General features: G+C 42.5%; 11 protein-coding genes across 19 annotated transcripts; 5 read left to right on the forward strand and 6 right to left on the reverse strand.

Annotated features, from left to right (window-relative positions):
- Positions 1-101776: 101776 nt before the first annotated feature.
- Positions 101777-104057, forward strand: LOC117412780 (transcription factor Atoh1-like). Its single transcript, XM_034021351.3, has one exon. It carries the CDS (start codon positions 102369-102371, stop codon positions 103155-103157), a length of 789 nt encoding a protein of 262 aa, XP_033877242.3. The 5' UTR covers positions 101777-102368; the 3' UTR covers positions 103158-104057.
- A 62-nt stretch (positions 104058-104119) lies between these two features.
- Positions 104120-110002, reverse strand: LOC117413191 (docking protein 3-like). Its single transcript, XM_034021997.3, has 5 exons — positions 109755-110002; positions 107434-107739; positions 106650-106737; positions 106333-106505; positions 104120-105738 (listed from the first exon to the last, which is right to left on the reverse strand). Exons 1-5 carry the CDS (start codon positions 109809-109811, stop codon positions 104794-104796), a joined length of 1569 nt encoding a protein of 522 aa, XP_033877888.3. The 5' UTR covers positions 109812-110002; the 3' UTR covers positions 104120-104793.
- A 1602-nt stretch (positions 110003-111604) lies between these two features.
- Positions 111605-120347, reverse strand: LOC117413032 (probable ATP-dependent RNA helicase DDX41). Its single transcript, XM_058997119.1, has 17 exons — positions 120072-120347; positions 119557-119658; positions 118940-119093; positions 118590-118664; positions 118310-118370; positions 117977-118113; positions 117586-117658; positions 117162-117315; positions 116716-116852; positions 116219-116381; positions 114999-115130; positions 114834-114905; positions 114211-114307; positions 113575-113724; positions 113257-113328; positions 112810-112920; positions 111605-112346 (listed from the first exon to the last, which is right to left on the reverse strand). The coding sequence occupies exons 1-17, from the start codon at positions 120096-120098 to the stop codon at positions 112210-112212; spliced, it is 1854 nt and encodes a 617-aa protein (XP_058853102.1). The 5' UTR covers positions 120099-120347; the 3' UTR covers positions 111605-112209.
- Positions 120348-120878: 531 nt separating this feature from the next.
- LOC131699668 (protein FAM193B-like) lies at positions 120879-148119 on the reverse strand. Of its 3 annotated transcripts, none has more exons than XM_058997122.1 (10): positions 148101-148119; positions 128428-128721; positions 127860-128046; positions 127110-127328; positions 126233-126638; positions 125622-125811; positions 125055-125288; positions 123654-124686; positions 123202-123277; positions 120879-123018 (listed from the first exon to the last, which is right to left on the reverse strand). In XM_058997122.1, the coding sequence occupies exons 2-10, from the start codon at positions 128686-128688 to the stop codon at positions 122922-122924; spliced, it is 2703 nt and encodes a 900-aa protein (XP_058853105.1). In that variant the 5' UTR covers positions 128689-128721; positions 148101-148119; the 3' UTR covers positions 120879-122921. The 3 variants fall into 3 exon arrangements, with proteins under 3 accessions (XP_058853105.1, XP_058853104.1, XP_058853103.1); XM_058997121.1 differs by lacking the exon at positions 148101-148119 and adding an exon at positions 132072-132429 and having other exon boundaries at positions 123202-123274; XM_058997120.1 differs by lacking the exon at positions 148101-148119 and adding an exon at positions 132072-132429.
- On the forward strand, positions 132741-146913 carry LOC117413062 (lateral signaling target protein 2 homolog). The gene is made up of 13 exons (XM_034021796.3): positions 132741-133982; positions 139753-139893; positions 140748-140885; positions 141070-141272; positions 141780-141869; positions 142610-142699; positions 143426-143527; positions 143669-144415; positions 144687-144814; positions 144910-145026; positions 145141-145239; positions 145624-145727; positions 146202-146913. The coding sequence occupies exons 1-13, from the start codon at positions 133941-133943 to the stop codon at positions 146322-146324; spliced, it is 2124 nt and encodes a 707-aa protein (XP_033877687.3). The 5' UTR covers positions 132741-133940; the 3' UTR covers positions 146325-146913.
- Positions 148120-148248: 129 nt separating the features above from the next.
- Positions 148249-154980, forward strand: LOC117413093 (max dimerization protein 3-like). The gene is made up of 6 exons (XM_034021835.3): positions 148249-148488; positions 149170-149269; positions 149790-149819; positions 150046-150160; positions 151758-151923; positions 152237-154980. Exons 1-6 carry the CDS (start codon positions 148419-148421, stop codon positions 152353-152355), a joined length of 600 nt encoding a protein of 199 aa, XP_033877726.2. The 5' UTR covers positions 148249-148418; the 3' UTR covers positions 152356-154980.
- A 221-nt stretch (positions 154981-155201) lies between these two features.
- LOC117413097 (PRELI domain-containing protein 1, mitochondrial-like) lies at positions 155202-158949 on the reverse strand. 4 transcript variants are annotated; one of them, XM_034021844.3, is made up of 6 exons: positions 158832-158949; positions 157622-157797; positions 157069-157294; positions 156684-156797; positions 156252-156330; positions 155202-156125 (listed from the first exon to the last, which is right to left on the reverse strand). In XM_034021844.3, exons 2-6 carry the CDS (start codon positions 157711-157713, stop codon positions 155992-155994), a joined length of 645 nt encoding a protein of 214 aa, XP_033877735.2. In that variant the 5' UTR covers positions 157714-157797; positions 158832-158949; the 3' UTR covers positions 155202-155991. The 4 variants fall into 4 exon arrangements, with proteins under 4 accessions (XP_033877735.2, XP_033877739.2, XP_058853107.1 ...); XM_034021848.3 differs by having other exon boundaries at positions 158836-158944; XM_058997124.1 differs by lacking the exon at positions 158832-158949 and adding an exon at positions 158169-158329.
- Positions 158950-159330: 381 nt separating this feature from the next.
- LOC131699607 (neuropeptide Y receptor type 2-like) lies at positions 159331-162507 on the reverse strand. Its single transcript, XM_058996717.1, has 2 exons — positions 162450-162507; positions 159331-161543 (listed from the first exon to the last, which is right to left on the reverse strand). The coding sequence occupies exons 1-2, from the start codon at positions 162505-162507 to the stop codon at positions 160888-160890; spliced, it is 714 nt and encodes a 237-aa protein (XP_058852700.1). The 3' UTR covers positions 159331-160887.
- Positions 162508-163433: 926 nt separating this feature from the next.
- Positions 163434-167878, forward strand: LOC131699669 (zinc-binding protein A33-like). 3 transcript variants are annotated; one of them, XM_058997129.1, is made up of 7 exons: positions 163434-163602; positions 164188-164515; positions 164864-164959; positions 165487-165720; positions 166052-166071; positions 166320-166429; positions 166533-167878. In XM_058997129.1, the coding sequence occupies exons 2-7, from the start codon at positions 164243-164245 to the stop codon at positions 167075-167077; spliced, it is 1278 nt and encodes a 425-aa protein (XP_058853112.1). In that variant the 5' UTR covers positions 163434-163602; positions 164188-164242; the 3' UTR covers positions 167078-167878. The 3 variants fall into 3 exon arrangements, with proteins under 3 accessions (XP_058853112.1, XP_058853113.1, XP_058853111.1); XM_058997130.1 differs by having other exon boundaries at positions 164210-164515; XM_058997128.1 differs by having other exon boundaries at positions 163435-163602; positions 164133-164515.
- Positions 167879-178037: 10159 nt separating this feature from the next.
- On the forward strand, positions 178038-221805 carry LOC117431549 (vascular endothelial growth factor receptor 3-like). Of its 2 annotated transcripts, none has more exons than XM_058997126.1 (30): positions 178038-178685; positions 198854-198950; positions 199652-199932; positions 204493-204617; positions 204820-204997; positions 205583-205722; positions 206323-206494; positions 207127-207244; positions 207606-207781; positions 207874-208039; positions 209496-209637; positions 210762-210870; positions 211764-212123; positions 212469-212615; positions 213652-213783; positions 215315-215421; positions 215696-215831; positions 216452-216556; positions 216662-216775; positions 217065-217153; positions 217447-217597; positions 217975-218069; positions 218347-218469; positions 218837-218948; positions 219167-219266; positions 219492-219597; positions 219909-220042; positions 220391-220505; positions 220624-220709; positions 221324-221805. In XM_058997126.1, the coding sequence occupies exons 1-30, from the start codon at positions 178628-178630 to the stop codon at positions 221535-221537; spliced, it is 4188 nt and encodes a 1395-aa protein (XP_058853109.1). In that variant the 5' UTR covers positions 178038-178627; the 3' UTR covers positions 221538-221805. The 2 variants fall into 2 exon arrangements, with proteins under 2 accessions (XP_058853109.1, XP_058853108.1); XM_058997125.1 differs by having other exon boundaries at positions 178039-178685; positions 221321-221805.
- Positions 221806-223990: 2185 nt separating this feature from the next.
- On the reverse strand, positions 223991-243452 carry LOC131699671 (endoplasmic reticulum-Golgi intermediate compartment protein 1). Its single transcript, XM_058997132.1, has 10 exons — positions 243257-243452; positions 235751-235812; positions 233307-233379; positions 231945-232039; positions 229703-229827; positions 229138-229242; positions 228503-228563; positions 227528-227628; positions 227304-227426; positions 223991-226618 (listed from the first exon to the last, which is right to left on the reverse strand). The coding sequence occupies exons 1-10, from the start codon at positions 243274-243276 to the stop codon at positions 226511-226513; spliced, it is 873 nt and encodes a 290-aa protein (XP_058853115.1). The 5' UTR covers positions 243277-243452; the 3' UTR covers positions 223991-226510.
- Positions 243453-243793: the final 341 nt, after the last annotated feature.

Genomic DNA, 243793 nt, shown 5'->3' on the forward strand with positions numbered 1-243793 from the left:
GTTTCAAGCAGTCCTCAGCCGAGCACCTTCTGTTCTTTAAATTAAGAACTGAATTGTGCCTCATACAAATCCGAAGTTTGAATCACTGCATTTTATTTTATTAATGCTGAGGCCGGTGCAGCAGAACACCACTGTTCAACACAATCTTCCTCACTTAAAGCTAAAATATGGAAATGGACAGATAAGAAAAGGAGAATCTAATGGTTTAAGTGGCAAATTGATCTACCTTATTCTTGCAGTTAACGGTTCCGTTATCTTAGCTGAGCAGTCTAGCTTGATTTAAACACCAAAGCCCTCTATTTACAGATGATTCATACCCCATGGTTCGGGTTAAAGCAGTTCCACTTTTATAAAAGTCTCAGCTGAAATGTTAGCTGATCACAAATGTGTCCAATCTGATTTTTTTTTTTTTTCAAAAGGGTTTGAGAGGGCATGAAATAATGTAATCAACCATCCTACCACAGGATGATATATTTGAGATTTAGATTTTTTTTCCCTTTTTTCTTTATTTTATTTTATTTTTACAACTGGACTTGAAAAAAAAAAAACTCCACCGTACAACTTCTATGGAATTATATCGGAATACATTCATACATAATAAAAGAGGAAATCATATAAACCAGTCCAGTCAAAACAAGGTCAGCCAGGGCATCAGAGATTGGTACATTCTGATAGCATCTGCAGAAACCAAACTTCAATATCTCTGTGAGAAGTGTGTAAAGTCACTGTGATTTGCATTCAAAAATTGAATTACTGATTTTGATGAAATGTAGGTTTTGAAAACTTAAAACAAAGAACAGACAAGACACTTTTAGTATGGTAGAGATTACAATCTACAAACAAATCTCCACAGGGTCCGGCCCCAATGATTTGGATTAGCTACTGTACTTGTTACAGTAATAGCAAAAAGTAAGAAGCGTTTAGAAGCTTTCTTATACTGCTTCTGTCATTTTAAAGCAGCAGTATATGAGTCGTGACAGTACTTTTATTTTTTGATGCAGTCTTAGGCCCAGCGGTGACAGCATGACGATAAAAAGAGAAAACTTTCCCTGAGCTTATGAAGTACTCGTCTGGTGTCTGTGGATTGTTTCCAGAAACTATAATAAAAAAAAACATTGCACAGTGATCATTGAGCATCATCAATCTGTCTCAAAGAGGGTGAACTCATCAGCAAGCTGCAGCAAAACTCCATTTAGAGTCAATTACTCCGAGGTGCTTTTTGCAGAGGAAGTTCGAACAAATCGAAGATTCTTTTTTTATAAAAAAAAAAGAAGAAAAGAAAGAAATGAAGAAATTGAGACATCATGGCTACATCTCCCTGGTAATAAAACTATTAAAATAGGGTTTTGCGAGGTTGTCTTATTGAGACAACACAAATACTGGGTTAAATGCTGGTTATTGTTTTAACTGTTAGTTCTTAACTCTTTAAGGTACAAGGGACATCTGTGTCTCACAAATAAAAATGATGCTAACTTTCTTAGTTTTGCAATGAGGTGCACAAAACAGGGTTTAAAATGGACTGACAGGTTGGATCTGGTCATCCAAATTTTCAGTTTCCTCCTCGCGATACTTGAGTTGCTCTCAAATGTATTTTAAGAAGAAACCGTTTGAACAAGAAGCGCTCCATTCCTTGCTCCCTTAAGGGGTTAAAGGGTTATATTTAAATGCAATTTTAGGTTTTCTTTTTGATTTGGTGCTTTATTCGTGTTTAAGTGCTTTGGGGTGCCTTAGGAATTGCCTTTTTAATGACAGAGGAATTCTGGACTGATAAATAGCTATTGTAAATGTAGAACTCCCTAAAGAGTTTGATTTTGAGAGAATAAAAAAATGCAAAAAAAAACCTCTCAATGATTAGCTACTCTTTAGCAGTTTTGAAATTAAGAAAAAGGTTATCCAATTTAATGAAAACAATGAGCCCTAAGCCCTGAGTATGAGTGTCACTGTCGCATCTGCTGCAGCTGCGGATGAGCTATGGAAGTTGGTCAACAAAGTTCTGGGATGGGTGATGCCAGACAAATAACTCCCATGAAAACCCTTTCAGATCACGCAGTGCAATACCACAGAACGGGTCTATTTCAAACAAGAACCCACTTTTTTCTGCTTTCCTTCACTTTGTAATGCTTTAGACTGATCTTAGCTTTAAATGTTTGGCTGAGGATGTAATGCTTGAGTGTTTGCGTTGGTGAATACAGTATCGACTGTACAGTACCACCAACTGGATTTATTTCTAGTTTCAGCGCAAAGGGGCCAGGGCTCATGCAAACTGATCCGACCGCAGACCGAACGTACCTCACTGCAGAATGTTCCACAGGCAGAGAAATCAGCGACGAACAATAATTACTTTAAGATTTATTGTATTTTTGTGAAAATAATGTGGCTGCTTAAAACCAGCAGTGAGAGTGTTTGCTAGATTTGCAGTAAATAAATAATAAAAAAAAATGTAGATAAGAAAGACAAATAGGCAGCATTATCTTAAATCCCCCTCCGAAAAAGCATTTCAATTGTCTGAAACTTAATTAAACAGATTAGCAAATGCAGCGATAATAAAATGAACCGTACTCATTCATGGCTGCGTGCATTCATCAGATGGATTGCAGCTGTGATGTTTCAATAAACTGAATACACTTATTTCACTTTTAAGCACGTTGACGTGTGTGTAAAACATTTACATATTTTCTGAATTTCCTGAGGTAAATGAGCATGCTCAATGAAATGGAAATATCTCCCATATCTCCCCGCTCAGTTCGCTAATTACTCACTGTTTGACATTAGCTGCTGGTTTTGTTCCCAAGTGAAGGTGTTACTTGTCAAGAACTTGTTAATTTCGGTTTGCTGATGAAATCTTAGTCACCACGGAAACACAATTAGAACCTATCCATCAAAAATGCCCCAACATTCAGTTTCTACTTGAAATGATAGCATAACAACCTTGCAAATGAGTAATCACTGCTCTCAGGAACCTGGAGGAAATCCACACGAATGGATTCCTCAAAGGGCGAAGAGGAGAACATGCAACATGTAAGCTTCTAGAAGTCTAACTGAGCAGGTTAAAAAGGGGCTTATAGAAATCTCCATTCTACATGGAGACTGAAAGCAGAGCAAAGGCCTTAGTGAAAAGGGACTTCTCTTCACCCAACTGACTGATTCATTTGGGTCACACTTTACATTAAGTGCCTATAATTACTGTGTATTTGCATAGTAGTTACTTAGTAAATACATGTGTACTTTCACAGAATTACAACATTATTATGCATAGTTGGATGGATATATGCATTAGGGCCTATCCCTCTACTGCTGGTTTCAGATGAGACTATAGCTGTTAAAGCATGTGGTTCATTCGAGAAACACTCAAATGCTATCTCTGGGGTAAACTTGTCTTGGGCACAATTCCCTCTTTGGGTTAATTATTGTATTCCCTGCATCTAAGTGCTATTTCCACAGTTTTTATGGTTGTTCTTCATACCGGTTTATCTTTGGTAATCTGTGCTCACTCTTCATTGGTCATGCTCATTAAACAAAGAGTTTATTTTTACAATTATTAAAACAAACACTTTTTGCCTGCAGTTGCTATTCATTTTGTTAGCAATCTAAATATAGAAACATTTTGCAGCTCTAGCCACTCTTTGGCTGTTGTTTGCTCTGCGGTTCCCAATTCAATGCACTGGATAGGATTGCTGCATCGAAATAGAAATAAAGAAATCTGTGGAGAATAGATCTCGGGCAATCTGCTGGTAATTTACTGAACCCATTGAGTCACCCCAAACTGACAGTAGCCCAGTGTGAAAAGGAAGTAAGATTAATTCTGATGGATCCCCAGACTCATCAGGATGGATTTTCTAAAGGTGTTGGTGTAGCACGTTGTACGTTTGTTAAAACTGAAGGTCTAGAAATGCTGGACCTTTTACTCATAAATAAAAATTGCAGTGTTCAATCAAATGTCTCCCAGTAAGTCTGTGACATGTGTTTTAAATTGGGGGCAGTGTTTCACTGCTCATTAAGTGCAGAAGAACTGAAAACAGAACGGGTTCAAGGGCAGCAGTCAGGCTGACAGAGACAACTCAAAACTGGGACTGCTTCACTTGCCAGCTCCCCAAACTGCAGCAATCCTCAACCCTCACCTCCAGAAAACACCCTCGGGTATATTCAGTCCATAACTCTTCATCTCAGCACTCTCCTTTCTTTTGACCGCCCCTTGACACTCCTAAAGCTTGGCGCATTACATTCTGAATGCTACAGAGGTTTTTTTTTGGTTTTTTTTTGGCATAGCTACCTGATGTCTAATTCAATATAATCAGTCACAAGTCCTTCAGGTGAACACCATTGTATCAATATTAAAACATATAGTTGTTGCACTGGCCTCTCACAGAATCCAGCATTAAATTTAATGAGAAGTCACCTTAACTTGGTTATATATTGTGTCTGAGGGATATTGAACTCTACACATCCCATAGTTCAGCATTCAAATCAATATTTTCAACACCAAAGTAAAACAGACACATGGTTATGTGTAAATCCAAAAAAAAAAAAAATATTAAGGCTGGAAATGAATGCAGAAACCAAAAGGCTGACACACCTCGATATTGTGTCTGTTATCTGGTCCTATTCATTGTTTTTGTTTGAACTTATATTGCTAGCACATGCAGGGTGTATCTTTTGAAGGGTGAGCATACCTTGTCAATTTTACAAATCTAGAAATAAAACACTAAGTTGTGTAATCCAAGGTCTCAAGGCCCTCTCAAGTTATTTGTTTCCTCAGAAGTTATAGTAGGCTTTCCAAATCGAGAAAAGACGGGTGATCAGTTAAATAAGGCCTGAGCTAGTGCTTCAGTATGCAAGCTCATTTTATTCCAAATGGATATATGCATTAGGGCAGGTTTTTTTTAGACTAAATTAATTATGTATAGATTATAACAGAGCCACCCTGATGAGCTGCATGAAAAACAGATGTGCAGAATTCTAGACTGTAAATATATATATAGTATATAAACTGCTGAGTTTGCACAATACATGTGTTGAGGGAATAACGGAGAATATGGTAACACTATACGTATGGCAAAACTGCACAGCTCACGAAGTAAGCTGCTAGGGTACGAGGTGCACAGCATTCTGCCGAGGGACTGAGCTGTGAGCCATTCTTCTTGTTAAAGAAACTCTCTGGGAGTTTTAGCACTATCTGTCTTCCAGGGCAGAGTAATGGTTCTCTCTGGAGGATGGTATCGGACGCTGATGAAAGAGCATGCTGCGTTTTCAAGTGCTCCCAAAGATTGTTAATACAGAGAAATTCGAAGCAGACTGTCCAATCGGGACAGGACAAAGCTCTAATGTTATCCTCTGTGTGATCTCTTCTCTTTCCTCTTTAGGTTAATTGTATCAGTGAGTGAAATCTCAAAGACTGAATGGTGGGAGTTGTGTCCTACATGCAGTCCTAACTGATGCCATTTTATTCCTGCTTCATTCCAGCACGGGAAAACCCTGCTAAAAGATTGTCTCTGTACTCAAACAATTGGTCCTCTGAGAAAACATTTAAATTGACATGTTCATGGAAATACACTTCTGTATAGAGAGCTACGGCGAGTTCCCAGCTGCACGTTCTCCTGTCAGCAACAGAGACTAATTTAATTCATGCTTCATCTTTAGAGGAGTACAGATGTATTGGTAGCAGACTCTGCGAGACCTTGTTTTTAACATGTTTGTTTAACCTGTATTCCTAGCCCAGTAATTTCAATACACTGTGGCGGGGCTCTGATTCGCTGGTGTCTGTAAGCTTGGCGTATTATATCCCTTAGAAAAGCATACAGCCTTTTTTTTTATTTTGTATGGAGAACTTGTAATATGCTAAACCTTAATAGTACTACAACAAAAACAACTAAATTAAAGAAAGAAAACATACTTTTCGATAATCCAGCACTGCTTTCAGAAACAAAACATAAGAGGCAAGATATATAGGGTGAAAGAAAGTTTACCACATCAACACACCATACCATTAATGTGGTAAACTTACTTTCTAATCACCCTGTACAGTGACACTTCATTTAAGTAGCATCCTTTATGCTGTAATTACATGTGTAGAGTAAATAGCACAAAGACATATAATTTCAAACTAATCTAAGTTAATTGCAGTTAATTTGTGGCACTTTAAAGTAAAGTGTTACCAAACATCTATACATTATTAAACTTTTTTTTTTTCTTTTCTTGCACTTTACAATCTGTTGGTTTATGTCTGTCTGTAAAACTAAGGTTCGTATTCTGATTTTAATGGCAGTGTTATATCTTCCTAATGCTCAGCTAAATGAATAGATCCCACTGTGCATATTCAGCAGATGTTTGCCATTTGTAGCCATTTAAAAATAGAAATATATCCCCAGGGTCATCACAGGTTCAATAGATGCTTTTCTTTTTTTTTTTACAACGGGAATGCGAGACTCCCACACACAGTATTTATTTTTCTGTTTCTTTTTTCTTTTATTTCCAGCAGCTCTATGGATTTTTGCAAAACGCTAAAAAAAAATAATTGACTATCTCCATCGTCCTCCATGGGCGTGAGAAGGAAAGTTATTTTGAAAATAGAAATGTACAAGTTTGTACTGTACATCTTGTAATTGTGATGGCTGTTGGTACTGCAACGGTCAGGTCAAATCCTATACAAAACAGCACCGAGTACAGAATGAGGGGACCATGGAAACACCATCTCAGAGGATAATTTATATCACTTAAGCTCTGGTCCTGATGAAAAGACAGTGAGGGATCAATTATATTGACAGACTTCCTCTTCCTCTGCTCACAGTGGTGAGGTAAGCCACCAGAGGAGCCAGGAATGAGCTGAGGTAATGGATTCAGATACAGGATATACTGTGGATAGAGGTTGTGTGCATCAGATACAGTAATTGAAGCTGTCACACTATTCAGGTAACCAGACTAGTGTTCAGGCTTCAAGAAAACGTACCCCAGGCTCATTTCTTCTAATTGGGACACTATTGTCCCATGTACCACATTTATAGCTGGGTAAAGACTTTTTAAACTAAGACCCAGGCTTGCGTTCATCTTGAAACATCTGCCAACTAATATATTCCTATTAAAACCTCCTATCAGCAATGTGCCTTATTTTGTCTCTGTTAGAACTTCAAATCCCAGACAAGGGAAGCGAGCATTTCTTTAGAAAGATTACAAATTGTTTGATGTACGGCCAGGAGGGGCACGCAGAATGAATGAATGAGAGGGAAGAGACAGATCAACAGGGAAGAAAGAAAGAAAGAAAGAAAGAAAGAAAGAAAGAAAGAAAGAGTGGAATAAGAATAGTCAGCCAGCATAATAGTGAGAAGATAAAGGAGGAGTTTTAATCGTAGCTAAAAGACATAATAATCTTTTATCTCAAAGGTCAAGCACTGTCAAATAGCTTGTTCCCAACTTTCAAATTAAACATTGCTCAAGGCTATTGAGCAGATATGTGAAGTACCAAAAGCCATTCCACTCCGACAGCCATTTGGGACATGAAATAAGGAACTGGTTTGTTTGTTTTCAGCAGTAAACACGGTGAGTGTGAGTGTGTGTGTGTGTGGGGGGGGGGGGGGGGTGTAATATACGAACTGTATAAAACATTTTGAGGGAGTCTGTCTCAGACAAGTATTACAAAATGAGAGAGAAATATAGTGTATATCTAGACAGAACTGGCTGGAATGATCGATAACAAAAATGCATTTGTTTATCAAACTTGTGCACCAAGGGCCAATGTATCATTCACGCAGTGGTTGTGGGTTCATGCAGAAACACAATTCAAATCTTGTTAAAATAGAGAGATTTCAAAGCCAGAGCAACTTGCTACCTCATTTACTACAATCATCAATTTTAAGAATGAATATTGTATTTTGTATCTGTGTGGATCTACGCATGTACAGCAGATTCACCACCATGCAATTTAGTTGATTTATTTATTTATTGCATTTATATAGCTCTTTTTACAGTACATTACATAGCAGAAAAAAAGAACAAACCACAGTACATTTATATAGCATGTCACACATACAACTACCACAGTCAGACCATTTAAATAACAGCATACACATAATAATACAAAAGCAGCAATTTAAAAGTTACATTAAAACACACAAAGATAAGAAAGCCATTTTATAAAAGTGCATTTTTTGTCTTGACTTGAAAATTGTAATGGTCCCAGCTTCCCTGACAAACGAAGGCAGAGCATTTCATAATTTAGGAGCTCTACAAGAAAAAGCCCTACCTACCGTGTTGCTTTTGTTGACCCTAGGAATAAGCAGCAGCCCTGCATCCTGTGATCTCAGAGTGCGGTTTGGAAGATATGGGGTCAGTCGTTAGCAGTCACTACTCATTGATTTCTGGGTAGTAAGTGTTATTTCCTAATTGCTTATGCCTCAAAAGTATAGAAAATGGCTATTATTCCCCACAAACTTTGCTTTTGTGACCAGGACAGTGATATTTTGAAATTTACCTATTTTCCAGAACATTCCAGATAGATTCAGTGCTGAGTAAACTTGGAGTAACTTCTAGAACTTTCTAGAACTTTCTAGTAATATAAATAGTAGTATAAATACAGGGACCTTAAGCCCACCAGTTCAGTTTAGTTCCAGCAGCCTAAGTGGATACATATCTGCATTTTTTAGGGCAGCAGTGTGGAGTAGTGGTTAGGGCTCTGGACTCTTGACCGGAGGGTTGTGGGTTCAATCCCCAGTGGGGGACGCTGCTGTTGTACCCTTGAGCAAGGTACTTTACCTAGATTGCTCCAGTAAAAATCCAACTGTATAAATGGGTAATTGTATGTAAAAATAATGTGATATCTGTATAATGTGAAATAATGTATAATGTGATATCTTGTAACAATTGTAAGTCGCCCTGGATAAGGGCGTCTGCTAAGAAATAAATAATAATAATAATAATAATAATAATTTTTCTGAGATGGCATCAAGAGGCTGCAAGCATCCGGCAGACGCATTTTGCTATGTCTGCGGCCAATTTATCAAGACAAGAGCGAAAAAGTACTCCATGGAAGCATCTGCTAAGATGTGTGAGGCGGGACTAGCCACAGCGGACCGAGTTCTCTGTGGGGAGAAACAACGTCAAGTGGGAGCCACTGGTGGACCCCCGGAAGGTGCTGATGCCACCACTGCACATCAAATTGGGCCTTCTGAAACAATTTGTCAGAGCTCTACATAAGGAGTCGGCAGCCTTCAAGTACCTTCAAGACTTCTTCCCTAAGCTGTCTGAGGCAAAGGTCAAAGCCGGTGTCTTCGTCGGACCACAGATAAAGAAGATCCTGGAGTGCAATGAATTCCCCAAGAAGCTCACTAGTAAGGAGAAAGCGTCTTAGAACAGCTTTGTCGCAGTGGTTCAGGGCTTCCTGGGCAATCACAAGGCCGAAAACTATGTGGAGCTGGTTGAGACTCTGGTGAAGAACTACGGCACAATGGGCTGTAGGATGTCCCTCAAAGTCCATATCCTTGATGCTCATCTTGATAAATTCAAGGAGAACATGGGAGCGTACTCGGAGGAGCAAGGCGAGCACTTCCACCAGGATATACTGAAACAAAAATTGTGTTACATAGTGTATTCGTTATAAACAGATCAGTCCTAGAGGTTTAACTTTTTTAAAGCACAGATATCTTTATACAACACATATATGTTTCCTAGCGAAGCATCTGCCCCTTCCCATCATGGTACAAAAGATGATTTGCGTGGAAATCGTTTTCTTTGCAAGCTGTAAAGTTTTTCATTAAAATAATTTGTAAGAACATGGCGCCCCTCCTTATGAATACATGCAATCAGTGCTGATGAGAAAGACTTGTGCTACAGGGCAAAAGGTCATTGTGGCAAGAATGCTTTAGATTAATGTGATTCCTGCTAATGTGTTTTTCAACTGTGGATTTTGACAGCCAGTAATAAATGATAAGTAATCAACTAATGGAAATGTCAGAAATGGTCCCATTTTGTCTTTTCTGTTTTGAATGTTAAAACATCTCTACAGCTTGTTTACTTGGTTATTGGTAACAGTTTACATGAAGTGTTTCTACTTACTGTGTATTTACATTGTAGTTACTTAGTAAATGCATGTGTACTTACTGTTATTATGCATAGTTACAATGTACTTAATGTGTACATCTTTTTGCACGCTACAACCCTAACCTTAACCCTATTCTGATACAATTGTGTACTTAGATATATGGTGCAAAAAGATTTACACGTAAAGAACATTGTAACTAACTCTGTAAATGTACAGTAATTAGAGACACAATGTAAGTGTTACCAGGCATATGTAACAGTGTAATAACATGGTAATAACTGGGTAAGTCTCCATGTAATTACTCACAGTGTGTGCATGAATCAAGCAGTTATTACAATTTCTATTCAATTGAATTCAATTGTAAAAGTAAGCAATAGGCCCTATTCACAAAGCATTAAGGGCTGTTTTCGGATTGTTTTATTAAGATCTGGTTTATTAAAGCCCATTTTGATTAATTAATTCCAAATCATTTAAGTTTGTGCACAATGCTTTTTTGAATGCCACGTGGGTGTTGAATTTCCAGGGGGAGGGCAGTGTTGTTTCATCATATATAAAGTGAATTTGACAGGGGCTGCACAGGCTGTTAACCTGAAAAGATCAGCATTATTACCTGCTTTTCTGCATTCAGTGCTGATTTGAGGGAACACGTTGTTTTCAAAGGGAAATGATTGCAGTGTCGTGGCCTCTCCCTAACAACCTAATCTTCATTTGCAGCTTCTGCTCTGGCTGCACATACATAATGATAACCAGAGTGAAAGGCTGCGTTCTAGCACAGCTGAAGCTGGGATCTGAGATTTCACTGAGAGCTGCCAAGGTTCGCAATAGAGACAATTCTTCTTATGTATTTTCATTCTCTCTTTCTAACTCTGGATGGTTTATTTGTCTGTTTGTATCCGCAAACCCCTGGAGAAAACTGAATTTATTTATCTTAAAGTGCGCTGCCAAACAGACAGCACAGGGTTTATCATCAAAGCATATGGATTGGAGGTTATATGGTTTCAAAACCAGGCTGCTCAATGTACAGCGCTGCTTATTAGAATAGCCTTTTCCTTGAGTCTCAGAGTCTTAACTTCACATCTCTGAACAGGGGCCCCAGTTCATTGTGTTCCAAAATATAATAAGTACAATACAAATAAATAACCCTATCTTTATTAACTGTCAATTCTAATACCCCATAACGTGGATCTCTAGTCTTACTAACCGATATGCCATGGCAAGGCAGTGGCACCACAAATACAATGCATATTGTTATGGAACAAGGGGCAGTAGTATTACAATGGTAGCCTCAATAATATGAACCATTGATAGTATGGAGGCCACGTTTTCATATTTTGACACTTTTCCAGTGGCATCAGAACTACATTGCCAATGCACCTGTCTGAGCACTGTATGCACCTGTCTGAGCACTGTATGCACCTGTCTGAGCACTGTATGCACCTGTCTGAGCACTGTATGCACCTGTCTGAGCACTGTATGCACCTGTCTGAGCACTGTATGCACCTGTCTGAGCACTGTATGCACCTGTCTGAGCACTGTATGCACCTGTCTGAGCACTGTATGTCAGTACCACAGTGTTTAATTATGCACCTGTCTGAGCACTGTATGCACCTGTCTGAGCACTGTATGCACCTGTCTGAGCACTGTATGCACCTGTCTGAGCACTGTATGTCAGTACCACAGTGTTTAATTATGCACCTGTCTGAGCACTGTATGCACCTGTCTGAGCACTGTATGTCAGTACCACAGTGTTTAATTATGCACCTGTCTGAGCACTGTATGTCAGTACCACAGTGTTTAATTATGCACCTGTCTGAGCACTGTATGTCAGTACCACAGTGTTTAATTATGCACCTGTCTGAGCACTGTATGCACCTGTCTGAGCACTGTATGTCAGTACCACAGTGTTTAATTATGCACCTGTCTGAGCACTGTATGTCAGTACCACAGTGTTTAATTATGCACCTGTCTGAGCACTGTATGTCAGTACCACAGTGTTTAATTATGTGATAACTGGGACAGTGTGTCAATGCACCTGTCTGAGCACTGTATGTCAGTACCACAGTGTTTAATTATGTGATAACTGGGACAGTGTGTCAATGCACCTGTCTGAGCACTGTATGTCAGTACCACAGTGTTTAATTATGTGATAACTGGGACAGTGTGTCAATGCACCTGTCTGAGCACTGTATGTCAGTACCATAGTGTTTAATTATGCACCTGTCTGAGCACTGTATGCACCTGTCTGAGCACTGTATGTCAGTACCACAGTGTTTAATTATGCACCTGTCTGAGCACTGTATGTCAGTACCATAGTGTTTAATTATGTGATAACTGGGACAGTGTGTCAATGCACCTGTCTGAGCACTGTATGTCAGTACCACAGTGTTTAATTATGCACCTGTCTGAGCACTGTATGCACCTGTCTGAGCACTGTATGCACCTGTCTGAGCACTGTATGCACCTGTCTGAGCACTGTATGCACCTGTCTGAGCACTGTATGCACCTGTCTGAGCACTGTATGTCAGTACCACAGTGTTTAATTATGCACCTGTCTGAGCACTGTATGCACCTGTCTGAGCACTGTATGCACCTGTCTGAGCACTGTATGCACCTGTCTGAGCACTGTATGCACCTGTCTGAGCACTGTATGTCAGTACCACAGTGTTTAATTATGCACCTGTCTGAGCACTGTATGCACCTGTCTGAGCACTGTATGTCAGTACCACAGTGTTTAATTATGCACCTGTCTGAGCACTGTATGTCAGTACCACAGTGTTTAATTATGCACCTGTCTGAGCACTGTATGTCAGTACCACAGTGTTTAATTATGCACCTGTCTGAGCACTGTATGCACCTGTCTGAGCACTGTATGTCAGTACCACAGTGTTTAATTATGCACCTGTCTGAGCACTGTATGTCAGTACCACAGTGTTTAATTATGCACCTGTCTGAGCACTGTATGTCAGTACCACAGTGTTTAATTATGTGATAACTGGGACAGTGTGTCAATGCACCTGTCTGAGCACTGTATGTCAGTACCACAGTGTTTAATTATGTGATAACTGGGACAGTGTGTCAATGCACCTGTCTGAGCACTGTATGTCAGTACCACAGTGTTTAATTATGTGATAACTGGGACAGTGTGTCAATGCACCTGTCTGAGCACTGTATGTCAGTACCATAGTGTTTAATTATGCACCTGTCTGAGCACTGTATGCACCTGTCTGAGCACTGTATGTCAGTACCACAGTGTTTAATTATGCACCTGTCTGAGCACTGTATGTCAGTACCATAGTGTTTAATTATGTGATAACTGGGACAGTGTGTCAATGCACCTGTCTGAGCACTGTATGTCAGTACCACAGTGTTTAATTATGCACCTGTCTGAGCACTGTATGTCAGTACCACAGTGTTTAATTATGCACCTGTCTGAGCACTGTATGTCAGTACCACAGTGTTTAATTATGTGATAACTGGGACAGTGTGTCAATGCACCTGTCTGAGCACTGTATGTCAGTACCACAGTGTTTAATTATGTGATAACTGGGACAGTGTGTCAATGCACCTGTCTGAGCACTGTATGTCAGTACCACAGTGTTTAATTATGTGATAACTGGGACAGTGTGTCAAGGTCAATGCTATAGTAAAGTGAACCCACTGTTTTCTGTAGGTACCCAAGTTTTACAATGCCTAGACGTATTCCCAATGCTTTACCATGCATTTACTACATACTTTACTGGGTTATGCTTGTGTCATGGAAATAAAAAAGCAGCTGCAGTACTTACACACAGAGACGGTATTACTAAATATGAAGTACTGAATGCAGCTGTTACTTTCTTTTCAACAACAGGCACACAGACACACACACAAAGACATACACAGACACACACACATACACACACGCACACGCACTCACAGACACACACACACACACAGGGCTGGATTTGTTGCCCACTACAGACGTCTCAGACAGACTCAGGTTTATCAGAGACACGCAGTTTAAGGCTCCACAGTCAATTCAGAGAGCTAATAGCCAGAGATGATTAATACAAATGTGGTTTGGTCTCCTCGAAGGATGACATCATGCACTGAATGCGGCCCGACAGATAACAATTCAATCAAACGCGGCACGTCTTTGCTGACATATCTGCCTACGGGCAAGATAACACTCTATTAATCAAATAAATTAGCAGTTAAGAAAAACACTGAAAGCACACAAGGATAGTGCTGGAGAGCTGCATCTTTACACTCCTCCAGCCCTCCCTGTCCCTCCCTGCAGGGTATTCACTGGCTTGGCCTGTTTAAAATCCCACTCTTGATCAGCTGTATCTGACCAGCAGGCATGTTCACGTGCTTTATGTGGCAGTAGAATGCACCTTATTAATCGTTATTGCACACACAGTGTCTGCACAGTCCGGTATTATAAGAATCCATTAATAAGCATCATGTTGAACTTGATGACAATTTATATACAGTAGGTTAACAGTTGATAAAAATACCATTTGTGTGACCCCCTACTGTAGTAGCACTGTGGAAAGTTCATAGAATAAAGCCCTGGCCTCAATAGTGTGTCTTTTTATGCCGTAGTTACTGCACATGTTTTATACATGGACTGTAAGAGCCTCTCCGATCGGGTTCTGTTGCAATAAGAAACTGGTAATTAATGCCTTTATTAATGCCTTTGTTGTTAGTTATTTATTTGACATTTATTTCATTTTATTTTTCTCAATTCCTGCTAATAGAGCTTCTGTCTTGGTAAATACAAGGAGGCTGTGTGGTCCAGTGGTTAAAGAAAAGGGCTTGTAACCAGGAGATCCCCGGTTCAAATCCCAATTCAGCCACTGACTCATTGTGTGACCCTGAGCAAGTCACTTAAACCTCCTTGTGCTCCGTCTTTCGGGTGAGACATAATTGTAAGTGACTCTGCAGCTGATGCATAGTTCACACACCCTAGTCTCTGTAAGTTGTCTTGGATAAAGGCATCTGCTAAATAAACTAATAATAAATGAAAGTGGTGGTAAACTTCTAGACAACAGAGCTTTCATAGAAAGACACTATTGTTTCATTTCACATCCTTCCTAACACCTGTATGCATCATTGAAACTTGCATTGCTCATTGCCTTTTTCTACATATACTTTTTTTTTTCAGCTGACAGTTTCTTAAATGGGATACAAGCTGTAGCCTGACTCCATATTCTCTTCAGTCCCATTCTCAATGACCCTGCGTTTGCCGAATCAGTGACATCCCTGGAGAAGCAGCTACTAATACAAGAAATATATTAATTTTTTTTATAGCGAACAAAACAAGTTCTTAAATGTCTATTTGTCTCCTTCAAGTCCTCAGCCCTCTCACTGTGTGGGTCTTCTTAGTGTGATTTGAGGTCACCTAGTAATCATGTAGTCCACATTGTCAGTATTAGGTTCTGGAGAAAACATCGGGGCAGATATGAAATCCAACTAGTGGTAATCAGCATAATGCCCTTTTTATATTCATGGCAGGAATTGCAGGGTCGTTAGATAAATAAAGCAGAAAGCGAAGGCTATAATTTACATAGTTTTTATTTTAAATGAGTACATTCACTGGAGTAGATATGAATGGAAGTTATATAAAAAAGAAGAAAAAAAATGAAAAATGCAGGTCTATGAAAGTGTCAGTCAATAGGTATCCTGCAGGGAGTTTTGCGTATGATTGACAAAAGCATGATTCAATTCCCAGCCTCTTGCAATGATGTGATATACAGTATGTATGCCAGCAAATTGTAAAACATGCATTATTAATTCAAGACTAAACTCAGGTCATTTAACCTTACAGGTATGGGATGCTTTCTGTGTAATGAGCGTTGCAGAGGACATTACTGCTATTATAAACTCAACAAATGTTTTTTTTTGTCTGTATGAAGTCATTTTTTAACATGTTTTCTACAGTACATACTATAGGCTGCTTGAAAATCATGTCACTGTTTAACACCGGTTTCAAGATTCTAAAGCCCCATCAGCTTTTAGAGGCATATCTGCTTGCTGGATAACGCTGAACCTGATTGGCTGAGATGATCCATGAGGTGTATATGTTTATTCATAAGCATGGATGGGTCTATTTACCATTGTTATTGACCAATCATGACAGCGCACCAAGACAATGTTCAGAAAACCAATCCTGAGCAACAAGGTGATCTACAGCTATGGCCAAAAGTTTTGCATCACCTAGAATTGTAGGATTGAGACATACTGTAATTATGAGCATAATTTAGATCTTTTATTTAACATCATGTAATCAAAGAAACAAAAATGATATTGCAAAAGTCTACTGGAAGCCATATTAGTAGTGCAATATTTAGATTTCGAAATGTCAGATTTGTCTATTTTTGTCAGTTTTCTTCGTTAAGTATATGGAAAACGTAACATGTTAACGTAACATTATTCAGCAGGTTTCGTTTGGCTTTATGAAGCAAAGTGTGTTAATTGTATAGGGTGATGGAAACCTTTTGGCCATAGCTGTATGTTTTGCGAGGACAGTGTACTGTGCATTTGGTCCTGACTAACCAGCGGCGGGTGTCATTCAGGTGATGGGATCAATAAGAGTGGAAACACCAAAAAAAAACAATCTGTTATCTCTGTAAAAACAGCATCTCCTGCAGTCAGGCCAGCCACCTCTGTTTCAGCCTAATCTGCTTCTGATGCCACTGCAATTATTTCAGATATTTAAGATGTTCCTGTTCTCCCACACTCTTCACAGCACACCTCGACATTCATTTTGACCTTTCAGCTGCAAGCCGCTAGACACAAAGGGCAATGATTAAATAAATAAAGTTCTCCCTGTCTTCTGAGTCAAAGCAATACCGGGCATTCATATCAGTGCAGTTACATCTACCTTGTAAGGCAATAGTCTTCTCTGCCACTTCACGGGAACTGACAAATCATCGCTTAACGACAGTTGCTTTTGAAATGAAAAAAAAAAAAAAAATCACGTTATAATATGGGGGCACCACCTCCTCCACAGCCACTCATCAAACCCTGATTCTGTCTGTCTGTCTGGTTTTATGATTACACAACCTGTAGGATGTTCAGTGTCATTGCGTTCCTATGACTGGTAGCATTGGTCTGTTTAGATGTTTAGAAATTTGCCTAAACGTTTAATCTTTATCAAAAAATATGCTGACTTAAGATATCTATAGATGAAATGCTGATCGTGCTTTATTTATTTATTTATTTAAATTCAGAATGCTGCAGACATGAAAAACATGCTGGTCTGTAAAGGGTTAAGTCTCTCCCCCTTCATTCCAAGTCTCATTCAAAGTATACAACTGCGTAGGCTGGCATCTTAACCCTACCAATGACATGCAATTTATTTGAAATGCAAGCTTAAGTGAATGCAATTATGTAATGATAATCTACATGAAAAATAATAAGAAATAAGTCAAGGTGTAGATAAACGTTGCTTCTGTAGCGGTGATCCATGTTGGGCATGTTTTCAGCTTGTGCATTTCCAGTTCACCACAGTTCAGATGTAGCAGACCCCACTCTGTTGTCCATGTTTTATTCAGCAGTTTAATATTGGAAACGAGGCCATTCGAGGCTTTTAAAAACTTTCAACTGCATTGTTGTGCCTCCATGGTCCATGGGGCACAGGTAATCATGCTTACTGGTTATTGCTTCAGAGCCTGTCAGTTTCAGACTGCACATAGAATAATAAAAATAATCAAATATGAAAGGCCTCTGCAGTGGACAAACAGTGTGTTTCTTTTAAAAGGGGATCTTACTAAAGAGCACTGTGCAGCCATCTCTCAAAGGAGTGGCAGTGTCCCTGTAACCATGCATTGGCACTATACTATAAATTATGGGGCTGGGGGGGTGGAAAGCTTATGAAGTGGTGTGCTGTTTAGGTGTGTCTATATTCCACCTGGGTCTTTAGAGATACAAGCTTTCTCATTGAGAAGCCAGCGATGCCCTTCATGAATGATCTATATCTAAACCTGCCAGGGTTCCTTTATCAAACGTGACGAGCAGATATAATAAATGACTGTGGAGGACAATGCCCCATTTTCACTGCAGAGACATTCATCTCACCACATAACTGGTGACAGCGCCACAGAGCTGCTTATTAAAACACTCTGACACTGTTCCTTCATTTAACCTGCAACCATTGTGTTTATCTTTAAGAGAGAGAGAGAGAGAGAGAGAGAGAGAGAGAGAAAGAAAGAAAGAAAGAAAGAAAGATCACGTGACTTTCCAGTGTTCAGGCATGTCATGTTCCAGACCCTCATTAACTAACAAGGGTTAACCTATAAAAGGCATTAGCTTCTCATCTAACATCTCATCTAACATCATAACCTGCGTACTCCCATCTCATTATACAGTACAACGAGCCTTATGGATATAAATACCCCAAATGATTTAATCTGATGAAAATGTGATTCATTAAAACCAACACACTTTTTTTTTTTTTTAACTGTGAAGTAATTTGCTTCGTATACAGCTGGTGAACTTTAAAGGGACAGTACTGTATATGAACATAAGTAAAAATGTGCAGCGCATCAAATACACTGTGACGATATGGATGCAGGAGGGGCTGTCGCTGCCAAACTAATCTTAGTAAATGTACAGTAAGAAGAGAAGACAGAAAAAGTAGAGTTGTAAATTGTAAGTAATGCTGTGCCTCATGAGGAATATATGTACTTTTTATTGTATGTAATGGTGCTGGTATCATTCCCAATCCATTAACAACATCAGAAGAGAACGTTAACTGCACAGCACTTTATACAAAACCACACATTGAAATGTTTTGCTATGAATGTAAAAAGGGTATTATTATAGATTGTTGCTATGGGGGGTAGTGATATTTAGCCATCTTCGGTCCCCTCGTTCATAATTTCTCATGGAGAACATTGATATCTATTAAACTGAAGCGGAATATGAAAGTAATTAATATTTGTCATGGATAATGTGTTCTGGATTATAGCAGAGAAATCGTTTTTTAGACAGTTGCATGATAAACATTTAATCGCAAAAGGCTGCTACTGAAATCAGCTGTAAAGTGAGTCCTTAATCGCACAGATATAAATGAAATTGCAGTACAGTATACTGTTAAAGCTGCATACAGGATGGTTAACTCAACTTAGGCAACCCAGTGTTTCCGTGTGAGCTGCCACCCAGTTGCTAGAGAACACACATGCATTGAAACAGTAAATGATTCACCATGAATCTTTGCACTTCATTCACCATCAAGTGAATCTCTAATTACTGTGTATTTATGTAGTAGTTACTTAGTAAATGCATGTGTACTTCTACATAATTACAATGTTATTATGATAGTTACAATATACTTAAGGTGTAAATCTACACACATGTATCAGATAAGGGTTAGGGTTATACTGTGCAAAAAGATTTGCATGTTAAGTACATTGTAACTATGTGTAAGTACACATGTATGTACTAAGTAACTACGATGTAAATACACAGTAATTAGAGACACAATGTAAAGTGTTACCGTGTTTCTAGCATAAAAAAAAGAAAAGCGAATTGGAAGGGCAGTCATGAGACTCTGGTACAACTGCTGTGTTATCAGCTTATGATATATTCATTTGAGGGTTTTGTGCGTAAAATAGTGTGGCATTTAGAACAGAAAAGAAAAACATCATCTGAACTATTTATGAAGTTGAGAGTTTTGCAACTGTATAAATAGCAGCATGGCTGTTTTTTTTTCTGTCTCAATCTACCTGTTCTCACAATGATGAATGCTATTTACAAGGAGAAGGAAATATAGAGAATGCCCAAATCGAAAGCACCTGGCTGGTCCCAGTTAGAGACAGAGTGCTTGGAGATTGCAATGTAACAGGACCATCGATCTGGGGTACTGCCATTGCCTCTGTGGATACAGCTGTGGAGAGCACTCTTACTTTAAAATAGGACAGGAAGAGAAGCTGAATGAACGTGCGGCCAACGCTTGAACACAGCGACAGCAAGTTCATATCCTAGACAATCATCTCAATCGCGCATGGGTTCTGTCATTTCTTTTACATTTTATTTCGACAGGTGACTTTTAATTGCATCCCAAAGCATGTGTAATAGATTATAATGGGGTCTCATCACCTGAACAGCTTAGATAAGCTGTCTGAGTTTTCTGTTTATACAGATAACACAGACAATGGCTTTGTCTTGCCTTCCACTGGTTGACTTTGAATGTCTTCCTCGGGTCTACTGATCTGTATATTGAGCCATCATTGTAATACGATTGTATTTTAATTGACAGTGGTCACAGATGTAGTGATCCACCCATACAAACTATCAGATGTAGCAAATGACGTTACAGTACACTGATTCAAGTGGCACTACTGCACATGCAGTACCCTTGAAAACGAAACCAGAAACAAAACAAAGATTCAACCCGCAACCAAAATGATCAAAAATACTGTGCTGTCAATCAGTATGAAAGAAATGACTATCTCAAGGAACAAGAATGAAAAAAGAAGGTAGGTCAGTCGTATAAAGACACATTGCGGTATACGATAAAAAAAAGTATTTGTAGCTGTGGTAGTGAAAGTGTCATGACAATAGCCCAGATTGCAAGCACACTTTGGTCCTGTATGCACAGGCACATTATTTGTCTGAAACTTGTCTCCAGGGGTACTGCCATGCTGCTAGATACTTATTCAGCCGTGTGACACACTTGAAAAGCGAGATAAAAAATAATCAGATATAGAAAATGTACTTCCCCTGATCTCAGCTGTAATGTCTTGTCATTCTGTCATATAAGCTCTTGCATTTTTATTTCCTTACAGAAAACCATAGAATGTTGGAACAAGAAGCAAAACAGTCTCACTTCACTGGCTAAAGCTATGAAGAGGTGAGACTGACAATTTCTTATTTTACTTTATTTTATTAAATATAACTTCCACAATAAAACCAAACTCACTTTGGGTGTCTTTCACAATTTGACTATTCCTGTTTTAATCAGTTTGCTTTATTATTATTATTATTATTATTATTATTATTATTATTATTATTATTATTATTATTATTATTATTATTATTTATTTCTTAGCAGACGCCCTTATCCAAATACATTTCAAGTGTTACAATACAAGTAATACAATAAGAGCAAGAAATACAATAACTTTTGTTCAAGTGTGACAAACCACAATTCAATAATACAGCAGATAATAGTGATAGTAACATCAGGATATGATTTAATAGTGATAGTTACATCAGGATATGATTAAATACAAAATACTACAGGTTAAACACTTGGCAGATTACAGTATTCTGAAGTACAGGATTAAATGCAGTAAAATAGGGGGCAGATAAGAGCAAAATAAAGCACATTTAAATGAAGGGTGATAGTGTCCCAGGATACAAACAGAGGAGCTCTACAGGTGCTGTTTGAAGAGGTGAGTCTTAAGGAGGCGCCGGAATGTGATCAGAGACTGGGCAGTCCTGACATCTTTATAGTTAGTTTTTTTTATTTATTTTTTCATCCCAACACCTGTATTTTTTAACCGGATTCACAGGTTAAATAATGGATCTCGCCAGCTGCTGTTCATTTCCATTCTAACTAGACCTGCTGGATACCCTTTTAATCAGATCCTCAGGTTCACACGTAATGGCTAAACTGTGGTCTGAGACGACTTGACTAATCTGCAATGCAATTATAGATAAGAGCGTTGATGAAATAAAAAAGGAATTCCAGCTCCAGTTATTTGCTTTTTTTTTATATACACACCTGCAACGAGACAAGGCAGAGCCTGGGCTGCAAGTCATTAGGGGAAATGATGTTAGTCTACAAAATTTAATTAAGACTTGAAATGAGGTCAGTGTAGGAAGGACAATCATATTCAAAGGAACCTTAAATATATGTTGCTAAAAGATTTAGTGTCATTATTTCTAGAGCCTGTATTAAAACCCAGGCTGTGGTAATTCTTACTGGAGGATTTCCTAATTGTTTCCATCAATCACAGTTCTGTGTGGGATTTTGTGCTCCTTGGAGGATGGAAGCTTGACAACAACAGCGACCGGATCCCTACATTTATAACATTTCTATTTTCATTGGTATTAAAACCACAGCTAGAAATAGACAGTCCTTGATGCTAATGCATTGATCTGTTTAAATGCTATCTGGTTTGAACCTGGGAAACATCAGAGATGGTACAGAGCGTTGTAGCACCATGATAGAACTGCTAAGCAAACTTTTTTGTACTTACATTGTCCAGCTTCTTCCGACATTGTTCTTTTGATTTTGTTTTGTAAATTAGGAACTCCCAGCTGTCAAGTATAGATTAGTGCGGGGTGTGTAATAATATTATTATTATTATTATTATTATTATTATTATTATTATTATTATTATTATTATTATTATTTATTTCTTAGCAGACGCCCTTATCCAGTGCGACTTACAATTGTTACAAGATATCACATTCTACACTTTATACATTATTTCACATTATACAGATATAACATTAATTTTATTTATTTATTTATTTATTTTTACATACAATTACCCATTTATACAGTTGGGTTTTTTACTGGAGCAATCTAGGTAAAGTACCTTGCTCAAGAGTACAGCAGCAGTGTCCCCCACCTGGGATCAAACCCACGGCCCTCCGGTCTAGAGTCCAAATGTACGACATCATTGCTGAATCTTAATATATAAAGAAGAAAGTTTGTCTGGGGTACTTTATTTAGAAACCCCATTGCTGGATCACTACAGCAGCCATGTATCTCAAATTAAAGAAACACACAAAACCAAAAGAATAAATAAAAAGAACAAAAACTTAAAAAAAAAAAAAAATATGGCAAAAACCAAAAAAAAAAAATTAATTAAAAAAAGGGAAAGGATTGGTAACTTATAGAAAACCATAAGGCTACCGTTCCCCGATTTGTCATGCCTGAAATATTGAAATATTGAATTTCCCCGGGCAATGCCAGGTACTGCAGCTAGTAGATAAATAAAATGAAAGGTTAAGAGAAAAGAAAAGGCAATTTTGCTCGGGTTGTTGCATTTGTGTTCTTTAAAGGTTACTTCTCTTTCCTGCTATGTGCCTCTTGAAAGTACAGAGGAGCCTATTTCTCATGTTAAAACTTAAATAAATAACAAAAGCAACTCAGATGCAGGTCTAACCCTGACATTGTATTCATTTTATGCATTAAAAGCTTTTAAACCGAATGCTTCTCAATAACGCAGGTCTCATTTTAGTCAAGGTCCTTGTGGCAGACTCATCCATTTGTACCCTGCTGCACCATTTGATTGCATAATGTTTTTAACCGATAACGAGAATAATTTCTATTGATCAGTTTCGCCTCTCACTAAAGAGGTATGAACATAAGTCAGCCCCCACAAAGAATGGCTGGCCTGTAGGGATGGCTTCTGAATGACGAACATGCTTACAGTAACAGCCCTGTGGACAAATCCTATAACTTGACCCTGTCTCCAGAGTGTTCAAAGGCACACTAGGTTAAGGAAGTAATAAGAAGCATCAAGATGACAGATGGAACTGTAAAATATTTAGATGGAACAGTTTCTTTTGGACAGCTCACGCTTGCAAACCACAAGTATCCAACCGATGATTTATAAATCGCCTAGTAATTAGCTACACGGTTTGCCCATTATGCTGTCTGCGGCGTTGGGTATTAATCCGGGTTCCTCTCGTTGTTAGATTAAGAGGGTGCTCAGCTAACGTCACATAGACAAGTGAGATTGTAGCAGATGCAGGTTATTAAAATCCAGCCACTTCTCATGGGATTTTCATGTTTTTTGGAAATGGAAGAAATAACTCAGCTGCAGAGAACTTGCGCATTAATGACTCTCTGCACCCCCTTTCAGGTTCTTACTGAAAGGTTATGATGATGCATCACGCAACAGCATGAGTCAAGCAGACAGAATTACCAAGTAATACCTCCATCGGTGAAACAAGTCATTACTCGGATGAACACATTAGCTGAAATGTTCCTCTACTTGAACGAGATTATTATGGTTTGTTTTTTTCAGTTTATTCAGTATATATGTTTTGGTAATGCAGGTAATGCATAATGCTGTCAACAGCAGAGTTTGTCACTACTGGAAATCTCTGCTTGAGAGGGAAGACCACGAACAGAATGCTTCAAGGTATGGCAACTCATTGAGAATAAACAAATAAAGCAAAGCTATCTGGACATTTCAGCTTTTGTATGTTCTCAGTGAGCCACCTAAGGAATATGGGATTATAAAAAATATCTATCAAAAATCAAGACAGCTTAACATTTTCCTCCCTGCTAAAAGGGATCATTGATTTCTCATTAATTCTGAATGCATGTATACCAGGAAATCAAGGATCAAGATAAGAGTGGAGAATAAAGCTTAGTCACAGCAGACCACTTCCCTAATTACGATCTATTACCGTGGCACAGTATATCTCCATAATTCAGCACTCTGGGGATCTTTAAGTTGTGTACTGCTTGACACACTAACCAGCAAGCATGTTGGGTTGGATGGTTCTGTTTTATTCATAATGATTAAACAGTCAATAGCGCTGAATTAAGAAATAGTTAAAGATTGTAGTTTACTTTCCTATTTCTTAATGGTTCGGACCTTGATAACCCAGATGTACTGTACCTCTTTTGTTTCGCATGCATGCCCAGCTTCATTTCTCCTACACTGACACCAGCACTTTAATAAGCACTAACAAGACAGCACCATGACAACCAAATCAATAACAGAAAAATAAAACACTATTATTAATCATCACAGTGTTTATAGGCAACTTCAAATAAGTTATTTAAAAAACTCCCAGAGTTTTTCTCACTCTGAGACACACTACGATAACAGCAGTGGAGGCTGGCTGGAATACATAGATTTACCAAGGCTTGACCTTACAGGACAAGATTCAACATGTGCAAGTCTCACGTTTCAATAAGTCTGCAGTCTGCAGCTAAACAACTCATTTTACCCTCACTGAACGGCATTGACACTACAATACTACAGGGGATAACAGGTGTTCCGACAGTGTCTATGACATTGTTATAATCTACAGGATTGTCCAGTACTGCTATCTCAGACTGGCTGAATCTGGCCCTGTGATCAATTCCAAATAACTGCTGTTGTACTACAATGAAACAGTACAGCATAAGGGCAGCTAAAACCATATGAAGTACAGTAGTGTGCACGTTTATTAGAAGCTTTTTTCGGTAGGGTTAACCAGCATAAAGTTGAAAATATGTTTCTCAGAATGCGTTATACTTCTGAACCCATAGCTGCAAAGAGATCTCCAGATTGGTGACCAAACTCTAAACACGGCACTTCCCCACAGAACTTGCTGCTCCGATTCACACTCTGTGTTCATTGAAGCATTCACCTCAGTGCAATGACAAGAAGGTCAATGACATTAACGGGAAGAATGGAAATCTGAATGAAAGCCTTTACATGTCAATAGCTGCATATTATTGATGACCTGCTTTCTCACCACGCCACCAATTACGAGCATGTTTGAATTGCATGAAACCCAGTTTGTTTAACAAGGAAGAAACATGGGGAAGATGTTTTTTGTAGTCAAGATTACAAAACAATAAGATTTAGTTTGTGAGCTCTCAAATACAGTAGAACATCACGCCTTCATTGTCGCATCCCAGTGAATAGTTTGCTTTTACTGGCTGGATTATATATTTTTTTTCTAAACCAAGAGGTAACAAACCAAATGGACAAACCTTATGGTGAATGTCTTCAGCAATGCTGTGTTGTTCTGCACCGAGTATGCCCTGAGTACCAGGGGCTGTCAGGGTACCATACAGTATTTTGAATGGGTTTGAAACCCTTCAGAACAGACAGACCCTATGTGTGGCCTTCCAGTATATGAGGGAATCCCAAGAAAAAAAGTGTGGGCAAAGTTACAATCATCCACTCTCTCCCCAGCTCAATGAACAAACAAGCCGTAAGCATTTTCAAAGCTGGAACGTGGTTATTTCCAGCGTGCCAGATAGTCATATTGACTCGGTGTATCCAGAGAAAGTGTAAAGTCAGATGAGTTTAATTGCCGTGGTTTAAATAGGGTCCTGTGGACACGGGCCGAACGTTTGATTTATGCAGTACAACACTCATTTACATTCACATCCAATACATCAAACGATTCAATTACAGGTACATGGGAAATCTAGTTGTTTATATAGTGCAGATTTATATTAATGACGATCTTTAATTCTCTTGGTAATTTGTTCCAGTTCAATGCTGCTCCATATTAAAAAAAGATCTCTCCCCAAAGACTTCATAATATTAAGGGCACCAACCAACTAATTACAGGATCATAGTGTATATCCAGCCAGGGCAGCCAGGCCCTTGAGAGTGCATTTGAGAAGGATTCAAGAAGATCCTCCATGAACCCGCACCAGCGCCGTGTCCGATGCCCTCCCAGAGATTAGCTCACTAATTACTGCTTAATTTCTGCTAATAACTAGTGGCCTCATTATTCTGTCCAATGGTAATGATCAAGCTGTATAAGTGTGACTTTTTGATTATTGGAATCAATAAAGGAAACTTGATCAATTCTGTTTAAATCCTTGTTGTGTGCGCTCCTTCACACACGTACAAATGCATACGTGAAGGTCAAGGGACCAATTACTCACATGCAGCTACTGGTACATATGCATGTACTTCATGGTAAGTTTATATTATCTTCACATTGTCAACAGTAACTCTACAAAACTGGTCTTTAGGAGTCTGGTTAGTTAGGAGCAGGGCTGGAAAAGCAACGTTGTGCTGTGTGCAGAGAATACCAGGCTTTGGAAAAATAACAGAAGCAGCTGAGCTGTGCCTTCATTCCAGTCCCAATGCCACACCTTCAGCTGACACTAATGAAGGATTCTAGAATATCTGTGCTGTTGGGCTCTAAAGGAAAACACGGGGGAACTGCTGAGCTGCCTTTAATTAAAAAAGCATATCATCTCTCTTTGGGGTCCTTTGAGGACCACAAATTGTGCATACCCTGCTGAGATAGGAAAAACGCATCAGGACATAAAACATAGACAACTGGCCACCCAGCAACTGTGCTGATCGCCTCCAAATGAGAAGGGGTGTCCTTCTCCAGCCTCGATAGATGTTAATTATCTCATTTAAATCCTCCTTTCCGATGTGTTTTAATGAACTCCTCTGGAGCTCCAGCATTTACGATTAAAATGAATGGATGCAGCCTTTATTCCGCTTCTTCATTTTTCTTTATTATTTGAAGGTGAAAGCAGAGGGCTCATGCACAGCCACTTTGACTATTATAGCTCCTAATCAGCCTTGTCATCTTAATGGAATAACTCCAATGGCAGGGATCCAATATGTTTTTCCATTAATACACGCAGACTAATCAGAATGTGTCTCAGTCTGTAGGGATCGCAGGTTTCAAGTGTGTAAACTTGGGACAAGAAAGCAGGGCATGCCAGCGAGGGTAAACAGGATTCGAAGCATGCAAATGGTGCAATCATTGAGCGTTTTAGTGTGCAAAGAACCATATCTTATCCACTGTAATTACCCATAATGTGCTACTAATTGAAAAATGGTTTTATTTTCGAAATACAAAGTTAAAAATGTTGGCGGTCCCTAGAGTCTCTTAGGCTTTTTAGGAGATTTGTCGGGTAGCTCCTCTGCTGTGCACTGCGGGCGGTGAATTCTCTGAGTAACATACTGATGTATTGTAGGCTCTGGCTGGTTGGAAGTGTAATAACTCACAAACACGACTGATTCAATAAGCAGCTTTAATCGGTACGCCAGCTTGTGTACAAACAAGTAACAGCTTCAGTTCAACTCTGAACTGAGAACAACACGTCAGTAACGTAGCTATCCATGAATGTGAAGGCGTTTCGCTAAGAACTAGTTAACTGCTCCCCTTGCTGGGTGGATGCATAACTATAGACAGCAGTGTTCAGTGGTACTACAGAGGTACAGTACAGCTTCAGTTTGGATTGAATGCTCACTGCAGTGGCAGCAGCAGAAGCCCAGTGCAATGTTCATGTACAATGTCTTTGAAAGCTGTAGAAGAACACACATAATGAGCTGCATTTTAATTCCAGTTAGGCTCCTCTGCAAACCCATTATATCCGGTGGGCGTGCTCCAGCATTGCTTACATTACTTTCATTGAAATGTACGTCCCTACAGCTCTTAGCACACCGGAATCAGGGGTGAGGATTTGCTCTGTGTTGCTATGCATCTCAAATCCCTGTTGCTGCTGCGTCATACTGCAAACAGATGGTTTTTTATATTTAATTTTTTACATTTAAAACATTCTACCCCAGTGGGACTAACATTTCTGTGGAGTCATGTCATGCATTGTCACAATTATATTAAAAGCATCCTTTAGAGAGGATGACAGTTACACAAGAAAACAAGCCAGGTGTCTGCACAAAAACATTGGCATTTCAGTCTCATCTCTGAGGAGACAGCGGGGGCAGATGAAGTCAAAACTGAGAGTGAAAGACATGCAAAATAAAAAATAAAACCTAAAGGAGACTGAAGCGCTGATTGCATCTTTTGTTAACACTTTACATGGTGTCTCTAATTACTGTGTATTTACATAGTAGTTACTTAATAAATACATGTGTACTTATGCATAGTTACAATGTTAATATGTAACTATGCATAACCCTAACCCTAATCCTAACCCTTTTCTCTTACAGTTGTGTACTTACATATATCATACAAAAAGATTTCCACATTAAGTACATTGTAACTTGGCATAATAACATTGGCATTATGTGTCAGTACACTAGACAGTAATTAGAGACACAATGTAAAGTGTTACACATCTTTTATTAAAATATAACTGCCAAGGTGGAAGCAATTACACAAAACATCTGAGAACTAATAAATAAATAAATACATAAATAAATCAATCAAAAGATCCTGTTCTGTTTTTTGTAAATGCAACCGTGTCTGCAGGGGTGTCACTAATAAAAAAAAAAAAGGTTTAAGTAACTAATTTGAAACAAAATATGTAACCATTTTCGGGAAGTATTCTTTCATTTCAGTGAGAATCCAATCCACAGTTAGCCTCCTACTGAGATTAAAGAAGTGAGTCTCTGCCGTACAGAACCCCTGTATAGACTCGGAGCCCAATTCAATTAACTTGTAGCTGGAGAGAAACGTTTCAGGATACTGTATCTTCATGCAGTGTACAAAGAGAATGAAACTTTATTTATTTATTTTTTGGTGGTGGTGGGGGCAGATTTAATTACTGCATGCCTGGAAATCCAAACAGGAAGATGCAGTGTTTCAGGTTTGCATTTACAGATACAAGCTTTCCCTTTTCAGCCAAACATTCTACTACAGTCTGCTGTACATGCAGGACTGACCATGTGGCTGTAGGTGTAGGGATTTTTATCTTTTTAATCTGATATAATTACAGACGCCCCATAACTATATTAATCTGTCTGGTGTTTTCCCATCTGTATTGACCATATTGTTCACATCACTAAAGTGAAACAGTGAAAGAGGTTTGTACATTTTTCATCCACTGTTAAAATCATTAGACTAGACGTGCTGTTCCAACCTTCCTCCCAAAATATATTTAACGCTGTCCTTGAAGTTCCAGTATGAACGTTCATGTTTGTAGCAAAAAAAGAAGCTCAAAGGATGTCAATAAGGCCTTTTGTGTCAGCTTGTCCTGTCCTCTACACAACAAAAAACCCACCTGTGTTATCTATGAAGGACATCTCCAAATCTCAACTCAAAGTCATGATTTTTTACCCATAGAATCAATGTTAAAGCCAGGTGCCCTAGCCAAGTTTTCACCGCAATGCTACATAAAAGACCTGTAGACAAGCAACAAACGATTGCTTTCTTTCAAGGGCATACTGTTATTACGATTAACAAAGACAGTTTTCCCCATTCTCCAGTCGGCCTTGCTGGCCCTCATGCTTCCCTTTCACACACACACACGTAACACACACTGAATTGGAAGCGTTTTGTAACTGGGCAAAACAAAATCAAGAATATAATTATTTTACTTCTTACACTACTTTGCTGTTGCTGTGAATAATAAAAAAAAAGATCCATGAATGGCAGCACAAAGCCCATTTACTGATCCTAGTGGCTGAAGTTATTCATGATTAGTCATAGTCTTACCTATCCACTATACTGGGTTACATCACTTAGCATGTAAGCAGAGTCACAGCTTGTCAAGGGGGTAACACTTTAGGAATTTGCAGTAAAACACAGCGGGGGACCTCCTTCACATTGTAGTGAAGCTGGCAGTAAATAATGTTTCTCTTTGTGATCACCGCTGCAAACTGAATAGCAAAGGAAAAGCAAAGAAGTGCTGGACAGAAGTTCACAACCATACGTTTCCGATTCTCTGCTGGAAGTCCTTTGTGTGCGAGTTGATTACTAGCAGACTGAATTTGTATTGATAGCAAATATAATTCTCACAGCAGGAATGGGGGTTTTGACAGCGATAACTGAAAACTGCCACTATGCCCGCTTTTACTGAACACAATAAGCATGTTCTTTTAGAAATAGGAAGGGAATGGAAGCTGTACAGACTGTTTGCACAATGCCTTGGAAGACCAACTTTGATTACCTTTGCTGTTGACTCTTGCCACCGCGGCGTATAACCAGCTGAAGGGAAGGCACAGCTGCAATGTGTGGAGGCCCTTTGATGTCAAGTAGCTATTAACAGCTGTTTTTTTTGGGAGGAGGCATTTTGTTTAACCCTTTCAATGGAGTATGTTATCTCATACCCACATGTCACCTTCCATAATGGTGCTTCAATCAAAAGATTTTCTGCACAATCTGCTGTAGCTGCTTTTTACCCTGATAAAATGTTAATGCAATACAGTTTTTTTCTTGCATGGGTTTTCCCATCTAGGTTTGTGCTATCGGCTTTATCTTTGGCCCCCTAGTGTGATAGAGATCCACCACGTTTGCTGTAAATCAAATTTGTACTAGAGATCAAAAGGGATTATTTTCATTAAAACACAACTAGGTATGGTTATTGATCATTTTGCACTGAAAGACTTTTCTCAACCTAATTAATTATGTATAATTGGTGCCAAATATAATATACAATGGCAAGGATTGTCCTCCTACTCATTTCAAAAGATCAGGTGACGTCATAGCCATGGCGATATCTCAGAACATCACCACGCTTCTCTTTAAACATGTTTTAGCTGTTTTTCATTTGAAATGACCTCATAGCCATTGTATATCTTTGTGGGATATTACTACTTCTCAGGTGGGTGAAGGCACTTGGCTTCGCCTCGGGTTTCACAGCTTAAATATAGCTTAAAGCAAACTCAGTGCAATTAGCAGATAGCCTTGAGTTTGAATAAAAGAAAATCCTGGTAGTAATCAGAGATGGTAATTTTGATTTAAAGGAGAGGTAATCCATCCTCACAGGAACAGAAACTACACTAGATGAGAGAAGACATTCTTTGATCTCGTTGAGCGAAGTGACATATTGGAAACTGGACCTGACTTCATCAATAGTTTGAATAAATGAAAGGCACAGCAGGTTATTAAACAGTGTGGCGCTAACAGGCAGCTTTCTTCATGAAGTCCAAGCAGTAATTAATAAGATAAAGCACCTTCCCCTGATTCAGCACGCTGTTTATAATGCAAATATGGTAACACTGTATAATTACAATGTTATTATGTAGAGTTACAACCCCCCTAACCCAATGATTGGTGGTTTATTAATAGATGTTGGTGGGGGGGTCCTTAGATCCTGCATTCCCCTGTGTGCTGTAAAATATATTTAATTAATATATAGGTAGTGTATCACAGCAGCACTCAACATTGTGACCTCCTAGCTTTGAGGTTACAATGCTATTTACCAAGCTAGAAAGGCACTTCTATTCATTCTGCTCCATGATTAACCCAAGGGAGGAATATAGGTTAGGAATCCCACTAAAATCTAGTTTATTAGGTTGCATTAATTACCACAAGAAGACTCTATGGTTACAGAGGTGAGGAAAGGGCTACACTGCAGTGTCCTGTAGAGTCGGTATTAAAAGTTAATGTAGGCTGATTAATTCTGAATAAAACCGTGGCTAATTGTGAACTGCACATGAATTAACTGTTTAGTGGGAGAACTTCACTTGAAGCAGCATCCTGTAGGCTTATCTGACTTTACAGTACAGTAAGTGTTGAATGTTGCTAGCGGAGGCTGGGTTCTGTGGACCCCAGTCAGATATTTAAATATGATATTATTTTGATTTGTTTCCATTTTCATTTCACAGATGAAGTTCAGTCAAAGTCATTTTGTAATCATTTCCTACCCCCCCCCCTGTCACCCACTTCCATTCTCTTTAGGTCTCACATGTGTAGTTCTGATAGCTGCAAACATTGTCGCATATATGTATTTTCATGTTAAATATAGAAGGCTCTGTCTGCATGCCTAACTGTCAGGTAGTCTTGCAGCTCTTTGGTCGTCTCACCTGGAGAGTGAAATTCTGCCCACCCCTTTAACGCCTTCGTCATTAACCAACAAACTGATCCCCCTAGAGAGAGACAATCTTTACAGCTAGTGCCATGCATTGACTCTGCAGACTGTAGACCTAGAAATTCCACACAACATGAGAGTAAAGCCTGCAAACCAAGATCGTCATTTAACTTAGTAGCGGCACCGTATGTATTGTTGTCTAACATGTGTTTATTCAAACACTGTGAGATGTGTATGGCATGTAAAAAAGTTATGGAATTATATCATTAGCTTTCATTAGCTTTAAACAATTTCTGAAAAGTATTTACTATTCCAATGCAGATGCTGTTCAGTTTCAGCGACAGCATCAAACACAGGGATAAGAACAGCAGGTAAACAGGACACCGACATTTAAAAGATCAGTTCAGGTTCCTCAGTGCTTTGACACTCAGACAGACTGCTAATAGGGTCAAACTGCACCACACTGCTGTGATCGTTTGCAAAGTCACTTATAGGGTTAGTAGTGCTGAAGTGTATCTCGCTACATAAATAAAACTAGTATTGACAGTAAAAAGGACAGATGGACGGGTGTCTAGAGCCATATCTCAGATCTACACTGGGCTGGGTTCACCCTGGCCGGGCTCTCATTCCTCTACCTGTGCCATCCACACTGCAGAGCTGTTGAAACACACTTTCACTTTCTCATGCAAAAGCAAACGTGGCTCCTGTGGCATCTATTTGAACGGTTTAATGGTTTTACCCCTGAAGGCACGAACTTCTCTTAAGAGGTAGGATTAGTTGCTTTGCTTTGAATGTGCTCTCATCCTTCATATTTATTCGAGCACAAAGGGAAAAAGCAGCAAAGCATGCAAACAGGAATCACAAACTCCTGTAACAGTGGCACGAATTGCTTTATTACAATTAATAAATAGTCATACAGGTTTTATTTAATTAAAAGGATGTTTGCAGTCTCTCGCCACCTATTTTTTTGCTGTATTTCTGTTCCTGCAGGTAATTAAGTCAGGTCTAGTTAGGTTTTCAAGTCTAGGCTCCAAGGACACTTGAAGCGGAATGACATTAGTGGAAAGACTCCATTAAAACAGCCTTGTAATGCATGTGCAAACCACCTTTTTGCATCTGGAAAAAATGATATAATACAGTACATGCTATGCTGTTTACTATGCACAATAACATTGTAATTATGTGTAAGTACACATGTATTTACTAAGCAACTGCTATGTAAATACACAGTAATTAGAGACACTTAATGTAAAGTGTTACCTTGAAAACAAATAAACAGATTATCTGGTTTTAACTGGTGCCAATGAAACAAAGCCATAAGCAAAATATGTTTTAAAAAAACAGCAGTCGGCACACATCTTTGTAATTAGACAAGCAATCAGTTGGATCTCACTAACCACACTCTATTCATTATTATTATTTATTTCTCAGCCAATGCCCTTATCCAGGGCGACTTACAATTGTTACAAAATATTACATTATACAGATATCACATTATTTTTTACATACAATTACCCATTTATACAGTTGGGTTTTTACTGGAGCAATCTAGGTAAAGTACCTTGCTCAAGGATACAGTAGCAATGTCCCCCATCTGGGATTGAACCCCCGACCCACAGCTCAAGAGTCCAGAGCCCTAACCACTACTCCACATGCCACCAATGCTGTTTATTATTAATAAGACATGTACAATTGCACTTTAACATCATTGCAACAGTGTTGCGATTTACAATCAGCGGTTAAAGTGTAGTAGAATGCTCTTTCACTGCAAGTATTTTTTATTCATACAGGCTGACTTTGAACCCGCTGTGTAAGGCAAGGGTCTGGAGACTGACCTTTCCCTTCCTTGATATCTAACCTTGTATCTGCTCTGCTCCTGTGTGCAGTACCCCCGGGATGGGACCAGCTTATGCTCAGATGCACAGATACACTTTATAATGGCCATGTGCGATGCTGCCAAACACACAATCTCTGCAAGAACACGACAATATAAATACTTTCAGATTTCTATTCTCACATTTGTTCTCTACTCAACTCACTTATATTATATTATACTCTCATTATTTCATTTATTTTTTTGCACTAAAGCTTTGCAAAGCACCTTGCAATGCAGGAGAAAGAAATTACAAGGTGCAAGGATTTGCGATCGGCAAATACAACAGCAAGTCACAATTGATCAGATTTGAACCAGGTCCCATATGATATTGCGTGACATGTTTCCTTTGTCTAATCCCTTTTATTTATCGTACTATTCTCCCTATTTCAGACCTGCTCTAGGTACACAGTGTTTATTTTGGGAAAGCGATCTTATGGCACTGTGGGATGAAGTATCATGTCTGACTGAATTAGAAGCCCGGGTTTTTAACAACCTAGGACAAGAATGGTTTTAAAAAGCTTAATATAGTTGTTAGAATGAATGCTCTTGGGTTTGTCCGTGCTATTGGGACTAGATGCAAGGCTAAAAACAAAATCAATACCTTGGGGCTTGCCCAAGGGTGAATAAATCAGATTTGGTTAATAAAAACATCATTGCATTCCATGTTACTCCTAGATCCCACTGCTTCCAGCTGTTATGCCCATTTTGATGATGGAATACATTCTTCAAAAAATCAATATACCTTAAAAAGGTTTCTCTTCCTAAGATTCCCCAAGGCATAATGGTTGATTACTTTGGCATTCCCTCAAGAAATCCACAAAGATCCTTTCCTTAATGAGATGATTAACCCCCCAGGGATATTGTTGTGGGATAAAGGAGTTGGTATTTTAAAAAACCTTCCTGTTTTTTTTTTTCTTGTGATACTGGCCCTTGGTCTTCTTGTGGGGGTTTAAAGCAATGCCACCGGTCACTAGTCGCATGCAGACACAAAAACTACAAGACAACACAGGCCTGAGTGAGACGATGTGATTCCTGCAGGGCGGAAGGTGAGCTCTTTGGAGACAGAGTTTACATTTTATTGAACAGTGAAGGGGGGAAAAAGACAATGAAAACCAATCGCAATAGCTTAGAAAGATCATTCGAATCCGAGTGCACTAAAGCTGGCCAACTTGAAAACACAGGGGAAGAAAGATTGTGAGACCTGGGTCTGTTTGCCAAACATCTGCATTCAAATTAAGAGACTCTGCGATGGGCAATGTCCAACCTTACCTCAACCCTCCGGTTCCATTATGGGTTCTGTTTGTGGAACAGTGTACTGGCTTTAGTATACAGTATTCTGAGGTTTCTAATCATTTATCTAACTTGTTCCAGGATAGTAACCCCTTTAAGCCATGCTTTATAAAAGGATAACCCACAATTTAATCAAAAACCAGGCCAGTGGATCAGCAATACTTGCCAATGGACGGTCTTGTCCTTTCAAGTATAAAAAAACAAGCCCTACCTACCTGCTGCTGAAGTGAGATCTCAACTGTTCCATGGACATTGAAGACTCAGCAGCACCCTGGTTCTCAGCTCTCCCCTGCCTTGAAAAAACTACCTTTATTTCAAACAACGTTCACTTTAGAAATCCATTGAAAGTCATAGGATCCTGTGGCAAAGAGAATGCCAAACTGTAAAGCTGAGCATAGCACAGCACAAACCCTTTTGGTCTTACCACAGCTTGAAAAGAATTGGGCCTCTCGACTGAGGGCTTTCACAAAATAGGCTTTTGGTTTTTTCAAAGACTTTATGAGTATTTTAAACCATTTCCGTGATGTCATCCCATTAACTTTTTAAATGATTATTGTTCGAACTCAATTGAAAACTGTCAAATAAAAAAAAACACAGTCACCAAACCTACAATACTTCAAAAAATAGAAAGGAAGGTTTCACTGCACCAGGTTAAATGATTGAAAACATGCTTTAACAAAAACTTCTTTAATGTCTTGTCATGTTTTAAAGGTTTGTAAATATGGCCCAAAAATTAAATCTAACTAGTTTGCCATGGTGAATACACTTTCTTACCATGATGACTTCACAATCTTTCAAAGACAGACTTTTGAAAGACTGGGGAGGGGGAGACTCCAGCACACTCAATTATTACTCTAAAATGTGTTTTATACTACATGCTAGCTGGTCCCAGAGAAAATCGTGTGCACGATTCTATTTTTCAGCAGCACCTCAGAGAAATGCTACTGAGGAAATAAGTTCAAACATAGAGTGAGTTACAGTGGAATGCAATTTATTTAGCTTCCTTTACAGAAACCCAGGAAGGATGTGAGCTGAGCTATGCTTCTTTAGCCTTTAATCTTATTTTCTTTCTTGCAGGCCTCCATGCTGATGCAGACCCCACTATTGCCTTTTAAGCTTTACTATGCATACTAGGTTTAAACAGCCTTACATCTCAATGCCAGATTACTGTAATAAAACCAACACAAAATATGTATTGGCCCTTTCTGAATCATTTCAACAGCTCTAGAATATAAATCTCAGAAAAGTTTCAGTCTGGAAATTCTAAATATACCTCCAAATATCAAAATTTGATTGACAGGGGAAATTACTAAAAGTCAAGCAGTCATTTTCAGCATGTGCCATTCTTTTGAGTTTACTTTCTGCTTCCCAATCTCCACCTTGTTTTTGGTCTTTCAACTCTGCCAAAACCACCTACTCTTTTTGTACAGTTTATAAAGACAGTAGCACTTCACATTGTGTCTCTAATTACTGTGGATTTGCATAGTAGTTACTTAGTACATACATGTGTACTTACCCATAATTACAATGTTATTATGCACATTCATTCATTAACAAATTATTTCATCCAAGTCAACCCACAGGTCAGGGTTGTTTTTAAAGGTTTAAAAAGTGCAACTTTTGCCCCGATAAAAAAGGAAAGCATTTGATTTGTTGGGGTTTCATCTTCACACGAAACAAGGAAAAAAGAACATCAAGAGTCCAAGTAAAATAAAGAAAGAGCAGCTTCATAAGGATCCACCTGACAATAATTCGATTTTATTCATATAATCAATCCACATATGCTGTGTGCTGCCTTGAATGTGCCATGACTCGTTGTGTCTTGTTTTTTTGAAGTGAGATTGTGAAATGAATCTTCTATCTCTCCTAAGGCACCAAATCATTGAGCACAGCATGAGGTGGTATTTCAAACTGGAGCAGCAACAGAACTTCACTCCAGAGTTGTGTGCGGAAACAGGGTTGGGGTGTGCTCAGGACGTGGAACAAACAAGCCCTGGTAATGCAACCAAACATTCGGACTGGAAAGAGTCTGGCTGCGGCTGACGGAATGTCTGCTGAACTTTGTGAAAGTGTTACATAAGGCAAAGCAAAACAAATGCGTGTGTCTGAGTGTGTGTGTGTGTGTGTGTGTGTGTGTGTGTGTGTGTGTGTGTGTGTGTGTGTGTGCGTGTGTCTGTGCGGTATCTTGTGTGATATGCCATCTTTGACTTCTGGAACCATCTTTAAATTAGATGACAATTATAATTCTTTTTTTTCCTGTTGAAGTAAAATTAGTTCAATACTGTTATTTATTATTATCTGGATAGCTTTCTAATGTCTCTGCATCTTTCTTAATCCTTGTCAATAAACATACTGCTTGGCTCTCCAGTGGCTCATCTAGTAATGACATGGTAAATTATTGCAATCAGGAGATTTCTGGTTTAAATCATGGTGGTTCTGAATTGCCTATGATGGTTCTGAATTGCCTATTGGCATGGTTAGAGGGTAAAACATAAATGATTGAGAAACAAATCAAGATGTTCTCTCTTGAACCCATTAACTTGTACCCAGCGTCTCCCAGTTTAGCGACCAATGGCACTCTCAGCTGTATCGTCTGCCATTTGATAGCTGGACCTGGATCTGCTGTAGCTGCAGATCTTTTGGGGAACTGTCTCCAGGCTCCACAGAGTAGAGATAAGAGTGCAGGACATTGATTAAGGAGCATTGCTGTGTTCAGACAAACAAGGCTGAGATACTATATCCAGGCTGGGATTTTATTTTAAGACAGAGGCATTGCTATATAATACTATATAGTTTAGCAACTCAAAATTGCTGCTTTCCAGAAAGCTTTCAGAAGCAACCACTACAATCTAACTGCATTTTAACAAGCATTATTGCCCATTCCCCTCCTGAGAGCCTTAAAACACGTTACAGAAAATGTGCCAAATGCACTTAGCATTTACCTGCTGTGAATGCAAGGATTTTTACTAAATGGAAAGAAAAAAAACTACAGCCAGCACATTCTCCAGACACTACTCATGTAAACAGAGACTTAAAATGAGTCTTTCCTTCTTAAACGTAATGATTCTTGAAGGGTTTAGAAGTTCTGTTTCGAGTGCACGATGACCTCATGATGTCGCTTCTGTTAAAGTGGCTTTTGGGAAACGGCCACGATCAGTTGAAGATGGAAGAGCAAATGAAATGCAGCTTGTTAAAGGCAGGGGGTCTGCTCTCAAAGGAATCTTTACTTTACACCCTGCCGCAATGTGGCTGAACAGTTTTCCACTGTTAGAACGTCACGAGTCCTGAGTTTCCACTGTCAGGTTGGAACAGGAACCCGTCTGGGGACCATATACTTTTTTTTTTATCTTGCTAATTTCAAGACAGGGATTTGCTGTTGTCCGTGGTGGGGCACATGTTCATCTCATGGGTTGGCCATGGCAGGGGGCTTCAAGCTGGCCCCTGCCATCTGTCCTGGCAACGCTCTCTTCGGTCCACTGCAAGCATAGGCAAGCGGCTCTAGGGCTGCCTGTGGTCACTTCAGCCTTGACCTTCCAGCCTGAAGCAGATTTCAAAGCAGTTGAAAGCGAACGTGTAATTATGTGCAGAAAGACTTGCTAGCTATAAGTGTTTGTCATGAATGGATCACAGGTTCTCCATAGACATGGGAAAGCATGAAAAATATATTAAATAAATAGAGATATAAAAGAAATTCTGTGACAGACTGTAATTTAAGTACAGCAGGTCTGTGTATGTGCCCATTGATCTGTGAGAATTCCAGTGAAGAGATGCAACTTTGAATCTAAGATGGATGTGCAGCAGGATATATAATTTTTATGGTTTACTTTTGACTTCTGTCTCTTTTGATGTTACCTGAATATCTGAAAAGGCCATTACGTTATTTACTCGAGTGGAATATCTTCTAGAGCAAACCCTGTTGATATATTATCTGTATCTCTGTCACACATGCACCCTCGCAAACACATAACTGTTAAAGCAAATGTTAAACCATGGCAATTTTATATGAGAACAGCGCAGCTAGACCTAACCACAGTGTTTTTTAAATCCTCACTTTCTTCACCAACCCAGGTGGTATGAACCTCATTACTGTAACAGCCAGACTGAATATGTTATCAGGCTGCATTGCATTTTTCAAACTGTATATAAGGAAGATAAAACTTTGAGAGAAGGACTAAAGATAGCTTTTAAAGAATATTTTTCCTTGAGCCATTATCAGTGCTTCAGAATAAATTTTTAAAAAATGCATTTTGAGTAGACTGCTCTGGACTACCAGGTGTTTGTAAGCAGCTGTTTAAAAGTCAACAAAGGAAAAATGGATCCAGTATTAGCATGTTGATACCAACTTGAAACCCAGATACCATATGGCATCTGCTACTCTCCAGTTTCAGTGCAGAGATATTTTTTTACAAGATATACCATATGAAAGACTCCCATTTTATAAGTACAAACAATACATGCATAGTTCCAAACAGTCTGGCACATAAAAAGAATGTATATCATTATCTGACTCCATAATTATAAACTCTTGGGCACAAAGCCTCAACATTCACCACCAGCTTAGTTTACCCAACATATAGTATATACTATCCAGAACTTTAAAATCATGACCCTGAAGAAAGCACTTGTCAAAACAGGTGTCTGCTTGACTTGTTTCTTATAAATTTTACCCACGGATTTAAAATCCACCTGCATTGCTTTTCCCATACTTAGAGCATAACCTGTGGTTGATATTGTAATGACACTGTCATTTCTAAAAGAAAATCCAAATCTATTTTTGACACACACCCTTAGTCTTCTCTCTATTATACAGTAGCTTTGCAAAATTTCAAAAAAACAAAGATTTTGTCACATCTGCAGCTGATTAATGGTTTGTCTGCAAGTCTTTTGAAGAAACCAGCGTGCCAACCCTTTTCAAAGTTGCAGACATTGTTCAGTATGACTCCTGCAAGCTGAATATGACGGGGTGGGTTAATTGCAGCAATCCCATTCGCTAGCATGTACTTGTGCAGAGAATGGATAGCAGTCAGTCTTGGCAGGCGATGAATGTGGCTTGGGTGGACAGGTGGACGGCTTTGTTTGATATCTCGTTACGCTTCTTTTATCTCAGCACGCCGACTCATCTCAACATCCCTCGAGGACACCGGAGAAAGAAAAACAGGGGGAAAAACATGAGTCTGTCTTTCTCTCTCTCTCTCTCTCTCTCTCTCTCTCTCTCTCTCCTTCTTTCACTCAAAATCTCCACTTGCTCAGGGTCATCTCCTTCTGTCTTTATGCTCTTTATCCTCTATCTCTGTCTTCCCTTACTCGCTAGCTCTCTCTTTCTGTCCCAGTTAATCTTTCACCCCTTTGTCCTCTCTCTCTTTCCATTGCTTCCTCTCTCATTCACCGTTTCCTCTCTGTCGTCTTTCCTTTTGTCCTAGCACTGTAATTACTGTTATTCTGGCACTTTATTCAGCCTTCACACTTTTTAATTCATTGACTTTAAACGTCACGCATCCCTACCAACGCCTTCAAAGTTAGAGCTTCAAGTATGTGTCACTTCCATTTGAAGAGTCCTGCTAAAGATACCTGAATCTCTGTTTTTCATACACAGGGTGAACTCTGCACAACCCACCATAAGTAAACTAAGAAACCCAGGCACATCATGCAGAATGACTGGACAATATTAGATCAGACATTCACCTGACTTTCTTTACGAAGTCCTAGCTAAATGAAAGACCATAGCCAGGCCAGTGTCAGAGCATTCAAGTCAAACATGATCTGTAATGTTTTTTTTTTTAATGGTGTGTTTTTATATAGAGGGATTCCCCTTAAAAAGTCTACATTTTATCTCCAGCTTGCATTACCTAATGTCGCCAAATGTATATTCAATTTATATTAGTTTTGTACCTCCAGCACAGTACTCAGTGCTTCAGCATTCCTCTCTATTACTACAGTTCTCACTGTGGTGCTCTGCTATGAACTTCTGCACCACCTTTCAAGTGTCAGTATCATCCTTCTCGTCAATGACAGTGTCACATTCAGTACTACACTAAGCTCCCTCTTACAAATGTGTTCTCCTGCCTGCTGAATTCTGCAGGCAGTGTTTTGGTTAAGCAAGTGGAGAGATAGCTAAACATGCAGTAAAAAGTCTCCTGTTAAGGGCACCTCCAGGGCAAAGAGGTTCTGTGCTGATAACTGTTTTATTTTCTCTTGATTGCTGTGCTTCAGCAGTACACCATTTGGAAATCCTTGTGACTACAAATTCCAGAATTCAACGCATTAAACTTTATGATCTTGTATGGCTGTCCCAGCATCCAGTTCTACTCGCGTGGCCGAGAACCAAGGTTTCACTTTGTAAAGTATAGAGTATTTGCCGCTGCACTGCAACAGCACAGAGCGGTTGCTCGTATTTCACCCTCGGTTAAAAAAAAAAAAAAAAAAGTAGGTGTCCAGGCACAGCAGTCACCTGCTCGATGACAAGATGGAATAAAAGACATGGAAAACCTATTGTGCTCCGGCTGCCTGCGAGTCACTCTCTCTCCGCCTACTAGGAAACCTTGCTATTAATACTGCTCCTCACTCAAAGTCACCTTGGCCTTCTCCAGATCTGATATTTAAAATAGGTGCCAGTGTCCTGTGAGTGGCCACTGTGCTATGAGAAGTGACAGGCTCGGGACAGAGGGGGCTGGGATTGAAAGTTAAAGGGACAGCAGCAGCATCACTCTGTGGGACAGCAGCCCTGCCTGCACTGACTGCCTGGGCTGCAGAGAGGGGAATGCTGCACCGGCATCTTTTATTTTTTGCAAGGGCTTACTGCTCTCCTCCTTGTCACCCCCTAAGGGATGGGCTGAGCATAAAGAATGTATGTGACGGCTCCCGTGTCTCCAGGTTGCATTTCCTGTAACGGAGCGCAGGCAGATTGATTTCATCAATATCTCTGACATTATTATCTATCGCTGTGTCTGTACGCAGTGAAATATTATGTGTTGACTTTCCAGAAAGTTTTTTTTTGGGAGGCTGATTATATAGACACGCAAGTAAAAGTTCTCGTCAAATGTCGCAATAATTAAAAAAATATAAAAATACAACAATTTTTTTTTGTTTTTACAAACCATAAAAAAGGGGTTGCGACAGGAAAAAAAAAACACCTTTTTTATGTATTTATTTTCATCTGGAAAAACTTGACACCAATTGTTATGGTATTTTAATTTGTATCTGGATAATACCGTCAATGTTTTTATATCTTTTTTTCTTCCCAATGACTGTCAATACCGGCTCTTGTGTGGCTGAACTCTATTCATGTGAGATCTCTATTCATGTGATTTCCTCAGCCTCAGATGTTATCCCACCGCAGGCTCAATATGGCAGAAGCCCTGCTTACGAAGCCTTTTTTAAATGACTGCAAGTGTAAGACCTGGGCAAACATTGTGACAATGTATTACACAGTGCCATCTCTCCAGCCAGTCTTCTCATCACTGATCACAATCAGTCACCAATCCCATTCAAATTGCCTGGAAAATAATCCCTGGCGCAGTCAATGCGCAGAGAAATAACGTGTCATCAAAACCACGGGTGAGTATATATTGACTGATGGTGTAAAGGATGCTTTCTTTTTAAGTAGTTATTCATATAACATTGCAATGTGGCCTTCCCATTATGCTAATTGTCTTAAACGCCGTTACAGTATGTCATTCTGCTGTGCGGTTTGGCATATTACATACAGTGTCTGTACGGTGTCTGATTTCTGTTATTACAGCGATTCAAGTGGCCTTGCACACAAAGACATTGGATCTGAGGAGCCATTAAAACCTTGTAGGATGCATACTGCTTGCCCACAGTTTCTTCTTTAAGAACATTTAAATAATGTAATAGATCCGGGGGTAACTCTAATTTATTATAAGGGCCCCAAAATGAGTCTTAATTCTGTATCTGGGATCCTGGGATATCTGCTCAGCCGTTATTTGGAGAGGAGGTGGTAGGGTACCATTGCGGTCTAGGTTGGCTTGTGGCAAGAATAGCAGACTCAGAGGCGGAAGACTGCAGTTCAAATGCTTGCTGTGCGCTTTTGTTAACAGACAAAAGAGTTCATAAAACAAACACATCCTAAACAAAATAGCACCCAAGCAGAAGCTATCTCAGTGCAGGGCAGGAAGCACAGCCTGCTGCTCTCGGTCCTTCCTCTGAACTACATGAGCCCGTGGCAGAGGAGAAGCCCTGTTGCTGTAAATAGTGTGTGTGTGTGTGGGAATGTAAGGTTAGCAGGAATGGGGTTAAATCTGTTCCTGCCAGCAATCACAGGTGTGACCATTATTTAAAAAATATGAATAATAATAATGGCCACACCTGTGATTGCTGGCAGGGACAGATTTAACCCCATCCCTGCCAACCTTACATTTCCACACTCACTATTTACAGCAACAGGGCTTCTGCCCTGCCACAGAGCCCCAGAACAAAGGGGCTGGCTCCTCTTACATAAAGGTGGCCATCCTCAAATTGGCAATCCATTAACCAATTTGGGAATGGCCACATTCCACACATATTGGTGAGGGTAGGATTTTAACCTACATTCAAAAATATAGAAAACTTTATTTACAAGTCCAGGCCTCAGCCCTGTCACAGATGATAATACAGGACAGAAGACATCTCAATAACTTCTGAGCAGGTCAAAAAAGAGCCCATATTTACAGCATAGTAATTACTCAAGATCTGCTAAGAACACAGTTTCGCTGCTCATTCGGTAACACAAACATGACAAAAGTTTATACAATGCACTTTGTAAACATTGCCTCACAGTTCAATCTAAAAAAAAGTAGTTTCATCAGTATTATAATAGATTTATTTTTAATTCACTGGACTTGAAGTGCTAATGAAGTTTAGCACCAGAGTGCAGGAGGCTGCACACCTCTGTGTCTCTTCCGTGCCTCACTCCCAGGCCAGTATCCATCACTGCTCAGGGGGCCAAAGCTCTCCTGACAACCTGTCAATGCACATCAGTCTGTCTGAGCTGCTCCCCTGCAAGGGGTCTGCCTGCTTCCCAATGCGGTCACAGAAACCTGCTTCAAATAGCTGCCTCCTGAGCTCATCTTCAGCAGGCAACGTGTTGCCATATATCGACCGATGAAGATAATGCATGGAACTTTTTTTCTGAGCATTGCTTGTTTGCGGCTCTGCGTCATATTCCACAGGTCAGTTATTTTATCATGTTTTAATAAATAAAAAAATAATACAATTGTTCCTTGGCTGCAGTTGGATACAACACATGAAAAGTTTCAATGAAGTAAAATGAGTAAAACAAAATCTCCCATCGGAAAAGAATATTCTTGATGCCTTTGTGGTTGGGGTCTTTTAGCACTGATGCTCGCAGAGTTTTTGGTAACAGCTGTTTCCATTATGACATTATTACAGCGTCTGACAGCGAGAGGAATGTTTTGTATAATTTGCCAAGACCAGAAACCTCTAGACTCCTGATGCCATCAGTCGACACTTCAAACAGGTTGAGCTGGCACTGGTCGAACGTGACAGTTTTACACTGTGACATTAAATAAAACCATTTAATAACACATACTGCCATATAGCATTCACAGTCTGTGATGTTAAATAGGCAGTAGCAACAGATGTTTTTATGCACAGCAAAAAACAAAGGAAAGAGGGAACAGGTTGAAATAATTACTATGACATCTATAAATAGTGTAATATAAAATTACCTTAGGCACTAGCACCTCCCACGATCAATGGGCATGCCAGATTGTACTTTCCAGTTCTACGGTAGATTAGACCTGGAGCAGACTGCGAAATCCATTCCAAACATAAAGCAGTTTAGCATAGTTCATTCCTGGCTATGACTCTGTTCCAGTTTGGCATGCATGTGTTCTTGATTATACCTGGGGTGCATTTTATTTTTTCAATTTCAAGTGTAACCTTAAAGTTATAGAGCCTCAAATACAATCTAACATTATTAGATGAAGTAAGCTATTATTCCAAAGCGATTTAAACCATACCAGGAAAAATGGACCAACTCAGAACCACTAAGACAATGAAACCACATGGAACTGCCTGTGTGCTGTATGAGTGCTAGCTTCTGTTACACAGTGATTATTGGGAGTATTACATCCTAAATGCTTTGGTGACTGAGTGGAGGTAGGTTATAAATCCTCAATTGGAGACTGTATAATCAGGGAGTTGTATAAAGGGGGGGGGGGGGTGTACTTAAAGAATATTTGAATGAGAACCCTTTTATAATGATTACATGGTGGTCATTTCTTTATTGGAAAAGGGAAAGTATTAAAACAGAACTCAATTTAATGATGGTCCCATGTCCTGGATTCTTTTATATCTTCTAATAAGAGAGCAGCATGCAATATAAACGAGAGGTCTTATGAGGAGTGAAAAGCCTGGTTATAGATGCTGGTGGCAGGTACGAGGCAGTGTCATGTTGCTGTACAGTTCACTACACGTATTATTCGCAATGTCTAAATGGAAAACATCCTACAGAGTCCAAATTCCACAGCATTTCGGTGGCACTCATAAAGGCAGCGCAGGTGACAAGCTCCCAGCTGAAGGAGACTTAATTAAGGTGGCGGTGACAATCCTGGCATGTTCTGAGGAGGGGTGTAGGGCTACATCATTAAGCCGTCGGAGATCAGCGACTGATCTGGACTCTTTAACAGGACCCCCTGTCCCTCCTGTCACCATTGCTCGCCAGTGCTGCTGTCTGTCTTCCCTGATGAAATAAAAACGGTACTGTAAAATAAAAACTAGTCAAATATAAATTCGGCACTGACCTGCGTCCTCCCTTTGCAGCTGTCAGCCAGAGCACGGTCGTCAGGGCTGGAATTGCAAAGAGCATATCTCACCAAGCTTGGTCACGCTGCCACCTGCCACCAGCTCTTAATGTCAGCGAGCCTTTCATTATTATATTTTATTTTTGTATCATTTATTTATTGCTCGCCACCAAAAATATCTGTCAATAGAAAAGGAAGATACTGTAGATATTTTGTTTAATTGCAAATGGATTTCTTTATGATATAATGAGCTATAATTTCAGTTTTGTTTTATTTCTTTTGTTTTTTACTTGTTCTCAAACAGTGTGGCCAGTACCACATGTTGCAGTTTTCAGTAAAACAGCACAGACACGAGCTCCAGTAATAGCAGGTAGGAACATGTGGACAGAAATAGAACCACTGCACTTAGAAGTGCAGACTCACAACCAATTTCCTGCCTGTAAAATACTTCCACTAATGAGGGAAAATGGAGAAAGATGATTATAAAAAAAAACCTACAATTAAAGAGATTGAAGGATGATTAATCCCTTTAAATACTACTGGCATTAAATGAAGATGTTGTTGCTGAATCCCAGAGATGTTTCTGTTGTCAATTTCATTGCACTTCATTATATTTTTAACCTGAAATGCTTGTTGCTGGCAATTTTGCAGAATGCGTCTGAATGCCGTTGCTTAGTAATATTTGTAGGGCATGCTGTTTTTTTCCCAATTCTACTTTACATTGAGATTTCTTAACAATGCCTTAAAATAAGTAAACTGTAACATCATGGTAGATATGTAGGTGCTTGATTTCTTATAATTCAACTACATGATACAAATGAAACTCTAGATGGCTTGCAATAGGTTTCCTCCTAGTGGCTGGTGAGTTAACAATACTGACATCAGCATCAGACATGTTCTAACCTCTTGACTACAGAGCTTGGGTGAGGATAGAGGTTCTTGTCCTGCCCTAGCCTCCCCATTCAAAGAGATGCCAAGCCACTACAAGCTGCTAACATAATGCGGAGTTATTGGCAGTTATTACACTTTGTATATATGTGTATGTGTGTGTGTTATTACCATGTATCACCTATGTAGTTACAATGTAATAACATATATATTTGTTAAAGCTCTTGACCATTCTGTACAGTTTTCCTTTTATCCTCAAAAATACATGTCAGTCAAAAGTTGCTGCTGGGGTCTCTTTAAATGATCCAAACAGTACCAGACCTGAACGTGTTGGGCCACAGAATGTTTCAAGCTGGTACCTTGTGAGTCAGAGGTTGTTAACAACTCTTACTCCAAACACAGTCCTTAAGAAACATGTGTTTTGGGGTTTCAGAAAAGTAAAAGGTACTTTGAAAAGTGATTCAATCTCTAAAGATGATCAACTGACATTCTGCTTTCAATGAACACGTTTTCAGTTTTAAGACTCAGTTTGAGAATTTAAGAAGCATGTTGTTTCTGTATTATGTGAATATCACTTCTTAAAAACATATTTTGGAAATGTGTACAGCAATTGGATTAATCAGTGGTTTAGTATTCATGATCAAACAACACCTTACTTGTGCTCTGTATAAGCTGGCCTTGTCTGTTCTGATAAAGGGTTTCGTGATGAACGAGGCATGCTGTGAACGCTCATTACAGAACTGTCCTTGGCAGTTTGGGATTATAGGGAATCGTCACACTTTGATAAAGGTGATTCTCATAGCATTTCAAGTAAATGAGGAGTCATCAGAGTTTAAGTGTCAGATATTGTGTTATAACAGTCTCCTAATGAGGCAGAGTGAAAAGAATATGTCAGGAATTTTTCAAAGAAATGTGTTATTAAACCTATGACATTTACACTCTCCAGACCTGAAGGAAATCTCAGTAACTTCTTATTGAAAACAACGCAGCAGAGAATTCTCGTATAGGAATCTTCATCAGAGATGCCAAGGTTTGAACATCCAATTGAATAATCAGTTAAAAAGAATAGTAATTTGCTTTCATTTAGGAGACTAAAAATAGTAAATCTCCACTCCAAAAGTGGCTTGACTGCTTCATGCAGTTCCTGCTGTTACTAAGAGACCCTCACGTCTAAATAGTAGTAGGAATTTATAGTATATATGTCTGATCCTTCAGCGACTGAGTGTACTCGCTTCAATTCGCCTCTTCTCCAGCCTCTGCACATCAAAGTAAGAGCAATGTCTGTGAGGAGAGATTTCTTACTCTCCTGAATTCTGCTGATTTATAACATTGCTTTTTAACATTCTGGCTGCTGCACGTCTATTCCTTCCTTTTCTTCTCCGTCTTGTAACTATTACTCACTTTCTGCGCTGTGTTGTATAAACAGGTTTCTCCACAGTCCGTGATTTATCTCAGGCTAAATGACTGCTGGATGTTGGATGTCACCCTTCAGCACTATGCTAGTGACTGCCAAGGTTCCTGAAGCCTGTATTATTAAAAACATTGTATGCAAAACTTCCCATTTAAACTTAGGAAGGTTTGAAAGAGGATTTACCTAACTATAGCAGTTGACAAAAACATACAAAACATAAAAAGCAAGTTTGAAAGTGTCTTCCAAGTATGACAGCTCTCCTTAGCGGGTGGACCACATTTCCCACGACTAGATTCAGGAATCCTGATATCCAGGAATCCACATATATATATATATATATATATATATATATATATATATATATATATATATATATATATATATATATAGATATATATATATATATATAGGTGAAGAGTGAATGATTTCACCTGGGCAGTTGAAGTTCGGGTTCAAGGGGAACAAGGTCTGTTATGAACCCCAGTTGAAGCCAGCTCTTACTCTGGTTGTATCAAGAGGGTTGAACTGTGATGCAAAATTAAATAATAACAGCTTTTCCGTTCAGTGCACTGCTGCTCTCACTCTAGTTCGAGACTGCTATCCATAAGAACATAAGGAGGGTTACAAGCAAGAGGAGGCCATTATTGATCCCAGAATCTCATCAAGCAGCTTGAAGGATCCCAGAGTGTCAGCTTCAACAACATTACTGGGGAGCTGGTTTCAGACGCACACAATTCTCTGTGTAAAAAAAATTCCTCCTATTTTCTGTTCTGAATGCCCTTTTTCTCTAATCTCCATGTGTGACCCCTGGTCTCTTTTTTCAGGTTGAGAAAGGCCCTTGGGTCAACATTGTCAATACCTTTATAGAATTTTGAATGCTTAAATCAGATCTCCACGTAGTCTTCTTTGTTCAAGACTGAATAGATTCAATTCGTTTAGCCTGTCTGCATATGACATGCCTTTTAAACCAGGAATAATTCTGGTCGCTCTTCTTTGCACTCTTTCTAGAGCAGCAATATCCTTTTTGTAGCGAGGTGACCAGAACTGAACTCTATATGCTGACAGTATTTGTGAGTGTGTGTATGTGTGTGTGTGTCTGTCAGTATGCATGTGTGTAGTATGTGTGTGTGTCTGTCAGTGCGTATGTGTGTAGTATGTGTGTGTGTCTGTCAGTGTGCATGTGTGTAGAATGTGTGTGTGTCTGTCAGTGTGCATGTGTGTAGTATGTGTGTGGATGGCACAGTGTTGATTTAGCATTTGGAGAGCCAGAGGAATTGGAGTCCTGGAGTCCTGGATTTGTAAAAGGTCAAGAGAAGAGATCTGCCATGTGTCCACCTCTGCCTCTGCATGCTATCAGTAGCCCTCATCAGGTGCCTATCATTTTAACGAGGCTGTCAATGTACACCTAATGTTGCTCTGCTGGTGGCACTTGGCTGCACAATATTCATTTTAACGGCCCTCAATTGAAAAGGTTATTTTTTATTGTGTCTGTCACCGACTGATAAACCTTCTCTCCACCAGCCATTCATCCAGCCTGTCCTGAAAGCAGGGCTCTACTCTCTTCTGCATCCCGGGGTGATAGATTCGCTCTCAGCCACCTCTGCATTGCTAAGAAGGCTAAAAATATGTGAGCTTAATATTGTATTAACCCCTCCTCCCCCCCATCATCATTACCCTCCTCTGTTCTTCTGGATGATAAATTGCACCGGCACGGATATTGATTTCAAAACTGAAACAATTTGGGGACAAAACAAGCAGCAGTTTATCATATCGATTTCCATCCCAATTTAATTTCTCTTGTTAAGGTGACACTGTGAATAAAAAGAATAAAAAAAAACTGCGATAGAAAAGGTGTTTTTTATTTCAAGTTGCGTGCAGTGTCATAATTTCAATTAACTCTTTTTGCCCCTCTTTATATTAAAAAAAAAACTTCTAATATAAAACTTTCTAGTCGCTATTCTTATTTTTTTATTCTAACAACACTGTAGAATCCCAAGGGAGTGATAGATAGATAGATAGATAGATAGATAGATAGATAGATAGATAGATAGATAGATAGATAGATAGATAGATAGATAGATAGATAGATAGATACATCTTTTGCTAGATAGGCTAATAAAGTCACATGCTCCCTATAGACAACACTAAACATTTCTGCTTTGCGTAAACAGACAAACAGGGGCATAGTGGAGAATGTGTGAGTTTACTTGTAATCAAAAACCAACAATGCATGAAATTACCAGTGTGGCAATAATAGGAAAACAGCACTGAATGCTGTGCATTGCAGTAACAGTAACAAGCCTGGACCATCACCACACAAAGTATTGAAGACACTGAGCAATAAACTATAAGCAGAGAGAGAACCAGCTGGATGGAGGATGCCTAAGGGGGGGTGGGCTACCCATGTAAACTCAAGCCCCAAAATGAAATCATGTGTACAGTAGGTGTTGGTAGGTCTGCTGAGCAATCAGGCACCACCCCTCTTTAATTGCAGGGAGATATCTATTAACTGCATCCCACAGCAATAGGGCCTCAACTGAATCTGGTAACTGCAGAGGTCAAGGTGACATGGCAGTCATACTTGAATAACACTGTGCAGCAGTGTGGAGTAGTGGTTAGGGCTCTGGACTCTGGACTCTTGACCGTAGGGTCGTGGGTTCAATCCCTGGTTGGGGACACTGCTGCTGTACCCTTGAGCAAGGTACTTTACCTAGATTGCTCCAGTAAAAACCCAACTGTATAAATGGGTAATTGTATGTAAAAATAATGTGATATCTGTATAATGTGAAATAATGTATAATGTGATATCTTGTAACAATTGTAAGTCGCCCTGGATAAGGGCGTCTGCTAAGAAATAAATAATAATAACAATAATAATAATAATTGTCTGCTAACAATGCATTCTTCCTGATGGAGACGCATACTATCAAGGCAACAATGCCCTTAGCCATCGATCCAAAAGGATCAGGGACAGGTGTGAAGTAAACTGCAGGGAACACACACTGTCCCTTGCCTTTTCAATGAGGACACAATGCATTAATTGTCACAATTCACTTGACCCTTGTACAGAATCTCTCTCTTGCCCCACCTCACTGTTTAACTGATCCAAGTACCCTGCTGAGTCCTCGTTTGAAATTACTTTAGCATGAAACAATTTACTGTGCTGCTGGGGGTCAGAGGACTGTCAATTCTTTATTGAGACACGTAGCGTAGCAGCGTCTCCTCAATACCACCGAAGAGTATGGAAATCCACTTCTACTAACGGAGCATCAAACCAGGAAAATACAGGGTACAAAATTGAAATTAAAATTGGAAACTCGCTGAACCTCCCAGTAAAAAGGGCACAGCTTTGTATCTCTCAAGTTCAATGACTGTAAACGTTCCATGTTTTACACTGAGGAAATGACTACTGCTGTGTAAATTGGTCCATTTCCCATTGCACTGCATGTGGAGATTCATTTCCATCAGAGTATGAATACCCCAATGACCCAGAGTAACTGTACAGGGATGCTATGAGGTGTGCTGCTGCATTGCCATGGTAGAGAACTGAGCAAGACCAGCAAAGCAGAGTGTATTCAATTGATTGAAATGCTGCCGCCATGTAGGTCATTGGAACCTGTTTGATGCGAGGGTAAAGACAAAGACAAAATAAAACAATTGGGGGATTACTGCTGTCATAAATGTTTAGTTCCCAGTCCTGCTGCGCACAGTACACAGCAGCTATTGTCAACATAATGAGATGTACGCAGTGCAATTTATATACAACCCTAATCATTTTCTGATACAATTGTGTACTTACATACATCGTGCAAAGATATTTACACATTGAGTACATATGCATAATAACATAGTAATTATGTATAAAAGTCCCCATGTATTTACTAAGTAGCTGCTATGTAAATACACAGTAATTAGAGACACAAGGTGAAGTGGTACCGAGTGCAGCTGTTTAACAGACTGCAGCATCCACTGCCTGACTCTCTCTCTGATTCATGGAGAGATTGCATTCACATCCAACTTAAACAAGCATCTTCACTGTATAGATAACAGTTGTGTTTTGAACCAATTGGAGCATTTGCAGGAGTCAATTAGGTTAATCAAGACAGACTCACGTACTCTGCAAAGCTCTTACAGCAAATCAGAGGGACCCCTGATTACTAATACAAGATGATACACACCATTTTGTTGGCTTGACAGAAGAAAAAGCACTTAGGGCCCAAATCAATTAAGTTTAAACTGGAAAGGGTATCTTAGGAAAACATAAACGAATTGATTCATCTCTGACGATGTTGTGTTAAAAAAAAAATGCTCCGCATTTAGCAGTGTGTATTTTTGCCCAGCTAAAAGTTAATTGATCTGATCTTAACTGTTTGCTTTTTTGTTTTTTATAGAAGACGTGAACATTTGAACAGTGGTACTTCTGCCAAATGGAGGCACACGTGAACAGGATTTCATCCCAATGTCCTTTCCACAGCAATGTGCTTATAGACGGCTCATGTGACACACGACTCATGAAGTCCCTGATCACCTTGTGTGTCCAAAGTCACTGAACGGGGAATAGCTGAGGACGAAGACACAGTTGTAGTTTACAGTGTAGCTGTGTCCACTTCTTTACAGATCGGATGCACTTAGTCTCAGAAATTAGGTAGTAAATCACATTTATACAGAGAAAACATCCTTCTAAATGCTAGTGCTGCTCCAGATAGAGGCAATTATGAACAAGACTTACTGTTGCTGGGCAGAACCAGTAAAGCCAATGCAGAACCAGCAATGCCAAGTCATAACAAATATTCTCCCATTGTCACTAGCTGTGAACAAACAGCAGCCAGATGCCAGTGATAAATGGGTCATCCTGGAGATACACAAGCCCTATCTATATTTCTTTTTTCTTTATGTTTGCGACACAGATTGATTTCCCTGTTAGACTGCTCAGCCGCGATATCCTAGGCAATGCTCACTAACCTCTAGCTTCAGGCAGCCAATGCATTAACGTGAGCCCTTCGACTGGAGGACCTGCAAGAGCGGAGAGGTTTTAAACTGAAACAATAGATTATTGTCACGGCAGCGGTCGTCCAAGTGAGCTTTCTGAAAAGGACAATAGGGTACGCAGTGATTTACGAGGGTTCAGGGTGCTATAATGTGCAGCAGTAACAAGGAATCAATGGGCTAGAAAAATGCTAACAGCAGACCTTTGTGTCCTGGAACTCCTGTTTTTTTCCGCTGTTTAATTAATGTAACTTTTTTCTTGAAAGATGGCAATAGATCACTGAGCACAAACAGCCACACCCCCCTGCCCACCCCTTGCTCTCCCAGCACAGAAGCACTAAAGAAAACAGCAATGCTGAGAAAATCGGTTTAATGGGTTTCTAAGAGAAAATATTATTTTCTGATGGAATAAACTAAGGCAGAAATGAATCTTTTTTTTTTTTGAGAGATGAGCTGAGGTGAGCAGTAATGTGCATATAGTTAGAGAGAGGAAGGGAGATGGCTACAAATGCTAGAGGCAGATATTGCCAATTTAAATATCAAAATTGCATTCCTGAAACAATTACTTGGGTTCTTGTTAACAGAGCTGTACATGCTATATAAGACACAGCTGTCATAAGTCATTAATATTCCACCTAGAACCACATGCTGGCCTTGACTGGACATATAAATAACTAATCAGGGAGGACAGTCCGTCTCTGAACAGTGTCCCAGTCACCATTACAATCTGACACTGTATCATGCAAGGAGAAAGAAAGAAAGAAAGAAAGAAAGAAAGAAAGAAAGAACATTCTGAACAGAATGTGTGAGTGGGGCCCTTTCCCGAATGGGAGGCAGCTGAGGATTATTTATTATGCATGGTGCAAGCGATCTGTTAAGCAGGCACATAGAATCCCCTAATTACCCTATTAGTACAACATTCTTTCAGTTGTATACAGCTTGCAAACAAGTTAGAGCCTGCTGCAGTGTGCCCTTCCCATCTGGCCAGTGGTACCTTAAAAAAAAAGAAGAAGAAGAAGAAGAAGAAGAAGAAGAAGAAGAAGAAGAAGAAGATAGAACAGCTTGCAGTAACATCATGCTGCTTTGTTTAAATGGTGTGTTTAAATACATACAAAAAAAATAAAGAAATAATGAAAATATTATTATTTTAAATAAAATTCCTTAGCTATCATTGTTCATCGCAGGGAGTCTGGCTGTTCCTTTTTACGCTTCACAACGTATTGAATTATTTATTATTTAGCGGGGGGGGGGGGGGTTGTTTCTTACACAAATGTCAATGTAACCTGATTACTACGTACAGCACAACCTTCAGCCACACATAAGAGAAGAAAATGATTATTAATTTCAGTGTGTCTGGCAGCTACCTTGCATTCCCATTACCCCCAGCTGGTAGCCTGGAACATCCTTTGGAAATGCTGCCAGCACTGGCCCACACTGATGTGGGTTATTGCCTTGTGGGTTATTTTTTCAATCCCTTCCCGCCTTACACAAGAGCATCGCAACTGAAGACCAGCCTGGTGATATTGTGGTCGCCATGTCATAGCTGGCGGTACAACTGCTCTTCCCTCTCTTTCTAGCTAGGGGGCAGCAGATTCTGTTAGCTGTTGATTGTTGTTTTACATTGCTTGAGGTAGGATGGCTGGGGGATTATACCTGCTCTGTACCATAAACAAAGCGTTGCTTTGCAGCTTTAATAGAGACTCCACAGCTGATGTATCAGAACAGGTGATTTGTGGGCATCTTTGTCTGCAGCAGATATGCTGACAGTAACTATGTTTGACAGCACTCTTTTTCCAAGGGATTCTTATTAGCTAGAACAGAGAAGAGAGAACATTGAACTGTACAGTACATAGGGACTGGGACAGCAGCCAGGATGTATAACCTCCAATCAAATCGAGCTTTCATTTGCTTTTGCTCTGCTGTCTGGGTATATTTCTCTAAGGAAAGCTTGTACTGTGTGGCGTGAAATGGCAGGTAAAATGAATACAAATGGCGGCCTTAAACATCTTTTTAAAGCTGTCTTGGTATAACACAAAAACAGTCTGCTACTTGTCCTGTTCTCTCTCTGTGCTGCACATAAAGAGCCCCACCTGAGGGACAGGAAATCAAGTTTTCATGCGTGTAGTGATGTGCCTAGAGAATAGACCTCAGTTGATTCAAAGTAAAACATATTGGAAATTGAAATGATTTTGACAGAAAAATAATAAGGAATGTACCGATTTATTTATTTATTTATTTATTTATTTATTTATTTTTAATGCATTTAGTTATTCCCCCTGTAACAAACTGTTTAAAACAACCTCAGAAGTATTTTCTGGCAGAATAACAAGAACTTTGGAGCTCCACTCGCAGTCAGCCGCACGCTCATTTGCATTTAGCTAAGCGTAGTGTTGTTTCTCAAAGTCAATTTTAGCAATGATTCCTACTGGAATCCTGTTTAACATTTTTTTCAAGAAAATGCAAGTTATTGTTTTTGTAATGCTGCATTCGCTGTAATTCAATTGTAATGAAAGTTAATTTCAGTGGTAGCACAAAGTCAGTGTCCTTTTTACGGTAGAGTCTGGTGTTTAGAGGACAATATTCCATTTATCTCTGACAGGTTGCAGATTGAGACATTTGTCTCTGAATGTTTAAACCTTGCTGCAGTAAGCCCATAGAGAAAAAAAATCTTAGAATAAAAAACACTACACTCTATAGTATAAGTTAGGAAACTGTAGTGGCGTTTTGTTTGATTTCTTTGATGGGAGGGCAGGGGAATGCTTACTGCTCCATCAAACACCCCCTTTTGGCTTTTCAAAGTCAATACAGAACATTTCCGCTGCCCCACCTCCACGAAAGCAGCAGACTCCCTTGTCTAAGACTTGCCTATTAACACTAATTCAGGTGGTTATTCTCTGCTTATCGCTTCTGTTTGTACTGTGCTCCTGTACAGTGGAACAGATCACAGACGCTGAACACTAGAAAGCCTTGTTTGCACATAGGACCTGTCACACAAAGCTGAGCTGCGGGTGTTGATTAATAACTTCCAGATTGCTTTGATGATCGTCTGCTGAGGCCTTTCGTTGACTATGGCAGGTGATTAAAAGAGCCGCTCGGTCCACGGAGGAAGCTGATGAGCCTTGGTGCGGGGGGGGGGGGGGGAGGGGGGGGGGGCTGTGCCGTGCGCCATTATCTTTGCAAAATAAATGACAGCTGTTAAGCAACAAAGCTTCACGAGAGGCCCGGAGGCACCAAGGCCATTTACGATTAGCCTCTGCCAGGCATCATTCTCCTGGAGCCCGTCTGCATTGCGATGAAGTTTGTGGGGGACCCCTCAGGGCCAAGGGTGCTAATATAGAAACCGAAAGAAGTGGAGCAGTAGTTTCTATATTCAGGTATGCAATCGCCACACCTGTACCTGTCAAACAGACAAAAGCGCAGAATCGTTGGCAAAAAGTTTGTCAGGATTTTTTTTTTTTACCAGAGTTTCTAGTAATTTTTAGAATCTATGATCGAGCGTTTGGAGTTAAGGGTGTCTTGGGTTGCCTCAGCTCGCTATGCCTGTCAGAAACAACTTTAATGACTACAGACTACGCCAAGAGTGAGAACTCGTCTGCAGGGTTTTAATCTGCACCTGGTAGCCCCCTGCTGAATGCATGATGCTGAAAACGTCAATCAGCCACACAATCCTGTCATCAAGGGGCACATCAGGCATCATCTTCTCTTCCTTTGGATATGAAGATTTCAGGAATGAATCCCTCAATGCGAGAAATGTTTTGCTGTTTCTCAATTGCCTCAAGACACAAGGGGACGTTACAGTGTCCCCAAAGGCTCCTCGATGCAGACTCCTCAAGCCCACCAAAACTAGAACAAAAAGAAACAAAAACTCCTATCCTACACGTTGCGCTTTGACTGCACATTAATAAAGCACATGAACAATTTAGAGAATGGATCTGCATCATTTACTGTGATGAGACTCTGAATCTTTTACAAAGAGTTTGCATTGTCTACCCTAAAACAAGCACCGGGAGAGTGAATTTTCAATGCTGTGCAATAGCTGTTGGAGAGTATTGCACATAATTTAAGGGTAGTTTAATGACAACGTTTCCAAAGGTTAGTTTAGTAGTATATCAGTCAATAAACATATACTGTGCACATATTTATCAACACATTGATTCTGCTATTTTCCACTGGAAGTACAACCCACGCTCAGCCCACGGCAGCCCTGTACTGTATCTCCCTCTTCAGAGTTTGCATGAACCCTAGTAATGTGGCTCTCAGTTACTGTGAAGCCTTGTCCTAGAGTTCAATACCTGATGCATTTCAATTTCCGCCTGCTTCATCTGCTCCAGCACTGACATGTATTCCCACCTGAATGAATCTTAAAATTGTCGTTTCCTATTTGTTATGCTTGATTTATTGTCTCTCTCCCCCAGCACGTTGAGGAATGTATTATATCTCTCAAAGGATAGTCTTTGTTCAGTGTTTTTTTTTTGTGTGTCTATCTGTCTAGCTGTCTCTCTGTCTCTCGGGACACTCTTGAAACACAAGGTGACATATGAATGTGAGCCTCTCCTTGTTAAATAAATACATGTAAATAAAAAATACTGCACATGTTTGTCACACATCTTTCCTTTTCTTGATCTGTCTCTAACCTGCTTGTCAGATAAATTATGTGGTCAGAAAACTGCACAGTAACTAAACTTGATTGAACAAGGAAATATGAATGCATAAATAGGAGAGATGCTTTTAGAAGAATATTGTTGGAAAACGAGAAACTTATCGGAAAGTGACTTTATAAAAAAAATGTTTTCACTCGTCAAGAGTGCAATGTGACAGATAAGCATGGAGCTGCTATGTGCCGATAATAATTAAGAGGCTAGAATAGGCTTGATTTTCATTCAATCCTGAAGGAACTGCAAACATAACTCAGCAACGTTATGCTTACTTCTAAATGGAGATGAAGGATTAAATGTAATTAATGACATTATCATTTAACGAAAGTGTCTGCTACGCGTGTACAAAGGAATCGCTGATTGACCAAGTGTGGTCGATGGACATGTCTTACTGTGTTAAATGAGAGCATCGAGGGGTGCTGCTCTGAATTTGAATCAGAACCCTTTGCAGCTGAACCCTTTTCATGAACATTTTCACCAATCAATTGCAATTGATGAAAATTACAGACTTTTTTTTTTGGTCTGAATAACTAAGCTGAGGGATTTGTGAACGGAATGCAAATGTGCATTCTTATTTATTGTTTTAAAAGCAGCTTTCCGAGCCCCTGTCTTACAGTGTCCTGGATAGAATACATTGGTGCACGACCACTGGTGTCTGCAGGGTATAACAGTGTGATTCACATTACTACACATGAAATAGCATATCTTACGATACAGTTAAAGGATCCTTATGCACTTCTTTGCATGACACAATGAATACATGTAGAAAAGTGATGGATGACTGTGTTATATATAATAATGTGATATTGAGCAATGTACTGTACGAAACAATAAATCATGTACACCCAACCACCAATGCACATAGATTACTTTGGCTCCAGAGCCTTCATAGCATGTGAAACAACACCCACACTGCACCCAGCTGTGTTGACCTTTCTCTGTTCTGCTTTTTTGGTTTGTTTGTTTGTTTGATCTTGTGGCTGCTTGGGGGCAAGCCCGTCTGTCTCCTCACAACCACCAGCAGTGCTAAGCAGGAGGGACAGCAGTGCCCACGGACAGGCTGCCGGCCAGTAGAGCTCCAGACTGCGGGGAAGAACCCTACCTTCTTCCCTAGCTGGTAATCTGAATGGAATCATGTCCCAGTTTGGTACCCTGATTAGACAGTGGGACAAAGCATTAGTAAAAGATTCCTTGGAAGCCATTTCCCAAGTGCATTGCAAATATAGCATATTCAGGCATGCTAGTGAAACTTACTCGTCTCACAGTATAATAACATTCTTCTCACAGCCTGCTACTAGCAGCATGAGGCATGCTGAGCTCTCATTAAAGTCCCCAGCCCGAATACCGGATAATTAGAGGCTGAGAATGTCAGGCAAGTTGAAGCAGTGAAATCAAGGTCTCGACAGCTGACAGACGCAGGTGGTACTGAACTGGTGGTGTTGAAGAGGGAGCAGAGGGTTGGGGAGATGTTCACACCCCCCAAAAATGGCAGGGGGTGGTTAAGAACAATCATTAATATTACAAAAAAAAACTTAATTTGGCATAGCAGACAAGTGATTCAGAAGCTGACTGCCAGATAACATACTGATTCCCTCTACAGTACAACTCTTCCTCTAGAGATTGTGTCGATGTTTTCTCATGTCTATGGGTCATGCCGGAGAATGGATTTTGAAGCAGGTGTTTCACCCCCAATTTCCCTGAATGATTTAGAAGCTGCATCTGTTGAGGTACAGTCACATACCCCTCCACAACTAATGTACCCTCCTCAACACATTGAATCAGTGCAACCCTGGCTCCCCTTCATGGATTGTGGGAGGTGTTTTGAATATTTAGCCCAACATTGTATCCCAGGGAATGCATGTTGTATTGTTGGCATGCTGCACGGAATTAGTACAAAGGGAGCCAATGAAGTTCATCTGGTGTAATCTAGTGAGCCCGAGTTGCTGTTACAATGTAGTTACAATGCACATAGGCATATACTTTACTGTGCCATTAAGCGCATTCGTAATTACACTCACATTTCCCATTTATGTACTTTCAGTACGAATAGGATGTAAAAAATTTTATTTCAGGTTTTATAATTCAAATGGTTTGTTATTCAAAATTATCATTTGAAATGCCAGCTAACAGCAGCATATCAACCGGTCAGATGAAAGCAGTGACTACCATAGTTTGGATAAAAAACATAATGTGATGTGATGAAGAAAACAGAAATACATACTGTAGCAGGCAATACTAAAACAATAGAAATAGAAATACTTTTTTAAAACATTTAAAAAATAAATAAATAAATAAATAAATGTAAAAAACCCATTAAAAAATCCTTTCTGCCCAAGTTCAGGCTCTTTACAGCTAATTAGCGGACGTGCAGACAGAAAGCCGAGTCAAGCAATGGATTAGTGAGGAGATTCAGGGCTCCGGTTTTTTTTATTGATAAATGGCTCCCGTGGGAATGATCTGCACACTGGGATGCCCACCAGGAAAGTGGGTGGCTTGCCAAATCCGTACGCGCCGGCTGTGCTGTTTCAGCTGTACCTGCACAGAGTAAGATCTCAGGCCTGTCTGACGGGGCTTGTTAGAGATGGCTTAAAATAGCAGAGCAGCTATACCTGTCAGTCAGGGGCACAGAAGAGGGCAGAGACAGAGCAGAAAAACACACAGTGCTAAGCAGCACTGCGAGAGAAGCGTGATGTTCTCGATGCAGATTCTGTTACTTAGCAGGGTCATCCACGGCTGTAAAGAGACACTTCAAAGTTTAAACAGTGAACAGAAAACTGCAGATTTCCAAAGAAGGTGCTGTTATCTGAGAGCGTCCTGGAGACATACTAACGGACCCTGAAATTACTTTCTGACTCCCCCATTAGAGCTTCCTCTTTTATACAATGCCAGTGCATTCTCATCAGCTCCTGTGCTGTCAAAAGATATCAGTCTTTCTGTATCCCAGTTTTACAACTACTGCTTCCAGACCGACCAGGCATACCATAATAAGAAAATCACTGCAGATTAGCTGTGATGCAATGAGGACAAACAATGAAGGGTTTTAATTACTGCAGCAATGCTTGCTTTAATGAAGCACTATTACAGCAGTTTGTATAACTCCTAACAACTAGCTCACTAACATGTTAGCAGATGTTGTTCATTTTACTGTTAATGCTACCACTATTCTAAACATTGTTTTAAAAAATGTATTTAAACACACCTTTAAAAATATAAATTCATATAAACAAACCATCAACTAATCATGAACGAAACATGTTAATACGTTAGTAAGCTCAATATTAATGCTTGATAAACTCAAATTAAAGTAAAGCTTTATGATTGTTTTGAGTTTTGCTTTGAAGGCTCCTCAAGTCACATCTCACTGTCATCCTCATTATGCTCAGTATGGGGGACGTGTGTCTTCATGGGTTTACAGTGCATGTCGAAAACCTATCAAAACAGCTGGAAGCCTTCATCCACTAAGACTGCTCATTGGTGTGGAGTGTGAGAAAGTTGTTCTTCTTTTTAAAGGCCTCCCTTGGTTTCCAATGGGTTATCCTGCCTAAATAACCCGGTGCAATCATTGTTAGGACTGGAATAATTTCACTGGTGTTATTGTTTACACATTATCTGCACATTCTCTACTCCACTTTTTTTTCTAGCTGTTGAAGGGTTAACAGACGAGCAGATCATTGTTTTGTTAATCCCAATAGAACCTTTAACATCTTACCCAGAAATTACCTGGTGATCATTCTTAGTGGTTCTGAGCTAGCTATATCACCAAAACTGAGTTGAGTCATTAGCCCTTTTCTGGCTTTGAGATGCTTTGAGCTCGATTCAAGTATCCCAAGTGTCGGGACAGAACAGATCTCCCACATTCCATTCCAATCATGTGACAATGCGACCTTTCAACTCTGCTAGCCCTGCATACTCTGCACATATATAGGCAGAGAGTATACGTTTAGCTGACCGATTTGAAAGGTTACATTGTAATATGATTTGAATGGAATGAGGTTAAGGGTCAGGGTTAGGACTAGCCCTAACCCTAAGTCTAAGCCTTACAATTCTTCAGATAAGCTCAAAGCCATTAAAAGGCAGATTTAGAGAGAAATGGTCACTTTAATACATTGCTCCCCCTTTATAAGGCAACCAGTGCTGGCCTAGTTTGAAAGCAGCATGGTTCTGGCTCCCATGTGCCCCTTAACGCCATTCCACTTTCATCCTTGCTATACGGAGGAACACAAATGATGTGGTCTTGTTAATATGGCTCCCAGCGTTATAAAGGAGGAGCCGTGTATCTGAGCCAAATAACCTAGAAACAGTGAGAGTGATTGCAAAGCACCATAAAACAGGCCAGTGTGATTAAAATGACATTTAAGCTGCTGTTCTTAAACTTTTCTTTTTCAGCATGCAGATGGGACTCTGAATGTCTGCCCTGTACCACCTCAGCATGGGACCCAGGCTTGCTTCTAATGAGCCAGTGTGCTCAAACCTTGTTAAATATCTTGCATCCCTTCCAAACCCCACTGTGAAAGCAGCTCTTCACAGACTCAGCAGGCATTTTCGTTCCCCCCTCAGTTTCTTTGAGGTTACAAGATTACAAAACTTCTTTTAATTAATACAGTTTCAAAATGCCATCAGGATGTGATAATAAAAACATTTCTTACTTATTTCTTTTCACTGTTTTGCTTAATGATCCCTCACCAGATGGTCTTCAGTTCCTCTGCTGGTAATCCATGGCAGTATCTAGTAGAGCAGGACCATGTCAATACCAGATCGAGTATATACGTCAACCACCATCGCGTTGACATTGCTGCTGATGCTGTGGTCTGCTAATGTATGGCTTATTCATGGTAATACACACAGGAACTAAACTAGACTCCCAATTACATTTTTCAAACTTTTCTAAAAGGGTTTGGAAAGAAAAATCATTAAACATCAATGCATGTCTCAATAAAGAGGCTGTTTGTGTCACAATTGCCTATACATACTATAGCTTTTGACAATCAATAAAGTTGAAATATTTCAGTCCAATAAATGTCCTTATTCATCTTATTCTAACTCATTTAATTTGAATGCCCCCCCCCCCCCCCCCCCGGACACATTCAGGGTATTTACAGCCCAGGGTATTTGGTCTGATTGATTGTCTTTTATCAAGGAGCTTATTACACCAGGGCTTCATCGGATCATCATTAACTGGGTCGTTGGATTTTTATGTCATCGTCAGCAATGTGTACGACTGCAAGACATCAGTCACCCTGCCAGTGAGTGACTGAGTAAAGAGAGAACAGTGGCCGGGGAATGTGCTGTAGGGGATTTGCATTTCTGATTTACGGCACTGTACGGCCGATGCATTGGGCTGGGAAGAGCAAGCGTTTTGACAGCCCGAGAGAGCAGAACTTTGTAGGAGTTATATAAAGTTATGGCACCATGTGCTTGCAGAAAGTACCCTATCTATAAACATTCGTATATGCTGCATATAGCAATAAATCCAAATATTCATAAGGATGTGCAAAACTGCAGACCCCAGGCATCAAATTAAAATCACTGTTGTGAATTTATAATCACACTTGCATTGATCAAAAATCAATAGCAAAATTCATTAACCCTCAGCTTCATACTCAATATTCAATTGTCAATAAAAATTAAAACAGTATTTTACTTTTGACATCCTACGTGTCAATTTATAAAATAGTGTTTATTAATGTATAATTATGTTGTTTTTTTTAAACAAGCAAACAGGAATTTGTTAAGGATATACTGTATATACATAAAGAGACATTAAGAGACTCAGTTAGGATATAATAAATGGTATATAAGATCTTGCATCTCAAGCATCCAAATGTTCTGCAGTTGGCTATGAATAATGTACAGGTATTGTTCTTGAATGACGAACAGCAGAGTGGCTCTTAACGTCTCAGTATTATTTTAAACACAATTCAGTTTTACAGCATTAAGGAATAACAGTTAACTATGTAATTAATTTCTCTACACATTAGCAATGCTGATACTTTGATCTCATTTTCAGTAGCATTTAACCCCTGCAGCAGCACAGCAAAATCAATACAAGGGGCAGGATATCATCTTCTGATATTGGTTTGAGTAAGAATATAGCAACATAACCATGACACGAATGGCTCTGAATGTGACTGCTTAGGAAATAAATAAAAAATGGCTGGAAATTATAAGAAGGATTACATTATTGTATTACATTATACACATGCTAGCTAACTAGCTCATTTAAAATTCATATAATGTAGTATTATTAGACTAATAGCAATTATTATTATTATTATTATTATTATTATTATTATTATTATTATTATTATTATTATTATTATTAATATTATTATATCATTGAAAACACACTAAATACTGAGCTGCATGTTGATAAATATACGATTATGATGTTGATTGTATTTGATTATCTATTTCAGTATTTGCCAGAGCATGTGCACATGTGCAATCCTGTCAGTCTCTTGATTAATCCTTAAAGACATTGTTGTTCAGGACTTCAGGAGTTGAACGTTTAATGCTTTCTGTAGAATGAGTTACAACCTGCTAAGATAGTAATAACACAGGTCACTAAACATTACTGGAGGTTACAATGGAGTATATTATTCTCGGCACAAGGAAATAATATATGTGTAGGAATACGTGACACTCACATCCAGATTTTGCTTTCGATTTTTGTTTTAGTTATTATCCTTTCACCTGACTGCAAGATCAGATGTAAATATATGAAGATGCATATACTGTACTTAAAATAAAACTGAGAAGAAAAGGGTTAAAATACAAATGAAAGTACATTTCAATTTAACCTGCGCAGTGTGAAGAACATTAAAAGTCTTTCTATTCCTAACCCAGAATGGATTGTGATCCGTTTGCCTGTCTGTACACTCCAGCTTGCTGTGACGTGGTTATACAAAGCCCATAACTACTGTAGTTATTATACTGTAGATGACAGGGCCTCAATATAAAGTGTGAGAATGTTACGAAGGCTATTTTGCAAATCGCAATACAGACACTTGTCACCGGTCCTTATTACACATGGTTCAATCCAGAGGCAAGGGTCAGAGCTCAAGGGATGGGGTGGCTACTGTATTTTAAAATCCAACATGGTAACCAGCCTGAGGCTTGAAACAGTTGTAGCTTATGTTCCTCTTTAGGATGTTGAACATGATCGGTACATTAGGCAGTGTTTTATTCCCCATGATCTCCCTTTATTAATCTCTGAAGGCAACATGGAAGCAATGATCACTTTGAGCGCAGAGGCAGTTTATTAACTGGTCATGTGACCCAGACATCCCTGAAATACTGCTTCCCGAGCCTTTCCATATGCTCTGTTCCTGCCATGCCTCATTTTCACGTCCAATTTCTTTCAAACATCTTATTTACGACGTGCCCTAAAACCAATAGCCGACCATTAAACTCTTAATGGGGTTTGTCTGGAAAGAGGAATTGAGGAGGCATTTCACTGCTAATGTGCAGCCAGAGAGAAGAATTAACCAGAGCCAATGGAAAAATCACATTATTTGGCAACAACTTCATCACTCGCCTATGTGCTGAAGTATCAGAATATGATAACCTAGGTGAGGCATACCCCAGTGCACAGAGCAGCTGATTACACAAACCCTGCATGTTCTATATTCATTCGTCATGTGTGAAGATGAGACGTACAGTATGCTAACCACACACCCGAAAACCCCCGCTCACCCGCTCAGTCCTGGCTGTCCGCATTGGCACAACGTCCTTTGTGGTGTTCTCTCTTTGTTTGTTTTATGGGCATAACACCCCCCCCCCCCCCCCCCCCCGCCCGCAAACGTGACATCTTCATGAAGAAATTCAGTGCTAAGCATCTCGTAATGTATTTTATCATGCCAAGCAAATGAATACCTTGTTGTTACAAGCTGCCTGGCTTTGTCACCCCATCCCACCCCCACCCCCTTGCTTTACACAGCCTTCATTATTTGTGACCGTAATGCAGAAATGTATATCTCGTGCTAAACTGTGTATGAATAATTTAGTGTTTTTATTGCCTGTTTTCCAACACATTTATTGTTTGACGGGAGGTGTTAAATATTGCATGGCTTTCATTCACTTGATGTATTTCTACTTATTGCTCTCGGCAGGTATTTGATGTAAACTTATGAAGAGGAATGGATAGCCCAAGGAATGCTTGAGGAAGCATTCAGCATCCACTTTTATTAGCATAAATACATTTATAATTAAACATGTAGGGCAATGTAGTTGCATTGTAATTCATTGTAATCATTTGTGTAATTACGTGTAATTGGGTGTAATCAAAAGACTCTTGAAGCTCATTTTGCGACAAATGCTTTAATATTAAAATGCTTTATTGTTGCCTGCTATTTTGTTTTAGGCATTGTGTGCTTTTGCCATTGTTCCTGGTTCTTGAGACATCATGTGATATTTTGACCTCTGTTGACTCCACCCACTTCTACCATGAGCCAACCAGCCGTCTTCTATGTAGCATATTTATTGTTCTCCACTAGGGGCTTAATGAGCTTAACGGTCTAGATGCCATGATCCTAGAGGATATTGGGATTCAGCTCAGGTACATTAACTAAACTGCAGCTACACTGTACCAGCCTTTTGTAATATCATTTAATCCATGTACTTACAACAGAATGATATTATCAGGGAACTCATCATCATAATCGCAGTATTGTGTGCTGAGCACAGCCACTAAATCTTATTAAAAATGACAGTGTAGGTGTAGCTAATGTAATGTTAGCTGTGTTTTGAAATGTATCCAGATGTCATACCCGGCACAGTATCTTCCTAACAGTTAAATCAAAATAAAAAGGGGAACAACATTGTAAACACAAGTCTCTGATATGAATGTGGCCCTGGCTCTAATCCCCTGTCCTTTTCAAGCCCCATAGAGCGGTACAGACTTTTTTTCCCAGGTTGTCGTACAAGGTATCACGTATTGTGTGACACGGTGGAAAACTAAACTTAATAACCCGATCTGCTGCTTAGAGTTAAGGTAATTATGTTTAAGCCCAATTGGTTTACATGGCTTTTAATAACCCGAGGAGAGGGACGTGAGCACGGAATCTGAAACTCCTTTTATTCTGAGCGCAGTGTGTGAATTACATAATGGAGGCGGAATTGAATTGTCTCCAATTGTCCCCTGCCCGTGTTATCCATCATTTTTATCAGTGCCGCAGTGAGATAGGACTTTGTTTTCTCTCTAGAAATCCATTTTCTCCTGATGAATGTTAACTAAATTACTTTAGATAGGAGGTGCTGAGCTGAGGCTAAACAACCTCCTGCACTGTGAGCACAGAAACAAAGAAAGAAAGGCCGAAAGAAGGGAGGAAGGGAGCAAGGGAAAGAAGGAAGTGAAGGTAATGAATTACAAACAAGGTTCATCTACTACAGCGGGATGTGCGGAATAAATTTGCCATCTGTAATTAAGGATGCATCACTTGTTATTTACCCAGCTGTATAAATAACAAACTCCAAAATGAGAAAAGCAGGATGCGTGGCTGTGTGCCTCATAAATAGCATAAACTAACTGCATTGTATTTTCTGAGAAAATAACTCATTTCACCCAAATAAGTTGTAAGTTATCCCTGATCTTCCCCTGCTCTGCTGTTTCTTCATTTCAGTGACTGAATTAGGTGGTACTCAGGTCGCTAAATCTAACTCCCTCAGGCTATAAGCACATAGTATAGCGAATGCAAAAACTAATGCCATTCAGTCGTCTTTGATAAGATCAATATGCATGGCATTTTCTTAACTCAAAAGACGAATGGGAAAAGTTAAATGACGTCTTGCCTCAAGATTTTCCAATGAATCATGAACACTTACTATTAAAGCCCTATTTTAAAATGAATTTTACCTGTAGTGTACGCTACAATACACCCCTTCCCCCCTTCCGCTCTCCAAACCCCCCCCCCCCCCAAAAAAAAAAAAGATTTGTGTAATTATGCAGGGATGATGATCTATGCACGTTAATAAGACATGAATAGGAAATGAAAGGTATGCAAAAGGAGGATGAATGACTCCCATTATTTCCCAAGTCGGATAGAAGGCTTCTATATGTTCTAATTTGAATGATAATAAAATTGTGAAGGCCTTGTATATTGCCTTTGTCCTGCAGAGCCCATTCTCTCCATGATAAGCAGTTTAGCAAGGTAACCTTGTCCTGTCACCTAGTCACGTTATTAAAGGACAGGAATTTCCACTGTTTCTTCAAATGAAAAGGCTTCTCTAGTATCAGATCACTCTTCCAGGCTTCCAGGCTAATAATACTTACTTGATTAGACATTACTTTATATCCAGCTTCCTCATTTATTAAGCCATAATGTAAGTATATAGCTGACTTTTGTAGTCAGCTAATGGCACACAATTGATACTAGATTATGTGCAATTGTATACAGATACTGATATATACAATAGCAAAAGCAGAGCAAAGTGAGTGCCTTGTGAAAGCATAGTAAAGCACCAGCAAGCCCAGTCAGTATGGAGCCCAAGCAGGTTTTGCATGGGGGAAGACAACTAAAGAAACAATAACTATGAAATAGCAAAACAGATACTTTATATCAGACACAATTCAGACGCTATTTAATTTCAGTAACACTTCACATGAAGTGTCTCTAATTGCTGTGTATTCACATAATAGTTACTTAGTAAATACGTGTGTGCTTACACATAATTACAATGTTATTATGCAGACTTACAATGTACTTAATGTGTACATCTTTTTGCACTATATATCCCTAACCCTTACCCTAACCAGCCCTTACCCTCTTTTCTGATGCAATTGTGTACTTACATATATCATGCAAAATGATGCTTCTGAAAAAGAGTCCTTCAGGCTCAAGTGAGCTCAATGGGGTTAGTCCATGTGCAATGCTAACATGCTCCTCTCCACCAAAACATTAGGGAAATGGAAATGATACAAAGGGTCAGTAAAAATAACAACAAAAAAAAAACTGGTGGAATAAATTGAATATGTGCGGATGTCATGGCATGTCTGTTTACAAGATAAATGATTTGAGCAGCAGCGAAGGATACAGTGGCTTTATAACCATATGAATAAGAAATGAGGTGATACTCTTCCTCGTTTCCAGCTGAAGACCAATGAAATCTGATAAACTGCTTCTTTTTGGCCAGCCTGAAGTTTACAGCAATGACTTGTGTCAGCTGACATTGTGTGCGATTTATACAGCATGCATCGCAGATGAGGTCTCATCAATCTCTAGAGGAGGAAGTAAGAAGCTAAACAAGTCGATCAGTAAGACCTTCTCATACTGTGTTACTGTAAAGAGCTTCCTCTACTGAGTTTGTCTATACAGTTATTGATAGGGGTTTGATAATGCCTGGGCTGGGAAATGTGAGTCTTGGAACTAACTGAACCGTGTTGATTTGTATTTATCCAGAACTTCAAAAACACTCAATCGTAGAAAATAAATAAATAAGAAACTTAAAGCTGCATTCTCTAAGCTGTGTACCTCAAATTGGCATTAGCATGTTTCTTTTACAGTGAGGTAAAAACATCAATTACAATTCTACAGCAATTTTAGCTGATGACTATTTAATAGGCCCTAAAATGAAATGTCTGACTTCTTTATTTCTGGTTTCTTAATTTTAATGTCTGTGGTTTTTTTTTTTCCTTTTCTGAAAAATATAGTGCTAATGACGATTTGTAGTAACTCGCATCAATGTCTTTATGTGTAGCACACACCTTTGGGCAAAACTTTAAAATAACGGCCGCAAATTCATGATTAATTCCAGCTGAATACCACAGGAATAACACCTGCAAATCTTCTGCACTTCCCCTCAGTTCTGAAGTAATTCATTTTGGATTCAGCCCTGTCAATTCGTGTGGATTTCATTACCCATATGCATTCATGCCCTCTTACATGTCTTATACATGTGATCAACCCTGCTCAGTATTAAACATTTGGGACTGCTCCCAATCCTTAGTACTGCTAATACCTTGTAATCATGTGGTGACTGAGTCTTCATGCATCATATTATTCCACCCATTCACAGTGATTTTTCAGCATCACAGTCCTGAATTACCTGGCCCAGAGGCAAGAAGTGATGCTTGTCGTTTGTAGCTTTCTATCACAGTCTGCTGTGCTGTGCTCTAACAGTTTAATCTTTAATTATCTTAGTGCTACCCCTGCTGCCCGTGTCCTTTTAAATGGGATGCTGATTTCAGAAAGATACTGTAAAGAAGAAAACATACTGATTTATGAACCCAAACGAAAAGCTGTGTAGAAAACAGGTAGTTATCGACTACGGAACGTTTTGAAAACATCAAAGCAAGGTTTCCCCCAGGAAACAATAGCAGGGTGCATCTGTGAGCGACTCAGAATTGCCACCCTGCTGTTTTTATAATACCAGCCAGCCCTGGCATCTCCCTCTATCAATGCATTAGTTATTAAATGACAGTTCAAAGCCCTGCGTTTCATCTTGTTATTGCAAAGGTAGGGTTTGCAATCACTAAATCCGTGATTTCAAAAGAGCACTTTTCACATGAACGTCTGGCATTTTATATTACTTTATTTTTTTTTTATTTTTTTTTTTTATACCTCTTACTGCCCTGGTCTCTAACCTAATCCCATCTGATCCCTTGAGGGTGACCTCATGCCCTTTCACCCAGCCCTCATATCATTGCTCCCTTGTTACACCCTAATATACAGACGTTACATTACACATTAAAAACCCCACAACACTGCTACTAATTGTGGGAATCTACAGGGATGTCTGTTCTGTTCTGAGACCGACTTGAAGGGCTGCTTTCTGGCAAATCAGCTGCTGATTTCTAAATCATCTTACAACGTAAGAACTTTTCAACCCTGCCTTCAACAGTGTGCGTGACTGATCGAGAGTAAGTGGCTTTGACAGAGGAAAACGAATATCCAGTCCATTGTTTTAAAATGAGCGTTCCCAGCTGTAACAGTGTGTTCATTAGGTGGGCCCTTAGACTGAATTACAGACAATCAAGAACGTTTTAAAGTATCTTTATCCAATTTGCAGCACAAACGTACTTAGCAAGTGAAACTGCTGTAGACAATGAGCTCTTTTAATTGTATTAATGTCACCGTGAGCACGTTCTACCCTGTGGACCCACACTGCCATCACTCACATTAAAATAGGAGCCGGCGCGGAGCAGGTGAAATGCTCACTAGCACGTGGTTCACAGTCACACACCGGTACAATGAATTCCCCAAGGGATCCGAGTTCAAGAATGCAAACAACTTAGCTAAAGGGATGCCAGGCAGTGCCACTTGTGTACAGTGCCTCTGATTTTCCTTTTCCTTTCTCTTACTGTTTTAAATGAATTACAGTCAGCAATTAAATTAGATAATCACTAATTTGCAAATTTTGATGATTTTCCAAGATTTTCAGTTCCAGTGGTTTGATTTCATACACACAGCAAATCCAAACAACAGAAGCAATGTAGTGTTCTAATAAAGTTATAATCTGTACTGTAATTCCATACCGTGTCCAGAATATGGCACCAAAGCCATCTATTATTCTATCCGAAGTGTTGATTGTAAGACCCAAGAACAGTGCCAGCTCTGAAGAACTGAGTTCAGTGAATACTTACGAGTACAGTATGCCAAATGCAATGGCTTCATATTTGGCAACAGTGACATCTGCTGGTAGGCGGTTGCAGCAGCTGGCCTTGTCCCTGTCCTAGCCCTGCCTCAGCAGGACATTATTTTTGATCCTCTCCACAGTCCCAATAAACTACTGCCTCAGTGCTGGGATGTGCTATGTCTGTAGGTCTATAGCGGTCCACAAGCAAGCCAGGCAGGGACGTGACAGAGCTCAATGAAGAAACCTTGCCCGCCAGCGTTCCAGGTTAACCTGCAGTTTTTAAACTCACAGGCCCTGGGTGGAGTCTCCTACAACTCGCTATGCCCAGGCAGCCCAGGATGTTAATATTGACCAGAGAGCAAGTATCAACACAGGCAAAGCTACTGCCAAGAATCTAAAAGTGCAGCCAATTAGACATAATATAGGGACACATTGACCAGTGCCTATTGAACAAAGATCATTCCGGCTGCTTTTGTTTCCTCATGTTTCCTCCTCTATGTAAACTTTCCTTTGGGACTTTGTGGTCCAGTATGGTTTGCACACAAGTCTTTTAACAAAGTGGTGGAATGGGGGTGCTGCAGATAACACATTATCCACACCCATCTGGAATGCAAGATTTCATTATGTGTGTTTAAGCTGTATGCGCAATACAGATTCACCCGGATTTTGGGATGTTTGTCTTTCCTCCTGAAAAATCCTGTTGTCCAAAGACCCGTACAAAAGCTGTTGTGCAGATAAAAGAGCAAAGGTGAAAATGAATTATAGTTTTCTTTTAAAGCTCATCATCAGTTTCAAGAAAGGCATTCTGGTTCAATAAAAACTTTTCAATACATGTTTCATGATCTGTTTACTGACTGCTGGCATCTGAGAATGATCAGCTGGTACTTTACACAAACTATTTTAAATGCATCCTGTCTGAAGAATGTATGGAATATAAATAGAATTTTGATAAATTATACAAAGCTCCAAACTCGAGACAATAAAAAGAGTGAGTGTAAGGTTTTAAACAACAATAAGGCTGCCTCTTTTCTTCAAACGCAAAATGCAGCATACATAGGCAAAATGACATCCAAATACGTGGTTTTTGGTCCAGAAAATGAAACAAAATGATGCTCTAAATCCCAGGAGAGAACATCTTGCTTTTTAGCTTAACAGCGTTTTCCCCAGAAATTAATCTAAAAAGTGCCATGCGTTTTATCATGTGTGGCTCTGTGGTCCTTTTCTTGCACTATTTTAAATTCTCTATGACCTGAAATTGCTGCACTGCGAGGTTTGCAGAGGCTCTGCCAGGATCCCTGAGCCTGGGTTTGCTCGTGTCCAGCAAGCTGTGAATGGCTGGGTGGTTGAGGCAGTTACATGAGACATCTCTTATTTGTGTTCTGTGGGGACTTCCATACACTTAGTTATACTTAGTTATTGCATACTGTAGACACAAACACACACACACACACACACACACACACACACACACACACAAACAAACCCCCCCCCCCACACACACACACACTCACAAACACACCCCCACACACACAAACACACACACACAAACACACACACACACACACAAACAAACCCCCCCCCCACACACACACACACTCACAAACACACCCCCACACACACAAACACACACACACACACAACCCCCCCCCCCCCCCCCAACACACACACACACAAACACACAAACACACACACACACACACACTAGAAACTCAAAGCTCATCATCAGTTTGGGTCTATTAGTACCATGATAGCCAAAGCAGACTGGAAGTTTGGTGTTGAAATATAGTGTTAAAAAAACACTGCTTCCAAAATATATTCAATAGCTATATGATGCATGGCTTACAAAGAAAGGGAGTGTGGAAATCAGCCCATGCACCAGGTAAACTGTATTTTTATGTCCATGCCTGAACAAAGTATCGCCAATTAGCAAACACGAGAATGAAACTCATTAGCATTGTAATCATCCTTGAACAGTTCTGGAATCATATTAAAAACTACAAGGTCTAGTGCCTTGGAAAAAGTGATATAAAAAATAATTAAAAGTTTAAACTGTTTTATTTGGGTGCCCCGATCCTTTTAATATGTTTTTGACGTAATTATTTTGCATAAGAATCGTACTAATAGCTGGGCTCCAGAGTGTTGTGTTTTGAGAAAGTAGCACCCTCTGCTCCTGTAACCTCCACAATCACCCAAACACTGTCCGGATGAGAAAACAGGTTGGGGTCATCTTGTCCAGTAACTACTTTAAAAATGAGTACAGAGAGTAGGACTAAAGGGCATGAATGGAAGCTGGAGGCTTCAGAAGTTAGGAAACACTTTACCGAGATAGTATAAATGCATGGAAAAGTTTTCTAGGTGAAGTATCTAATACACCAGGAAAATCGGTCCTAATCTGTCCTGTTAACCGTGAACCTCTTAATTGGGGCAAATTGTATGCTAGGAAGAGACCAGTCTTGATGGACTGAACAGCCTCTTCTTGTTCCCAAATATTTCTTATGTATTTATGTTAAAGACTGACTGCGATGACGCAGGGAGGGCACTAACGTGTGAAACAATACGATGTAGTTTTTCCCTCACAGAGAGCTAGAATGAATCAGACAGACAGAGAGCTCAATCTATTATGTGCAATCCTGGATCTACTTCACTGAAGTGAAGCAGAAAATGAAAATAAATGGTAGCTTCACGATCCCAAAGGGAAAGCTTGGCCGGCTCTGAGGCAGAAGATGCATGGCCGTAATCATTGGTAATGCCTTCTAGAAGGCAGCAGGCAGTGGCATGGTGACGGGACCGTCATTCAACTTTCTCTTTTTCGGACTATCGCCAAACCTCAAAGTGATGTGTTAAAGTTTGCTGGAAGTCCCGAAACTCTCAAGTGTAATTCCCCCCGCACATACGGAAGTGTGGATCAGGCAGAGAACGTGGTAAAGTTTCCCAGCATGTAACCCTTACAGCAGCTCCTCTATCGTTTCAGTGTGTGTGACGCTAGAGAGTTTACATCAGTGGGACCCTTTAAACCTTTTCAGGACGACCCGGACTTTATGCATTAGTAATTTGCTGTGTTTAGTGCGTTCTGATAGCTGACATCAAAGGACCGACACTATATGAGAATGCATGGGTAATGCAAAACCATTCAAGAGCAGAGAAAGACATCTGGGTAGCACTTTAGATGACCAGGCATTAACAGGCATGCCAGTACATTGTCATAACTAGGTAATTACTAATGACTTCTGCTCTTACTTTGTAAGTACTGTGCATGTACATGGAAATGGCCTTGTGAACCCAGTTGTGTTATTGGATTGAATTACATCGTAACATCATGGCACAGGATAGTAGTAACACTATTAGTTACTCTGTTATTACAATGTTATTACATGGTTGTGTATCCCCCTGGATGGCACACTTTAATATTGTAATTCAGTGTGTGGTGTGCTACATGTGAAATACTACTCTCACTGTATTTTCACACACGCAGCATCTCTTACTAGAAACAAGCAGTGACACTTTACATTATGTGTCTCTAATTACTGTGACTTAGTAAATACATGTGTACTTACACATCATTACAATGTTATTATGCATAGTTACAATGTATTTAACATGTAAATCTTTTTGCACCCTATATAAAAGTGCACAATTGTATCAGAAAAGGGTTATGGTTAGGGGTAAGGTTAAGGTTCGATACAGCTGTATTCTACGAGAACATTTGCAAGGTCAGACAAACCCATGTAACACCAAGCCCTGTTTCCTTTCTTAATGTTCCCCGAGAGACCCAGGGAAAAGGATGGACTTTGTTGAGATGAACGCTTAGTAAAATCAATGAGGTCATACCGCCTTCATTATTATGTATTTATTTATTCATAAAAGACTGAGACAAAAACCTCTTCTTCATATTTCAAAATGCAGATGCAGTAGATGCTTTAAGGGCATCTGGATTCAGTAAAATTAATGCGCAGGCACAAGAAAATAGAAGTACTGTATTTCTAAAAACACAAGCCCAAAAGGGAGCGGTGCTCATACAAAGGGGAAACATTCGGATTTGAATAGTGTGTCTTTTTTGAGCTGTGGCATGACATCACTGATGCAATGCAGGGCAGACCAAGTTCTCCATATACTTACCCTTCTCACCTTGCTAAAGCAATTCATGAAGGATAAGACAGGCTTCCTAAAGGGTTAATGAAATCTCAGGTTCTATCCAGCAGGAGGTACTTATTGATTCTGGATAGGAGATGAAATTCAATATTGTAAAGGCGATTATATCCATCATCTTGATGCTCTGTATAATATCAGCATTTCTTATAGAAGAGAGCATAGCATTGCTTATTCAAAAACCACACAATTTCATGCGGATCAATAAAGATAAATGAGAAAATAATGCTGCAATATAAGATGAAGGGGGGATATAAAGTTAATAAACTGTTTGAGTTTTTATATTTTCTCTTTAATTTGGTCTAAAGAAACCCAGCAGAAGGTTTCATTAGTGTTATATTAGATGCAGCTATAGACTCTCTGCCATAGTATTGCTTCCAATTACCAGTTAGGATATGAAGGCCTACACTATGCTTGGGGTAACGAGGAGCAGCCTGTTACCATAGCAACGTTACCATAGTTGGCTCTATCCATGTTATGTAGGCAGTCTAATTGTGGTATAATGCATCGGACCAAAACAGTAACATGTTCAAAGATAGCAAGGTAATGGGATGAGATCGGCTGGATAGACCACTGATACATCTAGACAAAGAGCCAAGTTCCAATAATGGGTAGATCAGAATTTAAACAAGACACAAACGGGGCTAACTTTAACCTCATTGTTAATGTTAGTAAGAGAATACTGAAATACACGTTTCTCAAAACCAACCATAAAAATCCCTTGAAGCAGTAATGAAACAGGTTTGTTTATCTTTGTATTTTTATTTTGGAAAATATGTATCATTGCAAGCAAACATGTTTCATCTGAATATTTAGATAATCTGTCTTGCAGCCTCCAAGTGTTGACATTGTCTGTTGAACTCCCCAACACCCTTATGAATGTCTAATGCAGTATACTTGCATGGTACATTAACCATGCTTTTCACACGCTTACATATATAACTGTAGTTTAGCTTGGCTTGCCAATGTACACTTTCATAAGGACCCAGCTGATGGAAACTTGAATGGCCCCTATTGGGAATAACAGTGAAAGTATCTCATATCATACTAGCTATGGCCCCTGCTATGCTGAGGAATCCCTGCGGTAGTGTCATATCAACTAATAATTCCAGGATCTTGGTTTTATCTGTAATGCCCCTATCTGGGGAGTGTTACTCTATTCCAGTTTGAATTATTCATTTTATTTCTTTATTACAATACAGTGGGAGTACTATTAATGGTCTAGAACGTGTTTTTGCACCGTATATACAGTATTGTGGCTACGATAGAATATACAATTCCAGCCTCTCTGTAGAGTTCATGGTCTAAATGTGCAGCATCACTTTTGAAAGGGATAAAGCCGCTAATACAGGCTTGGGATATAAAGTGCATTCTTTTTTTCTGATAAAAAGATCAGCTTAAGTTCAATCATAAATGTCTTTTAACTGCTTTGTCACCAGTTGGCTTTTTGGCAGCTTTGACCTTGAGTGGATGAAAATCATCTTGTATCTCACAGAACACAATAGTGTGTAAATATATACACACTATATATATATATATATATATATATATATATATATAGTTATAGAACAAAGAGCCCAGTTACAATAAGAGTCTACAATCAGATTAAAAGACTAATGCATTTGCTATGCTTCTCTACATTTCACTAAGCTTTTAACATATCATTCAGTAAACTTTTAACATGGGTTCATTGGCAGACAGACAACTAGAGACACAGCTAGATAGTTAGACAGACAGCTAGACAGTGACTGTCTTGTAGCAGAATAAATCAGTGACTTATTTTTTAATATAGTTCCTCCCCTGATTCTGATGCTTTGAATTTAAATGCTTTTTGACATTGTTTCATTCTTTACTGCCATGCACTAGAACTCCAGAAATATGCCAGTTTAGCTGAGTTGTCATATTGCCTTTGGCACGAATCCTAAAAAGCATTTTATTTTTTTTGAATAAGAATATCTACTGTACTAGCTGTAGGATTTGCGATATGGCCGATACAGAACAAAAACTAAAGACACAGATAATGTTTTGTGGCATTCAAAAACAGAAGAAATGGAAAACGGTATTTGCACATGACTTTAGACAATATTATCTTAACAAATTCCAAATACGAGAGTGTAACAGGGGGCACTGTCACGTGTGTGGATCATCACTGCATAATAATGAGGCAGACACAGAGCATTGGGTGTTGACACATCACACAGGCACGCAGATTTAATGAACACAAGTGCTTACTCTAGGGTACCAGCAACGGCAGCCCTAGTGACAAAGTGCTAGTCCCACTAAAAGGAACGTCCCACTCCAGGAACCTACTACTCTACACAAACCCTCTCTATACACAGTTTGGGATCAACCTCCCCTAAACTGACCTGCTTCTGGGCTCCCGGAGTCCCGGCCTTCTCACAGCGACTCCTGCCTCTTCACACGACCTCGGCTGGGCAATACCTTCACAGGCACCGTCTTGCAGTTGAAGGGCTCTCCTGGGTTGTGGTCGTGTGCAGGGATAGATGCTCCCGGGGTTAGTGCTGACTCCTGCCTCTTCACATGACCTCGGCTGGGCAATGCCTTCACAGGCACCGTCTTGCAGTTGAAGGGCTCTCCTGGGTTGTGGTCGTGTGCAGGGATAGATGCTCCCGGGGTTAGTGCTGACTCCTGCCTCTTCACATGACCTCGGCTGGGCAATGCCTTCACAGGCACCGTCTTGCAGTTGAAGGGCTCTCCTGGGTTGTGGTCGTGTGCAGGGGTACACGACCTTGTGTGCGATATCAATCTGGATTTCAAAAATGCAATTATGAAGGAGTGAAAACCCAAACCTTTTTTTTGGTCTTTAAGGCATTAGAGGTTTTGGGTTCCTAACATTGCCGGCACACGAAGAGCCATGTTTATTTAGATCCACAGCCACCTAGATTTATTGACTAGACCCCTGTTCATTTTAAGGAGCTCATGTTCGGGGCCACTGAAATCCTCTTCCTGTGGCTAATAAAGAAGGTGGTAGAAAAGGTGGTAGTGGTATACTGACACTGAAGAGAACAGCTCTATTTCTGCTGAAAACAGCTATCAGACTAAAACCCTCAGGGCTGAATATTAGGAGAAAACCTGTATAAAACTTTGAGGTCACCAAGCAGCGGGATACGTACTCATGGGCTGACTTTACACAAGCTGCTGCCGACTGAGCCTGTTCGTTTTAGAAATGATTACGATCTACAATGACTCAGTTACACTTTCCAGAATCCAGCTGTGGGGGGAAATGCTTGTGCTAGCCAAGTAGGTGGACCGGTACACTCAAGTGTAGGCACTGTGAAAAAATCATCTCCTTTAAACACCAAATACCTTATTTTCACATCTTGTTTTCTCCTGTTGAAATTCTGCATTGTTTACAAGGATTTTGTTTAAATGTTAAAAATAAAAACATTTTTTTGAAAATGCTCTGTTGTGAGATTTGTGAGTGGAATAAAGTTTGTCTGGGTGAAAAACTTCTTCACCAGTCTCTGCTTTGACTTTGATTGGCTATAGCAACTGAATTTGTTTATCAATCAATATTTTGTTAGATTTTTTTTATTTGTTAGCTATACATTTTTTTTTTCTTCGATCTGGTTGTGACAGAATTGCATCTTTATTATATTCTTCATCTCTTTAAACATATGTTAATCATCAGACACATCTCCTTCCCTTGAAGTGTGCTGTAATGAAAAGCGAGAAGCGAAATTGACTTTGTCTTGAAGCTTTGGGTATTGGATGAGTCCAGCTAGTTTAGACATCAACCATGGAAGACTTGAATTGAAAGTAACTTTGATTTATTCCTTTACCTCATTTCGCTCTTTGCTATTCAATATGCTTCAGATGAAATCTCTCCCGCTGAAAAGTGTGCTGTAAAGTGGAACGCAGAAGAAACGAAGCAGGAATCCTCCTCAATTTATAACTGAAAGAAAAATAGACTCTTCCTGTTACAGTGGAGGATGCAGGCAGTGAGGAATTCATCTGTATGCATTTTTAATGAACGGGTTTGAAAAACAACATGTATAATAACATACTGCAAAACTTTAAAAACTAGGAAAACAACTAGATCAGCACACTGCTGAGGAGTGCTCATTGAGGATACAAACAGAGAAAAGAAAGCAATTGGGGAGTTCTTAAAAGTCTTTGAAGTAATACACTGTTCACACGACTTAAACATGTAGATATCATTTGAGTACCAGTACTGTTTTATTATTTGATGAATTTTACACTTTTTTATGCCAAATGCCTCTCCTTGTGCAGCCATATGATCACAGCTCCTGTATTGGAAATAGTTTTTCTGCTCATTTTAATCCTGGTTTACTAGACGTTTCTAGAAGAGAGATCTTTAACATTGACGCATAGACCATAAATTAAATTAAAAGCAGGATAAAATTGCACATTAATGTAAAGGCTGGAGGAATTGCTGTCAAAAAAACCATGTTAACATACATAAATACATACATACAGACACAGACAAACTGTGTTTTGTTCTCTTTTTTGACATTGTGCTGTTTATCCTAGACGTATTCAGTTTTCTTCCGTCTTGCCATTACTCATATCAATAAAAACATACCCTGGGTGGCATTAAATATGCATTACCCATATTACAACCACAGACAGTATTTAGTATGCATCACTGCGCCTATCTCTGCTTCCCTTGATTTGTGAAGGATGCTCCTGTTTTTAAGGCTGTGTCCTGTATTCCCATGGGAACACTCATCGGAATTACCTTCTGTGTGTCACTAATGCGTTTTGTCATTCCTTGCACAATATAATTACAGCAGAAAGATTACAGGGAAGAACTTGCGAAGAGTTCCGTCTTCAATTATAACCCTTAAAGCATAATACCTAGGAGCTAGAACATATATATATGTATGTGTATATATATATATATATATATATATATATATACACACACACGCAGTCAGCACTCACATATCCGACCCTATAAAAGTTGGACTTCAGTGACGGTTAAAGATTGTAACGTATATCTGATTATTTCATTTTGGCCCATTCCAACCCTTGTCTGTTTTTCAGGGAACTCAGAAAAGACACAATGTCAATAATACATAAGGACTGTATTTTAAAATAAGTAGGCTTCCATTTAGATGTACTGTAGTTGGTTTTGTTGGAACAGCACTATATTTTCAACAGCAGTCTTTTAATTCAGAACGATATGATTCTGACAATATCGCTTGCCAAAAGAGATGACTTAGTGCAATTTAGCTAAATTAAAGATTTTAAAGAAACACAGATTCCAAAATTAAAACAGTATCCAAAGTCAGTATTCAAAATTTCAGAATATAGTGCTCGATAAGGGCCTAATGTCACAGTTCACTTGCAAATGAAAAAGCACAAAAGCAACTAAAGATCACAGATTTAAAATGCATCACAGTAACTAAAACTGTTTAATGATGAACTGTTTTACATTACAGTTGCTGGTCTCATTGCTGCATTTTCGTCAGGTGAGTCGGAAATCACGTGTGACGGGTAAGTCATTAATTTGTTATATATATAATGGTAATTGGTTTGTTTCTTAATACAAGGATGGTAATACGCGACTGACGTGTCTCTGAGTGTCTGGGTGCTGACTGTATATATCTTATTTTAGTCTTGTGCTTTGTATGTCATTTTTTCTCCAATTGCTGTTTGAAAAGGTTCTCATAAAGCTAACCTCGACAGTGTATTGTGGAATGGGACATTTCTGTTTGTTTTTGGTTAGTTCATCTTCAAACCTAATGCAGTTTTTCCCTTAGCGTCAATGTTAAAGCCAGGTTACTTAGCCAAGTTTGAAGTATACTGTATGTATGTATGTGTGTGTGTGTGTGTGTGTGTGTGTGTGTGTGTGTGCGTGTGTGTGCGTATGTATGTATGTATGTATGTGTGTGTGTGTGCCTGTGTGCGTGCATGAGTGTGTGCGTATGTATGTATGTATGTATGTATGTATGTATTGAGGCAGAGTAGTCCCAAGGTCAATGGCAGAAATAGCACCCCAGAGTTGGATACAATACATCACACATCAACCAATACAATACAGCACACATCAACCAAGACAGACTGCTCTTCTCCTCAAAATTATAACATGTTTGTTTTATAACTGCACTCCTACCTGAAAATTGAAAATAAAAACACATACCATAGAATATGCATACCAGAGAGAGAGAGAGAGAGAGAGAGAGAGAGAGAGAGAGAGAGAGAGAGAGAGAGAGAGAGAGAGAGAGAGAGAGAGAGCGCTTTGCAAATAGACCCTGCCGTAGCTGCACTTTTACTGCACTCTATTGGTAGGAGTCTGCAACTACCGGGCCAAATACTGTCCTGTGCAATTATAAAAATACTGTACTGTGCAATTATAAAAAAATACTGTACTGTGCAATTATAAAAATACTGTCCTGTGCAATTATAAAAATACTGTACTGTGCAATTATAAAAATACTGTACTGTGCAATTATAAAAAAAATACTGTCCTGTGCAATTATAAAAAATACTGTACTGTGCAATTATAAAAATACTGTACTGTGCAATTATAAAAAAAATACTGTACTGTGCAATTATAAAAAAATACTGTACTGTGCAATTATAAAAATACTCTCCTGTGCAATTATAAAAAAAATACTGTCCTGTGCAATTATAAAAAAAATACTGTCCTGTGCAATTATAAAAAATACTGTACTGTGCAATTATAAAAATGCTGTACTGTGCAATTATAAAAAAAAATACTGTACTGTGCAATTATAAAAAAAATACTGTACTGTGCAATTATAAAAATACTCTCCTGTGCAATTATAAAAAAATACTGTCCTGTGCAATTATAAAAATACTGTACTGTGCAATTATAAAAAAATACTGTACTGTGCAATTATAAATAAAATACTGTACTGTGCAATTATAAAAGTACTGTACTGTGCAATTATAAAAGTGAACATTTCTCAAGATTTTACTTTTAAAAATGATTCCCCAAGTCTGCCAATAACAGTGTAGTTGTAAGACTTTACGTTAAGTGCCTCTAATTACTGTGTATTTACATAGATGTTACTTAGTAAATACATGTGTACTTGCACATAAAGGAAGTTGGAGGCTGGGGAGGAGGAGGTGAACTCTGACACACAGCAGGGACGTAGTGGATTGAGGTAAGATGTAAATCCTTTCCTTGGACGTATTGTTTATCTAAGGACAAAAAAGATACTAGCTATTCGACTGATGTTTTGATCTAAAACATGCTCCAAGTTTACGTGATCTGATATAAGGTTAAAGTGAGTTCCCTGCCAGAACCATCACTTTGCTTAACATCTTGGTGCCTGAAGGACATATTTAAGAACTGGAAAAGTGTTTCACTAAACTACAAAATCAAAAGCTCCCCTACACCTCAAGCAGAACATTGAGCATGCATCCTGATCAACTTGAGTGCATATACTGTAGGAGTGCTGAATGAAACTTCATTATTCTGATTATTATCATCAAGATAACCTTTGATAAAGCACTTCTGTATGTTTTCCAGCTTTGAAAGGCAGTGATTAGGCAGCCCTGTCAGATCTATCCAAATGCAGTTAGGATGGGAGTGCTGTACAGACTCCTGTGATGTGTTTCAATGGGCGTACTGCTGTCCGCTGCCTTAGGATATATATATATCCTAAGGCAGAAACTAGTCGAGTGGACAAACCTGCTTGTAAATAGACCTTATAATACCTGAATGAGTGGGGTGACAGACTATGAAGAAATAAAAAGGTGGAATGAGAGAGAGGGAAAATATAAGGAGTGAAAAAAGATGAGAGGGTAAAGAAAGGAAGAGAGGAAGTGTAGTTCCCCTCGCTTCCAGGGTTCAGTAGAATCTGTTGCTGGGGGTTCAGCGGATCAACGGAAGGTGCCCATTGATCTTCACTCTTTAGAAACACTTAAAGAAACTTCAATTCAATGACAAACGTTTCTCCCCAAGGACATTGAAAAAAGCCTTTGAGTTCAAACGTTTGTTATTCAAGTTTCTGATTCGGGGAATTGGGGAAAAACATTTATTAAAAAAAAAGAAAAAACAAGAAAGCTGAAACCTGGGCCTGTTCTAATGATTCAGAGCACTCTAAGCATCCACACTCTGTCAATCATTTTTACTGCAGTTTCTAGTTTAATTAGAAATGAATGTGTTGCATGTTGCTCTATAGCACGTCTACAGCGGGATGTCAGCTTCACATAACCAGTGTCTCTGCTAAGTGTTAGGACTGCCCCAGGACAATGGAAATCACACTCTTGTCAAAAGGCACGGAGAAAATAATTGATACCTCCGTGGGTAATATTTCATTTTTGCTTCATTAGTTTTGAGCAATATAGTAGTTTTTTTTATAGAAATGTTGTTCACAAAACAGTGTGCGTTTGTGTGGGTTTGTTTAAAAAAAACGAATGTTGAGCTCCATGCTTCTACCAGCATGGCACCAGCACAAGTCGTGATGTGTTTAATAGAATACAGCAGCTACAAGTGCACTACTGCTGAACCACAGGTGCAGAGAATCTCATCACCACAAAGAAATGCTGCTGATTAACACTGTATTCCCTGCACTGTAGACCATTTCATTCTGGTTATATGAATGACAGACTGAAGGGATCCCTAGTCTTGGCTTCCTTTTCAGTTGCAGTGAATGCACAATGTAACTACAAAGATATTACTACTAATGTAATAACATGTAAATACAATGTCATTACAACTGTATTATTACTGCGCTAACGTGTAAGTGCTGTGTAACTACAAAGATCTAACTAGTTTACTACCATGTAGGAACCACTTGTGTGCTATCATGTAAGCATGATGTACTTCGTTTCTAACTGGTTTATATCTTATTATGGGTGTTCTGTATTATCCTCTATTGTTGTGAATCGCTTTCAGAATCTAGCCCTAAGTGTATTAGCTACCTCTAAATGAAGTGTAACACACATTTAGTAACACCTTACGCACATATATGTAAGTACACAGTTGCATCAGAAAGGGGTTTGGGTTATATTGTAAAGATTGACACATTAAGTACATTGTAACGATGCATAAAAACATTGTAATTCTGTGTATTTCATAAGTAACTACTATGTAAATGCACAGTAATCAGACACACTGAATGAAAAGTGCTACCCCACCAATAGGCAAGAAATGGACGTAGTTCAGACGATAAATGCACTTTGATTGCTTTCCTCTGCTGGGGCTCTGGGTTTTCCAACATTCTTCTGACTGTTCTATCACAACTGAAGCCTGCAGGGACCCTAGTGAGAGCTTAATGAAATCTGCCTACTTATTCAATTAAATACTATATATATATATATATATATATATATATATATATATATATATATATATATATATATATATATATATCAAACACTTATAATTGTGGCAAATTAGAAGTCATTTCCAGACATGTGTCTGTGTGTACACTGGGGAGCAGGCTGATTCCACTTGAACTAGTTTAATGGGAGAGGATCCCTGGTGGCTCAGCCTGCTGCCTTGACCGGAACCACCAGCCTGAAACGCATTGCATTCAGCCTGGCCATTCAACTGCAATGCTCTGCAGATGCCTTCCTGCATGAAGGTGCAAACTATTCATCTATTCATTCCTTCAGGTATTTATTTATTGCAATAATGTTAGCATTATTTCTCCCTACAGGTTCCAGAGAGCCAGTGCAGTTCTGTTTCCATTGAAAGAGGTATGGAAGAACATGGGGAGAGTGAGTAGAGGAGCTGAGAACAACCAAAAATGGCATTGGCTTATATTAGCCTGTTCTTTTTACAGTGTGCCATGACCCTGATACTGTAGCACACTGCTGCACCAAACACTGTAAATGTCCCCAGCGCTGCCCCATTCTTCCAGTGCTGCAGGTCATACGTACACACATTTCTATTGCAGTAGCACTGCTGCATTGCAGATGAAGATCATTTGTATCACGGCTGGTGTATGTTCTCACTCGCTGTTAGCTGCTGTATCTTTGATTCAGGCATTGAGAGCACGTGTTTCTACTCCTGTGCAATCCCAGCACGCAATGCTCTTCGTTTGTTATCTTCTCTGCCTTCCAACTTCTCTTTAATTGTGCTTGAATTGCACACCCATAGTGTTTTTAATCAGACACTTGTAAACCTGTGTCTTTGAACCTGCTGAACAGCTGCTGGAGGGCAGGAGCAGAGAAGCGCAGAGAAAATGAGGTTATTTTTATTTTCCTTGATGAACAGGCGCTTCCTTTTTCATTTTATTAGGAAACAGCCATGCTTTTAAGCCTCTGGTATAATTGTCTAGTATTTGTGTGTTAAATAATTATTGAAACCTACAATCCTAAAGCCTTTCTAGTTTTGTACACCCCAGTAACCCTTTACTGATAACACTGAAAACAGCAAGTGCTTCCATGTTGCTCATTCCCACAGTATGACTTGAATCAGCGTTAATTTGAGCAGAGAAGTCCATCAAGGGCTCGGTCCTGTTTGTGAGCTCCCACGCTCAGTCCACAGTGTACAGTGCATCGTTTGTACCAGCAGTGCACAACTCCAGCCCTTAGCAGGTTCAGACAGCTCACTGATATACAACATGTTTATTGCTGCTTCAGAATGTACACTAATTCTAGTAAGCAGGCAAAGTTTGTATTTAGTTACACTTTAAGACATTGTTCTGCTTTTTTTTCTTACACAATGATATGTATTGCTCCTATAACCTTATGTGCATGTACTTCAGAGTGACCCAATGTTACCCATTAGACAGTAAATTATTGGAAGCCATAATGTTAATGGAAAAGTTAATGTTTAATGCCCTTAATGAATAGTTCATTAGATAAGGGGCTTGAAAAATATGATGCATTTATTAAAACACTACATCAAGCTCGGGGCACGGCTGACATGGAAACTGAAATTTAGCTGCTCTCTGTCAGCTGAGCTTGAAATGGACGTTTTTCATACAGTATTTATAAGGTGTTGCATATTGAGGGCTGTGGTTCTGTCTCTAACAGCACGGGCGGCTGCAGGTACAAAGACCTGCTTCTTAATGGGTTTGCTCTTTTTCAGAAGGAGCCTGTCGCTCACAAAACAATGACCTGATTTAATTCAATTACCAGGCTCTTCAAAACACTCCAGTCAAATAGTGCAGGTGCCTCAGCCCCACGTGTGAGGACTGACAACAGTTCTAAACATCACCCGGGATGCAGTTCCCATTGTGGGCATCGCCTGGGCTGCTGTTCCCATTGTGGGTATCGCCTGGGCTGCTGCTACCATTGTGAGCAGCCCCAGTTAGGGTTCATTATGGGTTTGACTTCTGATGTCAATTCTGACAGTGCTTAAGCAATAGCCGCTGGCAAATTCCTATGGAAGCTATTTTTGCCTCAGTCCCTTGTTCAAATCAAGCTATTTTATGAGGCATTGTATGTTTTAGCAGTACTTCAGTCAGCTGAAGCCTGGTCAATAGGCGACTCTAGCATTGCAATCCATCACAGAGTCACAGCTGTTACTGTGCAGCAGCAAAGTGGAGGAGGTTTCATGTACTGTTCTATTGAATGAAACAATAACAAAGGCAACAGTACCTGAATGTGCTCATTGACTTCCACACTTGGTAGATACGAGATACTGTACTGAATATACAAAAAACTAAACTAAAAAAAGCATGTTCTGTTTTCAATAACTACTAAGTGCCTGTCACAACACATTAGGATGAAAGGAAAGAGAAGGAATAGATTGTAAATATGGAACAATGGAGCAGCACGTGCTGTAGGATTCATGTTGGGTACACAGTTTGAACAGGGCATGTTGTTCATATTGTTAGCAGATTAATATAATGACTGCTTTCATGTGAGATTATCTGGTATGTAAGTGACCTTTTTTGAAGTAAACTAAATATTAGGTCCAGTTGTGTTGAAATGATTGATTCAATTGTGGATTTTATTTAACAATCAATTACCAGACACCATAGTAGCACACAATAAAACAGAAATGTTTTGACCGGGTTTTTTGCGGTAAGACAATATACTCTCAAACTAAAGCTAACCCAGTTCAAATGATTTTGTGATTCCATTCCTGACAAACTTTTTTCAGAGCAGTTGAGATCACGGTAGTCTTGGCGTGATGTTTCAGCTGGAGCTGAGGTGGGTTAGATGAGACACGCAGTTCACCGATTCTCATAGGATGCTGGATGTTTGCTCAGATTTCATTACCTGCATTGCATGCTGGATAACTGACAGCAGCGACAGTTAGGTGTTCTGAGCCGAAGGCTTAACAGAAGACAAGCTGTCAGGATTGACACTATCATCCTCACGATCCTCTGCCTACCCCTCTGCACTGATCTCTTGAAATATTAATGACCAAATGGATCCACATCTCTAAAGACACCCTCCAGCACTGTGGAGTCTACGTCACACTGTCTCAAGGCTGAGATCCGAGCAAAAGGTACAGGTCCTAATAAAGTGACCAGGCAGACCTACAGTACAGCTTCAGCAAGCTAACAGCCCGGCGAAAACCAGCTCACCATATATCGTGCAAAAAGATTTACACATTAAGTACATTGTAACTACGCATAATAACATTGTAATTATGTGTAAGTACACATGTATTTACTAAGGAACTGCTATGTAAATACACAGTAATTAGAGACACTGCATGTAAAGTGTTAACCATAATTACATTATTACATAATTACCAGCATGCATCTGTGTGAATTGAAAAAAAAAATAATAATACTAAACAAGACAACTCTGTCATACTTAAAGGTCTTAAAAAAAAATTGCGGACTTTAATTAATGTGTCTTTGTCAGGCCAACCCTGGGCAGCGGTTGAAAGAAAATATCCAACAGTGAGTGAGTGCTTGACCTCAAGCCTCAAGGTTGCCAGCTCTCAAACATCTCTTGCTATGAGCTCTGATCCCTGTGGTTTAATTATCGTATTTATAACCCCAGCGTTTGGTTTCTCTGGCTCTCTAGCGTACTGTACGTGTTTGCAATGACAGCTAATTACTAAGGTTCTTGGCAAATTGGTCAGGGCTTACATCATCGTAACATCAGACTAGTTGCGCTTGTCTAGCACTTAGCACAACCAACATAAAGGCAATTACAGTGAATTAAAAAAAAAGTACAGCAGTGTTGCTCATGTTGACCCTGAGAAGAGAAAGAAGAAATGAATGAAAGTGTGTCAGTGGATTATCACCATGTAAAGTGTTACCCTAACTTCATGTTGAACAAATAAATGATACATTCAGTGCCTATGGGAAATGCTGTACTGACAGGTCTGCAGACCAATCTCCTTCGTACACAGAGCAGCATAGGCAGCAATGCAGGCACTCATGCAATGACACAGCAATGCATTTCCTCTAGTGCTTAAAGGGAAGTTCAGTCTCCATGGCCACATAACGCATGCCCTCAGTGAGGGCGGGGAGACCAACCATCACAGCACTGGGTGAGAAGACAAGAGTGCATTTTACTAGCAGTCATGAGATCATCAGCTCATTTCAAAAACCTCAATGTCAGTGATGAGCTTGTCTCATTATCCATCACAAAGGGAAGTGCTGCTTGAACGCTGAAAGGTTGATCCACTGCAGAATAAAATCATACATTGCTTGTCATTCCCTGGCATTCATCCCTGCACGTGCAAGTTATCATTCATCCCTGCACTGTCGCTCTCTGTTCTGTTTCTTGCTGACTTCATTTTGCCTGGACTTTTGCTGGCTTGCTGTTGCAGTTATTTCAGAATTATGTGCAGAATCCTGTTCCAAGAGACAGAAGGTTACAGTGTGACACCAGTCTCTAGATTTGTCATTCAGACATAAACCACTGGAAAATGTGAAAATGTTCTGATGACAAGAGTTAGTAACTGAAAAATCTGCCAGTGTTGTGCTGAGTACATTAGCTGTATAGTAATGAAAGAGTAGCTACATTAACTGTAGAGGAATAGGCAGCATGTTACATTGTGTCTCGAATTACTGTGCATTGACATAGTAGTTACTTAGGAAATGCATGTGCACTTACACACAATGTACTTAATGTGCACATCGTTTTGCTTTGTAAGTACACAATTGTATCAGAAAAGGGTTAGGGTTAGGATTAGGGTTATCTCTTGCAAAATAAATTACACATTAAGTACATTCTAACTATGTATAATAACATTGTAATTGTGTGTAAGTACACATGTGTTTACTAAGTAACTACACAGTAAATAGAGACACAATGTAATGTGTTACCGAGTAATGAAACTCAACTATAACAGGCCCTTTGAAACATTAAATGCTCAATATTTTCTCGGCTACAACTGTCTGGAATGCTTGTTTGTGGGAGATTACACAGAAAACAGCCGCTTGGAGACAGATATGAAAAATGGAGCTGAATGCAATAATACAGGTCCCTTTGTACTTCAGCACAATCAGCAAACCACAGATACATTCTTCTCAGGTGAATGAGAGTTGCCAAGAGTAGCCTTTTCCACAGGTGCCCGGGAAACAGAGAGTGTGCGCTTCCTTCCATACAGCTGCTGTCTAGAGTCCAGTCCAAGGAAAGAGAGGATCCGGTCCATGTTTAAAAACCTTTACACATCTCCAGGGCCGATTCACAGAGACGTTTAGGGCTGATTCACAGAGACGTTCAGGGCCGATTCACAGAGACGTTCAGGGCCGATTCACTGAGACGTTCAGGGCCGATTCACAGAGACGTTCAGGGCTGATTCACAGAGACGTTCAGGGCTGATTCACAGAGACGTTCAGGGCTGATTCACAGAGATGTTCAGGGCCGATTCACTGAGACGTTCAGGGCTGATTCATGCCATGACTGTAGGGCGATGGTGTCCCCCAGCCTCCTCTAGGGGATTAATTAAGTGTTGATGGCAGGATTGTATTATTATTATCATTGCTGTTCTTATGCTGATTGCTGTGTGGAAGGGGCTGTGGCAGTTCTGGCCCAGAGCTCTAATTAATTGTATTACTTTGTTAAGTGGCCAGGCTCCCAGGGAATATGCAAATGCAAATTAGGGGTAATTAATTGACTGACCCCCAGCTGGCAACACTGGAACTGTCTCCAGTATATAAGCTGTGAGCCACTTAGAGACAGAGACTGGCGCTCCGTGGAGCTTCAGTAGGGTGCTGACACAAAGCAGCTCAGGTCTGCTGTGCTGTGTTGTAAACTGACTGCTTCTTGTTACCTCCCACACCACCACATGTGGCTTCTGTACAGTATGGTCCTCCTCATCAACCTCAAATAGAGGAAACTCCTCTCCAGATTGTGTTCCTCCAGCTCAGCAATGACCCGGTAAGCTTGGTGGTCCTGACCCTAACCTCCCACACCACCACATGTGGCTTCTGTACAGTATGGTCCTCCTCATCAACCTCAAATAGAGGAAACTCCTCTCCAGATTGTGTTCCTCCAGCTCAGCAATGACCCGGTAAGCTTGGTGGTCCTGACCCTATCCTCCCACACCACCACATGTGGCTTCTGTACAGTATGGTCCTCCTCATCAACCTCAAATAGAGGAAACTCCTCTCCAGATTGTGTTCCTCCAGCTCAGCAATGACCCGGTAAGCTTGGTGGTCCTGACCCTAACCTCCCACACCACCACATGTGGCTTCTGTACAGTATGGTCCTCCTCATCAACCTCAAATAGAGGAAACTCCTCTCCAGATTGTGTTCCTCCAGCTCAGCAATGACCCGGTAAGCTTGGTGGTCCTGACCCTATCCTCCCACACCACCACATGTGGCTTCTGTACAGTATGGTCCTCCTCATCAACCTCAAATAGAGGAAACTCCTCTCCAGATTGTGTTCCTCCAGCTCAGCAATGACCCGGTAAGCTTGGTGGTCCTGACCCTAACCTCCCACACCACCACATGTGGCTTCTGTACAGTATGGTCCTCCTCATCAACCTCAAATAGAGGAAACTCCTCTCCAGATTGTGTTCCTCCAGCTCAGCAATGACCCGGTAAGCTTGGTGGTCCTGACCCTATCCTCCCACACCACCACATGTGGCTTCTGTACAGTATGGTCCTCCTCATCAACCTCAAATAGAGGAAACTCCTCTCCAGATTGTGTTCCTCCAGCTCAGCAATGACCCGGTAAGCTTGGTGGTCCTGACCCTATCCTCCCACACCACCACATGTGGCTTCTGTACAGTATGGTCCTCCTCATCAACCTCAAATAGAGGAAACTCCTCTCCAGATTGTGTTCCTCCAGCTCAGCAATGACCCGGTAAGCTTGGTGGTCCTGACCCTAACCTCCCACACCACCACATGTGGCTTCTGTACAGTATGGTCCTCCTCATCAACCTCAAATAGAGGAAACTCCTCTCCAGATTGTGTTCCTCCAGCTCAGCAATGACCCGGTAAGCTTGGTGGTCCTGACCCTAACCTCCCACACCACCACATGTGGCTTCTGTACAGTATGGTCCTCCTCATCAACCTCAAATAGAGGAAACTCCTCTCCAGATTGTGTTCCTCCAGCTCAGCAATGACCCGGTAAGCTTGGTGGTCCTGACCCTAACCTCCCACACCACCACATGTGGCTTCTGTACAGTATGGTCCTCCTCATCAACCTCAAATAGAGGAAACTCCTCTCCAGATTGTGTTCCTCCAGCTCAGCAATGACCCGGTAAGCTTGGTGGTCCTGACCCTATCCTCCCAGTGACATCACAAACATTAAAACTAAAACTAAAAAAACAGCTATTTGCAGTGGTCTGATTAATTTACAACTAATGTAGTTAATCTGCTTCAAGATACTTGCCTGTGTACTCTGTACTTGAGTTATTTAAAACTAAGCATTCTGTGACACATTGTTCCTGCAAGTAAGTTGTTTGTTGCTAGTTTTATACTGTTAAAAAATAAGAAATATGTAATGGTCTCGTCTTTAATGTGTTTCTGCTGCTATTGTTTTAAAATAGTAGCTTTGCAGTTTGTCACAGCTGGTTTCTGGTGTGTTTGCTTGCTATCTCAATGCTCAATTCTGCGTGCTGGTTGGTGCTCACGTGTGTTCTTGTTTGGGCTCCGCACCTCTGCTTTCTTTCACAATGCTGCGCGCTGGCTTGTCTGTTAATCTTGTGGCTCTATTGTAAGACACGGACACCACCTAGTGGTAGCAATTTTAAAAACAACACGATGTTTTGTTTTCTTCTGTAATTCTCTTCATCGTGGTCCAGGCTGGGGCTGAACTCTCTTGTAAAGCGTGTATGTAGGTGGCTGTGCGCAACGATGTCACACTTCAAAGATTCCTCCATATATACTGAAAACCACCTGCCATGAAACTTGGTATTAACTTATTTAGCGTAAATTATTGAGAATAGCAGGTTCTGGCGATAGAGGGGGCGTCTGTCGGTCCGTCCAGCAGTTCATCTTTGTGTCACAGGTACAGTTTTGCATGTCTTCACAGAACCACATATCGAATTGTTATGAAACGTGTTGTCTCTTATCATAAACTATTCTGTACATTAGCTCTAATTGGAATTCACAGCCGCGGTGTAAAAAAAAACCCAAAAAAAACATAAAGGACAACTTAACGTTTCCTGTCTGTCCCGTGAAGAGAATGTGACGCCTTTTAAATCTGCATTCTGCTGGTACCTGGGCAGCGTGTAAGCAGTTTATCTGTACGATCGGCTCTAATGCTCCAGAAGTACATTGGAATGTGGGGGCGTTGTTTCAGTTCACGTTTATGATGCCGACAATGCAATAGAATGCTGTAACCACAAGATGGCGCCAGATCCACTGTATTGGATACTCAGTGAAGCCTGATCGTTAAACCCACACTGATCTTTAACCAGGAGGGCTCTGTCTCGGGGTTCTGGGAGGGAAACGGCTGTCTGAAAGTTATTGTATTCAGAAAAGTTTTCTTTTTACAAGAGAACTTTGATTGCTTAGTTTAACAGGTCAAATGAGATGATTAACTACTTCAAGATCTGACATTTGTTTCCAGGTCTTTAGCCAAAAATCCTGAAGATTATTATTATTATTATTATTATTATTATTATTATTATTATTATTATTATTATTATTATTATTATTATTATTATTATTTTGTCAGCATGTCCTGTTTTTAATAACAAACTAACTGAGTAACTACATTCATAGATATATTCATAGATACATATATACAGACAGGCAGACATAAAACACGATTCAGTGGATACTGCAGAGCCTCCAACCCAAGTAAAGTGAGAGTCTTACAGAGAAGCAGGACTGACACACAGCTGGTCGTGCCCTGTTTCAGCATGAGAGAGAGAGGGCGGGGAGCGTTTGAGCTGGCAGTCTCCCTGTCACATGTCTTGTATAAGAGAGAGGGTGGGGAGTGTTTGAGCTGGCAGTCTCCCTGTCACATGTCTTGTATAAGAGAGAGGGCAGGGAGCGTTTGAGCTGGCAGTCTCCCTGTCACATGTCTTGTATAAGAGAGAGGGTGGGGAGCGTTTGAGCTGACAGCCTCCCTGTCACATGTCTTGTATAAGAGAGAGGGCGGGGAGCGTTTGAGCTGGCAGCCTCTCTGTCACATGTCTTGTATAAGATAGAGGGTGGGGAGCGTTTGAGCTGGCTGTCTCCCTGTCACATGTCTTGTATAAGAGAGAGGGTGGGGAGCGTTTGAGCTGACAGCCTCCCTGTCACATGTCTTGTATAAGAGAGAGGGTGGGGAGCGTTTGAGCTGGCAGCCTCTCTGTCACATGTCTTGTATAAGAGAGAGGGTGGGGAGCGTTTGAGCTGGCAGTCTCCCTGTCACATGTCTTGTATAAGAGAGAGGGTGGGGAGCGTTTGAGCTGACAGTCTCCCTGTCACATGTCTTGTATAAGAGAGAGGGCGGGGAGCGTTTGAGCTGGCAGCCTCTCTGTCAGAATCAAGGTCACTGTGCAGGCAGCCAGCTCTCTATCTGCCACATGTTCTCCTGACACAATAGCTCTCATTCTCGGGTTAATCAGTCCCTAGCTTATCTTCTCCTCCATTGTCATACATTACCTCTTAATTGCAAAAGCAAACACCCTTTGCCAGTGCTGCTGTCGTCGGCGAGCTCGATTTGTGTTTTTATTAACTGGTGCGGCGTGTACCAAAACTGAGCTGAGAAGACCCTGCCTTTGACGCTGGTGTAGATACAGCAATGTAGTGCAACACTCCCCCTCTTCCTCCTCGTCCTCCTCCTCAGCTCTGCTTACCACACACACACACACACACACATACACACACACACACACACACACACACACACACATACACACACACTACCCAAAATGAACCTTACTGCACTGCAAGCCCAGTGATTAGAGCTAGGGGACTGGGAGAGAGGGCAGAATAGTTTAAACTTGGAGACTTGGGCCGGTGGATGAGTGATTTTAGAGCTGAGGAAGGTTATGACATGACTTTATGTATCATAGCCTTGATAAAACTGCTGTAGTGTTCATATATGAACAATGAACAATGTTGTTTTTTTTTTCACCAAATGCACTTGTAGCTGTTAGCTTTACTATTGTAAATGAGTCAGTATATTATTTTTTAAAAAATCACTAATGAATACAATTTCTTTGAATGAATATGCATGTTTGATCAGGGTCCTGTGTGAGAAAGTGCTGTCTCTCAGACAGCCAGCCTCAGCAGGAGTCAGTAGAAATGTATTTTAATATTCATGTTACACAGCACTGAGCAGCAGACCAGCACATCGCTGATAATATATACCTTCCACTGACACCCCAGCCAAGGCAATGCACAACCACTGACCTGCTTTTATTATAGCACACGAGGTTTATGCGCTATCTGAAGACTATCATATCTAAATTACATATACTGTTCTTGGACCAGTTCAGTGAACTCCTCCACCATTCCCAGTGCTGGTCATTGCTGGAACCTCAAGAATGCTCTGCTTCCATGTGTGTTCCCAGGCTGTGCCACTACACATAGTAAGAGAACTCTGCTGCAGGGTTGAATAGTCGCTGAAGGCGGAATCCCTAACTGATGCTAATGACGTCAAGGAAACAAGCAAACACTACACTCCGTGGAATCGGTTTGAACCCCTGAAGGTACGCGAAGAATTGAGCGCTTATTGTTCAAACGGTTTCTTCTTAAAATACATTTGAGGGTGACTCAAGCATCACGAGGTGGAAACGGACTGAATGTGCGTGACCAGATCCAATTAGTCAATACATTTAAACCCTGTTTCGTGCACCTCATTGAAAAATTAAGAAAGTGTGCATCGTATTTGTGGGACACATATGTCCCTTGTATCTTAAAGGGTTAAACATTTAGTCACAGAAACAAACATGCAGGATATAAATGAAATAAGCCAGCAGAGACTGTGAGCTGTATCCGTGAAGCCTCAAGCATGTCGGTACACACACAGAGCATGTTACCGACTCTTGCCCCGCTCAACGCGGGACGGTTGAGAGACGGCACCGCTGTCGGATCTTGCTCTCCCTATTGTACCCCTTGTCACCACCGCCTGCTGGGGGCAACAGCTCTAACACGGGCCCGTCACCGCAGGTAGAATTAAAACGAATTCACAGAGCCATTGTGCGCTAAACAACCGTGAACGGCACTGAATAATTGTTGCGCCACCCCTTTCAAACTAAAGGTCTGGCCGTCTCAGAAACGAGTGCAGGAGACGCCTTTTGGACTGTAAAGACATCATTCATCACTCACAGGGTTTTGAATCGTGTGGATCAATACAACTTGACACGAGTCAATAGACCTAATATTAGTTTTGTAGCTGCCCTGTATGGCAACTGGAAAAGGGGGACACTGCATGATTTAAACGGTATTATTATTATTATTATTATTATTATTATTATTATTATTATTATTATTATTATTAATCCAAGATAAACGTAATCCAAGATAAACGTATACAACGTGACGTAGGTGTAACTCTGCAAATGTTTTTCTCAGGACTTAATTTATTTATTAGTATTAGTGTTCCAGGACTACGTGTTTTACTCTTATTAAAAACAAGATGATGATAATAATAATAATAATAATAATAATAATAATAATAATAATAATAATAATAATAATAATAATAATAATAGTGTTCTCTCATTTCAAGGCGCTATATCGCCTTCTTTACACATCAGCCCTGTTAGTGCATTACAACGCAATGCCGTCCAAAGAAGCCTGCCAGCTCGCAGACAATCCCTCCAATTGAGCGGTTCTGAAAGGAGAGCCCAGCAGGTGAGTAACGTTTGTGTCACCTGTCAGGTATCGCCCTGGGACACGGGCAGGTGGAGGATACACGAACCAATGAAAGCACTGCAGAGAACGCCGCGTTCACTTTGACTGAGGAAGCGAGTACCTGCGTGTGTGATCCGACCCTCGCTTCTACACAAAGCGCTCCGCCTGGTTAACTATCTGCGCCCCAGGCCTTTTTTATTTTTAATCTGAAGGTTGACTCCTGTTGCTTTTATGGCACAACTCAAGGGACCTGGAAAATGATGCTTCCTGCAGCTAATCAATATTCATTACATGATTAGACACAACTTAAAAAAAGAATTCGTTGTATATTTAGAATCATACTTGATCCACGAATGTACAACAACAGAGGAATATTTAGAAGAACCAAACTTAAAACCATTCGATTACAAGTATGTGTGACATGTCGTAAGACTTTCAGGGACTTTATAATGCGTTTATGGCTGTTTTAGGATACGTTGAACAAGCTACAATATATGAATTGAAAGGGTTTTTACTCATTGGGATTGGACCGTTTAATCGGGTTACTCGTGGTTTTACACCGTTACAATAAGCTTCTGAACAACTCTAAATAGCAAGACATCCACGCGCGTCACTATAATAATGGGGTAATTTTCCAGTACTAATTGGCTAAGCAGTGATACAGTCATAACTCATTAGCAAGGACCCGAGTAATCTTTACTTAAATAACCACCTAATCTTTTTTTTCTGGCTAGCAAATATGTTTCCCAATTTCCTAATTAGTGCGTTTCGAGTGTAGTCAATAATTTAGCGCATCACTCAACGCCTCGGCTCCACCCCTATAGCTGCCGGTAAATGAAGGTAATTACACAGTGGTGTACTTCAAGGGCTCCGTCTATAACTTTACTTCTTCCCTGCTCCCAAGTCATCTTGTTGTACCTGTATTGTTCATTGTACGAAGTTAAGGCCCTTTATCCTCCTAGAAGGAGCCTCTTTAATTATGACTTTAGGAAACGTGCATTTAGCTTCACCTGACCAGCCTAGGAGAAGCACCACCGTTTCTTTCACTTTATGAGATCTTCGGGGCGTAGGTGTGAGAAGGGGGTCGTGAATGGTTACACATGTAGCTGTTATAGGGTTAATTACTTCAGGAAAAGTCAGCGGTGCAAAGGGGGTATTTAGCTGATTTGTGAGAGATGGCCAAACCTTTCATATTTCCATCAGTCAGTCAGTGACAATGATGGGACTGGTTGCGTTTTATAGGGAGCTTAGCAGTGCAACCGCCACGACTCGTGCTCTCCATTGTTAAGGATAAAGGGTATCTATTTCTGTGTGTCCCCCCTCAGGCGCGGCACTAATAGCGTTTAGATTTCATTTATTTATTTTGTATTATTAATATTGTAAAGTATATATATATATATATATATATATATATATATATATATATATATATATATATATATATATATATATATATATATATATATTCTAGCATCCACGTGCACTCTATTTGTTTAGCATTACAGTGTGTATAGTTTGAATGTTGACCTCACCGCGCACTATTTGACCTCACTGGATTTGTATTCAGCAGTTATTAACTCGAGTTGTGTGATGTAGTTTTTACATCGTACCTCTCATAACTAGTGTGTGTCAGTGTGTGCGTGTGTGTGTCAGTGTGCGTGTGTCAGTGTGTGTGTGTGTGTCAGTGTGTGTGTGTGTGTGTGTGCGCGTGTGTGTCAGTGTGTGTGTGTGTGTGTGTGTCAGTGTGTGTGTGTGTGTGTGTGTGTCAGTGTGTGTGTGTCAGTGTGTGTGTGTCAGTGTGTGTGTGTGTGCGTGTGTGTGTGTGTCAGTGTGTTTGTGTGTGTCAGTGTGTGTGTGTTTATTTATAGAGGAAGACATATCTGTAGCCGAGAAAAAGAGCAAACCGAAAGTATTATGATGATGTTGGTCTAGCTCCTTTTATAGTGTACACAACAGATTTAAAAATAAATGCATACAAATAAGAGACTGTAACGACTAATGAGCTTGATTAGGAGATGCATAGGTTCCTACGCTTACACAACCAGCGCTTACTGCTGCGTCTACTCGAACACAGCTTGTTAACCTGGGTTTATTTATCATTAGGAAAGAAATAGTTCGTGTTTAAGGATAATATTGTAGTGAAATACATTGCACAAAAAAAGTTTGCAAAATGTGTTATCCTATTAATAAGCATTCTATCAGAATGTAGCTTGTTATAACACCCACTGTATATCTCTGTGTGTATTTAAAAAACAAAAAACAAAAAAACGAGATCAGTTTCAGCGCCAGGGCTTGTGAAGTAGTGTCGTGTGCGCTGCAAAGTTGTATCACTTTCAGACAAAAACTGGTAATAAAAACCAGTGACCCCAGCAATGTTACCCCCAAGCTCGCTGTCTCCACTGCCAGTCCCCCCCGCACAACACGCGGCAGATGGGAAGTGAAGCCGGGCTCCCTCTCCCTTCGATTGGCAGGGCTACAGGCTGTCGCGCGGTGGCGGGGGGACGGGGCGGATGAAATATTCATGCTGGAGTGAATAGAGCACCCTGGTAGGAGAGCGTGCCCGTTTAACCATCCGCGGCAAGGCTCATTACCTCGTGTCGGGGGAGGGGGCGCAGATCATGGTAATTCCCTCAGCATCACGGCCAACACACACCGTCGATTGCTTTCACTCTATCTCCATTAAACACTGCCTTAACCGTATTTTACAGCATTCAGACCTATATATATATATATATATATATATATATATATATATATATATATATATATATATGGTGTAATATTATTATTATTATTATTATTATTATTATTATTATTATTATTATTATTATTATTATTAATAAAGTAAGACTCCAACAGGTCCAGTATTACACCCATCACAAGCAGGGGCTAACTAACGGCGCGCATGTGATCACCGCTACACTGCACAGTGTGTTTTAATGAGGAGGGGGTCAGAGCATTATGATAATGGAAATTGATGTTGTGTTTATAATGAGCGATGAGCTCCACGGAAGAAGGGGGTGAGCTGAAAGTTGAACCGCCCCGCGGTGCGGCATATGGGAGATACGAGTTTGGAGCTCAGACTCTGTGGCGGGTGGCGCAGAGGATACAAAAACTTTGAAACAAAACAAAACACCGTGTGGCTGGTTATACAGATCTCATCTCTCTGTGCAGTAGGACAGTCTGTTTGTTCTTTCATGTTGAAACCCGGGTGCACGCTATCACTTTTCACTGTATGCGACATGCTTGTCTGTAGGCTGCGATTGTTACACTTGCATTATTCTAACTGCAACGTCCAACCAATACTATAAGAGAAGAAGAAGAATGAGAATAAACACTAAGCGTTAGTGAAGTGAAGGCTTTAATTTATATAATAATAATAATAATAATAATAATAATAATAATAATAATAATAATATACAGTGAATGGACCTGTGGTTGGTTAAATAGATTAATGGAGACAGAGAAAGACAGGCTATCAGTATTTCCCTGATAAACTTCATGATTTAAAATCAATAAAGAAATGATTTCCTGAAGCAGATTGGCAGGCTCTTGCAGTTGACTCAAGTGCAGGTGTCTCTCCAGAGTATTCCCCACCTGTTCGTTTTACAGCTTTCTGTTTTTTACAGCTTTCTGTCATCAAGATTGCATCAGGTTTATAACTTATTTGAGAACGCTCTGGCCAAATTTACTTTAAAAACGGCAATGCAAGATGTTTCGGAGGTACGTCGCTTATCAGGTATTATAGCAATACAAACTCTCAACCCTCTTTTACTGTGCTGTGCGGTACGCTTCCTAACCTGGAGCCAGGCGCCGGTGTGCGCACGCGTTTGTTTGGTAAGGGCGTTCGAAGAGTGCTATCCAATCCAAACAAGCCCTGCGTTCCGAGACAGTTTCAAAGCCGAATTTTGAAATTATTATTATTAGTGTTGAAAAGAGCTATTATATATATATATATAATTTCATAGAACGTAGCTATACTTTTAATATCAAACAAATTATTAATTAATGAATGAAGAGAGCGAGTGGTTATTTCAATAATAATATAGTCTGAACGCAACGCATGATGACAATCGCAGCTTCCTTTCAGAAACTATTGTGCAAACGCTCAATCAGTGGTATTGTTTGAAATGTTTCACTGGTCTAAAGCATTCAAACTAATAGAGCAAACAGCCTGCCTGTTTGAAACACAGCGTCCAGTTGCATATTTATATATTGATATTGATATCAGCTAGTGTTGAAGTGGATTTATGGAAACCCATTAGTTTTGGTCTCCTACTGTTTTGGATCGAGTTCGTTTAAACCCTGATCCAGTGGGAACAAGGCGCTAACTCCCTGCTCAGATAACAGCTTCAGGACTGATTGGGTACCATGGACAGCGAACTCGATTAAGAAAGCAACCACAGATTAATTGCAATTTATTTAAAAACTTGGTCAGTTTATAATTGCATAAAATCATCAAAAGGCAGGTGAGTAAATACCAAAGGTATTAGTAATGCACGTGGTAAAAGCGACTTTACACACGGACACGCGTTAATTAGAAGTTGCTCACATATGGACACTGTGAATTACAAGCATACACGTCTAACAGATAACTTCGCAATAGTGTGTATACACACACACACACACACACACACACACACACACACACACACACACACATCTTACAGTTAACCAAGGTAAACTGATACCCCCTCAACACAGTTTGGTTAGGATAGTAGCCAAAAGCCCTGTAATTAAATAATTACAGAGACAAACAGACACATGCGCCACCAATTATTTTTCAAACAAATGAATATTTAATGTGAAACAGGAGTCTTGTTTGAGGGGTTATTTGCGCATACGTTCACTCCCTGTGAGGGATTCGACCTGAATGCACACGGCTCAATTACAGGCCGCTGGCTTTGGGACAGTATTCCAAAACTTTCTTCAAAAAAAAAAAAAATTCCCTGGACTTGTGGGGAGGGGTGCTGTGATTGGCTGAAAGCACGCGACACGCGCACAAAAAGGAGGAGACAGAGCGAGCAGCGGAATTTAAAGAGTGCGCTGAGGGAGAGATTGAAGAGAAGAGGAACTGGGGATCTGCAACAGATAAAGAGAAGCGACCTGAAGCGACCTGAAGCGACAACGCTGCCCTATCAGCTGTTGAAGGGTTTACAGTGCATATCTGCTAGAATAGATTTAGTGGCCGTATAACTGCGCATACATTGCGGTGTTAAATAGTATTTATTGTGTGACTTTCACGCTGTTACTGGCCTAACTGGTATTTACCCTGTTTTGCAAAGGAAAATGTCACTAGCAAATGCAAAACTGTCTCTGTTGGACTGGACAGAAGGGAATGTAGAGGAGCGTCAATCTGAACACCTGAAGTTTTCAGAAGTACCCAGACTGGCGAGCAGTGACCCCCGAAGCTGGCTCAACTCCACTTTGCAAACAGCAAGCCCCGGGTACGCGCCGTACCCCTCCACTGGCGGGTCGGTGTCTGCATTATTCAACCACGAATCCATGGAGGAGGACTTTGAAAAGATGATCACCGGCAGCAAGGTGTCAGGCACCACGGCCCTAACTGAGCAAAACCTCGCGCCTTTCACCGGCCCGCAGAAGCACAGGAGGGTCGCGGCTAATGCAAGAGAGAGGCGGAGGATGCACGGTCTCAACAGGGCTTTCGACCAGCTCAGAAGCGTCATCCCGTCCATGGAAAACGAGAAGCAGCTGTCCAAGTACGACACCTTGCAAATGGCGCAGATCTACATCAACGAACTATCAGAGCTGCTGGACAATGTGAATGAAAGCGAGTGCAGCAGCCCCGGGACCCAGGGGAGAAAATGCAGCGTGCAGCAAACCTGCTCCCCCGGAGGGGTCGGGGGGCTCGGCGGGAGCTTCCCGCGGGATCCCCCGACTTCTTCGGCCAGGTTTTCCCAAGAGATCCCATCCTCAGCCGGACACTTGATCATCCTTTCTAACCCCAAATCCGGATTGGGGAATGACAGCAATTGCAAGATGAACTCGTCCAACGGCAGTGATGGAGAGTCTTCCCATTTCAGTGACTGCGAGGACGGGCACACGGACAGACATTAGACCGGGCACACAGGGTCCGTTTCTGTCAGCTGCAGTCCTGTGGACTATAATGGGCTGGCGCTGGTGGGACAAAGTTAACCAGCACGACAAAAGTGTGGTAGAATGGATTAAACTAAACTTTCTTTATTGTACCACATGCATGTGCTAAAAAAATATTTCAAAAACCTTATACCGAGTAAAAAAAGGTAAACGTTTGTGAAATTCGAGGCGGCAATTAAGTCTAGCAACAGCTACAAAGCAAGCATCACTTATTCTCATTATTAACAACCAAAATACGTCCTACTCAGGGTCTGAAATTGGGATGACAGTCCTACCCACTCAGCTGGAAACTTTTTTTTTTTTTAACATTTAACTTTTGTATAAATAAAGCCATGTAACCTTTATACATACTTTATATACTTTTAACTTATAATGTTAATTGTAAATTAGGGGGGCGTTTTAAAGCACACGCCCATTAACTACGTAATACTCAACAGTGCTAAATTGAGAGACACTAAGAAATGTAATTAATTCATAATTCATTAAAGCCCTGAAGAGCATCTCTGTGTAGGGGTGTTGATTTTGTAAAACAAAAAACAAAAAAAAATGGAACTATGATCAAATGCAGCAGTGTGTCCATGTTGCACAGTAAATGCTTATACATTTACATAAAAAAATACTGTAAAAAACGGAACATTTGCAAAAGTTAAGCTGTTTTTCCATTAAATTATACATATTTTCCTTACTTTTTCCCTATCTTTGGTCACCACTGACATAATATACTGTTTTTTTTATATAAGCAGTGTAATTTATATTTTTTATTAAATTCAGGAGAGGTACAGTAGTTGCACTTTTTAATTCAGAACAGTCCCTATCTGTTGAGAGGAATCCTCAGTTAGGTCTTTTAGATCTTATATATTGCTTTATGTCTGCAGGATATCTGTATTTTTTATTTCCTGTGATTATTATTTTTGTAAATATATCATTTTGCTATTTATGATTTTTGTTATTTTTCTTAATGTGTTTTTTTTTTAAATGCTTAATTATTTAATTTGTTTACTATTTGAAATAAATGTTTTTGATTAAGTTAAATCAGAATTGGATTTATTTTATGGCTTAACAGAGAAAATCCATGCAGCTCTAGTACAAATGAAGTTACCCCAATACAAGACATTGGTTCTTCCTAAATAAACAAAACCCATCGACCTGTCCATTAGAGCACTCTTAGAACAGGTGTTCTATATAGAACCTTCAGGACGTCTCCGGAGCCCTTATTTTATTGAGTTCCATTTATTTAGCTTTCACATTAAGAGTTCACTCTTCTAGTCAATAACCCCCCTATTGAATCAAATCAATAAATATGCTGATATATCTTAATTTAATACAAACTGGAATAAATCAGAGTTGGCTCCTTTAAACTCCTATGGTACTGAAGCTTTACTTGACAATTATGGCTTTACTTGGGCTAGTAAGGGTTTTAAATATTTGGATTTTATGATTCACCGAAATTTGTCTTATATTGTAGAGTCAGTCCAAAATGATTTTATTCATTGGTCACCCCTATATCTCACGTTCAGAGCAAGAAGAGTTCACTGTCCTGCACACACACACACAGACCTGCTCATATTATACACAGAGTCAAGTCTGCCATGACACATTAAGAGTTCAGTCTGTCTGTGCTGCCGAAGTCTCTGGGAACAAGTGTAGGCTGCATGAACTTGGGCACCTCCTTGGAGAAGAGGTTAGTGAGCCTCTGCTTGAAGCAGTCGGAGATCTCTGTCTCCGTGACGATGCTCGACCTGGGGCTGGTGGAAAGAATGATTTCCTCTTCTTCCTGCTCAAAGCCACTCTTCTCTCCATGATTCTCTGATCTCAGCAGAGAGCAGTCGTCCTGGGGGCAGGGAGATTCCTCCTCAGACTCCACCTCGAGGTGCTCCAGTCTATGACCAGGCCAGGGTTTCTCAAAGCCCAGATTGTCATAGAGAGGGAAATCGGACAGGTGCTCTTCAGTCGTGAGTTTGACCTCGGCGTAGTGGTGCAAGTTTTCAGGGGGAAGTTGAACAAACCTGCCTTCCTCGCTCTCCACATTTTGGTAAGAGCCTAAGGGAGAGCTGTTGTTATACATTGAGCTTCTTGCCTGGTCTGGGTTTTTGGGGCATTGGCTCTGTTCCGCAGAATGCAACTGAATCTCCTGTATGGTGGCATAGACTGTGTTGAGAGGGTCAGTTGCAGATACGGTCCCAGACTGCCCTGCTTGGTTCATCTTGGTTCTGTCTTTGAATAAGGCATTCCATACTGGTTTGTTGATGTTCATAAACTTCCTCTGGGGGAGCTCTGGAGCTTCTTCTTTCATTACTATGCCCCCCTGATTGAGGGCTGGAGGTGCCCTGGGATTGCTTGGTTCCTGGGCAGGGAGGCAGGACTGTGCTGGGTGTTGGGGAGTAGTCTCATGGTCCTGCTCCAAGGCGCTCTTCCTCTTGCTCTTCTCCTGCCCGATGCCCTGCTCCATGGCTCTGAAGATCTCCGGCACGTTATTGGAGAGGAACATGAAATACCCTTCCCCCGACTTGCACCGTCGGCCCGCCTCGAACGTGAACGCAGTCTGGAACAACAACATCAAAACCGTCAGTTTACGCCCCAGCCAGTCTGTCTATTCCTGAATAGAATAACATTGTTTCAAGGTGTGTTCTTCCATTTTGTTGCCTCTTAATAAAACCTTCATTCAGGATATGCAAATACTAGATAAACTGCTGCATCCTGGTTACTTTGCTGGGTGCGTTTGACCTGCAGCTCGTGTTTAGCTATAGCATTGTCTTTGCGCTGTCTGCATATTACAATCTGAAGCAGAAAATACAAACAAAAATGCAAAAGATCTTTTAACAGAAGGAAGAGAGAGGACCATTGATACCTTAATAAGAGATACTTGGTAAAATAAAATTAAAAATCATGGCAAGCACTTCTTTAATAGGAGCACAACACTGACCACAAAAAGAAAATACAAATCTGGTCACATGACATGACAGGGTTTCTTTTTTTTATGCTTAACATGCATGATCTCAACATATTTAGTAAGCAAGAGATTAGTAAATTAGAATTTAGGAAACGTTAAAGAAAAAAAAACACACATCACTTAACACTTAACCAACAGAAACCCCAGGCAATAACCAAGGTGAAGATGTGACTGCATGACAGTGACCTTGTCCTGGCCGAAGCGTCTCAGCAGTCGGTAGGGCCAGCAGTAGAGGACCTGTTTGCTTCGGGGCTCCAGCAGGGTGATGTCCTCCTTGCCAGCCGATAGAATGTAATCTCCATACAGATCACACCTGAGCGACGCTTCAGTGACCTGAACAGTCACCTGGAACTCCTGAGCTGTGAACAGGGAAACCACAGACCAGTGATGCTGCTGCTGATATTAAAATACACATTCAAGCATATGGCACTGCACCTTGCAACACCTTCTAGGTTTGCATTTGGAGTAGCTTATTTTAATGCCAGAAGTAGTTACTGCTTTACCTCTTTTCCATGATGAGTACAGCTCGTTTTCCTCCATGGATACCTCTGTACTCGATGATCTTGACAATGATTTCTGGTTATCATTACTCTGCAAAGCAAAAATGAAACATCATTGGGGAGCATTTGGTGTGTGATCCTGCTGGTTGCTACTGTCCTGCCCTTCCTCCTATAATCATACAAGTGAAATTGCACTGGACCTTAAACAAGCCCCCTCTCCTCTCATTTCTTCAGTCTTTCATCCATTTTTGCATTCCTCTTACAGGCATGTTGCTAAAATGCACATCACAGTGCACATTAATGGCAAACTCAGAAATGCACTGTGATCACCATTGTAAGGAAGATAATTTGATGCCTGCAAATGAGTGCGCACAACACCAAAAGTCTCCATGCGTTGATTCCAATATTCAAAGGTTACACACATACAGCTTAAACATTAATCGTGTAGCACCTAGTTAAACAGAAATCAATGTTCTGAGAGAAAGCTCAGGTATGGTGATGGTCGTCAGGAGGGGGATTCAGGTAGCTTTTCTCACTCGCACTAATGAGTGCCTGTCTTATATATCTTGCCTAACTGTGTGTGTGTGTGAAGCTGAACTGTGTGAACTCTGCTGACACTCTGTTTTCCTCACAATATCTAAACAGTTGTTTCAGACACAGCACATGCACCTCTTCTGCACGGGCTCCAGTTGCTCACACTATTAGTTTAACCTTTGTTGACCCCCGACACAATGCCAGAACATGTTGGTCTCCAGCCTAGTGCAGAGAGCTCTGGAGCCGGTCATACCTGGAATGCCAGCTCGCACAGCTTGCCCACCCAGTCCTGCGCGTCCTCGGACGCCAGTGCGTACGTGCGCTGGGTGGTGTTGAGGTAGAAGGCAGCGCAGTCTTTGGGGCAGGTCTCTCCGGGGGCGGCGGTCACGCTGATGCAGTCGGTCAGGCGGATTAGCTTCTTGTCGCTCTTCTTCACCCCCTGCTTGTTGGGTGCAAGGGCGCCCCCGCCTGCCCCATCCCGCACGTCGAGCAGCTCGACGCGGCCAATCCCATAAGAGCTTGCAGGATACAGCATGAGCCAGGTCCTCTTCCAGCTTTTCTGCAGGGACACACACACCAGCAATAAAACAAGCCTCATTGTATCACTCATATTTACTCTTTATAATCAATTTCCAACCTCTTATCAGCATTAGATTCATGGCCCACCTTTTTCTTCTGATGACAGATTCTTTGGTTCTTTGCTTGAATTTTATGCTCATGAAATTTTGTAAAAGTTATTTATTTCAAACAGCAATGCAGGAGATTGAAGCCACTTCCTGGTATAAAGTCACTTCCTGTGCTGTAGCTACTAACTGCTATCAGGTCATGTGATTAGATACCAGGAAGTATGTATTTGTGATGCACTGCAAAAAATATTTTTAGCTCTCCTTTAAGATCCTCAGATTTAAAAAGGTTGCCAGGTTTAGGTAGATTCAGGTAGAATGAAACTTCTATCGCTAATTAACCCTTTCATGCATGACATATTGAAAATAGCATAATAAATATATATATATTTCATTGACATGTCTTTCCATTTTTTCCCATTGCTTTATATCGTCGGCTTTTGGGCTGGGCGTGGGTTAGACTGAAAGCCGGCTCTGCTCTGCATAAGCCACACACGTTCTGGTGTGTTTAAACGATAAGCCCAACGATAGTATAATAGGGTGTGAACGACAGTATTATCACCTTGCAACGATAGTATTATCACTTTACGTTCAGGGGTAGTGCAAGAATTGCAATTGTATAACGCACAGTAATATTATCTATATGTTACAAAGGGTTAGTAAACACAATGATGCAGAACTGAGCTGATGATGTGCAACACCAGTCAACAGGAAAAAAGATTTCTTCATGCCAAACACACAGCGCTCAGGCCGTTTCCTCTTCAGAGACCCATACAGCCCCAGATCCTCTATACAGATACATTAACCCTTCAACTGCTGCAGAAAACACATTAAAAAACATGTTATGTCCTGTTTGATTGCCTCTTTTGTCCATGTTACCCTAGGAGACAAACAAAAGTCTTGTCTTTAAAGACTACAGCTATGGCCAAAAGGTTTGCATCACCTAGATTTTTTTTTTAACATAATTTGTATATTTAATTTAACATCATGATAAAAGTACACCGGAAACCATAACAGTAGTACAATATTTAGTGTTAGATTTTGAAATGTCACATTGTTCAATTGTTCTCAGTTTTTCATTAAGTATATGGAAAACTACACAGCGGTATGTAATACAATATGTTAACGTAACATTATTCAGCAGGGTTCATTCCACTTTAGCTGTTATAGGGTGATGCAAAACTTTTGGCCAGAGCTGTACACTAAAGCTCCATATTCATGGCCTCCTGGATTACTGTTGAAGATAACCAGTCTTCTGTGGTGCACCAAATCGAGCATGCTGTAGTCAAGGTTGAAGATTTGATAGTATTCGGTTGCTGTAAGGCTAAGATATGAACCTTGTGTTCTTGCGTTCATAGTAACCTGGTCTTGTCAGCAGTTTCTACAGTAGAGTTTTAAAAGGGGAAGATGCACTTTCTCTTTATTAATTCACACACATAAAAAATAAACTGGTTTCCTCATCTGTTGGAATTTTGGAGACCCAAAATGAACACCACCATGATGCTGGTGCCAAATAATACAGTACTTGTTAGTAGCTCTGTCTCAAAGCTGAATTCTGTGGAATTAATGCAGGTGTTATCAGCTCTGTCATTAGATTGATACCCTCACCGCAGCATTGAGAAACAGGGTGCCTTAGCCACTATCTTCAAATAATAATGAATACTAAGATACAGCTCATATGATTCAACATACCCCACTGCTCACACCATCGCTTATTTCACTATTTATATGTTTTGGATTATATTGAGTTTGAAAGTCAGGAAATGGCTCTACACGATCGCTGTTTTCTAGAACAGCCTCCCAGAACAGTTTCCTTATCATTTATTTATTTATCTACAAATCCGAGTGTACATTAGTTATAAAACAAATAACATGTTACTAGTTTAGCAAAAAAAAAAAACTATCATGGTTATACCTTAATTAAAAAAAAAAAAAATAATTAAGAACGCACCTTGCCGAACTTGACCCCTTGTAAATACAGCATCCCCTCCTTGGACGTGTGCTCCATGGTGTGCTGCTGCAGGTCTGGCAAGCGTCAGCATGTGAGCTCGCTCTGGGACAGCGGCTTCCTCCAATTACCAGCTACTTCCCTGCTTTTATTACACACAACTCAAAACTGCTCACGTGCTCTCAAACCTTCCACAGGCTGCAAAACTCTCGCTTCTCCTTCAACCTCTCCAAAAAAACAATGATGCAGGAGGTAAAGCGTATAAAGAAACAAGCTCAGGTGCTCACGTTTCGTCAGTCTGCTGGCCCTGTACACAACTCTATCGATGTGGTCTCATTCTGTGCACCACTCCTCTGAAAGAACACACAGTGGAAGCGGCGCACACCAAGCTAGTGTGCAGTCTATTTATAAGCTTGTGGGTGCCAGAAATATTACATAAGACTGCAGGGTGATCTGTATTACAATTTCTGAAGACCTCGGTATACATGTGGTGCATTTGAGGTATCAGAAAAATCACTGAGACGGTCTGCACCAAACCCAAATTCAGAACACGAAGTATATTATTCATTCATTCATTCATTGATCATTTAGCAGACGCTTCTATCCAAAGCGACTTAGAGACTAGGGGGTGAACTATGCATCACAACTGCTGCTGCACAGTCACTTGCATATCGAAAGGAAAAAAAAATACTTGATTAATCGACGAGCCCATTGAAATCAATGGGTCTGCTGTGCAGATCACCCAGAAGCTATACTGCTCAATAAATAGATTTCAGAACAGTCATTACAAGGTCTCATAGCCATACCAAACCACATTTAATTGGGCAGAGGCCACAACAGTAACACTGTTGTTTATCCTGGTAAAGACAAAACCACTTTGAAACAGGGCAAGATCTACATTTCACTCCCTTGTACAGTTACAATGCTAAAACATTACATATATAAGCAAATGTGGTATATCTGTAACATTTTGATATCACGATGCAGCCTCCCATTTATAACTATTTCTAGTCTGACAGTGGCTTATATTTTGTAGAAAAAAAATTGACATGTAATGGGCATTCTTTGAAAACGTCTACATTGTGAAATATTGTGCCCTTCCAGACACTTCTCCTTTTGTTTAAATTCCACTGTGTGTTTCTTCTCAGTAACCACTTTATTCACTTCCATGAAAAATGAGAAGATGCAGAAGTACAGGATGTGCACAGAAAGGATTTGACTGGTCCCACTCAGCTTAGAGAGTCAAGAGGTCACTATCACACTGGCCAGTCAGATGCAGAAAGGATTTGACTGGTCCCACTCAGCTTAGAGAGTCAAGAGGTCACTATCACACTGGCCAGTCAGATGCAGAAAGGATTTGACTGGTCCCACTCAGCTTAGCGAGTCAAGAGGTCACTATCACACTGGCCAGTCAGATGCAGAAAGGATTTGACTGGTCCCACTCAGCTTAGAGAGTCAAGAGGTCACTATCACACTGGCCAGTCAGATGCAGAAAGGATTTGACTGGTCCCACTCAGCTTAGAGAGTCAAGAGGTCACTATCACACTGGCCAGTCAGATGCAGAAAGGATTTGACTGGTCTCACTCAGCTTAAAGAGTCAAGCGGTCACTATCACACTGACCAGTCAGACCACACTGCTGTCCCAATCAGGCTTCCTCAAAGATTCAAAAGAAGTTAGGGAACAAATGACTTATTTTACCACCCAAGGGTCAAAACACATGGCGCTGCTGCTCTGTTCCCAGGTATGGTAACCCCTAACCTAACTTGAGGAAACTACAGATTGTACATAAAAGTGGCTCCTATGCGACAGGATTAAGAAACAAGAAGAATGCAGATCCAGGAATTAACTTGAATGCCGTTTATTAGAGACGCCTTTATTATTCTTTTCTGAAAACCACATAAACAGGTTTCTCAACAAAATACTTTTCCTCCTTGTACAACTTTAACAAAGAGAAACTCACAAATACTGTATACAGTATACATTTCTGTTGAATAATCTTACAAAAAAAAAAGGTATATCAATTTGCTTTCACATATTGAAAACAACTGGACAACCATCAGGTGAAAGAATATTTACTAACCATGTTGTCTAAATGATGTAGCAAACAAAAAGGAATAAAATGGGTTTTAAAATGCCTTTGCTCCCACCCCAGTCCAGCCAGCAGTGACAAACAGAAAGTTTCTGCATCTCTGTTACAATGTCAGGCACTGGGGTTCCCCTGCCCGGGGAGGTGGAATAAGACACGCCCTCCACACTACAGTACATGTTGCTGTGTGAAGCAGTAACACAGTGTGGGGCACAGCTGAGCAGACTGTACATATCAGAAATCCACCCAGCTCTGCGGAAACATGTACCGGGAGGTCCACTGTGCTGCAAGCCCAACAGTCATTCTGTCCTTGAAATAGAAGTGTAAAAAAATCCAGCCCAGCCCAGCCCAGCCCAGTCCACGTGGCATGACTAGAAGTCCATGGAGCTGTGCGCCAGGTAGTCCTTGCGTCCGATGTTGCTGACCTGTTTGGTCTGCATGGCTTCCAGCTTGGGACAGTCTGTGATACGATGACCCAAACCTCCGCAGAAGGTACAGCCTCTCTCCCCTGGAAAAAACAAACAAACAAAAAAACAGCATAGTTATTATTTTAATTAATTAGTCATTTAGCAGGCGCTTTTATCCAAAGCGACTTACAGAGACTAAAGGGTGAACTATGCACAACAACTCCTGCTGTAGAGTCACTTAAAATAAGACCTCAGTTTTATGATTCATCTGAAGGACGGAGCATAGGAAGTGAGTCAGTGACCTTCTGGTATCAAGCCCCCGTCTTTAACCACTGAACCACCATGTTAGGGAAGTAAAGATACACATACATTCAACTACCTCAAATTTCGCTTCCTCTCTTTATTGGAACTGTGCTGACAGTTTCACTGTGCTGTGTATTCAGTTAGCTATGCTGCATTTCCTCTGCAGGAGAGATTTGACACTTGGGAAAGGAAGGGTGGCAATCTGTGCTGTAAGCTGTGTGCCACAATGAGAGTGCAGAATGAGCAGCTCAGAGCCCTTACCACCAATATCCAGCATGGTCTCGTCTTCACTCTGCAGCACCTGCAACACAGGGGGGACCTTCTGCTTCGCCTCAATCAGAAGAGCCTTCAGGTCCATTAGCACAGACTCGTCTAGGAAGAACAATACACAGTCACATACATACAGGAGATTCGCAAACAGCGAGTCAATCAGCTTCAAGTCAAGGATCAAAAAGCTACAATGAAGTGAACACCCATCTCTTAGAAAAGAGGGCCAGATGTTAGGGGCCTAGAATACCAGTCTCTAATGAAAAAAAAATTAACAGTGGTTTTGTTACAAAAGGGCAAAGTTATTCTAATATAAATCACACCGGCAGAAGTTTGATCAATTTATAGTAAGCAAAGCAGAGTTCCTGTGGTTCAGCCTGTCTCTTGGGTCTCCTCTACAATAGACTATTTACCAGAGGCACAGAGAAACTGGGCTCTTACCGCAGGCTTTGTTGATGAAAGTCGTGGCAATCCCTGTCTTTCCAGATCGACCCGTACGCCCGATTCTGTGGACTGCAGAGAAAACGATTATTAAAAAACAGGACTGTCACGAAAGCCTTCAACTAAAACAACAAGCATGAGCTAGTAATACAATACATACGCCAGGTTCTAAATAGGACACCGGGGCGATTAACCCATCAGTGATGCAGTTGAGGCTCCCCAATAAAAGCAATGGCGATCAGTAACCGATTAACGGCTGTACCTCCAGCAGCAATGTTAAGGTTTATCCGCGCCAGCGCGGCCTGGGCACGCTCGTACCGTAATTCTCGATCTCCTCTGGCATGTCGTAGTTCACCACGTGCTGGATAGCTGGGAAATCCAAGCCTTTGGACGCAACGTCAGTGGCCACCAGCACATCCTTCTTTCCTTCCTTAAAGGCTTCGATGGCCTTGGTTCTCTCCTCCTGATCTGAAAGCACACAAGAGAAGCTCCAGCATGTGCTTATTCAAATGTACCAATCTAAAAATCAGATTTAGATGGAAGGATTGAGAAACAAAGAGATAACAAGAGAGAGGCAGCTTAAAGGGGTGTTAGAGAGACCGGGGCTACAGCATTCACCTAAAACTGACAAAACAGATCTAAATATTAACGTTGCATACCAAGGCTGAAAACCACCAGCAGATTGACCATCATTTTTCATGTTTGTAAGATGGCTGAAAATACAAAAATCAGACCACAAAGACCTACCACCACCATACAGTACTTGCATGTAAAAATACAAGTGTATCGAGATTCTGAGACAAACAAAGTATATCTGAAGCAATCTACTGATCAGTCAGTTCTCTAGATCTATGAAACTCTGAAGTGTGCGCACCCCTCCACTACATCCCCAGTTAGAGATTATAAATAAATAAGCACTAGCCTTGACAGCAGTGATGGACAGGCTCCACTTACCTTTTCCTCCATGAATGGCCACAGCCTCCACTCCCTTAAGCAGGAGATACTCATGAATGGCATCTACATCTGCCTTCTTCTCTGCAAACATGAGCACCTGTGAACAAAGGAGAAACGCTTAGGACCGGGCAATGGAAACAGCAGCAGCCCTGCTCATATCCAAACCAATTCCCTCCGGCAACAACACTGATGCTCTGAATAAACAGAGACTGGGGGAACAGAAAATCAACATCAGCATTGATGTGGAAACAGAAACAGGATGGAGTTACAAGCAGAAGGCCATTTCTGCTGGGAAAACGCTGTTTTTGTGAAACGCATTCACAGCTGCATTCATGCTGTGCTGTGTACATCGTATTCGATTGAACTGCTTTCATACTAGAAAATGATGTAACTGCCCCAGATGATCTATTATAAGGGGGGGGGGGTTCAGTGCTGACTGTAAAGTTTGCTTGAATTCTTTTAATTTTAATCATCTTCTTGTACGATTATCTTTTAAACATTGTATGTCCACGTTCCAACAAGGTGACATGAAAACGCAGAAGCAGAAGCAGCAGCAGCAGCAGCAACACAAACATTAAAAACATTATAACAAGACTAAAAATAAACCTAACTGAACCACGTACCGGAGGTGGAGTCTTCTGCAAACACTCCAGAAGGTAAACCATCTTTGCTTCCTCTTTCACATATTCCACTTCCTAAAACAATAAAGGCAAACACAGTTCTGAATAGATTCCAGGTTACAAGGCTAAGAACAGAGCCCCCTGTATCAGTGCTGCTCAAAGCCCTACCTGTATGACGTCCAAGCTGGCTGCTCCCGCACGGCCCACGTTGATAGTGATGGGCTTCACCAGGGCACTTTTAGCAAAGTTCTGGATCTTCTTTGGCATAGTGGCACTGAAGAGCAGAGTCTGCCTCTGACCCTAGAGGGGATGATCAAACAAGATTGTATTGTACCATCAGGGAAACTGAGGCTTTACATTCAGAGCTTTAAAACTCAGTAATGTATACGGACCTCCAAATTCAAGGTGTGGTGCACTACATCGGAACTACCAGGAAACATCTGAGGGATGGTTTGTGTTTTAATGTTTAAACTACAGCAGGATTTTCGCAGTTAAGAGTTTATTGGAATGAACCAGTGTTGCTGTTCATCCCTGCCCAGCACCCTCAACTCTACACAGAGCTTGAAAGAGGCTGTGGATCAGTACAGTGAGATCACGCTCTTCTCTGGACCAGAAGGCAACTGATCCAAAAGATGGAATTTATTTACAGCAGCAGAGAAATGATCATGCATGCACACTATCAAAATGATCTTCACTTCGTCAAACCAGCGGAACACAGCTTCTTCTGAAACAAGTTCCTCAAACTCCTTATCAGCTTTTAACCCTTGTACGGTTTCATTATTGTGGGTGCCAGACAGAACCCTGCCATTCTTGGAAACAACTGAGGGTTAAGTGTTACACAAGGAGCTATTCAAACACTGCAGACCAGTAACGAGTTCCAGAAAAAATATCAGAGATGGAAATAAGATGAAAATGAATCCACTCCTGGAGTTTCAGAAGACACACCTGTTAGCACATATCCTGTGGCTAACCAAGCTTGTAGCAAAACTGCTATGCAATGTACTTCCATCTCTGTATATGTAGTGTTGTAAATAGGGCCATCGAAAATTCACGATTTCACGGAAATAGTGTATTTGACTGCCTAACGTGAAAAACTTTTTTTTTTTTTTTTAACATTACTCGTCACCAGCTTTTATCCTGTAGAAACCATAGAAAACTACATAGAAATGTCTGCAACAATAATAAAACTACGACTAATAGATCTTATATTTATCATGGTGTCAGTCTTGAATGTCACATCTTTGCCACTAGATGCAATCCCTGATTTCACAAGCTGTAGAGATAAAATTGAATCTTAGAAGCATCTAGCACAGTCCGTTTCCATGGCCCTAGTTATAAACAACTGCCCGCACTGCCCCCCCCCCCCCCCCCCATGAGAGTTGAGTTACCTTGAAGTAGGAGAAGATGGTCCTGATGTCCTCCTCGAAGCCCATGTCAATCATCCTGTCTGCCTCGTCCAGTGACAGGTAGCGGCAGATATCCAGCCCCACCATCTTCTTCTGCAGCAGGTCCATCAGCCGCCCGGGAGTGGCCACCATCATGTGAACCCCTCTGACGAGAGAAAAGGACACCCCTCTCAATCTCTCAACACTGCCTTCAACAATTTCATTCAGGACTTTAAAAACAAACACTCGGTGCCAGACTATAAGGTAGAACCACGACGAAGGCACAAGACAAGCCTCCTTGAGTTTCTTTTAGCTCGTGTTTATGACAAGAATTGAAGTTTCTACTAATGTAGTAAAAACAGGATGGATGAAGCGTACTACGATAAGAAGTGGGGCTGCAACAAGAGCGCGGTATCTCCCACTCGGGTAACAAGGATTCACATTCTGAAGCCATCTCTTTGTAGACTGGAAGCCATCGCTGGATATTAATGCACACTTACTGGTTGACCACTTCCATCTGCTCCTTGACGGACATGCCCCCGATGCACAGGGCGCAGCGCAGTTCAGGGGCCCCCTCCTCCTGCAGGAGCCGGGAATAGTACTCGATGATGCCATGGGTCTGCCGAGCCAGCTCTCTCTGCCAGGGGAGAAGAGAGGAATGATCACAAGAAAACCACAAGGCCGGGACTCCAATCGGCATGTTCCCATTTGCTGGATTCCATTTGCTAATATAGTCTGTTTTGGGTTACGCAATTAGTTTATGTTAATGCTGAAGTTGTATTATAACAACAGAGAGGGTGCTTTACAGAATAACAGAACAATATCTTTAAGGGCTGATTCAGGAAAGAAAGCACACTGCACGTAATGGCATGCTGGTGCTGGGTTTGGGTTCAGTTCCTTGCAACACTCTCTTTCTTCCAGCAGACAGGGGCATAGCAGAACTTACCGAGGGGCAAATGATGAGTCCATACGGGCCCTCTCTCTTGGAGAAGGGAAGCCTCTTCTCCTGCTCGAAGGAGAACATGATGAGCGGCAGCGTGAACACCAGAGTCTTTCCAGAGCCGGTGAAGGCGATTCCAATCATATCTCTGCCTGACAAACTAGCACAGCACACAGACACAGGGTCAACCCACACCTCCTGCTGAACATGAAGAAGCTGCAGCAGGAGCCTAACATGCAATGTGCAGCTGGGCCTGCAGTTATTCTATACTGCTCAGCCCAAGATCTCACACAATAATACAAGCACCAGGATACACTCGCACTCACTGTGCCACCTAGTGACTAGTTCTCTCGTGTGAAGAAAAACTGTAAAAAGTTCAATGAAATATACTGAAGAGTTTAAGAAATGCCAGTAAAACACCATGACTTACACTGTAGGGATTCCCTGGATCTGAATTGGTGTTGGATGAATAATCCCTTTCTTTTTTAAGCCTCTTAAAATTGCTGCCAAAAGACAAAGAGAAAGTGAAAATGAACTAAGAGACAGATTACAAGCAGCCACAAGCCCACCTCACCCGATCTACACTACCACCTCACAGTGTGGTTCAGAAACAGAAACGCACCCATATGCAGTGCTACCTTGCTATAAGTCAGCAGATGGCAATTACCATTAAGAGGTCATTTGATTATACAGTCTTATAAAGGGATCTGCAGTTATAAAATGCAGGATCTTCATTCACTTTAATTTGAGGCATTTTACCAGAACATAACTCATGAAGTTCTGTTATATGATGCCCCCCAAGCTGACGGGCACGGCTGTACCTGCAGGCAGCTTCATCTCTTTGAAGCTCTTGATAGGTGGTGGGATGCCATCCCCATCGACCAGGATGTGGTACTTCTTCCTTACGCGATCGTTACGAGCTGGCGGCATGCTCAGGATAAACCGCGGAGCCTTCCAGCTGCAGGAAACACAAGGCAACAGAACATTGTGACATCACTGAACAGGACTGTGACATCACTAAACTTCAGATGGCCCATTCCACGTTACGCGTGTTACAGCAACATTAAGGACTCTGGAAACCACTCCTTATGGGCTCTTTGGAATAGGCCAAATGCTCCTACAGTTTAAAAGGACTGATAGAGTAGCACACTGACCTTGTTTTTATCGGATCTTCATAAGTAATGCCTTTAGCCATCTCTTTCACAGACATTAAAGCTAAAAAAAACACACACACATCAGTATTAGTGATCTCTCGAGGTTAAAATCATTCCTGCCTTTTTCTCACACCTTACCCTTTTAGTGGCACCCTTTCTATTATCACAGGATGCACATTTAGAATCTGTGATTGTGACTCATCTATAACCAAACATTCAAACCGACCAGATCACACGTGACCTGCAGGACATTTCTGATTTCTGAAAACGAGGCACTCACCTCTTCCCTCGGCAACACTCTCCAGAATCTTCTCCTCCTCCTTCAGCTGCTTCTCTTTAGCCGATTCCTTACGAGCTTAAAGATTAAAAAGAATAGATTAGCAGTCAGTTGTTTGTTTACTAATCTAACCAGGAAGAAATCTGGCATATGCATTGTCAAATTCTAGGCATCTTTGGTCCCATCTGATCTAAAGATGGCTTTAAGATGAGCCGTTTAACTGAACACAAATTGTTTCTTTAAACGGTGACCCTAGTTCTGTGAAAACACAGGGGTTGTATTAGAGCAATGAAGCTTTTCTCCATCATGATGAGTAAGCCCAGAGTAAACAGCAGGTCCTTGCTGGTCCATACCTTCTGCCTTCTCCTTCAGGTGCTGGTGCTGGTCCAGCAGGCTGACGTTGGAGCGTGGGCCCAGGCCCTCCTCATCGTCCCTGTGCTCACTGCCGCTGTCTCTCAGCTCCTCGTCGGTCAAGCCCTTCCCTCGGAGACGCAGCAGCTTCTGCATCTGAACACACACACACACACACACACATAGCAGCGGGCAGCGTTACTCACAGCCATCAAAACCAGCGCAATCTTTACATGTGCAATGCATTAATAAGAAATAGCCACTGGGGGAAGCAGCATCTTATACTTTCCTATCATAGTTCAAATTCTCCTATTTAACACCAACACAGAATTTAGCAATGCCTATAATGAAAACATGAGACCCAGTGTGTTTCCATATCAATGAAAACATGAGACCCAATGTGTTTCCATATCAATGAAAACATGAGACCCAATGTGTTCTCCATTTGGATATTTTAGATGTTTTTAAATGTGGGTTACATTTCTTGGCACTTTTAATCCAGGTGAACAACACCACCACATGCCCCTTGAAGGACACAAAGTGCTTGACCAGGAAGTGTGGTCCTCAGTATGAATGTACCACAGGCCATACAGTGGTGTTCAGACATTAGACAGTTTACCATTTGCTGTTTCCTCAGCTTGACAGGGACATAAGGGACATAATCTTTATCATCCTCCGACTCCACGGATCCCTGCTCCTCCTCATCCTCAACGTGGGCCCTCTGTAAAAACAAAACACACAGAAACAAACTTTAGGATTAGCTAGTTCAGTGCCAACCACACAGACTTTAGGATTAGCTAGTTCAGTGCCAACCACACAGACTTTAGGATTAGCTAGTTCTGTGCCAACTCGAGCACATAACGCTAGAGTGGAAATAAGACTCCAAGTGCATACCATTTGTGAAATGTGTAAGAATCATAATAATTAATATTCTCCGCTGCTCGATTACCCTGCACGTTTAATTAATCTGTAACTGTAATCGGTAACTTTGAAAGACTCACTCTGCAGGAAACTCGAAGAAAATAATATGAAAATCGGTTTACAGTAACACAACTTGTGAATGAAGTTACAACACTGTAACCGCCACTGTACTAAATACCAGAAACATAAACAACACCGCGCAGCAGTACTCGCCTTCCGCTCTCTGCTCTCCGTCTCCATCTCTGATTCAGATCTACCAAACAGGACTTCCAGTACACAATACAAATAGAAACGTCTTCCCTATGCTCAATGTGTATGTTTACAATGTGATTTATTTTCCCTACACAACCGAAAGTGCCTTGTGTGCGTCAGTCTCACGTTGTTGTGGGAATGTCCTGCTTGTACTACGGTGGTCGGATAGGTCCAACCATCTCAAGAACGTTCCACTGAATAGAACAAAAACGCGAAATTCTACTCAGTTCCTGCCACCGAAGTGGCAGAAATCAAGCCAGGCCATGTGCGCGTAGTAGTAGGGCTACTTTATCACTATTACTGTATCCCTGTAGCAGGTATAGCACCGAAATGTGTTTGTTTTTTCTGTGGACGGTTGTTACATCTTATGCGCGATTGATGTTTTTTTTTTTTTTTTTTTTTGGATTGGATGGATAAACTGGGATATGAATGTGATTCTTTGGTTGATTGTGTTGAAAAGGATGGATACAGTTGTCCGCTGTTATATAAAACCTCCAGTGCAATATGAAGTCTGCATCTCAAGGAGTGTTTCACTGAGACATGGTGGTCAAAGTGCAACAGGATGGCCTCCTAAACCACATGACTGTTCCTTTATTTCACACACAGGGGCTTGTTTTTAAAACGCAGGTGAAGTGAGTTTTTGTGTACATTTACTCTCTTTTACAATATCCTGCTTTTCCTGTGTTGTGAACCACACATCACCAGCAGGGACGTTTCGGTAACACGCTTCCAGCACACACACACACACAGAAAGCAACACAACACACGTTTTTCTTTAGTCAAAACTGTATTTTTAAAATCTTTCGGAATGAAAGATTCTTTCACAGTATCAAAAGTGAATAATAATAATAAAAAACCAGGAGAAGCCAACATACACTTGGCCCTTAATGGTACAGTATAAACCTACATTCCAAACTTTAAGATATTGTCTCGTAGTTTAATATAACCTGGACAGCACCAGAGATCTTGTAAAATATGAAACACAAAAAAAAAAAAAAAAAAAAAAATTACATCTCATTCATGTCAGAATCAGAAAGCATTTGTGAAATACCCCATATAACCTACCCAGTGTCCCAGAGGGGCACCCAGCTACAACAGAGAAAGGAGCAGCGGCTGCAGCAGCAGCAGCACATCTGTGACAGTCTTGTTACCCCACATAACATTTCAGGGACTGGGTCCCCCACTAAGAAACATTTGATGAAAGCAGTACAGTAATAGGAGAGCATTGTCAGTGCTAAATCTACACAGCTGTGCTAGAAAGCAGGGCTGGACACTGCAGTGCTACAGGGCAGCTCCTGTAAGGGAGGACACAGCACAGCAAGTGCATTGAAGCTTCATACAAAGCAGTTCTTGAGGCTACTGTGGGTTGCATTAGAAACGGTTAGTTGCATCACTGTACTGAAGTACAAAAATGAAAGACGACGATGATTACAGGGTTGTACAGCAAACTCAGATAAGAGCCCAGAACACTGGAATTGAGGGGGCTGTGCAGCAACAATGCATATTAAACGCTCCAATTCCACAAATCATATCAGGAAAAAAAAAAAAATTCTCAATTCTAAAATTGTTTAGAATAAAAATTATTCCATGCTTTGTTTAGTTCCGCAATTATTTAAATGTATTTTTGTTTTATTATTATTATTTAAATCGATATGCTTTTAATTTAATGTCACTTCTTTTTTTTTGCCATGTATTTAAAGGCTGCACAAGGAAGTGAGATTGCTATTGTTGTGCGTGTCCATCGCACAAACTATATTAGAATAGAAACTTGATTGTGTGTCACTAACAGTCTGGCACAAACAGCAGTTTACACTGATATTTGATGTCGTTGTTAAAAGTTTCTAATCACGGAGATCCTTAAACTTTGTTCTGTCTAGATCAGCAATGGTTTGGAGTACCTCAGTGTAACCAGCAGATGGCGCTGGCTTTTGGAGACAAATCTTTAATAGACAATACCAGCAACACAAATATATGGTTACAGGTGAGGAAAGGGTGGCAGTTTCTCTGTTTTCTTCCAGTCACAGCTGAATGGACTGCGACACCCTTTTTGGTTTTTTATCTTATATCTTACTGTCTTTTCAAGAATAATTATTTTTTTTCTTTTTAATAACCATGGATATGAATTATTTTACCAGCCTGAATGCTGAATTAGAACCAGAACAGTCTGCTCTCCGCTTGGAAAAAGTGCCGACACGGCCAAGAAAAAAAACACACAGTACAGGCTCTTTTTTTTGCAGAAAGTGCACGACACGTTTTCTGAAAGGAATAAAACATTTGCAAAGGCATAAAAGCAAACAAGAAACAACTTGCAGAGGCGCGGTTTCATGTCAGGTGGATACTAGGAAAAGGATTTCATGCCTCTCTGGAAACGTGCCTTTGCATTTGCTTTAAAACGAGACCCTGCTACACTACACCTAGTGCACTAGGACCCTGCATCCCTGTGCTGCAAACTCCTAGACAGGAAGGACAATACAATAGTAGAAGCAGGTATCTAGTGTAGGTCAGTTAATCCAGTCCTGACCCCGGGGCAGGCTGCACTGACAGGAAGTGTTGCTCGGAGTCTGAATACGAATTGATAAAACCCTGGGGTTACGGGGTAGTGGGGTAACTCAAGTCATTAGGAGCTGAAGCAGCTGTGTTGCATGTTTGTGTAGGAGGAGGAGGAGGAGGAGGAGGAGGATGCGGGCTGGAGCTGCTCTTGTCCACTGTGCAGTAAGTGCCGGCGGCAGATCTGTCTTCAATCAGACTGTCGTGTTGGGATATTGTGGAGGGTGTGAATTCTGGGCGCTCTCTGCTCGCGAAACCTCCACCTCACTGAGCTGCATTTGAATGAACCTTCTTCAGGCTGAAGTTGGACCAGTTCACCGCCACTTTCTGTCGCGTTTGTTTGGCAGAATCCAGGCAAAACCTAGCGAGAAGGAAACGTAGAGAGGTCACACTGAGTGGATAGAGCTACTGATCAGTTCTATCAAGTTTCAACACACACGCACAAAATAAATACATTGTTAAAATTTCAATATCTGTCTGACTTATTCATTTCAACCAGGGCCAGCCCTGAGCTCCACTACTATGAAACCAGAAGCTATGTTACCTCTTGAAGTATTCCACCTCCCGGTCAATTTCATCCATTTCAGTCCCATCCAGATCTTTGGGGAGAAACACATCATCTGTGGGGAAAAGAAAGAAAAGAGCGACACTCAGCTGACAATGGCAGGGATGGGGAAGGCTGAGCCCGGGACACACACTATCTATAGCTCAGACTCTGTTGCCATCTAGTGGTTGCCACCGGAATCGCCACCTGCAAACAGGCACCTAAAAAAAAACACTTCTGAGAAAAACGCTTCCGAGTACTGATGGGTTAGCAGCTGTTTCAGCTAAGCCTCTTTGTTGCAGAAGTTTCCAGGAAGGGTAACATTTAACCTTTACTTGTAGATCGAGTTGCAGACATTCTTCTACAGACACCAGTACAAGCCTTGGAGAGACACACGCAGATACAAACACTTACACCAGGGCACACAGTACACAGAACAGAGATCGTCTTACCGACAGAAGTGCTGGACTTGTCCGCCTTGTTCTTGTTCTTTTTGCTCTTTCCCTTGGGCTGCTGGGAGCCTGTTGATGCAGGGGTGTGGGCCCTTGTCTCGGGCTCAAGCTCCACTCTGGGGCCATTTTTCATATCCTGGGGCCCTCCATTGTTCCTCTCTAGCTGCCTGCAGCCGCCCGCATCAAAGGCCCCGTTCTGCCCTTGCCGGTTCCCCTTGCTTTCTTCAGGCCTCCTGCCTTGGACCGCTTGGCCCTTGTGGGGCTCCACCACCATGGGCAGGGCTTGGGCCGATTGTTTTGAGGCCACTTTGGAGCTACTTCCGGACCCCGATACCCTGGCTTGCGTCTCCTTTGTTTTCTGGGGTTCAGGCTTCAGGGTCTTGGACTGCTGCTGCTGCTGTTGCTGCTGCTTCTTGCCTTTCCTCTGCTTGCCATTGCCAGCTCCTGCAGCTGCTGTATCTTTGGGGTCTGGGCATTCCTCCTTGGTGGCGGTGGTGGTGCCCGGTGGTGGTGGTGCTGGGGAGGTGCCGGTGTTGGCACTCCCATTCCTCTCCGGCGAGCGCACCCGGATCAGTTTAGAGAGGCTGGGCGTGGCGTTGAGCCGTCGGACATCACTGGCCACGGGGCTGTCCGCTGAGCCCAGCTCCTCCCTGCCGTTCACCAGGTGGTTCTTCAGGCTGCCCAGGGTCAGCGGGGACAGGTCCAAGTCAATCTGCTGCAGCTCGGAGGTGCCGTTGAGGTGTGACAGCAGGCGGTTGCTCTCCAGGGTGGCAGCTTTCTTGGGGAAGTCGTTGACGTCCAGGTTGAGGTCGTACATGCTGAAGGAGGCGCGGATCGAGTCCTTGATGGTGTTCTTGATCTCCTCCAGCCGGCTCGTCAGGAAGCTGTTCACCCGCTCCAGCTCCAGCTGAGGCCACTCCAGCAGCCGGCCGCTCTCCCCCGTCACAGCCCCCACTGCCTGCTGCCCTGGAGGAGAGGAGCACAGGTCAGGCCTTGGGGGCTCCACGCTGCACTGCTGAACCTTCTCCATCTCCTGGGGCAGAGAGCAGACACAGAGAAACACCTGTTTAACACCACACCAAGGTACAGCAGAGCTATCCAACGGAACAGAAAAAAGGCTGAAACATTTTCTATTGGAATCTATGAATGGGTGTTTTTAATGGATAATGTAACTAAGTGACAGAAGAAATTCTTGATAACAGTGCGAATACAACACTTCACTCATGAACACATTAATCCATTAATACTGTTTGTTAATAGTGGAAATACACAAAACTAAAACAATTTTCAAAATCCAAGAAGAAAGTCATGGGATAGCAAAAAAATGTATCACTTTGTCTAAACTAGCATTTTTTACACATGAATCAGTAGTGGGAATTGTTTCTATTGTTATCTGCGTACCTTCTTCTTCTGTTTGTGGCGGGCACGCTTGGCAGCCTTGGCGCTGTTGACAGGTTTGGGCTCGTTGCTGTTGATGAAGTCCAGTAGCTCGTTGACATCGCGATGGTCGATGGCACTGGGCTCAGCCGGGTCCGAGTCCGGCTGCTGTGGCACCTCCTCTTTGCGCCGGGTCAGCCGTGAGCGCAGCTTCTCTCGGATCTCTGCGTAGTTCCGGCTCGTTGGGGCGGCAGGGGGCTACAGAGACACCCCCAAGAGGTGAGGCTATGGCATCTCAAATCAGCCTTAGTGTTTATGTAGTGGTAAGCGTAGTTTAGTCTTTTTCGTATTCAAATCAATGTTACTTCAATCTTTTCTCTATAGAATTAAATGCTGTACACATACAGTTTTATATACAAATACGTGCTGCAGTCATTTATAAACAGTGATGGTGGGCTTCTTGCGACAGCTTTTGCGATTGGCTCCACGTTTAGGAATTTAAAAGGAAAGTAATATACCTAATTACCATCATCATCCTCATGATCCTAATAACAATGAGCAGCTCTGCTGTAGAATGATGCCCTGGCTTACCGCGTTGTGTCCAAAGAACTCGCAGTAGCAGCAGTCGCAGTACTTCCCGTCCTTCTGATTGGTGGAGGACGAAGCACAGGAGCTTCTCTCGGAGCTGCTGTCCTCGTCCTCGCACAGCCCCTCCTCCAGCTCACAGGGCGGGTGGCAGGCCATCCCGTTCACCTGCTTGTGCCCTTTGCATGCCTGGTCCCTGCAGAGAGGCACGCAGACGTTATCAGAGGGGGGGGGGGGGTTCAGCAGCAAGTGTGTATTACTAATGCTTCTGAGGTTTAGTTTGGAATCAAGGATCTAGACCAGGGATGGCCAATGACGGTCCTGGAGGTAAAATGAGAATTAAAAACCACTTCGAGGTCTGGATGGAGGATTCACTGGTTAAATTCAACAATTTAGAACAGGGTTGGAACAAAGAGCAGGAGTCGAAGTACCCTGATCTAGGCTGTTACAGTATCTTCTTTTGAACATTGTCTTTGCCTGCAGTAAACAAAACGGAAGTGATTGTATACAGACAGTTCAGAAATAATTGCCTTATTGTCGTGTCTCCTCAAAAGCAGCGATAAACTGCAGACACCCAGTTTTATTAAATACAAAATAATTAAAATACATCCACTAACCTGCAGCCTCCGGAGGGTAAATGTGCCACGCTAGGAGATGCGCTGGTCCCATTGCAGTGCCCACTGCAGGGATGACTGCATCCAGTAGGGGGTGCTGCCATTTTGGTGTGCGGTGTGTTGGCCGGTGGAACGTGAGCGTTCTTGCACGCCCCGGGCTTGTGTAAAGAGACGGGACTGTCCGGCCCAGCCGCTATCTTGGATACTGGCACATGAACGTTTGGTACCAGAGGGGAGAAAGGAGCATGCGTGGCTGACCCCGAGCCAGGCGAGGTCGCATGCACATGCTGGCTGGGCGCTTGTCTGGGCGGCAGCAGAGAGGAATGCTGGGAAGAGAGCCCCGTGGGACTGTTGGGCGGCACTGCTAGGTCCGAGTGCTGATGGTGCTCTGATGAGTGGAAGGCTTCGCCTGCGAGAGAAGAGTTAGCTTAAAGACCAACTGTAACCAAATAGTGCATGTATATGTACAGCTAGATAGAGAGAGAAAGAAAGAAAGAGAGGAGAAACATCTATCTAATACCCTACTGCTGCAAGCCAAGTAGTGATCAATTGTCAATTCCGTTTGTGTTTAGATCACAGTACATTAGAATAGATGATTATTAGTATATCAAAGAAAGCCTACATCAACAGTATATCAAATATAACATTATAGCAAATGCCAGCGCAGTCAAAAAGTAGACAAAATAGCGCCTGTATTATCAAGCAAATGTCCATGCAGAAGAATGTGATTCTGAATATACAGCCTTCAGAAGCCCAACCAGCAAGGGGCCAGAACTCATAATAATAAAATAAGTAGAGCCCCAATGGAAAGCAACAGCAGCGCTATCCTGGATCAGCCAGGCTTGGCGTGTTACAGGAGTCACAGCTAAACCAGGCTCACCTGGAGGCGTGGGTCTCCGGCACATGGTCTTGAAGTGCTTGGGGGTGGTCTTGCACAGATCAGAGGAGGTAGAGAGGGGAGAGCTGGGAGCCGCCCCACTGGAATTCTGGGATACTGGGTGACTGTAAGGACACACCTTGGTCCCAGCAGGCTTTGCGGCTTTGCCAGGAGCCTCATGAGAAGGTCTTTTTTCATGGCAGGCTGGTCCCGCCGTACCGCCTGAAACAAAGACACTGCAGCTTGAGACATCACAGACGGCATGGAAAGGGCCATTCTGACAGAGCTGACCCCCCCCCCCCCCATTTACACCAGAGGGCTTTAAAGTCACAATAATAAGGATGCACAGTCAAACGTGCTCTTACCAACCACTGCCCAATGCTTGTATAATGCATATAGGTGATAATGATTAGTCTAGAACACATATATATATATATATATATATATATATATATATATATATATATATATAAATTTTATATAAACATTTCATTGCAAATGTTTAAATACAATATTTCAATTACAGCTATAACTTAATAAACAGAATACTTGCTAGTCAAGGTATTGTTTCCAACATGAACGAAATATTTACTTTCCATACGTAATCAGCAACTGAACTCTTTGGATGACCAACAACCTCCACTTTATTCATGTCAACAGCATTACAAAGTGGCCAACACCACTGACATCTACAACAGAGCCAGGACTGTTTATGATGTCCACAGGGAACCAGCCGCTGCGCTCTGTACTCACCCTGCTGTGTGTGCGCGGCAGCCGTGTGGTTACAGTGCGCTCCCCCATTCGTGTGTGCCGAGTTCCACAGCCCCGAGAGCTTGTGGGCAGACAGGAAGGAGCTGGGGTCCCAGTCCACAGAGCTGCCGTGATCCGGATATCCGTTCCCACAGCTCTGCGTCTTACAGGAGGAGTGTGAAAGGGACACCTGCACAGGAGGAGAAGAGAGCGGGTCAACAGCGGATCTTTGAACTGCGTGGAATGGGATTGCATTAGCACAGGTTTAGACAAAACTCTAATTAATGTGCAAGCAAATAAACCATGTGGAACCAATGTGCAAATACGAAGTCTGTTTATCAGTCGATGCCCAAGATATGTGATGTAACAAGAAAGCAAAACAAACTAATGGAAATACAAACTGAAATACAAATGTATATAGTACATGGAAAAGTAAAGTAAAAGGTCCATCCATACTGGATCACCGTATAAGACACAAACACAATTCAAAAGCCAGTTCCTGCAGCACACCAGAGTATATAGTAGGGTACATGACTGCAGTGTTTTTGACAGGACTCTTGTTTACACTCACTGCGAGAGCCTGCTCCTGCGCTGCCCTTCTCTCCTCATCCTCCACACTCTTCCGGCAGCTCTGGCAGATCCACAGGGGCACCTCTCCCAGCAGGCTCTGAGACAGCGACGGCATGGCATCCGGCACCGTCCTGCCTGCCTGCTCCTCTCCCAGCAGGGCCTGCGAGAGCGCTGGCACCACTCCGGAGCCAGGCAGCCCGTTGGCAGGGCTCGTGCCCCATTCCTTGCGCTCGCGGTGGCACAGCAGGCAGCAGGTGTGCATGGACTGGGCAGAGGCAGTGCCGACGGGCAGAGGCTGTAAAGGGACAGAACCAGACACAGTTTGAAACGTTCGCCAAGCCAAGACAAATACAACAAATCTGAATCCCTTTCGACCCCCCCCCCCCCAGCAGCAAAGCAGCAGGTAGACGCTGCCTTACTTAACTGGTGTGCAAAAAACATAAGAAATTCAACTGCTTTTGCCAGCAAAGAAAAAGAAAAAAAACTACAAACACTACTCAGAATGTGACAGCTCTTGATTCCTGTTATGCAAACAAGTATAGTGCAGAAGTATTCAAATTTATGTACAGTTAACGAGGAGAGCAAAGTAATTAGGCAGAACGGTTGGTAGTTAGAGGTGTCAAAGCAGCTGGGTGCAGAAGCAGCAAAAACAGCAAAATTCAGGTGGCTGTAAAAACAGGAAGCGAGATGCCTATCTTTAAAAATAAATAAATAATGATTGTAAATTCCATATAGGCCTCTCAACGGTGTCAAGGTTACAGAAGAGGTTTTGTGTTGGAAATATATTCTCATTTACACTCAAGCCCACATGAACAGAATTTGTAAAGTAAGTTCTTGGCTGCCTGTGCAGTTCTGAGACTCGAGTGGAAGGCCTGGGCTCAAAGCAGTCTAGGTGTGATCAGTGTCTGCGTAGATTCACGATGACAACAAGCTGTGGAGCCTAAACAGTGCATTGGATTAGTTCACTCCACAAAGCTGGTGAAAAAAACTAATACTCAAGTACCGCAGCTCTGTGCTCCGTTTGTTTAAAATCCCATTCATCAAAATATTTGCTCAGCACTCACTGTATAAGTGCTCTTTCGATAGAATTCACCTCTAGAGCACTCAGGAGACAGCAAATCAAAAGGGACTCATTTTCAAAATTACAGCATCACAAAATTGACTCATGCACTTTTGATGAAAGCAAGAGACATAATGCTCACTGTTTATTTTCTGCAAACAAGGGTACTGCACACAAAGCACTAAACAACACTTACCTATTCATTCAGTGCCTTGTGTCTGTCTGTATAAAGTTCTACTGCAAATTAGCTGCGGATAACTACAATGGCATAACAATTAACATATTTTTGTTTTAAAAAAAAAACACAGATATCTATAGTGCATTTAAATATTCAAATACCTACAATGTAACCATTGTGTGGGACTGACGATTTACATTCAAGTACAATCATTTTGATATTTAATACAGAAGGTTAAATCTCTGATAGTATGATGAGCCTATCCCTATCAAACTGGAATCCATCAGGTTGTGTTGACTTATCTCTTCAAAATGTCATAAGTTGCACTGTGGAGAAATGACGTGCATGTAAAACAACGTCATGTAAGCAGATTTTTTCAAAATACCACAGTGCTTTCAATAGCTCTGCCATAGCTTGAAACTAACATCCTATGAGCATGCAGATCCTAATTGGAAGTGCGGCCCACAAGGTGGGTATCAAGACAACTTCTCAGCACTGGCTACTTCAGAGTCACAGCTTAGGGAAGAGATCCAGCTGCCATGTGAATATCACAATTAGCGTAACAAGAGGTCTTCCTTAAGCACCTGCAGGCCCTCATCTGCACCTCTATCAAGCAGGGCTTCCCAGCTCAGCATGCTGTTTCTGGAGACCCTCTAGTGTGTTTTAAGTTGCTCTCGTCCAATTTCTCAATCGAGGTTTCCAAACCGGGGGGGGGGGACGGGGGGAGTATTAAAAAACCTGTAAAAACTTTCTCCAAACCTGTGCATGTCTGCAAACTGGATGCAAACACAGCATGGGCAGAGTGAAGATACTCCCATAGTCTGTCGTACTGTTTTCAGAAGTGGACCAGACTGGAACTTAGCTGATAAATCCTCTGCTTGGGTGTATTACTTTGAAATCTGTTTTAAAAGCAAATCCTTTTTTTTTTTTTTTTTTTTTAAAGAATGGTCTTGTATAAAGCCTGCCCGTGCCACAGTAGCATCTGTTCAATCTATTAACCACAAAGGGCCAGGTGTAAAAACACACGCCAAATTACAAGGAAATGTCCAGAAATGCTCTAAACAACGGTGGACAACACTTTTCTTAAAGCAATTCACTCAAAATACAGCTAGATGCTTAAGATTGTCCCCTAAAACGCATTAGACCGCAGAAGGGATGGAAATGAGATTCCCATTGCATAGCAGTTTCATCCATTCCAGGTTTTACTATGAGCTTCATTAGCTACAGTATATAGGTAACAAATGCAGGTGTGTCTCGTTAAACTCCCAGTAAAACCAGGAACGGATCAAACTGCTATGCAACGGGAGTCTTATTTCCATCCCTGCTGCTGTCACCCAATTAAAGTGAAAACACCCGATCCGAGGTCAGCAGGGATGTTGCCATTTACTTGACTGTCCAATCTCTCTTTACACAGCGGATGCCATGGAAGCTGCTGCCCCGCACCAGTAGTCAAGCCCTGTGCTGTTCTGTGATCAGTCGCTGGTGTCGGCACACTTAAACCAAGTGATGTCCTAAATGAACACACTTGCAGGGTCAGCACTGCCTGAGCACCCAAACATCCCAGTTGTGGTTCAAACAGCATTACCCCCCCCCCCCCCCCAAAAAAAAAAACACAACAACTGTATGTGCAAAGGTTACATTTCCTGTGGACTACTATGTGAACTCCTGGCTACCTTGAAAAAAAAAATAAACACAGCATACATCTGTGACAGAGATGCATCCTTTCAACGCGTTGAGCATAGCAGGAAATCGCGTTAACACTTGTACTTACACACTTGCTTTGAATACTAGTGTCAAGGTCTTTATTCTCATATGGCTATACGGACAGCGTTGTATTTCTAGTGCGAATACAGACCAAGCAGTAAAATGCACACATCCTCATACTGTAATGTTACATATGTTTACCTTTTTTTAATGCACTACTGACCTATTGATTCTCGTTGTCTGAACAGACTGAAACTCAACTCGAAAAACCGCGATAATACTACTACAATTCAACCATGCTCTTGTGTGGCCTGTCTGTGTCTCACTTACCCATCAACACCCACATCTAGCTGAGCACGGAACCCGAAGGAGCTGATCCTTCTACTTGTACGAGCTAGTACTACACAGCCGAGATCAATATTAAAAACTGCAAGCTCGTTTAATCAGTGAGCACAGCGCCTTAATACACATTAAGAAAATCCATGCACCGCCAAATAAACCCGGAGGCGGATTACTGTATTATTTACATCATTAAATGCACAGTTCACCTGCATTGTATTTGCATTGACAAAACGATACCTCTTCCCCACCACCACCCCACATGAACCGCTCCATGATGTTTAATCCTGTGTAATACGTCGACGTGTCTGATCCGCCGGTACCTTTAAACACGACATTATTGAATAGAAAGTGAATATATTGCCTGATTCGTCTTGGGCAGCCGGTCCACTGCTACATCTCCGCCACCGCCAGCTGCATCGCCGGGAGAGAGGGTGCTAGTCTTAGCGAGGCTCTCTTGCCCTGCTATCGGCTCCTTGCTGACGGCTCCCATTTGCTTGTTTTTTTTCCTGGCCATACTCCAAGTCTCTCTGAATCCCTTCAGCCTAGTTTGTACCAGTTTATCCTTGGCAAAAATACACACTTTCGGTTGCACCAGCCTTGCCTGGTTTCTCGGGCTAAGACACAACAGTCAATATGGCGGACTCCTGGCAAAACCCGAGAGTTCAGGGGTCACCTGAGTGCTGGCAAAACGGCGTCAGTTCGCTTTACAGGGAGGGGAAGTCGAGAGGCCGCCATCATTAGTTGTGGCGCAGGGGTGGTCCTAAGGAGGGGGCGTGGCTCCACCAGCGCGCAACGTGACATGTGTGTGAATATGTGTGTGGCGAGCTCTACTTTCGCGGTGTTACTTTGCTGCACCGTGCGGTGCTTGTGATAGTTACCCGCCTATTATTATTGTGTGTATTATTACAAGTTCACGTCGTATCTAGCTGAAGTAAAGCCAAGTTCTTGTGCGAGAGACGTTAATTTATGCACCACAACAGACGCGAGGAAAGAAAAACATTCAAAATAAACTTATCAGAATATCTAGTTGAGTAAATGCAGCCACTTTCTCTATTTTCAAAAGTAAAAGTTAGCTTTTTTTTCTTGTTGTTTTACAAAATTACGTTTTTTTAATTGTATTAACTGAGATACACAACATCAAATACCAAGCTTTGACTGTACCACGTACACGTTTTATTTTCCAATTCTAACTGGAGTCCTTGTTGAAATTCTACACGCTACAGATTTTTTTTTCATCAAAACTGCAGCTGTGACAGTGTGCACATAACCCAATGCTGTGTTACTGTGGCGTGTTGTGGGCTCCTGTAGCGCATCGGCACACTGATGTTACATTACCAATTCCATGTAGGTGAGTCGGGGTACTGTGCCAACCGAAGTGCATGCCTGTGACGTCACCGTCACTTTGAAAGGCGTGAACCTAAAATGCAATCGGGGCAGAGGAGAGCAAAGAGCAGAAAGCAATATGCATACATTTTCTTAAAGGGATACGGATTTCAAAACGTTGAGAGTGCGTGATCGAAGTGGAACCGGAAAGAAGAGAAAGAGATTACACATGTATCAAAGAAAATAGCAGAATTATGCAGCGGTTTTGTGTATAGACACTCAGCGGAACATAGCAGGGGTGGTATACCTAGGTATTCTCAGGTGACAGGAACTGAACTCTTTAAAAGAGGAAAGTTTGAAAGCGATTTGCATAACTCGAGTGCTGCCACAAAAGAAGCAAGAACTGGCGAAGAAATTGGATGCGGAAGAGCTGAAGACAAAAGCTGTGAACCCCCTTTCATTGATTTACTCTTCACAACGCTGTAAGTGAACGCGCAAACTAAGTGCGTTTTCTGGCTGAATGAGACTTAGGTGTAGAAATACAAAACACCACCAAAGTTATGCACATCTTTTTATAGGTTACAAATCAGCGGAGTCCGAAAACGTTTGGGGTAAACAGGACTGAAAGACAAGGGAACAAAAACGAGACCCGAGAGAAAAGTTCTACTGTACTCACGGAAAAGCAAGTCACTAGAAAACAAGGCAAACTACTGTAAACGGCTGCAGAAAACAATTAACATTACGAGAATAACAAACACAGAGGTAACAAAACACGGAACAGATTTACAAAGAAGCACTGGATGTGAACTAATAAGAAATGGAATTGAACGGCCAGATACACGAACAATAAAAGCTGCTTAAGAAAACAATTCGGAAGTACGCACGTAACTTTGAAACTCGGATAGCAATGCTGCCAGCTCTAATGAGGAGATGGCTCTACAGACCAAAGGTAGGATACTAGAATTCAATTCATTAACTGCTGTGATGGTGGGAGTGTTTGTAGAGGTGTCCCTCATTATCAAACTCAGTCGCCACACGGTCCATGTGGAGAATGCGTTAATTGAAGAGAGAGAAAAACACAAGCCTATTGTAGGTAGTCAAATTGTACCTGTTACTCCACTTTCCAGTTCTACCTATGTGAATAAAACCCAGACCCTTGGCACTGTGAAAAGGGCCCAGCATTGTAGTCTTGAAACTACAGTATTGTGCTTGGTTTGTATGATTATTTGTTTAGAGAAAACCAGTTTGGTTGAACCCAGACACACAGTTGTTTGGGGGGGAAAAAGCAAAAGACAATGTGCTGCTCAGAATTATCCATTGAAAGAACCTGGCGCAATTAAATGTGTCCTCCTCAAAAGACTTAACAGATAAAACAAAGTGCCAGGGTCCTAATTTCACATGATCTAATGAGAAGAGAGGGGAAGGAGAAAGCATGTATTTTAATATTTAATAAACGTATACCGTTTCAAGGTGTATTACACCTTCTGCTGGTATCAGAAACATGCATGTTTATTCAAGGCTGGGTAAGTGCTTCACCCAGCCTTTTAGGGGTTCACTGTACCTGCTTGGGAAACACTTCTACCCTAAGATGGTTTCAGTGTTAGTAAAAGATCTGTTATTGTATAATGCGTGGCTTCTGTTACACAGTCATACTTTGCCCTTCAGACTGTGTCTTGGCTGCTTTCAAGGAGAGGGTCAAAGACCTTGGTCAGTTCTGCTGAAGTTCCTGATAGCTTTGCCAGCTGAGGTGTGTGTTATGTGTTTTCTAACTCATATCCGCCTCTTTGGGTGTGATTTCCAGTCGTGGTTGAGTCACAACGAAACATGATTCAGTTTGGGCCCCACAACATCACTTTATCCAGCATCATAGGAGCTTACAGTATTAAAGCTGACTGATTTCCCTCCTAAAGCAGAGTTGCGGACTTTGTTTTATGTGTTTTTATTTAATCACATCAAGTTGAATTGCTGCTGGGACAGGCAGGACCATGCAAGTAAAAGAGATCTTCACCTGCTTGAGCTTGGTCTCTGGTCTAAGTGATCAGCTGCCCTGTGATGTCTGTTGACTGACCACTTCATGCTGGCCACGTCATTGTGGGCGTTGCTCATAGTATTTCTGTCACACGGTCATGCATGTTAGGCTATCAGCTATAGCTTTCAAACGCAAAAATACCAACAGACGTGATATTTCTTCAGCACTTGTAAGCTCACACCCTTGTGAAACATGTAACAAGGCACAGTGCCACTGGTTTTGATTTCTGTTTAGTCTCTTGAGCATGTCTGTGAAATGCATAACCTGCTGCAAGCAGTAGCAGGAGCAAGCCTGTTTGTATAAGCCTTGAGGCAAGCGGGCTTCAAAAGAAAGAAGAAGATACAACTGCCTTTGGAGGATGTAAGCAAATCCTTCTGCTTTCTGAAAAAGTACAATGCAGAGAGGGCTAAGTATGGGGGAACTAAAGAGAGTTTATGGAACCAGCCTGTATTCTACTGTGAAATGTGCTCTAATTGTTGCAGGGTTAACCCAACCCATACAGTCTTTACACATTTAGGGGACCCAAGTTAAACACCTTAGAGGTGTATCGCTGTAAAATATTAGTAGCGTAGTAAACACACCATTGCTTAGTTGATCCTTTGATCTTTGGTCTCATATGTGGTTTCACTTTCAGTCCCCTAGTTAGCCAATCCAGTAAGCAGCACATCAGGCAAGGATTATTATTATTATTATTTACAATTGTTACAACATATCACATTATACATTATTTCACATTTTACAGATATCACATTATTTTTACATACAATTACCCATTTATACAGTTGGGTTATTACTGGAGCAATCTAGGTAAAGTACCTTGCTCAAGGGTACAACAGCAGTGTCCCCCACTGGGGATTGAACCCACAACCCTCCGGTCAAGAGTCCAGAGCCCTAACCACTACTCCACACTGCTGCCCTGTGGATCCAATCAGCAGACAGAATTCCGACAGAGGTCAAGGTGCACAGAAGCAACAACGGTTACATGTGGGGAAAACAAATATCCTTCAGGCACAGTTTCCACAAAGAGTTTTAAACATAGTTTTTTGCGTGTTTCGCAGGGGTATTGACTTGAGTAGGTATTGAAAATGTCACGTGAGTCAGTGGAAGGAACAATTATTTATTTATTTATTTCTTAGCAGACGCCCTTATCCAGGGCGACTTACAATCGTAAGCAAATACATTTCAAGTGTTACAGTACAAGTAATACAATAAGAGCAAGAAATACAATAACTTTTGTTCAAGCAAAGTACAAGTGTGACAAACCACAATTCAATAATACAGCAGACAATAGTGATAGTGACATCAGGATATGATTAAATAGTGATAGTTACATCAGGATGTGATTAAATACAAAGTACTACAGGTTAAACACTTGGCGGATTACAGTATTCTGAAGTACAGGATTAAATGCAGTAAAATAGGGGGCAGATAAGAGCAAAATAAAGCACATTTACATGAAGGGTGATAGTGTCCCAGGATACAAACAGAGGAGTTCTACAGGTGCTGTTTGAAGAGGTGAGTCTTAAAGAGGCGCCGGAATGTGGTCAGGGACTGGGCAGTCCTGACATCTGTAGGAAGGTCATTCCACCACTGCGGAGCAAGGGTGGAGAAGGAGCGGGCTCTGGAGGCAGGGGAGCATAGCGGAGGTAGAGCTAGTCTTCTAGTGCAGGCGGAGCGGAGAGGTCGAGTGGGGGTGTAGGGAGAGATGAGGGTCTGGAGGTAGCTGGGTGCAGTCTGGTCAAGGCATCTGTAGGCTAGTACAAGAGTCTTGAACTGGATGCGAGCGGTGATCGGGAGCCAGTGGAGCGAGCAGGGGTACTGGAGTAGCGTGGGCGAAGCGAGGCAGAGAGAACACCAGGCGGGCAGCAGAGTTCTCAAGTTATCAAGGTCTGTTTTGTGATGAAGTAGAGTGCACCCAGAAAGGTACATTTTGAAATAATTTAGTCAAGTTACCCTGGAATCCTCTTTTAATGTGAAGAGGGATCACAGTGGAAGCTTGTATTTATTTAATAGGCAGGGAGTCCAAATATTGACTTCCATTTCCAGTCCAATGTGAAACATTAGCGTTCAGTTAAAGGTGCTCGGTGGACACTGAGCCTACCCAGGTCAAGCTGCTTCATGGCTTCGTATATTCCTGGCTATAAAAAGAAAACAATCTATACATAATGTCTGTACACAGTGGGCGTATTCTCAATGCCCTTCCTCCATTCTTTAATCGACTCCTATTTTGTGAAAGGAGGAAAAAGGAAGTTCAAGTTACAAAAGCATAAAGAATCACCTGGAGGGTGCTTGATGACAACACAGATTATATTATTTGGTAGTTTTGGTTCTAGTTTTGTAAAATGAATCCGTGTTTTTAGCTTTTTAAATGAATAAAAACAGGAGCTAATTAAAGACTTTAGTAAATGCTTCTAGATGCAGGTTATTAAAATAGCTTTTAAAATGGTTATATTCCGTTCAGAAATGTGCCTTTGACCTGGCACTGATTGGTTAATATTGGGTTCCGTTGTGTCATATTGACATATATAATGTTTCACAGTTCCAAACTGATAGGAAAGGTGGTTTCACGCATACTTCAAGAGCAGCAGATTATGAGGTTTTTTGTTTTTTTTTCATTAAGATTTTATTCAAAGAAAGTCATTGTACATTACAGCATATTTCCCTAACATGATTGGGATATTACTGGGCCTGCTTGCCTCCCTGCCCTCTAACCACGAAACCATGCTGCCACCCAGTCTAACCAGCTCCTACAAGAGAGTAACCCCCCCCCCCCCCCACGAAGCCATGCTGCCACCCAGTCTAACCAGCTCCTATAAGAGAGTAACCCCCCCCACGAAGCCATGCTGCCACCCAGTCTAACCAGCTCCTATAAGAGAGTAACCCCCCCCCACGAAGCCATGCTGCCACCCAGTCTAACCAGCTCCTATAAGAGAGTAACCCCCCCACGAAGCCATGCTGCCACCCAGTCTAACCAGCTCCTATAAGAGAGTAACCCCCCCACGAAGCCATGCTGCCACCCAGTCTAACCAGCTCCTATAAGAGAGTAACCCCCCCCCCACGAAGCCATGCTGCCACCCAGTCTAACCAGCTCCTATAAGGGAGTAACCCCCCCCCCCACGAAGCCATGCTGCCACCCAGTCTAACCAGCTCCTATAAGAGAGTAACCCCCCCACGAAGCCATGCTGCCACCCAGTCTAACCAGCTCCTATAAGAGAGTAACCCCCCCACGAAGCCATGCTGCCACCCAGTCTAACCAGCTCCTATAAGAGAGTAACCCCCCCACGAAGCCATGCTGCCACCCAGTCTAACCAGCTCCTATAAGAGAGTAACCCCCCCACGAAGCCATGCTGCCACCCAGTCTAACCAGCTCCTATAAGAGAGTAACCCCCCCACGAAGCCATGCTGCCACCCAGTCTAACCAGCTCCTATAAGAGAGTAACCCCCCCACGAAGCCATGCTGCCACCCAGTCTAACCAGCTCCTATAAGAGAGTAACCCCCCCACGAAGCCATGCTGCCACCCAGTCTAACCAGCTCCTATAAGAGAGTAACCCCCCCACGAAGCCATGCTGCCACCCAGTCTAACCAGCTCCTATAAGAGAGTAACCCCCCCCCACGAAGCCATGCTGCCACCCAGTCTAACCAGCTCCTATAAGAGAGTAACCCCCCCACGAAGCCATGCTGCCACCCAGTCTAACCAGCTCCTATAAGAGAGTAACCCCCCCACGAAGCCATGCTGCCACCCAGTCTAACCAGCTCCTATAAGAGAGTAACCCCCCCACGAAGCCATGCTGCCACCCAGTCTAACCAGCTCCTATAAGAGAGTAACCCCCCCACGAAGCCATGCTGCCACCCAGTCTAACCAGCTCCTATAAGAGAGTAACCCCCCCACGAAGCCATGCTGCCACCCAGTCTAACCAGCTCCTATAAGGGAGTGACCCCCAAGGCTTGAAATCCTTCCCATCGCTCTCGCTAGCAGACACAGCATTCTCTCAGTTCCAATACTGTTTTGTAGTTGATCATTATTTTCCAGATGTTGTTATTCTTAGTGCAGCAGAGAAATTAAACTTAAAAATAAAGGGAGTCATTGTGAAAAAAGACTGGAAAACAGAGGCTACCTGTCTGTGGCCTCATGTTTTGTAGATAACAACACAAATACTAGGGGGGGGGGGAACACAATCCCCTTAAACATGCTCCTTTGATCTCAGAACCACAGGGATAGGTCAACACCTGTGTAATCACATTCCAACCCAGCCAGTCCAACGACTTCTGATGAAAACACAAAGTGATGCCCGCACGTCGAGTCTCAGCTTGTTCAGTGTTACAGAGAATGAGCTCTTGCAAACGCAACAAATCCTTTGATGGTGAGAGTCTCCCTCTTGCACTCTGTTAAAGTTACTGTTAGGACTAATGAAGTACAAGTCAAATGAGGGAAAGGTACTCCATTTTACTATCCCCCTGTCTGCTGACACCTGATTGATTGGGAAAAAATCCTGCTGTGGTAAAATAATGTTGAAACTTCCTTGCAAATTGGAAAATATTTCTCTGGCAAACTTTTAGAGAATTAGTAGTTCACATCCTGGATGTGATTTGACAACATGGGAGGATCTTTTATCCTGACTGACTGATTGATTGATTGGCAGTAGCCAGGTCCAATGAACTTTTCTGCTTCTTTTACGCCTCCCCCCAAAGAGGTCAGACCAGCGGCCACTGGCTCAGTTCTACCATGCAGACGAGGAGGTGACGAGGATCACGGCAGAGCTGAATGGAGTGGACCTCAGGAAGGACCTGCAGAAATACCTGGTGCTGCTCAACCAGCTGAGAATCAGTCAGGTAAGCAACAGCACACCTGGGATGAAACACCACTGACAAGCACCTCTATCCATGCTGTGGTGATGGATGACAACAGGGGCTCCCAAACTGAACAAGCTGACAAGCAGCATTTTTTTAAAAGAAAGATAATTAGTAGTCACATTTTCTCTAAAAATCTGATTTGTTTTAACTGACCGTTTACACATGAAAAGACTGAGGTCTTCAGCTTTTACATAACACTTAATTTAATACACAGCTCAACTCTTCAAATCAATAATGAACTTTGTGCTGGGGATTTCAGTTAAAGGCATCACAGTAATGTTTGTGTGAGTGTGTGTCTATGTAACTCCAAGATGCAAGGCTTGATAAAGTTGGAATCTGTCAGGAAGCCAACAGATGAAGTGAAAATGGAGTGTCATCACTGTCACTGCCAACATGCACTACCAAAAATATAATCTCAAAAAAGCTTGCAAAATCCCTTATTTACCCTGGATACTCACTTCAAGTATATCCATCTCGCCAAAAAGGGTAAATTCACATAGAAGTCAGATAAATCAAGGAATTTGGATTAGATTTGAAAAATGTATTGGTTTATGTCACAGTGCCTCGAATGATGTTATAGATAGCCAGGTGTTAATTGTCGTTTGTTGGTACTTATGTTGAAATATGAAGTCTGGTGGCTTCGTGTGAAGTGGTCCCCTATTGTATTGTATTGAGAGTGCCTCTGTGTAGTTTTGCATGTAGGCAAATAGGAGACATAGAAGTAATAGTTGTTGTTTCGTTTATGAATAAGATATGATTTGTGTTGAAACACTTAATAACAATCCTGCAATTCCAGTAATCTCCTAATACGTGCTGCTTGTGGACCCCTCTAGGACCGCATGTTGAGGACTATCGAGCTAGTGATGGAGGAGTGTATCCCGGCTGAGAGGCAGAGCCGCGATTATCACATCAAGTTTCCAGATGAGATCCTTCACAACAACCTGGGGGTGCAGCTGTGGTTCGCTGCCGAGGTGAGGGGCCACCAGGCCTGGGCAAAACATGCCCTCTTCACTGCAACCTTTTACAGGAAAAATCAGAAAACTAGACCTGACCAAAATCGGTAAACAAAAATGAAGTTATAAGCAGTCAGTCACATGGAGCGAGCATGTTAATGAAAATGGTCCGTTACCGCAACGTCCCCTCTTGTGTTCACAGTGCTTGTCTGCGGGCTCTTTCCTGGAGGTGCGGGAGTCGGAGGGTGTTCTACTGCGCCCCCTAGCTGAGGAACTGCTGCACTGCCTGGAGGGGTTGAGGCTGCTGCTGAGGGAGCACAGCCTGAGTGACTCCCGCAGCTACCCGCCACTAGTCAAGGAGGCCCTGCTCCAGTACGACCGCGTCTTCTCCGAGTTTGAGCTCAGGTACTATACAGCCCACCTCCCCTTTAAGTAGAGAAATAAAATCCACGCAATGACAAAGCAAACGTGGAGCAGATTTTTTTACATTTTCTTTATTAATTTTACATTTCATCAAGGATCAACTATAAAACAGATCAATATGTGTGTTGTTTATTTTATGCATTTGTAAGATCCTTTTCCCTACTAGAAGTTAATTGGGCCCTTACTGCTGAAGTCAACTCCTGTTCTCAGCTTTGACTCACCGGCATGTTTTCCTAATAGTTCCACACCCTGTGGATGTGGTTTTGCCTGGGGAGAAGCTCTTTCTCAGGTTTATTACAGGCTTTTTTCATGCCTGTGCCTGCAATCATGAATGATTTGTTTGGTTCCATTGGTATGGAACATATGATGTGACACACAGACTATTTTATTAATCGGGGGAAAAAAAAACAAAAAACCACCTGCCTCGCAGACAAAGATTGGGTGGTTCTGTAAAGGTCTAAACAAGGAATGTGTTTTTGTGTTTCCCAGTTACATTTCCACGGTGATCCCTGTGAAGTCAGCAGAGGAGATGCAGAGGCAGCAGGAGATTGTGGTCTTGTTCTGTGAGACTGTGGACAGGTGAGGGGCTGGCTGGCTGGCTGGCTGGATCGATATGTTTGCTGAGTTTGCACCAATGCAAGAACTAAAAAAAAAAAAAAAAAATGCCGTCCTTTAAAATCACTAAATCACCTCCCAGACATTTTTCATATTGTTATGCACAGAAATGCACCACAGGTGTGGGATTATGATGTAGGTGCACGCATTAGTTCCAATGCTGTTGAGATCAATCAAATGGACCCCAACGTGTAAGTTAATATATACAGTTGAACCCTTTTTTTGATTGGGAAGAAGACTGCAAAGTGTTGGCAGAACAGCTCAATCACCATAGTGCTCAGGAGAATGCACACACCATGGCCCACTAAACCTTAGGGATTGTTTCTCAATTCAATCAGGTTTTCAGTTCATTAAAACAGTTTTTTAACTGTTCGGAGAGGGTGTGTTAGTGGATCTTTTTAAAGCACTGTTTACCTAAATGATTGTTTATACAACTGTTGAAAAACCATTCATGTGTTATTTTTGAATGGAGCCCCATAGTTCATTATCAAAGCTTGGAATGGATCAGTTCTCTTCATCCAAGGAGTTCTCACATACTCCCTCTGTAAGTCCACACATTTCTCCTTTAAAAACGATTGGACTTCTTAATTAATAGTCAGTCCTCGACGTGCACACCTCAGGTATATGCACAGCATGTCAGTGTGATGCAGTGCGTTGTCTGTAAAGCGGAGGTGTTGATCTGCTCCCCTCCTCTCTGGCTGCAGAGCTCTCAAGCTGGGATACCTGACCCAGGAGCTGATTGATGGCTGTGACCCGCTGCTGATGTTCACAATCCCTCGACTCGCTATCATCTGGTAAGTCTGCCGGTCCTCGCTGGCCACCTGCTTTCTGATCTGGCTGCTGTTGAATTATCTTTGTATTTAGAACATAGTGCATCTGAACCTAGTGGATTATAATTATGAAGAGTAATCCACTCCTAAATAGTAGCCTATTTTACTCTCAGCCTTGGGGTGTTCTGTATTGAGCACTCAAAGATTGGAAGTCGATAACACAATTGAGTCTTAAATATAAGAGACTAGAGTGTGATCTGCAGGGTCGTGCAATATACACAGGGCTTCTGCTTTTCAGTGATTTACCCCAACTTTTCTACTGCCTTTTAAGAATTCAACTGACACCTGTTAAGCCTTTTGTGCATCTCAATCACAATTGAGAAAAGTGTTAATAGTAAAATTGGTTACAAGTTTTTTTTTTCTTTCTCTGAAAATAACTAAATGGTCTTTTACAACCGTAAGTCTTACTTTTTCATTTAAAAGCAGAAGCGACTCATCTTTATTAATGTGAGTACAGTCATGTATAACGGTTGTATTAAAGTATGCCCCGCAATTTTACTATCCCCACGTCTGTCAGTTGTGTACGAGATACACGAATGGCTTACCAGGTATCAATTCAATTCTTAAAGGAGAGCAGAAAAGTCGGGGGGGGCGACTGAAAAATCTGAAGCCCTAAATATACAGTAGCTTCAACTGACCGAAGGTTTAATTTTGATGTTCTTCTAATCGCTGTCTGTTCCCTGAATGAAGCGGGCTGCTCATCTTCCCAGACGGTCCCCTGAATCTCCAGCACGGGCCCGAGAGCATGTCCGGTCTGTTCAGACCCTTCTACACTCTACTGCAGAAAATCAGGTAGGGGGGTGTGTGGTCAGAACGTTTCCCTTGCTTCGAAGCGCTCAGACATCTAAATTCTTAAAAACGAACCAAATATCCAGTGCATTTAATAATTCCATCCCTGCTGATTTCAATCCGTTTCATTCTCTCCCTGTTCAGGGACCTGCTGGGCATCCTCACTGCTGAGGAGCTCGACATCCTGGAGATGAACCTGTGCACAGCGGAGTCAGGCGGCTTCCTCTGCCAACAGGAGCGCTCGCCACCCTCTACTGGCAGTGGAGGGAGCCCCTACCCCGACGAGCTCCCTCCTGCTGATTATGAGCCAGAGCCTGGGAAGCTGGAGGCTCATTGGGCACACAGGGCCCCTGAGCCACTGCGGGACCTTTATACTGTAGCTACAGCTTCCTCCTCCTCCTCCTCCTCCTCCTCCTCCTCCTCCTCCTCCTCCTCACAGCACAGAGAAGGTGCTGATTTCTCTCCCATTTATCCCACCCAGGAGGCAGCCCCAGAACATGTAATCCCACAAAACAGCCATCCGCACCCAGCTGCCCCGGGCGGAAGGGATTGGGGATTCTCTGGAAGCCCTTTTCCATATCCGAGCTCAGCATTCCACCAGTCAGGGCGCCAACAGCTGCAAGCAACGGCAAAGCACGGGCATCCTGCGGAGGACTGTCACACTGCTCTGGGCACTGGAGAGCAGATCCGGAATGTCAATGAATTGCTGGGTTCAGACAGTGATAGGTTCTATCGTTCTTACTCTGTGACTGTTTATAATAGAGCTCCTGCCAGGACAGAAGCAGAAGGCGAGGTGAGAGACAGCACGCCCCTTGTGATGTCGCACAGCGCGGTTCCTGGACAGCAACTTCGAACCACAGAGCCCAGACATCCATCCAGAGACAGCAGCAGGTAATGAGGAGATCAATCCACGTGTCTGCAACAGTGCATGCAATGTTTAACGTGGATCAAAATGAGTCTGTTAGGTAGACTTGAGTAAATTAAAGATCTAGCAGTCTGAGCTGAGAGCCGGCCATTGTGATTAGAGCCAGCGACTTAGAGGAAGTCTGTCTTAGTGTTTAATGCTGGGGGACTGAGAGGCAGTGGTTAGAGAAGAGGCCCAGTGGTAAAAGCTTAAGGACTGGGAGGTAGTGTACCCTAATTGCTGTTTCCCCCACCCCAGGAGGCGGAGCGGGCAGGAAAGCTATCACGACCTTGCTAAGATCAGACGTGCTGTCGAGGGCGCCCGGCTGCGGGCACATTACCGTAGCAACAGGGACATGATCCACAGGCTCTTCGTGTGCATCTCAGGTAATGGCCATCTGCAGGCTTTTGGGCAACAGAACTTGGCTGTTAAAAACGTAAATATAACATTAAAGGGTAACGTTTCTCTCTCTCTCCTGCAGGGGTCGCGGACCAGCTTCAGACGAACTTTGCCAGCGACATGCGGACCATTTTGAAGTCCGTGTTCGAGGTGACTGCGTCCAGCGCTGACCCATGGGTTGACAGTGCTGAGATCGATTGTGAGTGTGCCTGTCTGGTGTTCAAAGCTGTATCAAAAAGTAAAGCATTACTGTCTTGTAACTGAGCCTGAGTGCACATACTGCACAATGGTGATGCGGTTTATTCTCTCCCAGCCGCAGTGGAGGTGGAGGAGGAGGACAGCTCCGTTTCCAGGCAGGAGGAGTGCGAGTTGTGTGAGGAGCTCAACGACAGTAACGTTGGCAACGCTGCAGGTAAACAACCGAGGCGACTCGTTCTGAACCAGCCTGTGGGGATAGCTGCTGGTTGCACTTACTTTTGGGCAAACAGGCAGTGTGTTTGGACAAACATTTTTCTATCAAACTATAACACTGTAATTGCTTGGGTTGTTATGTTCCAGAATGCCTGGGGATAACCGGAGACTTGGGATTTGGTTGTTGTTGCGTTGACTGACGCATCAAACTCCACCTCCACCGTGTCTGGGGCTGAATACCCTAAAGGGTTTTAGTATTAGCTGCAGGCAGAGAATCGTTCAGTGGGGTTGTTGTAATTTGTGTGCCCTCCCTCCCTGGCCTCAGAATCTCCAGGGGAATGGGAAGATGAGTCTAATGCAGCGTTTGGTATGCCTTGTGTTGTAGGTCCCCCTGTGTGGGTGCCAGACAGCGCCTGCAATCGCTGCTCAGCCTGCGAGACTCCGTTCACCCTCCTGCGGAGACGACACCACTGCAGAAGCTGCGGCAAGGTAGGCTGACATGCACACACCAACAGGCTGTGAATACAGTGAGTGCTGGGACAAACATGGGCTTTTCATGATCAAATATTCTTTCAAAATGTTCATGAATATTCAAATAATGTTTCATTTTTGATAATCTGAAAGTATAAATTAGTAAAAAAAAAAAAAACACACCACAGTACCCTATCAAATTACCTATTAAAGAAGCAGCAGAAAAAAATGTGTTCTGCACAGTAGAACATGTGTTATTTATTTCAGATCTCATTGCATTTATGCATTTCCTTCCCTTGCATGAGATCTTTTTTATAAATTCCATTGAGAATTCAAGCAGGGTCTATTATTCCAGCATTAAAAAAACAAAACTATCCATTATATCTACAGTGGAAAGCAATGGACTGCTAGACTCCCCTGACATCCTAAGACCTGAACTGAAGGGAAGAGCTTCTGGTGTAACCTCACACGTGTCTCTCTCTTGTGTTTCAGATCTTCTGTGCCCGCTGTTCACCCCACGAGACCCCTATCCCTCGCTTCGGACAGCTGAGAGCAGTCCGGGTCTGCAGCCACTGCTTCACGTCTCACATCGGCGGGGAAACCACGCAGTTTTAATGAAGAAAAGAAAGAAAGCAAACGTGCTGTTTATCCAAACCGTTTAAAGTGGGTTTAAACACAAAACGATACTGAAGCGGTCAGCTGCTGAAATCCAAGCCTGTTTTTACTTTCTTTTTTTTTTGTTTACCCTGAAAATGAAAATACTTGTGTAAAATAAAAGAGCAAAGCTGTTTTATATTGTAAATACCGGTACTGTAGAAACCTTTTGTTGTTGATGTTGTTTAAATGTTTAACACTAGAGGGCAGGCCAGAGTGCTGTACTGCTTCTGCTTTCTCCTGCAGCAAGCTTTTCACAAGCACCAGGTAATTCAACACAAACCATATGCCAGATATAGAGAAGGGGCTAAGTGGCACAGTGGGGTAATTCACATGCAATTGTCAGCTGGTGGACTGAGTTAAAATCCCAGGTGAAAAGAGATGTGGTGGTTGTAGTATTATCCACTGCACAACTGTCAGTCTGCTTGAGAGTGCGTTCAGGACAGGAATAAGGTGTGCTTGCAAAGACCAGAGGCTCCATCCCTGACTGGCCACTGTCTGTAACCTTTCACAAACAATCATTTCACAAAATAAAAATGCAGTAAATCTAGTGCTTCCATTATTTCCAGGACCCCAGCGATACTGAACCACAAACTCATGAACACTGAACAGTGCAATAGAACACACTCGTGACAGTTCGTTCTGTTGTCTCCTGTGACGTGTTCATCAGTTGTTGATGGGAAACGCAGGTGCACGTTTTCACGCGAACGTCGCCTCCGCTGTAATGCACTCAGCCCAAGAGCAACAGGAAACAGAAAGCCAGCAGGATGTTTAATGTAAGGACAGCATTCACGTAGTGCGTGTGAAACACTGAGGACTTGTGCATGTGAAGCGCTTTTCTTCACATATAAGAGACTATTACAGCACAGTCAGCTAGGTTCAAAGTGACATAATCAAGTGTACACTACTCTATTTGTGTATAGACTTTAGGGTTTAAAGGCATTTCTGTTGTCTTAACCAGCCCAGTAGTAAGTACTCTAGGGATCATGTTCATAATAAAACAATGAAGCAGTGGCAAGTTGTTCACTACCTTCCAAGGCAAGGGTTCTGTGTGTAGATCTGGGGCTGGCAAACTCCAACACGGAGTTCAGTTTTGCAGTCTTACAAGAAGATCGTTTTTTGTCTCCCTTATATACCCATTAACCATGCCACAAATGTTTTTACAGTGATGCCTATTATATTTATAAGTGGCAGATATATACACCAGTGAAGTGGGGCACATTTGTAAAGAAAAAAAAAAAGTGACCGACTTCCCTGTGATAAAAACTAGACATTAACCTTACCTTTACATATAGTGTAGTCCGACATACTCAGAAACACTGTCCAGTTGCGATGTTTAGGACATCCGATCAGATCTACTGTTATCTTATTAAGGAGACCCTGTCCACATGTCTTTATGGACCTAATCTTTTTTTTATTTTTGTTTTTAAATCTGAAGAGCCGCCCGTCTCTAAATATGTGACACTTGCATATTGCATTTGCAGGAACTTCATATCGGCAATCTTGGGGTCAGCTTTTTCATGACAATGATTCCCGCAATTTTTGTTTTGCCCGCACAAGACTGCAATTAATTAACTTTTAAATATAACGCACATCCCGTAATATAATCTACCGCGATTCCCAGTAGAAAAAATAAAAATTAACACTCATTTCAAAATAGAAGTGCTGTGTGCATGTCTGAATAACGCACGGTTATCTCGCTTCCCTCCTATTATTTGTATCTTTGAATTTTCAAACCTGTGTTTTCCCGCTTGCATGCGTTTCGTGCTGACCCAGTGAATGACGCACGTTGTGTTGTTTGTCTCAAACGCTCCAATCACAATTCAACAGCTGTTGTTTTACGATACTCACCGCCAGTCCTGAAGGGGGCGTATTTCTGTAACCCGCAACGTTGCAAAGGCGTGTCCCGACCAGGTTTAACGTTCCAATGGGCGTGGTCACGCTCCCAGTATTGTCAGACTTGAGGTGACGTGCACTTGAGCCAGACGTTCGGCTGTCTGTTAGTAGCAGGGTAGTTATTTACATTTGTGTGTGTTTTTATACTTTGTAAACAAAATGGAAATGAACACGTGTAACATCCAGGTCCTGTTGCAAGCAGCGGAATATCTTGAGAGGAGAGAGCGAGGTAAATAGGTTGTTGTTTCTTAAAACAGTCCTGGCTGTGGGCTGATAACAACACAGTTTTGGTGAAGAGATCTGATCTAGCATTATTTTACACCATGTAGGGGAAGTCACATTGATCATGTGCATGCAGAATTCAGTTTATTACATGTATCTGTTGCGATGTATTCGGATTATTTGCAGTCCAGTTCCTGGTGACCTGAATCGTTGCGGTGTACGGTACTAATGTATACAATGTAGTGTAGGTACACAAAGGCGCCAACAGCACAGTGCTTAAAAAACTACTGTGTCTTTCGTTCGCAGGGTTGCAGAATGAATCGATGCATGCATTTGTGTTCATCATAATTGCACAGGGCGATCTATGCACTGCGCTCAGCTAATATTACTGGAAAAATACATTTCGCATGAGCGGGTGGGGGTGGTGAGTGAGTTTTGAAAGTACGTGTAGTGGCGCCAAAACCTGTCAGTTATTGTGTCTGGTAGTTTGATTTTTTATTGATTTTTTTTTGTTTGTTTGTTTAAAAAAGAAAAAAAATATATATAACATAAAGTACACATGCTATTTAAAACACGAGCTTGAAGTCGGCGCTGCTTTACAGGCAGTAATTGTAATATAATTAGAAGCTGTTGCAAGCCTTATCATTGTCACTCAGCCCCGATCCATCTGTGTTCTTGTTTTGTGTAGAAGCAGAGCACGGTTATGCATCTGCATCGCCGTTTTACAGTAAGGGTGCCGCGGATCAGCGAAGCAAGCAGAAATCCAGGAAGAATCTGCAGAGCATCAGGTACAGTTAGAAGACAGCTCGCTGCTTACTGCCACATTGTGCAAATATAAGATTCGAGTCGAAGCGCAGTCATATCTGTCTTTCTTAAAAATATATACTGGCAAACTTGTTCATGATTGATGTTGAATACAGTTAATATTATACAGCGATTCCGTATTCTTTAAAGGGCGTGGTACAGAGTGCACGGTTTGTATACAGTGCGTGTTGTTTTTATTTTTATACACAGTGTTTCTGAACGGTTCCTTACAACTAGGGCTGTTTTGTTGCGGTTTGCAGTAAAACAGCATCTGATGCATTCATTACACAAACATAGCACATTGTTTATTAATGTATATATATATATGTGTGTGTGTGTGTTTTGCATTCGGATATTTTTTTATAAAAACGATTATAATATATATATCAATTGCACTAACCTAAAATAAGCAAATTCTTAAAAAAAAAAAAAAAAAAAAAAAGTGCTATGATAATCGTTTCAGTAGCTTGATTGAACTATTTTTTTGCTTTTTATTTTTTACAGGACGGTGCACAATGAGCTGGAGAAACACAGGTAAGCACCCTGGCACTGGAAGAAAAAAAAAATACCCTAAAAAAACCTAATGCTTGAAAGTGGAAGTCAGAACTATGGAGCTGTTTTAATGTGTTCATCCATGCATAGTCTCATCAAGACTAGTTTTAATTCTCCATTTATGTGAATGGCAACATTGTGATGCAGAAAACAAATGCTGTGATCAAAATGAAGTCTGTGCTCAAAACGGTCGCTCTCCACCTTGCAGACGAGCCCAGCTCCGCCGCTGCCTGGAGCAGCTGAAACAGCAGGTCCCTCTGAGTGCAGAGTCCTCGAGAAACACGACCCTGAACCTGCTGCGCCGGGCGCGCCTGCACATCAAGGTGAGGCTCCAAGCAGGGCAGGGGTTAGAGAGCTGGGCTGCAGTGTGTTTGAGTAGCTCAGGGGTTAGAGAGCTGGGCTACAGTGTGTTTGAATAGCTCAGGGGTTAGAGAGCTGGGCTGCAGTGTGTTTGAGTAGCTCAGGGGTTAGAGAGCTGGGCTGCAGTGTGTTTGAGTAGCTCAGGGGTTAGAGAGCTGGGCTGCAGTGTGTTTGAGTAGCTCAGGGGTTAGAGAGCTGGGCTACAGTGTGTTTGAATAGCTCAGGGGTTAGAGAGCTGGGCTGCAGTGTGTTTGAGTAGCTCAGGGGTTAGAGAGCTGGGCTGCAGTGTGTTTGAGTAGCTCAGGGGTTAGAGAGCTGGGCTGCAGTGTGTTTGAGTAGCTCAGGGGTTAGAGAGCTGGGCTGCAGTGTGTTTGAGTAGCTCAGGGGTTAGAGAGCTGGGCTGCAGTGTGTTTGAGTAGCTCAGGGGTTAGAGAGCTGGGCTGCAGTGTGTTTGAGTAGCTCAGGGGTTAGAGAGCTGGGCTGCAGTGTGTTTGAGTAGCTCAGGGGTTAGAGAGCTGGGCTGCAGTGTGTTTGAGTAGCTCAGGGGTTAGAGAGCTGGGCTACAGTGTGTTTGAGTAGCTCAGGGGTTAGAGTGATGGGCTACAGTGTGTTTGAGTAGCTCAGGGGTTAGAGAGCTGGGCTGCAGTGTGTTTGAGTAGCTCAGGGGTTAGAGAGCTGGGCTGCAGTGTGTTTGAGTAGCTCAGGGGTTAGAGAGCTGGGCTGCAGTGTGTTTCAGTAGCTCAGGGGTTAGAGAGCTGGGCTGCAGTGTGTTTGAGTAGCTCAGGGGTTAGAGTGATGGGCTACAGTGTGTTTGAGTAGCTCAGGGGTTAGAGAGCTGGGCTACAGTGTGTTTGAGTAGCTCAGGGGTTATGCTGGGCTGCAGTGTGTTTGAGTAGCTCAGGGGTTAGAGAGCTGGGCTGCAGTGTGTTTGAGTAGCTCAGGGGTTAGAGAGCTGGGCTGCAGTGTGTTTGAGTAGCTCAGGGGTTAGAGAGCTGGGCTGCAGTGTGTTTGAGTAGCTCAGGGGTTAGAGAGCTGGGCTGCAGTGTGTTTCAGTAGCTCAGGGGTTAGAGAGCTGGGCTGCAGTGTGTTTGAGGGACTCAGGGGTTAGAGAGCTGGGCTGCAGTGTGTTTGAGGAGCTCTGGGGTTATGCTGGGCTGCAGTGTGTTTGAGGAACTCTGGGGTTAGAGAGCTGGGCTGCAGTGTGTTTGAGTAGCTCTGGGGTTAGAGAGCTGGGCTGCAGTGTGTTTGAGTAGCTCAGGAGTTATGCTGGGCTGCAGTGTGTTTGAGTAGCTCAGGGGTTAGAGTGATGGGCTGCAGTGTGTTTGAGTAGCTCAGTGGTGAGAGTGCTGGGCTGCAGTGTGGAAGGCAGTGTGTTTGAGTAGCTCAGGGGTTAGAGAGCTGGGCTGCAGTGTGTTTCAGTAGCTCAGGGGTTAGAGAGCTGGGCTGCAGTGTGTTTCAGTAGCTCAGGGGTTGGAGGGTTGGACTGGGGGGTTGCAGGTTATTGCATTGGGTTCAAGGACTGGTTGTCAGGTAAGTGCTGTGTGTTTGTTTGTGTTTCAGAAGCTGCAGGAGCAGGACAAGCGCGCTGAACGTATGAAGGACCGTCTGCGCTGGGAGCAGAGTGGGCTGCGTGGGAGACTGGAACAGCTGCTAGGGGGGACAGAGAGAACGAGGAATGACAGCCTGGGATCAGCACTGTCCTCGGAGAGGTCCGACTCCGACCAAGGTACTGACACGCACACACACACACACGCACACACAGAACGAGGAACTACAGCCTGGGATCAGCACTGACACGCACAGGCACACAGGAACCGAAAGAGGTTTTAATACACACAGTCCCATTTCAGAATAGCATTGTAATATGGGTAGGCAGCTGGAGATTAAAACAGTTCAGGCTGGGAATGAAGTGCATTCATTTTATAATGTGGGAACTCCATAGCAAGTGAACTGTCTCATTTAGCAAGCACTGCTGTACAAAGCGTAGCTGGAATATTATTTCTAAACATGCATTGGTGTGCTTGTGCTTGTGTTTGTAGAGGACGTGGAGATTGATGTGGAGAGCACAGTGTTCGTGTGTGTGGAGACGGAGGGCCTGGGAGATACACAGGGGGAAGGAGATCACAGCTACTCCAGCCCAGGACTGGTCTGGCTATGACACCAGCACCATCTGCTGGTCAGAAGGGAAAAAAAAAAAAAAAAAACACAAAAAAAAGTAACAAGCAGATGAAAAACAGAGTGGGTCACAGAGGCAGTGAAACACTTCGAGAAGCACTTACTGAAACCCAGCTACAGCACAGGACTGTCCATGACAGGTTTGCATTCATATTGTAGATGTAATCCAAGCAGGCAAAATGCAAAGACATGCACGAATCATTGGAGACTAATCCATTCTCAGAACTGCACTTCCTGTCAATAGAACAAGGGCATGTAGAAAATAACCAACACACTTCAGAGATGGAAATGAAACTCCTGTAGTATAGCAGTGTAATACATCTCCCATAAGCCTCTGCACACTGGTTATTCCTTTGCCCCAGGGATGGACTGTTGTTTTGCAGAACTTCATTTCCCTTCAAAGCTTTGTGCCTTTCTGCTCAGAGTAACGGATGCAAAAGAGTTAACAAAAGGGAAGTTAAAGGCTAGTTAATGTAGTTTAGATTCTGTATGAAATTTGATGTAAATGCTAAAATCTCACCTTAACCCTCGCAGCAAGTCCAGGGTGCCAAACTGGGTTGGGTTGTTAGCAGCTTTGGTATTTTTATTTTATTTTATTTTTTTATTGTAACTTGGTGTGAAGGAAATATTTTAAGATGTAAAGGGCGGTGTTCACAAAGCATTCATCATCGTGATACGTTTGCACCATTTCTTCAGTTAAAAACCTAAAAGCAGCTGTTGATGTTGCTGAACTAGAGGCAGCAGCTCTTTAAAGAAATGTAAAGCTTTGTAACATCAGCTCTTTGTTGTATTGTTTAGAAAAACAAAATGCCAGTTTAAATGCGCGATGGCAAGTGCTTTGTGAATATGGCCTACAGTCTGTTGTGTATAAGAAGGCGCTGGTGTGGCTTTCTACTGCCCAGAGCTGACTGTTTGCACAGGCTCTGGTATTGCCATGCTGATCAGGGCTCCACTCTGTGAGATTCACACTGTGAGTGTGCCAGAGTCTGGACCCACTGTCCACCCTCCGTGCTGCAGGCTAGCGATCTAAACACCAAGCTGGGGTCTTGGGCTGACCAGAGTATATCTGAACAGCGGCCCTTTTAGGCACCTGGACGCCTGGATTTCCTGTCTACCTATTTTAAGTCTGTCAGGCACTGAAAAAGTGAAAGTTCAGTCTTTAAATCGTGACTTTGAATTGAGCAAGCTGCCCTACAGCTCTGCCCAAACCCATAAATACCTGCTTGGGTGCCACTGTTTAGAAAGCAAGCCTGGTACCTCACACACAGCACTAAACTGCCTTCCTTCTTTCTTTTTATTTCCATTGAGGTAAAATGTTATTTTGTACACTTTATATTTATGTGTAACTTTGTGGGTGGGTGGGTTGACGGAGCACTTCAGCATTCCATTCAGTATATTATTGTGTAGATGTTTCTAGTGATTATATAGAGATCACACCCATCCTCATGTTGGGACCTGTTGTATCAGTGGCCTGGATAGGCAGGTGCTGCTCAGTGTTCAGCACTGACTAGCCTCAGAGAGGTTTAGCAAGCATGCCTCACTAGAGCAGCAGCTGTTTCCAAATGTGCGAGGAGCACTTATCCACGTGGAAGCACTTAGGAACCCTACGTTTAATTGTTTTCATTTAAGCTGTTGAGATTTTTTTTTTTTTGTATGTATGTTTGTTTTTTGTTTTTTGGGGGGCAGGGGAACCAAAAAAAAACAGTATTTGGCTATTGCTAAACAGCCAAGTGGTAGAAAGTCTTGTAAGTAGCTTTACTAATGTTAGTACAGATCCACGTTGAGTGCTTTCCCAGGTGCAGTATATCCTCTCTCTAGGGGAGATCAACTCTGTCATTCCTTATGTGACAGTGCCCTCTAGGGATGCTGGAGACAGTGTCATTGGACAGTATGCTTAGAATATTTAAATAATGAGAGGCATTGAAAATGTCAAACACAATTAGGATGTTGAGTCTGGATTGTCAAGTATCGGTTGTAATCTCTGACTTCCAATGTATTGTCCTAGAATGCTGTACCCCAGAACCTTGGTTCTCTCTTGTGAACTGGTTTGTTGTTTAAAGCAATGGAGGTTTCTGGAGTGCTTGTGTGGAGTCACACCGTCGCCACTGGGTTGTAATTGCTAGGTTGGTTAAGAGAAGCAGCAACTCCAGCACATTGGACATTTCTAGACCTTGCTGTCCTGTTTCCTTCTTATCGCAACCTTAACATTGATCAGGCACAGTGACGCTTGTTTGCAAAAGTCCAGAAACTCGCTATTAACGATATTGTCCTAAACATCATCCTGACACTAAAGTAAGCTCTCGGCAAGTGAATGTAACAAAATAATCTAGTGCTAAAGCTGTATGGAGACTACAGCAGATGCAAGGCAATGTGTGTCTCACATAAATACTGCAGATTGCTTTATGGGCCGGGCCAGGCAGTACCCCAGCCACTGGGCTCCGGAGCCGGTAAGGGCTTGCTGTGGAAGCTGAAGGCATGATGGGAAAGATTCAATACTGGATCGGTGTTCTGCAATTTATTATTTGCTGTCCCAGTAGAAGTAATCTCATGTAGCATTGTTTTTATACTTGTATGATTTTGTATGATAATAAATATTTTTGTATATTTATTAAGACTTGCCTCCATTTCTTTATCTTAGTGTTCTTGTTTTTGTTTTACTGTTCAGATAGATGTTAAATACCTTGCAGGCAATAGAACTGTCAGAACCACCCTGTCCCCTCGTAGTCTGGATTTCTCGTCCAACACCTCACACTAGCTTTAATAAGCATGTTTAAGCAGGGGGTTTCATTAGTTCAAAAAGACCTACGTGAAGAAAAGGTCATCACCCAGTTTTCATCATATCATTTATTTTGGGACAAACATGGTCTTAATCTCAGTTCAACTGGATTTTTTATTGGTTTTGTTCATTTACATTTTTTTAACTGAAGACCTGCATGGAAATCACTAGACAGTGCAGCCAAACCCCAACAAGCAAGATCTCATCCCTGGCTGTCTGTCTGCAGTCAGAACGAGTGGTTCACAATAGCCATCAACGTGATGGTAAACGTTACACAAAGATAACAGCTACCAATGTTTCCAAGCTAGTACTTCAGTTTGAAGCAGCGAAGAATTTACAATTCTATAAAATAAAATACAAATGAGGAGAAGCAGTAGATAATGAAAGTAATGTCAGACACAGGACCCAGCTAACACACTGACCTCACACTCACACAGACAGACGCACGCACTTCTTTGTTTACCAGTGATTAGGGAGGATGCTTACTTAAAAGTACAAACATATGGGTTCAAAGCCACTTAGGCAACGATTCAGACTTTTTAAGTTATGTATAAATAAAACGATTAAAACAGAATATTGGTGGTTTGGGAGATGAAGGTGTTAACAATCTCAAACGGCGTGCTGCCACTTTTTATTTTCTGTTACGATTTCAGTCAGAAGCAACAAACATTGCTTTAGATATAATGAGGCAGGGAAACGAATCTTCAGTAGCTGCAATACTGCCTGGGAATGGAAGGTGGCGTCACAGGACCGCTGTCTGTAACAGAAGCAGTATAATCTCCACTCAGCTGCCAAAGAGAATGGGGGTGCTGCCCCCAAGCGGTCAAACTGTAAGCTTGCAGCTCAGACATACTGCTGCTTTTTCTGAGCCTGGGAGGCCAGGTCCTTGGCTTTCTCTGTAGCAGCCAGAGCCGTCTCCTTTACTTTGTCTGTTGCTTCTTTAGCTGTTTCCGCCAGGGTCCTTGAAGGAGTACCCCCTGCACAGAAAGCAAGCCTTCAGTAAAACACATTGCTGCTGTAGGGATGCAGCTGAAGCACACTTATGAACAGAGCTGCGCATCTGGAGAATGCATATAGTTCCTCTATTATTAGCACTTCCTTACCTTGCATTTTTGCCAGGATGAATTCAAACCCCTTCATGGTCTTTGTAACGCTGCTCTTAAACCTGGCTAGGCCAAATTCCTATGCAAAAAGAAAAGAGAGGCGACTAAATTAAAATAACCTGCGACTCAAGGTGTGCAAAAAAAAACAAAAAACAAAAAAAAACACACTCCACCTTTCTGTTTGCTGTACTGTCCTATCATCTAGTTCAAATATGATGGATTAGTCAACTGAGTTCTGATGAGATGGCTGGTCTTGACCAAGGCAAGTTCCAAATCATTAAGTGCTGTAACCTTTGAGTGACTTAAACCAGACTGATGGGTGTATCAAACTGGTTTACCCCCAAGATACAGCCTTTAAAATGATCATGAGGTGACGCACAGTTAGTGCAACAGCACCTGCTCTGCAAAGTTTGTGTTTCTGCACTCACTCACCTGAAGAGCTCTGGAGAGGCCAAACAAGTTGGATGAAATCCATGCCTCTCGCTTGATCTCAGTCCAGCTGTTATTGTCAGGGTTCACTCCATAAACACAGCGTTCCTCCACCGCCTGCAACGGCCAGGGACACATGCGTTACTGCATGAGCTGCACACACACAGGAACATCTAGCTATTACACAGTACAACGAATACCCTCCCAAGCACACTTCTGAAATGTCTGTTAAAAGAATGCTTGCATTTAGTCATAAACACATACTACAACTGCGGAAGGGCATGCCACACTGTGCACTTAGTACAACGGACTTCACAGACAAGTATACAACAGGACTTGTTGACAGATCTGCTGGTCCAGTGGATATAAACAGGGCAGGTGTTCTGACCATGTAGCGCGCGTGGCTGATGTTCCAGGTGAAGGTGGTGAGGGTCCTGCTCTGGGGGTCCACGATGGAGTCCTCGATGACGTAGGCAGAGCGCGTCATGTTGGAGGGGAGGTACTTCTCAGTCCAGCGGGGCGCCCGGTTGGTCTTGGTCAGCAGCCTCCTGGAAATGAGTCGGTTATCTGGGGTGACCTCCCGGAAGAGGATATCCTCAGTGAGGACATGCTTACTGCAAAGGGGAGGAGAGCAGAGGCACGTTTAGAGTACTTATCCTAAAAAACAAAACAGTTTGATAATATTTTGTTTTATAATACATATATTTACATTTTCACGAATGTTATTCAAAAGAAAAATGGGTAATGCTTTATTCAGAGTGGCATAAATAAGTATTTAATTGATCTGCAATTACCCATGTGCTGAAGTGGAGTTCCATGTGAATAAGCAGTCAATAGATATGCCTTGCATGTGTGGATCTATCATTAGACTGTTGTCTGAGTTCATATTTGATAGGACTTGTGCCCAGCCCTGTTACACAGGAATGCTGAGCTGAAGGTACCTGTAGGGGTTTGGATAGCGCTGCCAGAACGCCACAAACACTTGGTCCCACGAGCTCTTCAGAACACTCAGTCCCAGAAAATACTTCACCATTGCCCCCTGGATACCGGAGCCCACCAATCACGAGAAAGCAGGGTTTTAACGTCACAGGAGATGCTCCTTAAGAACTAGAGATAGCTAACAAAAAGCATAATAATTACTAGTAATAAGAGTTTAATACACAAACAATAGCACAAATGTAAGTGCATGCTTTGGCTAATCTCATAGAAAAATGTTTCAGCCGCATTCAACACACAGAGGTAGACACGCAGTGCAAGACACACAAATTATATAAATCATGTTTCCTACGCAACTGAAACGATTTGTCTTTATAGTTTTGTTAAATAATATGAGACAAATAATATGGATGATGTAATCAGAATTAAGAGTCTCTTTTAGGTCATATTCTTACATTTCTGTAATACACCGCAACCGAATTCCAGACAAGCCGATCTCCCCAAACTCTCAGTCGATTTTTTTTTTTTTTTTTTAAGAACTGACTTACTCACTTTGGTTTGAAATACCCGACCCTTCTCCCAGTGCCAGCGACACGCTGACCTCCTCATTAATATTGAGGACCGTGCTCAGCGGCACAAACCAATCACGAGATGAAACTCGCCGTTTTGGAGATTCTACGTCACACTGCAGCCACGCCCACCTGCTTTGCAGGTATTCGCATTGTTTTTACACAACACATGAGATTCCTGCTTGACGGGTGGGGTGATGCGTTCACAATTTTAACACCAAGCAAGAGGACCGCTCCGATCTCAAAAGCCTCTAACACCTCCAGCCGCTGTGAAATATCAGCACATCACACCATCGTATTGCAACGTAATGGTTATTATTAGTATCAGTGAACTGTGACACAAACATCACTATACTCTACAGCACCGCGATATTTCATTATAATATAATTTGCGATGTGGGAAATAGCACAGTACAAGTTTGACTGAAATGAGTCATCGCGGCAGTTTTAAATGAATATTATAACGTTCTCTGATGTCAAATATTGTCTTTGCATGCACAACCAGAAGAATGAATGACTCCCTCGCTGTAGGTCACATATCCCAGGCATCACTTTTTATTTGCCACGAACCCAGCGTTTACTGTTAATACAACACGTATGTCCTCCCCGTCTTCTACTTTCGATAATGATTTAGTCACCTCCTTACCTACACCATGAGTGAAGTTTGTAAACTGGTTCTGCTGAGCGAAGAAACTCCAGCAAACACATAACAGTCTTGAAACAGGAAACAGAAAAAGGTCGAATGAGAGGAGAGTTCCGGTAACCCTTGGACATACCATAAACACCACATTAAAATGTGAGGTAGAGCGGCAGGAAGTTTTTGGGAACTTGCGCCCTCTTGTGGCGAGACTGGCAATGAATCCCTGGTTTACATAAGAACATAAGAACATAAGAACATAAGAACATAAGAAAGTTCACAAACGAGAGGAGGCCATTCAGCCCAGCTTTCTTGTTTGGTTGTTAGTAGCTTATTGATCCCAGGATCTCATCAAGCAGCTTCTTGAAGGATCCCAGAGTGTCAGCTTCAACAACATTACTGGGGGTTGGTTCCAGGCTCCCACAATTCTCCGTGGAATAGTTTTCAACAGAAAAATCCATATGCTATTAAGCTTAAATAAATGAGAGCAGAATTCAGTGGCATCGGTATTTTAACATTTATTGACATTTCTAAGTGCTTTCCATACACTGGAACATATACAGTACAAGGCATGTTTCAAAGCATGGTTTACTCACTCTGCATGTATTTTATAAACAGAACAGGTGTGGTGTTGCTGTACGAAACCCAGAGCACTGGTCCAATTCATATCCTTTATTAAAAATACAGAAACATCAAACGCTCATATAATCATTTCGAAGAAGGAGTTCCTTTTGTAGATTCCTATTATGAGTGAAGCAAGTACAATATATATATAAACAAAATAAATACAAAATATTTCAAATGGAAATCAGAAACAGTCAGGGGGGTTTTACTTATACAAACAAATGCATTTCGTTTTTAGTTTACAGTTTGGATTTTTTTTTTTTTTTTACGTCTTTCCAAAGCCTTTTTTTCCATGAGATTATAATGATAATTGTGCTGTCAAGCAGGGGAGGAATGACAGACGCTAATAGCTTCTGCATGACTCTGCTGACTGCAGAGTGTAACTAAACATGACCCCTACTTTGGCACTATGAAAAATGAATCTGAGAACAGTGCTATCACACTTCGGGGTCATTTGTCTGAGAATGAAACACCTTGTACATTTGTGGTCCTTTTTTTTTGTGGTCCATTTAATTTAGTTTGTTTTCTTTCAGAATATTCTCCAGCTCTTCTGTTATTCAGCTTGTCGATGAGTAAACTGAGAAACCATCCCCTCAGAAGAACCAGCCAAAGGATGAAGGGACTGTGTCCTGGATGAGATTCTCTGGTGCTTGGCCGTGGAAACAGATACGCCCTGGCGTAGGCTTGTCTCTGTCCCACATGCATGCTTCAGGAACATCACCCCCAGGAGAGGTTAACACATCCCGAATACTTGGAAGAAGATCAGAGCTAGGCAGGGATCAGAGGCGAGCAGAATGACAAATAACCAAACTCACCCACACAGCTATGCAAATCAATAAAAGGCGGACAGCATACATTTCTAGAAACAATGAAGGCACTGTGTTCGAACGAGGTGGATCTTGTCTGGTACCCATGGCCTAAAGCACTGTCTCAGTTCATCACTGCTAATGGCCCTACCAAGGAAGAAAAACGAAAGACAGAAATAGACATTTGATTAAAATAAACACATGGGGAAAAAATAAAATAGAATGCCAAGGGCCAGGATGATGGAAGTAGAAAGAGTAGAAGAGAAATCTAATGATAATAAAAACAAGTGACACATCAAATAAAACTGCAATGTAGAACCAAATCAGCGTTGTACAGCACACTTAAAATCAACGTCCATTGAAAGTGAGATGATTATACTGATGAGATGAAGATGCTTCTAGCATTTTAACATTTTTTTCTTCATCAGAATGCTGCTTTTCAAAGAATATTAAGCTGAGGGAACACAAAGCCACTTTGTAGCTTGGAACTTGGTTTCAGAAGACTTAGTTTCAGAGGCCACTGCATGGCACACCAAGGGAGACTTGGGGTTTAATACAGCAAAGCTGCCTCAAACTAGGTCTCCCGGTTACCTGGAACCAGGTTTCAAGCCACTGATCCCTCAGCTTTACAAAGCCTAAACAGCTGTGGGAGGCTGGCCATTGCTGGCGCCCCACTTGTGACTGCCGTTCAGCGTCACGGTCTGGAAGGTGTTGAGCCTGGTCCTCATCGAGCACTCCAGGTGGATGGCCTCGGGCTTGTGCTCGCAGCGGAAGAACATGAGGAAGCCATTGCGGTAGTTTTTGTTCATCCAGCCGTAGAGCAGCGGGTTGGCGGAGGTGGAGCACATGGCGATCACGTGGAACACCGTGTAGAGGAGCTTGTACTCCTCAAACTTCATGATCAGGTCCAGGTCACTGGCCAGCTGGAACACGTGGAAGGGCAGCCAGCACACCCCGAAGACCACCACCACCATCACCAGCATCTTGGTAGTCTTTCTCCGGCGGTAGTGGCTGTCGCTGCGGCTACAGGGGCTCACGTGGTTCTTCAGCTTGATCCAGATGCGCACGTAGGCATAGCTGATGATGCCCAGAGGCAAGACGTACTGCAGGAGGAGCATGGAGAGGCTGTAGATGGTGCCGTCGCGGTTGTTCCCGTGAGGCCACTTCTCGGAGCACACTTCAATCCTCAGGTTGATGGAGGGGATTTCCTCGTACCTGTACTCTCGGAAGATGGCCAAGGGTCCAGCCAGGATGGCCGCCACCAGCCAGGTAAGAGTCTCACGCTGCTCTACTGTGACACAAACAGAAAGAGAATTTGTTGCCTTTGTCAAGCTCTGTTTGCAGGTAAAGATTGTGAAACCCAGCTGTTCACCAATGCATGCAGAAAACAGCAGCAATGAGCCGGATTGAGAGCATCTCGTTCATGAGTTTCTGTGACATAGTCAGTGCTAAACATCAGCATCGCCATTGATTTTGATTACAAGCTTAGGAAAGAAACCTTTTGGACACTTTCCCTGCCCTGTTAGGCAGGTAGGGAAGCATAGTGAACAGCTATTGCATAATGCTGAAGATAAATCAGATCTTTCTGTCTGAGATAAACATGCAAAACAAGCGGGCTTGATAAGACTGTGCACTGGTCTCACGCTGCTCTACTGTGACACAAACAGAAAGAGAATTTGTTGCCTTTGTCAAGCTCTGTTTGCAGGTAAAGATTGTGAAACCCAGCTGTTCACCAATGCATGCAGAAAACAGCAGCAATGAGCCGGATTGTGAGTTTCAGCTGTGTTAGTTCTGGCTCCCGCTCATCCAGGCATGGTGGCAAGTCAGCTGTCAGACACACAGGCTACAATGATTGCTGTCTATCAGCCATGCACATCTCTGCAGAGTTAATTAAACTGTGAAATATTTCAGGCTTTATTGCGCAAAAGGGTGGAAAGTCAAAACAGCTAGTCAATTCTAATTAACTTTATGTGAGCGCTCTTGGGAAAGCAGGTATTTTAATACATTGACTGAGACAGTGTGCTGTTATTGGCTTTGGTCTGGCTGGCACAGCATGGCAAAGGTTTACTAGACTTAGGAAAACAGTGAACCATTTCAGGATCTAAGGTTCAAAAAAGATTGCACTGAAAAATCAAAAAAGTAAAGTTTACACAATAGTAAAGTTGACTAGATTGAGGTTACATAGTTTTTACTCTACAGAAAAAGTGCAGGGACCTTAGTGCCTTCTCCCCACGCTCTGTATCCACCGGTCTCATTTTTTCCAGACTCTTGGCTAGCTGTGTATTTTAATTGGACTGTGACCATTCATGTTTTAGGTTAGCCTGTGTCGCCTTGTTATCTAAGAGCTTGACAAACCTCATTCCTTTCAGCGCTTCATACACTGACCTTTGTGTTGTTGCACTGAAATTAAATTGGCTCTCCGACATCCAGGCGAGAGGTAAACCGGCTTAACACTTAACTGCCTTCCAGTGTGTCAGATAGGAGGGTTTCTCTTCCTGCTGCTATTACTGCGTAAGGACGGCAAGCTTATGAAGTCTCCCCGCTGTGATGTTCTCATGTGCAAGGACCTAGAGAAGTTCAAACACTTGAAAGTGCTTGAGAAAGCGGCGGCTGAGACGATGGCTTGGGTAACAAACAGGAGCAGGTCATCTGATGTGGAAGTGAACAATGAACTCTTAAATGTCAGTGCTTCACAGACACGGTCGCTAGGGCTGTGCTCCCTGAGTCATTTCTTCTAGAATCTCTTTACAGTTTATTTGAGTTTATTAGAATTTTTTTTTTTTTTTTGCAAAGGAACAAAAAAAAAATCTGTATGCTATGCTTAACTATAGTTCCTCTAGTACTCACAATATTGTTCATATTAACTGCATTTCAAAGCACTTAAATGCAATATGTTTTAATATTCTTTTCCAACGCTTGAGATATTGTCATAACGTTTTTATCCACTTACAGTCAAATTAAAGCTTCTGCCATGTTGAAAAATAAAACATACTTTCTTTGCTGTTTTGTGAACTAGTCTCAACCACTAGTTGCACAATCCCCGGTCTGTTTTTTTTTTTTTTATCTCTATGTGACGGTTTATTTGCCAGTTCTGCAATAAAATCCCTTATGCAAACCGAATCACGTTCTCTTGGATTAACTGTTCTAGCCACAGACTAAAAAACAGCTTTCTGCCCAATACCGATGAGCAGTGCTCAAAATTCTCCTCGCTCATTCGCTACATGAGCTTTCAGTCAGGGAGATCGAGTGTTTTTCAGGAAGTGCGTTGCTCAGAACGAAACTTTGTTGATGGAACGCTGGTTGCGGTGGCGTGTGTAAAGTTTTGAGGAGACAGAGAAGGACAAACAGACGTAAGTCATCTTTACCTGTTGCACAGATGTTAGTAATGACGTAGCGTTAACGAAACAAATAGTTACTTTACTTATTCAATTATTACATTGCATCGACGTCGGGAATGTAAGGCTGAGCAAAAAAATGTACAGTAACCGAGTAACTTACGATGCATTTTACTTTCGGAAACACCAAGGCAGGGAGTGATTCGCAGGCTTTCTTCTGTAAATGCAGTGTAGATGACCTGTCAGCAAGTGTTCAGAAATGTAACTCAAGTGGTATAAAATAATATTTTTTTAAAAAAATCTGAATAAACAAAAAAGGCAATATACTAAATGTGCTGCAATGAAGATGATTGTGTATGCTTTGTCATGTACATTGTGTGTGTGTGTGTGTGTATATATATATATATATAATAATTTATTTATTTCATGTTATTATTATTATTATTTATTTCTTAGCAGACGCCCTTATCCAGGGCGACTTACAATCGTAAGCAAATACATTTCAAGTGTTACAATACAAGTAATACAATAAGAGCAAGTTGAAGACGAGGTGGAACTGGATCCAGGGTCCTAATCATTTGTGATTGTTGGTATATTCAGCCCACTTGTAATACACTGACAGCAGGTGGATACAGCACTTACTTGGGTGACAGGCATGGCTGCAGTAAGGAAAGAGACCAGCCTGAAAGATGAGCTGACCTGTGCCATCTGCTATGACCTGTTCACGGAGCCGGTGATGCTGGGCTGCATGCACCACTTCTGCAAGGCCTGCATCGTGACGTTCTGGAGGGGGGTCCGGGGCCCGGTGTCCTGTCCTCAATGCAGGCACGAGTTCCCCAGCAAACACTTTCAGACCAACTACCTGGTGGCAGGTGTGGTGGAGAGGGTCAAGGCTACAAGCACTGAGGGCTACGTGACAAAACTGCAGGTGAGCTTGCTTATGCTTCCTACCTTTCTGGAGGTCTTCCGTAGCTGTAAAGCACCCCATGCCAGTGTAACTGCACAGCAGTACTAAAATAAATGTATAGAGAGCTATGACAAACATTTCAACTGGAAGTCTTTCTCAGTGTTGAAATGAGTTTAGGTACGTCACAAGGGCAGAGTGTTTCAGGGGGGACTCTGTTGAGGCCGCAGTGAGGCGTTATACTTCTGCGTTTTTAAAAGATTGATAACTGAAACAGAAGTGGCTTTCAAAGTCAATCTGAAACAGAAAGGGATATCCAAAGCGAATCAAAACTAGAAGAAAAATACTTTCATACTGTAATATTCTTTACAGAAACAAATGAAGGATTCACTGAGAGATCACCATACCAAGAGGGATGACTTTCTGAACATGATTCAGCGTGATGAAGAGAAGATTGGCTGCATTCAGGTAATCCATGATTTTCTGTTCTGCAAGGTACGTGGCCTTATTTAGAAATACAGTGAAAGTTTGTATACCTTATTTTGATCACAGAATAGGGTTGATTTTATAAAGCAGTATGTTTTGTATTGGTAACAGCAAAGGGAATGCAATTTATGCGGTTTACTCAGTTAACTGTAATTCTGTTACTGGGTTTTCGCTGTACTAGCAAAGTTGTGTTTGAAGACCCCAACATGCTTGATTTTGTCCAAAAGGTACCATGTTTGAATCCTATGTATGATCACTTTTTAAACACTTCATCGCAGAGACAAAATGAACTAAACCAAGTAGATATGTGTTTATAAAATATTATTTAGTATGTGTTTGTTTTTTTTTGTTTTATCTTGGCTTGCTTTTAAAAAAAAAAAAAAAATGAATGAAAGTTCATAATCAGTAAAGGCTATGAAAAGCACATTTAATGAATGAAGACGAGTCTTTTTAATGAAGTGGGAGTGTAGTGAATAGAGCCCGCTGCTGACACGACTCCTGTTTCACAGCGCTCCTGTGCCGAGCTGCAGAGGAAGGTCCAGGGCGAGTTTCAGCTCCTGCACCAGATGATTCAGGACGAGGAGGCGTCGGTGCTGGAGCAGCTGAAGCGGGAGGAGGCGGAGCTGCTGAGCCAGCTGGGCACACACCTGCAGCAGCTGAGGGAAGCCGTGAGGGAGGCGGAGGAGAGCATGGGGCTCCTGCAGCGCACCATGGACAGCATGGAGCACAGCATCGTGGTGGAGGTGAAGAACCATGCGAGCTACAAGCCCTGCTAACTTGTGCTTCCCTCTGGCTTTATGCGGACCTGCTAGCATTTTGTGTTTGAGCTCCGGTTAGACCGAGCTCAGCCCTGTGGTTAGTTCACAGTGCTGGCCCTCGCACATTGCTTTGTACTGAGTCGGTCATGCAGAAGGAATTGCCTTCCAGTTCTGCTTTTCATGTGGTTCTGTGTACTTTTAGGAATCCGCAGGCTAGTTTCAGAAGTTCAAATGTAAACCTGCATTTAAACCTTTATTAGTAATTTTGTTTGCAGACCATTAATAATAAGCATGTTTTATTTTTGTTTTCTTTCAGGCCCCAGAAATGAACCTCAGGTATGTGTTTGGATTTATTGGATGTGTGGGGGGCGCATAATTGATAGCAGAGTTAATGTGACGGTTTAATAAATAACAGGGGTTTTCAAAAACAATTGGGAATTCAACAGGGTGTACTAACAGAGTTCATAGACGAGCCAAAAAGGATTCCGATATTTTGCTACAAAAGGAGGGAAACAGACGGCACAGGCAACTTGGATTTTTATTCTAGACCTTGAATTTTTTTAATTTTTTTTTTTTTTTTGTAGATCATCAGTCGGAAAGGAACCAAATGTAAACTTCAACCTTATCGTTAGTAAGTACACGGGCCCCTTGCAGTACATCGTTTGGAAGAAGATGGCCAAGCTTCTCAAACCTGGTAAGTGGCAGACGAGAAACATTTTCCCAGCTGTCAGATAAAGGCTAGGAGCTGGTCCATGTCTGCTGATTTTTATTTCTTGTTTTTAAAATGCATTTTGCAGCACCAGCTCCGCTGACCTTTGACCCCGAGACTGCCCACCCTAACCTGATCCTTTCCCGAGACCGACAGTCGGTAGCAGAGTGCAACGAGAAGCTGTCCCCCCGCAGCCACCCCAAGCGCTTCGACCAGTGCGTGAACGTGCTGGCAGCACAGGGATTCGCCTGTGGGAGCCACTACTGGGAGGTGGAGGTGGGGAGGAAGACCAAGTGGGACCTGGGTGTGGCTCTAGGATCTGTCGACAGGAAAACGAGGGTCAAACTGTGCCCCGAAAACGGCTACTGGACCCTCCGGCTGCGCAATGGGAATGAGTACTGGGCAGGCACTCGGCCCTGGACCCCCCTGCGCCTTCACAGCGCCCTCTGTAGGGTTGGTGTTTTTCTGAACTGTGAGGAGGGGAGGGTATCTTTCTACAATGCTGAGGATATGATGCTGCTCTTCACCTTCTTTAGCAGCTTTAGTGGGAAGGTCTTTCCTTTCTTCAGCACCTGCTTCAATGACGGGGGCAGGAATGCAGAGCCGATGCGCCTCTGTCACCTCAGCCTTTAAAACCTGCTCACACATGGCATTTGGGGTCGTGTTCCCGGAGCCTATTGTATGTGTGAGCTGTTCAGATGCTTATGCATCTCTGAATGTACTCTTTTTTTTTTCTATTGATTTGTTCATATGCTTATGCATCTCTGAATGTACTCTTTTTCTATTAATTTGTTCATATGCTTATGCATCTCTGAATGTACTCTTTTTCTATTGATTTGTTACTACATTTTTAAATACCAAAGGCAGTGCATGTAATGTTCAAACAACTGAATACTGAAGTATTTTGCACCGGTTGCTGCAATGCCAATATGAACGTGCAGTGTGCCAAACACAGATGGAAATCAAGTAGAATGACAATTTTGGCTTGCTATGAGTTATTTTCTTGGGGAAAACTCAACTGCCTGTGTTGTTTCGCAGATGGGACATTCTTACAGAATAACAGACCTGGCCACCCCCGCTGTTGAAAGCTGTCCCAACTGACTGCTTTAGGGAGCAACTGAAAGCCATGGAGTTTGTCAACATTCGGGCCAATATATAAAATCTGTTGATTTTTCTAATGATATTTCTTGCCACCTTCTCTTGTCAGGGCCCCCTTGAAATTTGAGATGTCTAGCTCAAGGGTTCTCTCCTGGTTAAAGTAAAATACATTTGAAATTTGAATGTGGGTTAACATTGTGTTATTTGAGAAACTGTCAGACTGTTTCGCTGTAACCTAACATAATAAAATATGTTTTGCTGGGTTGGAAATGGACTGTGCATGTTCTTTTCACATTCATCATTCCTTCTGTCACCAACCTGCTGTGAGGCCATACTGACATGTTCTGAGAAATATGCATGACTGTGTTTTCTCGGTAGTTTTGTGACACTTTGTCCAGACAAATACTTGGGTCTTGCTCCCTGTTGAAACCTCTGATGTCAGATACAAATCTAGTCCTGTACAGTAGTCCTGTAGCACAGCCTGACATGAGCAACCCTCTTCTAGCTTCTTGCGAGCAGGTTGATCCTGGCTTAGTGTGTAGGGCTGTACGTTTTTGAAGTTGTTGACAGATACAGATTATACAAATTAAGTAAATACAGTGCAATCAAAATAAATGATCATGAATACACAATTTAAAATAAAAATCAGCAGTTAAAAATGATAATACTTTCTATTACCCCATGAAATTAATCAACAAAGTTTAGTTTACAGTATTTAAAATCAAAAATCCTGAATGTATTCACAGGAAGTAGATCTACCCAGAGCTGGACAGATCTCCAGTGAATGAAAAATGTTCATCTTAGTAAAAAGGAAATAAAAACCCATCTTGTAACATTAGCCTTGGAACTCTTTATTACAGTGGAAATGGACAGACATAACGCTAGACACTGCACTCAAAGTGTGTTTATACTGGAGCAATTCCCTTGCAACAATCCTGCGGTTGACCCTAAAAACAGATCAGACAAACTGGTTAAGGTTTAATTAGCACATGGGCATTACTCCCATACCAGGCACTTCTTTCTTTATAAACAGGCAGGCATTGTATTTCCTATGTGAGATGCACAGGGGTGGTGATTTATTTATTGATTTATTTTATCTATAATCATTTTGGATTGCTTTCCAGCTCAATTTGACCATCCTCATGACGATACTTCTAAACAGTGTTGTAGTCAAGCCAGAACACAGTTCCGGTGCTATTTTCTAGAGGCTGCTTAGACATCGTTCTGCCACTGACACACAGACACATAAAGTAAAGCATTCTGAAAAGATGGAGAAATGCATTACCTGTTATGCATGTTACTAGTTCAGAATACAAATAAAATGCGAATTTGTGTAATTATTCTTGTTTAAGAAAATCTATATTTCAGTTCCGGTACCTTCAGATCTAGGGCTGCACCACTGCTTATAAACACTCCTAGAATGAGTTCCAGATCACTCTGTTGTTTGCCTCCCCACACCCTGCAGACTGCAGCCTGGATCAGCGGTCTTGACCATCAGCTCCTCCAATCGGCCCCTCTCTTTCCTGAGCTCCGCCTGCAGCTTCACAATGAGAGCCTGCTGATTGGTTAGAATGTTTTCCCAAGCGCATGCCGGTGCAGACCCCTCCCTGTCCTTGCCTGGAGGGAGGGGCTCTTTGAGCTGCGGTTGCTCCAGGCTCTCCTCACTGGAGCGCAGTGCCTCTGCTCCCAGCATCCCCTGATCAGGAGGCAACCGGAAAAACAACAAACGCCTGTAGATAAGCTGGTACGTTTATTTGGTGCCGTTCCTTGTACCAAACACAAAGCTGTAGTGATACACCAAACAGACATTACTTTTGTTTCAGGTCTGTTTTGAGGAAGTTTGACATACAGGAAATAGCCTAGAAAAGTTTGTATATCATTTATCAAACTGTTATGTTACATGTTTCTCCATAAGTGTTAGAAAAAGGCCTACCACAGAGTATCAGATTTGTTAATCATACAATCATGCAGAACTGACAATGTCAAACTCTAACAAAACAAAAACTCAATATTAATGAATTTCTTGGTTTGAAAGCAACGGGACTTTATCAGCACTTGTGCTGATGGCTTGATTAGCTACAGTCCTGTCTTGTGGCACTAGAGGCTTCCTCTTATCGGTCAGAATCCCTGCTCCTTACTCAGCAATGTGTAATTGTGCAACATGTCATGATTTGGTGCACCATATTTCTGACCTATTAAACCACATATTGTCCTCACAATGTCAGAAGGCTGATTTTAACTGTGGGTTTTCCTTACCGGTTTTTCACTCTGCCCATCGCTGCTGTCCTCTGATTCCTCCAGTTCGTGCAGATCTGGCCTCCCTTGTTTCTCCCGGTCTTCCCTGACCTTCTCCTTTGTGTTTGGTGGTTTATCTTGGAGCTGCTCTACCTCCTCCCTCAGCCTGGCTCCTTGCCGCCTCTCTCTCTCCAGTGCTCGTGTCAGCTCCTGTGCCTGACCCTGCAGGGTCTCCAGAGCAGCACAGACCTGAGCTCTGGCCTCCCTCTCTCTCCGAGCCTCCTCCCTGCTCAGCTGGACCTCCGTCTTGAGCTGCTGCCTGAACAGCAGAGCCTTCTGCTCAGCCCCATCGACCCTGGCCACCAGCTCTACCATGCTGCTCCTTTCCTTCTTCAGGTCAGCCTGCAGCTCCAAGATGAAAGCCTGGTGGGTCGCCACAATCGTTTGGTGGTGAGATATGATCTCCTCCTTCACTTCCCGGATGAAGTCTTTGAAGAGTTGGCACTGGTGGCTGACAGTGTTGCTCAGCTCAGAGCTGCGTGCTCTCTTGAACTCCGGGAGCCGCTGTGCTTCCCAGAGCCTGTCCACCTCCCTCTCCTTGCAGCGCTCACATGACGGTTTGCTCTCCACTCTACCGAGGTCGCCACTCTGGACCAGCTCCTCTTCCACGCTGCTCGGCTGCTTCTTCAACGAGGAGCAACGTTTTCTGCATTAGATCAGTCAGCCTCACATAACCAAATATTCTAAGATCACATTGCAAACCTTACTACAGTGAATCTGTATTTATGGTCAAGCCAGAAAGCCAGTAAAACCCACAGCAGATGTTTTCAATACAAGCAATCTAGCTGCACAAAATGCAGTCCATATATGGATCAGTTAATCCAGGTTTCAAACTTAAGGTATTCAAAGTCTTAAGATATGTTCAATCCTTAAAAATCCTAATGTCTTGACAGTAAAAAGGCCTACCTAAAAGATATCTTAGCAGGTTCTTATTTTTTATAGAAAGTCTGTCACGGATTCAGCTCAGGATTCAGAATGGTTTAGGGGCTCACAAGAGAAACTTAACTTCGAGTTTGAATACCTCATGTGTCCTTCCTGTTTGCTCTTGCTTCAGGACTGTATTAAGCTCCTGTTGCTGAATCCTCTGATCTCTATGTTTATCTTCCTCTAGGTCCTGTAAGGCTAAGTGGAGAGCAGCTTCCTTGATTTCCAGCCTTTCTCTGCAATAGGAGGGTTAGCATTTATCCAACCATTCTACAGATGCAAGGGGATGCTGGAGGGCAGCAGTACAAATGATCAAATTGAGAAGGTATGCCGGGCCAAAAATGTAAATAGCACATTGCAGATGAACAGTACTATAAACACACAACATGGGCTTTCCCAAATTCTGCACTGCCTCTTCGGAAGCTCCTGCAAATCACTGCCTAATGATGCTGAGTGCAGGACATGCACTGTTTGCAGGACGTGGTCCAGAACTGCTGTTCTTCCTGCTTACCTCAGGTCAGTGCTCTCTGTACGCGGTGCCTGCTCCAGTGTCGCCCTTGACTGCCCCTGTTTCAGAGCCCTGACTGTGGCTCGCTCCCTCCTGAGGCTTGCACGGTACTGCCTCACTCTCCACTGCTCCACCCTCAGAGAGTTCAGCAGATTGTCTGTGACCGTCTGCTCCTGCTGGACTCTGTTATTGAGGAAGCGCACTAAGAAAAGAAGACAGGTGATGCAAACACTGCAACGGAGGTAACAATACACTTTTTATACAAGTTATATAAATAATTGAGTCAATCTATGCATGTACATGTCATCTCCGTTGAGAAAAGTCTTGCAACTTAACGGGTTGGCAAAGAACCGAAGCTTCAGGTATCATCCCCTCCTGGTGGCAGTATTTATGTTGGCACCTAGGGAACTTCAAATTCTTTTTACCTTGCTGGCAAAGCTCATGCTCCTGCTTCTTCAAATCTCCCTGGCCGCTTCTCAGAATCCCCTTGGAGTGTTCCTGTGCTTCCAGGTGCTGTATCACTGACAGCAAGGCATTCCTGTCTGCGCTCCGGTAATGCTCCAAAGACCTGTTGTGTCGTCGTTCTGCCTTTGATATTGAATGCATTATACATTAGTGTTCTTTAAAGCCAGCCACTGACAGATATATTGTTTTATTAATAAAACATCATTAGTGTTTGCTTTTCCTCTGTACTGTTTGATTGACGTTTCTCTTAGAAATAATAAAGAAGCAAGCATGTTTCACTTTCCCTAAAAGAATGATTTTCAATATTAAGTTCCTCTAAAATGTCAGCAGTTTATTATGGTATTTTGTTCAGAAATGAACACAGTAAAAGAAGAAACTCTGTTTCTACTATGGGTAGGCAGCACATAAATGCAGTCACTAACCTTTTCTGTGCTGTCAGAGTCCTTGGTGGAACCAGAGTTTTTAGAGACTGGTACTATGCTGTCCGTGTCAGGCTCCTGGTTCATAAAGCAGTGAGACCCCCAGGGCTCAAACAGGTCTCTCTGAATGGGTGAGGGCTGCCAGCTCACCTGGTCCAAGCCAGTGCTGAGAAGGGTCCCTGTGTATGAAAGATGGGCATCGGGATGAAGCTCATGCATGCTGTCTGGACTCGCTGGGTTGGATCTCATGAACGAGTTGGGCGGGTCCTCATGTCGGTTGTTATGGATGGAACTTTGCCGAGTGAGCCAGGGGGTTGGTCCAGGTGGTCTCCTCCCACAGTATTCCAGCTCATGCATGCTGTCCGGACTCGCTGGGTTGGATCTCATGAACGAGATGGGCGGGTCCTCATGTCGGTTGTTATGGATGGAACTTTGCCGAGTGAGCCAGGGGGTTGCTCCAGGTGGTCTCCTCCCACAGTATGCCTCCTCCCATGCTGTGCCCACGCCTTCAAGCTGCCGATGGTTCAGGCCCTGGTACCCATACCTCCGCACCTGCAAACACTCAAGGCTTTGCTTCTCCAAAGCAATATCCTCTTCCTCCTGGAGTTGTTTCAGATCAGACTTCATGCTTCTGTCCTTGATCGCAAGCTCAGCTAGGAGTGTCTCTTTCTCCTGGAGAAGAGAATTTAAAAAAAAATGGGATTGTGTTTATGCAAAAACACCAGACACTTGCAGCTGACCATTGCCTTTGTAAGTCAGGTGAATCAGGTGTCTGCAGACTGTTACAGTGAAGCTTGTTCATGCAAACTCATGGCTATGAAGAAGACAGATAAGGAACAGCTATTGGTTAAATTATACAAGCTCCTTGAGGTCCATTTACTCTGGTCTATGTTTCGTATCCTAGTTTTAGTTTTTTGCTCATTTATTTTTTCCATTCATGAGTATGGTTGGTTCGTTTCTCAGCCATCCCCATCGTGGTATAAATAAGGTACTCCTGGTTACTGGCAACTGTTTCGGTGTTTGTTTAGTGTTTAAAATATATATATATTTTTAAATATAAAATCCTATAATAGCTAAGTAGCGCTAATACTCACCTGTTTGTACAGTTTCATGTATATAACAGGAATATGTAAATAAATCACAATCGCTTTGGAGACCACAAAGGGAAGAGGAGACCTTTGTGGTCTCGGAAGCTGCTGTGTTTTATATACAAATTCAGCTGATCCTTTTTCACCAAGAACCCCTTTGTTGAACTTCCTCGTATATGGACCAGCACAGCTGATCTTACTCTACTTACCTGGAAATACAACTCTGTGCAGCAAGAAAACATGCTGGTTTCCAAGGGAACGGATTTGTGATGTCATAATGTAAAATGACACGCGCACGCTGGGTGCGCTGAGTAATTGAGAATTCTCAGCAAGTCCTCATTTCTGTCAGATCACAGATGGAATGTGCTCTCTATTGCTCCGGGCTGCTCAGGAGGGGGCAGTTTTAAACAGTTTTCTGAAATGTAACTTTTAATGGGAATGAATCAGATTGTAAATACACTGTAACAACACCTGTAGTTATACAATACTTACATTGTAATTACACAGCTAAGAATGAATTGAATGAGAGCATTACCAGCACACAGTACTGTTCATGCATGTATATCAGGGTACAGAATTGCTCTGCGGGAAAGACAAATATATGGCACAGTGTAAGGCCTGATCACAGCATGCACAGCATACTGACGAAAGTCACTGGTGTCATTCAAAAGAGAAAGCTAAGCAGTAAAGAAGAGAGGAATGCTGGCATCTGGAGGCATCGCTTGTGATTTATTATTAGAAAGCTTTAAAATCCTGTTTAGTGTGCCCGGCCTCCTACTGCGAAACACACCTGCTGCCTGACCATGAAAAATCAGCCTTCAAGAGGCACCAGCTGGCCCACCCCATACACAACATCCCAGAGAGACGCTGTAGGGAGCACCATGTGACCGCTGAAGAGGGCGTGGCAGAACTCAACACAAGCGGACTTGCAATTTGTGCAAAGGCCAAGAACAGTCAGCAGCCATGAACAATAAGCATCACCAGGGCTTAAAGAGCGACTCAATAAACCCAGACTGTGTTACACACCTGGATTATTGCGGAGTCAAAAGTTGATCTTTAAATTACGTGTATCCAATAGCCAGACCTTATACAATAAAATATATGCGTTTTCTTTCCACTGATTGGGGTAGCTGTTCATGCCTTGCCAGATCAAGGGCTGCAGGACAGAGAAGAGTTATTAAAATGTTAAACTCAAAGACTTTCCATTGCCAAATACTGGATGACAGAATAATCATTGCACCACGTAGCAAAAAAGCAACAATTGAACTGGCCACTAGAGGGCAGTGACCACCAAGTAATCATAAACAGAAAATCGTGTGAATAGATACACGTATAATGTGCAATAATGTACTGCACAATAAAATCTGTGTTTTTTCTGTATTTGTTGTGACATTTTATCTTCTTCTTAACACAAGAGGTCCTACACGTCTTTACCACTTAGCGGGTGGAGACCATGTCACACAGTGAGATAAGAATGTGAAACAAAACATTTTACCAGTGAAGACATATAGAATGACTTTTTAAGACACCGAGAAATATTTACATTTTTTAATTGACCACTTTCGAGTGTGTGTGTGTGTGTGTGTGTGTGTGTGTGTGTGTGCGTGCGCGTGTGCGTGCGTGTGTGTGTGTGTGCAGTGCACAGGCACAAGAGTCTGAAGTCCTCCAGTACTGCACTAAATTTATCCCAAGCTGCCCACAGTCCCTGTGCCTGCAGCCTGGTTTACAACCCCAGTGAGGGCTGGGCAGGCAGGATGCAACTCCGGTCTGACACGTACCTACTGTCAACCCTCCTGGAAGGAACAGGAACATCTCCACCTCTCCCTGGGGACGGGATAAATTTACCCGCTGGCTTCGACCCTGAGGAAGCCACTCATAAATCCAGGTGCCCTGGTGTGCTATGTATAGCAAATCCAAGAAATTTTGTTTTTGACACTGTTGCCTATATAAAACCAAGCAACAGCAATGAAGTGTTTGTAACAGTTGTAAAAGCTTCCCATAGTAAAACCATAGCAAGTGTAATAAAGCATAGTGAAAGCATGGAAAAGCATAGGGAAGCATTGTAAAGAATTGCAAGATATAGTAACGCATATTAATAAACATGGCAAACCAGGGTCAACTATGGTAAATGCAGAGTGTAACCATGCGGATAGCATGGCACTGTAAAACTACAAAAATACAGTGGAAACTGTGTACACAATAAAGATGGTCTGCAATACTGTACAGCGTTTTGTGCAATATCTTACATAGATTATTCCAGATATAGGGAACACACTTGTGGAATTCAGAAGCAGGCAGTGCTAGAGAGCTGAGAATGACTGTGGGGTTCTTTATTTTACTGTGGGGTCTTTGTGTCCTTCAATCCCACACTGAAAACCGCCCTGCTGTCCACCAGTCAGATCCTTTCCGCTCTCTCAGCCCAGCCCAGACTGGGAACTGCAGGGTAAGTAAGCCCTGCTGGAACTGGGTTGAGATTTTGTACAACATTTGGAACATCCACTCGTCGATTAGTCTTGCGAAAGAGGATGCAAGCTCTTTTTTTTCACCTCTCTGGCGCTTAAAAGGCTCTCATTTCCTTCTCATGTGTCTCCGACATGCTCGCCCAAGGACAGAGCCTTGAAGTTACCTTATTCCATCCGCCAGGACTAGAGAGGTCAGGAAACACATTACAGACCCCATTCAGGCCAGTGCCCAAGAGGGACACTCTTATACAACTGAATGAAGTGTTTCTGCTCCACAGTGATTTGTAGAGTCATTATCATTTCAGGAGGTGGCTGCTGTCCCCTCTCACGAACTTTGCTAAGCCTGGTAATTGCAAACCACTTATTATTGTTATTTGTGCTGCTAACAGATATCAAGGCATGTTCACAAATCTTTGAACTTACTTTGAAGACTTGTTTTGATAAACTCGATGTGGTGTTGAATACATTAGGCGACAACAATCTGGAACAGTGTCATGAATATCAAACTTGATTTTATTCCTAGGAATATAGGAAATATAGATAATAAATTAATATATTTATTTGTATTTTTGTTTTTAAATAAATTATCTTTCTATTAATCAGATTAGGTACCCTTGCTGCTTTTCTGATGATGGTGCAGCTGAAGTTTACATTAATGATACATTTTTACTTTGAAACAGTGCTGATGGTAAATGCACAATACACCCTATAGGAAAAGCATGGCAAAACTACAAAAATACAGTCTAAAAAATACAGTGGTAAGCGTTTATAAAAAGGAATAGGGGTCTGATGGTTACAGTGTTGCTTTTCCTTGATGTACAGATCAAAATAAATATCAACAAAGGTAGAGCTTTCTTAAAAAACACACACACACACACACACACAAACACACTGACACACACTGACACACACAATGACACACAAACAAACACACACACACACACACACACACACGCAAACAAAAACAGTGAATTTGGATTTGTGAATAAAAAGAAATGTTCCACATTGTAAGCGATGCCAAGCTATGCTTTCAATACATCCGCTCAGACGAAAAAAAACAAACAATGAAAACTCTTTACAATGGGTTTAGATTACCAGAACCCTTTTTTTTTTTTAGCCTGAATTCAAAGTGGACGTAGTTCACAAAGGACTTGCTCGGTATTCTTCAGTATGTCACACATGGTTCTCATTCCTAGCGTTGTTGAAGTTTATAACGGAGGGCTGGCTCAATTAATGCATCTCTCAACATGGTTTTGCTAGACATGAACATTGTTTAGAGGAACTGGGAGCCAGATTGCAGCCACTCCGTCAGTAATTAAGAATTAAAACAAGCTTTGAATGGAATACAGATGATCCCTCTCATCAATGCAGTATTACTAGAGCTGCACATTTTCAAATTCAAAAGTATTTGTTTAACCAGGATAGAGAGCCCTTGAGATATACATCTCGTTTCAAGGGGGCCCTGGCAAGAGAAGGCTGGAAGAAGGAACACCTGCCACACAGTGCCAGTCTCTTTACTTTATGTGCTAGTAACATCACTGCAGAATCGTTCTATCCGGGGTCGGGGGTGGTTCAGACAGGCACGCTGGGATTGTTTTCCATTCACTGAGCTGCTAACCCTTGCAGAGGGGGCTCCTCTCTGCTCTTTGCACAAGAAGCTGGTTTGATTCTGCAGCGCTGGGGGGTCACCCAGTACTCCAGATTATCCTTAGTTAAGTCCAGCCCCTGAAATAAGCATCTGATGCAGCCCAGGTGGGTAACCTCTTACTGCCAATGGATAAAATACTAAACCCAGATCTCTCTTATCTCAGTGGGGTGTGGTCCGATCAAATAAACCCTTGAGTGGAAAGGGTACCGTTTACACTCTACAGACCCAGTTAGAAACGCAAGATGAGCAGCCACGTTATTGTCTCCGTCTGCTGAACCTTTGACCAGCAGCTTAAACTGCGGAGATAGTTTGTTAGTGGTTGAAGGTTCAGGGTTGACAACCATTTCAAAGGTGGGGGGCCACACCCAAGCACTTAGAACACAATGCTGCTGTACCCTGGAACCTAAACATGTCCTGTGCTTTAGGTCAACTTCACTTTGATGTCTACCTGCAATCCAACTATTCAAATATTTGTAATGGGAAAAAAAACTGTTACATACGAGGACTTGGACTAATATATATATTTGATTTTTTTATGGTTTTAATGCTCCTGTGACGTACACAGTGTAGATATTTATTACGTTTTCATTTTTTTTTTCTTTACATATTTGATTTCTTTACTCTGGAATGACGTTTTGACTCGTGTTTTTTCTCTCTCTCTCAAATAGTTCACTTGATCAGTGCGCTCCAGATTCCTCGGTTATAGCCCCCAAACTTTCAATTGTGCTTGCCAGATGCCAACCCAGTATTATTATTCACACACCAGCAGCACTGTAAATCCCTTGTCTCTCTCGATTTGTATTGGCATTGTATTAGTGCGGAGGCTGGGCGAGTTAATGTCCACCTTTTTTAGCCGTTGTGAGGAGGGGAACTCTTTCTCGCCTTGGGTGTATTGATAGGCACAAACTTTATTTCCCTTAGACTCGAGTTAGAGCCTCGGTCACTAGCTGTAAAAAGAGGGAAAGGAAATCAATGTAAATTCATTCTGATCTTTAAAAAAAATACGTTTCCTTTTAACAGGAAAAGCGTTTTTCTTTTCGTTGACAATTCACACATCCTCTGCGTGTCAGTGTGAGTGTGTGTGTTCGGGCTCTCAACGACTCGCTAGTTCGACCACAAGCGACTCACGCATTGAAACTCACCTGAGTTTCACGCAAATCGAAAAAAGTGCGTTTTTTGGTTTTTCCTTTCTTATTTATTTTAAAAAGAGAAACGCTTGGGTTTATTTATTTTTTAATCCGTTAGATTTTAACATCCGAGGACTGGAAATCTGGAAATGAAGAGAGATTTTACGTGTTTCTTCCGTATTTGGACTGGGATCACTTGCATATCAGGTAGGTTACATTATTATTATTATTATTATTATTATTATTATTATTATTATTATTATTATTATTATTATTATTATTATTCCAGAGTGCACACAGTGACAGCAAAATGTATTTATGTGCAAAGTGAAATCCAAGTAGGCTACTGTATTTAACAAAACAATAAAAACAGTCGATTTGTCAAATAAACGTCCAATAATAAGGGGGTGCAGACACTATCAAAGTATATATGGAAGGTGCTCACTACAATTGCTGCCCCTAATTAGTGATGTTTGAACTGCAGTATAAGGAATGATTAGTTATTTTTTAGGTAGTCGTATGGATTACTGCGCCCTGGGCAGATGTAAATGACAAGGTCCCATTTTAGGCAGTGTGGCTTGATCAGATTGCTACCGCGGATATACTACCTGTACTAGTTTTCAAGCAGCCAGTCGTCTCGTCAGCTCTGTTTAGTAGACCAGCACTCTTTACTGGAAGCCTCCACCGCTAGTTGCTAATTCATTGGCCAGCGTTGGATTTCGGTCGTGTCTGTTTAATCGACTGGTTTGTGCCAATACGCATGGTGCATTATTTACACCACTGCTTTGTATCAGATAAGAAAACAATCCATTGGTAGCAAGCAGTGGTTTAAATAGGATTATTTTCTATTCATGAATATGAGGGTACCAGCTGGTTACTTTATACCATCTTCATTACAATGCGTTTCATATGGAAGAACATCCCAGCACTTTAAATAGGAGAGTCTAGAATACTGAAAACACTGAATAGTAAATGCTGTCAAAAGTCTTTAGCCTAGTTTTAGAAATGATTCTAGTGTAATCTCTGCTCTATATATGGTGGGCATAAGGTCTAGATGGTAAACTGTATGAGCACTAATGGGGTGCTTGTGTCTTTGATGGAAAGCCACAATTGCACAAATCTTCCCTCTTGGTTTAGAACAGGATTTCGACCATCTGAATTCTTTATTGAATCTGGGGGATGTCGATTTGGAACAATAACAAAATGAAGCCTTAAACTACATTCAACTTTTAAATGTCAAATGTTTAAACAATTATATAACTGTTCAATTAGAGTTGACCTGTCTTTTATTATTTAAAATGTTACTTTTATATACATTTCATATGATCTACCCATCATCATTTGCACATACAGCTGCACAGTACAGTGCCATACAATTTGTATAGATATTGCATGGGTTGCTGTACGATACAAGCTGATAATCATTGCAGAAGTAGGCCTACTATAAGAAGGGGCAAATCAGTTTGTGTCTTACACAGCACCATATACTATATCTGTTATTATGTATAGTTAAACATATATATTTCTAATAAAAAGAAATATCAGGTGGCTGTATCACATCAACATCGGAGTATACAGTGACACTTCATGAAGAACTTCCCAGTTGAATGTGTGATCTTCGTAAGACATTTAACCTTAAAGAAACATTTCTCTATGTCCCTTGAAGTTGTGAATAAAGGGACAGAGTTTCTGGAAACGGAGGGTGTTGTACTTTCCCAAGATTGTGAAGGCAGGGGTTCTTTCCCAGCTGCTGTGTGGGTTAGTGTGCATGGTCTCTGCAATTAAACTTGAAAGCTTTTGAACCCGCAAGGCCCATTTGAAGGATATTGCTGGTTGGCAGTTCAATCTCTCTCGGGTTTCACAAATACTTTTTTTTCGGTTGAGTATTTTTTGGATTTTCTTTTCCAGTCGTCACTACATTATATGTGGCAGATGTTCTCAATCTGCTGGTGTGTTTACAGGACAGCACACTTAGCAGTTATTTAGGCGCTCTAAGAGAGAAAACAAACAAATGGCACCCTAAAATAAAAGGAGTTTTACAATATGAAGCATAGGAAGAGCTCAGAATCTTTTATTTTTTAGAAATCATAATAGTTTGGATTGGGATGTGTAGTTGAATGAAAACACTGAGCTATAACCCTATTACCCCAATACCATGCTCTCAGATGGGGCTCTATTTCCAGTGAGTGCACCAATCGAGAAGCTGCTGTAATGACCAGTGCAAAGAAGCCCACACAAGGCATTGTCACTGATTTAGTTACACAACATGTTCACCAGGATAAGCTGCTGTGTGGTGTAGAGTAACCCCCAGCATACGATACCTAAACAATAGGAAGCAAGGACACATGGGCCATCACTTACAGACACAATTATATTGGGCAACTTAAAAGAGTGCAGTGCAGTGCATTACAGAACATGATAGTCTAATGCATTCAATCAGAGTGAGAAGAGTACAGGTGTTTAAAATCAATGCATACGCATGTATCCTGCTGCCAGCACGTGCATTGCAGTCCTGACGAATGTGGTCTACAATCTCATTACACTGTGATGTGATTCACATGCTTTCAAGTACATTAAAGATTCCTTTGATGGTACTGCTTTCTGCAGCGTGGAGTGCCAGCTTAATAAAGAGTCAGTCCGCAGTCACAATATTGTTACTGCGAGTGTTCCAATGATTTTAACAGCTTGGATTCGGAATCAGTTACATCTTTTGCTAAGCACACGTTTGTTGGTTTTTTAGTCAATGCGTCTAGTGTGGCGTGAGTAATTAATCTCCCAAGATAGGCACTGTTGTATCCAAGCAGGGCTCCTGAGTATGTATAGCAATGCCTGTAATAGGTGAAGTGACAGAGCTGCCAATGTCTCCTGGCCTTCAGCCCAGTCCACAGTCCTTCAAGCTACAGGGCTGGCTCGTAATACAATACTTCTTATCCCATCTTCTCCTTAAGCTTCTTTCATATATGAGGAATGTCCTGCTATGTTTTTCTTAAAACGGTCAAACCCTAATTTCATTAAATGTACACCATTTTTTTTTCTCATAGATTAATAATAGTTGCTTTACTTTTCCTTAACATTTCTGCTAAATTTTTTGGCAGCGTATGCAACTTAAATAAGAAAGTTTTCAGCAAAGGTAAAGAATGTTCCCGCTTTGAAACCAGCCTAGAATAATTTCATATATATCAAACTTGATTTGATTAGTCATTGCAAAGTTACTGCTGAGTGAGCAGGATGTGGTGTATCTGACAAACCTCTACAAGATCTAGGGTCTGAATTCCAACAGGTCTCCAGTACAGGGGCATATTTTCCAAATATGAATTGTTGCAAATGTTCTGTTTTTGTTGGTAGACAGCAACAACAGTGCCCAGTGTATTTTTCCATTGCCGTTGTCAAATTCTTATTTACATCAGCACATGTCCTGCAAGATGCTAACCTGGTTTTCCTGTGCTTTTCCGTTTTCATCAAAAACATCCTGTTCCTCTCCGAATGTTATGTCTCTCCAAAATGGTGACCATCAGACACAACCATAACACCAGGCAATCATCCCGACATATCATGTTCCGCATGCAGTGACCACATGGTCAATCTCAGAGCGTTACAGTATAAGTGGACGGTTTGGGAACAGTAAGCAGGTGGGTTGCTGGGGGGGAGGGGGCGGGGGCATGGCATTTAGGGAATTAAACTTTACAAGTACACAGGCAGAACATTTGGAAAAACCATTCCCAATGTGAAAGAGGGGCACAACTTACCTGCTGTTAATTTCCTCATTCAAGAGCTATTAATTTCACTTGAAAAGTAACCCAAATCCCCCACAAGACTTCCCTTCATTTATCACCCAGCGACACTCATCACACCTGTGGCCCATTGGAAGCACATTGGCAAATGCAGGCCAGCCTGCTAGCGCTGTCCATGAAGCCATCATCTTACTTTGGTCCAGCAGGTACCTGTTACCTAAATACTAGTTACTAATAATCTATCCCATGAGCCTCCACATAGACGTTTGTGTTGTTGTTGCCATTCCTCAGCTATCAGCGTATTCAGTAATAACAAGCATGTATCCTGCTCATACAGTCAATCGAGGAGGCTTCAGTGTGTGCAGTAATAACAAGCATGTTGAAACCATTTATTTTTCTCCTTGCTATCAGAGTGAGTTATGTGGGGAGCTGCATCAAGCACACACCTCATTTTTTATGAGCACATGGTATTTAGACTTACTGTACAATAGTGAAAGTAGAAACTTCCTTAAGTGAGTGGGGCCAGCCCAACCAAATTCAAACTTTCTTCTTCTTCTTCTTCTTCTTCTTCTTCTTCTTCTTCTTCTTCTTCTTCTTCTTCTTCTTCTTCTTTGTAGTAGCAGTAGCAGTCATAGTAGCAGTAACTATTTGAGTTTGTTACATACTAAAGCATGCACACTAACGAGACCAGTTGCTAATAGCTGCATTTAAAGTGCCTCCAGCGAATGGAAACCTGCTGGTGCTGTAGGACTGTGGGGCTCTTTGTGCCCTCACAAGAGCAGCAGGTGAAGCCATTGTTGGCAGGGCCGGGCCGAGGCTTGCTGTAAGACTTTAAAAATGCTTCGCCACATAATAGAAGCCTTTAGGAATGACCAGACCACCTCAGAATGCCTGGCTTCCTGCCACAGAAACATCACGTTTCTGGCAAATTTAGTTTGAGTGTAACCAATTAGCGGGGCACCCGGAGACTTTTTAGAGCGTTAGGGGAAAACTGACTTTGGAGCCCAACTGGGTCAGTAATTAATTTCCAAACACAACACCATCAGCATAATTTTTAGAAATGTGACAGCTGTACAATCAAGCAGTCAATGGCATGCTGTTCTGGAGTCTGGAGTCTGGATTCTGGAGTCTGGATTCTGGAGTCTGGAGTTTTGATTCTGGATTCTGGACTCTGGACTCTGGATTCTGGACTCTGGACTCTGGACTCTGGATTCTGGACTCTGGACTCTGGATTCTGGATTCTGGAGTCTGGATTCTGGACTCTGGACTGGATTCTGGAGTCTGGATTCTGGAGTCAGGATTTTGGATTCTGGAGTCTGGACAGGTTTCTTTAACGTCTGTATTGGATGGTCGGATGCTTTTCTTGGGTCTGCTAGTATTTTGAACCAAATGAGGTCCAAAACGAACATAACAAAACTGCAAAGCCATTTGATAAAAGCACACAAGTCTCCTACAGTTTACCTTCATCTTGGACCAGCCATGCATAATGGAGAAGGATTCAGGATTGCTGTAGTCCAGTTGGCTCACTGCCTTGTTCCTAATAATGAACCCTATAGTGCCTTCTGACATTAAAAACATATACATTGAATATGCTGGCAGTGTAAGTTATGTGCAAGACAGACACATACCAGTGTTAATCAAACACAGGCAATACATATCCATGGCTGACTTAATTTACTGCGTGACTGGAATTTTGCACAAATATGCAGCAGTGCCGTCAGGTTGATAATATCTGAGTAGTTTAGCAAGGTGTAGAAATGAACTATACGGTACCAGTATGCGAATGGTGAATCTGTCTTTCTTACTTTCATTCTTTCGGTTCTTTTATTCTGGGTGACGTTTGCATTAGTAAATGAGAATTCTGAGCCCATACTGTTCCTGAGTGATTGTGAAGGAAAAAGATTCAAACGATTTCATGAGAGAAAAAGTCTTCTGGGAATCTTCTGTTTGAATTGTGAGCTGTAAAGAAGGATTTAATTGAACTGTGTTGCTAGGTCACACAACTCAACCTGCACAGCCTGGGTTTCGTTTGTAAGTGCTTTATTAAAACTTACAGGTGCTTAATGATTGCATTGTAGAGGACCTTCAAAAATGAATAAAGACGTGCATGCTTTAGCAAATTTAGTGCCGTGTTAAACATCTTACTGCCCAGCTTCAAACTGGGGCGGGTGTGATCTGCTGAAGTCAGGTAACGAGAGAGGCCTGCATCGAGACTCCCTCTCCCCTTTGTCTGAGTCGCTGTGAATGTTCCCCTGTCGGTATTTAAGCTCAGTTTCCAGCCAGCACAATACAGAGTTCGATTGTTCAGGCCCTCCAATCTCCGTTCCAATAATCAACAGAGAAATTGACCCCCAGACCGCAGAGAATTTATACTCGGTCTCTGCTTTCATACAACTTGAGTTTAATTTGCGAAGGGGAAGTGAAGCATGAAGTGTTGTCAGTTTAGCAGTGCCACATGTGAGGAGGTTTGAACAAGCAGGTTGCTGCTAGCTAAATAAACCCCAGGGAAGGGGCTGCAGCTTGCTGGGAGAGCCGTCATTCAGCACTGGTGGTTTTTACACCTTCTCAGGAGGATCTACACTAGTACAATGTATTTACTGTACATAGTGCTTCTCTGTACTGATACAATGTATTTACTGTACATAGTGCTTCTCTACACTGATACAATGTATTTACTGTACATAGTGCTTCTCTACACTGATACAATGTATTTACTGTACATAGTGCTTCTCTACACTGATACAATGTATTTACTGTACATAGTGCTTATCTCACATTGACTCTGTGTTAGATCATAGTTGTTCATTATGAATCCCAATGGCCTTCCAGTGTACATTACAATGTCACACAGTTTGTCCAAATGAACGTGGTTTTGTTTTTCAGCTTGCAGTGCTGCGCACCCTTCTTGCGTCTTCAAAGCTTCTCCAAGGTCAATCTCAGCAGCAGCAGCAGCAGCTCCACTTCATTTCAATTCAGTTCCTGTAAATGCAATTTCCTCTTCCTGAGGGCTATTATTCTGCTTTTATTTGCTGCGCACACTGCGAATATGAAGTTTCGCTTGTTATGACACAAATGCCTGAGCTCAAATATCCCATTGTTTTCTCTTACGCTAAAAAGCAGGTTGGAAATCCTCTTTACAAAGTAGCTGGAAAGCTGCTTGTAAACTTGTGTGTTTTTCTAACTTTGTGTTTGCTGTAATGAATAATTTGATTTTTTTTCCCTCTAAGGACACTCCCCACTGTAGCCTAGCGCTGTGCTGCTCACTGAGCTGCTCTAACCCTGCCCCCTACAGCCCAGCACATTAACACTCTGTAGAAGTGTCTCCTGAAAGGTACTGGAGAGGCAGGTGCCCTTTGGAAGTGGTGACATAGAAGGCAGCTCATAAGTGTAATCGCCTTGGCTCCAGAGCTCCTCCGAGATCTTGGTCCAAAGTAAATACATTTGTTCCCAAGCCTTAATGAAAACGCTTGTCCTCTATGAGTGGATTGCTAGTAAAAACAAACACCAAGAATTCGCTCTTCAGCTTGTTTTAAATCTGCACTTTTTAACTCCGGACAGGTCTTTTTTAGCTTTCAAAAAAATGTAAAAGACTATCCTGTGTGTGTGTGTGTATGTATGTGAGTGTGGGTGTGTGGGTGTGTGTGTGTGTGTGTGTGTGTGTGTGTGTGTGTGTGTGTGAGAGGCAGTGGCGGCGCTGAATGAGTTAACTGTGTGTGTGTGTGTGTGTGTGAGAGGCAGTGGCGGCGCTGAATGAGTTAACTGTGTGTGTGTGTGTGTGTGTGTGAGGCAGTGGCGGTGCTGAATGAGTTAACTGTGTGTGTGTGTGTGTGTGTGTGAGAGAGAGGCAGTGGTGGTGCTGAATGAGTTAACTGTATGTGTGTGTGTGTGTGTGAGAGGCAGTGGCAGCGCTGAATGAGTTAACTGTGTGTGTGTGTGTGTGTGAGAGGCAGTGGCGGCGCTGAATGAGTTAACTGTGTGTGTGTGTGTGAGAGGTGGTGGCGGCGCTGAATGAGTTAACTGTGTTTGATTTTCCTGAGCTGCGGCTCTCCTGGTCCTGGCAGGGAAGGTCAGTAGGGGTTCATGGGAAAGCGGTCGTTGGCAAGCCTTGCGGAAGCGTCCCGTTTCCCCCCTACCCCCCTACCCCCCACGCCTGCTCCGCTCCACGCTGACGCTTTTATTTAGCTCCCTTGACAAAACGCTCAGCACTTACCGTGATCAGTCTGCCTCCTGCTGATAAAGCGAGCTCCAAGCAGCACAAGGACGAGTGTCAAGAAGTCAATTTCTCAATTGCCTTCTTTGTGGCTGGAGCTGCCTGTTAAGCACGCCATTCCTGTGCTAGTCTTGATGAGTATCTCACACCGCCCCTGTTTGTTTGAGTTACTGTGAATACTGTATTACAGACCACCTGTCTAATAGTGACGCCTGTCAGGAATCCCCTGTGCAGTTTATATGTTTCCCCAGTTAAACCACCTGTATAAAGACTGTCTACCTATGGAGGTCTGATAAGGATGTTTGGCTGTAATTATTATTGCTACAGTACGGAATACATATAGAAGGGGTGAAAGGCATGTTACATCACTATCATTTTTCACTGCACTGTAGCTGAATGGTTGACGTTCAGGACTGGGAACGAGGAAAAACCGAGCTCAGCGACTGACAACAACTGAAGTCCTTCCGTTACCTCCTTGCGCCTCGGTCCTGAACCAGGGGGAACGAGCTGAAGCAGTGGGAATTATGCTGGCAGGAACTGGGATGTTGCAGCTCAGATGAGCTGTCCTGCTGTGGAAATCATTTCTAAATAAATGAAAATACATCAAAAACAAACTGATAGTAAATGAAAACATTTCTGTTTTGTTAGTTTCCCGCCTCGAGATGCCTGCGGGCCCCGAGCAGGGGACAGGAAGGGATAGTTGGGATGGGAGCTGTGAGCAGGAAGTCAGTACAGATGGTCACTGAGACATCCTCACCGAGCACAGATCTAGAGACAGGAAAGAGGAAACTCACGAGAGGCAAATAGACATTTGGTAAATAGCCCGGTCGCTCTTGGAGCTCTGTCCTTGCCAAAACAATACAGCAAACAAGGTACTTCAGAGATTCCCGGTGCGCACAGTGCATCCCCCTGCTCAAGTGCCCGGCAGCCTCCTCCAGGGATCCCAAAGGCTGCTGACACCACAAATCCGGGAGGAGGTCTGTTCCGTGGCCTGGCTGCCCTCCAACTCCAGGCCGGACACAGTACTATTTAAAAGTGTGTGTGTGTGTGTGTGTGTGTGTCAGTGTGATCAGTGTGTGTGTGTGTGGTCAGTATGTCAGTGTGTGTGTGTGTGTGTGTGTCAGTGTGGTCAGTGTGTGTGTGTGTGTGTGTTTAGGGGTGTGTGTGTGAGTGTACTGGTGGGATGCTTTTCCTCTCAGAACAATGGGTCTTCACAATTGATGGAATGTGGTGGAGGGACTGAATGAAATGACAACATAGACGTCCAATATGAGAACGTTTTTTTGGTAATTACTTTGAAAGGTTTTTGTTTGTTCTCTCTGGAACAGCTCAAGCAGTGGCAATGTCCATATATGAAATGCCATGTGCACTGCTTCTGGCCCTACTAGTACTGTATATGCATGGCTGTCAGTCTGTGTGTGAGGACGCACCCGTGGGATATAGCACTGCACAGAACAAACAGCTCCACAAACTCATGTATCTCGTACAATGTAGCCTGTGTTGAAAATCTTTTTATTTGTTCAGGCCTACTCAGTTTTCAGTACTGGGTTCAGTATTGCGCTGCGTTTAGAAATTCAAATGCGATTGTTTTATACACAGACTCTGACTTTGTTTCCTCAGTCAGTGTTTTGTCAGCAACAAGATACCCCCTTGATCCCTCCATCAGGTAAGCATAACATCAGTGGGTTTGTTTTCCTGTTCCAGTAAGCCCGATCTCTAAAACTGCATTTCCCAGAGGCCTTTTCAGATCGAGGGGGGTACCTTTATTTCTAGCAGATGCAGTGCAGGCCTCTTGCCAAGAGAGAAAACTATGAAACCCTTGTTTTTCTCTTCACTTTGTATTTATGACTTCTTGCATTCCTCAGATTTCCACCAACAGTTCTGGTATCATATTTTTTTTTTCTTTAATTATTTTTTGATACAGCCGGTCCCCCCTCAGGGAGGCATTTTGTGGGTCTTGCGAAGACCACAGTTTTGGCCAAAGGTAGGACTTTCTGTGTGTTTGTTCTGGGAGCTGAAAATCTGTAATTCATAAAAAACAAAAGATGTTTGTCCTTGGCATCCACTACTGAAGTGATGCTTTTTCAGGGTTCAGGCCAGCGATTGGGCCCCGCTGGTTGTGATGAGAAGATTCAGAACCGCTCCTCAATCCCACGATTCAGGAAGAAACCTCACCCACCCATGGGACCGGGGCCTGCAGGTTTCGGGGAAATGAAATTAGACAAAGCACGCTGTTGTGTTCAAACATGCATTCAGCCCGCACTAATAGAGGTAATTCAGTAATGGCTACAATCAGTTTTAAATTGTACAAATCTACAAATCTATTAAACTTCCTCTCTCCTGCTAGAAGTGTACACACCTGCTGATATCTGGTTTCCCAGCTTCAATAACACTGGAGTTATTGGCAGGTCTGATTGGCTGCTTTATTAAAAAACAACACAGCACCGGGGTACAGCAACTAGATGCATTTAGAATAACTGAATAAAAATGTACTTTAGTCTGAGAAATTGTACTGTGAAAGAAAGACACTCAAATTGTTATACGCAAAAAACTGCGTCATTATGTCCCAGACTGCAGACCACATTTTTTTACACAAGCATTTTCTGCACCTGGCGATCGCAATCTTTTCATCACTATTTTGTAATTATATTTTGTTGCTCCTAAAGAGTTGTTTTTAAGAATTTCTCTGTAACAAATTAAAAGGATGCCGATGACTCTCTTTAACGAGCATCCCCCACTAATTAACATTGTAACAGGCCCTCTCGACACCAGAGAAAAGTCTGAATCTCTTTTTTTTTATGGTGGCTCATTGAGGACATGGATTAAATAAATATAAAAATGTGTTATGTCTAGATCCTGAGAGAATTCATCTCATGATCTCGACGTAATGGTTTGAAATGTCGAGATCCCGAGATAATATACCGTGTGATCGTGATGTAACACATTTTCATGGAATTGTTTCCCACTGTCCTTAATGAGCCACCATACTTTTTAGAGTAAAAAAATTCGGATTTGGCTATAATCCAATAAACGTTCGATAATTCTATGAATATTTTACACCTGTACAAGCACTCATTCACTTTCTTACCTAACGTTAATCTTTCACTTGTTACGTGATTATGAGGTCCCTCTGTATGCGTTTGCACTGTTTTTTTAGGGGAACTGGGTTAAGGAGCACTCCTGGTTGCTTTGGAACGGGAGATGAACAGTGAAAGGTACAAAAACACAGTGATTCTGATCTTTGCCAGCACCACACACAATCCCCAGTATGCAGTGTTTAAAAAGCCACCCTCCCCATATTACTTCACATCTTCCTGCCGAGAAAAAGGACCAGGCAATCCATAGAATCCCTAACCGTAGTACTCAAAACAAAGTGCATACTTTCCAATCATGAAGTGTTATCGCGTCCCCCACCAACGTTGCGATCAGGTGAAGGAGTATAGATTTCCATGAGCACCGTGCTACCAACACTCCATCCTCAGAGGTTAAGCGAAGGGGTAACCTGTTCCGTGATGACCTCAGAGGTGTTGGGAATGTGAACCTGAGAGCGGCTCCGGAGAGTGACCTGCTCTCCGATGACATCAGAGGCTTGGCTCAGAATTCCGCTTTGAACATCTGAAATAAGAGAACAACATATTTTCAGGAAACCGTTTAACACGTTTTTTTTACAACGGTTCAAACAATAGGAAGGTAGTCCCAGATGGGTATTAAATGGTTTTGCTCTGATTTCGTTTCATTCAAAAGGTACTTTAACCCACTCATGCCCGAACGACTAAATATCAATCCAGCTTCAGTGAGCCCATCTCCGATGTAAGGCAGTCCCTTAGCCATGTGTTCACTTTGTTAAGTGTCTGTATTGCCAGCTCTCAACCTTTTTAGCAGAGGGAGAGCTGTTTGGTAGATTATTAATCCATAAACCAGCCTTGACTATAAACAAAGCTCTCGATTATCTCATCCTATAAGCTTGAAACAAATCACTCCCCCACCAACTTCAGTATCCTTGCAAGTTAAGAGGAGAAACTGGCTTCAGAACTGCGGAAGCTGGGAACCCTCGGCACGATTTTAATCGCTCACTAAAATAAAACTGCCAGCTCACAGAGACCTTTCAGCAAGGAGCCTTAAAGTCCCAGACCCTTGCTGATCCGAACATTTCTCAGCAGAAAAACGTGATTAATTCAACCTGTCTGTGAGAGAAGCAGCAGAGCAGAGTTCAGCCATTACGTTAAACTTCACCCTGACATTAATTAATAATATTTACATGCACAAGTTCATTATAACTAACTGCAACATCATTCTGAAAGACCCCAAGCAGTTGCATGATGTAATGCTCTGAGCTAATGCATTGCTCAATGATAAAAGCCCATGGGGCTGAAGTTAATTGACCAAAATTGCGAGCTGGAACCCCTTCAGGTATGTTGTCAGAGGAAGCTGGGAGTAAGACACTGTAATAGTGAGCTTTGCTTTCGGTCAGTGTTAACAGATGGAGTTGTCTCCTGCCAAACGCATGAAGTCAATCAGAGTTTGCTACAACTGAACATGGGTATAATCAGACACGTGTTCATGCTGTATAGACCCTTTAATGCAAAAGCATCCACACACAGAACTGAGTTTAAACACACAAGTTCCAGGACATGTAAGCACCTTGAGTTTTGAACGCACTGCAGAGACACTTAGGGCAGTCATTTCTGCACAATGAAAGGCCCAGGGCCACTGACAGCTTTAAGGTAAAGCTATAAGTCAAGTAGACAACCAAATTGTAAGTTATTCCGCTTCTTAGAAAGGCCAACAGACTCGTTTCTTTATCGTAGTCTTTGAAGTAGGTTTTGAATTAGTGCTTCAGTGTACTGAAGAGGGCACTAGCTAGGAAGTGTCTACTTGACTTAGTCTGTTAGAGTTTTATCTTACGATTCAGATTCATCTGGAGCGTGTTTTCTTGGAGCTGTTTGATTTATAGAGAAAGATCTCAGTTCGGAAATGGGAATTTCGAAGATGCAAAAAAATAAAAAAAGCTTTGATCAGTACAATTAGGATGTCTCTGCATTCTCCCAGAAATGTGTCAGTGATGAGTTATTGTAGGTCATGGTGTTTCATTAATTCATTCTGAATGGTTTTGAATTTGAATGGATTAGCAGAGGCTGTCAAGGTCTATGGGATCAGCAAAATTCAAATGACATTTCTTGTTAATCAGCCTTAATTAGATTTGCGTCGAACACATGCTAGGAACTGTTCAGATAGACATGTTTATAAAGCAGTTCTGGAAAACTACAAGGGGCCTGTTTCTCAGTGCGTTTCACTCCCAGGTCGTTTTTACATCTCACCCCAAATGTGAAGCTCCCTGCCAGGTTGTCGGGGGTCTTGTTCTGCCAGACTGCCAGTCATCTCTGTCACCCACATCCCTCGCCTTCCGCGGTGTGCCAGCCAGATGGCCCAACACTAATGCAACATATGGCATTTCAATCTGCCCTTAATTGCTGAAATGCATATGGAAAAGATCTATGTATGACAGGAATTTTAACTGTCAGAGCCATTCCTGAATGTTAACGACAAATTTCTGTGTATGGAAGAGATTAACATATATAAAATATATGAGCAGAAGCTAAAACGAAACAGAAGTTAAATCTATTCCATGAACTGTTAGTGGAATGGTACTGCAGTGTGTATGTGTGTGTGTATATATATATATATTATTTTATTATTATTTATTTCTTAGCAGACGCCCTTATCCAGGGCGACTTACAATCGTAAGCAAATACATTTCAAGTGTTACAGTACAAGTAATACAATAAGAGCAAGATAAAGATAATATCAAGATAAAGATTATATATATATATATATATATATATATATATATATATATATATATATATATATATATATATATATATTTGTTTTTTTTATATACACATGGTATAACAGTTGTCTTAAGTAGTCCTCACTGGTAATCCAGTAATATCAGGACCAGTTCCAAATCCACTTGTAATTGCTGGCAATGCTAATTGTTCTGTGAGTGCTACCTCCATGTAATACTGTAGCGTGGTGTTCGTATAGTATCTGTCGATAGGTAGCGTTGAGTCAAGCAGGACAGCAGCAGGAATAGCAGACACAGAGGCAGGAGTTTGCAGTTGCTGTGTAAGTGCCTGGTAGGGCACCTTTATTACTTATAGACAAAATGAACAATTAAAGCAAAATGCAAAACAAAGCAGCACCTTCTCTTTTATACTGAATCCCAGGAGCTGCAGTATCTGCAAGCTTCTCTTTTATACGGAACTAGTTGTTCAATATGTTCAATTAATTTAGTTTATTATTAATATTATTTGTTAATTCAAACATCTTTATCCAAGGTGATTTACAGAGACTAGGGTGTGTGAGCTATGCACCAGCTGCAGAGTCACTAATGTCTTACCTGAAAGACTGAGCACAAGGAGGTTAAGTGACTTGCTCAGGGTCACACAGTGAGTGAGCCGGGATTTGAACCAGGGACCTCCTGGTTACAAGCCCTTTTCTTTAACCACCATAAGCCTCCTTATTGGATTGTGAATGTGAAAACTACTCCTTAAAAAGATCAAGGGAAACAACTTGTCTGGCTTGTTTTAAACTATTAACCACTGGTGCAGACTAGTCTAGTGGGGTTGTGTTCTGGTGGTCTCTTGACACCCACAAGGCCTAATCGACAATCAATCAGAACCTGACCACATTCTGCACATCATTTTTACAGGGATAGGATTTTAACCCTATCCCTGCCAAATTATCCCAAGTTACAAAAATGTACACACACACACACACACACACACACACATACATGCATGCACACTCACACGCACACATGCACGCACACACACACACACGCGCGGACACACACAATATATACAAGCGCCAATGGGGTTTATTCCCCTTTTTTTTCGAAATGGTGGATTTCTCAATTTAAAGGCTCTGCATTCATGTGTGACTGAGTTCAAGTACAGAGTAGGAAATGATTGCATGTCATGTTTTAGCTTTCCTCGGAAAAATAGAAAATTAAAGAAATTGTTGGATCGTGTCCATCCATTTTGAAAAACATCAATTTCTTGAACAACGTACGTAGCCCCGAAGGAGCTCAGAAATAATTGTTTTAATTGTAAATGGCATCTGTCATGTGCTTAGTGAGATCTCCAGCATCTATAAGAGGCATGATCAGCTCTTCCTTCCATAGCAACGGGTAGTTTGGGCTTTACAAAATAAAAGCAGTGTAGTGGTTGCTAGGGAAAGAGCTGCATAGAGCCTTCTCACTGATGAGAAAGTTTCAGATGGATCTTCGGTCCTGTAGACCACCCTGGGTCACATTTCTGAAGGTATTTACTCCAAAGTGCGGTTTGTGCAGTAACAAAGACACTGGAAGTTTAACAAAAGCATGCTTAAGTTGTTTGGTTATGTGACATTAACATTGTACACAACCTTAATATATGCACTGTATCCATTGAGTTTACATTGACTAACTTGATGTTCAGTCTAGTCTCCTTATCAGTGTTACAGACACTCGGCTGTGCCAAGCTAAGATTAAGCAGGGATTGTGATGGAGAGACCACTGGTAACTGCATAGCCTGCCTGCTGCTCAATAAAATCTGATAAAACTGTCTGCAACAGTCTATATGGCTCCCAGGACGTGGAAGTATATTTCTGGATTGACAGCATACTGCTCTGTGCTACTACTGTACATTCCTATGAGGAGAATAATGCCAGCAATGCTAACTTCATCACAGGGGACCAGTGTAAAATATTCCTGCTTTAAGAAGGTCAGTGGTTAAAGTGCTTGACTGCTTTGTAAACATTAGTGAGTATGAGTAGCCCAGTGGTTAGATCATTGGGCTGCATCTCCTACAGTATTTGTAAGCTGTAACACAAAGGGCCACTTTCCTCCCTGAACTCACTGAGGTCCAGGCCGTGCTGTCTCCCAGTACCTTAGCTGTAATAACTCATCCAGATCAAAACTCTGCACAGTATGCTACTCATGTCAAGTACTTGGTTAACCATTACGTTATTATGGGTTTCCTTGGGAAACCAGAATTAGCCATGTTCAGTATTTACTCTTGGCTCAGCAGTCAGAGGGAGGCTGTCTGGAACCTAAGGGCCGTGGGCCAGGAAACTGCATCTCCCTTGGCCAGTTTCTTCTTGACCTCCTGTTGCCCCCTCAGATTGCAGGACTGGGTAACAGAGCCAACCTGCTGGAATGTGGGCTCTGAGAAGTGTTTTCTCAGTAGAAGAGCATGGCTTCCAGGACAGGACGTTTCTCACTGCGGAGCCAGCGGTCCCTAAAGACAAACACACATCTCTCATTCCTCGTGCCAGGCGATCATGAAAACATGGGATGAATAAACAGAATGGGCATCCGCTCTAAAAAGCCTTGCGGCCAGCCAGTCTGCTGATCAATTATTATTGTTATTTTTCTTCATTTTTGAGGTAAAGCCTCACGGTGAGTGGCAGTTATGGGGGTTTTCAGTTTTATCCCATGATCGCAGGTATTTCAGAAGTTTTAATGAAGTAGATGTGGATGCTGAAGTGCCAGGTAGTGATCAGGGAGAGGGGGGGTTTCACGCTAGTTGTTCAGTATCTTCAATTAATTCAGTTTATTGGATTGTGAAAAATTAAAAAGGTCAAGGGAAACGACTTGTCTGGCTTGTTTTAATCTGTTAACCACTGGTGCAGACTAGTCTCTGCAGGTTGACCAGAGGTGCGGTTGTGCAGGCTGACCAGAGGTGTGGTTGTGTTCTCGTGGTCTCTTGAAAGCCACTAGAAACATTGATTCAAACAGAAGCTGCTACACCACATGAATGTTCATTCAACAGTGAGTCAAGAATGCTAATAAGAGGTAACACAAGCCTGGATCTTCAAGATGTCCTGTAGTAACGGTCAGTAATCTGCTCCTGACAGCATTGCCTTGGTCTGTTTCTCATCCCAGCCTTCCTGTTGCACTGGTCAGTTGCTGCTGTGAATGTTTTTCCACAGCTCGTGTTTGTTTTCATCCACTTGCAATCCAACATTTGAATTGTCATCATTCCTGTGGGTTTATCTGCTGCTATTACTGCTTAATGGTTAGCCTTTATATTGGGTTCCCACACTGAGTGTTTACTGTCTAGCCAAACCCTATTTACTTTACAATGATTTAACGAGATTTATCAAGGACAGTCGATAGCCAAAGAAGTTATTCAGTTTGGATGCCGGGTCCTATATTCTTGAAGCTCTTTACTCCACTTTGTTATTTCAAATCTAACATGAATAACAGACGGCTTGCAAGCCTCTAAATCAGATGTCTGATCTGTTCACATATGGCTTGGTGGTAACATTATTGGGTGCTTTGCTGCTTTCTGTAAACAGTCATGCTAACTACAGTTTAAAGTAAAGTCCATTGGGAACTTAGCCCTGTACGTATTTTATCAGAAAACTCCCATTCAAGTCATATACAAGCTGTTTGAGCATTTTTAAAATCATAACTCATACACTCCAGCTACAGTATTTCTCCCCAAATCCCAAGGGACCCATGTGGACTTCTGTGTTGATCCAATAAAAGGTATGAACTTCAACATTGCTTCTTCTTTTTCATCTCTGGTTCAATACGGCAAACGTGCCACTTTTCACACGTGCGCTTCAAACTGTAATCTTCCAGGTGGGCAAATCCCTTTTAACACTTTCCCATAGTAAAATCATAGCAATGTGTAATAAAGCATTGTAAAGCCCAGAGCGGATTGATAAAGCATCATTTACAAAAACATGGCAGAATTACTGCCCTATACATTTCAAAAGAATATAATTCAAACTGTTTTCAGTGGAAGAATACTGTACAGCAGCAGATGAGTTCAATTAGGATTAGCTCCTCAGATTACTTTACTCAGGATTTACTGTAATAGCTGTGGCATTAGTTTAATCAAATCCAGAATGCGAGCTTGATTGCACTGTTAAACGCATCACTCAACACGCTGTTGCTACTGCCATATCACCGCTCACTTTTCACCTTGCCAAACAAGAAACTCCACAGCATTCTTTCAGAGAGAAAATAGAGCCTGGCTCCGTGCTCTGTGAAGATGTTTCAGTTTTAGCAGGGAGTTAATTCAGTGCCGATGTGCCCTGTCTCTGCCATGATTTATTAACAGTGCCAGAGCTGTCATAGGAATGGCAGGTGGGAATAAATGTGTATGCTGTAGGATATTGAAAAGAATACAGCTTGTATCTCCATATATATTAAAATGACACGGCTGCTCCGAATGGGCGGCTTTGCTGAGGGAACATTTTCCTAATTGTTTCTCTGTGTTAGGAAGGGGGTCGGAAGCGTGCTGTTCCAGAAATAGAGGAGGTGTGAGCCATCCTGATGGGAATTTCCTTTCTCGCTGTCCCACAGTCCGACCGTGTTTATTTGAACAGCCGCAGGCTGCTGGGGCTCTGTAATGCAGGGATGCTGGGGCTCTGTAATGCAGGGATGCTGGGGCTCTGTAATGCAGGGATGCTGGGGCTCTGTAATGCAGGGATGCTGGGGCTCTGTAATGCAGGGATGCTGGGGCTCTGTAATGCAGGGATGCTGGGGCTCTGTAATGCAGGGATGCTGGGGCTCTGTAATGCAGGGATGCTGGGGCTCTGTAATGCAGGGATGCTGGGGCTCTGTAATGCAGGGATGCTGGGGCTCTGTAATGCAGGGATGCTGGGGCTCTGTAGTGCAGGGATGCTGGGGCTCTGTAATGCAGGGATGCTGGGGCTGTGTAATGCAGGGATGCTGGGGCTCTGTAATGCAGGGATGCTGGGGCTCTGTAATGCAGGGATGCTGGGGCTCTGTAATGCAGGGATGCTGGGGCTCTGTAATGCAGGGATGCTGGGGCTGCTTTATCTCTCATTAGGAGCTCCACTCCCCCATACTGCACAGCTCAGTTCAGACAGAGTTTAGCATGGGTCCTTTGAAACAGGAAGTCATGAGCTGGAGACTTGCAGCATCGCCCTGGATAAGAGCTGGAATGCTGATCCCAGCATCTCCTGGCTCCCGGTCCTTGGCTTGTAGCGTTAAGTTAAGCTGTGTGACAGGGAGAGGCACATCTCTTTAAACCAGACAGCTCCTTCTTATGCGGTCCAGGGTTTAGGAACGGGACCAGCAACAAAACAAGAGATAAAACCATTAAGACAAAAATGATCAAGAATGCTAGTAATAACTCAAAACACATCTAATTACTTTTGCAAAAGGTGCTTATTAAGTAAGAAATGAATTAAATTGTTTCATATTTATGAAGTATGCACATGTTAAGAATTATGGCACTCCAGGGTGTGTCTTTGTGGCACAGGCACAGTTTTGAGGCAAAGGAAAAAGCTGAGAAGTAGCAATATCCCACACACCCTGGAGCGACATATTGTGATATACAATGGCTATGTGCCCATTTAATAACAACTAATGACAATATGTTTACAAGAGAACTGTGGTGATATCTCATGATGTCACACAGCACTTTTAAATAATTAGGAGAGCGATCCTCCCTGTTTTATAATTATGCATATAGACTTTGTTTGAAGTTTCAGTTTCAACTAAAATCAAAAATGTGCTTTTGATGAATTGGAAGAAGAAAGTAAAAAAATAAAGTAAAGGTCTTTGAGCGCCCGGCCAGCAAGTTCCTGGTGAACACTGCCCTCCACATCTCTGAGAGGTTTATAAACGGGGGTCTAAAGTTCAGCTCAAAATATTTACAGAGGCTGCTGCTCTTTCCATTGTACACAGAGGGAGCAGGATGCACCTGGCTGGCTGGGATTGCACACAATGTATCGTGGCAGTGATGGGAGCTGAACGGGGCTGGAGAGCCATGCTGAGGGTTGAGTAGTCTGAAGGTTAGGGCTGCTTTGCGGTCAGATGTGGCTGGCATACTACAGGGTATCATTGCTGTCAGCTCCACTCCTTCCATAGACACCAAACCCATCCCTGCACTGTATCTGTCATGTCCTCTGTGCCGCCTGTCCATCCTCTTCCAAACACGTCCATCTGCAGTTACACTTGATCTCTCCCACTGGGGCGAGATGGACTATGAGTTAATGCGCTAGCTTTCCAGATCTGGAATTACTTTGATGTAACACTTATAACAGTTTACTGCAGTATAGCAAAAGCACAGTAAAAGCATAGTAAGTGTAGTAAGACATAGTGTACAGACAGGCATAGTAAATCATAGGTAAGTACTGATAACCGTAGTAAAATTATACTGAGCTGCAACATTTTCACACAAAACGCGGTAGTCTTTTTGAAGTCCTGTGAGAAACTTGTTTGAAAGTGTGCAGTAAGGTCTGCACAATCATTTTGGCACAATTCACAGTTGGAGAAACAGATCATGGTGAACGACAGGATTTTTTATTTTCTTTTTCATGAGAACTAAAATCCACAAGCACTACTTCAATGAGTCAATAAAGTCAAGTCATTTGATGTCCGCGTTCTCTCCCCTTCGCAGGTCAGGTGCTTGGATATTCTATGACTCCACCCACTCTCGACAGCCCGGAAGACGAGCTTGTGATTAACTCCAATGACACATTGACCATTACATGCAGGTAGGCTGGACTGCTGTCCCCAACTCAGAACCACAATGAGATTCCGGGTTTCACTGTAGTATGAGCCTGCATGCCACCGCTACACCTGAGGGATGGTGTGTCCAATGGAGCTCCGATGCTCATGGGAAAACCCAGAACGACTCAACCAGCAAAGCCACAGGAGTTGCACCACGGCCGCAGGGCTGTCACTGCCAAAAATCCTAAAGTAATTATATATTGTGAAGGTAGAGAAAACAAGCAGGATTTTTGGCTGCGCAATAGTATTTTTTGGCAGTATGTCGACAATATGTCACAGTCCATCATTTAAAATATGTGTGTGTGTGTGTGTGTGTGTGTGTGTGTGTGTGTGTGTGTGTATGTGTGTGTGTATGTGTGTGTGTGTGTGTGTATGTGTGTGTGTGTGTATGTGTGTGTGTGTGTGTGTGTTATACTTTTATACATTTAGGAACATATCAAGGTACTTATATTCTAGTATGAGGATCAAAACTAATTTCAATGTTGAAGACATTTAAAAACACTTCTGATCAAAACTTTCATCTCTGAATGTGTTCCTTTCTTTGAGTATTTCTAAATGTGTCTGATGTTTTATAGTTATTCCAAATAAGAGCATGTAAAGTCACTTGCAGTCTCGGCGGCCCTATGCTTTGTTTTCTGCTGCGCTGTCGATACAATGGAATGACCCGTGCTGTTGCCTTGCTCAGGGGACAGCACACTCTGGATTGGGCCTGGCCCGGTGAACGGGACCTCAGCAAACAGGAAGAGAAGGATCGTCAGGACCAGCCGTCCCCCACAGAGCTGCCAGGGAGCCAGCACTCGCTGTCCATCTGGGAGTGCCAGGGCAAGCCACTGAAACCGTACTGCAAAACCCTGGTGCTGACCGGAGCCCTCGCCAACGACACCGGATACTACCGCTGCTTCTACCAGGACATCAAGGCCGTCATCGATGGCACCACCGCTGCCAGCACATATGTCTTCGTCAGAGGTGAGACACAGAAATAATTTCACCCAGTTTGAGCAGCCAGATAGAAGATATAAGATGACATAGCTTATATATATATATTAAAAAAAAAACTCTCTTATTATTATTAAGTGTTTGCTCTGTTTGATTACACAGGACATCTGCACTGTACAGCAGTTATTGCACAGGCTGTAATTCTATGGGTTTAACCCATTTGTCCTTTATTAAGTGGATCATGTAGCGGAAGACAATAAGCAATAATGCGAATTCCGTCTCAGTGTTCTAGGCACTGCTTTGGTGTATGATATCACCTGAGCTGTCATTTAGAATGTGAGGGTTTGTCATGCTGCGTCTTTCCAATCGAATCCTTTAAACAAACAAATAAACAGCCCGGCGCTGCCAGGGACTGAGTGAGGCACATCCTGAAACCCGATAACGCAACAGAGAAGCTTGTTCAAAACCTCACGCCACATGGTTCGTCCCATCAGATGTCACCGCGGTGCTCATTACAGTTCATTCCAAAACAAACAGCGGTTTATATTAAATCTAATTCAATCCATCACAGTATTAAACAGTATTGGAGCGTGTTACTGTGTTACTGCTATTTGAACTGATACTGCCCCTGGTCCAGCACTGCACCTCACTGCCACATGCAGCTCTTGAGATTGCAGGCATGCGAGCGGAGATGTCTTGGGTTCCTGATCCCACGCCTCTTATTTACCAGTTCATGCTGCTCTGTTAATGGGCTGTTATTTAAATGTTGTCGTTGGTTTGTTTTTCTTGCTTGCTTTCGTTTTTGTTTTACAAGCCGTTCAATTTAAAAAGGGGTGATGCGGGAGGGTGGCACGCGACTTTTCAAATGATACTGTTGCATCTCTGAAAAGAAAAAGCAGCTGTCTGTCATGGAGAGATAGTTAGTGCACCCAGCAGTGCACCAGAAAGCAACGCAGACTTGAATATTAAGACCTACCTGGCACATACAGTAATGCTTGTCTGTTTGTAGTTCAAGACTGTGGTTGCCTGGCCTGTCCCTGGCATGTGTGTTTGATCATCAGGTAGCTGCAGAACTGGCCGCTGCTCCCCCTGTGGCCAGCCAGTGACCTTCACGACTGGAAACACTTGCGTTCAAGGTTTCAGTTCGAAGTGTGCCCGAAGGCTCTGTCTTTTGATACCGGTCAGAGCAAGAGAAATTTTTTTATTATTATTTTTGCAACTGGCTTAAATACATGCCAGAAAAAATATGCGATATATCAAAATCCAGAAATGTTTCTTTTTTTAATAAATCCAGCTGTATGAAGATGTATCTGCCTGCCACTCTTTCTTAGAAAAGAATGAATAAAATAAATGTATTTTGAAAACAGCTGCCAGTTTGTAGGATTTGTTCTAAAGCCTATGGAATTCAGTTTGAAGTAGACCAGACCGGGCAGCCCTTTAGCACGGGCCCCCTCCCCATCGCTGTGCTTCATGGTGAAGGATGCTGGGGGGAGAGAAGAGGGGCAGTTTAACCGCTGTTGTGTGCCGTGATGACCATTTGAACAGAGTTGCCAACCATCCGTAACTTACTGACGGCCTGTAAAAGAAATTGACATTTTTTAAAAATGGATCATCCGTAAATAACAAAAAGCGACTGTAAATAAACCGGGGTACATTTTTTGTTTTGTCATTTTGCTTGTTTGATTACAACATTCACCGACCCCTGATGTAAAATATCAGAAATTTGTTCTATATAATTGGGGAGGTGCTACTTTAGTAAAAACAAAAACGAAAAATGTAAGTTAATGAAAAATTCACTCATTTTGTAATGTATTTATTTTCTGACGTCTGTTAAAAACAATTAATACATCTGTTACAGTGCAGGCACACTTTCACTGCTATTGAGCTGAGTTACAGTGCTAGCACACTTTCACTGCTATTGAGCTGAGTTACAGTTATTATTATTTATTTCTTAGCAGACGCCCTTATCCAGGGCGACTTACAATTGTTACAAGATATCACATTATACATTATTTCACATTATACAGATATAACATTATTTTACATACAATTACCCATGTATACAGTTGGGTTTTTACTGGAGCAATCTAGGTAAAGTACCTTGCTCAAGGGTATAACAGCAGTGTCCCCCACTGGGGATTGAACCCACAACCCTCCGGTCAAGAGTCCAGAGCCCTAACCACTACTCCACACTGCTCCCCTACAGTGCTGGCACACTTTCACTGTTATTGAGCTGAGTTACAGTGCAGGCACACTTTCACTGCTATTGAGCTGAGTTACAGTGCCGGCACACTTTCACTGCTATTGAGCTGAGTTACAGTGCAAGCACACTTTCACTGCTGTTGAGCTGAGTTACAGTGCCGGCACACTTTCACTGCTATTGAGCTGAGTTACAGTGCCGGCACACTTTCACTGCTATTGAGCTGAGTTACAGTGCAGGCACACTTTCACTGCTGTTGAGCTGAGTTACAGTGCCGGCACACTTTCACTGCTATTGAGCTGAGTTATAGTGCTGGCACACTTCACTGCTATTGAGCTGAGCAGGATGGCTTTACAGGGCAGTGTATGCCAGGCTGTTAGACAGCAGGATGGCTGTGCAGGGCAGTGTATGCCAGGCTGTTAGACAGCAGGATGGCTGTGCAGGGCAGTGTATGCCAGGCTGTTAGACAGCAGGATGGCTGTGCAGGGCAGTGTATGCCAGGCTGTTAGACAGCAGGATGGCTGTGCAGGGCAGTGTATGCCAGGCTGTTAGATAGCAGGATTGCTGTGCAGGGCAGTGTATGCCAGGCTGTTAGACAGCAGGATGGCTGTGCAGGGCAGTGTATGCCAGGCTGTTAGACAGCTGGATTGCTGTGCAGGGCAGTGTCATGTTCCTGTTCAGAATCTTGTCAGATGCAGGTCTGATTCTGTAGTTTTCTCCAGTGTTCAAGCTCGGTTCAGGCAGCAGCTTTGCGGAGGATCTCAGCCCCGGACCCCTGAACCTCTCTGCCTGTGGAGGGGGTTGGCAAGCTAGGACATCAGCACGCCGCTTCATTGGGAAGCCCCTTCCCTGCTAATCTCCTTTGACAAGGTGCCAAAACAGTTTCCATAGATCGTTCCAGGGGGTGATCAGAAACAGCTGAAATCACAGCAACCAAGCAGAATGAATGCGTCCAAATGAGAGGACGCTGTGCATGTGGTTCCAGTTTAGGGGGCTACATATTCCCCATGACCCCTCGTTCAGACCAGGGGTAAATTAAAGCTGCGTATGGTCTACCCGGCCTCAGAAACGCATCTCCTTAATTTGGTCATTATTGGATTAGTGTATTATGTAATGTTAGATCGCTGTGTGACCATGTGTAGAGCCGGTGTGCTTGTCCCCTTAACCTCTGGAGTGTAAAGATACAACAAGTGCGCTGTTCTAACTGTGAAACGGAATGGAAATACTAAACCGCTGTACCAGAATCTACTAAGAAATCAGATGTACTGTAAGTGTTTCATATGAAGCATAATGGATGGGCATAATACATCTCAGCATCTGTTATACAGTTACACATGCCACTCAAGGTAGAGTGTAGGCTTTTAAAACTGAAGGCAAACTGCGCTAGTAGTCAGTGTAGTGCTGTGAGTGCTGTGAGGTCATATCTCGTTTTGCTTTTGGCATAGATTTCTGCACAGATCAGTATTTCAAAGTTGTTTCTTGTACCTTTTTTTTTTTTTTTATTAAACCAGCTTATGTTTCCCGTTGGTGTAATTAAATAGTTATCAAAAATAAACCTGGAAGAACGACTGCATTTAAAAGGCTAACAATGGGCTCCTGGGACAGGAATGACTCAAAGGTTCCAAAGTTTCTGAGTGAACTCCCAGCAGCACGAGGCTGTGTTTGTGTGGGCTGGCTCAGCAGGGGCTGCTGCTAAGCGGCGTGGGTTTGCAGGAGAGCAAGGGAAATGTGACCGGGCTCCAGATGGAAGTGATCTGTTGTGTTTCAGTGTGGGGTTTCTGTACAGCGGGCGTGTGATGGGTACCAAAAAGATGAGACGGGCCTGAAAAGATTCATCAGCAATTCAAAGCTGGCAGTAAATCTGTCCCTTGAGGTCTAGAGCAGTGGAAAGTTAGGGTTAGGGTTAGGGTGAGGGTTAGGGTTAGTGTTAGGGTTAGGTTGAGGGTTAAGGTTAGGGTGAGGGTTGGTTGCTCCACGTGGGTGCTGATTCCTCAGACTTGTTGGTAAAGCAGTGTTGAACCATTTCAAAATATTTAAAAACACCAACAGTGAGGAGCACTATTGGAAAGAAAGCTTTTGCTTTTGCTGCCCGTTCAGACTGTAAGAGATTGTTTTTCGATCATTTGAACCAGCCCTGTGATGTGAAATGAATACAATAACACATGGATTGTGAAACTGTGTGCTTGTATGAAACTGTAACTTTCTTCTTTTAAATAATGAATTACATAATCTACAGCTTCAGAACTGCTTATGAAATTGCATGCAGATCTATTACCACGTTCTATTAGATTCTACTCCATTCCGACTCTCGAAAGCATTAGCTGCTGAGAGCTCAATCTCGCCGTTTCCATTCATTTCCTACTTTGAATGTGCAATTGTCCTGCTTTCAGATCTGCTTCAGCCCTTCATTAAAGGAGAGCACAGCCAGCCGGGGGTCCTCATTATCACTAAGAGGACGCCTGTCGAGGTGCCGTGCCGGGTGTCTATCCCAGACCTGAACGTCACTCTCCTCCGCGTGAGTATCTCTGCGGGTTGCAGCACTTTTCAGCCATAGTCTTGCTGTGTGCAGCACAATATCCAGTAGAACATATAATCCCCCTGGTCACTGATTTATTTCATAGGTCAAGATATAAGAAACTATATATAAGTCAAGCGCTTTGCCTTTAGGTGGAGCATGTTAATCTGAACCCTGTTTCTGTGCTGCTTTCCTTTGACAGTATGAGAACAGTCATTTTGTCCCACTGGACAGAAAGTTGATGTCGTGGAACAACAAGAGAGGCATGTCTGTCCCCCGGGAGATGGTCATCAGCAACTCCGGTCTCTCGGGAGTGATCTGCCACACTGAGATCAACAAGGTCCAGTTCCGCTCCGCCTTCTTCTTCTCCCATGTTTCAGGTAGTACAAGCTTCTGCATATTCATCTTATCTTTAGTTTGAGTGCTTAATACTCCCAACACATTGCAGTGCCAGCTGAGCAGGCTGAAGATTTGTATTGGCATGGCTCGTGCTGTAAAACTTACCATGTCCCTGCTTCTTCCAGTGCTGCCATCCTTATAAAAGTTTATCACAGTCATTTTGCAGTTTTCCTATGTTTTACCTTATCTAACTATTCCTAAAGTAAGTGGAGTGACCATATGGATGCAGGTTGCAAGTCCTTTGCAATGCATTCTGTTATATGTAGTCTTGCAAAAATAATCCCACACTCTCCAGGTGAAGCCATGTGGTCACACTGGTCAGTGTTCATCAGTAATATATCATGGCCATGGAATCTGAAGGAAGCATTTATTGAGTGTCTCAATGTAGCCATGAGGGTCATCACGTCTAAAGATCTTGAAGAAGTCAGGGGCTGTTTTTAACCCTTGTGTTTGATTTGAAACCACGAGCAGCTCTCAAAGTCTGCAGCTGCTTTGCTGGAGAATGTGCCGGGAACGCATTCACTGTGAAATGTGCTAACTGTCACTCTCTTTCCTGTTTCCCGCAGGAAGCCATATTTATGATTTCAAGCTGTTTCCTGCTGAGTGGGTGGAACTTGCGGTGGGGGAGGGGCTTGTCCTGAACTGCACGGCATTGGTGGAGTTTAACACAGGCGTCGAGTTTCAGTGGACCTATCCTGGCAAACAGGTATTTGTTCATTTTCAGTAAAGAAATGAAACATGTTCCAGTGGGTGGGTGATTGTGCTGCTTTGCCTCCTGGACTTCAATTTCAGTGTGGGGAACAGACAGTCCCGATCATGATTCATTCAGTGGAAACACCATCAATGATGGAAGTGCGTATTCAGTACAAACAAACAGTCCACCGTATTCACTGATGTAGCCATGAATATTTTTTAAGTACTTTTTTTGTATTATTATTTATTGGGGTTCCTTGTTGAACCTCTGTATCAATGCCCTGTAGTATTCTCTCTCACACCCTCCTCTCTCTCACACCCTCCCTCACTCTCTCTCACCCTCGCTCTCTCTCATACCCTCCCTCTCTCTCACATCCTCCCTTTCTCTCACATCCTCCCTCTCTCTTACACCCTCCCCCTCTCTCTCTCACACCCTCGCTCTCTCTCATACCCTCCCTCTCTCTCACATCCTCCCTCTCTCTTACACCCTCCCTCTCTCTCTCTCACACCCTCACCCTCTCTCATACCCTTCCTCTTTCTCACACCCTTGCTCTCTATCACACCCTCCCTCTCTCTCTCTCACACCTTCCCTCTCTCTCTCTGTCTGGGCTAGGCTAACCGCTCGGTGAGTATCCGTTCCGAGAGGAATTCCCTGGATCAGCAGACGGAGGTCTCCAGCATGTTCTTTATTCCCAGCGTGAACCTGACTGACGTGGGAACGTACACCTGCACTGCCAGCAATGGGGAGAAGAGCTTCCAGGCCTCCACACAGGTCATCGTACACGGTGAGACCTTCAGGAGACCATGAGCACAGCTTCCACTGCCACAAAACTACAGTCCCTAAGACCATTGTGTTATTCGTTTTCCATTCTGAATACTTTGTAACATGTGAAAGTTAACGGACTACGTTTCCTTTAAGCCAAAAACTTGATTAACATTTTCTGGCTTTTACATGTATGGGTTGTGCTTTCATCACAGTTCAGTTTCATAAAGCAAAAATACATTTAAAATGTACTGTATAATCATTTATATATATAGATAAAAAGAAATCACATCTCTAATAACTGTGGCGTTCCCAGTGTCCCTGATGGTTCTGGAAGTGATTTTTGTGATGAATATTTATCTAGTGACCTCAGATTGCTCTTACAGTAATTCTGAGTCCAACTAAAGCAATGAGTGATCCCATTACTCTGGTTTTGAATGCTGACCTATTATAGATGCAGAGACACTGTTCCAAACTAGCAAGACAGTGCAAGCTAATCAACACATTATCATAGCCAGCTGTAGAAATCAGAGATCAAATCCAGAATCTTCCTCATTTGAAATGTGTTCGGACTGCACAGCATCCGGAAGACAATGCAAGCCCCCTGGGTCAGGGAGCTCTGCTTTAAGAGTGTTGCTGCTTCCTGTGTTTCAGAAAAGCTGTTCATCAGCATGGAGTACGTGAACGGACCTGTGGTAGAGGCCACAGCTGGACAAAGGATCGTTAAACTGCCTGTCAAAGTGTCTGCATACCCGCTACCTGAAATACAATGGTGAGCTGAATGGGATTCATTCACACCTGTGAAAGATCAGGGACTGATGGCAATGGAGACTGGCACACTGTCGGCTCAGTGAGCTTGTCATGTTTCATACGTTAGACAGCATCTGTCACCCACATACTGTGCATATTAGGGCTTACATTTGTGCAAACAATACCAGCACAGAGGATACAAATCTAGCAGCCGTGACCATCAATCTGTTTAACCTGCTTTCAATTAAAGATGCATTGGGAAGTTTCTCGTAGGGATGATTTCTCTTTTGTTTTTCTGTAAATCATCCATAACTTGTAAAACGCTCAAGTGTCTGCTTGTGCAATCTGTGGTATCACTGCCGGTGTGTGCTTGTGTGTTTCAGGTACAAGGATGGCAAGATAATTACCAAGAGCCCGGAGTTCAACAGGATGAAGCAGTGGCACTATGTGCTGGAGATCCGCGAGGTGTCACAGCTGGACGCAGGAAACTACACCGTGGTCCTGAGAAACAGCGCCGCCCGTCTGGAAAGGGGGCTCAGCCTCTACCTCGTCATCAACGGTAACAGACAAAGAGGCTTGGACTCCTTTCTTTGGGTGCTGTGCCAGCATGTCTCTCTCTCTTTACTCAGTGCGTCTCTCGTGTCTCTGCAGTGCCACCGAGGATCCATGAGAAGGAGGTTGCCTCTCCCACCAACATCTACCCTCGGGCGAGCCGGCAGACCCTGACCTGCACCGCCTACGGGGTTCCAGCTCCGAGCTCTGTCACCTGGCAGTGGAGACCGTGGGGCCCCTGCGGACTGAACAGCACGCGCAGCCTGTACGTACCGCGAGCCGGGCAGGGTGCTCACTCACACCCGCTTTATAGGCAGGCAGGAAGGGGGGTTCGACAGGGAATAGAGGGATCCAGCAGAGCCTGAGAGGCATTGACATGTTTCTTGGTCTAATTTATGTATCATAAACACAATGTGCAGCAAATGTCATTTAAACATCATCATTGCTGTGCATCATATAGATTGGCTGTGTTGTATGCACTGTGATTTTCATGTTAAAACAGTTAGACATAAATCATTCAATCAATCAACTGCTGCAATATATTCACCAAACACACATGCACACGCACGCACGCACGCACGCACGCACGTACGCACACACACAGCCTGGAGCCTGAAGACAAGCAGGTTTTTTCAGCAATCAGGGTGGACAGTCTGTATTCTGCGGTGCGTTGGTCCTGGCCTCTCCATCTCTGTCATGGTTCATTCAGAGTTCAGTTCAGGCTTCACCGGTCAGTGTTGTCTTTCTGTAGTCTGCCGTTCATGGTCTATAGCAAAGCAGGGCTTGTGGAAGCACTCAGCTTCAGCCTCTGTGGGTGTCACATGAGATAGCAGCCGATGTATTTTTAGTGACGGGACTCAGAGTCTGGCACTGAGAGCGAAGCGAGTGTGGATCTGTCCAAACAACAGGAAGCCAGGGAGGAGGGCACGGTGGCATCCTTGGGCCTGGGAGGAAGAGAGCTTGGGCCTGTCAGCGCTGACGGTGCAGACAACCCCCCAGGACAGCCTGCTTCCTGACCTGCTCGCCCGAGCCTTTCTCCCCCTGCCAGCCCCTCTCACTTCCTCCTACTGCGTGCCAGCACGGGGGGAGGGTGGGGGGGTAAGTGGTGAAGACCCTCTTGGGGAGGGGGGTACTGGCAGTTAAAGGCTGAGGGGTCACCTGGAGCGGAAGGGTGCTTTTACACTTCATTGACACCAAGTTCTAGTATTTTCTAGCTGTGGTTCAGTGGTTCAGAGTGAGAGACATGATTGAGCATTCATAATCCATGTGCCAGTGAGTTGGGTACAAGTAGTTAAGGCATACATGATAGTACAGGGGTGGAAATAAGACTCCCGTTGCATAGCAGTTTGATCCATTCCTGGTTTTACTGTACTATGAGTTTAATAAGACACACCTGAGCCTGTTATTTATACACTAATCAAGCTCATAGTAAAACCTGGAATGGGTGAGACTGCTATGCAGTCAGAGTCTTATTTCCATCCCTGGCGTATTGTATAGAAAGCCACACCAGGAATTTGTATTATTCAGAGCAGGGTGAGAATAGAGGCAGTGAGTTTCCAGAACGAATTGACAAGCCTCTCTTTTTCCAATATGTGCATCTGTGTAGTAAAGCAGGCGTTTGTACAGGGCACTGTGTTAAATGTCAAGGTGCAGGATAAGCAGCCCCTCCCTGTGCACTTCACAGCGCTGCCCCAGTATTCACTGCCTGCTCTGTGCTTCAGGGGTCGTCGAGGAGCCGTGAAGCGCCGGCCCAGGGACCGGGTGACGGAGTGTCAGAACTGGCAGGACGTGGAGACGGAGAACGGAGTGAATAAGATCGAGAGCCTCGACACCTGGCCCGAGATCGTGGAGGGCAGGAACAAAGTGGGTGTGAGAGTGGAGCAGGGGAGCGGAGGAGAGGAGGAGCGGGGGGGCGGGGAGCGGGGGCAGGAGAGAGGGGGAGAGGGGAGAGGGGGGCGGGGGGGCGGGGGGGCAGGAGAGAGGGGGAGAGGGGGAGAGGGGGAGCAGGGGAGCGGGGGGGCAGGAGAGAGGGGGAGAGGGGGCGGGGGGGCGGGGGGACAGGAGAGAGGGGGAGAGGGGGAGCGGGGGAGCGGGGGAGCGGGGGGCAAGAGGGAGGGGGAGAGGGGGAGAGGGGGAGCGGGGGGGCAGGGTGGCGGGGGGGCGGTGGAGGGGGGGAGCGGGGGTGGACCTGTACTTGGGATCAGGGGTAGAACAACTACAGTGGTTTAAAGCCAGTGGTGGACTGGTACCACAGACTGTAACAGGATCCCAGTGGTATCTGTTACCAGTATAAGAAGTGGAGTAAGAGGAGAGAGCCCCGAGCCCATCCTCCTAACAATATGTCTGTCACTCCCCCATTGACAGGGAGCATTTCCACTAGAGAAATATTTCAAACTCTCTTCCACGCCACACTTCCTGGAGATAGCAGGAGTAAACACACTGGGTGACAGCACTCACTTCCTGTTTTCAGACACACCTGTGAGGTCATTTCCTGCGGAGGTTATGTATGGAAGGCAGGGCACTATAGAGTACTGACACATTGAGTTTGTCCCCTCCAAGCATACTCTGAACTGCTCTCAAAGAGTAATTTGTTGTGTTATTGTCTATCAAATGTGTAAATCTGTTCTAACGAATGCTGTTGTTTTAAAGGAGTGGTAACCGATGCTTTTAAATCCATTTTAAAGCCTCTCTTATTTTCACAAATGGTTCTTCATATGTTTTTGTCATTAATTCAGGTTGTGGAACATTTTGAAATGCAATGCTGCAGATACCTATGCAGTAGGTCACATGATCTGTGCTTCAGAACCAGAAAGAAGCAACAACTTCTAATCAGTATTAAAGTGCTGTATTTGAAATTGTATTCCCATAAAAAAAACAAGCCTATTAAGTCCATTGTAACTCTGCATAACAACATTGTAATGATGTGTAAGTACACATGTATGTAAAATAAAGAGCCCGGAGCATTCACTGTGCTTCCTCCCTGACAGACTGTGAGCAAGCTGGTTATAGCGAGTGCCAATGTCTCAGTGATGTACAAGTGCTCTGTCGCCAACAAAGTGGGGCGAGACGAGAGACTCATCTACTTCTACGTGACCAGTAGGTTCCCTCACAGCACGCGGCCTGTGCTTTAAAAGCTCTTATAATGCGTGTGTGTGTGTGTGTGTGTGTGTGTGTGAGCAATGTAGTGGGAGTCTATGCAGGATCATTCTCTCATTATCTATATGGTTAGTTTTCTAGCACTGGCTTTTTGGGACTAACATGACCACTAACAACAGCCTAACTGTAACCTTAATAACTGACACTGGTGTAAAAGTTTCTAATCTAACCAGATGTGGGCTTCTAACTCATATAGAAACTTGCCAGAAATCCCCTCCCCCACCAAATCTCCAAATGGAGTCCACAGTGTGTTCTCAGTTAACATAATCTACTTCTTCTTAGTACTCACTGATTGTTGATTGAGTGCTTGTGGTTGCTACAGTATACGATAGGTGCCAGTAAAACTACCATACAACCCATTAATCATAATGTTTATTTGATCAGTCAGACCAAAAAATCAATTCCAGCATATTAATGGAACCGCAGTCTGTTTTTATAAATAACCTGTTGATATGAAGCATTCTCAAAACAAGAAACAGAAATGTTTAATGCAGAGCTGTCCGATCTTTCTGGCTGAAAGAACCCTATCGATGAACAGAAGCTTCATAAAGAGCCATAAGAAACAAAAGAATAAATTAAAAAAGGGGGGAACATGTTTAAGTTGACCACACGCTGCTTCAGTATCTATTAAACAAACTACATGTTCAAACACAACTTTGACTTCTACCAACCGAATGATCCAGTCTTGATCTCTAAGAGACATACTGTGGAGTGGGAGTAGGACAGCCCTGAACAAATGCATACCAAGTTACTGAATTCATCAAAGCATGCATTTACAGATGAAGACTCGCGGGGTGTGGGCTCATTCCCGTATTCACCTCTCTCCCTGGCAGCTATCCCAGAAGGCTTCGGGATCGAGCTGCATCCCTCGGAGGAGCCGGTGGAGCGGGAGCTGGTGAGCCTCCGATGCAGCGCTGATAACTACACCTACGAGCACCTGCAGTGGTACCGACTGGACCCCCGCACGCTGCGGGACGACAACGGCAGCCCCCTGGTCCTGGACTGCAAGAGCGTGCACCTGTACGCAGACCCCCTGGACGGGGAGCTCTCCTTCGAAGCCGCCTCCAACAACTGGGTCCTGGAGCTCACCATCCCCCACATCCTGCTGCACGAGGAGGGAGACTACGTGTGCGAGGTGCAGAACCGGCGCAGCGGAGAGAAGCACTGCCATCGCAAGTACATCACCGTGCAAGGTGGGGCCCGCGGGCTGCGTTTACTGCACAGGGTCGCCACCTCTGAGGTACAGAACGGAAGAGGGGCTGTTGCACAGTACAAGGGACTGCTTGATCAAGTCGTGCATTTCTAGTGATTTAGTGATTTCAGCTAAGGAGTGGGAAGCAGTGTAGCTTTGTGGCTTTTCTTGGTTTGAATTGCATGCAGTTCAAGCCGTGACAATGCAGTGGCACTAGAAGGGCAATGCTTCTGTACCTAGGGTCAGGGGTAGAGCAAGGGCAGCTACAGTGGGTTAGTGTCTGATTATCAGTATGAGAACAGATTCTCCTGTAGCTCTAAACTCTTTGCGATCTCCCCCCTCGCAGCCCAGGAAGCTCCGAGGCTCCGGCAGAACCTTACCAATCAGACGGTGAACGTGAGCGAGTCCATGCTGATGAAGTGCGAGGTGGAGGGCACCCCCTCGCCCCAGATCTCCTGGTTCAAAGACGAGAAGCCTCTCTACAAAATGTCAGGTGAAGGCTGCTTAGCTTTGCAGTTCTCAGAGCCCTCACACACAGAGCAAATTCCAAGTGCCCCTCGTATGCTGTTTCCGTCACTTCTGAGTGTAGTGTAAACAGGAAGAGCGACCGCAACGCCAGGCCAAGAACAGGAACGATAGCTGATGATGTTCAGATTCGAAGTGCGCAGGCACAATTTCCTGCAACTTGTGAAAGAACGCAATTGATTGCGGCACGTCCAAATAACTCCCTATTGACGTAGCTGGTTTATTTGCCTATTCAGGACACACGATAAATGTGTCCCGCTTAGTTTGCTTACAGCAGTGGTTTATACATGCTAATCAATTACTGGCCAGATTCATTTGCATGCTGGGGAAATAGTGTATTGATCCACACAGGAAGTGCTTGACCTTGAAAAATGTTTTAACGCAGTTGTCCACAAGCCAGCTCGTTCAAGTCAGAGATTCCAGATCCTGCCATCTGGCCACCAGTAGTGACGGCTTTTAAAGTTAAGTTCTAGCTCAGTGGTGTAAGATGCCTGTGTTCTTCCAGCCTTTTGCTGAGCACTGTCTGCGGGAGAATGGCCTGTCATCAAATCAATTACTCTTCCAGCCTCTCCTCTATTCTCTAACATTAGGTAACAGCTCATTCGTGTAAAATGATTGCAGTGGTTGGGAGATGTATACACTGGTGTCAAACAACCTTGTAGTGAGCTGGGCATGAAGCTATGTCTGGAATGCACTGTAAATGGAGTTTGGAAAGTGTTTGGAGAATATAGTGGTTGCTTGGGATGATGGCACTGTTCGGAATGCTCTGCTCTTTGGAATGTTGTGTGGAGTGATGGTTCTGTTGGGAATGCTGAGCTTCTGGGAATGCTGTGCTGTTTGGAATGCTGTGCTGTTTGGAATGCTGTGCTGTTGGGAATGCTGTGCTGTTGGGAATGCTGTTCTGTTCAGAATGCTGTGCTGTTCAGAATGCTGTACTATGCTGTTTGGAACGAGGGCTGTGCTAGGAATGATCTCCAGACTGATGGCTGTCTGGATGTGTGCAGGGATCGTGCTCCAGGACTCCAACCAGACCCTGAGTATCCAGAGAGTGCGCGAGGAGGATGCCGGCCTGTACACATGCAATGCCTGCAATGAGAAGGGCTGCGTGCGCATGTCAGCCACCATCTCTGTCGAGGGTAAGAGAACCACTAAACACACACACACACACACACACACACACACACACTGTCTCACACACACACACGCACACACACACACACACTGTCACACACACACACAGACACACACACACACACACACACACGCGCGCACACACACACACACACTGTCACACACACACACACACACACTGTCACACACACACACACACACACACACACTGTCTCACACACACACACACACACACACACACACACACTGTCACACACACACACACACACTGTCACACATTTATTTAAACAGGAAAATAGCCAAGAACGCAACCTCCTTCACAAGCCCCAGATGTATCTCTGAAAATAAAATAAAAATAGCATCTACTAGTTAGAAAGGTTGTCTAAGCATATTTAGGGAAACTCATGCAATGCTGATGCAGGGTAAGTCGGGTGTTAACGGTCACAGTCTATGCTTGACTCCATCTTGTGGCTGATTGGTGTAGTGACGGTGTGAATACATGAAGTGCAGGCTGAAGTAAAAGGCAATCACCTTTGCAATATGCTGATGTTTCCATTCAGCCAGAAGGGGTTATTATTTATTATGTGTCTCTCAGTCAGCTCTCTGTATTTTGTATTATGTGTCTCTCAGTCAGCTCTCTGTATTTTGTGCTATGTGTCTCTCAGTCAGCTCTCTGTATTTTGTGTTATGTGTCTCTCAGTCAGCTCTCTGTATTTTGTATTATGTGTCTCTCAGTCAGCTCTCTGTATTTTGTGTTATGTGTCTCTCAGTCAGCTCTCTGTATTTTGTATTATGTGTCTCTCAGTCAGCTCTCTGTATTTTGTGTTATGTGTCTCTCAGTCAGCTCTCTGTATTTTGTGCTATGTGTCTCTCAGTCAGCTCTCTGTATTTTGTGCTATGTGTCTCTCAGTCAGCTCTCTGTATTTTGTGTTATGTGTCTCTCAGTCAGCTCTCTGTATTTTGTGTTATGTGTCTCTCAGTCAGCTCTCTGTATTTTGTGCTATGTGTCTCTCAGTCAGCTCTCTGTATTTTGTGCTATGTGTCTCTCAGTCAGCTCTCTGTATTTTGTGTTATGTGTCTCTCAGTCAGCTCTCTGTATTTTGTGTTATGTGTCTCTCAGTCAGCTCTCTGTATTTTGTGTTATGTGTCTCTCAGTCAGCTCTCTGTATTTTGTGTTATGTGTCTCTCAGTCAGCTCTCTGTATTTTGTGTTATGTGTCTCTCAGTCAGCTCTCTGTATTTTGTGCTATGTGTCTCTCAGTCAGCTCTCTGTATTTTGTGTTATGTGTCTCTCAGTCAGCTCTCTGTATTTTGTGTTATGTGTCTCTCAGTCAGCTCTCTGTATTTTGTGCTATGTGTCTCTCAGTCAGCTCTCTGTATTTTGTGTTATGTGTCTCTCAGTCAGCTCTCTGTATTTTGTGTTATGTGTCTCTCAGTCAGCTCTCTGTATTTTGTGTTATGTGTCTCTCAGTCAGCTCTCTGTATTTTGTGTTATGTGTCTCTCAGTCAGCTCTCTGTGCTCTCTCCTCCCCCGCAGGTTCAGACGACCGGACCAACGTGGAGATCGTGATCCTGATCGGGACCGGAATCATCGCCGTCTTCTTCTGGATCCTGCTCATCCTCATCTTCTGTAACGCCAAGCGGGTAACTACTGTGCACTGACCTGAACTGCTGTGTAATACTACTGTATTATACACCTATACTACACTACACTATTGTATTATACACCTACACTACACTGTACTACATTTGACATGCGATCTCTGAACTTTACTGTGCTTTTGCTGCAGTATACCATGGTACTATTTTACCAGTGTAACCCCATGTAGACTTCAGTGTTACCCCAGGCGTGTGATTACTCTCCAGTTTATGGGAGACTGTGTTGATTAAAGCTCCTGTCCCCCTCCTCTCCGTGCAGGCTAACCCGGCAGACATCAAGACGGGCTACCTGTCGATCATCATGGACCCCGGGGAGGTGCCCCTGGACGAGCAGTGCGAGTACCTGCCCTACGACTCTACCCAGTGGGAGCTCCCTCGGGACAGGCTGCGGCTCGGTGAGGCCCTGTCTGTCTGTCTGTGTGTGTGTCTGTCTCTCTGTGTCTGCCTGTCTCTCTGTGTGTCTGGCTGTCTCTCTGTCTGTTTGTCTGTCACTCTGTGTGTGTGTCTGTCTCTCTCTCTGTGTGTCTGTCTCTCTCTCTGTGTCTCTCTCTCTGTGTATCTGTCTCCCTGCTGTGTGTCTCTGGATGGGATTGTTTATAGTGCTTACTGCGTCATAAAGTCCCCACAAGTTAGGAAAACTTTTCAAAGCTCAGCTTATCAGGATGTATGTCCTCATAAAGTTTCAACATGCATTTCAGACATAAAAACATGGTTTTAAAGTAACTTCCAGGTGTATTTACTGTACTATAGCCCCAATGTGTATTTCTGTGGTGATTTCTGTACCCCTCTAGAGTTTAGAATAGTGTGTCTGCGCTACATCTGAGTCAGTGAAAGTCTTTAAAAACACGATAAACAAACGGTCTTAGAGGGGGAGGGAATTTACTTAACTGTGCCTGTGTACAAAATGCAATGCATTAGAATAATGTTAGAACTTGTGCAGTCACTTGTCCTAACCCTAATGAACATGTATGTCGAGAGTGTGCACTCAGTCTCACTGCCTTTGCTTCTGCTGCAGGGAAGGTTCTTGGACACGGGGCCTTCGGGAAGGTGGTGGAGGCCTCTGCTTTTGGGATCAACAAAATGAACAGCCTCCACACGGTCGCGGTCAAGATGCTGAAAGGTAAGAGCAGAGAGGGACTGTGGGGAGGTGCCTGGCAGTGTGCAGTGTCACCACATTCCGTGTTCTAGCAAGGAGGAACCTCGCTGTCTGTCTTCTGTGTTGCAGAGGGAGCCACAGCCAGTGAGCACAAAGCGCTCATGTCAGAGCTGAAGATCCTCATTCACATCGGGAACCATCTGAACGTTGTGAACCTGCTGGGAGCCTGCACCAAATCCAACGGTAAACTCAGAGGGACCAGGACGGGCCCAGACAAGGCTATAGCAGACCAGGACCAACTGGACCAGCCTTGGACAGATTGTCATAAACCAGGACAGACCCAGGCTAGACTGTTAGACCGTGGAAATCAGAATTTCCTTTAATAAACAGGATTCCTTTATAACAAAAAGCTTCCCCAATATACAAGACATACATGCAGCAACAATATACTATCATTCATTTGTTGTGTATAGCACCGTACACATGTTGCACAACACTGTCTGTGAGTAATGCTGTTGTGTGTCTCTCCAAGGCCCCCTGATGGTGATAGTGGAGTACTGCAAGTATGGGAATCTGTCCAACTACCTGCGCACCAAGAGGGAGGGATTCCTGCCTTACAGGGTAAGCGCGCTTTTCCATGATTTCACTATGCTTCTAGTCCTCTTTTCCATGCTTTCACCATTGTATAGTAAACCTCTTTAAGGGGACAGTGTTATGTTGAGGTGCTGCAACTGTCACCTTTCTTAAAGAGGGTGCACTATTAAGAATGTAATTAAACAGCAACCCTCCAACATAACAGAGAGATCAATAGATTGGATAGACATGGAGACTAAAGTGTTCCCCTTCAGAGTGTGGTCTCTGCTGTGTAGGGGAGCTGGGGCTCAGTCTCTGTGTTTCTGCTGCTCTCTTGGCAGGACCGCTCCCCGAAGATGCGCAGTCAGGTGCGCTCCATGATGGAGACTGTGATGGTGGAGAGTAGCAGCCGGGCCGGGCCCAGCGAGAGCTCTGTCATGGCCCGCATCATCGCCAACCAGAACCAGAACTTCAGACCCAGCCTCCAGAAAGGTAAGGCTATGGGAAACCCCCCCCCCCTGGACCCGATTCATCTGAGAGCACCCTGGCACGAGGCAAGAGAGCGGTGCAACCTGGTCCTGTTCACTAGCTCCTGACTCATTCACACGCTGTTTCTATGACTGATATAAATTTATCAAGGTTTAATATCAAAATGCTTTTTTATGTCAATTAAAAATATTCTTTAAGTAACGCACAAGTTAAATTAGCCCCATTTTGGGATCAATAGCCCTTTTTTTGGGGCTTATAAAAAATGATAATGCATCCAGAAAAGGTGTCCTAATCCCTACAGATGACCAGTGCAGAGCAGGCGGTGTGGAGCCTCACTGCAGCCTAACCCCTCTCCCTCGCTCGCTCTCCTCTCCCCGCAGTGGAAGACCTCTGGAAGACCCCGCTGACCGTGGAGGATCTGATCTGCTACAGCTTCCAAGTGGCGCGAGGCATGGAGTTCCTGGCCTCCCGCAAGGTAAGGAAAATGGCTGGACTGCTCTCGGCATGACAAACTGACCCACAGTGTGAGGACCCTCAGCACATCCTCCACATGGACACGCTGACCCACAGCGTCAGGACCCTCAGCATATCCTCCTCATGGACACGCTGACCCACAGCGTCAGGACCCTCAGCACATCCTCCTCATGGACACACTGACCCACAGCGTCAGGAGCCTCAGCACATCCTCAATCATTCAGATACCATGATGACATCCTAATCTACTCTTGTCTCTCTCTGCCTCTCTCCCTCAGTGCATTCACAGGGACCTGGCCGCCCGCAATATCCTGCTGTCCGAGAACAACGTGGTGAAGATCTGTGATTTCGGACTGGCCCGGGATATTTATAAGGACCCCGACTACGTGCGGAAGGGGAATGTGAGTAGAGCCCCCCACACACACGCACAGCACAGCAGGCATGGGAGAGGGGCCATCAGAGAATACCTTACAATAGAACATCAGAGTCAGACACAGTTTAACACAGTTTAGCGCTGCCCCATGTTTTACACGATACCCACTGTTTGAGCGTTCTTTTACTAGGCGCACAGCACAATCGCAGTTATCGGCAGCATACAGCTGAGATGCTACGTGTATTTCCCCAGTGTTCATGGTGTAAAGTGCAGGTACACATGCTCACTTGTACCGTACCTGGGATTTCACATCACTGTAAAATTGTCACTCTCTGTTTGTATAGCTGTATCTCCTGAGCCAGGGACAGATGTGTGTTTTTGTTTCCCTGCTGTAGGCTCGTCTGCCCCTGAAGTGGATGGCTCCCGAGAGTATTTTTGACAAGGTGTACACGACGCAGAGTGACGTGTGGTCCTTCGGGGTCTTGCTGTGGGAGATATTCTCATTGGGTAAGAAAGTGCATTGTTTAATCAGCCCCATTACCCCAATACACATACACACAGACAGACAGACAGACAGATAGATGCAGCAGCTACTACTGTAACTTCTGTCAATTAGAATATATTTGAAGATGTTTAAAAAGACCTTATTGTGCTTGAGAGTTTGCAGCTATGTTAGAACTTGGTAAGTTTGCAGTAACTTTGCACTGCGATGTGTTCTCTCTCAGGTGCCTCCCCATACCCGGGGGTGCAGATTGATGAGGAGTTCTGTCAGAGACTCAAAGATGGGACGCGGATGCGAGCGCCGGAGAACGCCTCTCCCGAAATGTAAGAGATTCAGCTCTGCAAAAATCTACAGATATCTAGCTCTGGCTAATGCTGAGAATGTATAACCTGTTCATGGTTAGAGTTGTCATGATGTGTTTTTATGACTTGGTCCTGGAATGCAGGATTCTTGTAAAACATGCTAGTTTCAATGGGACCTCCTGGTACAAGCAAAGTAATGGGTGTGTCCAGCTCAGCCCCTGACCCCCTCTCTCTCTCTCTCTGCAGATACCGGATCATGCTGGCCTGCTGGCAGGGCGAGCCCAGGGAGAGACCTACCTTCTCAGCGCTGGTGGAGATCCTCGGAGACCTGCTGCAGGAGAACGTGCTGCAGGTGGGAGAGCACAGGAGGGAGAGAGAGGAGAGAGGGGAGAGAACGCTGGGGGAAAGTGACAAAGGAGTGGAAAGAGAGAAAGGATTGGGGAGGATAGGGCAGAGGGGGGAGAGCTGGTAGGGAAAGAAAGGAGGAGTGGGCAGATGAAGGGGAGAGGGCAGAGGGAGGAGAGAGCAATGTAGAAACGTCCATCCTTGACTCGAGAAAAATGGATTTATCATATCCATAGACAAAGCTGGATGTAAGAACAGCGGATGTATGTGATACAGGCCATATCCCTGTGAAGCTGTATGAATCCTGTCTCTCTCCAGGAAGGGAAGGACTACATCCCCCTCAACACGTCTCAGAGCTCCGAGGACGACGGCTTCTCCCAGGCCTCCTCCCGGCCGTCCTCCCAGGAGGAGGAGAGTGAGCTGAGGCTGCACTGCGACGTGATGGCTGGCAGGTAGGGGGTGCTGTGGGGAATAACGGTATAACTGCAGGATTAGCAACAACAAAAAAATATATTGTTGATTGTTTCTTCACTGGGCAATGAACCCCTTTGTGTTAAGCAGCCACAGATATGCAGTCTCTTTGACGAGGGCTGTGTCAGGTTTCACTAGATGTGTGTGTTTTCCGTACAGATAGATTAGTTAGTAGAAGATAAAGTACAGTACCTGTACTTAAATAATTAAGACAGATAGACATACACAGCCACGTTGAAGGGATTCATCTTCGCATTGTGCTGAGTCGGGAGCCGGTGGTTCTGCTGCTCAATGTGTGTCGTGACTCCTCTGTCCCGCTGTCTCCTCAGATATTATAACTGCGTGTCGTTCGCTGGGAGCGGGGCGGCTCCGCTGCGCTGTCAGGGGCGGGTCAAGACCTTCGAGGAGTACCCGCTGGAGCAGACCGCTCTCAAGGCACACCACGTGAGTACAACACCCCCCTAATTACAAGTACAATACTGGTTTACCCTGCATCGCTAGAGCTGATGCTGTTTGAGATTAAAACCATGCTGAGTGTGCGTTTCTGTGTGTGTGTGTGCAGGACAACCAGACGGACAGCGGGATGGTGCTGCCCTCCGAGGAGTTTCAGAGAATCGAGCACAAACACAGAGGAGCCCTGGCACGCAGGTAGGAGCACAAGCAAAGTGCAGCAAAGCCTTTCTCAATGCCCTCGTCAAAACATGTGTTTTTAAGATAGCGAAAGCACATTGAAAGTAAAGCAAAGATAAGCAAGGTAAATCTCAGATCCCCCTGTGTGTACAGCTCATGTTGCAGTCTGAGACTCCGCCCCCTGCGTGTACAGCTCATGTTGCAGTCTGAGACTCCGCCCCCTGTGTGTACAGCTCATGTTGCAGTCTGAGACTCCGCCCCCTGTGTGTACAGCTCATGTTGCAGTCTGAGAATCCGCCCCCTGTGTGTACAGTTCATGTTGCAGTCTGAGACTCCGCCCCCTGTGTGTACAGCTCATGTTGCAGCAGTCTGAGACTCCGCCCCCTGTGTGTACAGCTCATGTTGCAGTCTGAGACTCCGCCCCCTGTGTGTACAGCTCATGTTGCAGTCTGAGACTCCGCCCCCTGTGTGTACAGCTCATGTTGCAGTCTGAGACTCCGCCCCCTGTGTGTACAGCTCATGTTGCAGTCTGAGACTCCGCCCCCTGTGTGTACAGCTCATGTTGCAGTCTGAGACTCCTCCCCCTGTGTGTACAGTTTCTGCTCACTGTGTGTTTCTCTTGCTCTCAGCAGTCAGCAGGTGAGCAGAAGCACAGAGGGGCCCGCTGGCTCCACAGAGCAGACGAGCCGGTATCGACCGCCCTTCCAGAGCCAGCAGTCCGGACAGACCTTCTACAACAACGAGTACGGGCAGCTTTCCCAGGGCATGCTGGGGGACTTCTTCTCCACGGCAGCAGGAGGAGGGGGGGACTCTGAGCCAGGCTGCATCGCCGCCTCCAGCCTCTAGAGGGAGCTAGAGACCCAAGGGCTGGGGGAGGGGGTCACATATTAAACACAGAGCCCCTCTCTACAGCCCCTCTCTGAACTGAACGCTCTGCAAAAACAAAATGCTTTCCAGCCAATGGGTGGCGCACTTACCATCTCAATCAATCATTTTACTAGTAGACAGTATTTTACCCAGAGCAAGCTTCCTTTTTGTTTTTTGTTTTTTGTGTACAAAAGTAAAAATAATAAGAATAATAATAAAGCAATATATATCGGTTTCTTACTTTTTATATGGCAGATGTATTTATTTTTTGCATTATTATTTCCACGCTCTTCATCTCCAGCACGTGTAGTACCTTCTTGTTTTCACCGGGTGGCAGTCATTGCAAGGGTGCTGCACAGGACTGCAGCGCTGCTTCTGAAGTCTGGACAGCACAGAGGCTGCACTCACTTCTCTATACCTTGCTTAGGTCAGAGGGAAGGAGACACTTCTACACAGAGAGTGGTGAGGGGATGGAATGGGCTACCCGGTCATGTTGTTGAGGTGGAATCACTTGGATCCTTTAAGACTCTAAGTGACAAAGTTCAGAGATCAATCAGCTGCTAGGAACCGGACAAGCTTAGAGGAGTCTCCCCTCGTTGGTGAATTTTCTTATGTTCTTTGACTGTTGTAATTTCCCTTGTATTGTTTAAAGCTGATCACCAGATGGAGCCCAAGACCCTTCAGAAGAGCTCGACTCTGCTTGGGTGCCTCAAGGTTGTTTTATTTCAAAGAATTTGAATAGATTGTCCTCTCTCTCTGCCAGTCGGGTCACAAGGTGGACGAGGGAATGACAAAAATGGGAGACTGCGGTCATTCATGAATCCTCAGCTTGAACTACTAGACCCAACTGCCATGAGTCCCGTCTCTAACCATTCAGCCACATCGCCACCCTGTCACTCAGGCTGACCTGCTAGACCTGACAGCATCCCAGTCCCGCAGCTCTAGCCACTAGGCCACACATCCTCCCAATCTCTTCGCTTCAATCACAAGCCTACACTACACCCCAGCCCCTCAGCTCTATCCACTAGGCTACACAGCCTCCCAGTTTCCTAGCTGTAATAACTAGACCACAATGCCTCCCAGTCCCACAGGTTGTAATTCTGCTAATAAAAAGATCTGTCAGCATGTATTATGAATCCCTTCATTTTATTAAATGTTTTTAATTTTCTAACTTTACAACACAGAAAGACAAGACGTTAATTTTTTTATGTGAAATAATGTAAGAATATATATATATATATATATATATATATATATATATATATATATATATTTTTTGTCTTGTAAGCAATTCCTCTTGGGGGTCTGTTTTTGGCTGTTTATTCATAAAACACCTACAAAAACACTCAGAATAGAAACAGAACTGTCCTTGAACTCATCCTGAAAAACAGGCAGCTAGGAATAGAAATATCTCTCTGCTGTTGCACATTCTCAGCTGGCCTTTCAATTCTCCACAGAGCTGCATGTCCAAGGTAATACTTGCAACCAGTTTGAAGTAGTACACCCACTCAGTTCTTTATTTTTTGCAGTAGTTTTTCTGAATCTCGACAGAACAGTCAGAGAGATGACATACCCAAGTCTATTTGGTACAATGCAGTTTTCTATATTCCACAGAACAGTTTTCAGTTTAACTTGATGACTTTGTATGCAGTGTTTGCAAACAGTAAACTGTAAAACTTAAAAGGCACTAGCCGAAACATCGGTCGACTTCGACCCTCATTTTTTTTTTTTTTTTTTATTGCAGGTAGTTGTGTGTGAGACTTCAAATCTATATATTGTATTTATTTATTTAGCATCTTTATTGCAGTGGTAAAATCCACTGGATGCAACTCACTGAAGACTGAAATGTAAAAGTGGGGAAGCTGGTTCTGTGGGTTAATGTTCAATCCTCAATCCTCAGAGCAGAGCTAAACCCACCCCTGGGTGAAACTCCCAGTATTTTATATGAAGTGAAGCACATCGAGATTGTCTTTCAAACATCCCAGGAGAGGATACAATGTGGAGGAAAGTAAACTAATCAGTAAACTTGGTGAATGACTGAAATGATGTTGCATTGTGTGCTCCTGGTCGAGGGATGGATTGTGAACAGCCTCTCACGCGTGTGCGTGTGTGTGTGTGTTTGAGTCTAGCCTTTCCAGTACTCAAACAGGACAGGGAATTTTGTAAGAACTCCAGTTGGTTTGGCTAAACCATTTGCTGAATTTGGGTATCCTTAAAAAAAACAAGCCATCCCTAAATTATCACTTCCATTGAGGTATGGACTGGGAGACTTCCCTTGAAGAACAGAGCAGGAAGTTTGTGAAATGGCAATCACAATTTCCTTGTCTGCTAGTGTCATAAACTTGAACCAAAATCGGATGGCAGCACTGAAAACAGCATTCGCCAAAGAGGACCACAGGTAAACAGAACTCGAATAAAAGAACACACAATCGTACCAGTTCAAAATTATTGTTATTTTTTCCCCCCCTCCCCTCACAAACACAGAAGACACATTTATAACAGAATTACAAAAACTCCAGGTATCAAGACAATGCAGTCAGATTGCACCTGAGCGAGTCAGCACAGAGCAACACAGTGGAGTACATTAGATTTATTTATGGTACAAACCTCAGAGGAAAAAAAAAAAAACTTCTATATATAAAAATAACTTCAGTAGCAAAGCAGTTTAAATGGGGAGAAAAGGGGCAAGGGGCCATCAGTTCATAACATGTCCTTCATTTCTTATTTTCTTTACAACTGCGTTGGTGCGGAATTCGTGTGCTCGCTTTGATCAACAGCGAGAGGAGAGACTCCAGTTAAACTGTAAAAACAGTCGCAAAGCTGTAGGGTTGCGCAGTGTTACAATCTGTGCAAATAACTCAACTGAGTTGGCAAGAGGGATGACTCACGTCTTGTTATTTCAAGTCTAAGGCCATCTCGCTTGTTCTACAGTATAGGTAGGAACTGAAACCTGTACTGATCTTGGAAGTGAAGTCAGAAGAGCGAGTCAGAGAGAAATCAGCCAACATGAGTGCTCGATTAGTACATCAGCCCGGCTCCTCCAAACTGCATTTCAATTCCTTTTAACACTTCTAATGAAATGCTGCTCACACACATAGGCAGCTGGTTCTGGGTCTATATATCCCTGGTAAATCAACATGGTTTCAAGAGCAGCATTCAACTTGCACGCAACGACCAAGACAAAAGCAGACCAGACTATTCTTCATGGTGACCTTTTAAACGCTGCCAAAGTAAAGTCTGCTGGGGCTCCACAAACTGTACCTTCCGTAGCTGTAGTGTGTATTACAGCAGTGGCATTCAGCTTTGAAAAAGGGCCCGAGAAGGTTTTACAATGCATGTGCTGCATAGCGTTTACATGAAGACTTTGGCAAGGAATGCTTGAGATCTCTAGCTATATAAATGAGGGCACTAGCCCACTCTAAATAAACTGGTATGGTGCATTCATAACTACATACTAGAATACCCTTTATATGCCCACAAACATTAAATATTATAGTTCCTCACACTTTCCTCTCCCATGGTGTATGCAGGCGTATGTATCTATGTATGTATGTATGTATGTATGTATGTATGTATGTATGTATGTATGTTGCAGTTAGGGGGGTCCCACCCCGTTTCTAATGGGTTGCAGCCAAGCTGCTTCACAGGGTCCACATAGTGAACAGCAGCTTAATATGCAAGATACAAATGATCTTCTAATAGATGAGATGATAGCTGACAAATGAAGCTGCGAGAGTGAGTGAGTGTGTGTGTGTGTGTGTGTGTGTGTGTGTGTGTGAGTGTGAGAGAGAGAGAGAGAGAGAGGCCAGTGGTTGGGGAAAGAAATATCTCAGGGGTTCCCCATCGACAAACCTCCAAACTGAAATACAGTTGTTGGCACACTCGTGCTGAAAAGAATGACTCCTGTCTCTCCCATTGATCTTCTGCCAAGCGGACAACATACGAAACACCTTGATGGAAACATGAGAAGAGTTAGCCTCCCTCCCTCCCGACGTTCAATTCCAGAGCTTGTCTTCTGGGGACTGTGTATGGGTGTCCACCCAGCAGTACATGTCCTCTAAAACCTATGACCACACCTCCTTCCACAAAAAGAAACAAAGTTCATGACTTTTTCTACTTGCACCTCCATGGATACCAAGTCCAAACACTCGAAAAACAAATTAATGTCAACCTATAATTGGAACAGGATTAGTTGACACCCAAATACTTTTGTTCAAGGTATGTGGAAACAGCATTAGTAGCATTTCTGCTGGGAATGCCATGAATCCTCCATGCTGCCACTATGCAGGACATTACAGGGGCTGGACTACAAATTAGAAAACACATACCATGGGCTCCCAGGACACCACTGCTTTAACACGAGGGAGTATTTCAGCTGCTTTGGAGGAAGCACATGGCCATTTTTCCAGGTTTACTTTTTCTTTCAGGGAAGCTGGGGGGGTGAGATTTGAAGCCAAATTGAACAGCCAAATTTTTTCTGAACAGCGTATACAATCAATACTTTAGGGGTGTGCTACATATCGCAAGGTGTTTCCAATGTTTTGTCCAAGCCCTGTACATGCAGCTCGCTCCTGGTCTCCAAACACAGAGGCAGGCTGTTGGATATTTTTCTGCAGTTGGCTTCTTTCCCGGACCTCTTGACCTGTTCAAAGTGGCTTCTGCAAGTGAGTTGAGGGTGAGCTGGGACCTATTTCTGCAAACTCTGAGAGACTGACATTGAAACACACTGAAGAGACGAGATACAAAGGACTTTAAAAAACAAAACAAAAACAAAAAAAACTCTTCTATTAATCTTTTTTTTTTTTGCATTGGGAATAGAAAATCGAATTGTACATGTTTTGGAAACTGGTGCGTTTCGGTCCCCACGACGTATAAATAATAAAAATGAATCTCTCCGTGATGAGTTTGTGGGCCTCTCCTGCCCCCTGCAGGACAGGTGCGGCGCTGCATGCTCATGACATTTTTCCGAGTTGGATCTTCTTCCAGGCCTCAGAGGCAGTGAAGATGCAGGAGTCGATAATGCCGGCCACAGTGAAGGTGCCTCCAATGATGGCACAGATCTGCAGGAAGAGCACACACACACACACACACACACACACACACACACACACAGGATAATGAAATAATTACTAAGGACTACTGTATAATCACTAAAAAGCTACCCTGTAAGGTCAGAGGCTCACAAACTCGTGCTTCCAGATAAAGATTCAATGGCAGTGCAGTGGCATCCCAAGTTGGAATAAATATTATTAACAGGCTCCCAATAGAGAGCTGCCACACTGTGTTTTCAGACGCAAGAGAACTCTCCCTGGGTCCGGGCATGTCAGCCGTTGCCATGGAGACAGAGAGGCACAGTCGGGGGGGGGGGGGGGGGGGGGGGGGGTTGTTGACAAGTCAGAAGTGATCAGTGATCCGACAGCTGGGACCAGGCTGCAACACCTGAGCCACCGTTATGTGGAAAGTAAATTGAAACCTTCCTGTAAGCAATACTGTGTCAAAGACAGAACCAATTGACCATGCAAATTCCACAAGCGATGGAAAAAACTCAGCCCCAGGGATCCGAGAGCCAGCAAACTCAACAGAGCAACGATGATTCAGTACTGCAGTCCTGAGAGGCAGCACATTATAGAGCACTCTAAACAGTATAGAGATCTGAGAGCCAGACACTCCAATGAGTATAGAGAATCCAGTGTTAATGTGAACGCAGGACCTGGTTCATGTGCAGCTGATTGGTACTCTACTCACCGTGGTGATGAAGCGGTACAGCGGCTGCCGTCTCTCTGTGTACTTCACAGTGATGGGGCTCAGGTCATAGCGGAACCAGATAGCCGGGATGATGCGGCCTGTGTGACTGTAGGCCACGTATTCCTGCAGGAGAGAACAGAACATAACTTTGTGTGATTATACTTTTCAGCCACTGCTTTGAGAGAAGTTTGCATTCACACAATGTTAACACAACTCATTCTTACCTTATTGGCCACTGTGTACTGATAAGAGAACCTGTGTTTGCCGGCCATGTCTTCATACACAGTGGGCACTATCTTTAAGATGTAGTCGTGGGATGCAAGTGCTACAGAGAGAGAGAGAGAGACCCAAGGTTCAAACATGAGAAGGCATCTCTTACTTACAGCAGTGCTGGAAGAAGCAGCTGCCACCAGAATAATCCGGTTTTACTCTTCAAAAAGCATAAAATCAGGCTGGACAGACTAGAATGTGTGCCTGTCCATAATCTCAGAGTCGTTGCTGCATCTTTGGGGGGGGGTGCAATAAGACAGGACCCTGCTGGACTGCAGATTCATAATTACTAACAGCAATATTTATGAGAAGCAAATTGCCTCCTTTTTTTCAACTGTCCAGTTCTTTTACTCGTTTTACTCGCTGTGCTTTTTCTATTAAGGCATTACAAGATCTAACCACTAGATGGCATCCATTACGTTTTCTACATTTTAAAAACCAGCAGGCTTCATCCAGCATTTGATCAGTGTTAAACAGTTAATTATTTGTAGTAGTGTTCCCTAATATTATGCAAATGAATAAAAGAAGGTGATTTCAGTAGTGGCTGTCTTGTGATTACAGAGGACTTCACAGAATCAGGTCAGAGACATTACACTCCTCCTCCTCCTCCTCCTCCTCCTCCTCCTCCCTTACTGTACTGGCTATGGACAATATAGTGTAAAAGAGTAGTGAAGAAACATACATTAATATATGGGGCGGCCACTTATGTCAAAGTTAACAATTAACAAAGTTAAGAGTTTCTGAGACGTGTGTTACAGTGTTTTAATAGGTGGCTGCTGCTGAACGAGAGAACTGCAGGGATGCATTGGCCAGTAAAGAGCTCCTGTAACAGGGTGAGATTCTGAATGAGAGAACTGCAGGGATGCATTGGCCAGTAAAGAGCTCCTGTAACAGGGCGAGATTCTGAACAAAGCTTGAGTTGTACGTACGGTTGGATGCCAGTCTGTCGGATCCTGCTAAGGCATTGAAGGCTCCATGAATAGTGTGCACCTGCAATACAAACACACACTGCAGTGAAGAGAGGTGTCTACACACACTACTGCAGATACACCCACTGCAGTGAAGAGAGGTGTCTACACACACTACTGGAGATACACCCACTGCAGTGAAGAGGTGTTTTGTTTTGTTTTTTGTCCCAAATGAAAATCCAAACATGGGATAATACAATACAAATGGTACAATAAAAAAGTTTAAATAAAAAAAAATTACAGAGAGATCCAGAATTGCAAGTATAAGGCTTATTAGGTAAAATAACCTTAAATACCAACTTGTTTTTTATGTTAGTGTCACGGTTTCCACGAAGGGTAATGTGCCACTGCACAGATTCCTTCAGACATTCCATAAACAACAAAACTAAACTCGAAAACATGAAGCCATTATAGGGGGCTGGTTTCACAAACCCAGGTTAGCACTAATCACAGGCTGCTTTCCCCACAGTAACATTAGGTTAGATCAGTGATCATCATGGTCTGTGAAACTAACTGCAGAGGAATGATGTTTATATATGAAAACCCGACAGGTAAACGGTCCCCTGCGTGGAGAGTGTGAACGGAGATTACCTCACCTGCAGTTTCTCTCCAAAGGTGAGTTTGTGAATGACGTGGGTCATGTCAGGGTTCTGTGGCTGAGCCGTAGCACTGTGGGTCGATACGTGGAAGTTACCTGGTACCTGGGGAAAAAAACAAAGGAAAGATAACCGCTCTGGTACTGTAGTAACCATAACTGGAAAACAGCTGACCAGTAAATAAACAGGCATATCTATAGATCTCTGTAGATGCCAATGGCTGGTTTTGTAGACCTCAATTAGCACAAGTCTTGTATTACTGTACCTACTGTAATGTTACCTCAGGTAAGGTAATCCAAGATTAATGCCAATAAGGGGTCTCTAAAACTTGCTGTAAAACATTATTGGTTATCTAGTTGCCTAGTGCTGAAAGAGTTCAAAAACCTGAAGAAAAACAAAGCAACAGAGGACAATGGGCTTAAAGTATTCACGACTTGGGAACTAGTAATAGATAAACACAGTGCTGTATAATGGGCCAGTGACTGATGGACAGAGCTGAACTTTGCATCTGGTTCTGGTTCTGGGCTGGGTTCAGATCTGCATTGCCTCGGAGTCATCGTCTCACCTTGTTTACACTGAACTTTCCTTCGAACCTGCAGCCATAGCCGTTGTTGAGAGGGATCTTCATGGAGTTGTCGATGTGACCCACCTCGTGTCTGCCCATCTCATCCTGAATATCTAACCCGACAACTGGCGACAAAACAGAGGTGCTATGAGGACTGGGCTCACTGTAGAGCAACTCTACCACTCAATACAGCCAGCAAATTCAAAGACCGGGAGCCAGCACACCGACAACACAGAAACCAGTCAGCACTGGGAATCAGGGCAGCAAAATCACTACAGTAAATAGAAATCAACCTCAATTTAGATTACGAGAAGCCCTTTTCAATACTGATACATGCTACAAGACTTCCCCCTCCATACATTTGTCTAAGTTAAATTTCATTTTTAGAACTTAGTGATGAAATGCATTTCAGAGAATAGTGTACTGCGGGATCCGACAGTCAAGCTGCGAGCTGCGGAAATTACCCACAACACTGAGGCAACCTAAACCAAGAGTTTCCAAGCAAGCAGGTAGCTGTAGGACCGTCCTTGACGGGCTGAATTACCCAGCTCCCTACCCTGACATCCAATAAGATCTCAAACCGACAGTGTGGAGGCAGCAATAAAGGGTTTGAAACTTAAACCAATGCTCCCAGAATCTCAGCCCCAGGACTCTCTCAGGCACGGAGAGACTGTACAAACACAGCAGTGGATATGATTGGAATTCATTCCTAATGTTTGGTTGCTTAGTAAAAGGGAAGGATTTTGGTGCAGTAGGTGGATTTGAATAAATGTGTCACTTCTATCAATCATGGTATCACTCTGGAAGGCAGCAGTCTCACCCGAGTGAACTTCTCACAGTGACAGTATCACTCTGGAAGGCAGAAGTCTCACCAGTGTGAACCCTACTGAACTTCTCACTGTGAGAGTATCACTCTGGAAGGCAGCAGTCTCACCCGAGTGAACCCCGAGTGAACTTCTCGCTGTGAGCGCATACAAATTCAAAAAGAGGTGTAGGCAAATAATCTTTCAACATTTTTCCGGTTTCTTAAATTTCCAAGAAGTTCAAAAAAAGGAACAAGAACTTAAACTGTGCAGTACAATCTCTCTCAGTTAAGATAATTTCAAACAAGTGTGCCAACAGGAAATGACTCCAGCTGTATGTGAAAATGCCAGTGAGGTGTGTGTGTGTTGGCGCTTGTTCAGACGTGTCTGCCAGTTCATTTTCGTACAGCAGGCATGGGTGCAGTCCTGCACACCTCGATTTGTCACAATGAATATTTGCTAGCCTATGTAATGCATTAGAAATGAGCGATTACGAATTTCTGCTATGGCACACAGTTGGTCTCCAAGCCAGTTGGGTAAACAAAGACAGCAGTGCAGAGCTCTCCGAGACACTTCAGAGGTCAAATAATTTATAAAAACACAACATGTCTGAGAGCCAAAGCACCGAGGACATCAACTACAAAGGAAATGGGGATTCAGAGCTTTGACTCCTGTTAGCATTCACTGATACACCTCTTACAGCAGATGGGAAATATTGAAATCAATTTATTAAGCCATCTTTGTACTGATAATCTGCCTCCAACATTTAACAAGTATTTTTTTTTTACTAAAAAGGACACTAGACCTTGATACCCCCTACTTAGGGCTTGAAGTTTTCAGGTTTTATTTTTGACGTCCCTTTAATTAAACGTATTTTTAGTCGATTCTGTTTCCTAATTAAACTCAGAAAAAGTCGTTCATTACAAAACAATGTCACATGTTTCAACCTTCATATCCTGACAGAGCCTGATTCTGTTTAGCTTATTATTATTTTTTTATTTCAAACAGACGTGACAAACGATGTTAATTGCTCATCCCTGATCCCAATTGCATTTCATTCTTGCGCTCGTCTAGTGTATCGTTGTGCTTTTGTTATTTTCCCCACTCGAGTTGTCCTGACAGATTTTCAGCATAAATACGCAGAGTGTACACTGATGGAAAGTCCATCATTTAAAAAAAAAAATCTTCAACCCAGTCTTTAAATTAGTCATGTTCTCTTTATTAGGATGCAAAGACAGCTTAACGCAGCTAATTAACATTTAAAGGGAGGTAGAGATTTGGAAAATAAAAACCAAAAAGTTCAAGCCCTACTCATACTGTACATGAAATTGCACAAACAGTAACAAAAACAAGCACATTCAAAGTGTTTTATTGAATGCATATAAGCATTGTACAGATGTATGGATATAAGCAATGTACAGATGTATGGATATACTCACGATCACAGTTCAAGTTGGGCAAACTGATGTTTAAACTCACATCAATCTTCCCTCCACTGTCCTTATCTGGGTCATCCACATAAAGTTCATTTACTCTGCAAACAGAACAGAAAGTCTTCTAGAAAATCACTGGCACTCGAAACACTTTGCACAGCTTGAGATACTCGTAGCACGCAAGCACACGACTGGAAATGTTTTACTAAACACACCTGATGAATTCAGCACAGCGATGTGGCCAGTTCAACAGGGCAAGGCAATAAAGCATTCCTGTATTTGACACATCAGTACTCAACCCATTAAGTACCAAATACATGTTTCTTTGAAACAAAAAAATCAGAACACATACTGTATTGATGTCATTTGCTACATTCTAAATTGATTTTTTCTTCAAACTGCTGTGTCCTATTTTCAGGACAGTCAAGTTAGACGGGCCTCTAATCAGACCAGTGAAATTTCACACCGACGATGAAGCTCAACACATAGAAAATGGCAAACACCAAGAAATACATCATTTGTAGGCTTCAGTTTTTATATTTTATATTCATAAATGCATCTGAAGGGCTGCATTAGCAGTTCCCTTTAGACTTCACTTTTGTGGTACACAAAATTAGAGTAAGTAATCATCACAATATAGTTAAAGAGAAAATTAAAAAGAACAGGTAGATATCAGTTAAAAATACTCCAAATTACAAAGTAGCCTGTCTTCAAATGAGGACAATGGCACTTAATGGGTTAAGGGGATAAGCTTAATGTAAGTACAGGTGTAATGTAAGTATGTGGTGAGAAAGAGGCAGGCTTTTTCAGTCCCTCACAACCTCGCCATTACAGAAATCTCAAACTGGGAAACTCTGGCCGTCTGAAGGGGAGTCTGTCTTTAGGGTTGAGACAGTTTGAAAGACCTTGTGCATGAGGTGGCAATTATTCATTCATTAGTTTGTTTCCCCCCTCATTGTGTCAATACCAAACATTAAGCAACTCGATTTCCCGTTGTAACAAAAGGTTAGTTCATCAGCCGGTTGTGTGCTAGAACCCTATCAAGTAGGAATCCCACTGTGTGATTAATATCCCGGCTCTGTTTCAGATCTTCACTGGTGAGGTGCCCAGGATTGAAGGCTGGCCGGGGGTCTGAATTCATCCTGAAGACCAGGGAAGTTTCCATAACCCATAGAGAGAGGTTTCAAGCAAGACCCCGAGCACTGCTCTGAAACCACAGGGCCAGCCTCAGGAGGAAAGCCCTGACCATTGGAGAATGGGTATATAAATATTTAACGGACAGGGCTTATGGGCCAATCAGTGTGAAGCATTTGTTATAACACAGCCATATTAAAAGAAAACAGGTAGGTTAAAAAAAGACATACTTACAGTTCTGTGGCTATAAACCCAGTGAGCTCGGACAGGAAGAGAAAGAGCATGAAAAGGCAACAGCAAATGGAAACTGTGTAGAGAAAAAAATTTTTTTATTTTATATTTTTATTATATATATATATATATATATATATATATATATATATATATATATATATATATATATATACACACACACACGCACACACGCACTGTAATTAGTAGCGTCATTGTTAAACCAAGATTATAACACATGCTCCGAGTGAGCTCCGTCACTGCTTGTGTCATCAGCACATGAGGTAAGAGGCAGCCTCAGTCCAATCGATTTCACTGACCCACTTCCTCATGGCACTTTCAGAACACTATTGTATTACTGGGCTGGTGATTCACACAGCAAGTCATGTCTCCAGCAGCACATGTGACAATTCAGGAATGCAATCTATTTAGTTTTAATAGGAAACAGGCTTCCCCGAAACATGAGGTAATGCAACCGCTGAGGCACCATGGCTCTTTGTGTCTGCCTTAAAACTCTGAGGAAGAGACTGAACCAATCAGTAAACACAATGAATAGCGAGGTCAGCTCATCTTCCATATACAGTGCTGCTTGGAGATTAAGAGAACAGGGTGCGAAACAGAGCACCTGTGAATGGGGAAGACTCTGACTGTGTACAGTGATCCGCAAAGCGCTTTGCATCAATTCCAGGTGTATTAAATGGAGACTGAAGTGCTGCTCATCTGCAGAACAAACCACTACAGTACATCGCAGGCGTCAGCTCAAGTGCAAAAGCAGGTCATCAAGAAAGACAGACTCTCATACCAAATGCCCATGTATAGAGTCCTTGAAAACTTCAAAGTGGTTCAGGTATTAGAGGAAAAGTAGGTCACCAGACACTTTCATCACATCAGGGCAAATAGACAGCCATCATTAGCATAACTAACAAGAAGCCGGCAATATATTCAAGATCACCAATTCATAGCCTTCAAATGGGGCTGCTGCTGTACAAATAGACAGCAGATGACCTCTGATCTTAGACCCACCACAAGCTCAGTGATGTTTGTATCTCACTCGCTGGGTTTACACGCATTTAATACTGACAAACAACGCTCAAAAACAACTCTCTCACAGACACCTTGCCAACCCTGGCGACAAGGGTAGAGCTTAGTGGAGGCAGCCGTTCGTATGTCTCTCTGTCTGCACGTTTGCTTGTTTTTACGCAGAGAACCACTTATCCGTTTGTGATGAAACCCTATATTTTATGAAGCCTGTGATTGAAAGTCTCAGAATCTGGGGATATATGGACACAGCTGTAGGTCACCCTTGTATTTTTACAAGTACATAAACTGAATGCAGATCCTTGCAATCTCCTATTTCAGGATGGTAAACAGAGGAAATGCACAAAGACTGCACAACTGATTAGAAACAGATGTCAAGGCTACAGTAGGAATGAAATATATGTTGAACCGTCTTTACGTTAGACACTTTATAAGAGGAGAATTTAAGAAGAATATTAAATGTATTCAGGACGATTGGAGCTTAAAAGCCCTTCAGACCAGCTCAGAGTGCAGCACAGAAGCATGCAGTGGTATTGTCACGCTTGAACGTTCATTCCAAAAGGTTTGGAGCTCTCCAGTGCGAACATCAACTCCGATTCCTATTGCTTCCTGCTGGTGTGTGTCCCATCTCCCAGATACCTTTCCTAATCCAGGTTTCTGATGATTACAGATGATAGGATTTGGCTGGTGATTCACATTCCATTCCATTGAGGGGTGTGACTTGTCTTGCAATGTCTGGGTTAGCCTCTGGGTGGGGCTGTTTCTGTGGCATGTGCTCATTACTGTAGCATGAGCAGTCTATTAATTTACAAGCCACTCCTACCTCAGGAGGTGCAGACACCAATACTCACCTCATACTCAAGGTGACTGTTACTCAAACACAATCCCCATGGGGGAAAGGTGCAACTGTTTGAATAACATCATGAAATCCCATTCCAATGCATGACATAAACACTGCTGAGCTGACTAAATCAACCGAGCAACTGCTACTATGACATCATCGCTCACTTAGTAATCAATACCAGGGGGCAGATGAGCAATCCCATTGTTTGTCTTTGGTGACAGTGCAGTGGAGATGACAATGCTTCAGTGATCATTACAATAGGGTGACAGGGCTGGAGAGCAGAGGATTCACTGTTTAGACTGGTGCTCGTTGTTAAGGCGCAGGGCAATGACAGCGCTGGTCATCATTACAATAGGGTGACAGGGCTGGAGAGCGGAGGATTCACTGTTTAGACTGGTGCTCGTTGTTAAGGCGCAGGGCAATGACAGCGCTGGTCATCATTACAATAGGGTGACAGGGCTGGAGAGCGGAGGATTCACTGTTTAGACTGGTGCTCGTTGTTATGGCTCAAGGTAATGACAGCGCTAGTGATCATTATGAAAGTGTAGGGTACTGCAGTACTCACTGAAGGCTCCAGTGTAGGTTGGCTGGGTCAGGTCTTTAGGCACCTTCCTGTAGACGTCAAGCCTGCAGGAACAAGAAGCAGGGAGAGGAGAGAGTAAACAGAGTGTGCTGCCGACTGTGTGAAAGAACAGCCCGTTCCCATGCAGCTCAGCAGCATCACTGCAGCCCTGTGGTAAGCGCTGCCTGGCACCTTCCCATCCAGGAGCTGGGGTCTGGACTCTGTGTGTCTGAATCGAGCCACATCGTATCACACTGTAAATGTGTATATCTGTGTTATTCTGTCACATTTCTTAGCACCCCCCGCCCCCCGCCCCTGTTAAACTTACAATTCTCAAATTAAACACAGTAGATATCTAGATCAAGGCATGTGAAGTACACTTCACTGTACTGTACAGGTAAGTTGTTTATTGTTTTATTTATTTATTACCTTATTGCAAGTAATCTGAAAGCTAAAATTATAGGAAACTAATTCAACTATACAAGCACGTGCTTTCTTCGGTGTACTAGTTGAAAGATTTGTCTACTTGACTTAGCTTCTTTCTGTTTTACCTTGAATTCTGATTACGTTATGAAGTAATTTGACCCGACTACTGTACGTGCCATTGTTCTGCTGGCTCCAAGGTATTTAAATCTCGCAAATCTATGCCCTTTTTTGGCATGAAGTCCAAAAAGTAAAAAAAAAAAAAAAAAAGAGAAAGAAACACACACACACACACACACAGTTCCAATTCCTTCCACTGTTAAATAATCCCCTCTGACGCAATCCCAGGCGTGACAGGAAACTGTGAGACTTCCTGTCCTGGTACATCCCCCGCCGCTCTCAAACACAAACACAGCCCCTTCCCTGGATCACACTGTTCTCACAGCAGACCAGAGGAACAGGAAGAAGGATCCTAGTCAAACACACAGGACCATGGGCCTAGTCAAACACACAGTACAGTAGAGGTAATGTTGCGCAGGTACACCACAACACAGCAGGCTGAAACTGTACAGTCCATTGTCTCAAACCAGAGGCAGCAGAATGTTTCCTAACTTCTTACTTTGAGAATTGGCAGAACATGATGTATTACCAGCTGGGGGGCAGCGTTAACAGAAGAAGAGAATGTTGAAACACGTGGCTGTAAACGCACGTCCCACACAATGTTTATCTGGACAGAGCAAAATGAATGAACGCGCTACATGAAACCCATAGAACAGTGAGACAGCAGCCACTGGCTGCATTCTCCTCTGGGATCACATTCAAACCCAGCCAGCAGGGAAGTGTGGCTCGGAGTCCTAGCGGCATCAACTACTGTACCAGCTCCAACATGCAAGCCACACCAAACACGTACAGGAGTTACAGGCGTTACACGTGAAGGAACACGTCACCCTGCTGACTTGGCAGGCTGAATCAGTGCCACCCTGCCTGCCCAAAAAACAAACATGCTTACATGCCTTGAGATCACATAGAGAAGCAGTTAATGAGGCAGTTTAGTGAAGCGCTGGCTGCACAGCATGGGCTTCCCAAGATACTGTAAAAGTACTTCAGGTTCCTAAAAACACAGTGGTTTTGCTTATTTAGAAATATATAAACTCCAACCTGATGAGGAAACTGTATATTTTATAAGGAAACTGAATCAAGCACCTCACAGCTAAATATAGCTAGAAAAAACCCCCAAAACAAACAGGAAATACAAAAGTACAGCGTCGATGCCAGGCAGCTCTAAAGAAAGGGAAAGAGGGATTGTTTCCCCCATTTAGGACAAGCTGTGCTGTGGAGTGTGAACTGCATGTACCAAAAAAGAGAGCAGTGGGAGGGGCACCACTATTCACTGCATTGGAATGCTTACAGCTGGAGTGTTATTGAAACAGGGTCACAGCCTTTCTTAAGAAAAAAAAGTTACGTTTTTTTTTGGTTTTTAAACTTAACTTCTGGAGACATTTGTAAAGCTTATTTTAACCCTTTACTGTCCTGGGTATGTTCCCATAGCTATGTAATGCCTATTTCCTCAATGAAACACCTCAAAGCACTTTACATATAATAATAATAATAATAATAATAATAATAATAATAATAATAATAACAGATTGGCACCGCTGTCGAGTTCCTGGTCTGTTTCAGCAGAGAATTCCACAGACAGGGAGGCTGTTCCTGAATGCCCCCCCTGCCTCCCACAGTCCTGAGCCGAGCCGTCGGGGTGGTCAGTAGTCCTCAGTAGCCGAACGTAGAGGACGGGCTGGAACAACACGTCTGAAAGGTACTGAGGATCTAGCCCACAAAAAAAACTACTTTAACAAGTCAGCAAAATCAAAAAATGAATTGGAATGATAAAAAGCGATCGTATAGTACTGCAGTATTTGAAATCAGCTGAGCATTACATTTTCTGCTAGAGCTGGCTTTGTCTTAAAAAAAGGAACCACACCAATTTAAATATCCATTAAATTAAAAAATATTAAACAGTGTCCCTTAAATGTGTTGGAAATAGTAATTCCATATATGATATATGTTGCAAGAACAGCACGTGTATTATTTACTTTTTAAGCAACAAGGTTAAGTAGTAGGTTAAGTGAGCAGGCTAATGCAAGCTCAGCCCCAAATCTGCCTGTTGCCAGAGCCGTGCAGTACGTGTGAATGTGTGTTTGTGGGTGTGTGCATGAGAATTCCACAGGAACTCGCTGTACTGCGGTTTGCCTCAAGGGGTGAATTGAATGCTTTGGAACGTGTGCAGAAAGTTACTACAAAACAGAAGTTAAAAGGAGGAGAAAGTTACTACAAACTAACAGCTACAGTAAAAACAGGAAAGGAGAAAACTGCTGAAGCAGTGATTCACAAGAATTAGCATTATTTATTTTTTACAGAAATTATCACCCCACTGCAAAGCGTACAGTATTTAATCTTTCCTTTAATTTGCATCTGCGAGACGGCTCGGGGCTCACGTATTAAAAGTCAATAAAGACTGGGAAGAATAACAGCTTGTGGGAGCGATGGAGCACAGAAGAGAAGAACAGCTTCACCCTTCTTCCATGTGCAAGGGTCACGTGGGAGATTCTGCTTGAACATTGATCCTGCTGCTTGGAGTTTTATCAAGAGCACACAGACAGCCGCTCTGGAAACCATCAATTCAATGCACTATTACTCATCTCAGGGAGTTGCATTGCAGGGCTAGTACTTGAGCAACAGGTTCTGCTGTAGATGTGTACAGAATTTCTGCAAGAACACGCTGTACTATTTTCTATACCTTTGTTTGTAATACTGAACATATAACTTTTTTTTTTCTTTTAAAGGTACAGATCTGGTTGTGCTAAACAGAACCACTTTGCAGCACCTCAATACAGAAAGAATCTGGGATGGAAATAAGGACTGTACTGCAGTTATCACACATTTTATTGGAAGCTTATCAAACCAGAGCTTAAATTAGACACTGCATCAAGCAGACCGACTGTAACAGTAAAGCACACAGCTTGGATGGTCCTAAACTGCTAATGCTTCTGAAAGCCAGCATTTGAAACCTCACAGAGTACCCATAAAACATGTCCACCCCAGCTCAGAATAGCAACAATGGCCTATAGTATTGGATACTGTAGTTTCCATATGTTATAACTTGCGAGTCCCTTTATTTATGTTAAAGTGTATTTCTGAAGTCAATTCACTTTCAGGGCTTGTGGGGTTGCCCCTAAAGGAAAGCATCCTTTGCAAATGTATTTATTTGGAAATGAGCCGTGAAGTGCGTTTAAATAGCGTGTTTGTCTTTCCTGTAGCGTACTCCTTTGAATGGTACACTGCTCTGTACGTACTCTACTGCAATTGTCTTAAGCCAGTGTTCTGACTACACACCATCGCACTGCTCCCATAGGAACCACAGGAAACCGTTTCCACCTGATAGGGTGCTCCACTGCAGTGTAGCTGCTGCAGCTGCTTAACAGAAATGTGGTTTGTTTGTTGTTTGTTGTGGTTTTCTGGGAGGATAAGGTGCACTGTGGGAGTGGCAGGAGGAGGTGTCACAAGACCAAGTGCTTTCCTTTCCATTTGCCAATGTGCTTATCCCCTGCACAGATACAGTACTGTAGCATGAAGTCACCAAGTTTCAACAATTCTTATCAATCCTACAGTGCACTGCATGTATTCCTACAGCATTCTTCTTCAACTCAGGGCCTCATATACTGTTATCCACTCTCAGTAACTGCTAGTATTGTCTTTGGGCTGTTCCAGACTGAAGATGTAATTAGCATCATTTGCCGGTTGTGTATAAAGAGGGGAGAGCAGCGAGTGAGATTCCCCACATGCACACACCGTTCCCGGGTACCAATATACCCAGTCTGCAAACAGCAGGGAGGAGAAGGAGAGCTCAGTCCCTCTGCACAGGCCTCTTTGAGAGAATGCCTGCAACAATGACCCTTTGCTGTCCATTCATAGTGTGTGTGTGTGTGTGTGTGTAATAATCCTTAATCCCTTAACTCTTTCTAATATTTTGTAACAATTCACTGACTATCTCTAATGAATCCTGTATCTTTAACTAATTGATTCCTAATTTGCTTGTTATTGAAATGGATACCAGTCCTTTGTCGGCTACGGGCCCTGATGAAGGCAATGCTAAGTTGAAACGCGTTGTTTTTTTTTTTTTAAAGTATTTTTTTGATATGCGAGTTGGAGTTTCCCGCAGTTGACTTCTGTGATCTAGCGCAAGTGCTTATCTGTTTTAATGTAGTGTGTGACTCAGGCACAGTATCTGTATGAAGGATCTAGACTCAGATGACTTGCTTCAGATTCCCCAGCACAAGGGATCTAAGATAATGATGATTATGATGATGATGATGACGATGACGATGATGATGTCGTCCCTGGCTCTACCGATCAGACTTCCAGCAGGTAGCAGGCAGCCCCAGGTTCTGCTGTATTCAGGCAGGCAGCATTCCTTCCTCTCCTGCCCACCAGATTCACTGAATAGAGTGTGAGTGCACAGGTGCTTACTGTGCCAGGCAGACTTCACACTGGGTGCAAGTGCAGGTACCGTGCTCTACAACCTACTGCACTAACTTCCAGAGACTCAAATGACAAATCCTCCAGCCTGGAGTTTTCTGCAGTACCGCACACATTTATAAAAGGACTCTGTTGCCTCTAGTATCCCAGATGAAGCCATGCTGAATTACCTTGTTTGTCTTAAAAGATGTCGCATGTATAATGTCTTTCGTACCGTTACCAAGCATTTGATCAGCTTACATTTATAAACGATAAATTAACTAAATTGCCATACGGCCCCAATGTCAATAAAACAAGAAATGACCCTTCCTCTGCCTCTAGAGCAATCACCATGCCAGCTCAGAACTGAATATCCAGAGCACTGTTACATTCCCACCAAAGCAAGGGGCAGGGCCCCTCATGAAGATGCACGCATCAAGGTCTAGCCTGTACAGATATTGGTATTGCCCCTCCCCACACACCCCCATCCCGACCTCAGTACAGAGACGAGTCCTCACCAAGCAGGGCTGCAAAGAGCTGCAAAAGCCTATCAGAGTGCAATTTAAAAATCGCCATGGGGAAACTGCAGTACAAGGCGGCACTGAAAGGATACAATTGGCTAAAGTTTTAACATGTCAATATAAGGACTCAGAATGTCGATTCCCTTTATACGAGTGTAGCCCATATACTGCAGCACAGAACCCTGGGAAAGAGGGCTGCCACATTATGCAATGCTCAAGACTAGTGCTAATCCAGGTCTGTGAAACCTGGCGACAATGTTTTAAAATCAGTAAGAAACAAATCCAGCAGATGTACTGTAGCAGCCCCCACAATGAACATGCCGAGTATACTTGACGAGTTTATTCTTTTTGCTCTTGTAAAACAGCTTTTGGAAATCCATCCCTTGTACACACCTCTTTCCAGGAAGCAAAGGTTTGCACAGCCCTGGTCTGTCACCTGTGCTGTAGATTCTAGAATAGTGAACATGTGGCACTACCTAGTTCCTGCTTCCTATTAGGATCCTGGAGCTCAGTCTATCCAGCAGTACAGCACAACGTTCCTAGCAGAGGGCTGTGTAATAGCAATGGGCACTGACCAAGTATAATGCATATTAATGAACAGAAGGCTTTGATTATACAAGCGTCACTCCAGACATCAGGAGAAGTAGGCTACTCGTTTGACAGTCAGGCAAGGCTTCAGGGGTAGAAATAAGACTCTGATTGCACAGCAGTCTCACCCTTTCCAGGTTTTAGTACGAGCTTGATTAGCCACAGAGCATAGGCAACAAGCTCAGGTGTGTTCTTATAAAACTCCTAGTACTGCAAAACCAGGAATGGACCAAACTGCTACGCAATGGCAGTCTTATTTCCATCCTTGCTTCTGCATGAAAAGAAGAAACTGTCTATTTACTACACATTAAAACACCTCCTCTCTGTGATCTCTTGATACCAGTGAAATCCAGGCCGCTGCTGCTTCTAGAGTATGAAAACTCTAGATGTATCACACAGCTCCATAGCTCTCTGCCTCAGGGATGGAAATAAGACTCCCATTCCTGGTTTAACAGAACACCCCTGAGCTTGTTACAGACACACTCTGGCTAGCTGGTACAGTAGTAAAAACTGGAATGGGTGAAACTGCTCTGCAACAGGAGTCTTATGCCCATCCCTCTCAGCCTGTCCCTCCGAGGTGTCAATAAGGCTAGGCGTAACCCTGGCCAGGGTGTGGGTCTGAGAGATCACAATGCGATCAGTCCTTTATCAACAGCCAGCTGGGTTTTCAGGAAACGACACTGGGACTACATACTAGTTGTTACCACAAAGCTCCCTGAACTGTGAAGAACTAAATCCCCTCTCATGAAACATGAGAAAATGCAAAGAGGGGACAACTGTTAAAGGGTTTCGCTACTACATGCTAGTTTGACTTTCAGCCACAGAACAGATGTTTTCATCAGAATGCAATGTGCACTCCACCATACATGAAGGCGGCCGTGGCAAAGTGGACAAGGAAACTATTCTTGGATTAAAATGTAAAGTTTAGGACTACTGCAGAAATGTAACTGGACCTGCACAAGGACTGAAAACACAGCACTTTACTAGCAAATGCAAAACCAGAGGTAACAATTTAAGAAGAGCTAGAAACCTTTTTTTTTGGGGGGGAAAAAAACTGTTTTTTGTAAAATGAACGCGTTTTCAACCACAGAACCGACCATCTTTGCGCAACACTGCAATGTGACCACTTTACCATTCAGAATCATTGGAATTATCATCAGTGAAATACTGACTGTACCTTGACTGCGTGACTGCGTGACCACGGTGTGTACAGTAGCGACGCATTGTAAGCACTAACTAAAAAACGGATGACGCTTCAGAAAGACACGTTTTGGTAAACAATAATAACAGAACTATTTAACATAACCCTTTAAAAAATAATAATAAAAACAACATTGAAATTGTTTTTAAGTTTGTTTGGAAATACACAGGCTGAGATGGATATTCGTGCACCAGAAGCCTAGCCAAATCAATGCACTGGACCCTCCTCGACTAGTGGCCTAGCACCACGCACACTACTCACCTCCTCACATCGAAAGTCATGGCGTTTGTTGTATTTGTGCCAACCGGAGAGTACTAAAGTCACTCAGACAGCAACATTAAAGTGACCGCAACTCTAATTCTCTCTTCAATCCTGCCGGTTGAGTACACCGGGGGTGACGTCAGCTTAGGACGCTTTGCAGAACTCCATTGGCTGCTGGAACTGCAGGGCTGTGATTCTACTTCCGCTCCTCTGCTAAAGGTTGGGATCAGTTTTTTTTTTTTTGGGTTGAATTGTATTTATGTTTGTATCCCCTGCTGCCGTAGATATGCTCTCGTTGTATTCACCCTCAAACACAGTGTTCACTGCCTTGTCAATGCACTGGTTTGTACCCGAGCAATTGTTTTTTGAGCCGAGTGCTGGTTGCAGATTTTTATTGATATCCACCTGTGTACGTGGCTGCTGCTGTCATTCTTAAAAATAAAATAAATAAATAAATAAAGTGGTACAGTGTTCTGATGCTACAGTACTATTGCAACTATAAGTGTCTGTCCAAAATACTACTTTCAGCTACAATTA

Source organism: Acipenser ruthenus, chromosome 23 (assembly GCF_902713425.1).
Source record: "Acipenser ruthenus chromosome 23, fAciRut3.2 maternal haplotype, whole genome shotgun sequence".
NCBI classification, from domain to species: domain Eukaryota; kingdom Metazoa; phylum Chordata; class Actinopteri; order Acipenseriformes; family Acipenseridae; genus Acipenser; species Acipenser ruthenus.

Coding starts and splice junctions, on each gene's coding strand:
- LOC131699671 (XM_058997132.1), bottom strand. CDS start 243,276: ATGACTTTCGATGTGAGGAG. Junction 233,380..235,750: donor AACCTACACTGGAGCCTTCA/GTGAGTACTGCA, acceptor TTCTCTACACAG/TTTCCATTTGCTGTTGCCTT. Junction 229,828..231,944: donor GCCCAACTTGAACTGTGATC/GTGAGTATATCC, acceptor TTTTGTCGCCAG/TTGTCGGGTTAGATATTCAG.
- LOC117413191 (XM_034021997.3), bottom strand. CDS start 109,811: ATGGAGCACACGTCCAAGGAGGGGATGCTGTATTTACAAGGGGTCAAG. Junction 106,738..107,433: donor TGTGCGAGCTGGCATTCCAG/GTATGACCGGCT, acceptor TTTGCTTTGCAG/AGTAATGATAACCAGAAATC. Junction 105,739..106,332: donor GACGCTTCGGCCAGGACAAG/GTCACTGTCATG, acceptor TTGTTGTTCCAG/ACTGCGTTCACGTTCGAGGC.
- LOC117413062 (XM_034021796.3), top strand. CDS start 133,941: ATGCTGCCAGCTCTAATGAGGAGATGGCTCTACAGACCAAAG. Junction 133,983..139,752: donor GATGGCTCTACAGACCAAAG/GTAGGATACTAG, acceptor CTCCCCCCAAAG/AGGTCAGACCAGCGGCCACT. Junction 145,240..145,623: donor TAACGTTGGCAACGCTGCAG/GTAAACAACCGA, acceptor CTTGTGTTGTAG/GTCCCCCTGTGTGGGTGCCA.
- LOC117413093 (XM_034021835.3), top strand. CDS start 148,419: ATGGAAATGAACACGTGTAACATCCAGGTCCTGTTGCAAGCAGCGGAA. Junction 148,489..149,169: donor TCTTGAGAGGAGAGAGCGAG/GTAAATAGGTTG, acceptor TGTTTTGTGTAG/AAGCAGAGCACGGTTATGCA. Junction 149,270..149,789: donor AAGAATCTGCAGAGCATCAG/GTACAGTTAGAA, acceptor TATTTTTTACAG/GACGGTGCACAATGAGCTGG.
- LOC117413097 (XM_034021844.3), bottom strand. CDS start 157,713: ATGGTGAAGTATTTTCTGGGACTGAGTGTTCTGAAGAGCTCGTGGGAC. Junction 157,295..157,621: donor CGCTATCCAAACCCCTACAG/GTACCTTCAGCT, acceptor TCCCCTTTGCAG/TAAGCATGTCCTCACTGAGG. Junction 156,798..157,068: donor TCAGCCACGCGCGCTACATG/GTCAGAACACCT, acceptor TGGCCGTTGCAG/GCGGTGGAGGAACGCTGTGT.
- LOC131699607 (XM_058996717.1), bottom strand. CDS start 162,507: ATGAGACCGGTGGATACAGAGCGTGGGGAGAAGGCACTAAGGTCCCTG. Junction 161,544..162,449: donor AAGGTCCCTGCACTTTTTCT/GTAGAGTAAAAA, acceptor TTTGTGTCACAG/TAGAGCAGCGTGAGACTCTT.
- LOC117412780 (XM_034021351.3), top strand. CDS start 102,369: ATGTCACTAGCAAATGCAAAACTGTCTCTGTTGGACTGGACAGAAGGG.
- LOC131699669 (XM_058997129.1), top strand. CDS start 164,243: ATGGCTGCAGTAAGGAAAGAGACCAGCCTGAAAGATGAGCTGACCTGT. Junction 166,072..166,319: donor GCCCCAGAAATGAACCTCAG/GTATGTGTTTGG, acceptor TTTTTTTTGTAG/ATCATCAGTCGGAAAGGAAC. Junction 166,430..166,532: donor GGCCAAGCTTCTCAAACCTG/GTAAGTGGCAGA, acceptor TGCATTTTGCAG/CACCAGCTCCGCTGACCTTT.
- LOC131699668 (XM_058997120.1), bottom strand. CDS start 132,224: ATGGCCAGGAAAAAAAACAAGCAAATGGGAGCCGTCAGCAAGGAGCCG. Junction 127,329..127,859: donor TGCCGCGCACACACAGCAGG/GTGAGTACAGAG, acceptor TCTTTGTTTCAG/GCGGTACGGCGGGACCAGCC. Junction 123,019..123,201: donor GAGGTGGAATACTTCAAGAG/GTAACATAGCTT, acceptor CCTTCTCGCTAG/GTTTTGCCTGGATTCTGCCA.
- LOC117431549 (XM_058997125.1), top strand. CDS start 178,628: ATGAAGAGAGATTTTACGTGTTTCTTCCGTATTTGGACTGGGATCACT. Junction 178,686..198,853: donor TGGGATCACTTGCATATCAG/GTAGGTTACATT, acceptor TCCCCTTCGCAG/GTCAGGTGCTTGGATATTCT. Junction 205,723..206,322: donor GGACCTATCCTGGCAAACAG/GTATTTGTTCAT, acceptor TGTCTGGGCTAG/GCTAACCGCTCGGTGAGTAT.
- LOC117413032 (XM_058997119.1), bottom strand. CDS start 120,098: ATGGAGACGGAGAGCAGAGAGCGGAAG. Junction 114,906..114,998: donor CCAGCTTGGACGTCATACAG/GTAGGGCTTTGA, acceptor TTATTGTTTTAG/GAAGTGGAATATGTGAAAGA. Junction 114,308..114,833: donor TGCAGAAGACTCCACCTCCG/GTACGTGGTTCA, acceptor CTTTGTTCACAG/GTGCTCATGTTTGCAGAGAA.